General features: G+C 57.1%; 3 protein-coding genes, 1 long non-coding RNA gene and 1 pseudogene across 13 annotated transcripts; 3 read left to right on the top strand and 2 right to left on the bottom strand.

Annotated features, from left to right (window-relative positions):
- The first annotated feature begins 11,492 nt into the window (after positions 1–11,492).
- LOC138992531 (uncharacterized) lies at positions 11,493–16,389 on the top strand. The gene is made up of 3 exons (XR_011468105.1): positions 11,493–11,752; positions 12,146–12,282; positions 16,102–16,389. It is a non-coding gene; the product is annotated as an uncharacterized lncRNA (long non-coding RNA).
- A 4,939-nt stretch (positions 16,390–21,328) lies between these two features.
- Positions 21,329–191,324, bottom strand: ITPR1 (inositol 1,4,5-trisphosphate receptor type 1). 7 transcript variants are annotated; one of them, XM_070391396.1, is made up of 62 exons: positions 191,158–191,324; positions 190,298–190,372; positions 175,027–175,134; positions 170,515–170,585; positions 129,413–129,528; positions 123,726–123,812; positions 122,985–123,143; positions 121,345–121,443; positions 120,306–120,389; positions 120,012–120,158; positions 118,606–118,701; positions 117,198–117,242; positions 114,112–114,266; positions 112,919–113,018; positions 111,258–111,418; positions 110,386–110,527; positions 109,636–109,794; positions 107,713–107,885; positions 106,416–106,535; positions 105,393–105,587; positions 103,337–103,588; positions 102,627–102,768; positions 101,604–101,757; positions 100,591–100,778; positions 99,978–100,116; positions 99,301–99,355; positions 97,420–97,585; positions 96,990–97,160; positions 96,538–96,603; positions 95,728–95,865; positions 95,215–95,340; positions 92,593–92,793; positions 91,860–92,111; positions 90,937–91,062; positions 90,058–90,186; positions 88,455–88,575; positions 87,414–87,598; positions 85,114–85,262; positions 83,957–84,068; positions 80,415–80,447; positions 73,708–73,743; positions 72,666–72,713; positions 68,552–68,684; positions 66,568–66,758; positions 55,876–56,056; positions 54,480–54,733; positions 51,088–51,288; positions 49,672–49,782; positions 48,954–49,049; positions 46,523–46,660; positions 45,634–45,738; positions 43,839–44,031; positions 42,932–43,054; positions 41,431–41,606; positions 39,482–39,646; positions 37,629–37,824; positions 36,152–36,244; positions 34,960–35,099; positions 33,866–34,031; positions 32,244–32,404; positions 25,825–25,986; positions 21,329–22,595 (listed from the first exon to the last, which is right to left on the bottom strand). In XM_070391396.1, the coding sequence occupies exons 3-62, from the start codon at positions 175,116–175,118 to the stop codon at positions 22,509–22,511; spliced, it is 8,262 nt and encodes a 2,753-aa protein (XP_070247497.1). In that variant the 5' UTR covers positions 175,119–175,134; positions 190,298–190,372; positions 191,158–191,324; the 3' UTR covers positions 21,329–22,508. The 7 variants fall into 7 exon arrangements, with proteins under 7 accessions (XP_070247497.1, XP_070247495.1, XP_070247496.1 ...); XM_070391394.1 differs by having other exon boundaries at positions 72,666–72,716; XM_070391395.1 differs by lacking the exon at positions 190,298–190,372 and having other exon boundaries at positions 72,666–72,716.
- An 8,206-nt stretch (positions 191,325–199,530) lies between these two features.
- Positions 199,531–200,049, top strand: LOC138992315 (small ribosomal subunit protein eS24 pseudogene; annotated as a pseudogene).
- Positions 200,050–208,573: 8,524 nt separating this feature from the next.
- On the top strand, positions 208,574–224,640 carry SUMF1 (sulfatase modifying factor 1). 3 transcript variants are annotated; one of them, XM_070391402.1, is made up of 9 exons: positions 208,574–208,855; positions 210,308–210,481; positions 213,809–213,883; positions 215,853–215,935; positions 217,839–217,961; positions 218,906–219,020; positions 219,954–220,067; positions 220,779–220,838; positions 223,568–224,640. In XM_070391402.1, the coding sequence occupies exons 1-9, from the start codon at positions 208,574–208,576 to the stop codon at positions 223,676–223,678; spliced, it is 1,137 nt and encodes a 378-aa protein (XP_070247503.1). In that variant the 3' UTR covers positions 223,679–224,640. The 3 variants fall into 3 exon arrangements, with proteins under 3 accessions (XP_070247503.1, XP_070247504.1, XP_070247505.1); XM_070391403.1 differs by having other exon boundaries at positions 220,782–220,838; XM_070391404.1 differs by lacking the exons at positions 220,779–220,838; positions 223,568–224,640 and adding an exon at positions 217,184–217,284 and having other exon boundaries at positions 219,954–220,043.
- Positions 224,641–234,595: 9,955 nt separating this feature from the next.
- On the bottom strand, positions 234,596–238,887 carry LOC138992537 (histone-lysine N-methyltransferase SETMAR). 2 transcript variants are annotated; one of them, XR_011468109.1, is made up of 3 exons: positions 238,774–238,887; positions 235,766–236,693; positions 235,533–235,567 (listed from the first exon to the last, which is right to left on the bottom strand). XR_011468109.1 is itself a non-coding variant. In XM_070391411.1 (2 exons), exons 1-2 carry the CDS (start codon positions 238,885–238,887, stop codon positions 235,890–235,892), a joined length of 918 nt encoding a protein of 305 aa, XP_070247512.1. In that variant the 3' UTR covers positions 234,596–235,889. The 2 variants fall into 2 exon arrangements, 1 of the variants encoding a protein (XP_070247512.1); XM_070391411.1 differs by having other exon boundaries at positions 234,596–236,693.
- Positions 238,888–281,423: the final 42,536 nt, after the last annotated feature.

The raw sequence follows: 281,423 nt of genomic DNA on the forward strand, positions 1-281,423 counted from the left end.
ACAGACGGACCCTGGCTTTCCTATGCGAGCAGCTACCCTGTGGGCTAGGAGGCGGCCTCTTCAGTGAGCTGGGTCCTCGCAGATCAGTCGCGAGGGGCCAGCAGCGTGCTGGGTTCTCTGGAAAGCGCCTACTCTTAAGGTGGCTCTAAACGATCCCCTAACGGTTCCAGGGCACCCCGATGATGAACAAGGCACCCCACTAGTGAACAAGGCACCCCGATGATGAACAAGGCACCCCACTAGTGAACAAGGCACCCCGATGATGAACAAGGCACCCCGATGATGAACAAGGCACCCCGATGATGAACAAGGCACCCCACTAGTGAACAAGGCACCCCACTAGTGAACAAGGCACCCCGACGATGAACAAGGCACCCCACTAGTGAACAAGGCACCCCGATGATGAACAAGGCACCCCACTAGTGAACAAGGCACCCCACTAGTGAACAAGGCACCCCGACGATGAACAAGGCACCCCACTAGTGAACAAGGCACCCCGACGATGAACAAGGCACCCCACTAGTGAACAAGGCACCCCGATGATGAACAAGGCACCCCACTAGTGAACAAGGCACCCCACTAGTGAACAAGGCACCCCGACGATGAACAAGGCACCCCACTAGTGAACAAGGCACCCCGACGATGAACAAGGCACCCCACTAATGAACAAGGCACCCCGACGATGAACAAGGCACCCCACTAATGAACAAGGCACCCTGACGATGAACAAGGCACCCCACTGATGAACAAGGCACCCCGACGATGAACAAGGCACCCCACTAATGAACAAGGCACCCTGACGATGAACAAGGCACGCTCTATGCGGTGTTAGTTTAACTTACTCTGGGTCCCTGTGGGACCCCTTTTGTGCGGCCCTGGCAACCACTGCCCTGCGGGCGGTCTGAGACGAGGAAGCCTGGGCCGCAGTGTCTGCCCGAGGAGCGGCGAATTCCTCTCGCGGGGCTGCACGGAGCTCACCGATGAGAGGCTTGGAAACACGCACCTCGGTTTTGTGCTGCGAGCAGCCAGCCAGCGGGCACTGAAACCGCGAGGATGACTACGAAAATCCAACCTGGGCTACTGGGCAGAGAAGCCCGGGGAGTTCTGTCCATTCTTCAGTTCTTGCTAAAAGGCTCATTGTGTGCTCTGTGTGTGTGTGTGTGTATGGGTATACGTGTGTGTGCGTGCTGTGTGTGTATGTGTGGGGGTGTGTGTATATGGGTGTGTGTGTATGGGTGTATGTGTGTATGTATGTGTATGCGTGTGTATGGGAATATGTGTGTGTGTATGTGTGTGTATGGGTGTATGTGTGTGTATGGGTATATGTGTGCGTGCTGTGTGTGTATGTGTGGGTGTATGTGTGTGGGGGGGGCAGTGGGTGCTCATCACGGCTTGGGTGGAAGAGTGGGATTTGGCCTCCCGTTCCTCCTGGCGCCGGTGCAGCCCAGTTACACGGAGCGTTCACAGGGGATCTGACAAGTGTTGAGAAGTTTTTCTTTGATATGCATTTTTTTAAGTAGAAAAAAAATCTGAAAAAAGAATAAAAAAAAGAAAAAATCTGTAAAAATAGGTACTTGTTTCTTTCCCTAGTCAGTCTCAGGATCATAACCAGCTGTTTATTAAAGAGTTCCATCCAACAGACCAGCGACCAGAGGCGGTCTGGGCCGTGCACTGTTCACGATGAGGCCATGCGCCGCGTGGACAGTTTGTAACGACACAACAGCAGAAACCACGCCATTTCCCGGTGCAGCTTGTCGGAGCCAGTCCTGCCAGCGCGGGCCCGCATGCTAATCTGTCAGAGCCGCGCCGCGGGCGCCCGGAAGGCACTCCCCTTGGCAGTTCTGGGCGATCCTGCCGCCGCAGACTGAGACGCTGCGTGATGGGCCCGGAAAATCTGGATGCACCAAAGGTACATCTTGTGCGAAACGTAAGATAAATACGTGGTTGCGTTGGGAAAAAAATCTGTTATCTTATCAGGCTGAAGAAGCTGTCTTCCTAGCAACCAAGGAAAACGGAACCGTCTCGGGGGAAAACCTCCTTGCCGTGGGCACGCTCGGCGATGTTTTTGCCGTCCAGGCTGGCCCCTCGGAAACCACGGCCTGCGGGAGGCGAGCTGCAGGCCCTGGCCCCGCCTCACCGCTCTCGCTGGTCTTCTTAGAAAAGTGTAGAAAGTACACGCTGTCAGGGTTATTGGTGCAAGACATATTTGTAAAAGTTTGTTACTATTTTTATTTTATTTTCGTATTTATAATGGTGATTTATCATTCCTCCAAAGAGTGGACTATGCACTCATTATCTTCATATTTGTAAATCCATCATTATAAATAAGAATACAGGTTTTTGTGGCAAATTTTTTTTTGTGTGTGTGTGTGTGGATAGAGTGTCAGCCTGCAGACTGAAGGGTCTCAGGTTCGATTCTGGCCAAGGGCACACGCCTGGATTGTGGGCTCAATCCCCAGTAGGGGGTGTGCAGGTGGCAGCCGATCAACGATTCTCTCTCATCATTGATGTTTCTCTCTCTCTCTCCCACTCCCTTCCTCTCTGAAATCAATTTTAAAAAATTATTTTTAAATGTTTTTATTGATTTTAGAGAGAGGAAGGGAGAAAGAGGGATAGGAGCATCAATGATGAGAGAGAATCATTGATCAGCTTCCTGCTGCCCGCCCCCCACTGGAGATCGGGCCCGCAACCCTGGCATGTGCCCCAATCAGGAATCGAACCGTGAGCTCCTGGTTCAGACATCGATGCTGAACCACTGAGCCACGCCGGTCGGGCTAAGAGTTGTACTAACTGACGTTCCCCCCAGGATGTTTGTTTTCTGCTGGTTGTTATCGGTGTTTTCGATTTTGTTGTGTGGGTTTCTGTTGCACTGCTCACCCTTTTTTCTCTCAGTTTGAAAAGGCTCTTCATTAGTCACATGAGTGGCAAATATCTTTATCTCATCTTCTTATTTGCTTTCGCCCGGCTCCCGGCGCCTTTTGCCGCCGCGGCTTTATTTTTACGGAGTTGAATTTACCAACATTTTCTGCGATGGCGTCGGGCTCGCCTCGCCTCGTGGCTGGGAGGACCCACACCGAGGCCGGCAGGGGCGAGCTGCGCGCTCCCCCCGGGCTCCGGCAGCTTCCACGTTTATCTTGCCTCTTTTCTTTTTTATCCGTTTGGAGTTTGTTCTGGTTTAAGCTATGAGTTCCCCTCCAAACGCCACCCTCTCGTCTCAGTATCAAGTATGGAATTGTCCATATTTCCATGCTGTTTTGTGAGACCATTTTTACCCCTTATTTGGATCAATTTCTGAACTTTTAAAAAATACATATTTTCATGCATTTCAATTCTTAGAAACGTTCCCATTCTGTTTCTGCGTTCCGGCTCCTTAGGCGATGGCATGTTTAATTTTTTTATTTTAAATACGGGTTTGTCCTGTTACCAACGCTTGCACTCACTGCTTACTTTTCAGAAAGTTCTACAGAAAGAGACATGTGCTGTGATGATGTGAAACCTTGTTCACACCAGAGCTCACTGTGCAGAAGCTGACATCGACGGAAAAGAACCTATTTCCAGTGAAGGCCCCGCCCCAGGGGCCTCCCCGCACGCCACCCCCGGGAATGGGAACGCCTTGCTTCTCCGGGAGGTGCTTTCTAGGCTCAGGCGCCCAGCGGGAGGAGCTGGGAGACCGGCTTGGCTGGACCTCGGGACCCGCGGGTGAGGTCACTTAGAGCTGAAGATGCATCGATGGCAGGCTGTCTTTGTCACTTTAAAAAAATATTTAAAAGTTAGAAACAGCAGCGGCTGGCTGTGTCCTTGTCACTGCAGGGTTTTGGGGAAGACCGGGCCTGCGGGTTTCAGAACATCACCGGGGAAGGCGCGTGTGCGAGGGGGCCGGGGAGCAGGCTGTGGCTGCCGATGGTTTATTCTCGGAGGGGCGCACACAGGCGGCCTTTTCTTTCAAAATATGTTTTTATTGACTTCAGAGAGGAAGGGAGAGGGAGAGAGAGCTAGACACATCAATGAGGAGAGAGGATCATGGATTGGCTGCCTCCTGCACACGCCCCCTACGGGGAATGGAGCCTGCGACCCAGGCATGGGCCCCGACGGGGAATCGAACCAGGACCTCCTGGTCCAGAGATTAACGCTCAACCCCTGGGCCACGCCAGCCAGGCTTTTAGTTTTGACTTTACTGTATTTTGCAGACTTTCTACACGGATCCTATATTACTGCCATGAAAAACCCTGAATAAAAACATCATGCCCCCTAAATCAGCAAAAATGGAAACTTAAAAAAAAGATATTTAGAGATTCACACACATACACACACACACACACACTGTAGCCTTCAACAAAAGGTCCAGAGTGAGGAAGTTGTAATGGTGGTGACAGCGGACCTATCATTTCACCATTTCATGGTTGTTTGCATGATTTCTATTGGAGGAGGCATCGCTCAGCAGCTGGAAGCCAGACAGCTCAAGCCCTGCTTTGCCGGGGCTCGGGCAGGCGAGGCGAGGCGAGGCCCTCCCTACCTCGCCTGGGCTCTGCCTGTGATCCCAAGGGTTTGGAGGAGCAAGGCATGCGGCCTAAGACAGTGCCGATGTGGGAAAGGAGCAGTCACTCGCTTAGCTTCTGACGCTCGCCCTGCCCCAACCACCTTGTGAGAAAGTCCAGCAAAGGGATCATCTTCCCGTGGCCCACGAGGAACGTGGTGCTCGGAGAGATGAGGGGAAACAACAGGCGATCCTTTAGCTCCCAAACGCAGCTTCGGCGGAAAGGGCCCTGGGGTGGGGTCGGGGGCCCTCTCTCTAGGGTGGAGCCCCCCCCCCCCCGCCCCCAGGGAACCTGAAACACCTGCTGAACCGCTCCTGTGGGGGTGAGAGAGGCCTAGCCATCGGCTGCTGTAGGAAATTCTGCAGAGTCACCGAGCTGATGGCCTCAAGTTCAACCTGAGCTGCAAGCTGACAAGGTCGACTCAGAGCTTCCCTCCCCGCAAGGGGGGGGGGGGGGGGGGCGGGGGGGAGGGGGGGGCTGCACATACATTAGGTCAATTTCAGTAACTTTCTCACTTCGCAATGGAAAGGGCTTTTCTGAGAATCCCTGTGAGTGTGTTGCTACTTTCAGAACCCCGCTTCCTTGGTTGCTGTGGCCGGGCGCAGGGGCAGGCGCGGGGCAGGGGCAGGGCCGCGCTGCCGGCTGGCCCTGGCCTTATTTGGCCAGATGTGCCAATCGGCAGCTTCCTCTGACTGGGCTCTTCTTTGAAACGACCCGAGAAGCCGTGCGCCTCCTCTGCTGTGACTAAGACGTGCCCTGAGTTTCTCCTTCGCAATTAGGGTTCTTTGGGTGACGGTGACCTCTTCACAGGACACTTCCCCGTTCGCTGGAAGGTCACCCCCTTTGCTTTGTCCTCACAAACGCCTTTAAAAACAGATTTATTTGGTTTTACAAGGAACGGAACTGGTGAAATGTTTCAGTTAAGGACAACCTCCCTCCTCACTGTGCTGCCCTGCTTCTTGCAGAAATCTCCTTGGACGGCTGGGTGTAACACGGGAATGAAAATTCCCAGGACGGTGACGACTCGCGTGGTCAGGGAAGGTTCTGTTCACGGAATATTAGATGCACTTTGTTCCCGGGCAGGAAGCGCTAGGAGTCAGCTGACCAGCAAAATCCCTGGCAGGTGGTAGAGAAGACAACTTGGAATGCAACTACGTGACGCACACCGCAGTTTTTGGTCGTGCAGCTAGCAGCCGTGGGCAAACTACGGCCCGCGGGCCGGATCCCGCCGTTTGAAATGAATAAAACTAAAAAAAAAAAAAAAAAAAAGACCGTACCCTTTTATGTAATGATGTTTACTTTGAATTTATATTAGTTCACACAAACACTCCCTCCATGCTTTTGTTCCGGCCCTCCGGTCCAGTTTAAGAACCCATTGTGGCCCTCGAGTCAAAAAGTTTGCCCACCCCTGGGCTAGAGGCTAACCTTCAAAGCGGAGTCTGCAGAGCTAGCCTGGGAACCGACGTTGAATAGCGATGAAACCGTATCTTCGGATAAGGCCGAAACAGGAAGATAAGCGGGAAAAGCTAGGTGTAGAGGCCGGAGCGCAGCTAGAGAAGGAGTTAACACAGGCGCGGAAGTCTGCAAGGAATAGATGGCAAATTTTTGTGTTGTTAATCCTCACGGGAGGATATTTTTTCCATTGATTTCTAGAGAGAGTCGAAGGGAGGGAGGAGAGAGAGAGAGAGAGAGAGACACTGGTGTGAGACACCAATTGCTGCCTCCCAACCCCAACCAGGCTGGGGAACCTGCAACCGGGGTACGTGCCCCCGACCGGGAAAGGAACCCATGGTCCTTGGGTCCATGGGCTGCGCTCTAACCACTGGGCAACCGTCCAGGGCTATATGGCGAATTTTTACTGGATATTTATCTTTTACTCGTAACAGTTTCAAAACAACTACAAAACGCTGCAGATGTATCGCAGCTCTCTAATTGGTACGTGGCCTGGGGCACGTTTCTGCAATCGGAGAAATGTTAACTTTGCTGCTCACCCCGGACTTCAATTTGGCTAATTAAGTCTTGGGCACAGCGTGATTCCTATCAGAACTGCAGGAGGTTCCCACTTTCCTTCCGGTCCTGAGCTTTCGGGCGTTGCCAGGCAACAGTTAGAAAGGCATCACGTACTGTTGATGTGGCCTTGCCAGGTTTTAAAAAAAAACACACACACACAAAAAACAATCCCAGGTGAGCTGGGTTGAGGCTGCAAGGCCTGAGGGAGAGGGACCGGTGGCGGGTGGCGTGTGTGGTGCGTGCGTGCGCGTGCAGAGACGCAAGGCATTAGTATGCACCCGAGGCTCGCTGCAGAGCATACGAAACAAATTTTCTTTCGAGTATGCGGTTGCCTGAGCCAGATCACAGTCAGACGGTCTCCACGCTGCTATGAATGCCCTACTTGTTTCGACCGCAAGCAGTGGGTCTATTTTTTAAGGAGGTGGGGAGGCTTGCAGAACAGCAGTAACAGGGGACCATTCATTTCCGAGCTGCCCAGTTCACAGCCGAATCCCCGGGGAGAGGGAGAGACGCCGTCGCCCTCGGCCACGTCGTCGACAAGGAACACGACTGTCCTAGGTGTTGCAATTAGTAACGTTCGCTGCTGCTATTGTTTCCGATATCAAAGCTCCTGGAATCAGTTTCTGGAGATTTTATCCTTCGCGTGAACTTCAGATGCAGAGCTTGGATGCTGGGGCGGGTGGGGCTGTGTCTTCCAGATACGGCGGCACCGACCTGGCCCTCCTGCCCCCCGCCTGGGCAGGGCGCCGTTGCATGTAGCTCAGCCCTGCAGAGTGACGCAGCTTCTGCTGGGACCCCTTTTGGGACCCCTTTTGGGGGCTGTGTTCTAGTGTCCCGGAGCTGACAGGTTAGCGTGCGAGCCCGCCCGAGGCCCCCGGGCTGGAGGGACCACAGGGGCAGGTGTCGTGCCAGTCCTGGCGGCACCAAGTGGCGCAGAGTCCGCTGTCCCCTCGGAGTCCTGCCCAGACTGCACAGCGGGGAGCCCGTAAGCCATGTTGTCTGGAGCCACTGAGTTTTCCGTGGTCTGAAATGCAGCATCCGACCAGGCGAGCGTAAGCTTTGGAGGAAACTTTGTTCCAGTTAAATGCCAAGCATGGGCGAATCTGCCCATCTCAGGGTTGGCTGATCAGCAAGTGAATGAACTGTGATTCAGATGACAGAGTTAGTGTCCGCGCTAATTGAGAGCAGAAAACCACGTCGTCTTGCTAAGAGCTGTTGACACACGTGGGATGTTGGTTTCTAAGGTCCTATAAAGACTTCTGAGGCCCTGACCGGGTAGCTCAGTGGGTTAGAGAGTTGTACCAATACCCCAAGGTTTTGGGTCCAATCCCCGGTCAGGGCACACGCAAGCAGCAACCAATGGATGCGTGGAACAACAAATCGATGTTTCTCTTCCTCTCTCTAAAATCAATCAATAAAAAATGTTAAATAAAAGGCTTCTAAAACCTATCCGCAGTCTCATGTCCTAATTGTGATGGTCAAGTCAGTATTAACAGGGGGAGGGGGGGCAGGGCCTCCACTGGCTGCTGCCCATGGGTTTCTGGGTTAGGAAGTGGGGTAGAGGTCGGCTGGGCAGCTCTGCTCCGTGGGCTTCAGTGGGGGCCACCTGGGCCCCCTCACATGTCTGCTGTTTCCCACCCTCCCCCCATCGGGCCCCACCGCAGCACTCTGGTCTGGCCCAGGCTTCATTAAAGATGGCGGCTGGCTCCCCAGAGGGGGCCACGGAAGCTGCCAGACCTCTGAAGGCAGAGCTCAGAGTCCAGAACGCCGCGTCCCCTGCACCCACTGGTCAGTCACCAACCAAGCCAAGGGGATGGACAAGAGCCTCACATCTTGGTGGACGGCAGGGCATGCGCACAGCGTGGAAGCACTGGCGGCCACTGTGGGGACACACGGGAAGAGCGATGGGCCCCCGAGAGGGAGACTGTGGCACTGACCCTGCCTCTGTCGCTAACAAGCTGCCTCATGCCGACCAAGTCTCCGAGGAATGCTTCACCGTGAGCTCCGAGGTCCTGCCTAGCTCCCGCCTGCCTCTCATCAAGGCAGAACCTGCGTGAGCCTAGAAGGTGGGGATGGGGGAGACTGTGGACAGAAGCACAACGAGTGAATGATCCACTTGTTCTCTGCCGGGTGCTGTGAGCCTGTGTTCCACGAGCAGCTGAGGGTGGCTCCCTCCCTCCCTCATCAGTCTCCTAGGGGCTCAGCCTCTGAGGCACGTCCTGTCCTCAGGACCCTGGGCGCCCCACCTGCTCCTTCGCAGGGTCTCTCATTTCCCACTTGGGGGCGGGGTGGAGACACCGAAACAACGTGCGTGGAGATCTACGGGGTCGCAGGTCACCTTCCTGGCACCAAACTACCACGCCCTGCCCATGTCCTTCCCACTTTACTGCTGGAATTCTCAGGGCTCCTCCAACAAGGACACGGTCATGGCTTTTGGTAGCCACGAGCAACACATGAATCCTCAGGGTCAAGGAGGTAACGTGTCATTCGTTGGCCATCAGCACAGTCTGCCGGCTCAGCCACTCGCTCGCTGGCTCCATTCATTCTCTCTCTAAACTCTGGCTGTTCTCTCCCCAGCCAGCCCCTCCTCCTGCCCCTTTCCGTCACGCCCGCCACTGCCTCCCACACCTCCGCCCGCGCTTCCATTCCGACAAGACTCCAACGTAGGTCACACGGACCAAAGGCAGGAACGATATTCTTTAGAAAGTGGCGGAGAAAGATGTGGATCCGCCCGTGAGCAGTCACTGAGTTCTATAATCTTTGGGGAGACCGTGGCAAACGGAACCCCAAAGTGAAGGTCCCAGGGCAGTGCAGGCACACCTCATTTGTTTGTTTAAAATATAGTTTTGTTTTTTTAAAAATATATTTTATTGATTTTTTATAGAGAGGAAGGGAGAGGGACAGAGAGCTAGAAACATTGATGAGAGAGAAACATCGATCAGCTGCCTCCTGCACACTCCCACTGGGGATGTGCCCACAACCAAGGCACATGCCCTTGACCGGAATCGAACCTGGGACCCTTGAGTCCTCAGGCTGACGCTCTATCCACTGAGCCAAACCGGTTAGGGCATAAAATATAGTTTTAATGACTTCATAGAGGAAGGGAGAGGGAGAAAGAGAGAGAGAGAGAAACATCAATGATGAGAGAGAATCGTTGATCGGCTGCCTCCTGCACACCCCCACTGGGGATCAAGCCCGAAACCCGGGCCTGTGCTCAGACTGGGAATCAGACTGTGACCTCCGGGCTCACAGGTTGGTGCTCAACCACTGAGCCCGCCGGCGGGGCTCTCACCTCGTTTTGATCGCGTCTGGCTTTACCGCTCTTCACAGGAGTGTATTTTACAAATCGAAGGCAAGACCCTCCACCAGCAAAAAGATTAGCACTTGCTTTATTGCTCGTCTCCAAGGTCTGACTGTAAAATATTTTTAGTTGTTCAATTCTCATTGTTCCTTAATCCTTCTCCTGTCCTTCGGGCCTTCTGACAATAATCCTCAGTAAAACTGACCCCCGCCAAGAGTAGAAGGAAAAACACCCGTAGCAACAACTCTAGTAACAAGAAAACGAAATGTGGGGGTCGAGTAGCAGATCCGGGGCCATGTTCCCGTGGTATCGGCACCCAGGTGTCCACCTAAAAAACTGTCCCCGGGAACCCACCATCAAGCACAGCCATCTGCTGCCCAATGCACAGCCGAGGGACACTCGCTCCGCAAAGCCCTGCATCAGGGATGCCCCGTCTAATCCCAGGCCGGCGCGACACCTTCCCAGGAGTGTCATACACAAGCGACAAAACGCTCCCCGCTCTCGGGGGACATGTGGCTTCGTGGAGGGACCCACCGCATACGAATACAGACGACCAAGGTACCAATTTCGGGTTTTGAATAGAGCAACGCAGCCTAGATACGGCCCTACCTTTTCTTCAGGTGGCACAGACCTTGCTGCGACTGGGTTAATGGAAGACACTGTGTCTCTGAGCGTTCAGCGCCCTGTAGCCTCGGGAGCAGGCCTCCGGCCAGGTGCGCGCCCCCAGGTGAGACCTGCTCCCCCGCTGGGAGGTGGGAGACCCCACCCGCCCGCAGACAGAGCTCCAGCCACGTGCAGCCCCGCCCTCCCCAGGCCCTGCTGGTTTCCTGATCACCGATGTGCATTTAGCCACAAAGTGGGAAAATCTGGCGCAGTTTTCTCATTCGCCTCTGGCAAGACCAGAAGGGCAGTGTGTGCAGCCCGACGCACCACCCGCCTTCCCACTAGATCAGTGGTTCTCAACCTTGGCTGCACAGTAGAATCACCTGGGAATCTTTTTTAAAATCCTGATTTCCGGGCCTCATCCTCCGGAAATTCTGTTTCTCTGTTACTAATATTGTGGCCTCACCCCATAACAAAGAAACAGAATTTCCGGAGGATGAGACCCAGAAATCAGGATTTTAAAAAGATTCCCAGGTGATTCTAATGTGCAGCCAAGGTGGAGAACCCGTGCACTAGACAGAGCTCGCGGGCTCCGCCGCCTCCCGCAGGTGCAGACCCCGCCGGGCCCACCGCGCGCACGTGCACACAGCACGCGGCCACGCAGGAGCCTTCGGCTGTTGGCTGGACCAGGAGGCGCATGCGCGAGGTGAAGGTCCCTCGAGGGGGCGGGGCACCAAGGGGGCGTGGCGAGCGCGAGGCCCCGCCTCGCCATTGGCGGCAGCCGGGCCTGTGCGGCGGCCCACGTGAGCGGCCGGCCCGGGGCTCCGGAGCCAGGCGCGCAGGCGCGCAGGCGCACACGGGGCAGGGAGAGGGCGGAGGTGGCACCGGGGTGAAGGCGGAGGAGGGAGCGCCTGGGAACAGGCAGCGGAGCCTGGCGCGGTGCCCTGCAGCTGGCGGCGGGCGGGGCCCCGGGCGGGCCGCCGGTTTCCCCTGGCGACCAGGGCTGCTGCCGGGAAAACGTTCCGGGAGGGGAGCGTCCCCGCCCGGGCCCCAGGGCAGGGGGGTCCCACGGGGGTGGGGGGGGCCCTCGGGCCGGGCCAGCCTGCAGAGGCGCTGGCACTAGTACCACGGACGTGGAGAATCGCAAAGACAAGCCTTCCAGGCCCGTCTCCACCGCCAGGGGCTCCGTGACCTCTGGCTGTGACCTCTAGGGTCACGGAGCCCAGGCCTCAGTTTCCCCACTCCGCCGGAGGGGCCAGGAAGGGGAGCGCTCACGTCACAACACGCCCTGCCTAGTGAGTAGGTGAGCACCCGCACGCCCTCGTCCCCAGGGAGACAGGTGCCCAGATGCCAGGATGGTTTGGTGCCAGGGCTCCCCATGGGCCCCCTGGTGGCGTGGCCCCCGCCGGTGTGAGCCTGGGCCTCAGTCTACTCATCAGGACCTAGAAGGGGAGTGTGGGTGCCCAGCGTCCTGCCTGGCGCCAGGTGGGCTTATAGCCCTGGTCCCAGGCTTCGGGGGCCGGGCTTGGGGGTACAGGTGCTGGTTTCAGAGCAGCCGGGCTGTCGGGGGTGTGGACACAGACGGGGGCCGGGGGCCCCGAGGACAGAGGTCCTTTCTGCTCCGCGGCTCGCCAGGGGAAAGGCGGGGGGTCGCTCCTGCTGTACGCACACCCTCCTGTGTGTCCCTGCCCTCCAGGTCTCGGAGTCCTAACTTCCCCGGCTGGGCGAGTCGGTGTGTTTCGGAAAAGTGACAGGAGGCGTGTGGTTGCTCTTTTTCTGAATTCGTTCCGATGATGGAGACGGGTCGGCGGTGGACCTGCATCGAGGCGGCCAGTGAGTGTCCTGGCGTAACTTGGCACGAAAGGGTCGGTACTTAGGAGGGGCGCTGGCCAGACCAGGTGTTCTTCGACGGCCACCGTGACTCCGTGTTGAGAGCTTGAAACACACTCGTGTTCTGTGCTGCATCACCTCTCTTTTATTTTTATTTTTTATTTTTGGTCTCAATGGTACCCCGGCCTGCATGGTGGCGAGGGTGGTCCCGAAAAGCTGTGATTGATTGATTGGTGTAGACGTGCCTTTGACCTTCACCTCACCTTTTCCTACCAGTAACCACTGTGAGATCTGTTGCTGCAGGAGTTCAGGGAAAACCCATCTGTGATATTATTTAGGGAAGGGTGACCGCGCCCTGGCTTCTGCAGAGTGTTGAGTAAGTCGCCCTGCTGCTCATTCTGGAAAGAACCTGCCGCTGGCACGGGATCAGGGATAAACCCATGATGTTGCTCGGCGGCGGTTTCTGTTTATGGGCTGGTGTTCACACAACACGCTTCGCCAGGATGTGACCGGCTCCGTGTAAACCTCCCGTGACCGCACAGTGTGTGTGTGTGACGCCTTCCGTCTCAGGGACGTGCCCGGGGCTGCGTGCCCCCCGGGCCGGTGGTCCGTCCCCACGTAGCTCCTTGTTGGAAAAGGTGGCCATTTGGTGGGTGTTTTCTGTGAATAATTATTAAAAGATAATGTCACCGAAAGCATAAGAGCAGCTCCGTGGTTGGATTTTTTCCTTTCAGTATTTTAAACAGTTGTTTACCTGCTCATGTTCCGGTTTCCTGAAACTGGCCTGAAAGAGCTGGTTGCCCTTGGTCTCGCTCACAACTGCTTACACGTCACCTGTGTCCATTTGTTCACTTCACCGCATCGGACACGGGAATGGGGCCGTGTCGCCTGAACATCTTCCTCTGACATTGTCTCTCCCTTTTTTGAGAGAGAAGAACCGCCCTGGAAGGTTATGTCTCAAGAGGCAAGCTGACAGAAATCCCGGATATTTACAATGTTTCACTGAGAAACACTAGTTTCCTTTAACATTTTATTTATTTTTTCTTTGTTTCCAATGAAATCACGAAACCTTATGAGTTCAGTAAAGGGGTCAAAAATTTAAACACATCGCAAGTATTTAAAATCTGCTCATCCAATTGCTGTCCGGCAATGAGCGTTTTAGAACAAGGGGCTTAGACTTCAGAACTGGACGGGTTAACCTGTGTTCGTGCCTCAGTGGAACGAACCGTTCTTTCTGCTTTGATGACTCCGATGAGTCTTGTAAGCGGAATCGTGCAATATTTAACCTTCGGGGACTGGCTTGTCTCATGTAGCACAAGGTGCTCAAGTTTCATCCATTTTGTAGCATATGACACGCTCTCCTTCCTGCTCATGGCTGCATAATGCTCCCCGGTGTGGATGTGCCACAGCTTCTCCATCCACATCTGTCCTACACATTTAGGTTGTTTCTACGTCTTGGCTGCGGTGAATGTGCTGCGGGGAACACGGGACTGCAGCTATCTCCTTGAGATCCCGATTTCAATTTTTTTTTTTTAAAATAAATACCCAGAAGTGGGATTGCTGGGTCAGGTGGTCGCGATAGTTTTGATTTTTTAAGGCACTTCCTTACTGTTCACCATAGTGGCTGCACCACGTTGCATCCCCACTCTCAGGGCACAGGGGCTCCGGCCCTCCACAGCCTCGGCACTTGGAGTTTTCTGTTTTCCAACAGCCACCCCAGCCGGTGTGAGTGGTATCTCACTGCGGTTTGACCTACATCTCCCTGATGTTTAGTGATGCTGAGCAGCTTTTCCTCTATCTGTTGGCCATTTGTAGCTCTTCTTTGGAGACGTGCCTATTCAAATCTCTCAGCCATTTAAAAAAAATTTTTTTTATTGATTTCAGAGAGGAAGAGAGAGAGAGAGAAACATCAATGATGAGAATCATTGATCGGCTGCCTCCTGCACGCCCCCCACCGGAGATCGAGCCCGCAACCTAGACATGTGCCCTTGACTAGAATCGAACCCGGGACCCTTCAGTCCGCAGTCTGACGCTCTATCCACTGAGCCACACCAGCCAGGGCTCTGGGCCATTTTTGTGCTTTGCTGTTGGATAGTGGGGGTGCCTTGTGTATTCTGGATGGGAGCCCCGTATCAATTTGCAAATACGTCCTCTTTCCAAGGGTTGCCTTTTCACTCTATTGAGGGAAAGCTTTGCAGCCTGACGTAGTCCCCACTCGCCTACTTTTTGCTATTGTAGCTTGTCCTCTGGTGTCATGTTGTAGGAATCGTTGCTCTTGCAGCGTTTCCCTGTGGGTTTTCCTAGAGTTTTACAGTCTCAGGTCTCCCATCTCAGTTTTAACCCAGGGGGAGTCATTTCTGTGTAGTGGTTAGCTTGGGTTATGGCACATTTTCACCCTTGCGTAGGAGCATAGAAGAAAACAGGAGGAAATCTTCGGGACTTTTGTTAGGCAAAGATCTCTTAGGACACAAAAAACATGAACCACAAAAGAAAAAAAATGATAAATTGAGTTTCATAGAAATTAAAAACGTTTGGTCTTTGAAAAGCTCCGCTAAGAAAATGAAAAAAAAAATAACCCACAGATCAGGATAGAAACATTTGCAAAACGTGTATTTGATAAAAAAAAACTGGCAACTGGATTATAAAAAAACAAAACTCTTAAAATTCGTTAATAAAAGAAATAAAGTGAGCAACTAGACACGTCACCAAAGAAGAGATGTGCCTGGCATACGACTTGAATTTTCTGATCTCGCACGTGTTCATTGGCTTTTTTTTTTTTTTAAATCAAGGATTATCTGGTTGGGAAGGTTATGGTCCGCTTTTGTTTTGTTTTGGACTTCACCTGGTCTTAATTTTCAAGTGTTGTTCTCACAAGGAAAATAGGACATGTGTATTTGTGCTTGTCTAAAACAGCAAACACATGTTTTCTTAGAGTTATTTCTGGCTGTTGAAGAGTATCAGCGATGAAGGTCAAGGTCTGACAGGACAGGTGTGAGGTTGTAGGGTCACTCCAGCGGCCTGTTTGGGTAAGAGGCCAACTTTCCTGAGCGTATTCAGAGCAGCTGCACGTGGAAGCAGGTGGCTTGTTTTGCTCGTCTTGTGCCCACCCGTCGGCCTGGGGTCTGCGTGGGCATCTGTGGCAGGCAGATGAGTGGCCTTCCGGAAGGCGTCCCTGTCCTCATGCCCGATCCTGTGACTCTGCCCCCTTCCGTGGCAGCAGGAATGCCGCAGATGTGATCATGTTATGGATTTTGTGATGGGACTGATGGAGTCCCGAGGGTCCCGCTAAGGGAATGAGGGCGGCAGAAGCATCGGTCAGCGTGATGTTTCTGGCCTTGAGGCGGGGGCAGACCCTCCAGCCACTGACAGAGGCCGAGACGGGACCCTCCCTGGGTCTCCGGCCAGCCGGGCCAGCCGGGTTCAGAGGCAGACGAGCGGAAGGGTGGGAGGCCCCCGCGTTTTTAGTTATTTGTGACGGCAGCAATAGACCTCAGGGCTGGGCCGTTTCAAGTTCTAAAACACAAGCTTTTCGGAATTCTAACCCCCCCCCCCCCCCCCCCCCCCCCGCTCTCTGCTAGCCCCACCTCACTCCCCACGGGCAGTTTGTCTAACCTCCCACGGAGGCAGCTCCGAGAGATGAATCCCAGGCCACAGAGTGCAGGGAAGGAGAACGGCGCGTCAGCAGGCCGGCATTCCCTGGTTGCAGGTTAAAATGCAAAATCTGGGGTCTGGCCCTTTCTTCCTCTCTCTCTCTCTCTTTTTAAAGTTTAGGTCAAGTTTACTGAAGTCTAATTTGCATGTAGTGAAATTTCCCCTTTTTAGGTTACAGTTCTATGAAGTCTGAGAACCTGCTAAAGTCAGGTAACCACGGACGTGTTTCCATCGTCAACATCTCCCCAGTGTCCCTTTGTAATAAACCCCCTGCTCCGGACCCTGGTCTCCGTCTCCGATCGGGTTTCTGGCCCCACGCTCGCCTCGTCCAGGTTGCCACGTCCACGGAGAGACACTTCACGCAGCCTCTTGAATCTGACTTCAGTGACGTGTGAACATCATGCTTTTCAGATTCCTCCACGTTGTCTCTGCTCCTAAGTAAACGAATCATAATTCTTTATCCCCAAAGGCCAGACTCTCCTTAAATCACCCAAGTGGTGCTCCGTCTCTTGGGGGGTGGGGGCTGGGGGGAGCTGAGATGGCCAGGCTCCTTCACGGGCCGTGGAGGGGGTGCCCTCCCGCCTGTCAGCCGAGGGCGGGGTGCAGACAGCGCGGGGAGGAGGCACTCGAGGGGTTGAAGTGATGCTTTCACGGGGATTGTCATCTTTAGCTGCTGTGCGACTTGAAAGGAAGGAGAGAGATTGGGGTCCCTGGGCTGGAGGGGACGGGGAGGAGGCTGGGGTTGGGAAGCAGGGCTGCTGCAGCCGGAGGCCTTGTGATGACGGTTAGTTACAGCAGAGTACGGACGGTCACTTGTTCTGTATGCACATCCGTTTGGGCCACTGCTGGCTACTCCTTCCTTAGGAAAGACCCCGATTCGCTGGCTCAGAACCTCCCCCCCCCCAGAGTAAGGGAGGGCCTGCGAGGCTTCCCCTCCAAAGTGCACGCAGCCCCTTTCCTTGGCAGGGACTGCAGGTGAGCGGGTGCGGCGGTGAGCGAGCTGTTGCAGCCCCACCCGGAGGTGCCCACTTCCCTTTGCGTCTCTCAGTGCTCTCCCCGGCGGCAGATGCTCCCCGCCAGGCGGGCAGGGCCGTGCGGAGGCCCGGGCCCCTCGCGGGCAGCCTGGCACCTGGCGCCGGGAGGGACAAGGGACAGCGTGCAGAGGATGGTGCCATGTGGCCCTCGGTCGGCCTGGCCTCCCAGGTCTGACTTCTGGTCTGGCCACCACCTCGCCTTCTAGATGGAGGCTTCCCCTGTGAGGGGCGTCGGGGAGAGCAGAGCTGCTGGGAAGGCGGCTGCTCTGAGCCGGGCTCTTTTCTCTTGGTTTGGTCAAGGGGACCATCTAGATGGAGTGGTTAGGTCCTGGGGCTGAAATCGCTCTGCACGATAAAGACTCTAATTTTCAGGATGTGCTTGAAGCTGATGGGAAGCTTGTATTTCATTGTGGGGGTGGGGGTGGGGGGAGGAGGGAGTCCCTGGGTGAGGCTGGAGGAGAGTTGTCTCGGGCAGGAGCGTGAAGTCTCATCTGCACTTCCATAGCCTCCGGCTGCGTGTGGTCCTTGCCTGTGAGCGGCGCTCTCCACAGCGCCTGCTGAAACGCCGCTGCCCGTGTGCTGGGGACAGGGTAGAGGGGCTGCGTCCACACCAGGGGAGACGCCGAGTGGACGGAGGGCAGACGAGCACTGGGCTGCCGTCAGGATTGAGGATCGAAAGGAACATCAGGCAGTGGTGAGCACCCCGTGAGGGTCCTTGAAGCGATGGAGAGTCAGGGCTTCAGGCCGAAGACTTGCGAGCCGTGGGCGGCGCGTGCACAGGGTGTTGAACGGAAGAGTCCAGGTTAGGACCAGGCAGCGTCTGCCTAATGGTAGCTCCCCATCCTCATCCCCAAGAGAAAACGTCTTTCCATGACACGTTTTAGACAGAAGTCAGCCCTGGCCGGTGTGGCTCAGTGGATAGAGCATCGGCCTATGGACTAAGGGAAGCAGGTTTGATTCTGGTCAAGGGCACGTAAGCTCGATCCCCAGCCCCCGTCGCCCCTGTCAGGGCGTGTGCGGGAGGCAGCCAGTTGATGTCTGTCTCATGTAGATGTCTCTCTCTCTCTGTCTCTCCCCCTCTCTTCTACTCTCTCTAAAAATTAATGGAAAAATATCCTCGGTTGAGGATTAACAAAAAATAAAAATAACAAAAAAACAAAACAGAAGTCACCTTTGAGTTCAGCCCCGGTCACAAGCGCGAGAACAAGTACATGGAAGCCACGAGCCGGTTCTCGGACGATAGGGACCCATTTAACATGACCCCGGTGCCCCCCGAAGGCACGGGGACTTCGGGTCCCACGGCAGGAACACGGGCCCCGGGGCAGGAACAGAAAGCAGCGCTGGTCACGCAGGGTCTGCAGCGCGGTGGACGGGCGTGAGAAAAAGGAAACGGCCGTGATGCAGAGGAACAGGAAGTTAACACGCGTGGGGTGTAACCAGACCCGTGACACGGATCGCCTTTCCTCATGAGCCCTCTTGGGCGGGGGGACAGCGACAGGGATGGGGGACTCTGCTCCGAGTCAGGGCCCTGATGTGGCTCAGTTGGCCGGGTGCGGTCCCATGCACGGCGGGGTCGCCGGTTCGATTCCCGGTCAGGGCACATGCCCGGCTGTGGGCTTGATCCCCAGTGTGGGGCGCGCGGGAGGCAGCCAATGGATGTCTCGCTCTCATCCATGCTTTTCTCTCTCTCTCCCTCTAAAAGTCAATAAAAACATATTTAGGAAAAAAGAAAGGACACAGGTCTCCCCAGTCCTCCAAACTGCCCCGTGGGCCCACAGGAGACAAACACTTTGCACCCAAAACCTCGTTCCGGTTTCTCACGAAACTTGTTTTCGCCCAGAGGACTGTACAGGCAGTGGCCACAGGACTGTGTGGGCTGCCACCGCCGACCGGCATGTGGGAGGGGGACTCAACAGCTTGCTTACGTTCCGGAGCCCAGAGCGAGCAGGTTAGATTCCTGGATTGTCTCAAGTTTCGTTCTTTGCAGGGGACCCGCCACCCTTGGTGGGGCAGCGACAGGAACACTGGCCCAGAGTTTCCAGGCGAGGTTCCTGCGCGCACGCACTTTCTGTTGTGGGACTCGCTGTTGCTCAGAACTCGCCTGGGGGTTTCCTCCCGCCCCGCAGGCTTCCTCTGTGGTGGGGGGACCTCGCTTCTCTCGGGCGGGGCCTTTGGCTCGCAGTTTCCCCGCGATGTGTTAGGATTCTCTTTCACATGCTTCTGTGACCTTACAGCGTTCTCAGTATCGCCAGTTTCTCCTCTGGTCATGTTTTGCTTTTATTTTTATTTTTTAAATATATTTTTATTGATTTCCGAGAGGAAGGGAGAGGGAGAGATAGAAGCATCCATGGATCGGCTGCCTCCTGCACGCCCTACCCTGGGTATGGAGCCCGCAACCCGGGCATGTGTCCTGACCAGGAATCGAACCGTGAGCTCCTGGTTCATAGGTCGACGCTCAGCCCCTGAGCCACACCGGCCGGCTCTTGTTTTTTTAAATGTAAGACATGGTGAGCTAGGATCTGTTTTATCAAAGGAGTTGGAAATGTGAGCAGCTGGAGGTCCCGAGTCTGGAGCTCTGGAGCGGAGTAGACCTGCCTTTGGCTCCTCACGGGCGGGTTTGGTGTTCCCCTGACCACCAGCTGCGCCCCCAGCGAGCCTGCAGGTGGGGGTTGCTCAGCACGCAGCTCCCGGGAAATGTTTGCTGGGACAATCGCCATCGGCTCAGTTTGCACTCGTCATCACAGCGGCCCTGCCGATACCCGGGGAGGCCCGGCGGTCCTGAGCGGCAGCCACCCACAAAAACCACACAGCATTTTACTCAAAACTAACAAGTCCTTTGTGATGCAAAAGTGGTGGAATTTTGGGTACTTTCTGTAAAATCGAAATCTTCATGGGGATTTCCAGCCTTCGAGGCGCTTGTTAACAAATGATGCGCAGAAGGAAGAGGGAGCAGAGCCTGCCCACCAGCATCGCAGCGGGTTTCCGAGGGGAGGGCGCCACCTCCGCGCGGGGGAGCTCCGCTTTCACAAACGCAGCGAGGCCAGAGGTGTTTGCATGAGGTTTGCTTGTGAAACAGAGATTTTAGGAGCTTCTCTCTGCCAGTGTTTGGTCCTGACAAAGTCTTCACAGCCAGTGCTTCCAGGGGCAGATCCCCTGAGGAAAGGGCTGGAAACGCCAGGCCAGGCAGTGTGGCCGCAGGGCTGGGAGGAGGACCCGGGAGCCTGGGAGGCGCTCCGGCCCTTGGCTGGGAGGGAGGAGCGAGCAGGAGGCGCTCCTTCGGAGCAGTCGGGCCAGGCCAGTTCCTCGGCCTCAGCACCCACGTTTCTCTCTGCTTGGTGGCTGGCGCCAGAGCTGGTGGCCAGAGCTGTCAGGCGTCCCGTTCCCATCCCTGTCTTAAAGCTGATTCTTACTGTCACCTAGCACTGAAGCCTTCTTTCAAGCACGTTTTGTTTTTTAAAACCTGTAAAAGCATCATTTCAGCAAAACCTGACCCTGTTCTGTGTACAGGTGCCCCTTCTGTAGTTCACCTTCCCGAATCCCTGTCTCCGCAATGGTCAGGCGCATGTCTCATGATTCGCCTTAAAGTAGCCGCAGGCCTCGCCTCACTGCCCTGGCCTCCCTGCGCGACCCAGGCGCTGCCCACAGACGCAGTGCCCTCCGCCGGCAAAGGGCTGGGCTCGCCCTGCCGTGGTGTGGGGAGCCGGCCGCAGGCGTGGTCCGTGCCCACAGCGGCGGGGGTCAGGGCCTTAACCCGGTTCCCGATGAGCCGACTCTGTAGCTCCCTGGGAAGACCTGGGCGAGTCCCCGGCACAGAAAGCAAGCTGCGTGTGGTGGCTGCAGAGGCCACATTCACACCAGCGCCCGCTGTACGTTTATGTCCCACGGTGTCCACACCGGGCGGCAGGGCAGCCTCCCGGCAGCGGTTCAGCCGTCGTTTCCAGAAGAACAGCCGAGCGAGAACCGCCTGGACCTCGGGTAACGGACCAAGGACACTGACTCGATGTTTAAAGATGAAATGGCAGTCATTTCCCAAAGCCCAGGAGACAGTGAGGAGAGCCCCACGAGCCCAGCCCGGCCTGGCGAGGGGCAGGCCCCCCCTTGGACGGGGCGGGAGCTTTGTAAGACCCTCAGGCTCGCAGGACCCTGGCCGAGGCCCGGAAGGACAGCCACGCCGAGGTCCAGCGCGTGCGAGGGCCTGGGCGCCCGGCGGCGGTCACTGCGCTCCCCGCAGCGTCTGCATGGACAGGTGGGTCAGTGGCTCCAGACTCACCTGGTCCCCAACCGGCTGTGCTTTAAATCGCCCCCAACCACCACTGGAGCAGCCGCCGCCGCCCCGCCCCGCAGGAAGCCACCAGCAGCCACGCCATGGTCTGCATCGTTTATTAAATATTTATCCTCACACAGGCATTTACAGACGTCACTCGCTAGAACTCTGCTCTCAACACATTTTTAAAACTTTTTTTTTGCAGAACAGTCTCTTGTAAAATGAGATCCAGGTACAACACTCAGCAACAGATCTGACAGTCTCCTCTCACACTCTCCATCCACCCGCAGGAGAATCCACGTGACAAAGAAAGAAAACCCAAGCGAGGCTCTTTCACAAGAACCACGTGTCAGTGTTCGGCGCGGAGCTCTCACGGGACGAGCCCCTTCATCTCTCTGTGGGCTGCATGGAAACACCTCGCAGCTCCCGCAGCACGTAGGTTCAGATGAAGGGAAAAACCACCTATCGTTGGGACTAGATAATCTAGGGACCATCGATGGCGTGTTTTATAGCGCGACACCAACATTCGCCAGGAGCGGACATCGATTGGCCAGCAGGATGCATTGACCCCTTTGAGAAAGTCTATTAACTTCACAAGCTAACGTCTGAGCCTCTAGTTTAGCTCTTAGGCAAAGAAATAGTTTAAACGATCCATTGGGAAGCTTAAAAGGATCTTTAAAGCTGAAGTTGCTCCTCTTAAAACGAAGGCGGACTTGCCGCTTCGGAGGCTTGGGGCGCCGACGCCACCAGTGACGGCCAATGGTGTCCCCACAGGAGCCTCCGTGGCACGGCCGCCCGGGCCTGTGCGCCCCGGCACTACATTTTGGCAGCAGCATCGTTAGACATTTATCACATAATATGAACACGCCAGCTTCTACGACACGGGCTCCCTCCGGGACGCTCGGGGCCTACAGAGTCACTGTGATCGCGTAACCGTATTGCACAGTTTATAAAAAACATAAATACTGGCTATTCTAGATTTAAATACAAAATACATGTCCTATAGCTTTAAATCTATACTCTGGTTCAAGTGCAAATCAGGTGCTTTCTGTAGTCCTTTCCAAAAAAGGCATTTTTAATATATTTTGGCACAAATGAAAGGTCACCGTGCCAATTCTAATTACAATACGTACATCCAACCTCGAGAGTAGCGATCATGTACATCCAGTATAAACGGAGTATTTACAGACGCCCTCGGCGCAGCCGGAGCCGCGCGGGGCGAGTGGGGACGCGCCGCCCCCACGCCGGGGGTCAGGGAGGCGAGTCGGCCGCCCCGGCGCTCACGCGGGCTGCTGGGGGTTGGCGTTCATGTGCGGAGGGTGTCCCAGGAGGCCGATCCGCTGCTTCTGCTTCCTCTGTTCTGTCATCTGGAAAGTCAGAAAGTTTCCTCATCAGCCCAGACACTTCCTGTGCGTCAGCTCCTACGGCGAACCGTAGGTTTACCTCTGTGGTTATGGTTTGTACTGAAACCCACTTTCTACACAGACTGTATCTCTCACACACGCAGGCGGCTTCAGAAAGAACCCGCCCGGCAGGTGGGGAATTCTGGGGCCCAGCCGTGCGCGGGGCACTCAGCTTCGCCCGCGGCCCTTTCACCAAGAAACGACAGACAGGAAAGGCTCGGGGCGCTCGGCCGCTTCCCAGACCCCCTTCCCAATGGCGTCCAGACTCCCCGGGAGGCGGGAGCTTCCTGCGCAGAGAGCGTGTCTGGCCCCAGGCCTGGGAGGCTCCCGGGTCCTCGCTCCCCACGCAGAGCCTGAGGCAGTCCTAGCACCGCCTGCCCCGCCCCGCCTCGGTTCTCCCATGGGTGGGTGTCTGGGTCCGCCCGGTGTCTCGGGACAGACTTCACTCTCTGCATTAGCTGCCGTGGGTCTCGGCCCAGTTGGTCCCAGCCCTGGACTGGATGCAGGCGCCTACGTCCATGAAGACGAGAAGGCGTGTGACGTGCTCCTTAGCTCACGTGGCCTCCGCTTCCTCAGTCCGAGGAAGTCGGGCGGAGCAGGGAACGGAATGCGGGCTTTGGCATCAGACCTGCTTCCTGTGGTCTGATGTTGCCTCAGTTTCTCCCGCCGCACCGTCGGGGCGATTCCTCTCGGGAGCGGGAGGGCGTGTGCATGTCTTAGGACACTGTCTGTCTGTTATGTGGTCGACCCTTAAACCTTGGTTTTTGCTCGGACTAGTTTTTGGCACAAAATATCCCGAGGAAACAAGCGGGGCCCTTACAGAAACCAGCTTTCAGGTCGGAGCCCTGTTCCGAGGCCCCTGGGAAACGCCTTGTTAGGATTTAGCAGACGTTTTCCCAGGAGTCAGCGTTTCCGAAACGGCGCTTCCCACACAGCTTTCGTAAAGGACAAGCCGGACACCCCCAGGCCCCGCAGGCTCCCCAGGTGAGCGAGGAGAAGGGAAGTGTCAGGACAGTGCCCTCCCCACGGGGGGGTGGGGGGAACAGGGCGGCTGTTGCCGACAGAGGGGTGGGGGGGGTGGTTTGCTCGGCACACCGGTGTGAGGCAAGGGCGCCAGCGCCCCCCGCGGGGTAAAAGTGTACGAGATCACACTCAGGGCCCCGCATCCCACGGGCGAGCGGCATTGCTACGCAGCACTCGGAATAGCACAGTGGTTCTCAACCTTCTTAAACAGCCCCCCGGCGGCAACAGTAGCGATTTAAGCCAACACGGCTGCCCTGGAGCTGCCCTTGTCCCTTATGCTGGGTTCTGGGCCAGATCTGGAAACATAGCTAAGTGATGAGGCAACTTTTGCGTCTCCAGCACTGTCGCCAGTGAATGACCTCTCATCGCCCTTTAACAATAAGCCACAGGTCCTTGCTCGCTAGTCGTCGGTGCGATGTGTCTCTCAATCGGGAATTTTCCCTTCGGAGGGCAGGGCCCGCACAGTGGCCTCGAGGAGCCGGCAGCCATGGTGGCAACGCGGGGCTCTCTACGCCGAACAACGTGAGATGCCTGTGAGCGTCAGGCTCCGAGGTCCATGAAACTCAGCTCTTCTTCCGAAGTCGATTCTCAGACACATGCATTAAACTGGGGAGCGGGGGGGGGGGGGCGGGGGGGGTGTAGCGGGGGGGCCTTTCTCTCCCAGGGCCACGTGGGTGTCTATAGCATCATTCTCAGGCCACACAAACCATCCACTAAAAACCAGCCTGCTCTGCTTGGTCAAGCATTTCACTCACTCGCCCTCGTGCCTTGGCAGGGCCAGGCCACAGGATTTCGAGGGCCTTGTATGGCCTGGGCCGGACGCTCCCCTCCTCTGCCTGAAAAGTCTGTTACGTAACAAAAACTGTCCTCTGATTCCTCCTGAAAGAAGCAGTTTTCCCCAATGAAGAGCAGCTGTGCTGAAAGCCCAGCCCGGGCACTTTAAATGGAAGCAGATGGAGCCTGATCGAGCCCCTGACCATAGACTGCTGGTCGCCTCCTGTTTCTTTGTGGCCTGATTATCGTCTGAGAAAAAAAAAACAGTTCCTTTTTTTAAAAAATATTGATTGATCGATTTACTTTTGCTTAATCATTATGCGAGGATACTTTTCCTATTGCTAGAGAGAGTGGAAGGAAGGGAGCCACAAGGGAAAAAGAGAGGGAGAAACATTGATATGAGAGAGACACATTGATGGTTGCCTCCCATGTGAGCCCAGGCCAGGGAGGAGCCTGCAACCGAGGTACATGCCCTTGACCAGAATCGTATCTGGGACCCTTCAGCCTGCAGGCTGATGCTCTATCCACTGAGCCACACCAGCCAGTGCAAAAATAGTTCAATTTCCAATTCACTCGCAGGGGAGGCCTTCGGGGGAGACCTCCAACGGCCACCTTCCCAACAGCAACTCAGAAAGGGCGGGACCATGCAGGTCCCGCCCCACAGATGCCAACGCCACCCACCAGGAGCCCTCCTCCCGGATCTGACAGCTGTGCCAAATGGCCATGTTGGCCTCCCAGTGTTCGGGTGCATGACGGCAGTTCTGAAACCTTACGGCTCTTTTCAGAAAAAGGACTAAGAATTTAAACAGTCAACCGTGAAAGGCAATCAGGGCACAGCCCTGTCCTTCAACCATCAAAGACAGAACACGTGGAAACAAAAGCACACGCAGCGCCCAAAACCAAGCCGAGACCGGAGCGCTCACCTGCAGCCTCTGGTGCCGCCTCGCAGGGAGGGGAGGTCAGGGCCGGGCGGGCGACACACCCAGGGCCCAATGCAGACTCGGGCGCCAGAGAGCCCGCCCTCCCCCACTCGGGGGCAAAGCGCTGATCTGGGCGGAGAGCTGGGCACCGTCCGCAGACCTGAGCCCTGGCGCAGCAGCGACAGGCATGCCCATCGGCCCCCTGTCCCTCCTCGGGCCTGGCCCATGACTGGACCTGCAGCCACTCCACAGGGACCTGGCCAACGAGGGAACCAGGACGGTGGCTTAAATGCAGCCTAGACCTACCCCTGGGGCTGCACTTAGTGTCCTGGGTGAGGAGTGAGGAGATGGGAGGGCACAGAGTCCCTCATCACATGTGGGGTTGTGTGTGGTGTGGTGTGTGTGTATGGTGTGGTGTGTGTACATGCGTGTGGGTGCGTGTACACGTGTGTGCACAGGCAGACCCCCTCCCTTACCTGGTCCTTGAGCTCGGACAGCTGGCCCGAGAGGTTGGAGACGAGCTTCATGGTGGACTCGAGCTTCTCCTGCAGGTTCCGCAGCTCGTTCTGCTCGCCCTCCGAGTCGCTGCTGACCAGGGACATGGCTCTCATCCGGGGGAACCAGTCGAGGTTTCTCTCCTAGAATCGCGTGGGCAGAGAGCGTGGTCACCTCGGGGAGGCGAGGCCGGGGGGCCTCGGAGCACCGGGTCCCGGCCCCCTTGTGTGAGGCTCGCTCGGTCCGCAGAACGGGCGGATGCGGGTCGTTCTAAAAACCACGTCCCGAGTACCCTCTTAATTGAATAAATGGAACTCTCTCGATTCCTAGAATTCCTTAAAGTTAAATGTGGGGAAAGTCGGCTTTGAAACAGGTTCCCGATCTGCAAATATGAGCGCTGCCCTGGGAACCCGATCTTTGCAGACCACAGGGCTGATGACTGTTGAGTTTAACCTTGTGGTGAAACACCCCCCGGAACCGACCACCTTCCTCTCAGCTGCCCGCCTGGTGCCACCTGTGCACTCGCTGTCGCGCAGCCGTCAAGCCACTACCCGGGCCTTCTCGTCTCCCCAACTGACATTCAGGTTTTAGAGAGAAAACCCAAGATCTCAGAGAAACGTCACCCTTGCTGCAGGCCATGTTGGGCCCCTGCCCCGTCCTAGACACAGAGCGCGGACCATCCCCACTCCCCCAGCACAGGCAGGTCTGCCGGCCGGCGACCATCGAGGTCCCCCTCTCCCTGCTTCCAACCTTAATACCTAATGCAGAGCTGGGAAGCCTCACCCCTAACCACACACACAGCCCAACTGCGGGCGCCACCGGCTTCTGCCCTGCGGGCGGTTCCCAACCTGAGGCCCTGGGTGGGTCCCCGGGGCTGTAAGTCAGATGTCAAACCCCCAGCAGCACCTGGGAGTTAGAATAACTCCCAAGGAGCAATTCTGGCCCTGGCCGGTGTGTCTCAGTGGATAGACCGTCGGCCAGCGGACTGAAGGGTCCCGGGTTTGATTCCGGTCAACGGCACATATCTGGGTTGTGGGCTCAATCCCCAGTGGGGAGGCATGCAGGAGGCAGCCAATCAATGATCTCTCTCATCACTGATGTTTCTCTCTCTCTCCCCCTTCTTCTCGGAAATCAATAAAAATGTATTTTAAAAGAAAAACGAGCAATTCTGGCCAAACTGCCTCTCAATTCCACGTGGCTCTGACCCCAGGGCCCCTCTGCACGGAGTCCTAGTCTCGGGTGACCGTGTGGAGCCCACCCTGTGCCGAGTGCAAGGCAGAGACCACCGCACCCGCTCGCTCTCTCTCCAGCTCCGACGGGCACAACACTCCTGTCTTGGCTAACTACCCGGCCGCCTGCGCCCACGGCCCCAGCAGCCAGAGCCCGGGGCCTGTGACCATCGGCAGGATCCCGCCTTTACGCCTGTTCAACATCAAATCGTCTGGTCCCGGCTTCGGCTGCATTTTTTGGGAAAGTCATGTTCAACCGAGACACTGTTTATACGTGAACTCATCCTGGGGTGTGTGTGTGGTCGAGGGTGGGGCCGGGCGGCTCCGGGTCCCCCGAGCATGTGTCGCTGGGTCTGGCTGCCCCAGTGCATCCCCGGCCTCCTGGCTGTGGCACGGCGCATACCAATGTCATTAGGCACCGTCTGCCCGGCCTGTAGTCCGGCCAGTGGTTCCCGGCACAGCCGCTTCCTGTGTCAGAGCACAGGCGACCGCAGCCACAGCCGGAAGCTGGCTGACCACAGCGCTAAGCGCTGGTGAGCTCTCTTCCAGGTAAAGCTGGAAAAGTCCCCACAGAGCCAGCGCTGAGGCCTCAGACGCGGGGGCGGCACAACCTCTTGGCTTGTCCTTGACTGGAAAGGGGGGGTGTGGGGGGGAGAGAGAGAGTGAGGGAGGGTGTGTGTGTGAAAGAGACAGAGAGAGAGGAAGGGAGGGGGGAGAGGCAGAGGGAGAGGGAGGGAGGGGGAGAGGGAGCTGGGTTGTGTGTGAAGGTCATCATTCTGGGAAGCGTGTCCTCTCCCAGGCTCCGTGCGGGGCTGTTCTAAGAGGAGGCGGCGAGAGTCACTGGAGATGGGTCTCAGGTGCAGTTCTGTTTACGGCGTAAACAGCGCACAGGGTGCTGAACCTCTTGGTCCTCTACAGCCAGACTCTGGGACAGAGAGCTTGAGGGTGAAAGGTGCTGTGGGAGAGGTGCTGGGAGGGTGGGCTGCGGGCTCCCTGCCGTGGAGAGAGGGCCCCTGGGCAGACCCAGCGGGCAAGGCTGTCCTTTCAACTCAGATGGCGGCCGACTGCCCACCTCACCCAGCGGGTGACAGGGGGCTTCCCGGGGATGCAGGTGCCGAGGTGAGGGCGGGCGGGGAGGGCGGCGGGGCCCGGACAGAGGCTGGGCCTCCTTGGCTCCCACGCAGCCTGGTGTGAGCGCGGCTGTCTCCGCGGCAGAGGAGGGGTCCCCTTCAGCCCCCTCTTCTGAGACCACGGCACAGAGCAGCCTCCGCAGCTCCGGGTGAGAAACCGGGACAGACACGCCCGCGGCCGTGCATTTCAGCGAAAGCCACAGCCCCGAACCAGTCCCGACCCCGGACACGGGAAGAAGATGGGGTGAGGGGGTGTGACGAGGCCGGGCACAGAGGGTGTCCGGGCGGCGGGAGAGAGGGGATCCCTCGTGGGCCAGCCCCACCTGCCTCTCCTCCGTGACCTACGTCCTCCCCAGCGGCAATGCCGACCCTGTCATTACAGCCCGGAGTGAGCCGGAAGGTGAACTGTGGCTTCAGCCCCTCACAGAGCATCTAGCGGCCTCATCTGTTGTAACAAATACGCCGCAGGGACACAAGAGGTCACAGCGGAACCGGCGGGGAGGGGCATGGGAAGGCCACACTTTCTGCTCGTCTGTCTGTGAACCTAAAACTGCTGTAAACAGTCTGGTAATAAAAAAAGGACCCACCCCTGGAATTTGTTGGCCGGCCCCAAACCCCACCCGTGATCCCCGCAGGTCATGGGTGCGTTTCCATGGCAGCCCTGACGACAGTGTCAGCAGGAAGGACACCGCCCGGAGGCAGGAGGGGGCAGGAGCCAGGACTGGAGTCCGAGGGTGACCACCTGGCTCTGCCTCCTGGGTCCGTGGCTGTGAGGAAGGTCCCCGAGGCAAGCGCCCTGCGAGGCAGGAAGCCAGTGCCGCAGCCCCAGTGGCAGAGTGGCTGGGCGTTGGCCTGCGGCCGGCACCGTCGGGGCAGCTCCGTCCTCCCTCGGGCGCGGCTCCAGACACTTTCTCCAGCGCAGCTGCTCCCGTGGCTGGCGGGCGGCTCGTGGGCAGGAAGGACATTCCCCGCAGCCGCGTTACGTAACCTCCAGCTGCCGGGAGGGCGGCAGTCGCGCCGGGCCAGTTCCTGGCTGTTCCGGATGATCCCGAGCAGGAGGTCGCCGGCCAGCAGGGAGGGCCGCACCCGGCTCTGATGAAACCCCTCCGAGAAGCCGCTGCAGAGCCACTCGGGGCCCAGGTGGCGGGTTCCTGGCCCAGGGACTGCGAGAAGGCAGCGCTGACCACTGAGCAGCACACTGGGTCCCAGATGCCCCCCCCAGGGGAGGACGCAGGAGGGCACAGAGGAGAGGCAGGCGGGGCTGGCGACTGCAGCAGGACGAGGGCGGGCCGGTCCGATGGAAATGCCTGATCGAGACCAGTCGGCCCAACCTGCCCTCCTCACCTGGCCCAGCCCTTGTTAGGCAACCTCCCTGCCCGGTGTCTCAGCTACTCCCCCACGGTCCAGGGACTGTAGTCTGTCCCCGCTCGCGGGCCACACCCCAGCGGCACAGGGCACACGGCCTGGCTCTGAGCGACAGTCACCAGTTGGAGCAGAGAGGCCACAACGGTGTGGAGGCCCAGGAGCCTCGGCGGGGCCAGGGCGTGGGGGGGGGCGGGGGGGGGGGGAGGGCAGCCCGGGGGTCTGCACTCGGGAAGGAGCAGGAGGCGGCCGAGGTCCCGCCCTTGGACAGGCTCAGGGGGGAGATATCTGGCTGTGAACCCCGCCTTCCTGACCGTCATGTTGTGCGCGGCCCAGGGACCACCTGGGAGCCGCTGACGCCTGCCCTCCTCAGGGTCGGCTCCTGGGAGACTCTGTGACACGCCCAGCCGCCCTCCCCGGTCCAACTGGGGGTCACTCAGAGGCAGGAGCGGGAGGTGCGGGCGGAGGGACCACAGAGGGAGGCCCCTGGGAAGTGCTTGGGGTGGGGTGGGGTGGGGGGCCGAGGGCAGAGTGTGCGGGGAGCCAGCAGCTCCAGTGCACGGGGCGGGGCTGACCGCTGCTTCCAGCCACCGGGCACTCGCCAAGTCCCTCCTCACCCCCCTCGCCCCTGTTCTTGAACCCTGCCTCGGTGCATTCTGGGAGTCGGGTCAGAGGGCAGAGGGCTGTGTCCTCACCCATAGCTAGGGCTTTAGGGGCCCTGAGGACACGGCGAGGGGGGAGCCCAGGTGGCAGGAGGCCCGAGAGAGCACCGCCCTAGAGAGGCGGCTTCTCTCTCCCGGGAACTCAAGAGGCAGCCCCTCGGGTTCTAGGATAAAGCCCAGCCCGTCATCACCGTCACCGGCCTCTGCCCGCCCATCTGCCCAGCAGAGGGTCCCTGCCCCGCATCACAGCAGACTGGGCGGTGACAGGAGAGGGAGGGGCTGGTGCACACCCCAGGTCCTGTCTGCTGGGCCTCCCGCAGCTGAGTGAGCTCTTAGGTTCACGCTCCTCTCCCGCTGCCTCCGCCGCCGCCCTCCCCGCCCTGCACGCCCAGCCTCGCTCTCATCTGTGACCCCTGGGTCTGCAGGGGGCCCTGAGCTGCCCAGCCTCCCAGGGTCCCTCGGGCCGCGGCCGCTTTGGAAAGTGCCACCTGCAGACCTGACAGCGCCAGGCTCTCGCTCGCTGGGGTCAAAGGTGCAAGACCCAGCCGGCTCCCCCTCGAAGCAGAGGCCGTGACACGCTGGTTTTGGGCTCCCATTCTGACCTTTGCCCTTGTTAGCACAGTTTCCTGGCTGTGCTTCCGTCTTATCAAACACAGATAGCGAGGCGGGGCCAGGCCGCTGCTGGAAGCTTCTCACAGCTCCTCGGGCTGTGCAGGCAGGACCTGCTGATGGGACTGATTTGCCCGGAAAATGTACCAGGAGCTGTTTTCAGGCAAAAGGGCTTTTCTGACTCGAACTGACATGGGTCTCAGCACAGCTTTTTCCAGGTGTGCGGGCTCCTGACTCCCCCGTGTGAAGGAAAGCACCCTGCTACCCCCCAGAGCACCCCACTACCCCCCAGGGCATCCCGCTACCCCCCAGAGCACCCCACTACCCCCCAGAGCACCCTGCTACCCCCAGAGCACCCCACTACCCCCCAGGGCATCCTGCTACCCCCCAGGGCACCCCGCTACCCCCCAGGGCACCCCGCTATCCCCAGAGCACCCGGGGGCTGCGCCAGGACCTGTGGCCTGGGCCACCGCTGCTTTGCTTCCCTGTCCCTGACAACTTGGTTCTGCCGCGGTCAAGTGACAAACACAGGAGGGAGCACAGGGGGATCCTGGGAGGGAGCTGTGTGTGTGGAGGGGGTGGGAGGGAGGGAGCTGTGGGGCGGGGGTAGGAGGGAGGGGGGAGCTGTGTGTGTGTGTGGGGGGGGGGTTAGGAGGGGGAGGAAGAAGGAGGGAGGGAGGGAGGGGGTGAGAGCGCTGTCTGCCGCGGCCGTGAGAAACAGCCAGCACCAGGCTACAGGATGATGGATGGGAGCTCAGTGCGTGATCCTCAGGGAGCGACGCCCGTGCGATGAGTCACCTGGGCGTGGATGCCGCGGTTCTGAGGAACTGTCTTTCCCCTTTAACATGCACACCCCACTCTCCCCTGCCGTGGCCACCAAGGGCAGCTGCCTGGGACCCGCGTGGTGCCTCCGTGTCCTGCCTGAGAACAGCGCTCGGAAGGCCTGTGGCGTCCCCTTCGGGACACGGGGGCCACGCTCCCTAGCAGCCAGAGGTTAAATGGGGACTCGGTCCCTCCACCATGTGGTCCCCCAGGAGGGCTGGGCTGGTCCAAACACAGGAGCCAACCACGCTGGACTATGCCGGGCGATCACTTTCGAAAGGCACCTCTCAGAGACCAGCTCTTATTTAAGGCAAAAAACACAAAAGAAAGAAAAGAAACAAAAACACGCGTGATCAGGAAGGAGGCCGAGCGCAGAGGTGGCTCCTCGTTAAAGCCCCAGCCGTCACGTGGCCGCACTCGTCTCCCCGAGCCTCAGTGTCTCCGTCTTTAAAGTGGGGACACACCGCCCACTGCTGCTTCTGAAGGTCACCGCAGAGGACCACAAAGGCCTAGAGCCCGGGCCTCGTCCAGGGCCAGGGCTGGGTGGACGCAGAGGCCGCGTTCTGCGTGGGACCCGGCCGCTCACCTGGATCATCTCGGCCACGTAGCTCTCGGGGCCCGTGTACTCCGTGGAGTCCTTCACCTTCACCAGGACGATGAAGCACAGGTAGTGCCACATGTTGTGCTCCTCCTTGATGTGCTCCTCGAAGGTGACCGTCTTGTTGTCAAACTTGTCCCTTTCCAAGCCTGCAGAGGGCGGGAGGCGGCCCGTGAGCAGCGCAGGCTGGGCTCCCGGGCCCTGTCGGCCTGTCTGTCCACAGGGGGGCTGGGCTCCCGGGCCCTGTCGGCCTGTCTGTCCACAGGGGGGCTGGGCTCCCGGGCCCTGTCGGCCTGTCTGTCCACAGGGGGGCTGGGCTCCCGGGCCCTGTCGGCCTGTCTGTCCACAGGGGGGCTGGGCTCCCGGGCCCTGTCGGCCTGTCTGTCCACAGGGGGGCTGGGCTCCACACCCGTCTCTATAGGGATCGAACTTGCCACCTTGGTGTGGATGATGCCCGGCCAGGGCCCAGTGTATGGAAACTCTTTGTATTCTTATGACATTTCTGTAATTCTGGAAATTATGTCAAAGAAAATGCATTAAACTATTTTAAAGGAAGCAGCATCTTTAAGTTTTTAAATGGAAAAATGCTCATTTTGGGGCTTCCCAGTGGGAAACGTATACAGTATTCAGTAACTGTGTTATGAACAACCCGCACAGCTAGTTTAGTTCCATGGACGTCCTGGTCCCACAGGGTTACTTTGGTTCCATGGACGTCTCGCAGTCACCGAGATGGCTTTGGTGCCCACGCGCCTCTCCCCGGGGACCTTCACTACTGTCACCCGCACCGCGTGGTCCTGGCCTGGGTGGCACCTGAGCCAGCTCCCCTGAGTGCCACCCTGAGGTGGAGGGGTTCATGTCGCTGCACCCAGGTCACACGGAGCCCCTCGGCTCAGAGATGCGACCTGACTACCGCGAGGACGTGCAGGTTGGGGCAGGAGCTCGCTCAGAGCCGGTCTGACTCCAAGCTGGGGCTCTGAGCTCCGGGCACTGAGCTCCCGGCTCTGAGCTCCCGGCTCTGAGCTCCGGGCACTGAGCTCCCGGCACTGAGCTCCCGGCACGGGGCTCCCGGCTCTGAGCTCCCGGCACTGAGCTCCCGGCTCTGAGCTCCCGGCTCTGAGCTCCCGGCTCTGAGCTCCCGGCACTGAGCTCCCGGCTCTGAGCTCCCGGCACTGAGCTCCCGGCTCTGAGCTCCCGGCTCTGAGCTCCCGGCATTGAGCGCCCGGCTCTGAGCTCCCGGCACGGGGCTCCCGGCACTGAGCTCCCGGCTCTGAGCTCCCGGCACTGAGCTCCGGGCACTGAGCTCCCGGCACTGAGCTCCGGGCACTGAGCTCCGGGCACTGAGCTCCCAGCACTGAGCTCCCGGTTCTGAGCTCCCGGCACGGGGCTCCCGGCATTGAGCGCCCGGCTCTGAGCTCCCGGCACGGGGCTCTCTCTGCCATGAGGCCCAACACCATCACAGTGACCCCCTGCAGCCTGGAGCTGGGCACGGGCTCCATCCTAATCTCAGGGCCGAGGGGCACCCCAGCAACAAGACCCCGAGATGCACACATTTCAAGTCCTCCCCGCAGCCCCGCACCTGAGCACACACAGGCCCCCCTGGAGCCGCTCACCGCAGATGAAGCACGTCGTCTTGAGGATCTCCTCTTTCTTCTGCTTCTCGCTCCTCAGGTCGGCGAAGGTGTCGATGATGACCCCGAAGATGAGGTTCAGCACGATGATGATGACCATGAAGAAGAACAGCAGGTCGTAGATGACGCGGGCGGCGAACAGGGGCTCCTGGAAGGAGGGCTCGGTCAGCAGGCCCCACCTCCGCTCTGCAGGCCGGGCAGCGGGAGGGCTCCACGCACCATGGCGGACATCCCCTCTCAACACCAGGGGGCGCCCTGACCCCCACATCACCCGGCAGCCTCCTGGAGCAGAACTTAAACAGGATGTCAAGCGTTAAGAAGGCCACCACTTGGTTGAGCGTTGACCCATGAACCAGGAGGTCATTGTTCGATTCCCGGTCAGGGCTCAATCCCCAGTGTGGGACGTGCAGGAGGCAGCTGTTCAATGAATCTCTCTCATGACTGATGTTTCTATCTCTCTCTCCCTCTCCCTTTTTCTCTGAAATCAATAAAAATATATATTTTTTAAAAAGGCCACCATTGCATCTCTTCATACCCTGTGTCTAAGTTGTGTGCTCTAGCGGTTTGGCTCAGTGGATAGAGTCGGCCTGTGGACCGAAGGGTCCCGGGTTCAATTCTGGTCAAGGGCACATGCCCAGCTGGTGGCTCAATTCCCAGTAAGGGGCGTGCAGGAAGCAGCCGATCAATGATTCTCTCTCATTATTGATGTTTCTATCTCTCTCTCCCTTTCCCTTCCTCACTGAAATCAATAAAAATATATTTAAAAAAAATAAATAAAATCAATAAATTGTGAATTCTCGGAGCGCCCTGGGACCCGCGTGGGCAGGGAGCTTCCTGGGAGCTCGGGGGTTGTGGAAACGTGTCCAGGTGGCCAGGCCCAACCCGAGGAAATGGTCACTCCAGTGTGACTGGGGACCAGCCCCTCACATGGTGTCAGCGTGTCCGACAGAGAGGGAGCTGGCCCTGCCCGTCCATGCGTCCCCGCTCCCAGGCTGCCTGCGTGGCTTCTGTCTGTGCTCCAGCCCCCGCCCCCCCCCCCCCCCCCCCACCCCCTGGTCCTCTGGGGACGCAGCCACCTCTTTGGACGGCTTCCTGAGCACGTCGCCCACGCCGCCGCCGCTCCGCAGCCCGTGGCTCAGCACGGTGACGATGCACATCAGCAGGGTCTCGCACGTGTGCTCCTTGTCCTGCTCCGGCTCCTCGGCCGGGAGCAGCGCTGCGAACGCAGACAGAGCGAGAGAGAAGGGAATGAAGGCCCGAGTGCCACACGCCTCCTTCTGAAAGGCGGAAGTCCGGGCACTTCTGTTTTCATCACTGCCCCCTGCTCACTTCTCCAGCCAGGCCAGACCTGCCCTCCCACCTGGGAATCTAAACACTCCCCGTCCTTCTCAGGGGTCAACTCCAGCCCAGTGCTGAGCAGGCGTCTGACCTCAGAGAAGCTGCTCCTGCCCTGAGCCACAGCCTCTCCCCTCTCAGCTGAGGGCAAGGCCACCAGGCTCCTCACGGTGGTGTTGTAGGGGCTGCACCTGGCAGCATGCGAGAGCAGCTCCTCTGATTAAACCGCTTTATGCTGGAGGCTGTCCACTGCTTTTTGGAGGAAAAAAGCAGTGACCTTTCTACCTTCATTCTTTTCCCCAGCTGCAGAGAGAAGGGCCTTGCTGAAACACACATCTCATCATATCACTCTCCTTTCAGCAACTTCCAATCATCCGTTGGATGAAATGTAACCTCCCTAGCCTGACATGTAAGACCTTTCGTGATCTGACCCTTTGCCAACCTGGCCGGCTCCATTTCTTGCTATTCTTCCTCATAAACCATATCTCCCTAAACCTGCTGTATTCTACTGCAAGCCTTCAGACGGGCTGCTCCCTCTAACAGAATGCCTGCCCCTCCGCCTTCGCAGGATAGTCCGCTGTCTTGGTTTAGCTGTCACTTCCTGGTGATACTCCCACTGCACTATGAGGCTGGGTGCCTATCTTCCGTGTTCCATCCTTATTCCCAGCATTCAGCAGCTCTCAGGTGACCCCCACCTGCCCGCCTGCCACCCCCCACCCATGTCACTGTGTCTTAGAATACAACAGCCCCTGGCAGACAGGGGGCCCCCAGGAAGCCCCGGCTGAATCCATGAAGCCGACCTCTCTTCCCACAGAGCCTTCTCTTCCCTGTCTCCCTCGACTCCCCCAGCCTTTCCCGGCGGCCCCCGGCCTCACGTCTGGGCCTCCCGAGGGGCCTGGCACTAACGCGGGGCTGCAGGCTATGGGCTCCTACCTTCCTGGGGTGCAGGAGAGGAGCAGTTCTCCCCAGACCCCACCCTGCACACGTCCGAGAACAGGAACTCACTGGCCAAGCTCTCGCCGGCCTCTGGGAGAGAGAAGGACACTGTGATACACAACCTCGCACAGACGCCACCCCACAGCCCTGCCCGCACGGTCATGGCGCAGACGCCACCCCACAGCCCTGCCCGCACGGTCAAGGCGGAGATGCCCCTGGCACGTCTGCTTGGTGACCGGGGCGGGGGCGGGAGGCTGCTGGGGATCCGCACATCGGCAGCACCTCTCTCCCCGGAAACGCACGGCCGAACGCGCAGACTCGGCCAGGCTCACACCGAGTCGGCACCAGGCCTGGCAGCGGCACCGGCAAAAACCCAGGTGGGACCCGAGAGGCTCAGACCCCGCGGGTCGGAGGAAACGCCATTCGTGCCCACCTGGAGGCTGCAGTGGCCGCAGCACGGGGCGGGGGACAGGGCGCCCGGCTCCTTCTCACCCACCCAGGCTGGTTCCGTCGCGGGCGCCTGGCGACTGGATGCCGACGGGAGCGTCCCCCTGAGTGTGTCTGAGATTTGAATGCAGGGCAGAGAGCCCCTGGTGCCACTCAGGTACGTAATCTTTTTGTTTTTTATTCTCAGAACTGGGCCTCTCCTCTCTTCTTGCCATGAACGAAAATAACACAAGCCCGCGGTAAAAGCAAGAACATCCCAGAAGGAGCCACCGCTGGCAGCTGGAGCATCGCCGTCCATATTTCAAGAAACGTGGACTCTGAATTTACAAAAAGCATGCCTGGCCCTGGCCGGCTTGCTCAGTGGTTAGAGCACTGTCCATTCCCGGCCAAGGCATGGACCTTGGTTGCAGGTTTGGTCCCTGGCCCCAGCTGGGGCGGGTGCGGGAGACAACCCATCGATGTGTCTCTCTCGCATCAATGTTTCTCTCCTCCCGTCCTCCCTCCATTCCACTCTCTCAAAAAAAATCCATGGAAAAAAATATCCTCGGGTGAGGATTAAAAAAAAAAAAGCATGCCTGACCTACTGTAGCTATTGCGCAATCTCCCACCACGCCCGCTGCCTCCCCGGGGTGACTGTCACTCATGCAACACGCCCGGCGCTCAGAGGCTCCCGGCTTCGGTCCGCAGTGAGCACCCCTGCGTGCACGCCTGTCCCCACGTGCGCCGCGGAGGAGAGAGTCCTGGAAGCGGCTTCCTACGTCAGGGACGCGTCAGCCTGTCTCCGATAGGTCACGTCAGTCTTTCAGGGAAAAGCTGTGCCACTGGCAGACAGGATGGTTGTGCGTGCGCTCAGGGCACGCCCCCTGCGCCCCCGAGAGGCCACACTGCGCCTCGGATACAGTGAGAACCAAGCCCGTGATGCGGGTTCCCGCCCTGGGTGTCAGGGAGACACCCACGCGGCTCAGGGCGCCGTGCCCTTCGGCCGGGGACGATCGGGGACGCCCTCCCTCCGCAGAGCCCGGCGCACCTGGGAGGGCGGTGTCGTTGGGCAGCGGGTCCACCTCCAGCAGGAAGTCGGCCTTGAAGAAGAGGTAGCCCACGATGGAGAAGAGGTAGACCAGGATGAGCGCCAGCACCGCCGTCAGGATGATGGAGCGCCCGTTGCGGGTGACGCTCTTGATGACGTTGAGCAGGGTCTCCTCTCTGTACACCAGGTCAAAGAGCTGCAAGACGAACGGGAGGCGACGGGGTGCGTACAGGGCACCCCCCGAGGGGACGCACACCAACGGACAGGACTCGCCCTCGGGCAGCTCAGAGCATCATGTGGTTACCCTGCTCTTCTCACCTGCCTGTCTCCACAGCGAAGGGCGAGACGGTGAAAACGGGGGAGATACCCAGAGAAGGGAGGCGGGAAACAGCAGCGGTGCCAGGGGGACATTCAGTCTCGGGGTGCTGGACATAGGGCACAGGCTGTACCAGTGAGACTGGGCCTGGCAGGGGGGGCACCGGGGCAAGTGGGGCCCTTGAAAGGAAGCGAGGAAGAGCTTCGGCCGCCAGGAGGTGCAGAAGGCAATGTCGATGGGGGTCAAAGGTTACCCAGCAAGTGAGAGCCACTTCGGACGCCGGAAGGTGACACTGTCTGGGCTGAGGACGTGGCCAGCACCGGCCCCGGTCACGGAGGAGACAGGTGACCTTTCCCTCCCCACCCACAGCACCTCTGACTTTAAAGCACAGACATGCCCGGCTTCACGAGGAAAAGGTTCTCCTACAGACAGTTACCCGTGTCCCGTGGAGAACACGTCGAAACCACAGGAAAGCACAGGGAAGAGCAATACATCGAGCGTCACCCCACTACCCACCCACGTCAACTGGACAAGCTATTTCATCTCATGACGTTTGGGAAAAAGTCACACATGCACACGCATGTTTACAGACACGTTAACCATCACACACGGCAATCTGAACCCGTTCACGCCACCGCCGACCACCCGGGCCTCTGATGAGAGGATGGGATCAGAAACATCCTCCTTGGCAAGTGCTGGCTGAGTCCGAGGAATAAAGAGCCCGGCCGGCCCGGCTCCGTGGCTGAGCATCGACCCGGGAACCAGGAGGTCACGGTTCGATTCCCGGTCAGGGCACATGCCCGGTTTGCGGGCTCGATCCCCAGTAGGGGCGTGCAGGAGGCAGCCGATCAATGATTCTCTCTCATCATTGATGTTTCTCTTCTCTCTCTCTCTCTCTCTCTCTCTCTCTCTCTCCCTCCCTCCCTCCCTCCCTCCCTCTCCCTTCCCCTCTAAAAATCAGTAACAACATATTTTAAAAAAAGAAATACAGAAACACAGAGGCAACACCTCCTGATCCGGGTTGGGGGCACCGTCTGTTATGAAAAGTAAAAGGCGGATCTGCTAAGTCAGTGTGACCTGCCCTCCCCTCTGGGCTCCTGTGGGCTGACCTGCCCCCCGTGGGGGGGGGTGGGCTCCTTCTCAGATCCCGCCAACACTGCGTACAGAGGCACTACCTCGTTAGAGCAGGCACAGCAATCACAATCGAAAGGACGGATCTGTGTCCTGGCCAGTGTGCTCAGTGGTTAGAGCATCCGCCCCCCCCCCCCCCCCCCCCCCTCCAGACTGAAGGATCGAGGGTTCAATTCCCGGTCAAGGGCACGTACCTGGGTTGCAGGTTCAATCCCTGGCCCCAGTCAGGGCATGTGCGGGAGGCAACCTATGGATGCGTCTCTCTCATGTCAATTTCTGTCCCTCTCTCTCTTCCTTTAAAAACCATGGGAAAAATGCCCTCGGGAGAGGGCTAAAACCAAGCGGAGGGGCCGGGGGTGAGGGGCCTGGACCCTCCCTCCGGTTCGCACGGGCGCCGCGGGCTCACCAGCAGGCTGTAGAAGAACTCGTGCACGAAGAGCCCGAGGGCGCAGATGAGCAGGTACAGCAGGTGGTAGAGGAACTCCACGTCCAGCACCATGGCGCGGTAGCCCCGCGTGAACGTGCCGCAGTTGCCCACGAAGCTCATCAGGAAGATGATCTTGTTGCAGACCTGGGGGCACGAGAGGGGCCGGCACTTAAGCCCGACTGTGCCCCTCCCCCTGCCCCCCCCGCCTTTTGCACCGAGTGCCCACCAAACCCACGGGAACCGCCCTGCGGGTCGAAGTCATTTCGTGACTTTGCTTTTCAGGCACATCCCCAGCGACGTGGTCGTCAAATGACTGCGGGGCCACGGTGACCAAGTGGCATTGGAATGCCACAAAACCCGGCGTGAGCACAGACCGAAATGACGACGCTCAAAATGAATCATTTCTGACGCCTTTACGGGACCTAGTCAGACAGCCCTGCGACCGGCAGATGGAAGGCGTTTTCTGAAACTGTCGCGCCAGAGGCAGGACAGAGCGAAGTTTCATAAGAACGAGGCAGTTCCTGCTTCCCCCTCGGTCCCAATTTCACGGCGAAGGTGGACCTTTTCTTGGGGAAAGAAAAGGAAGGGACTTTGGGGTGCATTCTATCCGCTGCCTCTTCTTCTGGGAATAATTCTTCCTTTTCCTCTGGGGGTGCAGCCCTGACCCGGTGTCAGCCCTGGAGGTCCGGGGGGTTCCATCCGGCCAATCAGAGGACTGCACCCCGGCAGCAACGGCTGGTCCAGCGACAGGCAAGGACCGGATGGGGCCAGGGACACCTATCGAGGTCTTTCCTGGGACGGCGGCAAAGACAACCCCGTGCCTTGCCCTGGCCTTGACCCTGAGAGAAGTCTGTCCTGCCGCCCCTGGAGCCTCTGGGAACCTCCAGGCCTGCAGGGGAAGGCCGAGGAATTCTGCAGGGAAAGCCCTCCCAGCGTTTCCCACGTGGACTTGACCCCCGACCCTTTTCCACCTGAGAGGGATCGCCCGGAGCAGCCTCTGAAAATGCTGACCCAGGATGAGGCCCGAGGGCCTGATCCTGGCATTCAGAGCCGTGTCACCTGTGCGGGGCCAGTGGTCACCTGTGTGGGGCCAGGTGGTCACCCGTGCAGGGCCAGGTCCTGCATGTCACACGCCTCTCCAGGCGCCGAGACACACCTTCCTTGCCGCCTCGCCTGAGCCGTCAGCTTGACGGGGCTCCCTCTCCGCAGGCCCTGCTGCCCTGCACCGCATGCCCCTCTGGGGACGGCTACTGGAATTCCTCCAGCACCTTGCTCTGCCACCTCACGCCCATCTTTGCCAGTGACCTCAGCTTGCTTACACGCTCGGGCAGAAACCTCTGGAAGGCGGTGCCTCCCAGGCCAACTCTCCTCCTTTTGCCTGGAACCCTCCAGCCCATCTTCCACCTCACACCAGCCGCCTCCGCCTCCTAAGATTCTCCCAGCATGCAGTTGGCTTCCACACTTCCGTTGTATGGAGAGAGCCATCCCAAAGGTCACCACGGACTGAAATCTCGATGCTCTCGCAACCTCGCTCCCCGCGCCCCGTGTGTGGCTACCCTCTCGCCTCTCCTGCTCCGCGTGGCCTCCCGGAGCGGGATGCTGCGTTCCTATTGGATCGCTGGGCTCACCGGCTGGAATCTCCAGTCCCAGCAAACCCGTGACCAGATTGGCAAGACTAACTTACACCCCAGCGGCACCGCCCTTCGTGCCGGACTCCCGGGAGGGCCAGTCCCCGAGCGCGCGACCGCCGGGCCGCCACCCGGACCGGACCGAGAGGCCCACCTGGGCCCCGCCGGCGCCCGAGGTTTTACCAGCTGGCCCGACGCTACCTTCCCGCACCGCAAGCACAGGCCTAGGTCCCGGGACCAGAGGGGAAGGCGTGCCGAGGCGCACGCCCACAGAGCTGGGCGGCGAGGGCCCCGACTCACGTTGAAAGCGCCCAGGAGGAACAGCGTGGGCTGCAGCCCCACGGAGAAGATGAGCCGCAGGATCGTGGACGCGATCAGCGCCCGGATGCCGTGGGGCTTGGGGAGCGCGATGACGATGGCCAGCGAGACGAGCATGGCCGTCCACAGCAGCCCCGACCAGTGCGGCTCCAGCGTCCCTGCAAGACAGGCGGGCCACGGAGCAGAGCTCAGGGCGAGCGCAGGCACAGGCAGCGTGGCTCAACTGTACCTTCTCCAGCCACCTCTCCGGCCTTATGGTCCCAGCCCTCGTCTCCGATTCCCGGCCCCGGACAGAACCCTCCCACCCATGTCTTCCCTCCCCACCTTCACTCGTGTTCCTTCCCCTGGGAGACCTGCCCCTGTCCTGGATGTCACCCCTCTGACCCCAGGAACCCCGTGCTGCTCTCTCAGCTTTTGTCCCCTGGGCACCCACACGGGACAGCTTTTCTAGTGGTCGCGTGGCACCCTACAGGCGCCCTCACGTGCTTGTTCAAGAAATAAGACAGCCCTGGCTGGTGTGGTTCAGTGGACAGAGCGTCAACCTGTGGACCGAAGGGTCCCGGGTTCGATTCCGGTCAAAGGCATATACCTCAGTTGCAGGCTTGATCCCCAGCCTTTGTTGGGGTGCATATGGGAGGCAATCAGTCGATATGTCTCTCTCACATCGATGTTTCTCTCTCTCTGTCTCTCCCCGCTGTTCCTCTCTCTAAAAAAAAAAAAAATCAATGGAAAAGTATCCTCGGGTGAAGATTAACAACAAAAAAAGAAATAAAAGTCAGAGTGCGTCACAGTTCCCAAGGGAAGGTGACGGGAACCCTAAATGTCCAATTTCTATGGAAGGCGCATGGCGGGGGGGGGGGGGGTGCAGGCCCCTCGCCTGCATTAGGGTCTTCGGAGGGGGGGGGTGGGCACCGTCCACATCGCCGGCGTCTGCTACAATCCGACCACCCCTGCGCGGACCCGGCTGTCTCCCCTGCTGTTGTGCTATTTAGAGCCCCACGGGCCGGCTTGGTTACATAACGGGAGCCAAGGCGGCTGAAAATACAGCTCCGCACGCTCATGAGGAGCCGTTTCAAACGCCGCCACATCCTGCGCCCCTTCAGCCGCAAGCGAGAGGCCCGGGACGCAGGCCACCGACATCCGCCCGCTCTAGGAGCAGGGGTGCGGGACCTGCCGGATGGAGCCTCGCAGTGCCTGCCTGCCCGGCTCTGCCCGCACGAGCTGTGTGGCTCGGGCTCAGTGCCTCACCTTCTCTGACAGTTTCCCCACAGACACGGGAGGCAGCTAAGCTTTCTCACGGGGGCGCCACGTGCCCTTCCTTCCTGTCCATGAGCCCGGGCAGGGATTGCCACCTACACCCGTGGGAAAGGGGCCACCTCGTTCTGTCTGAGGGGGGCCCTGCGACCCCACGTGCTGCCTGGGTACGTCCAGGGGTCGGAGCCGAGGTGCAGGCCGCGGCCGCCCTGAACGCGAAGGCAGGTACCTCCCCGGGCGCCGCGGAACGGGTAGAAGAAGGCCACGAGCAGGTTCATGAGCACGGCCAGGTTGAAGGAGATGCTGCTCCAGAAGGACATGTTGCGGGCGCACCAGTACAGCACGGGCTGGGCTGCGGGGAGCGGGGGAGCGGGCAGGTGAGGGGGCACCCCGCACCCCACCTTACAGGCACCCGTACAGCACGGGCCGGGCTGCGGGGAGCGGGGGAGCGGGCAGGTGAGGGTCCACCCCGCACCCCACCTTACAGGCAGCCGTACAGCACGGGCTGGGCTGCGGGGAGCGGGGAGCGGGCAGCTGGGGGTCCACCCCGCACCCCGCCTTACAGGCACCCGTACAGCACGGGCTGGGCTGCGGGGACGCGGGGGAGCGGGCAGGTGAGGGGGCAGCTGGGGGTCCACCCCGCACCCCACCTTACAGGCACCCGTACAGCACGGGCTGGGCTGCGGGGAGCGGGGAGCGGGCAGGTGAGGGGGCAGCCCCCGCACCCCACCTTACAGGCACCCGTACAGCACGGGCTGGGCTGCGGGGACGCGGGGGAGCGGGCAGGTGAGGGGGCAGCTGGGGGTCCACCCCGCACCCCACCTTACAGGCACCCGTACAGCACGGGCTGGGCTGCGGGGAGCAGGGGAGCGGGCAGGTGAGGGGGCAGCTGGGGGTCCACCCTGCACCCCACCTTACACGGCACCCGTACAGCCGGGCCGGGCTGTGGAGATGCAGGTGAGGGGCAGGTGTAGGGGCAGGTGAGGGGTCCACCCCGCACCCCACGCTCACAGCAGTGGGGGCGTCGCGATCATACCAGTGGTGCTCCCGCTGGGAGACACTCGCGCCCACTGTGCGCCCTCCCTGCGCCCCGCCGGGAGCCTGCCCGACCCGCTGCCGGCGCCGCCGGGACCCACCTCGCAGCTTCTTCTGCCAGTTCATCTCGTTGAAGAGGTCCTCCGAGCGCAGGAAGAAGTCGTTGATCTTGCTGCCCTGCTCGTCGCGCTCAGTGGTGTAGTAGATGCGCAGCTTGGACTCCTTGGTGAGGAACTCGCAGATGCTGGGCACCGGGAAGACGATCTGCTCCATGGTGCGGTCCAGCCGGACAATCTGGGGCAGGGGTGGGGGAGTGTGAGAGAGCAGCTGCCTCTGACCCCCCTCTGGCCCCCCCGCTAGGGGCCCTGGCACCATATTCAAGGCGGAGTGCGATACAGACCCAGCGAGGCGTCTCTGACCACACGCCCCCCAGACCGGGCGTGTCTCTCAGATCCGTGTAAACCGGGCCGGGTGAGTCCGGCCACTATGTTTCTGACCTCAGACCAGTCAGTTTCACTAACTTATTAAAACTGCTTCGTGCACACGGCCCCCGGGGCTCCAGCCGGGCTGTCTGTGCGTTTGTCCGTCCACAAGCAGGGCCCCGGTTCCGCGTGGCCCCGAGCGTCGGACGCACACGTGGCTGGTGCAGCTGCGGGGCCGAGGGCTTAGCTTCGCTGCCCCGTGCTGAGCGCACACCCGGCTGGCGGCTGACGTAACGGGCAGTGTCCCCCGGCCTGTGGTCCTTCCTCACCTGGCGAACTCGGGTTACTTTTCCTGGACAGGAGCCTTAAAGGGCCATCGCTGGGTTACCCAGTGACGTCCCACCTCTTGGTGTCAGACCTAAAACGTGCGAGGCAGGAACGCGGTGCCTGGCGAAGGTCGGGGCAGCGTTCCCTGTTCTAAACTCGCGTTGCTGGGCCCCAGGTGGACCCCTCACAGGTTCTCTCCAGCTGCCCAGACCGGCTCAGCCCCCAGAGAGGAGGCAGTGAGGTCAGGACTGTTTGAACCCTAAGACACCGTGTGAGTCACACCTGGGGGCAGAGATTTAAAGGGGATGGGGGGGGGGGGCGTACAATGGGGGCCTGACCTGTGTGTCTGCGTCGCTGCAGAGTCCGGAGGAGTTGGGTGAGGCCAGCCACACCCTCCACCGGCTCTCAGCCCTGGCGGGGGGTTCTGGGGGACACGGTCTTCAGACCCCCGGTGCCCAAGTCGAGCCGGAGATCAGGTTCCGGAAGCTTTGCATGGCCCTGATTCTGTCCTAAGCCGACCTCACTGAACTGGGGGGTGGGGGTTGGTGGCTAGAACCCGCCCGGAGCCGGTGCCCCAGGACACGCGGGTGCGCACGGGGTGCAGGGACCAACACACAGTGCACCGAGCCCCTGGGGCTGCCGCCTGGGTGACAGCTCCGCCCCGACGGCGAGGCCCGGCACGCTCTCTGCTCTGTCTCAGGTCCTGTCTGCAAAGTGGGACGAGCCCGTCCAGCTCACGGAGGGTGAGTGAGTCTGTGAGTGTCTGATCACAGTGACCGTCACTCCTGTGTGCACAGCTCCCCGAGGTCCCCACCGTCCACGGCACAGTCCACGCTTCTCGCGACCCGACAGGACTCACCGCACCCTCACCCGGCGCCCCCACCCCGTCTGCCGAGCGCGCCCTGCTGGTCTCCGCCCGCGTCAGTCTCGTTTCCTTCAGGTAGGGGCTCGGGCGTCACTGCCTCAGGAGGAGCCTCCTGACCACACGCTGCAGCGGGTCCCCTGACGGACCTGCTTCTCCTGCCTCCTGCTCGTCCCAGGGAACGGCGCCCCCTCCTCTGGAGCCCCCAGCAGACTGGGACGCCTCGGCCCTCGCTGGACGTTCGGCACCGAGTGCGGGCGTGTTCGGCAGGTGCGGCCGCGTTACCTCGATCTGGGCCGTGTGCTTGGCGTAGAACTCCAGGGCCTCGTCCCCGTCCACCTGGCCCCCCGGCTTCAGCATGCTCTGCAGCTCCTTGTTGTGCCGCGCCAGCTGCAACACAGGGCGGACGGTGGTGTCCCCGCGCCAGCCCGAGCTCCCGCCCTCTCGGGGAGCGGTGAGACGGGGTCCTGTACAGCCCAGGCCTCCGTCCAGAGGGCGGACACCCTCTCGGTGGTCAAAGGCAGGAATGGAGGAGCTGAGGGCAGGGACTGTGTTTCTGCTGCCGGTGGCAGGGCCTAGTGACCTCGGCCCAGCACCGTCACCATTTACATCTAATTCCTGACCTTGGCGGGGGCCGGGGGGGGGGGGGGGGGGGTGCGGCAGCAGGAAACAGGCCCTCAGCCCAGCCATGCGGCCACACCTGCGGGGCAGGCACCGGGCCTCCCGAAAGAGGAAGCTCCCCAGAGCCCAGTCACTTGGGAAGAGGATGACGATACGGGCGCCTGGGTGCCGGGCGGAGGCGACCCCCCCAGGCAAACAGAGAGGAGGCACAGCACGGGCTGGCCCCGGAGGCTCCGGCCATGAAGGCGGCAGCCGGGCGTGAGGCGCTCAGAGACCCTGACCCTCCTTTCCAGTGTCTCCAGCCCCGTCCTCACTCATCTCCGCGTCCCTGCCCAGCACCACGGCTGCTAGAAGTGGGGGGAGGCGGGAGGGGGGTTTCCAGGGATGTGACCCCAGCACCGTGGGAGGGGAAGCGTCCTGGAACTCAGCACTCGGCCAGGCTGCCCTTAGCGCCCGGGAACCCCCGGCACGGACAGAGCCAGCACAACTGCGTGAAGCCGGGAAGGAGGGAGGGGGCACGCGGCGAGGGTCCCGGCAGCGAGGGGGGTCGCACCTGATGAGCTAATATGTAGATGTTGTGGCCCACGTTCCGGGGGGAGGCTGCTCCGTCCTCGCCGTTCTCCTCGTTCTCGCCCTCCTCCGGCTCCTCCTCCCCCTCCCCCTGCAGGTAGGCCTTCTTGATCACCTCCACCTGCAGGGAGGACCCGAGATGGGCTCCATCAGGGCCCGGGCCTGCCACCGGCAGCACCCACAGTGCGGCCCCCTCCTCGCCGGCTCAGCACCTTCCTGTGAGGTGGGGACACGCCTCGGACTCCTCTCCACGCGGCCACAGGAGTCCTCCGCTCCCACCGACACGGAGATGCTCGCCTCTGCCCTGCCCAGACCAGGAGACCCCCGTGTGCTCACGCCCTCTCCTCCAGGAGGGACAATGGCTCCCTAAGTGACTCCCACAGTCAGCACGGCACAGACGAGGATAGAGCCAGCCTCTCCCCATCTCCCGTTTCCTCCGGCCAGCCCCCAACTCCCCCCGACCCCCCCGACCTGTGCCATTTCAGGAAACACACAGGAAACCCGGCCTGTAGGGACAGTGAGGAAGCTGGTTCTCCGACCTCCGTTTCCCGCCCCCACAGCCCATTCACAGGGACCCTCCCGGCACCCCCTGCGTGCGAGCTCCGAGCTGAGTCCCCTGACGTCTCAGGGAACGTCGGGCTGACACACGCTGCCCGGCTGTCCACGGCGCCGTGTACTCGGGGAAACAGACGCGGAGAGGCCAGGGCTGCGGTATGACCTGGACCCCGTGACCACAGGCCCACACGTGCGGCCTGTCTCAGCTGAGAGCTTGCTTCCCAGAGGGTCCCTGCACCTGCCCCCTGTCCCACCTGCCCCCTGTCCCACCTGCCCCCTGTCCCACCTGCCCCACCTGTCCCACCTGCCCCACCTGCCCCCTGTCCCACCTGCCCCACCTGCCCCACCTGCCCCCTGTCCCACCTGCCCCACCTGCCCCACCTGCCCCCTGTCCCACCTGCCCCACCTGCCCCCTGCCCCACCTGCCCCCTGCCCCACCTGCCCCACCTGCCCCACCTGCCCCCTGTCCCACCTGCCCCACCTGCCCCACCTGCCCCCTGTCCCACCTGTCCCACCTACCCCACCTGCCCCCTGTCCCACCTGCTCCACCTGCCCCCTGTCCCACCTGCCCCCTGTCCCACCTGCCCCACCTGCCCCCTGTCCCACCTGCCCCACCTGTCCCACCTGCCCCACCTGCCCCACCTGCCCCACCTGCCCCCTGTCCCACCTGCCCCACCTGCCCCCTGTCCCACCTGCCCCACCTGCCCCCTGTCCCACCTGCCCCACCTGCCCCACCTGCCCCACCTGCCCCCTGTCCCACCTGCCCCACCTGCCCCCTGTCCCACCTGCCCCCTATCCCCTGCCCCAGACAGGGGGCATCTCTCCGGGGCCCAGGCCAGCCCGCGGGGCCCATGCTGTGCCGATACCGGTCAGACAGGTTGTTCACTTTCCCTCCCGTTCTCTCTGATACCAAACTGCACAAATGAGCTGCATAGGGTGTGGGGTCCAGAGCACACATGTCCACATGCGTGCACACCCCCCGCTTGCACACACCCACATGCACACACATGAGCACACACACCCACACCCACACACGTTCTGGACATCAGAGCTTCCCTCCTACGTGGGTTTGTTCCAGAAAGCCTGTGACTCGTCCTGCAGCCCGAAGGGTGTCACTCACCCACAAGGGGGCGACCTGGGCGCCGGTGGCACCCTAGCCCTGGCTGTGAGGTCCCCACCAAGACGGGGGGTGGGGGGGGGTGGGGGGGTAGGGGGGGTGTGGGGGTGCTCTTGGTTCACGGGAGTGGAAGGGGTCTCTGCGAGGCACTTGTCCCCACTCGAGAGTGACAACCCCCACCCCCTAGTTGCATAAGCTGTTACATGAGCCAAGGAGGGACACTCCCCGCCCCGAGATGGAAGAGCGTCATTCACAGGAAGACGCGAGGGACGCAGCCCGGCCAGCGTGCACGCGGGCCACCCGCAGGGGAGTCCTGGTGCCTCAGCCAGGCCGTCGGTCACACGTCATCCGTGGGAAAAGTCCAGAGAGCCCCGAGCTCAGCCACATCCCGTCGGGGCTGCCGGTCTCCCCGGGCCAGCGCCCGCTCCGAGCTGGAGTCACAGCCCACCGTGCGCACCGCCCTCGGCAACACCACCACCACCAAATGCCTGCACCCAGGACGCTCCTGTCGCCAGACCATCGGCAGCGAGAGGAGCCGTGATCCGAGCTGGGGACAGAGGACGGAGGTGGCCGCGAGGAGGGGAGGAGCGAGGAAGCTGCGGTGCCGCACGGTCCCTCTCGTCTTCAGACGGTGAGGTGCCGTCATCCTCCCCCTCGTTGGGACGCGGCCTGAGCTGCCCCCTCACCCCCTGACCTGGCCCCCCCCAGGAGCCCCCTCCGCGCACAGACCCGGGCGGCTCACCAGCTCCTTGGGCCGCATGTTGTAGAGGATGCGCTCGGCGTTCTCGCTGTCGTGCCTGCTCTCCATGATGGCCAGCAGCAGCTTGGAGGCGTTGTTCTACGGGAGACAGAGGCGGGCATAGGCGGCTGCGCGGGGCCCGAGGCTGTGACAGACGCGTCCCCCAGGGAGCGCCGGGCCAGCACGTGAAACAGCACCTGCTCCAGGCGGGCAGCGCGCCCCCTGTGCCCGGACACATCTGCACCGCCGGGTGGGTCCAAGACACGTATTTGTTTGGGTATCGTTTCTCCCCAGCGTCACCTGGTACGATTCTAGCGGAAAGTGGACATTTAAACATGGTGCCCTCCCAGGGACAGGGGACAGGGGTCAGGGGCGGCTGCGGTCCAGCCCCCACGCCTCAGGGCGTGTGGTCACAGAGGTGCCGTCAGCCTCGCTGGGGGGGCTAGGGGCATTGCAGGCCAGGCCGGAATAGAGGGGCTCCCTGCTGGTGGGTCTGCACAGTCAGTGGTGCTGCTTGTCAGCCGGCCCCCCTCCCGCCGGCGCCAGGCCCTGCTTGGGAAGCGGAGGACGGCAGCTCCGCCTGCAGCCAGTGCCACGCGGGCTCTGCATCTAGTGCAGAAGTACCACCTCTCACGTCAGCGTCACCACGGTGACCGGGCCACCCGCGGAGGCCATACCCCGGCCCCCATCCGAGCCGCCTGCCCTGTGCTCGGCCACTTGCCTTCAGCTCCAGCACCAGGTCCATCCGCTTCTTCCCCAGCGGGTTGATGTCGTTCAGGATCAGGGCCGTGATGATGTCGATGCCGTTGGACTCGTGGGTGGCGATGCAGTTCTGAGGGAACACAGGCACGCACATGCACACACAGGCACAGGCATGCACATGTGCGCACACACACACATGCACGCGCACGCACGTGCTGGTCAGCAGCCAGGGGCCAGCGGGCCGCACTGCTATTGGACACGGCGCCCGCCACTCCCAGCGCCCCGGGGCGGGCTGCACGTTGTCCGTGAGAAAGTGCTGGAAATGAAGGCAGACGCACATCTCTAGTTTCAGAATGAACAGCAAACAGCAGGAAAGTCCCTGCGCTGGAGCCGACACAGGGCCACGTCTAATCCCAGCAGCGCTGGCGCCGTGGCCTTTGTTCTGAAGGGAAAACGGGCATGTGACTGAGCCCCAATTTCCCCTCGAGGGGGTGCCGTCCTCTCTACCCCGCTACGCTTTCAGGCGGACGTTGACCGAAGGCTTACACGTGGGGAGCAAGCTTCCTGGTTCCCGCACGCAGATGAAAATGAATGACCTGTCCCACAACTACGCGACGCCATTGACAAGCAGTGGCTGCTCTCAAGAAGCTAGCGGTGCCCTGACCGGTTTGGCTCAGTGGATAGAGCGTCCGCCTGCGGACTCAAGGGTCCCCGGTTCGATTCCGGTCAAGGGCATGTACCTTGGCTTCGGGCACATCCCCAGTAGGGTGTGTGCAGGAGGCAGCTGATCGATGTTTCTCTCTCATCGATGTTTCTGGCTCTCTGTCCCTCTCCCTTCCTCTCTGTGGAAAATCAATAAAATATATTAAAAAGGAGGAAAAAGAAAAAAAAAAAGGGGGAAAGAAGAAAAAACAAAAGAAGCTAGTGGTCGGTCCAAAAATCCACTTCCCGAGAGGCCAAGGTCAAAGCTGACGGTCCCCCTCTCCTGGGAATGTCAGTGGGGTCAAAGCCTGAACCTCCCGTGTCCCCACGTGACCTTCAGGCTGCCTCCTGCAGGGCCAGGCGCTCGCTCCAGCCGGGCTCGGCCCTCCTGCCACTAAAGAGCCACGTTCTGGGTCCTGCACAGCTTTGAAAACAGGGCCCGCCTCCCGGTCTCAGTTTAACTCCAGTCAGGTTAGAGCGGGGCATCCGAACCGAGCCAAGCCCCGCCCCGCGAGGACAAGCCCACACCTGGGACAGGTGAGCCCCTCCTCACTGCTGGCGACGCCTCAAGTTCAACGCCTCCCTGGGCCGGTGGGCGGGCGGGCGGGGGGCCCTGTGGCTCCTGAGCAAGTCCTCCCAACAACACGGTGGAATGACCGCGCCCCCCCCCCCCCCCCCCCCCCGCCCCGCACGGACGGTGACCGGCCCTCCTCCCCTCCCACACGGCCGGCACCTGGTTCTCGTGGCAGGGCCCCTGGCAGTACTCGGTCAGGCTCTCCAGCGTCTGGTTGATGAGTGCCACGTTCTTCTCGTTGATGTAGAGGCCGAGCAGCCCCAGGCCGCCCGTGGTGCTGCCGCAGATGCAGTCCAGGAACTGCAGCGTCTCGCACACCAGGTTGTAGTTGGTCTTGTTGTTCTGGCAGCGGAGGAAGTTCTGCGAGCGGCAGCGGCCAGGCCGCGGGCACAGGCGGGGAGAAGAGGGAGAAGGTCACTCACCCGCCGTTTTTGTTTTTTAATTTTTTTATTGATTTCAGAGAGGAAGAGAGAGAGACATCCATGATGAGAGAATCGTGGATCGGCTGCCTCCTGCACGCCCCACACTGGGGATCGAGCCCGCAACTCGGGCCTGTGCTCTAACAGGGAGTCGAACTGTGACCTCCTGGTTCATAGGTCAAGGCTCAACCACTGAGCCACGCCGGCCGGGCTCACCCTGCTGTTTTGATAGAACTGGATGGGTCAGTGCCCTGGACGTAGGAACAGTTATGCAGAGATACACAGCGCCCCGGGAACTGAAGGGTCAGCCCGAGGATGGTCAGCCGTGGACATGGTCTGTGGCCATGACCATCGACACGGTGGCCGGATCCCTAGGGTGACTTCACAGGGGATGCAGCAGGGGAGGGCTTGTCTCCGACCACCCACCTGAGACCCCCACGGCCTTGCCGAGTTCCTGTTTTTCTCTTTCCCCTCCAGCCCACCCGCCCTCTCACAGCCTCTGACATTTCCAGAAAAGATGAAGGTGGGGTCTGAATGCCGAGTGCCCAGAGCCCTGCGGGGACCTGGGGGTCTGTGTGGGGCGTCCACTGATAAAGGGGGTGAGTGTGAGTGTGAGTGTGTGTGTGTGTGTGAGAGTGTGTGTGTGTATGTAGTATGTGTGCGTGAGTGTGAGTGTGTGAGTGTGTGTGTGTGTGTGTGTGTGTGGAGTGTATGTGTGTATGTGTGTGTGAGTGTGTGTGTGGAGTGTGTGTGTGAATGTGTGTGTGTGTAAGAGTGGAGTGTGTGTGTGAATGTGAGTGTGTGTGTGTGTGTGAGTGTGAGAGTGTATGTGTGTGTGTGTATGTGTGTGAGTGTGTGTGTGTGTGTGGAGTGTGTGTGTATGTGTGTGGAGTGTGAGTGTGTGTGTTGAGTGTGTGTGTGTGAGTGTGTGTGTGTTGAGTGTGTGAGTGTGTGTGTATGTGTGTGTGTGAGTGGAGTGTGTGTGTGAGTGTGTGTGTGTGTGAGTGTGTGTGTGTGGAGTGTGTGTGTGTGTGTGAGTGTGTGTGTGTGTGAGTGGAGTGTGTGTGAGTGTGTGAGTGTGTGTGAGTGTGTGTGTGTGAGTGTGTGTGTGTGTGTGTGTGTGAGTGTGTGTGTGTGAGTGTGTGTGTGAGTGTGTGTGTGAGTGTGTGTGTGAGTGTGTGTGTGTGTGTGTGAGTGGAGTGTGTGTGTGAGTGTGTGTGGAGTGTGAGTGTGTGTGTGTGTGTGTGTGTGTGGAGTGTATGGGCTGTTGAGCGGGTGCCCAGTGCGTTCTGCTGGTAGACTAGTAAGTAGTGTTAGCAAGAGACACGGAACTTCCTCCACACAGTAATGTGAGCCACATTCAACCGCCTGCTACCGCGGCCTGTTTCGATGGAGGATTTTTGTCAGGGATTCCATTAATCTCTAAGAGAGAAGCAAACAGTAACCACAAGTATTCCTCTGCTCGAAGCTATGAGAGTTCCGTGTGCTTGCTGCAGAAACGGGTGCTACAAAGAGACACAACCAAGAGATAAGGCGAATGCGACCGCTGACCTAGTGATCACACTTCTAAGAAACACTGGCCTCTGGTCACACGGCCCGTCGTCACAGGGAAGGACCGGAAGCAGCCGCATGCCTGCAGCTGGGGAGCAGCTACAACGAATCCACATCCCTTAGCGACAGACAGAGACCGATGCAGGTCCACGGGGGCCGGACGGAAAGACCTCTAGGACAGACTCAAGTCAAAACCCGGAGGCAGAGAGGAACGTGTACCCAACGCTCCATCCAAACTCGCCGGAGGCGGCCTGCAGGCCACGGCCCACACCCACGACGTTCACTGGGTGGAGGGCAGGAACGGGGAGAGGGACAGTTCCTTCTAACTCAATACTTGCTTTCGCCTGAACCTTTCCAGCCAGAATATACTCATGCACTCATTCCCTGGACAATTAGAATGTCGGTAAAGGCCACGTTAAAAGCTGGCACCCAAGCTGAATGCTTGACTCATCATCAATCTCCCCCTGCCCCCCACAAGCCCCTGGACCTCAGGCCTGGGGTTGGGGGCGTGGGGGGCGGACTACCTGGGGCAGGTGGGCCGTGCTAAGGTGCCGTCTGCACAGGCCTACTTCCTGCCCGCGCCCTCCTTACCTAAGAACACAGGCGCAACCGCCCACCTGGCTACGTCAGGAGGAGCCGTCCAGCTCCTCTTCCTGCCCATCCTCACCCCTTCTGGGCGGACAGGGCTGTTTCCGGGGAGCCAGCAGCACCCGGGCACCGCCGAGGCTGGTGAGTGCTGTCAGCAGGAGCAGGGGCGCCCGGGGCCCACCACGGTCTTCCCAGGAGCCTTTGCTGGTGGGGACACTGCAAGGGAGAGCTCAGGCCCTGCCGGTGGACGGCATGGGTCCGAGGCCCAGCTCCGCACGCCCGCCGGTGTCCCCGAACTCAGCCCCTCCTCTAGAGAGGAGTGTCACAGCAGAGGCGACACAGCGCCGGCGTGCTAAGTGCCCCGGGCCACCGCGACCATCCGCACGACAGCAGAAAAGGGAACCAAGGACTCTGCGATGACCGGTTCAACCGATGCTGCTGAGCACGGATCTGGGCAAAATTCCGGACCACCCCTCGTCCACGCACTCACCCAGCAAACAGGGCTTTCTGAGCAGCAGGTTTGTAGGTCTGGTATGTTCTCCACCCACCCACCCACCCACCCGCGTGTCCCTGTGCACCTATCACGCTGCACACAGGCAGGTCCCAGATACACACACTGAACTGTGCAGAGAGCAAGGGCGAGGGACGCTCCCTGTCCCAGGGGAGATGGTGGGGAGGACAGACAGAACCATGTCACCACCCAGACACAGAACCTTCCCAGCAAGGAGCCTGGCTGGGGGCAGGAGCTGAATGTCAGCGTGCCATGCGGCCATGTCCCTGGGCCTCACCTGCCCCCAGGCCTTTCCACCCCCGGCCTCCCCACCCCAGACCTCACCTGCAGGTCCCAGGCCTCCCCACCCCAGACCTCACCTGCAGGTCCCAGGCCCCACCACCCCAGACCTCACCTGCAGGTCCCAGGCCTCCCCACCTCAGACCTCACCTGCAGGCCCCAGGCCTCACCCGCCCCTGGGCCCCCCTGCCTCCGGGTCTTACCTGCAGGTCCCGGTTGTGGTTCTCGCACAGCAGCTGCAGGAAGCGCAGGATGGGCTGCATGATGGTGATGACCGCGCTCATCTCCAGCTCGTCCTTGGGCTTGTCGGCCGCGGCCTGCGCGCCCTCCCCGGACTGGTAGTGGTCGTCGGGGTCGGCCTCTCTCCGGAAGGCGGTGAAGGCCTTCCTGGTGGCGGCCGAGGCCTCCAGGAGCTGGTCGCGGGCCTCCTCGGTGATCTGTGTCGAGGGCTCTTTGGCTGCAAGGCAAACGGGAGCCCGTCAGCACTGCGCATGCCCAGGACGCCCAGTACGCAGCCCTCGGACCCCCAAGGAGCCAAACCCTCCAAGGAGCCCGCCTTCTCTTGCCCCCAGGAAGGATGGGAACGGAGCCGGGCGTGCCAGCCTGCTCGTGCTCTGACCTCATCCACGCTTGCGCGTGTGAGAGGACGGCCTGACTACAGGCTGTCAGGCTCCAGATCTAGGCCTCGGCCTCAGTTTCCTCATCTGTAAAATGGGGACAATTTTACCCATTTTACAGGGTTGACTGGGGTTCTAAACAAGTGACACGTGTGAAGGACTGAATGGTGCCCGGTCCCAGGAGCACTCAGGAGCTGGAGCCGTCCTTTTCCTCTCTCTCCCCATCCTAGACCAGCGGTGATCATGGGGGTTGGGGGTGACCTTGCCCTCGTCCCAGCCAGGGGACAGTTTGCAGCATCAAGAGACATTGTGGTTGGGGGTGGGGTGGGCGGCCGGCATCTACTGCGTGGAGGCCAGATCTGCCGCTAAACATCCCGCAACGCACGGCGCCGCCCGACAGCAACAAGCCCCCAGAGGCCGGATGACTGTGGCTGCGAACCCAGTCGTGTCCCGAAAAGCAAGGCCTGAGGGGCTCGCTAACCTGCTCATGGCCATCAACTCCACACCGGGGCCCCCCTCCCCCAGGTGTTACTTTCCTTTAACTGAGGGGATGGACAAAACGCTTCAGAAACATGCAAGTCAGTCAGAAAAGAAGGGGGAGTCCGCCTGCAAGAGACGGTGCGCCCAGTTCTAAAGGTGCATCTTCCTCAACTGTCCTCCACTTTCCCGAACGTGAAATGGAAAGTTACAGAAAGAGATTATTAATGGATTTCCCGCCAATAAAACCTGGAGTCTGACCCAGAAGAGCGCCTGTGGGTTTATTACACAAGAAGAGCCTCCCAAGCAGCAGGAATTCCGCTCGGGCCGAGCGGGAAGGACTACATCGTCGCTGGCTTCGCCTTCTGCTTCTGAAAGCCCAGCCCGCATACGGCCTGGAGTCTCGAAGCCGCGAGAGAACTACAGGGAAGGAGGGCCGTCCTCGAGCCGCACAGACCGGCTGACGGAGAGCTGCGGGGGCGGGGGGGGGGGGGGGGGCATTTACCTTTCTTCCGGGAAGGGGCGTCCCTGTCCGTCTCCTCGTCTTTCTTTTTGTTTCCCAAGTCGCTCGTGTTCACCGTCACCGTGGCCTTGATTTCCTGCTGGGCCACCTTCATGCGGTCGTAGAAGACCTTGAAGAATCTCTCCGACTTCTTATCTTCCGTCAGCCGGCAGAAGAAGGAGTGCTGCCGAGGGAAACACGCACAGTCTCAACACGGAGACGGCCCAGTTAGCGAATCCCACTCGAGACACCAAAACCTCACGCAGATCCGCGCCAGCCACGCGACCTCACACGTGGTCTGAGCAGGACCGAGGCTGAACACCGCTCGGGGCTCTATGTTGTCCAGATCCTCGGCCCGAGGTTTCCTGCAGAGCCGGGGTGTCGTCACTGGAGTGGTCATGTGGGAGAGGGAAGCAGCTAAGTAAGGCATGGTGGGCAGATTTCAGCCAACCGTGAACAGCCCCCCGCACACACACGGAACCACGCCATTAACAGGGGAAATAAAAGGTATTTGTGTGAGTGTTAATCCTCACCCGAGGATATTTCTCCATTGATTTTGAGAGAGTGTGTGTGTGTGTGTGTGTGTGTGGAGGTGGGGGGGGGGCGGGGAGAGAAACATCGATTGGTTGCCTCCTGCATGTGCCCTGACCCTGGGCTGGAGATCCAGCCTGCACCCAAGGTATGTGCCCTTGATTGGAATTGAACATGCAACCCTTTGGTCCTTGTGCCGACGCTCCAACCACTGAGCCAAACCGGCCAGGGCTAACATCTATCAATTGGTGATTACTGCAGGGCCAGTCATTGGTTTAAGGACTCCCATGGGCCCCTCCTCTTTGCACAGCCCTGTGGGCACATGCAGATGAGTAAGACGTGCCACCTGTCCCTGCAGGCTGCCTCCATACCGGGTCAGGGTGACATGTCCCCAAGTAAGACGGACAAGGGTGAGTCAACAGTCCCAGCAGCTCCACAGAGATGTATTCTAGAACCCAGAGCTGGCGAGGGTGACGCTGCGGGGAGTGGCCCCGGAACCCTCAGGGAAGAGGGGCTCCCCGGGCAGGCCTGGGAGGACAGGCGAGGGTGTGGAGACAGAGTTGCCCAACATCAGGGGTCGCTTCCTCCCGGATACGCGCGTGTTTGTGTTTGGACCTGCCGCAAGCCACGGCGCAACTGTTCCTACAAAAGCGCAGCGCGGTGGGTGCCTCAGCTTCACTTACGTGTTCGCTTGCGCCTCACCCCTTTGCAAACACCGCACTGTTGTGAGCTATTTACATAGAAACACAATACGGCCACTTCCCGGAGAACAAAGCAGAGCTCCCAGCCGCAGCTTGCTCTCCCCGTGGGGGCTCCGCCAGCTCCACACCCTCCCTCAGGAGGAAGGCGCTTCCCACCAAAGGGGCCCTGGCTTGCAATCCCAGGAAAAACGGCATCTCCAGCTTCTCGAAGCCCCCCAACACCTCTGCCTCTCCCCCCCATGTGCCTGACCCCGCAGCCCCCGCGGTCCTAGCGGCCGACATGCCCTGTCCTCCTCTGCCCCTTCGCCTCGCCAACGGCCCACACGCTCCTTGGCACATGTCCGTCCCACCTGCCCACAGGCATGTCCTGACCTCTGCCCCCCTCGCTGCTCTCCTGCATCTTCTTGTTCCCCCCACACAACCCAGGATCCATCCCTCCTTGGGCTCCCTGGTCCTACCCGCCCCCCCCCCCCCAACCCCTCCCGGTGCCGCTGCACAGCCACAGAGAAAGAACTCGACAGGTATAACCACCTGTCAGGTCGGACCACGCTGCCCACACACTCGAGGCACATTGCTGTCCAGGATGACGTCACGACCAAAGGGTCAGAGGCAAACCTCCTGCTCTGCTCCCAGGAGCTGGGAGCTACGGCCCAGGAGCGCGGAGCCGCCACCTGCGCCAGGACAGGGGACACGGGCCTCCTCAGCGAGGCCCGGAGGGAGTGGTGTGGGGGTGCGGGGAGCACGTCCCCGAGACGGCCCCTGCGGGCATCGCGGGCCATGAAGAGCGAGACGAACACACACACAGGAGGGAAAGGCCTGGGGTTCTTTTCCTGGGGATGGAATGCAGACGTGCAAACAAAAGCCTCCGTGGAAAAACAACACAAACAAACTGCAACACATCCACTCGACCGGAAAATCCGAAGGAAAATAAGGACGCCCTGGCCGGCCGGGGGCAAGGACACGCTGACGGACAGCCAGCCGGCGGCCCAGCGGGCGCCTTCCCGACGGAGGGCCCAGCCGCCTGCGTCCTCTGCTCGGCCCAGCCGCCTGTGGGGCCCCGGCCGCCTGGACCCCGAGGGCCCGGCTCTGGGCCGTCGCTCTCCCATCCCTGCAGCCCCTCCCCCTCTGGCTGGCAGGGAGCCCTCGGCTGCAGAGAGCATCGGGGCCTGACAGTGAGGGGGTGGGGGGCATGTGCGGGTGGGATTTCAGTGTCCCCTGTGGACGTGCCGCTCGGTGAACTGTGACGGCTTTGGCGTCAGTCATGGTCCTCAAGCCGGTGACGCCCGAGCCAACCTGGTGCCTCTGGAAGCACTGACTCGGGGCTGGCAGGGGCCGTGGTCACCCGCTCCAGCCTCCCACCTGATGACACACCTGCCTGGGCCCAGCCATCACTCCATTGCGCCCCCTTCCTCCTCCACCCCCCAGCTGCCACACTAGGACCACGCTGGCCGCCTCCAGCTCCCAGCACACAGGCCCATGCCAACACCTCCGCCCTCCACCCTCCACCCTCCACGCAGCCGTCTCCTCTCACGGTGAGGGCTCAGCTTGAATGTCACCTCCCCAGGAAGCCCTCCTGACCTCCCTACGCGGGGTCCCCATCACCCTCCTCCCAATTTGCTGTTTATTTCACAGGTAACGGGTTTAGCATCCATCTCGCTGGCCAGACGGTAAGCTCCTGGAGGGCAGGGCCCACATGGGTCCCACCCCCGACGGCATCGCAGCCAATTCACCGGCGCCTGGCCCCCGGCAGGGGCTCAGCAAAGATCTGCTGTCTGAATGGACGCCAAGAGCCCTGAAGGAATTCCCCAAACCTCAGCCGCCTCCCCAGCTGGGGTGTAACTCTAGCCCCGGGTCCGCCTGACACTCCGCCCGGGAGCTCAGAGGACCGAGGGAGCGTGGGCACAGGCTCCCTCCGAGGTGGCAGAGCACCCAGCTGGCTGTGCCCACCTGTCAGGGTCCGAGGCCAGGCTCTGAGCCGGTGCCCAGGTGCCCGCGATGCCCCCAGGCCGGGGCTGGAGCAGTTTCTAGTGAGAACACAGTCTCACTGTGACTCGCTGGCAGCGTCCCTGGGGAAAGTCCCCCAGTTCCTCGGAGGGCGAGAGAAACCACGGCTTGTCTGGGACCGGGCATTTAAGCGGGTGTCTCGTGCAGTGAAGGGGAAGTCGGGGCCAGCGATCGCCCCACAGGCTTCTGCTTGAAGAACTGCACAGCCCCCGGCACGGCAGGCGTGGGGTCCGGGATGTGCGTGTGGTTTTTTAAAAGCCCATCCTCACGGAACGACTGCTTCTTTTCTAAGAACATGTCCTTGTCACCTCCCTCCTCGAGGGCTCGTGCGGGGCGGGGTGCAGCCGGGCAGCCAGGGCACAGCATCCGGCCCTCGGGCTGCCACGGGTGATTCCCAGAAGGGCAGTTCCAGTTCCTGCTGCGAACTGGACGGAGCAGCCACTTCTTCAAAAACCCAGGCCGAGTCATTCCAACCTGCAGCCCTCAGGTGACACCACTGCCCAGCGCCTGGAGCTCTGCCTGGGGGCGCACCCCCCGCATCGGCGTGGGGCTCCAGCTCCTAATGGGCTAGACGAGCCACCCCTGCCTCCCACACAGGGCACAGGCGCCAGAGCGGTGTGTGGGGGCACAACAGCACCTTTCTTTCTTTTTTAAAAATATATTTTTATTGATTTCAGAGAGGGGGAGAGGGGGGAAAGAGGGAGAGAGAGAGAGGGAGAGAGAGAAACATCAACGATGAGAGAGAATCATGGATTGGCTGCCTCCTGCACGCCCCCTACTAGGGATTGAGCCCGCAACCCGGGCACGTGCCCTGACCAGGAATCAAACTGTGACCCCCTGGTTCATAGGTTGACGCTCACCCACTGAGCCACGCCGGCCGGGCAACGGCGCTTTTCTGGGGCACAGCCACCGTGGGCCCCACTGGCAATGGGACCCACCTGCTGTGGGCGCTGCGTGGAGAGGAGTCCGCGTCTGGGGGGGAGGTTAGAAACTCCCAGGAAGTGATGGAGACTGGGAGGGGAGGCTGGGAAGGTACACCTTCGCCCAAACTCCTCCGAAGTCCTGGAGCCACACAACACAGGCTCTTCGAGGGGAAGGAGGGACGTCACTGCTTCCGGGGACAGGTCCAAGAGCCCAGAGTAGGTGTGAGGAACAAGGACGCTCACAGATTCAGAGAGAAGAGGAGGGGAAGGAAGGAGCCGGGAAGGGGGTGAGCTCTCTAGAGGCGCCATGGCAACGGGCCGTCCACCTACCCCGGCCGCCCACCCGCAGCCGGATTCTTCGCTGACGTCCCTGAGCACAAGCTGGCTCCTACCAGCGCAGGAAGGTGAGCGGAGCGCAAGCTCATTAAGTCCCCTCCGGCGTCGCCCGCTCGCCCGCCCGCCCGCCTGCTGCCGACACCGAGCAGGGAGATATAAATAGAAGTTATGTAACCGCTCTTTGTTGACGCCTGTGCCTACCCCGAGACGCGCATGACCTTGTTTTCCTCCGAGGCGCTTCCCCGGCCGCCGTGGAGGACGTCCATCCGCCTGGGGAGCACCTGAGAGTGTGAAGTGCAGGGTGCAGGCTCCTGAGCCAAGGGCACTCGGCACTCAGGGTGACGGCCCCTCGGGAGCCCTCAGGGTCAAGTCCTCCTCGGGTCTAAAATAATCTACTCTCGCCCTCGCCGCCGGGTTGGCTGAATGGATAGAGCCTCGGCCTGTAGACTGAAGGGGTCCCGGGTTTGATTCCCGGTCAGGGCACAGGGCCGGGTTGCGGGCTCGATCCCCAGTGTGGGGCCTGCAGGAGGCAGCCAATCTATGATTCTCTCATCACTGAAGTTTCTACCTCTCTCTTCCTCTCCCTTCCTCTCTGAAACCAATAAAAACATATTAAAAAATATATCACAGCAACTAAACCAGACTCTGCTGGGTCAAAACAGCTCAGAGCACGACCCCAGCGCGGATGCTGTGACCTCATCCCGCTGTGGGACTCCTTCTCTCACCGGGTGGGTAGCCAACCCAGCAGCGCACACAGCCAGCGGGACCAGAGTCCTGAGGAGCCCCGTCCTGTCAGTCTCCTCAGCAGCCAGCCTCTCTGGATTGAGCCCCGCCAGCCCGCGCCTCGGCCTCTCCTACTCGTTCTCTCCGTGGGACCCTGCGGGCCCATCCGGCGGGGCCATTGCATCATGCGCCGGAGGCACCGTTGCCAGGTAACCAGGGTGGAAATCTACTCGGATAGCTGTCGGAGACAGTGTACAGCCTCCGCTCGGCAGCTGACACCGAGGGGGCGTGAACACACCATGTTCCCTCAGCGCTCGGGCTTCGGTGTGAAAACAAACCCAAACGGGATGCTTCCTCTTGTAAACACAAGACAGGCGTACAACACACACACACACGCGCATGCACGCACACGCACACACATGCACGCACACGTGCACACACACATGCACACACACACATGCACACACACACACACACGCACACACACCCTCCCGGAAACGGTGCAGGGGTTCGCAATGCGGATTCTGGAAAACTTGGCGATGGGTGACCCAGCAGGAGCCCTTCCGTGTCAGGGACAAGGTCACCTCTGAGCAGAGGAAGCTGCTACTCCTGAAAAGACCGTAGAATCGGAGGAAAAACCATGGAAGGGAACGTGCTTCTGTGTGGGGTTCCTACATCTACGTTTAAAACTCACTGGATGCCCAGGCGGCGAGCCCTCCTGCCCCTCCCAATGAGACAGACCCTCCCGCAGCACCCGCGGCGCCAGGGGGAGGTGGGCAGCTGAAGCAAGGCCAGTGCCCGAGGGCCACCGTGGTCCGGGGCCAGCTGTCTGTCACTTGGAGTGGCAGCAAGGCCGGCGGGCGGAGCCGGGGACCTGTCACCTCCTCCTCAGGGGAGGCCACGCTGGGCCCGGGTTCCCGAGGACGGTAACGGCTTCTGAGTGCTGAGTCTCCGCCTCAAAACCCGGATTTAGACCAATAATCGTAAAAGACTCTTGTCCAACGATACGCCAGCTTCCTGGGGCCGGAGGGGAAGGGGACGGGGCACTGGCCCAAGGAATTATCTGGACAAAAAGAAAGGAGCCCTGGCGGTGGCCCAGCTGGCTGAGTGCCACCCCGCCCACCGCCGGGTGGGGGCTCACCCCGGAGACCCCTGGTCAGGGCACACACCAGGCTGTGGGTTCGATCCCTGGTCAGCGTGTGTGTGGAAGGCAACGGATCAATGTTTCTCTCTCACATCGATGTTTCCCTCTTTCTCTCCCCCTTCCTTTCTCTAAAATAAAGAAATCCATGGGAAACACATCCTCGAGTGAGGATTAAGGAAAAAGAAAGAAAGAGGGAGGGGAGGAAGGAGAGAGGTGGTCGGGAGCACTGGGAGCCAGAGAGAGACCGCCGTGCGCAGAGGGACCGTCCGTGGACGGACCGCACCAAGGCCCTGCGGTCGCCAGCCCTGCACCTCAGAACCGTGTCCCGGACTTGGGGGGACCGCGTGTGAACCGAGAACCAGCACCCCAGCCCGCTGGGCCAGCCACCACACGGAAGCAAAACTGCAGAAGTCAGACTTTTGGCAGAAACACATCTAGTAAAATGAAGCCCTCTCTTACACAATGACGTTTTATTAATACAAGACGCCACCCCATCTTAAGATCTGTGACCTCGACGCTGCACGAGGCACTTCTGTGAGCCCCGTGTCCGCGTCCCGGGACCCGTGAGGTGGGCGGGCACCTCGGCAGGAGCCAGGCCGGAGGGCAGGGACAGTGCCTGGGGAGGGACAGGGCGGAGACCAGGCTGGAACCCGGGCCTCCCTCCCTGCACAAAACCAGCCCCCGTTTCTGCAGCATCTGCGTGCTGTGCACGTTGCCCACGTGGCTGGTTCACGCCCTGGACCCTGCGGGAGGGAGGGCTGTGCTCCCCACCCTCGTTTTAGGGGCGAGGACTGAGCGGCAAGCTGTCTGAGGCAGCCCACGGTTGTCCGGCTGGCCGGGCACAGCTGGGATCCGATGCAGGTGTTTCCACCCCGGGGCATCACTTCCCTTCCAGGCTGCCTCCCCTCCAGCCTGGGCCCGACCCCAGGCCACCAGCTCAGTCCTGTGCAGACCCTCAGGCCTCAGTCTTGGACGGAGCCCCTGGGGGTGGGGGTGGCGCTGGGGCCGGGCCCCCTGCCTCCCTCGCTCCCCTGCCAGCGGCTCCAGCTCCCATGCTGGCTGCGCTCGGTGCGTTCCCACACGGATGAGACCTGAGGTCAGAAAACACCACGCAGACTGACTCATCCCCGACCGCCTGCCAGAAACAACACCCTTTTACGTAACTCGCTCCCACTCCAGCCTTCCCTCCTCGGGGGCGGGGGGGTGGGGTAAGGGGGTGCTGTCTGAGGCTGGTCTTCCTCCCGAGGGCTCTCTGCTTCCAGAAAAGGGAAGCCCGGCGGCCCTTCTGCCCACAGGGTCTGCCCATGGGGTCCCGGGCTGGCCTGCCCCTCCCCGGCCCGGGGGTGCCTTCTGCAGGGGTGGGCGATATCCGTCTCACTCAGGCCCTCGGTCAAAGTCCTAGGCCGACCTGCAGACCAGGCGTGGTCGCCCCCCTCCCCCGCCTCTCCCCGGGGAGCCCGAGTGCCTGACGGAGCACCCGCACCTTTGCCAAGTCGAGCTGCGTACGTGCTGCTCAGACAGCCCTGCTGGGTGTGTCTGGAGGCCAGACTTGGCCCGGGAAGGCCGTGGGCAGCCATCTGACACGGAGCAGGCTCTGGCTCCTGCAGCCGGAAGCCATCAGTCCAAAACAGCTCGGCTCGAGTCCCCGGCCATGCTGTGAGGGCCTCTGTGGTCACCTCAGCACACACATCCCCAAGCAGCTATACTCGTGAGAGAAACCCCAACTCTCAAAGTGCCCAGCGTGCACGGACCCTCCCCTGCCCCACGGACAGTCTGTCCCCAGGGAAGAGGGGGGAGGGGCTCTGCAGGCGCTGGGGGGCTGACGTCGGGAGGAAGGGACCAGGCGAGGGCTCAGGCGGGTATGTGGATACACGAGTGCCGGCGGCTCCCCGAGCCCTGTCTGTGCCAAACGGTAATTCAGAAGCAAATGCTATTTGGTAGCTTCCCACTTGCTGCCAAACACGGCACAGGAAGGGAAGGTTTCTTCTGGGGGCGGCGGGAGGGGTGGCACCCCAGTGGGAGAAACAGCACAGGAGGCTCTAAGCCACCCCTGGGCACCCGAGGGCGCTGGGCCAGCTCTTGGTCAGAGCAGAGGGCTCTGCATGGAGGGGAGCCGCTCAGAGGCCCCGGGGGGAGGGACTTGGAGGCAACACTGGATGTACCACCTCAGAAGAGGCAGGGCGGGGACAGAGGATGCTGGAAAATTTGGGGAGACTGTCCCCAGGAGGCCCCATGCCAATTCAGCGTCTAGGCATTTCCAAGTTTCAGGGGAGGAGGTGACGGATGACAAGTTTCAGGAGAAGGCGCCCAGCAAGGCTGCACGTCTTAGCTTTGGGTTCCTATTCACTGCGCCCTCTGGGGTCCGGGCAGTGACGCCTAGAACAGAAGGCCAGGGCCCCAGCGAGCCCCTCCTCGGACAGGGCTGGACTCTCCCACGCCATCCCAACAGGGAGGACAGCCCCCTCCCCCCGGCATCTGCTGGCCCAGCCCGGCTTTCCCGGGTAGCTCAAAGAGGCCTGCTTTCCTTGAAGTTTCCAGGTGAAAGGCGGAGAGCGGTCTAGTCCGTAGCAACTGCGGGGTCTGAGATATAAACATGAACTCTAAGGGGCACGCACGGTCTGGGCTCCCTTTGGATCCTGGTGACAGGACCCTCTGTGATCAAGGGTGAAACTGTGCGTCTACTTTATACGTTCGCGGGGTCTCAACCCTGCCCCCGGCCCGGGGCGTCTGCCCGGTGCACGCGCAGCACTGCATCCACGTGCCAACGGAACTCACGTTTGGGAACCAAGCCTGAGTTCTGACTGAACGACCACGAAGGTGTCCGAGTTCGCTTTTCAGAACGACAGCACATCCTGCTCCCAGACGAGCGTCTGAGACGCAGATGTGGGGAAGCCCCCTGACCCGGCGGAGTGCCCTGCTGAGCGTGGCCGCGGAGCAGGAAGTGAGGCTGGCACTGCCCGCCTGGGCGGACCCCGGCAGGGCGGCTCCACGCGCAGCCTCAACGCTCGCCGACCCAGCTGGTCCTTTGCAACTGCGAACCGGCTTCTCCGAACGAGACCAGCAAGACCAGCAGGACGGAGCTTTGACTCGGCCCCGGGGCTGCGGGAGCCTGTCCTTAACTGGCCTCGGCCAGCCGGGCTCCGCATCATTTTCTCGGGAGAGAGACGAGCCGGAGCCAAGAGGACTCAACGCCAACTCGAGGCCAGAACACATTTTCCTGGAAGCACAGGTCTTGGGAGGCGATGGGTTAGGGTTAGCATCTCCCCTCGGAGCCTCGGGTCACAGGAGGGGGAGGGAGCGCATCCTCGGTGCCGGGCCCCTCTTGGTCCTGGTCCTGGTCCTGGTCCTGGCAGGGCGCCCGGCCCGCCCACCGGTGCGCACATGCTCCCTGGAGAGGAAACGCACCCCCTCCCCGGGGGCTGCGCGCTGGAGCTCAGCCGTGGCATTTCATCTGGAGTCTGAGCGTATGAGTAATAAATGTGTGAAAACATGAAACTAATATTCATAATTACTTTACAAGATAAAGAACTTGAAGGAAAAACAGCTTCTGTGTGCAGTGCCACCCCGGTAGGGTACACTGTGAAGCGCACGGCACCACGCCAGCCAGCGCCAGCCCCGCCAGCCCGCCCCGCGTGTCCCGGTCCCTTCACGCGGCTGCTTGGCCAGACTCCTGGAGGCCCGGAGAGCCAGCGGGGCCTCCCACCTCTCATCCCCCGCATCTGATTGCCGACCCTCACATCCACCATCGGCCCCGGCACGGCCTCGCGCAGGGAGGGCTGGTCTCCATTCTCGCCACCCTGTCCCTCCCCCGTACCCCCGGTTCTGGGTCTTTTCCGCCCCATGTTCTCACTGGGGTGCACTGTGGGTGCCGTGAAGCACCCCAGTGGGAACCGGGCTCTGAGGAGCTGGCACAGTCTATTCTCCTTGGTCACCGTGTGATGGGACCCGTGACCGTGATGGAGACTGCGTCTAGGAGCCAACTCTGCCCCAGGTCGGCAGTTCCCTCTGCACATGCTCAGCGTGTCATCCGTTTGCAAACGGAACCCCTGTTCTGGAACAAGTCTGAGTGCCGACAGCGACCGCAGCAAAGTGTCGGGGTTCCTCTTTCAGGACGACCCTGCGCCAGGACCAGCTGCTGCTCACACGCGAGTCTCCACACCACGGGGGTATGTGGCTCCCAGCACAGGTGCTCCTGGGCTCGGCAGGGAGGACAAGCCGGCAGCCACGCCCACAAACTGCAGCCACACACAAGCCCATGGCCACGCCCAAGGCCACACCACAGCCACACCCAAGGCCACACCACAGCCACGCCCGAGGCCACCCGCCTCCCTACCTGTATGGTGGTGTTGCCTCCTTCCAGAAGGGCGATGGCCAGGAGGATGCTCTCGTGGAACACGCGGTCGCTGGACGCGTTCATGATGAGGTCGATGACCAGGTTGGAGGCCCCCTCCTTGTCCAGGTGGCACTGGACCTCGGCCAGGCTCATCTCGCCGCGGCTCATGGAGCTGGACCCGGAGCCGCCCCCTGGGAAGAGGGAACATGGCTCTTACCGACACATCGGAGCAGCGGACAGCTACTGGGCATCACGCTGTGCCAACACTTCACGCATCCACATGTCAATGGTTTCCCCTCAGCCATTCTAATACCCGGAGCTGCTGAGCACAGAGGTGAAGTCGCTTGTCCGCGGACGCCCACCTGTCGTTGCGGAGATGGTACCTGAACCCGGCAGGTGAGACGCAGAGAGAGCAGGGCTTTTGCAGCCCAGATGCTCCCTCCCGTAGCAGGCAATGGCTCAGGGCAGAATCATGAAGCCCTGCTTCGAGTTTAAGAGGCGGACCAGACTCAAACCCTCCTTAGAACACTCCTGAGAGCGCACAGCCCATCGAGATCCCTTCAGCCCTCTTCCAACAAACCCATCCTGGCCCAAGCTCACCCTCTCACAAAACCTATCCGTTCGTTCATTCATTCATTCATTCACTCGGCAACGATGTACTGAGTGCTTGGTGTGGAGCCAGGAGCGGGGGGCAGGGCGTGAGCAAAACCAATGAAGCTCCCGTCCTCGGGGACCTTCAGAGGCTCACGCCTTCAGGGAGCAGGGCCTGCGTTTGGAAGTGACCGTTTGAGAACTTTCCTTGCACTGTCAGTGGCAAAAACGGAGACGCTGTCCGTGGGGAAAAGGCCGATCAATTTCAGAAAAACAGAGAACTCGATTCAGATGCCACCTCCTCCTGCTCTAGGCCAACCTAGACCCCTGTCTCTCGCGCAGGCGGCTGCTCGTCTCCACCCTGTGCTTCTAGGAGGCAGACTCTGTCCCTGACGCCCCGCCTACCCCGGGGCCTCCCCAGGCCCCCCCTATTGTGGAAAGGCCTCCCCATGGAGAGTAACGAGAAACTGTTTTGAGATGTTGTGGGAGGAAACTGTGCTTGAGAATGGCTGGGAACTTCCGGGTGAAAAGCTCAGGACCCGTGTGGGGAGGACGGGGCCGGCTCCACCGAGCGATGGGCCATGAACTGAGCAGACCCGCCACAGAGCTTGATCTGGGAGGAACCCAGGTCCCTCCCGGAAGCTGCTGGGAAAATGTCTGGGTCCCTCAGAGAGCACTCCCCTCAAGGAATCGCTACTTGACAGGGACTCGGGCCGCCCACATCTGTGCTCCGAGCCCCGAGCTCCTGGCCCCCCAAAGCCAGACCAACACCCATAGCCGAGCTCAGGGTTTATGCAACGTTCCTTTGCCTGGAGCTGAGCCGCCAGCGCAGGGGAGCAGTGAAGGATCTGTGCTGGTTTCTACACACGGATTTTGGGGGTCCACCCCCGGAAAGGCTCGGGAAGGCACAGGGCACGGGCATCCAAGTTAGATACACCAGGTTCAAGCCACAGACCCGTCGCCGACCACTCCCATTCCCTCTGCCCAGCGGGACATGGCCGTACCTGCCCCGTGCGGGCAACCCGGAGGAGAACGCCAGGTACGGGATGCAGAACGCCCGGGAGCCCTTGGCGCTAAGTCGCCAGGCAAGACGTGGGGGCTTCGCCGTCCTCACGGCAAACGGCACCGTCATTTTAGGGGAAAACATGCGTCCTCATGACCACAAGAAAACACGCCATAAAATCAAGTTCCCCGTCATTCACACGTCACCGAGGGCGCCCCCTTGTGGGACCGCGGGGTGACCGGCTCAGCCAGCAGCCGACCGCAGGTCCATGTTCTGGGACACCCCTTTGATGGCAGGTCAAAGACAGTGACAAGTTGCTCAAAGATCCACTCGTACCCCGAGGTCTCCGGTCAGCGTGTCCCCGGGCAGCCGCCAGCACGCCCAGCCTACCTCCGCCCCCGGGCTTGCTGGGTCCTCCGGGCGACAGCGGGCCGTTGCCGAAGCTGGTGAGGCTCTCTCTTCTCCCCGAAGGTCTGACGTTGCCATAGTAACGGTTGACCAAAATTTGCCTGAGCGCCTCACCCTGAATTCAAACAGGATAACGAAATCAGCTTCTGGATTTAATGCGTAACCAAGCGACTCACCATCAAAACGCACAGGGGGGCTGGGGTGAGACTGGCGCGGTTTCGCCCCGAGAGCAGATAAATGATTAATGACAGCATTGGGAAACTCCACGGTTAGCTCCTTCAGTCGTTTCTCGGGAAACCAGAGCATAAAAAAAGGAGCAATCTAGAATATTCACTCTCTGAGCCCCCCCCCACCCACCCAGATAAACAGAACATGCATCGTGAAGGGCAGCGAGCGCTAACAAACATTAACCCAAAAGTCCCCTGGGGGTCAGCCAATCGGACACAATGGAAATACTGCAGGTCACCGTCCACAGAGGATCGAACCTGGGCCCAGGGCTCCCGCCCAAGACCCCAGGGAAACAGGACGGCATCGAGTCAGACTCTGATGGAATAACAGGCTGAACGCGAGCCTTTCTGCCAGAACCGTCCCTGGGCAAGCGGTGAAGGAAAACTATGCAACAGGAAATAAATGAGTGGCCAACACCAGACGTCCGTCAAAAAGAAGCATCACGGAAGAGATGACATCAAGGCGGGGGTGGGGGCGCGAGCGGGGAGGGGTGTGACTGAGACTAGAGTGGGCACGCGCCGAGCTGTCGAAGCTGATCCAAAGAGGGTCTTGTCACTCCTCTGATGTCTTTCACATACACCGGGACGTTCCCATAATAAAAAATCATTAATGTCGACAGCAAAGGATGCTGGGAGAGGGCTGCCATAACCGTTCCCCAACGCCCCCCCCCCCCCCCCCCCCGAAAAACATGAAACTCAGGCGTGTCCTCTACTCCCGGGCGCTGCGACCAGCGCCGCCTCGCTCAGGGACGCCAGACCGCCTCCCAGTCTGGAAGTTTCTAAAGGCCACCGGCTGCAGGGATTGCCGAGACTCCTTCCAAGGACAGAGCGAAGGGTGGGGCGTCCGGGGACCTCAGCAGGCGGCAGGTGGGGAGTCCAGTGGAGGGAGGGAGGTGCTGACACACTGCAGGTCGCTCCCAGCCCCACCAAGACCTGCAGCTGTAACCTGACTCAGCAGAACTTAAAGGATTTGCGAACAAGCTCCCAGAATAGGTCTGGAGGTGTTTGCAAAACGAGATGGGGGCGGGTGAGGGTGGGGGGAGCTGACAGGAGAGGGGGTGCCCTGAGGGAGGTGGGCAGGCCAGGGGCCAGGTCAGGTCCCAGGGGGCTTCTCCTTTGTCCCTGCAAGATGCTGGTCAAAGACTCCGGGACAACGGGAGGGGTGCCCAGGAGAGAAAGGGGGTGGGGGCGGGAAGGGGGCACAATTGCTTTTTAAATGAAAGTTCAGGGAATAAAAACAAGCCTGATTTTCCTCTCTCCCTTCCACCCACAGATGCCTCTCACTGTAGCCGCTTTCATGCGCTGATGAAACTCATTTCCTACCCGACCAACGGCAAATTCCAAGTTCCGAGAGCGCTCCCCAGGGGAGGCCTCCGCGCTGCTCCCAGGCTCCTCCTAAAGGAACTGCCTTTGGTGCAACATGTCTCAGTGGCTTCGAAAGCCACGTGTGGTGTAAAGATTCAGTCGGCTGGTGTCCAGGCCTCCGGGGCCCGCGTGAACCCGGAGCCACTCCGCCACTGAACGCGCTGACTCAAGAGGATGGCGCTGGGATGGCCAAGGCCACTGAGCCGGACACAGGGAGGGCAGAGGCTGCCGCCATGATGACCCTGACGGGAGGCGAAACGCGTTCCGTCTGCAACCTGGGGACGCCCCTACGGGACACAGACCCGGAGCTCCCACTGGAGGAGGGACGGCGGCAAAGCAGCCCAGCCTCTAACTGGACCCCCGGGCCCCGTCTGAGAGGTGATGGCTGGGCTGGAACCGGGGCTGCAGCCCAGCAGACGCCAATGCAGCCCTTGGGCGAGATCTGGAGGGCACAGGCCGCATGGTCGCAGGCAGGGCCGCCCCACCCACTCCCTGAGGCCCACGCCACAGGTCAGACTTTCTGCTCCGGGTGGTGCCCATGGTCACGGGTGAGACCGAGGTCGAGGTCGGTGTGGCCTGAAGGAAGTGGAGGCAGAAAGAGAACGCGCGCCTGGGGCCTGGGAGCTCGAGCTCCAGGAGCAGGAGCCCGAGGGCCAGACCCAAGTCACGCAGGGGCCTCCCCTCGCCACGCTGCCCTTCCTTCCGCAGAGAAACCCTCGCCGTTACCATAGCAACTGAGGCACGAACCCGGACACTTTTCCCCATAAGATAACGTGACATGTGCTCATCATGGAAAAAAAGCCCACCTAGGCACAGCCCACCCCCAAATGTTTATGTCCCTCCTCTTCCTGGGCGGCTTTGGGATCGATTTATCTCCCCTTCTCTCCATAAATAAACAAATGAGCAAACAAACAGGCTGCACAGAAACCGGAGGACACGTGGGATTTGTTTTTGAAAAGCCAAGTGAGATGCGTCCCTTTTCTGAAAGGAAAAGGACGGAGGCTTTGAGGTAGAAGGGGACAGAGGAAGGAAGGGGGTGGCATGACCGGAGGCCGTGCGAGTCCTAGTGTGGAAACGTGGGTTCGAGGAGAAGCCGGTGGGGATCCACGGGGACCAAGGAGATCTGCTGAGCAAAGCTGCCTGTCCCCGGGACACGCGACTCCCCAGCACGAAACCGTCCAGGGCGCCCCCCGGGGCCCTGGCGCAGGAGGCAGAACAATGGCCACCCACTGACGTCCCCTCTTCAGCTGTGAGGTTCGCCACGCGACCCGACCCGGTGACTGACGGTGAAGGAAGAGGAAAGAATGCTGGTCTCCCCAGCAGTTCACACCTGCCGTGTGCAAACTCCGGTAAGAAGCTCCGCACATCATGGCATAAGACGGAGAGAAGAGGGGGTGCCCTTCACCCCGAGAGTGTCCTGTGAAAACAGTGACGTGGGCCGGGAAGCCAAGCGGCCCCGCAGCCAGGCTCAGACGAGCTCCGCGTCTGTCACCAAAACCTGTGGCTAAGGAGCCTGGTGGAGAACGAGCCCCGAAGGGGTCAGTTCCAGGTTGGGGGGGGGGGGGGACGGGGGGGGGTGGGGGGGGTGGCGGTGACCTTCGGCTTCTCAGGCGCCAGCCACTGAAAACCCTGCGTTTCAGGCAAGACATGAGCGGCGGGCCTTCCCCACCTGCACCAGCCCGCGGTTGAGAATCACCTCCTTTTCCTACGCCTGTTGTCCACAAACCACCGAGGCATCTCCGCTTGCAAGGTGACACCAGCGAGCACCAGTGACCGTCCCTCATCACGGCCCTGCTGAGCGTGTGGTGGGCACAGTCCACAGACTGCCCGAAGGGATGGAGACTGATCACGCCCATTCCACAGAAGCAGAAACTGAGGCCCAGGCAGGGGAACGGCTGGCCCAGATCCCAGTCGGCACCTGCAGGGAGCCCCCACCCCTTGGCCCGGCAACCCCTCTCCTGGAACCGAGCCTTCCTGGAGATAACACTCACAGGGAAACAATGACAAGCCACGTGAGAATTTGTGGAACTTTCGGCAGCTGCCGACTTTCTAAGACTCTCGGAGAAAACGCTCCGCTGGAGTATGACGTGCGCAAAAGCAGGGCCCGAGAGCCGTGCATGAATCACCCCGGAGACGGTGGGAGTGCGTGCTGGCTGGGCCCCCGCACCCGGGCAGGGAGGACACAGCCCCTCGCGGCCCCTCTGCAGCTGGGCGGGGGGAACACTTCTGTCTTTACGATAAACTCTCCATGATGACCATCGGTTACTCACAGAGAAAGGGATGTTCAGACTGCAGCCGCATAGAAGCCGCCGCAGAAAGGAGAGCGGACCTGGACAGCTGACAGGGTCCCTGTCGGGGGGCCCAGGTGGGTGCAGGGGAGCCTGACATGGAAGTGGCTGTGACAGGGCCTGACCGAGTCCTGCTTCCACAACGCCCACCAGAAACGCGGCCTCTGCGTCGCCGTGTGGCTGCGGGAGCCCTCAACCCCCAGGACCCCTACGTACCCGTTTATGGTCCTCCAGTTGCCTCAGGGGCGGACTCGGCTCAGCCTCCTGCTAAACACGCAGAAATCCCGTCTTAAGTGCCGGCGGGAGCCGCGGGGTCTTGGGCATCGGCCCCCAGCCCCGGGCGCCCGGGGGCTCACAGAGCCCAGATTCACACAGAGGACACTCTCTCCCGATGGACGTTAGCGCCCCGGCACGCGGGACAGCGCCTCGCCCGGCACCCACCCTGCTCTGTGGAAAACGAGCGACACACGGATGTTTGGCCAACACTTTTTTTTTGCAAAGCCGATGAAATGAAGTTCTACATTATGTATCTGTGCATAACGCAAACTCAACCGGGCAGGTCCCGCGGCTCAGACATGCACCCCCGCATGGCACATGCGTGAGAACATCCACAAGACACGCCAGCGGACACGGACACGGAGCGTGGCTCTCCCCGGCCCACCAGCGCCCGCATTTTCATCGACGGCGAGCAAGAGCGCGATGAGAATACGAGATGCTGCTGGTTAGGAAGCCGCACGTGGCTCCCCACTCCCGCTCTCACTTGGGGTTTCGGGAGGTTTCCTGGCAGCAGATTGGGAGCCTGGACCACATGCCCCCCAGGCTCCTCTGTGGCTCTGGGCGCCCTGAGTCCAGCCCCTCCCTTAGTGAGCGTGGTCAGCGGCAGGGCCGAGAGCATCTGAGACCCGGCTCTATGCGCAGCCCCTTCAGGCCCAGACTCGGGGTGCGCATCCTCCCTGCCCGGGACCCAGAGCCTGTTTCATGGCCGGACAGGGCTGCGTCCCAGGTCCCGAGGGAGCAGTGGAGGCTGCAGTGCTGGGTGCGGGCCTTCGGGCCTCGGGTGTAGCCCCAGCCCCTCGGGACCTTTTCCTACCCCGAGAGCCACCCCAGTTCCCGGCCAGGCCACAGACTGTCCCCCCCAAACCCCCGCTCCTGTCCGGACAGACACACGTCTCCATGACAACGCAGACACTCAGGACAACAGAGGAGCCCCCGCGCTGCCGGCCCGCAGACACAGGGAGGGGCCGGGGGTCGCACACACCTCTGTGGAGCTCTCGGGGTCCGGGGCCTGCGGCAGCTGGTCAGGGAGGAGAGAGCAGGTTAGTGAGGGCACGCGCCGGGCCACAGAGACGCCGGGCCACAGAGACACAGGGCCACAGAGACGCCAGGTCACAGAGACACGGGGTCACAGAGACGCCGGGCCACAGAGACACCGGGCCACAGAGACGCGGGGCCACAGAGACACCGAGACCTGAAGGACACGCACAGCGGCAAGGGGACAGTGAGGGGCCTGTGCCCACCAGGGGACGCAATTGAGGGGAGACCCTCTCCCTGTTACAGGGACCCGATCCTGCTGCCCTGGGCACCCCGGCCTGAGACCCTGAGACGGGGAAGCGTGTAAAACAGGGAGAGAAACAAAGCAGAGTCCCACCACCACGAAGAAAACGTCTTTAGTGGCCCAGGGGCGGAGCGTCGACCTAGGAACAGGGGGTCACAGTTCCATTCCCGGTCGGGGCACAGCCCTGGGTTGCGGGCTCAATCCCCAGTCGGGGGCGTGCAGGAGGCAGCTGATCCATGATTCTCTCCATCATTATTGATGTTTCTATCGCTCTCTCCCTCTCCTTTTCTCTCTTAAATTAATTAAAAAATTATATATATATATTTTAGAAAAGGTTCATCCACAGAGAGGAGGACAGAGAGAGTGCACACCACAGAGGCTCGGGCAGGAGGCGGGGTGGTGCTGACAGAAGGGGCTCGGGCAGCCCCCCCAGGGCCTAGCGCTGTCACCCCCACTCCCTGACAGGGCCTCCCCTGGGTGCAGGCATGTCCATGTCCTGTCCCCACCCAGTGCCTGTCTCGGAGGCTGAGGACCCGCTCCCCTGCGACATCTCTGGGGAGAAAGGCTGCTGTGGGCAGGGCTACCCCCAGCGGCCCCTCAGAACCCCCTGAACTCAGGTCCTGGCCCCAGAGAGGAGAGGGTGCCCCAGGGAAATCTGGGTCCTGGAGAAGGTGGGCGGGGCCAAAAGGGGGCGGGGCTGTAGGAAAGGCCATGCCCCTGTGAAGGCAGAGCTGGCAGCTGGGCCAGGAGCTGATGCCCCATGGGATGCTGGGCCCCACCAGGGCTCCTGAACCAGGCAGGTGGGGCCCTGCAAAGAGGCCACGGCTCAGGCTGTGAGGGAGGGACCTGGTCTCCTTAGAGGTGTTCCGGCGACAGGGCACCTCGGGGTAGGGGCAGGGGTTGGAAGCTGGGCACGGCTGTGAGACTCGGGGCTGTCAGTGCAGTTCAACCACCCTTTGGTGGTCAACCCCCAAGGTGGGAAAAAATGTTTTTGTTTTTAAAAAATGTTTTTATTGATTTCAGAGAGGAAGGGAAAGGGAGAGAGAGAGAGAAACGTCCATGATGAGAGAGAATCATTGACCGGCTGCCTCTTGCTCGCCCCACACTGGGGATCCAGCCCGCAATCCTGGCATGTGCCCTTGATGGGAATCGAACCTGGGACCCTTCAGTCCGCAGGCGGACGCTCTACCCACTGAGCCGCACCGGCCGGGGCTGAATTATCTTTCTTCTTTGAACATCTCACGGAGGATTTGGAGACAAGGATGGCAGTGTGCAGCTTCAGGGTCACTCTCTAAGCGGAAGGACTGCTTCACGCTGTCCACTCATGGGGCAGAAGGGAGACATCAGGGGGTTGTGCGACCGGCCCTCCTGCGGCCCTGAGCCACCTTGAGCTGCCCCAGGCTCTGGGCTCCTGCCCCCTGGCCTGGCTCAAGGAGATATTCATCAGGCTCCTTCCTGCTAAAACATTGCGTAATGCCTGCTGTATTGTCAGTAAACTTCATTTCATAACTCCTAACAGGCAAGTTCTCTAACTGTGACCGACTCAGACACACAACGCTTGCAGGCAGGGGACAGGCAAACACACCTGGCATATAATTTGGTAAAAAAAAAAAAACCACACGCAACAACCACCACCACCACCACCACCACCAGCCTTTCCCAATGCTGCCTCCGACGAGGACTTCTGCCCTGTTTCCTTGAGGGGAAGGTCACTATGGCAGCAAGTCGCAATTTTGAAAAGTATAATCACCTCAATAAGCTATGTCACATCAGACAACAGCTACATAAATCAGCACGTAATCCCCAAAGCAAGAGGGGATGTTTAGTAAATGAATGGAGTGACTTTCTCAGCACATTTTTATTATCAAAGTTAATTTTTTTTTACATGCAAGGTCATTCTCCGTGACCACACACTGAGGGGGAGCGCGTCGCCTCCTCCCACCTCAGGCCCAGCCCCAGGTGCTGCGCCCTCCATCCAGGATGTTGCCTGGCTTTGAACTTGGAAACCAACGATTGCCCTCTATGGCCACTCCACAGCTTGTCTTTGATTTCAAGTCTTCCCAGTGCTTTTAGACAATAGAGAACTCAATGCAACAGGAAACCCAGATTTCACATGGCTGGCTGTGAAACAGAAACTCAAAATGAGCCTCAAGCCACAGAACCCCGTGTCCTTCCCGGGGAGGCCGCCGGGCATCAGGACTGTGGTCCCTGAGAGCATGTAAGTCACCGAAGCGCTCACTTTCAACACATGACGTGCTGAACGTTTCACTGAGAGATGAGTTTCTGCTGTAAATGAAGGAGAGTATACCTTGTCTCACTCTTAGATAAGGAGGCCACGGACTTCCTGGTGTTACCATTTCTGGTGTATGATAACAGCAACCACTCATATCTATCCACCCACCACCCATCCCTGCATCCACCCACCCATCCATAGATGGACAGACTGATTGACCAATGGGCAAACACATGTCCATCCACCCGTTTACCAATCCATCTATCATCTATCTACCCGTCTATCTATTCATCCATTCCTCCATCCTTCCTTCCAAACATCCATCCACCATCCTTCTATCCTTCTATCCACCCACCTATCCATCTATCATCCATCCATCCATCCACCCAATATCAACCTATCCACCCACCTACCCCTCCCTCCCTTCACCCACCTATCCATCTACCTTTCAATCCATCCGTCTGTCCCTCCATCCATGTGTGCCATTGGCCAGCACAGACACGTAAACACCCTTTGTTTTCAACACGCATTCCTCTACCACCTCAGGGCTCCTGGAGTGTTCCCTCAAAATAAGCGCTCTCCCACCACGGACCATCCCCGCAGAAGGGCCGTGCCGTCTGCCTTACGGCCCAGTCGTCGGCACGTCAAAGGGAACTTCTCATCTCTAACCCTGGTCCGTCTCCAGGCCCTGCTCCCCACTCAGCACGCAGAGCAGGGAGCAGACGAGCCCAAAGGGGCTTGAAACCCGGGGCTGGGCTCGGAAAGCCCACGCCGGCAGCCCAGAGCCCTGCGAGAAAAACGGAGCTGAAACGCAAGTGACCTCGCTTGTCAGCAGAACCGTGCTCACCCCCACCCGCTAACTCAGTCCCTTTACACGGACATTGGTTTTAGAAACAAACTCAGCAGTCGAGTTACGTAGCTTCCCCTACACTGCCCAGAGCAAGTCCATGAGATGCAAATTCACTTAAATAAAACCCCACGTGTTCTCACTTGACTCAGTTACACAACCTCCGTCATTATGGAATAATCTAGCACGAGCGAGAGCGAGAGCGAGAGAGCGAGGGAGAGAGAGAGAGACTCCCAGGCCCTGCCCTCGCCCCTGCCGCCAGTGCCTAGCAGTAAACAGCCCGCTGCGTTCATTGGCCATCGCGCTGAAGGTCACACATCAGCATGAGCCTAAATTCCAGGAAAAAGACGCGCTTATGTAACTGCAGCCTGGATGCTGGCAGGTGCCCAGCCAGCCCCGCGCAGCCTGGGAAAGTAGGACAGCGCCGCGGGCCTCGGCGGCACGAGCGCGCCCCCTGCCGGCGCCCCTGAGCAACGCCGTGCCTCTCCGCCTGAACGTGACAGCGCCCAGTGGCTCCCAGAGAAGCTGAGGCGCGGGATGAGCTGCCACCCTCCACACGGGACCCAGCCCTCCGCGCGGGGCTGCAGCAAGCTTCTCTGTAGCGGGGCAGGAAGGCGGAGGTGCTGGCCGGCTCCAGGGGCCCCGGCGAGTTCTCGGTCCCAGGACGGCGATGCAGCGGGACCTCCCCTCAAAGGCACACAAGGGCAGCCGGTCCAGGGCCAGGGCACAAGCCGGGACACGTCCTTCTCCAAGACACACGCGTGGGCCGCGGCGGCTTCTGCTCTGGGTTGGGGCGCCTCCCCGGAGGCCGCCCGTCAGTCAGAGCAGCGCTGCACGGTTTAGAGACGTGGCCCGAGCGAACTCCTGAGCTCCCTGCTCCAAGATTCCCCCACGACATGCTCTGCGTACCCCCCTTCTCCCTCCCACGCTGCTCCTCAGGGTGGGGGCTCCCATCCAACACTGTCTGCACCACTGGCCGCCCTTCAGGAAACCACGAGCCCCAGAGCCGACACCGGTGTTGGGGCGCCACTCCCTCCAGGCCCCCTGCGCCGCGTCCGGAGTGGAACAGACTCCGAGTATCAAGGTCTCCAGGACGTCTTCAGCACCCACCGCTGTCCGGCACAGCCACGATGGGAAGGCTGATGGAAACGCTCCATCTTGATCTGTGTGGATACGTTGGCACGATGCAGCAAGCTGTCCACCCGTGAGCAGGACATCAATGCCCGCGGTTTCCGCCCCCCGCCCTCCCCTGCACCCTCCGCCCTCCCCTGCACCCTCCCAAGCTCCCCAAGGAGATGGCAAACCCAGGAGGTGGGGATGGAGACCCCCCTCTTTTTTTGCCGAAGACAGAAAGGAAGGGGACCTCCTCTCCTAGTTCCCAGGGAGATTTGTCCTGGAAGAGCTGGCAGGCCCCGCACCAGGCCCCTCCGCGCAGGGACCCTCCACTCGCCTGCCCACCTCTCTCCCAGGTGCCCCCGGCTTTGCACCCAGGGCCAAGGCCTTCCCCACAGGGACACCAGGTCACGAGGTGCCGCCCGAGGTCAGGGGCTGGTGTGCAAGTTTCTGCGGAGGCCTGCCTGTCCCCCCGACCCCCCCCCCCACCAGCGGGAACTGCACTGAGCTTGTGCACAGCCCCAGGCGGTGGCGGCCTCCCCAGTGCACACACCCCAGGAGCGGGGGGAGTTTCCAGAACAGCCCTTGGGTCAAAGGCGGCCAGGCCTGGGGACAGCGTCCGGGGCTGGGAGGGTTGCCAGGGGCAACAAGGGAGAGGGCTCCGCAGTTGCTTCCTCGGGGAATTTTTCAAAGAGCCCGAGGCGCTGCCAGGAGTCTTCCAGGAGTCTTCCTTCATAAACAGACAGGGCTCTGTTTCCTGGCGACAATTATAAACACACCTGTTCCCAGGGGCGGGCGCTCCCCAAGGGGGTGGTACCCCAGGCCCCGCCTTCCATCCTGAGCAGCAAACACATCGCGGCTCACTCCGTGCAAAGCAACAGGTTAGTAACACCCCCAGCTCCGACCAGGACAGCCGGCCTTTCCCGACGCAACGTGTACTGAAGCGAATAGAACCTCCACCTCCATCTTCAGAGGAAAAGTCCACGTCAGCGAGGCATTTCCGCTGCGAGGTGGAGGCGAGAGTGCGCAGGGGGCCGCGTGCTGCACGGCCTTCTGTGTTTCTCAGCTCCTGCTCGTCCGGAGGGCGTGGCCCCCTCCCCTGCTCCCCTGGGGCTCATGGAAGGGAAAGTCTGTGTCTGGAAGCCTCGTTTAGTGCCATTAATTGTGTGACCTGAGACCAGCGGCTTAACCTCTCTGAGCTCCATTCCGGAGGGAACGGCCCAGGTCAGAAGCCTCAGGTCGCCTTCGATGCTCACATCCGGGATGCAAACTCCCCTCTGGCGGTTGAGAAGCAGCCCTGTGCGTTTCTGAAACGCTGGCGGTGGACTGCAGAGTGAGCCACACATCCCACCCCCGGGAGGAGGCCTTCCCGGCGGGAACATCTGAGGGAGCGGACCAAAAAGTGACTTTTTGAAAGTCAAAATGTTCTCCCCGTGTGTTCGGTTCCAGCACAATAAACTCCCCCCATGATATCCGTGAACCCCCCAATGAACCTTTTCTAACACCACCTACAAAGCTCGTCCTAAAACATGGCGAGAAACCTGGACAGACATTCACAAAACAGAAAATGCACCAGCGGCCCCCAACTCCCAGACAGAACGACTGCTCATCGCGGGGCTCCGGGGTGAACCCGCCAGGGAAGCGGACCTGCCAGCGGAGCGCCAGGCACCAGACAACCCGCCAACCTCCTGGTCGCAGGGTGGCGCTTTCCTGCACCCGAGGCTGTGGGCGCCGGCGCCCCTGACCCACCGCAGGCCCACGGGCCACCTGGGGTTCGCTCTCTGGCAAAATTAAGTGTGAACCCCCCCCCCCCCCCGCTTTGCACTCAGCCCTTTCCAACATGGAGACCAAGAGGGCACTGGTTTCCAGAAACACATTCAAACTGTGCCCACGCAGGCACCAGCTTCCGCGTCTGCTGCTCTGCATGGAGACAAGCTCTGCGAGCTCCGGACAGGCTGCTGGCAGCGCCCACCCCGAGTGCAGGGGACACCCCAGGCAGGACGGACTCATCTCAGTGGGGAGCACCCCTAGCGAGACTAAGACAGGACCCCCAGGGACAATGACCCACCCGCGCACGGGCAATGCTAACACCACGGACACAGAGGACGGAGACTCGTTCCCACGAACATACACAGTCAGACACGAGGCGACAGAGACGGGACAGGCCACAGGGCATGGGGAACAGCAGCACGACATGGAAAAACAAGGAAATTAGACCTCGGCGTTCTCCAGTTCATCAATGGAAATGAGCTGGAAGAGAGAAGAGGGAGAGAAAAGGAGGAAACGTTAGGACAGGCAGAGCCAGCGAGGGCGTGAGACCGCCGCCAGCAGGTCTTAGCGCTGCTGCACAGAGTGAAGCCGTGTCAGAGGGCACCCTGGACGCCACCGCACCTCCCAGGAGGCTGTCCCCCGGGCAGGCAGCAACTCTCGGTCATGTGACCGGGGGCCCGGAACCCGCCTTTCCAGGTCTGCGTGGACGTGGCACTGCCCATTGCTGAGGGCAAGGGCTCTGTCCCCGCCGAGACCCACGGGCTGGGGGAAGAGGGCGGGAGAGAGCAGGGAGAAGGCGGGGGTCAGACCCACTCAGCTCAGGAGGAAAGGCTTTCTTCCCACTCATTTGCCATCCCGGATGGGGGGCTGCGGTCCTGACCCAGTTGGGGTGAATCCAAACTGGCTTCCACTTCGCCGAGCAACAGACCCACACGGTTGAGCCTTGCACAAGGCGGGTTTGAGCGGAGGCAAATGGGCATGTGCGTGGGCCCTCGCAGCTCGAGCCCGCGTTGTTCAGGGGGGCTGTACGCCCCAAGCCCAGACTCTAAATCCCGGGGCTGCTCCTAATTCAAGAAAACACTCGGCCGGAGGCGGTGCGTGCCAACTCGAGCGATATTAGTAACCATCCATTGGCATCGAGTCCGAGAAAGACCAAGAGCTGGTCACAGCACTGCCTGTTGCAGGACAGAGGGAGGACCTGAGGGATTATTATTAGGCTGCGCTAACATTTAGCAAATTTAGCTGCTGCTGAAATCATGGCGCCTGGAAACGCTCACACATGCGTGCCTTCTTCAGAGAGAAAAGCAGCGGGTGGCCGCCAGGGGCTGACGGTCTGCGTGAAAGGCAAACCCCAATGTTACCCAAGGACACGGCTCTGCAGTAATGAAATCGCTACCTCTGCTCAGAGGGAACCTGGGGCTTAAATCAACCCCCAGAGATCCTTTTACATTCACTCTTGGCCTCCGAGTTTCTTTCCAAAACTCTGCCCAGTATCTTAACAGCAGCTTAATGAACGCCCTGCAGCCGCCTGGGCGGAGCCAGCACACAGGGCAGCCACGCCCCTTCCCTGCAGGGTCCGGGGCTTGAGGATCCCCTAGGAGTCAGGGATCGCGTCTGAGTCTACGTCAGAGACCTGAGGCTGTGGGATGTTGTGTGTGTGCGTGTTTTTAAATATGTTTTTATCGACTTTGTTTTTAGAGACTCACACAGGTTCCTAGAAGGTCCTCCGCTGCACTCCCCGACGTCCCTACGGTATTTCCACTTTCACGGGAGGGATGCAGAGACTGGACAGAGCTGTCACCTGCCTCCAGCCTCTCTCTACCTGGGGGCCGGATTCCTCCTCCTGCTGGCAGAGGCCTGAGCGGGTGCCTCCTGAGCTCTCCGGGATCCCGACTCTCAGGGGCGCTCCCTCCCCTCCCCCTCACGCCCCGGCGGGCACCCTCGGGAGCTCTGTAACAGGGAGGGCCACAGCCCCTCAGGGCCCCGTGCCCACGTGCTCCCAGGTGGCACCAGCGGGCAGGGAACGGCAGCGAGGAGTGGCCCCAGGGACCCTGGCGGACTCGCCCGCCAGCCACAGGCTCCCCAGCTCCCCACGCCTCTCCCTCCAGGGGACAAGAAAGCGTAACCCCAACTGGAGCAGCCTCGGGAGCTGGGACACCCGCTTACTCTAAGGACCTTGGTCACAAAAGGAGCAGATATTCTAGAGAAAACTGTGGTCTCCACTGGATTTTTAAAATCCAGTTTTATGCCCCAAACGTGCAAGTATATTCACAGCTCGTTTAGGCTCCTCAGTGGACTCTGCTGTGTGATGGAGAGTGAATCTGTGCCACTAGAATCAAACTTTACAAACAGTTTTAAAGCCTCTTTAAGAAAAAGAAAGCCCTGGTGGAATAGGTGGTTCCTCGTTCCTGCCTGGAGCACCCCGGCTGTCACCCCCGCTCCAGGCCTCCTCTCCTCATTCCTGCCTGGCACTGCTCTTTGCGTCTATTCTGCGCATTTATTAACGCTTTCCTGGCTGGCTTCTCCCCAAACTCCCACTGAGCTCAGATACTGATGTCCTAGTCAGTCAGCACTCACTCCTCTTCTAACGGACACACTTCAAACGCGTGGTGACAGCGAAGGGCCTCGTGGTCTGGGGGCGGTGGAGGAAGGAGCGGAGGAAGGGGCACTGCTGTTCAGTTTTATTTCTTCTTCAAAGGCTCCCGCGGTAATGACAGGGGACTGACCGCCAGGTGAGACAGCCAGACGCCTGCAGCCTGTGCTGCTCGCCCCACCTGGCTGTCACCAGGGGACAGTTCCTGAACGTCATCACCTTTGAATGAAAACTGCTGTCATCTCAACGCAGGCCCAGGCCTGGGGGGGGGGGGGGGGGGGCACGGGACTATTCTCCGCACACTCTCTCTCCCTGCACAGCCTCTCCCTGCACAGCCTCTCCCCATACAGCCTCCCCCTGCACACCCTCTCCCTGCATAGCCTCTCCCTGCACATCTTCACTCCCCACACACCCTCTCCCTGCACAGCCTCTCCCTGCACACCCTCTCTCTGCATAGCCTCTCCCCATACACCCTCTCCCTGCACAGCCTCTCCCTGCACACCCTCTCCCTGCACAGCCTCTCCCTGCACACCCTCTCCCTGCACAGCCTCTCCCTGCACACCCTCTCCCTGCATAGCCTCTCCCCATACACCCTCTCCCTGCACAGCCTCTCCCTGCACACCCTCTCCCTGCATAGCCTCTCCCTGCACACCCTCTCCCTGCACAGCCTCTCCCTGCACACCCTCTCCCTGCATAGCCTCTCCCCATACACCCTCTCCCTGCACAGCCTCTCCCTGCACACCCTCTCCCTGCATAGCCTCTCCCTGCACAGCCTCTCCCTGCACACCCTCTCCCTGCATAGCCTCTCCCCATACACCCTCTCCCTGCACAGCCTCTCCCTGCACACCCTCTCCCTGCAAGCCTCTCCCTGCACACCCTCTCGCTGCACACCCTCGCTCCCCATGCACACTGTCACATCCCAGGCCTGCCCGTGTCACCACCTCCAGTAGAAACGGTGACGCGTTTGCCTGCCTGGGTTCCAGGCAGAACTGGGGGAGTTTGTTAACGCTCGGGAGGACCGTGCGACATCCCGGCAGGAGGCAGGTGAGCACAGCGTGCTCAGAGCAGAGCCCCCAGCCAGCACCTCACCTCCTGAGGCAGAAACGACACTGGCGTCCGCATTGGGAAGGTAAACAGATGGGAAATCTCATCACCGTTTCTCGACAACAACTTATGTGACCAGCGGCCTCTGAGCGAGAACTAGTTTTTCTGCTTTGAAAGGAGTCAGTCTCGTCTTTCAGCGGCTCCAGGGGCCGGAGGGAGACGCGGCTTTAAAAACAGTGAACCTCTCGGCCACGTCACCGGCCACGTCGCCGTGCCGGAACGGGGGTGGCTTCCTACCCTCCACCTGGGTTTCCCAGGACGCCTGGCTCTAAGGTGGCACGCGAGGCGGTACCTTCTCGCCGTAGCCGCGGTCCTTGGTCATCATCTCCCGCAGCGTCTGCAGGACCTTAATGCACAGCTTCTCCTCGTTCTCCTCCAGCAGCTGTTTGGTGTGTTTTATCAGCCTGAGGGAGGGGGGAGCCGCACGTTACATCCCTGCAAGGACCTTCCAGTAACAAAACACAGATCCCGGCCACTTACGGGGACTCCTCAATTCCTGAGCAAACCCTGACCAAGGGCTCCCTGCGAACAGTCAGCGACGGTGTCTCAATGGCGCCACCTGCTGGTCGGTGACAGCAGACACACGCTACCCCGCTGAGCCTGACCTCACAGAGAAAGGAGGAGCGGTCCCCCCATCTACTGCTTATCCACTGAGGGCTGCCAGTCACGTGGCTAAAATACGCCGGCAGAGCCCAAGACCTCATGACGCCAATGGCTGGGCCAGCACACGCTGTCCCCTTGTCCTTGGGAAGACTCAGAAAGGCAAAGTCCAGGGCCCAGCCCACGGTCAAGTTCAGCAAACGGCCTGGGACAGCTCTTTGTTTTTGCTGAGGCCCCACAGCACAAACAAAGAAACTACGAGGTTTTAGGGAGGCTGTGAGGCCCCACAGGCCTGGAGAGTCTCGAGGGCAGGACGGGGGAGACCTTTTTGGGTCCATGTCGCAGCCCACAGGAGGCGCTGTCGGTCCTTGCTGAGTGGAAGAAGCATGAACGGGGCGTGCAGTTAGAAGGAGGCATTCTCACCCTGGCTGCTTTGGCTCAGGGGATAGAACGTCAGCCCGCAGACTGAAGGGTCCTGGGTTCGATTCCAGACAAGGGCACGTACCTCAATTTCAGGCGTGCGGGAGGTAACCCATCAGTGTCTCTCTCTCATATCAATGTTTCTCTCTCTCTCTCTGTCTCTCCCTCTCCTTTCCACTCTAAAAATCAAAATCAATGGAAAAACATCCTCTGGTGAGGATTACCAAAAAAAAAGAAGAAGAAGAAGAAAAAAGGGAGACATTTTGCCCAAACCACAGTAAACCCACACGCTGGGACGGTGGGGCAGAGCCGTGACCTGGCGCTCAGCAAAGCTGAAAACCAGGCCAGCATTTCCTTCCTCGGGAGCCACTGCTGGGTCTGGTCCCCGGGCCCCGAGACTGACCCCTGACCCCGGGGAGGGCCGCTCACTTGCAGATGAAGCCCCCGCTCTCGCACTTCCTCCGGGCGTCCGTGTTCTCCGGGAAGAGCAGCTCCGGCCGGTGCAGCACGTCCACCAGCACCGACAGCTCAGCCTGCACCAGCGGCCGCAGCCGGTCCTCCAGCGCCGAGACGATGTCCTGGGAGGGAGCAGCGCGGTGAGCGGGGCGGGCGGGAGGGCGTGCGCACACCTCTCACCTCCACACGCCCAGACACTCGCCGGGTTAGAGGGACCGACACACGCCACTCGCCGCTGCCCTACGGTTGCCTGACGCCATCAGCCCCGGGCAGAAGGCAAAGCACACACAGGCCCACTCCCACCCGCCTCCTTTCCAGACGGGCTCTACGCTCCTCGAGGGATCGTCCCACCGATGTTAAAACTGGACACGAGATACGTTCGACCGGCCACGTGGGACGATGTCCACAATGTGAGCAGGACAAAGGGTCGCACGGGGGCGTGGAGTCTACGGTCCAGCTTTTATAAACGTCAACTCTAAAGGGTACGCGCCACCCACTATTCAGACATCATGGGCCCTGGCTGGTGTGGCTCAGTGGGTAGAGCGTCGGCCTGCGAACCGAAGGGTCCCGGGACCGATTCTGGTCCAGGGCACGTACCTCGGCTGCAGGCTCCTCCCCAGCCCAGGCCCTGGTTGGGGCACATGCAGGAGGCAACCAAACACTGTGTTTCTCTCACATCGATGTTTCTCTCCGTCTCTCCCTCTCTCTTCCACTCTCCCTAAAATTCAACGGAAAAATACCCTCGGGTGAGGATTAAAATAATAATAATAAATATTTTTTTTTAAAAAGACATCACGGTGGCCTTGGTGGTGGGATTTTGGGAGCTGCTGATTTTCTCCTCTGTATTGGCATTGAGTCCTGTCCAATTGCTTTCAATGAGCATGAATTATTCATGGACTAAAAAGTCATACAGAAATGAGAACACAAATGAATGAACATGCGGTATCAACATGCTAAGTACATGTACCCTGATAGCATGATGGTCTTCAAATGCAAAACACACAGCTGCAGGAGAGGAAAACAGAGAGAAGTTGAAAGAGCAGCAAAACCAACGCAACAAACACCGTCTAAAGGCAAATGGCAGGAAACACATGAGAAATTATCTCCCAAAGATGCTGCCGCTGGCCGATGGCTCGGTGTCGAGACCCTCGCTGGAGCCATCCTGGCTCAGACGGGCCGGGCAGAACACGGCATGCTGGGTAACACAGGAGGAGACAGAGAACCAAGGAGACTCACATGGGAAAGGCCACTGACCTCGCGTTCGCCCCAACCGGGGCCCAAATTTCATAGGTCGTGGTCAACGAAAAATCGATGGGTCTTTTGCCCAGAAACTAAACCTAAAATATGTGGATATAACTTTATCTTATGTTTGACAACATTTATAATCACTCGATAGTATTTAGAATGCATGAATGAATCAAACTAATTCCTGCGGGTGGGGGGCGGGAATTTCCCCAGTGGGATGGCAACATTCCTTAATTCCTATCAATTCTCCCGCACAGTCAAAAAAAGAGGGTCGCTGTTGCGAATCCTCTGAGGGTTTCATCAGTTTCCCGGAGAGGTTCCTCGGATCCGATCAGTGCTGGTGCTAACTCACAAACCTCCACTCGTCGACAGCACAGATGGGATTGGATGGCGCTTCGACACCGTGCGCATGAAACCCGCCTCTTTGCCAGGTCTGGACCCGACACGGCAGCCGATTCGCACTGTATCGTCCAATGTATGACATCCGACAATAGGAGAGACCGACAGACAAAGACGGCGAAGCGATGGCAGGGAGAGGGCCAGGGTTAGGCGAGGGGCGTCTGCATGGGGTTAATCACACAAGCGTTGGGCCTGCGAGTGACTGTCCTCCCTTCCCGACCACCTCCGCTGTCCCGGGCGGTCTCCTAACGCCAGGGACTCAGACAAGAACGCAGTCGACGCTGAGGACCCGTTAGCCCCTGGCCACGTCTTCCTAACAAGCAGCACCTGCCCTTCTGAGTTTTATTTTTCTCTCCAAGAACATGCTTACTGTTCCCTCCTCAGAGGCGCACGGTCCCCAGGCTTCGGAAAGAAACCTGCAAACCTACGAGCAGCCTTTAAAGACCGAGACTGTGGGGAGCTCTCCCCTCGTCGGCAGCTCCCCTCCTGGTTGCCCGTCTGTCCGTGGGCCTCGCACTGCGCTCACTGCACCGCCTCCCCCTCCGCCCGCCTGGGCCTTCCTCTGGCTCCAGAAGCACAGCTGGGTGCGGGCCGCCCCGCCAGGCAGGCTGGCTTCCCGCCGGCATTACCTGCAGCCTCTCGATGATGTTGCGGTAGTCCCTGGAGGCGGCCAGCACCGAGTCCCGGCGCGCCGCGTTGCGGGCGGACAGCCGCCAGTTCAGGGCCGTCTTCTGCACGATGTTGTGGGACTTGAGGAAGAGGTTGTTCACCTGGCTGTCCAGGTCCACGGGGATGGCTATGGCCCGGCTCTTGGCTGCGGAGAAGGCGGCGCGTGAGCCTGCGGCCGTCGCGGGAGACGCCCGAGACGGACGGACCGCCCTCGCCCCCGCAGAGGCTCCGTGTGCACACGCGCCAGCTCGCGGACACCCAGTGTGAACGGGAGCTCAGCAGGCTGCCACCCTGGGGGGAGGCTCCCAACGTGAGTGAGTTGGGGGGGCAGCTCTGAGGGTGTTAAATGCTCTGGGGTGGCGGGGGGGTGGGGGGGGGGAAGAGATCAACCGAAGGCCTTGTCTGCATAGATGCATAAGCCTGGACACACAGTGTGGTCAAGGCCTGGGGCGGGGGGCGGGGCGGGCTAGAAAGGTCAATGGGGAAACAGGATGTCTGTAATACTTTCAACAATGAAGACGTTTTTAAAAAATGCTTGAGGCCACAAAGTTCGGCAAGTCCAAGTGCAATGGGTTTCGGCCCCAATATTGTGAGAATTATCAAGACAGGACACTCGTTTGGCCGATGCATTGTTTTCCCACTCACCCCCGAGAGGCTAAAGGGACAGGGCACCCTGCTCCCCAAAGGGTGCTCCTGGGGCATCATGTTTCCACGGGCTACGTGGACACCAGTGACTTCCTGTGAGGGACCTCCCAGGCCCTGAGTAAGCTCACAGCACTGGACGTGCTGAGAGCCGCACAGCCTAACAGGGAAGCTCGTTCTCCAAGCCCGTGTTTCTCGGGGAGAGACCGGCTTCTGGCTCTGGGAGCTGCGGCCTGGACGGTGAGGGCGGATTAGGAACGGGAGCCTCGCTCCAGGCCGGGCTCTGCTCGGAGCCGCCGAAAAGACGGGGCAGCGGGGGCTTCCCTCACGGCGAGACGTGGGGCCCGACCGAGTCTTACCCACGTCGGAGAGCACGCGGATGCAGCCCTCCACTGAGGCCTTCTGGCCGGGCGCCAGCCAGTTGCAGTGGTAGACGCGGAACACGCCCTGCAGCAGCTGCACGAAGACCGGCTGGCGGGTCTGGAAGGGGAGAGACGTGGGGTGTTTGTTTGTGGATGGGAAATGGACCTGGCAGTGCACCTGGGTTCACCAGCCCGCCCGCCGGGGTGGAGGGGTGCCGACGAGGACCCAGCCGAGCGTTTCAGGGCAGGGCACAGACTCGATGATGCCCAACCACGTCTGACCACAAAGGAGTGTAGGACCTGAAGCCTGGAAACAGGTGTTTCTGTCCAGGTACCAACTGCTGTGTGACATGAAGCCAGTGACTTGACCTCTCTGAGCCTCGGCTCTGCCCGAGGTAGCAAAGAAGCAGACTGAGGCAGACTGACCCCAAGGTTCTCTCCAGACATTATATCCTGAGTAGAAGCTATACTTTTAAGCAGCAAAAACAGACTGAGAAGTGGGTCTCACCTAGAATGCTCCCTACTTCTTCCTTCCTTCCTTCCTTCCTTTCTTTTTTTGTTAAGAACAGTTTACTGGCTTTTAGAGAGCAAGGAAGGGAGAAGAGAGAAGCATCAATGTGAGAGAGAAACGTGGATCAGCTATTTCTCTTCTGGCCCCTGGAGACCGAGTCCCTGCCCTCCTGCCACAGGCTGTGCGATGGGCTTGTGGGAACCCCCCCAGAGATGGAGAGAGACATGGTTATGAAAACAAGAGCCATTTCTCCAAGTGCATGAATCAAGGACACATCTCCCGGCTACACGGACTCAAGGCTCTGAAACCACCGGGGCACTGAGCCGCGTATGCAGGGCTGCCCCCTGCACCCCCAGCGCCACGGGGCTCACGGACGGTGCCCTGGAGCCCTGCAGCACAGGGGCCCTGCTGAGTGCTGAGCCCTGAGCTCCGTCCCCCGAGCCTGCACCGCCTCCCATGAGCTCCAGGCTCACCCAGCAGCTAAAACAGAGACTCCATGGAATTTTAAAAAGTGTTGGTAACAGGCTAGCACCTAATTGCTTCTCTTCCTAAGATTGGAGGGAAGGGCAGACAAGGTTAGAGGGAAAAGAGGGTTTTTTAAGGAGAAGACAACCACCAATGTAACCATCTGGTACGGAGAACACTCTCAGGCACTTCTGACCCCGGGCTCCTGCACAAGCTGCTCTCCCAGGGAAAGGGGGCAGCATTCCGGTGGTGTAGACCTCCCGCAAAGCCTTCCGCAGCACCTCCCCCAGTGCCAACCTCAGCAAGCCCTGCTCAGGCCCATCAACACCCCCTCTCCCCCTACCTGCAGCCCCTCCCCACCTGCAGCCCCTCCCCCTACCTGCAGCCCCTCCCCCCTACCTGCAGCCCCTCCCCCTACCTGCAGCCCCTCCCCCTACCTGCAGCCTCTCCCCCTACCTGCAGCCCCTCCCCACCTGCAGCCCCTCCCCCCTACCTGCAGCCTCTCCCCCTACCTGCAGCCCCTCCCCACCTGCAGCCCCTCCCCCTACCTGCAGCCCCTCCCCCTACCTGCAGCCTCTCCCCCTACCTGCAGCCCCTCCCCCCACCTGCAGCCCCTCCCCCTACCTGCAGGGTGGTGCTCTGGTCTGAGAAGGGGGAGCTGAAGAACGTGGTCACGATGCTCATGACGATCTCGGTCACGTACTTCTCCAGGATGGAGTCCGCGTGCCGCCGGTCACTCGTGTTGTTGCAGGCCTGCGGGAAGGCCGCACGCCTTAGACACACGCCCAGGCAGGCCTGCACACAGCCCCGGGCCGCTCCTGCCCACCCTCACACGCAGGGCAGGCCTGCAGGTCGGGTCAGGGTCTCTCCCCGAGGGAAAGCCGTGGTAGGAAACTCCGAGCCCTGACCCTGATTTAAAGGAACAGGAGGCCTCAATTCCAGTCTGGCTCCCAGCCTGCGGGATCCAAGGGCCAGGAACCCGAGGTGAAATGCACACACGGCTGTGACATCAACGCTCCAGCTCGGGGAGGGGCCCGAGGAGGGACGTGTTGTCAAGGGCGAGGACACCTATAATCCGATCTACTACGTCCCGGGGTCCCTTCACGTCACCCCACCCTGGTGGAACCAGAACCGGAAATGACCTGCCGGCCCTGCAGCTTGGCCAGTAAAACCGAGTCTCGCCGAGAGTAAAAGGGGGAGACGAGACGTCTGGAAACAGAATAGCCACGTCTGCCGCCCGTGCCACGGATTAGTGGGTGGACATCGTGAGACTGTTTTCCTTATGTCTACACAGGCGTGCCGGACAGGGACAGGGACGGACGGACACACAGACACACTCACGCACACACACAGGTGCACACGCACACACACACACACACACACACACTCTGTCTACACAGGCGTGCCGGACAGGGACAGGGACAGACAGACACACGGACAGACACACGTGCACACACACACTCGTGCACGTTAGCTCGGCCGCCCCGGCACCAGGAAGCTCACCCTGCAGATGTCCACGAGGAAATTCTCGAACAGCTTCCACATGTGGTTGCTGGTGTAGATCTCCTTCATCTCCACCTCGGTGTCCACGTAGCAGTGGTTCAGGAAGTTGATGTAGGCGATCTTGACCTGGGCGGACACAGGCTTTGGTGAATGGACACTCGGCGCCGGGGACTCGATCGCCGCCCCATCTTAACAGTGAGAACGACCCGGACAATTCCATTTCCCGCCGGATGTCATTCCCTTGGTTTTTTTTATATTGAAAATTCACATTTAGGAAATTTAAAAACACAGAGATTTTGGAAGAGAATAATGTTGTGAATCCTCACCTGAGGACATTTTATCATAGATTTTTAGAGAGACTGGAAGGGGGGAAAGGGAAGGGGGAAAGGGAAGGGGGGGTAGTGAGGGGAAGAGAGAGGGAGAGAGAGAGAGAGAGAGACATCGATGGGAGAAGGACACATGGATTGGTTGCCTCCCTCTCACACCCCACCTGGGGCTGGGAATCAAACCTGAGATCCTTCCGGGCCAACGCTCTAACCACTGAGCAACACTGGCCAGGGCTATTCCTATTTTATAATCTGTTGCTCATTGTTTTCGTAACACAACCGTTCCTTTCACAGGATAAACATACGGGTCAGGCTTACGTCCATAGGAACCGAACCTTAACCCACTCCCAACGCATTTCTGAGACGTTCGTTCGGATCCAACCCTCTACTCACAGGCTGCGTGACTGGCCCCTCTGAGCGGAAGCACCACTGGGTCTCCGCGTCTCAAGCTCCCCTACGTTCCTTGTTCCTTTGGCCCCAAATCAGCACTCGAGCAAACGCCGTTTCAGCCCACGGAAACCTCGCAGCGAATGAGCGGCCGGCCCCCCGAGACGGCGAGGCCCCCGGGCCAGCCCTGGCGCCGCGCAGGCCGCTCACCTCGGGGATGCAGTCCTCGTGGGTCACCACGCGCACGATGTCGTCCAGCGGCAGCAGGGAGTTGCACTTGATCTCGGTGTAGACGTTCTTGCCCTCGGTGCACACGGCCAGCAGCTCCACCAGGTGGATGTGGTACATGAGCGGGCTGTTCTCGTCCATGCGGTCCCGCTCCGACCGCATCATCTGGATCAGCGTCTGGAAGGAGGCCCGGTCGTTGTAGAACACGAGCACGTCCTCGCCGGAGTTCACCAGCTGCAGGGACACAGGGCGTTCGCGTCACCGGCGCAGGGGCGGGCGGCATGAAAAGCACATCTCTTCTCGCCCGGCCGCCTGGCTCCGTGGGAGAGCGTCGCCCTATGAGCCAGGAGGTCACGGTTCGATTCCCGGGCAGGGCCCATGTCCAAGTCGTGGGCTCCATCGCCATGCGGGGCGGGCAGGAGGCGGCCGTTCGATGATTCTCTCTCACATCGAAGTGTCTCTCTCTCTTTCTTCCTTCCTCTCTAAAAAAATCTTTAAAAAATCAGACTGGACTCTTGCTTATGTCTGCAGTTTAAGTTCACAATGTGAGAACACACACACACACACACACACACACCCACAATACACGGGCGCACACGCACATGAGCAATTACTTTTGTGCCTCACATGGCTCCAGGAGAGGGTCCAGTTCCAAGTACAAGATTAACTAACTTAACGTTCTAGGGAGCACAGGAGAGGCAGGGGAGGCGGTCACCTCGGCCATGACCATGTCCTGGCACTTCTTGATGAACTTCCCCTCGGCCTTGACGATGGTCTGCAGGAACTTGATGTACTGCACGTTGCGGCCGTGCGTCTCGATGCAGTGCACGAAGTGCTGGACCACCCGCTCGTTGATCTCGCTGCAGAGCTGGAAGTTGTTCATGAAGATGTGCTGCATGGTCACCGCCTCCAGGATCTGGCAGGGGAGGGTGCGGGGAGGGGCGCGTCAGTGGCGGGACAAGCAGAGTCCGCCCACACAGAGACCGTCTGCCCTCGAAGGTCTCTCTCCAGTCCCGCTCCTGCACTGCCGTCCTTCTTCCTAAACCTTTCAGCCATCAGGAGCATGCCGAGAGCTAAAGTCAGGCGTGCTCGGCTGCAGGGGTCACCAAGGGACACCGGCGCCCCGACCAGAAATGGAATAGCCCCTAAAGGATGCCCCGCCCCCCCAATTTCACCACGATTTGGACTTCTACAACTATAGCTTCGTTTAGCCTGTTCTTTTTTCTTTTTTAAAATATATTTTCATTGATTTCAGAGAGGAAGGGAGAGGGAGAGGGAGAGAGAGAGAAACATCAATGATGAGAATCATTGATCGATTGCCTCCTGCATGCCCCACACTGGGGATGGAGCCTGCAACTGGGCATGTGCCCTGACCAGGAATCAACCGTGACCTCCTGGTTCATAGGTCAATGCTCAACCACTGAGCCATGCCTGCGGGCCGTTTGGCCTATTCTTGACCCTCATGCATTCTTGTCCTTCTGGCTTCTTTTGTTGCAGATTACATTTGTGATGCTGTCATCCATGCTGGTCTGTCCCCTGTCACTGCTCTGGCCGATTCACTGTCACAATGTAGTTATTTATTCCATTGCTGGTGGGCACTTGGGGAAGTGTCCGGTTTTAATGATGAGCCGTGACACTGTCCTCACTACACATATGAACAGGGCTGCTCTGAACACTCTCGAACGTGTCTTCCATTGCTGTGGGGTTTAGGCCCACGAGTGGAATTGCTGGGGTGCAGGGATCCAATATGTGTGGCTTTAGGAGACACGTCCAAACAGCTTCCAAAAGATGTCAGCAATTCACGTGCTGTGTTATGGCTGCTCCAGATCCCCCTTAACACTCGGCATTGTCCGTTTTTCTCATTTCAGTCTGATCTTTCTTCATTTGCATTTCTCTGAAGACCCACCCATGGGAGCGCCCAGTCATATTCCTCGGCTGCGTGGATGTCTCTGCTACGAGGGTCTCGTTTTAACGGGTTTTGCTCATTTTAAAGGGGGGTTGTCGGTTTTCTTCCTCATTGACTTTTCTGTTTGTCACACATTCTGGACATGAATTCTTTCCTGGACGTACGCATTGCCGTGTCTCCTCTGGCTCCTGGCTTGCCTCGGATGCTCCTGGCGGTGTCACTTACTAAACAGACATTCTTGAAGAGGCCCACTTGTCAACGACTTCTTTTACGGTTAGAGCTTTCAGCAGACTGCGTAAGAAACTGCACATCCACACGGTCATGAAGATGCCTGCATGTTGTCTTCTGGCTTTACTCTCTTTTTACCCAGACTTACTACTGAGTTACGGAGTGCTGTTTGGGGTGAGGTCTAGGGGCTCTCAACTTCTTACCTTTTGCCTTTTCTTTCTCTGAACATGACAAAGAGGGAGTATTGCCCTTCACCCAGGAATCCTTTCCCTGCAGAGCTCTAGCGGTGCTAAGTGATTGCGTGCATGTGTGTGCATATGTGTGAATGTGTGTGCGCACAGGTGTGCCTCTGCGTGTGCACATACAGGGATGTCCGTTGTAATGCTGTTTGCAAAACCAACAGCTAGGCATTGCCTAACTGTCCGTCACCCTGAGAACGGTTTTAAGACAGCTCACAGCCATTCAACGGGGTGCCGTGTAGCCACCAAATGGAACAAGGAAAACATGTAACTGACTTGCAAACACAGCCATGGTGTCTTAAGTGAAAGAGCAAAATGCAAAACGTGTAGAGCGCGCCCATTTTTCTTTAAAAACTGCAAAATATGTATTTGATATATTTGAAAAACATATTTCACCAGCTAAACTGTTACATAGCTATGCTGCAGGTGAATTATTCTGCATTTGTAAGAACACAGACAACTTGCGCTGCCTTGGGAGGGGGGCTGGAGAGAGGCAGCACCTCTGTGGCCAAAGTGAGGTTAGATGAGGGATATTATTAAAAATATCTGGCCTGGCCTGTGTGGCTCAGTGGTTGAGTGTTGACCTATGAGCCAGGAGGTCATGGTTCAATTCCTGATCAGGGCACATGCCCGGGCTGTGGGCTTGGTCCCCAGTAGCGGGTGTGCAGGAGGCAGCCAATCACTGATTCTCTCTCATCACTGATGTTTCTCTCTCTCTGCCTTCCTGTCTGAAATCAATAAACATATATTTAAAAATATATATGAACACATCTCACCTTGGCCCCTCCCCCTTCTCCTCCTTCCCCTTCCCTCTCCTCACAAAGATGGAGAGATTTATGTCCTCGTAAGAGCAGATCACATTGTTCCCCGGAAATGAGTGTTGCATTGGTGGTCCGAGTCTCCGCGGCCACACAAGGAAGCACAGCCGCCCCCGGCCCGCCTCCCGCCGCAGCCGCCGTCTCACCCCCGGGTTGAGGAACAGGTTTATGTGCTTGTGCAGCAGGGCCTGGTTCTGCTGGTTGCCCGCGCAGAAGTTCTGCAGGAACTCGTGCGCCAGCCGCATGATCTCCTGCATCTTGGTGTCCTCGGCCTGTGTGGGGGGGGCAGGTGAAAACGGGCTGAACTCAGGCTGCGCAGTGGACGAGGGAGGTCTTGCGCACAGACAGCCCTCATCTCAGGCCAGGAGGCCAGGGCCCAGGCCACGCCTGCCACCGACGCCCCTGGCTCTGGAGGCAGCACTGGGGCCCCCCTGTGAGAGCCCGGCTGCTGCCCTGCTTGCCCCGGAGAGCGGCCAGCCCGGCCCCCATTCTCCCACTAGCCTCGGGCAGCAGCAAAGATTTCAATGGGGAAAAGCCAGCCCAGAGGGGCCACAGAGAGAAGGCCTCCAGGTCCGTTTGCAGCCAGGCCAGCCCCTGTGAGGATGGGGGGTGGGGGCGGAGGGGCCCCTGTGAGGACGGCGGGCGAGGGCCGGGCTGACCTTCTCGTAGGGGATCTGCAGCAGCTCCAGCACCACGGCGTGCGCGCTCATGTTCCTGAGCAGCCGCTGCTGCTGCTTCCGGCTCTTGCGCACGGACGCGCCCTCCTGCACGCACAGCCTGCTGAGCCGGATCAGGATCTGGGGAGACAGAGGCGGCGGCGGCTCAGTTCCCAGGGCTGCGTGCGGTGCGGTGGCCACGGCCGGACCCGGTGCTGCTCGCCTGCGATTTGCTGAGACCAAGATCGTAAAAGCATCCTCACCCCTCACCCCTCACCCCTCCCCCCTCCCCCCCAGGACCTGACTAGGTGAGTGACACGGGCATCATTTCACCCGTCCATCACTCATCGCGTTGTGCGTGTTAAGGACATTACAAGTTGGTCGTTTTTACCTCAATGAAGCTGGAGACAATTAAAAAAAAATGAACCCCCTCAGAAAACTGGACTGCAGGGGTGGAGGGAAGGGGCGGGGGGCAGGGAGGCCAAAGGGATCCCAGTGCATTAGAACCCTCACGGGGGGGGGGGGGGGGGGGGGGGGACGCCTCCACCAGGCGGTGCCCCTGTGGGCGGCATCAAACTGAAGCTACTTTGGCTGAGGACGGGTCCTCCCAGAATCACCAGGGGACGGCGGCTTCCACAGCTGGGGGGCAGCTCAGAGGGCTCTCTCTCTCTTTTATACGTGTGTGTGTTTTTAAATATATATTTTTATTGATTTCAGACAGGGAGAGGGAGAGGGAGAGGGAGAGGGAGAGGGAGAGGGAGAGGATCGCTGACCGGCCGCCTCCTGCACGCCCGCCCTGGGGCCGGCACTTACCTCCTTGACGACCCTGTAGTTGTAGCTGCTCGTGCTCTCGTGCTTCGGGGCCTTGTTGTTCCCCTCCTAGGGCCAGAGGGGGCGTGAGTGCTTCCAGCAACCTTGGCGCCTGCACGTTCGCAGGGCCGGCACCCCGACAGGGGCTGCAGCGTCTCCCTGTCCTGCTGGGCTCCTGCCCGTCATTCGCCGCCCGCACTCCCCTCTGCCTGTCGTCACTTCGCTGACGTGGGAGGTGGCGGCCACACAGCGGGGAGAATGGCCCTGTCCCAAGGTTTGAAAGGGGAACCTGGGCTCCTGCACTCGGTCCCAGGAGACCGGCGACCGGGGGCTGGACTGTCTGCACCTATTTCTTAGGGAAGCCCACAGTCTGCACTTCCACCGCAGCCAGAGGAGGGGGGCCTGCTTCGAGGGGCCCATCCACCTCCCTCAGGGGCGCTACGGGCTCCACCCACCTCCGCCTTCTTGTGCTCGTTTTCCCCAGACACGCCGTCCATGGCCTCGTCGGGGCCCTGCCCCTTGTACACCCAGAGCTCGGACTTCTCCACGATGGACCTCAGCTGGTCCAGGTCCTGCTTGATCTGCTTGTAGTTGTCCACATCCTGACTGGTGACCAGCAGTTGAACCTGGACGGATGCAACCCATTAGTGGCAACAGTGGATCGCACACATGCACATGCACACACATGCGTGCATGCATGCATGCAGGTCACACACCCAATACACAAACACCGGTGTACACACTCATGCATGCACCATAATTCACACATGCATGTGCTCACAATAAAACACATATGTGCACACCTGTGTGCATATACCATACTTCACGCATGCAATACATGCATGTGCACGCACACAGACACACGTGTGCAGGGCGCCCGACTACCTGCTTGAAGGCCTGCAGCACCTCCTGCCGCTGGCTGAAGTGCCGGAAGAGCAGCTGCAGGGCCCCCGACACCAGGGGCGGGTAGTCGTGCATCGTCAGGTGCAGCAGGACCCGGAGGAAGGTCCTGCCGCCGTGGTCGTCCAGGTCCAGCGGGGTGTTCTCCTCACTGCGGGGCACGTGGGAGGGAAGCGGCAGCTGAGCCACAGACGCCCTGGCTCCCCGCACCACGGGCCCAGACACCCTGCCCACTGCCCTCCACACTGCGGGCCCAGACACCCCGCCCCCTGCCCACCCCACCGCGGGCCCAGACACCCTGCCCCCTGCCCTCCCCACCGCGGGCCCAGACACCCCGCCCCCTGCCCTCCCCAGCGCGGGCCCAGACACCCCGCCCCCCTGCCCTCCCCACTGCGGGCCCAGACACCCCGCCCCCTGCCCTCATCACCGCAGGCCCAGACACCCCGCCCCCCTGCCCACCCCACCGCGGGCCCAGACACCCCACCCCCTGACCCCCCACCGTGGGCCTAGACACCCCACCCCCTGCCCACCCCACCGCGGGCCCAGACACCCCGCCCCCTGCCCACCCCACCGCGGGCCCAGACACCCTGCCCCCTGCCCTCCCCACCGCGGGCCCAGACACCCCGCCCCCTGCCCACCCCACCGCGGGCCCAGACACCCCGCCCCCTGCCCTCCCCAGCGCGGGCCCAGACACCCCGCCCCCCTGCCCTCCCCACTGCGGGCCCAGACACCCCGCCCCCTGCCCTCATCACCGCAGGCCCAGACACCCCGCCCCCCTGCCCTCCCCACTGCGGGCCCAGACACCCCGCCCCCTGCCCTCATCACCGCAGGCCCAGACACCCCGCCCCCTGCCCACCCCACCGCGGGCCCAGACACCCTGCCCCCTGCCCTCCCCACCGCGGGCCCAGACACCCCGCCCCCTGCCCTCCCCACCGCGGGCCCAGACACCCCGCCCCCCTGCCCTCCCCACTGCGGGCCCAGACACCCCGCCCCCTGCCCTCATCACCGCAGGCCCAGACACCCCGCCCCCCTGCCCTCCCCACCGCGGGCCCAGACACCCTGCCCCCTGCCCTCCCCAGCGCGGGCCCAGACACCCCGCCCCCTGCCCTCCCGCACTGCGGGCCCAGACACCCCGCCCCCCTGCCCTCCCCACCGTGGGCCTAGACACCCCGCCACTTGGGTTTCCAACACCTGGTCTATCCCACGTGACCTGACTTTTAATTAGCTCCTTGGACACAATAACCGTTTCACCTTCAGCTACATTGTGAGTGTGCGGGCAGCACAGAGGGGTACGCCTGGCGTCTGCCCCTCTTTCTTTCGACTATTTCCCACCATTTCCATAAATCTTGTAGTGTGTGTATTTGGGGTCACCTCCTTAAATCCTCTCAGTTGTAGGCAGGACACGGACACACACACACACACACACACACACACACACGCCAACTAAGATCACTCTGACCTGAGTACTAAGAATTACAGAGAGGGCCCGGCCTGCATGGTTCAGTGGTTGAGCTGCAACCCAGGAACCAGTAGGTCACAGGTTCGATTCCCGCTAAGGTCACAAGCCCAGGCTATGGGCTCGATCCCCAGTAGGGGCGTGCAGGAAGCAGCTGGTCCGTGATTCTCTCTCATCATTGACATTTCTCTCTCTCCCTCTCTCTCTAAAAATCAATAAAAACATACTTTTAAAAACTGACAATCTTTTTAAAAAAAAAAAATAGAGGTAAAAAGAGAGCAGCAAAACCACCTCAACCAGAGACCGGGCTCTCCCAGCACACGGGGAGGAAGGGCTGTGAGAGCCGGTGAGAGGACCCCCACCACCCCCCGCCCCAGGACCACCTCCACGCAGGGACTGGAAGTACTCGCCTTCCTCCGAAGATGCCCTCCGCTTGCTCCTCAATGTGTTCAAAGTCCAGAGCGCCTGCAACACGAGGGAACAGCCCTCAGACGCAGCCAGTCTGAGCACGGGCTGTGGCCCACCTCCCCGAGCCTTGCCCCGCCCCACCCACGGTCAACCTCGCGTCTTCCAGAACTTTCCACCATAGGCCGAGCCAGCTCGGCCCGGGCACACCGTGCAGGGCCCCCCACTTCGGCCGGTTTTCTAGGCACTGCAGGACCCCCTCCCCATGACCCCTCAGGGTCGCCCTCCTGCCTAGGGGCTCCGGCCTGGACAGGGGGTGATTTCTGCCACCACCTCGCCCTGACCCTTCCCCACCATTTCCTGGGCGGGAAGAACGGCCGTTGGAGGGAAAAGTTGCTGGTGGGCGGTAAGTTTCCTTGGGGAGTTTTTTGTTTGGTTTTCACTTGACATTTCATGTAACCACACACTGGAACCCTCGGCCGTCTCGGACCCAGACCCCCAGGATGGAAGGCAATGAGCCCCATCCCAGGAGGCTCTGGGCTCCTTCAAACATCCCCTCTGCCCCCAAAGAACCCAGGCTCTCGTCCAAAAGACCATGATCCCCCAAACATGCTCGCCTTCCGCTCTAAGACGCCCTGAATGGATCGGGGCTCCCGCCCGGCGCCGACCCGGACGCACTCACCGGGCACGCTGCCGGGCGCCTCCTGGCTGCTGCTGCCCGAGGACGCCTCCGACGTCTGGGAATTGCTCTCGTCGAACTCGCGCTTAAATATGCACAGGAGGCAGGAGATCCTGTAGTCCAGCCTCACGTTCAAGATAAACTGCAGGTTCAAGCGGAAACGGAGACAGAGCGGTCACAGGGGCACGCCACCTACCACCCGTCGCCAGGCCGCTGGGCGCGCGGGGCCTGCGGGCCGCGGCACCGGTCACCGTGAGCACCAAGCCACCGGCCATCTGGCGTGGGTTTCAGGTCCCTGCAGCCTCAGGCTGGTGGGGGCAGCCCCTCAGCTTAGTGCAGATTTCAGCACTGGCAGCTAACGTAGCAACCGGCCTGAAGTCCCCCTCCCCGCCTCTACCAGCATCACCGGGGTCAGCAGATTCAGAATGCGACCCTGGAGGGACACGGGCACGTGGGGGGAAGGGGAGGATGACCCGAGAGGGATGAAGGCTGGCCCCTAAGTGCCACCTGAGGCTGAGCGGGGCGTTTACCACCATCCCCTTCCCCGAAGGCAGCCCCCCGCCCCCCAGAGGGGGCCGCCGCCCACGCACGCCCTGCGCCTCGGGCGGAGGGCTACCTGCAGGATCTCGATGATCTTCAGCTTGGTGTCCATGACCATGATGTCCTCCTTCTCTGGCTCCGCCTGCTTCACGTTGCCTTCGGGGGCGGCGGCCATGGGGGTCACGGGCAAGAAGCCCCCTCCTCGCAGCACCACCTGGGTCATCAGCTCCCCGACCCCGTGGATGGACCGCATCACGTTGCTGCCTGGAGGGGCCGGACAGACCTGGGTCACGACCCCGTCCTGGGTCCTCAGCTCCCCGGCCCCGGGTTGGACCACATCACGTGACTGCCCAGGGGGGCTGGGACAGAGGTCGGTCGTGGCAACGGCCCTACAGAGCGCTCCGAGGGGCCTGGCACGGGCCACGGGCTCCCCTGGTCACGCTGTTTAACATGCCTCTGTTCCGGTACACTTTCAGGACCCTGGGGACCTGTGAAGGTGAACGCCCATCAGACGCTAGGGGCTTCCGGGAGCAGGGACACAGGTGGTCTGAAAGCCCCACAGGAGCATTCTGTGTACTAATCCACCCGCCGCATTCTACTGGCCACCTCCCTCCAAATGGCTCAGCAGGATACACAGGACTCATAAATAATATAACGGAAATAGATTAAAATGTGAGTCATCTCTGACCGTAAGCTGTGGGTCTCTGGGTGTCTAAAGCACTATTCTCTCTTTATATTTGAAATGTTCCCAGTGAAAAGTCAAAAAGAAAGGACAGGACAGGCCTGGCCGGCGTGGCTCAGTGGTTGAGCATCAACCCATGCACAGCAGGTCACAGTTCAATCCCCAGTCAGAGCACGTGCCCAGGTTGTGGGCTCGATCCCCAGTGTGGGGCGTGCAGGAGGCAGCCGATCCATGATTCTCTCTCATCATTGATGTTCCTATCTCTCTCGCTCCCTTTCCCTTCCTCTCTGAAATCAATAAAAATATATTAAAAAATATTTTTTTAAAAAAGAAAGGTCAGGACACCAGGGTGAAGGCTGCCCTGGAGCGGGCGGCCACGCCTGCTCAGGGGCCCGCCCTGCCCCCACCTTTGTTCTCTTCTCCCTTCGCCATCTTGCTGATGGGGAAGATGGTGGTCACGTGCACGCAGTCCAGGATGGCCAGGAGGATTTTGGTTAATCGCAGGAGGTCAGAGAAGTTGTAGAAACCAAAGTAGATGAGATTCCTCGCTAAGTTCACAACCTGTCGTATTCAGAGAGAGAGAGAGAGAGAGAGAGAGAGGTGGCATTAAACACACTGCGTCCTTCGGGTCCACTTTACACCGACCAGCTCGTCAATGCCCGAGGCCCGCCTTCCTTATGCTGAGACATTCGTCTTGCTTACAATTCTGAACAAATTTCATTTTGTTTCATTAGGAAGGAGATATAAGAAACGAAAACCTGCCAAGCGACTGCTCTGCTTTGAGAACTAGTTTGTGAAAGTGGACCTCATCGGCTGGTCTGTGCAGATCCCCCAAGACGACCCCGGGCGAGCGAGTCTCACGCGACGAGGACACGGACTGCAGCCCTGTAACCTCGCAGACACAACTCCCCAAAAGGCCACGCGTCTCACAGAGAAGCACGCTGACCCCCGGGGACACGGGTTATGTCCTGGGAGGAGTCCCTGCGACAGACCCAGCACGATGCTCTGTCTTGTCATCTTTAACTAGAGGCCCAGTGCACAAAATTAGTGCACAGGTAGGGTCCCTAGCAGCTGCCGGCTGGGGCCTTCCTTTGTTCCGCGCCGCCCTCTGGTGGTCAGCGCACATCACAGCGAGCGATCAAACTCCCGGTTGGTTGAACTCCCGAGGGGCCACTTTGCATATCAGGCTTTTAAATATATAGCTAGGGTGATGTACGGAGTCCTCAGTCTCCCATCTCCGCACGCTTCAGGTCACCTGCGCGTTTCTCCTGGGAGCAAGGCCACGGGCAGCCAGGGGCTGGCACCCACCTTATTCGGGAACCAAACTGAGCCGAACCCTTTTCATGACAAAACCCGAGTATCGTGGTGAAAATCTGAAACATCTCCTCTCCCCGCCACAGAGAGACGGCCGAGGAGGAGCAGGCGATTACCTCGAATGTCAGCTTGTTCTTCTCCTTATCCGAGAAAGGGAACCTCTGGCACACGACATCTCGGAGGTACTCCTCCACAAACTCCATGGTCTGCGCGAACCGCTCCTTAATCTCATCTTTGGAGGCCCCGTTGCTGTCATAGCTGGAGGGGGCGGGGGGAGAGAGGGTTTCAGCTCCGCCCAGGGAGGCCGCCAGCCGCTGAGCGCCCCCACACCCCCTCCTTTCCCGCTTTATTCCCCGTAGCCCCTGTCACCAGACTCCATCTCAGTCCTTTCTCTTTCCCCACTAGCGGGCAGGCAGGGTCCTGGTTCCACTGATAGACCCCTACTGTGGCCAGTGGACACAGTTATTTGTTGAATAAGAGAGATGAGCAGGGTATAAAAATGGAATTGTGCCATCTCTTACATTCTTAAAGAAACCATCTTTGCCCTCCATTTTATGTTAAGCTTAGAAAAAGTAACTTCATCTGTTGTCTGTGGTTGACCAGACTCAATGGGACCACACACGTTTGTCACACGGAACAGCATGAACATGGGGCTGAAGGGGGCCGCTGGCAGGATGAGGACAAAGTGAAGGGGGTGGGACAAGGTAGAGTGGGACTGGGACAAAGCACAGAGGGGCAGGGACTAGGCGAAGAGGGGTGGGGACAAGGCGCAGAGGGGCGGGGACAAGGCACAGAGGGGCAGGGACAAGGCAGAGAGGCCACTCACTCGTCAATGGCGATCTCCGATGGGATCTCGGACCAGAGGCGGGCGTACTTCACAGGCGTGACCTGCTCCTGCGGGTCTCGGTCCACGTGCATGTGGAGCATGAGGCGGCAGAAGGAGGCCCGCAGATCATAGGGCAGGTTCTCGTCCGACATGCAGCGCAGAATGAGGTCCACGTCCAGCTGGCCGGAGATCTCGTTGATGGCCAGGTACTGGCGGTCCAGACACATCCTGGCGAAGAGGTTCAGCTGGTACCTGGAGGGAAGGACACGACATGGAGCTCAGGCCCCGAGATCACTGAGGATGAGCAGTGATCATCCTCCCGGCAGGACAGCCGGTGGCCCCGGGTTTCACAGAAGTGACTCACGTCCACACCCCTAACCTGGCCCTGGACCTTGCGGGGGAAGGGGCGGGGAAGCCAGGCCGGCCGTCACACGTGCCCCCTGCTCAGCTGGAGGGATGGGTGACCACCTGATTCCATCTGCCATGTTTATTTTATAAAACAAATGGGGGGGGGGGGAGTGTCAGGCTGAAAACGGTTGTCTCCTTCTGCAGCTGTGTTTTCGTTCCATAGGCCAGAGACCACGTAGGAAAAGTTGACGACATCGCCCGTGTGGGTCTCATTAGCAACGTTCTACTGCCTTCAGGGCCTCATGGAGGGCTCCTCTCTGACTCTCACACACATCGAAACGTCGTGTGAAATACGGGGGCACCTCAACACGCCTTGTGCTTCCTTCCTCATCCGGTCTCCAGCGACTTGTTAACTCCCGAACGTGATCGCGAGGCACCGCCTCTTATTCTTGGGAGGAGGCTCGCCAACGTTAGAAGAATGAACACACGTGTGACGTGAAGGAAGAAAGCCACAGGCTTCCTCGGGGCAAACACAGGCTTCTGACTGACGGCGGATCCTGGCTGCGGGCCGTCGCCGAGCCTGGACACTGCCAGTTCCACTTGCTTCAGCATCGTCCCTTCCCTTTCTTTTCAAAAGCGTTTCTTGGTTTTCTTCCCTTCTTTTCCTTTCCCTGCCCTTCCCGTGAGGTGGCCTGAGTGCTGGGACGCAGGAGACGCTGGGTTTGAGGAGGTGACGGAGGTGCCAACTGAGCCACAGGTAACGCCCGGACGCCGCCAGGTGTCTGCCCGTCAGACGGGGGGCGAAGGCTCTGGGAAGGGGGCGGCTGGGACAACCCCACCGTGCCGAGATGGAACCTAAGCACCGACCGCCGACCGGGACTCCTGGCTCTTATCAGATGTTCGTATAGACAGAGAAATAGACGTCTGTGTACAGAGACACAGACACACACACGCACACACACACACACATGCGCACGCACACACATGCGCACGCACACACACATGCGGCGAGCACACACACATGCACACACACACATGCGGCGCGCACACACACACATGCACGCACGCACGCGCGCAAATTTCCCCGCTCTCTCTGCCGAGGACTTGGGTGTGATTCCCAATCAGGGCACATGCCTAGGTTGTGGGCTCGATCCCCAGCAGGGGGCGTGCAGGAGGCAGCCTATTGATGTTTCTCTCTCATTGATGTTTCTTTCTCTCCCTTCCGCTCTCTCCAAAAGCAATAAAAACTTTTTCTTTTAAAGGAAGATATTGGGGCACAGAGACATCTACAACTTGACCAAAGTCAAAAAGCGAGTGAGTAGAGAGGCTGGGATTTGAACCCCGGCAGTGGGCCTCTTCGCTGCTACGAAAGGCACGTGCCAGGCTGGTCACGGAGGACCTGCCCTGGTGACGCCACTCCGTCCGTCTTCTGACCCGGCCACACCCAGGTACCAATGACCGTGCAGGTGTGGCTGAAACCTCAATGTCTCAACTGCATCGTCTTGGTGCTGGACGCCCGGAGGGCCCCTGTGATGCCCAGAGTGACCACCAAGAGCGCCGATGGCTGCCTCCGCCCCGCCAGGGACCACCAACAGCGCCGCCGGCCGCCTCCGCCCCGCCAGGGACCACCAACAGCGCCAATGGCTGCCTCCGCCCCGCCAGGGACCACCAACAGCCGACGGCCGCCTCCGCCCGCGCCGGCGCTCACCGGTAGTAGCTGAGCACATCGCGGTCCTCCTTCTGGCCCTCCTTGGCGTCCTGCGCCAGCTCCCGCACGCTCTTGCTGCGGGTCTCCTTGCTGCTGTCCCTCCAGAACAGCCACACCTCCTCCTCGTCCTCGCCCGCCTCCAGCGCGCTCTCCCCCGAGGACACCCCTTCAAACTCGAAGCGGGAAAGGACCAGCCTGGGGAAGGAAGGGTGGGGCAGGCGTCAGGCGGGGAACCTCGCCAACCTCCCACCGACCGCAGCGAGGCCGTGGCTCGGGGCTTCACGAGACGACCCAGAAAGCATCTCCTCCCCCCGTGGCAGAACCACAAAGGGCCGAACACTAGTTTCTGCACGTACTTGACCCCAGTGGCTCCCAGCCAGGTGACCTGCGATGCCTGAGACCTTTCGTTTGACGTAAAGGAGGGGGAGGAGGCACCACGGGCTCCCCGAGGGGGAGGCAGGGATGCTAACACCCCACCAGCACGGACCGACCCCACAGTAATTATTCGGCCTCAACGGGAAAATGCCAAGGTGGCAAGCCCGGCATTCGCCCAAACCCAACATTAAGTTATGCATGAGCAGCAAACAAAAATCACTGATTCGGGGCGTAACTCAGTTTTGGGATTTAACACACAACCTGGTCCACATTACTGGCCCTACAGTTCTCCTTCCCAACAGCGAGTCACTGCTATTAACCCAACGCCTCTGGACCACTGAGCCCTTTGTGAACAGTGGTCACTTAAACACCTTTCCCAACACAGATTTCTATCGACACCGAACTGTCGCCTCCTCTGACATTTAAAATGGGTGATTATACGCCGAGGACTTCCAACTCTTAGGATTAAACCAGGCGTGTGTCGAATGCCCCCGGGTGAGCTCGCGTTACTGTGGAAGTGGCGTGTAAAGTGCCGCCGCGTGCCCAGTGGGCTGGCCCACTGCACACCAGTCCGCAGCATCGGGGTTCGGCTCTCCCGCCCACACACACAGATCCCCCCGAGCCAGTGGCCTCCGCCTCCCCACGCACTTGGTCTCGATCAGGATGTCGGCGTTGGTTGGGTTGAGCACCGCTTTGCAGATGAGCTCCTGGGTCACCGGGATGGACTTGTTCATGGACACACACAAGTCGGACAGGTAGTCTAAGAACCTGCGGGAGAGAGAGAGCGACAAGCGTGTCCTGTGCACGGAGCGGGGTGCGGCTCGGGGAGCCCGACTCTCTCGGGGGACAGGTCCGACGCACGGTGGCCGGAGAGGTGAGAGCTCAGGTCTGGGTGCCAGTGTCGCCACCAGGGAGGAGGACGGAGGGAAGAGTGGTCCCCAGGGTGGTGGGGACGAGGCGCTGAGCGCACCCCTAGCGTGACTCTTATTCGCTCCGTCCTGGTTTTACCGTCACCCAGGGACATTACTTCGCCTCTCGGTGCCTCGGTTTCCCCTTCCACAGAAAAGTGTAACGTGTGACCTCAGAGGGTGATTCAATGCGGTAACGCGTGTGTGAAATGTGTGATCGGCTCACTCCCTGGCCCAGGAGAATGCTCCGTAAAATGTTAGTGTTTTTCCCGACCGGCACGGCTCAGTGGCTGAGCGTTGACCTATGAACCAGGAGGTCACGGTTCAATTCCCTGTCAGGACACGTGCCCGGGTTGCAGGCTCAATCCCCAGTGTAGGGCGTGCAGGAGGCAGCCGATCAATGATTCTCTCTCATCTTTGATATTTCTCTCTCTCTCTCCCTCTCCCTTCCTCTCTGAAATCAATAAAAATATATTTTAAAAACTGTTATTTTTATGGGCGGGAGGAGTCATTCTTCAACAACACGCTCAGCTGTGCGGGGGCCCGGGTGTGACGCCCACCCTGCACACTCTCACCGGAGGGAGAGGAGGGACGAGGGTGGGGAGGGGAGAGCAGTGCGAGGAGACGGGATTCCACAGGGACAAGATGCAGCTAGAAACACTCAAGGGGCAGCCGAGCTCGCAAAGACTCTGCTGGTGCGACTGGGAGGGGCTCGGACCCGTAACCGGGTGCTAACGGGTGACTGACAGGCCAGCAGGTCACGGCTGAGCACCGACTCGGGCCGGTACTTCGTGCACCGTCCCCATCGAGTTTCCACAGCCCCCCCACCCCGCCCCCTGCCCCGTCAGCAGAAGACCTTCCAGCTCAGAGGGCGGCCAGGGCCCCCTGCTGGCTGCCAGGCCGCCTCCCAGCACCACGTTCTCCCCACGACACAGCCGGGTGCGCTGGCCCCGGCCCTGATGAAGGGAACGCCGGGCACAGGGCCGTGACCACCGCGGGCCCACGCCTCCCGCACACGCCCCGCGGCCCGGCCGCACCTGGGCTCCCGGTTCTTCCGCACGAGGCTGACGAAGGTGTCGATCTCGGCCGCCGTGATGTGCTTCTCCAGCAGCTTCCGGTTGTTGTGCAGCAGGGCGGTGATGGTGTCCTCCGCCAGCACGTCGTAGCCGATCTGCTTCTGCATGAAGCCGAACTGCTTGGCGATGTACTCCTAGGGGGCGGGGGGGGAGGGGGGTCAGCACGGGGCACGGGGCCAAGAGAACGGCCGCAGCATCCCGCGTGGGGACGCCGGCCCCGGGGGCGCCCGGGCAGCTCACTCCCTCGGCCGGTTTCCCTCAACCTGCCCCGCAGACAGAATTCGGCAAAGTGCCCCCCCCCCCCGCTCCCCCCCCGAATTGCAGAAGGGCCTCTTCTCAAGGGCACAGCATAAATGTCAGTGTCAAGACTTATTTTTCTAAAAGGTCAAGCGCTGTGCTTCAGCCCTGGTTTTACCCGACTCAAGGGGGTTTAACGGGCCCCGCGGCTCTGGGCCGAGGAAGACGGGGTTTATAGTCCAACGGCCCCCACTGTGTTATCTGAGGGGAACACCCCTTCAAAGGCAGGAAGGACCCTCTCTTTGGGGATCAGACATCACAGCCCAGGAGGTATTTGCACTCGAGGAAGCCGCTACTGAGTTAGTTTCTAAGCAAACACGTCTCCAGCCCGACAGATGCAGTGCCGGCTCCAAGCTCAAGCGCCCCCCTCCCCTAATCCCTGCTTTTTAAATTTTTTATTTATAAAAACCAGCCTCCCACTTTTTAAAATTCAGTTCAAAATCCTGGAACGTGCTCAGGGTGAACACGGCGGTCGGGGCCTCGCAGCTCCCCCTCAACAGGCTGCGGGTGGGAGCAGCGAGCCTTCGGGACAAGTGACTGCCGTCTGGCACGCAGCCCGGGGGCGGGCCAGCCTCCTCGGAGACAGGCTCGCTGCCCGGGACACACGGGCCCGAGGCGCCTCACGGGGAGCTGGAGACAGAGCAGAATACACCTCCTCGGCCTGACTGGCAGCAGCGCCGGGCAGGGCCGGAAGCCACCCAGCACCAGCGGCCACCTGTCAGGGTGCTGCCCATGGCGCCCTCGGACACGGGGCTCACGTCTACACAACAGCGAGGCAGCATCGGCCGTTTAGAAATCCTTGCTAAAAGGCTTATCTAACCCGTTGGGCTTGGCTTTGCTGGAGATCAACACTGTCTTTACGATGACAAAACAAAAACCTTGAACGACAGAGAACTCAAACTTAAAGGCCAGACCCAGGGCAGTCGAGGCTTAAAAACGAAAGCTGTGAGTCGGTTACAAAAGCATCGTCCCGCAGTACAGCGTCCCCCGGATCCAAGATCCCGCTCTCCGCGGTTTCAGTGGCCTGGGGTGCACCATGGTCCAAAAATATTCCACGGAAAATTTCAGAAAATAAGGAATTCCTAAGTTTTAAGTGGCGTGCCATTCCGAGCGGCAGGCTGACGCCCTCCAGTGCCCAGCTCGGCCCCACAGGGACCTGGCTCGTCCCCTCGGCCAGCATCTCAAGCACAAACACATGGAATCACGTTCAAAGCCTTAAAGGACCACGCGATGAGAACTACTGCAAACACACCACCCATGTCAGAAAGGGTGACCTCGCCCGGCTGCTGTGGCTCAGTGGATAGAGCGTCGGCCTGCAGACTGAAGGGTCCCGGGTTCAATTCTGGTCAAGGGCACATGCCCGGGTTGTGGGCTTGCTCCCCAGTGTGGGGCATGCAGGAGGCAGCCGGATTCTCTCTCATCCTTGATGTTTCTCTCTCTCTCTCTCTCTCTCTCTCTCTCTCTCTCTCTCCCTCTCCCTTCCTCACTGAAATCAATACAAATATCTTTTTAAAAATGTACATGTGACCGTTGGAGCTCACAGGAGCTTGGACCCGGAGAACCCCATCACCCGCCGGCCGCGCCCACCTGGTTCTTCCTGTAGTCCTGCTGCGAGTGCCGGAGGACCCGGTAGCAGAGCCGGCAGATGTGCCGGAACGGGGCATGCCGCTGGTCGCCCAGCTCCTCCAGCCGCAGCATCGGGCCGTCCCCGCAGTCTGTGAACGGGGCCTGCAGCAACTTGAAGATCTGTGTGCGAGAAGAAAGCAAACACCGCCATCGTCCCGTGTCAGCCAGCCGTCCGTCCGGAACCAAGGTAACTCCGCATCGCTGGACGACACGGAAGACTGTCCACACACACACAGCCACGGCCTGACACCGCATCCCTCCACCCAGGGGACAGGACTCGCCGAGTCCAGTCCGCCTGGACCCGCAGACCTCCAGCCCTGGGAAGTGCGGCGTTAGGGCGGCGGTCACCAGGACAGACTGGGGCCTGGGGAGTCTAGGCTGAATTCACACCCCGTACGCCTTCCCAGCGGCACCCATCAAGGTAACCTGGTTTTCTCATCAGTGAAACAGAAGAACACACCACCCCGGCCAGTGTAGTACCGTGGTTAGAGCACCAGCCGGCACACTGAAGTGTCGCTCTCAGGGCTCCCGGTCAAGGGCATGTACCTGGGTTACAGGTCGATCCCCAGCCCTGCACAAGGCAACGGGTTGGATGTCTCTGTCTCTCTCACATCAGTGTTGATCGAGCCGTGGAGCCACCTTTGTCCCTCCCCGATCAGCGACCCCACTGACTCCTCGCAGCGCCAGCCCCACGGGCCACAGCGCGCCCACCTGCTTGAGGATGTTCTGCTCCCGCATCAGCTTCTGCCGCTCGCGGTTGGGCTTGGAGAAGACCACCTCCAGCACGTCCTGACCGGAGTTGGTCCCCCCGGTGACGAAGTACACCAAGTCTTCGAGCAGCTTGGTCACCGACCTGGGGGGCAGAGCGGCTGTCAGACGGGGGAGGGGCTCCATGGTCAGCAAACCGGTGGGCACTGCCCGTGAGGTCCAGGCCTGAGGACCAGGCCCAGAGAAGCAGACCCACCCGCCCAGTGTCCTCGGGACTGACCACAAGGCCGACACTGACCAGAGTGACACAGAGATGACACGTGCGTGTCCACAGAAGGATTGTCACCTTCACAAACTAGGAGCCATCAAACTATCTCAGAGGAACCTCAGGCCCTGACGTTTCCCGAGATGGAGCTGGAGACAGAGCGATAGGATCTTTTCAACTTCAGAGACTTCCAAAAAAGAGGATGCACCCGCCGGTGTGGCTCAGTGGTTGGGCACTGACCTATGAACCAGGAGGTCACGGTTCGATTCCCGGTCAGGGCACATGCCCGGGTTGCGGGCTCCATCCCCAGTGTGGGGCGTGCAGGAGGCAGCCGATCCATGATTTTCTCTCATCATTGGTGTTTCTATCCCTCTCTCCCTCTCCCTTCCTCTCTGAAATCAGTAAAAATATACTTTTTAAAAAAGAGAGAGAGAATGAATTCAAAGGAAGCGATGTCTTGAAAACCACAGGCTGATTCGTCCACAAGGCGGAGGCCTGCTGCTCTCAACGTGGCGTTCACACGCTCTCCCCAAGGGACCTGAGAGGCCCGGGAGGCCGCGGAGGGCGCGTCTGCCCGTGGGAGGCTGTGTCTGCCCGTGGGAGGCCTCACCTCCTCTCGTTCTGCGTGATGGTCCCTTTCTCCAGCTTCCCCGCGATGGAGCCCAGCACCTTGCTGGCGTCGTTGGCGAAGTCCAGGTCCCGGACCTCCGCAGGGGAGACCGGCACGATGGCGAACGCCTCCTTGTCCTCCTTCACGGGCGAGGTGCCGATCTGTAATACAGGGCGGTCTCTGCAGCAGCCTTGGGGACGAGAGCCCCTCGGGGCGACATCACACACCGAGTTTACGGGCCACCGGGCCACCCACAGAGCTGGGGCTGCCCTGCAGGCGCAACCAACTGGACAGGCAGCACCCCAGGCCGCTACATTGCTACCCCTGGAGCCTCGTGCTGAGGGGACGGGGGACAGGAAGGAGGCCCCCTCACCGACAGCTTCATGTGCTACAGCAGTGGTTCTCAACCTCCCTAATGCCGCGGCCCTTTAATACAGCTCCTCATGTTGTGGTGACCCCCAACCACAAAATTATTTTCGTTGCTACTTCATAACTGTAATGTTGCTACTGTAAACAATATGTAATTACATATGTGTTTTCTGATGGTCTTAGGCAACCCCTGTGAAAGGGTCATTCGACCCCCAAGGGGTCGTGACCCACAGCTTGAGAACCGCTGTGCTACAGGGAGCACGGGAGACCCGGATCCAACGCGGCTTATAAGTTCACGGGAAAAGCAAATGGGCAAGACGCTCCTTCCTGGCTCCAAGTCACATGTCACAGGGCTGGGCCCGGTACCCCCTCCCAACTCTCCTACACCCCGAAATGTTCATAAAAGTAGAGGAAAAATGCCAAGAACTCTCCCCCTCCCCAAAATGGTACATGTGGCATTCCAATTTTAACAAGAAAACCACCGTGTTTGTGCATTTCTTCTCTGTGGTTCTGGAGGAGGCACGGAGGGAGAGGGGGCTTCAGGGAGAGATAGTGAAGAGGATGGGAGATCTTTCTAGAAATAAACCTGCACATTTAAGTTCACAGGAACAAAGACATAATCAAGACTGGGAAAGTCAGCCAGGACCTGATGTGCCTCAAGGCACAAGCAATTCCCCGAGCACCATCCACACAGACATGAAACCGGACAAATGCTCGCCCTCAGGGCAGAGCCCACGGGAGGAAAGGAAAGGTTCTGGTTATTTCAGAAGCTGGGGGCTCGCGCTAGCTGGTCCCTCAGCGAGAGCGCCGTCATCACACTCCAGGCTGCCCATGACCATGCTCTCGCGTGCCCGTGACCACGCTCTACGCCAGTGATGGCGAGCCTATGACACGCGTGTCAGAGGTGACACGCAAACTCATTTTTTTGGTTGATTTTTCTTTGTTAAATGGCATTTAAATATATAAAATAAATATCAAAAAAATAAGTCTTTGTTTTACTATGGTTGCAAATATAAAAAAATTTCTCTATGTGACACGGCACTAGAGTTAAGTTAGGGTTTTTCAAAATGCTGACACGCCGAGCTCAAAAGGTTCGCCATCACTGCTCTAGACTGCCCGTGCCCACACTCTCCTGTGCCTGCGACCACACTCTCCTGTACCCGTGACCACGCTCTAGGCTGCCCGTGACCACGCTTTTGCCGGAGCAGAACCCCAGCCCCCTTCCTCCCTGAGGAGCCCGGCAGCGGGAGTGGGGAGCAGGGCCAAGGGGACCCGGGGGGCTGCGGACTCACCTTCAGCATCACAGGCTTCTCCTCCTCCTTGTCAATGGGGATGTTGGTGCTGTGCACCCAGGTGTTGGTGCACAGGTGTCTGAGCCGCACGTAGGAGTTCCTGGGAGAGGAAGGGAGGGTGTGGGGCCGGGACACGGAGGCTCTGCAGCCACGGCCTAGAACAGTCTATCGACACAGCCAGACAGCAACGCTGCGCTGAGCCAGTGGCCCGAGCACCCCACTCGGCCTAAACACTGAGACATGGGCTCTGATGGGACGCGCTGCTGTGGTGTGGCTGACACCCCTGTGCCTCCATTTCTCTACCTTTAAAAGGGCGAATGGCACACCGGTCCCACGGGGGCTCCTGTGGGGGTGAAACCCTAGGACACGCGCGGCGCCAGGCACTGGGCCCAGACGGTCAGCGCTCAGCGAGAAGACGCTGCCACCTCGTCACTTGCGAGCTCCGTCACATTTACACCCAGTTACCACCCACACGCCTTCTCATGAACAAAACTGAGCTCAACTTAGTCAAGTGGCCACAGAAGACTGGTCTGACTCCTAAGTAGAATTTACTTTGCCCTCAGCGAACTTCAAACATTCCCTCCTCTAGAATTTCTTTTAAAATTTTTATCCAATTCGCCAGATCTCTTGGCTTTGGGAGGAGAAAGAGAGGAAAGACCGAGCGATGCGACCTTCAGGTTCGGCTTATAGACCCAAATACAGTGGGGCCTTGACTTACGAGTGTCCCGACTAACGAGTTTTTGAAGATACGAGCCGTCTCTTAGCCGATTTTTTGCTTTGAGTTGCGAGCTAAAATTCGGGTTACGAGCCAGCTTCAGATACCCCACCGCTAGTTGGCGCAGCGAATGTCACAGTGAACGCCACAACATCAGCCCAGCAGCACGTGTCTCACTCGTTCACTTTTTGATTTGACATACGAGTAATTTGAGTTACGAGTTCTGTCATGGAACGAATTAAACTCGCAAGTCAAGGCCCCACTGTATAGCACTTCTTGTCCAACCACCAAGAACTCACAAATGACGAGCCAGAAAAATAAAAATAAATAAAAAATAAAACAGAATTCAGCCGAGTTCCAACGGGCAGTGGGAACAGTCCTTCACCAACCCCTGTACGAAACCTTCCAGAAAGACTCCAAGGCACCGCCAGGCCGCAGAGACGGCCCTGGCCCGAGGGAGAGCCCCCGGGAGCCGTACCTGGGGACCAGGCTGTCGCCGCCACGGAGGGTGGTGGGGTCCAGCTCGAAGATGGAGGAGATGTCGTTGCCCTCCGGCACGGACACCAGGGAGTACACCATCTTCTCCTGGGCGTTGCGCAGCCGGCTGCGGGAGGCGTCCTGGTCGGGGTCCGCCTGAGGGGAGGCCTGGGGTCAGGGCGCTGCGTGCAGACCCCGCTCACCGCAGTGCCCGGGCCCCGGAGGAGGGAGCGGCGAGGCGAGCGTGACCTCGGCAGGAAAGGCAGCGGCGTCACGACGGTCACACAAGACGGGCGCCACATCCACACCGAGAACAGCCCCGCTCTCCCTTCTGGGGTTGCAACAGGGATGTTTAGACCACGGGGTCACGGCCGACCTGAGGGCAAAGCGCCGCGGGGCCCAGACCGTGCAGGCCGATCCGGCACCAGGGATACGCCCTGAGATACGCGTCCCGGGGCTCGGCGACAGGCCCTGGTGTGAACCCCGGTGAGACTGCCTCGCAGAGAACGGAGGGAAAATGAAGTAAAGACACCTGGACCCTGCCCGGCCAAGTGGCTCAGTGGTTGAGCATCGACCTATGAACCAGGAGGTCATGGTTCGATTCCCAGTCAGGGCACATGCCCAGGTTGTGGGCTCGATCCCCAGGAGGGGGCGTGCAGGAGGCAGCCGATCAATGATCCTCTCTCATCATTGATGTTTCTCTCTCTCACCCCCTCCCTCTCTGAATCAATAAAAAAATACTTTTAAAAAAAGAAACCTGGGCCGAGTGTTGGTGAGCAGTGACCCCAGGGAGGCCAAGACACACACCTGAGGGCCAGGCGGACCCTGGAAAGAATGGTCGTTAGTTGTCAGCCACGGAGGGCCACCCACGACTTAGTGGGGAGGGCCTCTGGCTCCGTCAGCGTCTGGCCGGGACAGAAGAAAAAGGCCAGTGAAGGCCGATGACCATGACGAAAGCATCCCCGAGGAGCTAGGCACAGAGCCCACCTGCCTCAGAAGGTGCCCGCCCAGCGCCTCCGGCGAGAGGCTGCGCGAGGTCGGTCTCGGCCGTGAACTGCGTGGGTCTGTTTGTCACGGTTATGTCGCCCTCGCAGGATGCCCACGTGCGCCTGCATCGACTGGGAGCATTTCTGTCCCTAACTGGCTTGGCTCAGCGGACACCTGCTCCTCTCCGAGGGGGGGGGGGGGGGGCGGTGAGGGCAGAGGAGAGCGCCTGGGAGACAGCCCCCTGGGCCTGATGCGGGGACTGCGGGCCACTGTCCACTTTCTCAGCCCATCTGCAGCCCCTACTCCTGTCTGCAAAAAAGAGAAAAATGCTGCTTTTGTCCCCCAGACCGCTGTGTCCTGCTTTTCTCAAGTCTCTAATGCCGCGTGGCAATCGAGAACAAACCCAGGACTCGCGATTCCACCCGCAGGAGCCTGAGCGGCACGGGAGAGGGAGACTGGCCCCTCCCCAAGCCAGGCTTCCTTCAGGAGAAAGGACTCCGGATCGGCCGCGGCGCCCCCAGAGTTCCCGAGCCACTTTCTGGGTAAATCCCACCAGATTCTGTGTAAGACACCAAGTGCACTACTGCAGGCCACGGGGCCCTTCAGACACCGGCCGGAGTCCCAGGAAAACCCACCGAGGCAGTCCCTGTGTCTGGGAACGGGCTGGGGGCAGCCTCATTCTCCGTGTGCGGTCGGCGGTCGCCCCCTAGTGGGAGGACAGGCACACTGCAGAAGGCCCTCAGAGGCAGGCCAGCCTAGGGGGTCCTTTTTCTCCCCTGGCATCGAGTCTGTGCCCCCGAGTGTAGAAGGTCGGGAACAAGTGACAAAGCAGAGGGCGGTCCCAGGCAGAAGCACAGGCCTGAGGCCAGAGTGAGGAAACACGGGAGCAGAACGCGAGGCTCCCTCTCCCCACGTGACCACCTGTTTCCCAGCCCGGAGAGCGGGAAGGCTGCCGGCCCTGCCAACGCCAACGCCCGCCCGCCGCATGGTGCAGAGCGAGCCCCACGCCAGAGCCCGGGAGCAGCGTCCCAGGCCTGCACCCGGCCCGCCGCCACCTGGGGAGCAACACAGAGGGGAGAGGCCTGCACTCTGGGAGGACCCAAGACTCGGACGAGCCAGGACCGCTGTCTGCGTCCTCATCGGCCACACGCCACCGCGAGGGCCGCCCTAACGCCTCCGCGCGTGCCAGCCCCCAGCGGGACTGGAGGACAGGTGCGCCTGAACGATCCTGTAACTTACGAAGCGGCCGTTTCCTGAGAGCTCCCTAAGGCCCTCCATCCGCACAGCCCGCGCCTGGTCCTTACGGCAAGTGGCTCGCACAGCTGCGGACGAGGGAGGGGAGGCTCAGAGAGGGAAAGCAGGGGTCCCGAGTCACACAGCGTCTGAGCGCTGGGCCTGCTATCTGAACGCTCTGTCACCGCCTTGCTTTCCATCACCGACTCCAGGTCCACGTGCACGTCAGACCTCGCTGCACGACACCCAGTGACCTCCGGGGGACCGTACGCTGTCCCCTCGAGAGCAGCACAAAGACCGGGAATGCGCGTCGGGACTGATGGGCAAAACCGCCTCCAGAGCAAGGTCCAGCCGGCGTCACGATTCCTGCCCACGTCCTAAAGCCCACTCCTGACTCTGCAGAAGCGAGAACCCGTGGCCAGACAAGGGGGTCTGCACAGATGGCGGCTTTAACTCCACAGAAAAAGTGACACCGCCCGCCCCGCACACGCACTCCTTGGAAATTCTGAATGAGTGACAGGTCAAGGTCAACAGCACCAGGATGTTTGTTTGTAAAAGGCCGCCGTCTACAGGGGCCGTCACCTCTGCAGCCTAGGAGTCTTCCCAGAGCCATCGGAAACTCCCCGACTCACAGTGGAGACCCTCTGAGTAAGCACGCGAGGAGCATCATGACGGACAGTCTCATGAACCAATCAGGACGCAGGGGGCATGACTGCCCTCAAGGGAACCACAGACAAGACCCTCCTCGGAGGCGGCCAGAGGCGTCCCGTGTCCCCAGCACCCGGCACAATGGCAGTTCCTTCAATGGGGGCAGGACACGTGGCCTCGCCCTACCAGGCGAGGAGAGAGGCGCTGGCCCATACTTACTGGGGGCTGAAACTCCAGGCATTCTTCCTCAAAGTCAGGGTCTACCTGATGGGAAAGAATCATCGGGAAATTAAAACACCCGCCGATTTCTCACGGGCTCGGCCCCCACTCGTGGGAGACACCAAGGCCTGCGGGCGTCACTCAGCAGCTGAGGACGCGTCCCTTCCCTCTGTTCACGAAACCAGCATGCCACGACACACGTCACAGGTGCACACCAGGCCACAGGTGCAAGACACGTCACAGGTGCACGACACGCATGGACAACCTCCCGCCACCGACGGCCGGCACTCGGGCACGGACAGCAGAGCGCGAACTCGCTAGCAGAACAGCCGTGAGAAGCCCGAGACGCCGGCAGACCAGCTGGTCCGGTCACAGACCAGCCCGCTCACTGTACTGAGAAATAAGATGTCTGCGGCCTCAGGTGGCACACGCGCCTCAGAACGTGGCGAGCCCTGCCGGTCTCGGCCGAGCCAGGGAACCGCCCGAGGCTCCGTGTGAATTTAGTCTGGTCCTCAGCGCTCACATATTTCAAAGCCACCAGTTTGTACGCGTGTCGGGCTCCCAGGGGGCTGGGTGCGTGAGATTCGGGCTTCCCCGGTCAGCTGTGGGCCGGGCTCCCTGAGAATCTCTGAGCAGCCCCTCCGCTGGTCCCGGGCAGCGAGGTGTCGTCTGATGTACGCCTGGGCCCTGATGCCAACAAGCATTCTACAGGTTGCGGCAGATCAGAGTGAAACTCGACATCTGTCACCCGGGAGGATGGCAGAAATTAAGAGGTAAACTCTTGCCCTTGGACATTGAGTCTTGCCTTTCTTCCAACACCCTTCCCAGCCATGTCTCCGATGTTGGCTTCTCGCGAGAGAAGATGAGGTCCTGCCTACGCCACGAATGCTCTGAGAGCCAGGTGCTCACGGAGCTAACCGTGCCTCACTGCTGCCGGCTTCCCGTGCCGGGCGTCAGGACAGTGTGCCCTGGTCATTCCCGTCAGGAGCGGGCGGAAGGGGGAGATGTGGGGAGAGCGGCGTGAATGAGCAAAACGGAACAACAGTCCTACACCCAGACTACCATGTTTTTTTGTTTTTGTTTTTTAAATCTTCTCTCGTAGCAGCTGTCAAATATTCAGCGCAGCATTACCACTGCAGTCACCACACTGTCCCTCACATCCCCAGGACAGCACTGCCTTCTGGCTAACGTTCTCCCCACATCTTGGTGGAAATCGGTGTGAAGTCCTAGGCGTGTAACCACCGTTCGTTACCTTTTCTTGTCCGTACGCAGGGGAAGGAGGCAGAGGAAACAGAAGCAGGACGAGGAGCGAGGTGTCTGCAGGACCTAAGCCCTCGGCGGCCCAGTGCCCGGGTGGGGCGGACGGGGGCAGCGTCCGCCTGGAAGGAGGAAGCCCGCTGCCACTCACCTCTGCGGCCAGGTAGTGCCCGGTGGCCAGGTGCTTGAAGCGGAAGAGGCTGTTCCAGTACCCGGCGCCTCCCCGACACGGGTCGTGCTGGACCACCTGGGAGAGGGGGAGGTGGTCAGGGTGCGAGAGGTGTCAGCCACGCCAGGACGTCGCACAGAAATCACAGTCCAGCCGAGACGTGGACCAGCTGACACACCCAGACAGACACACGGAAACGCTAGCAGTACATCTCCCGGGACCCCGCGTCTCCCGGCCAAGGGAGCGGCTGCAGCGAAGAGATCAGTGGTTTTGAGGGTTTGCTTCATCGTCATGAAGGATAAGCTAAGATGCTGAAACTCACCCACAAGGGGCACGGGAAATGTAAGGGGATTTTGTGAGGGCAGGGAAAGCAGTCGATCCACAGAACCCCGTGCTGAAACTCCACACCACCTGGGCCTGCACTCAGAGCCGGGCCAGCTGGCCTTAAAAACGAACGGAACTTCAACCCCGGCCCGTGTTGCTCAGTGACTGGAGCATCAGCCCGCTCGCCGAAGGGTCTCGGGTTGCAGGTTCGATCCCCGGCCCCGGTTTGGGTGCATTCGGGAGGCAACCAATCAATGCATCTCTCTCTCTCTCTCTTTCTCTCTCTCTCTCTCTCTCTCTCTCTCTCTCTCGTTGATGTTTCTTTCTCTCTCTCTCTCCTCCCTGCCCCCTCCTTTCTACTCTCTCTAAGAATCAATGGGAAAATAGCCTCTGGTGAGGATTTAAAAAAATAATAAAAACATAAGTGAACAGAACTTCAGCTGACACGGGCAGTCGGCACCATAACCAATAAGACGCTGCACAAAACCTCTGGCCTCGCCAGGGACAACTAGAAACCAGGAGGAAAGGCGTGAGTGGATGGGGCCCCCTGCTGGACACGGGCTGCAGAGCTGTGCCTCCGAGGAAGGGAAGGAGGTCTCCGCATGTCCGCTCCCTCCCGAGGGGCCTCTGGGACGGAGACCCAGGAGGGCGCGGGCCCACTGAGTCAAGGAGGCAGATTAGAATTAGGGAGATGGAGGCGGCTGGGATTGGGGTGGGGGGGGGGGGGCGGGCAGGATACAGAGCCACCAGGACAAAAAGCTCCAGAAATCTCCAAAGCCTCCTCGAGTCGTTGGCTGGACGCCAAGCTGCATCTGTGTAAGGCGAGGCCCCACAAGGCCAAGGACGACAGGCGAACTCCGAGCCCCTCGGCGCTGGGCGCTGCTCGGATACCACGAGGCCAGAGGAGCGACGGAGTCCCACGCCTGGGCGCTCAGTGCGGACGACACAGGGCCCACCCTTATGTGGGTCTGACCCGGCCCTGACGAAGGCTGGGACACACCTGGCCACCCACCAGAAGCTCTGGGACGAGCCATACCAGCCCCACGTCCGCCCGCCCCCCTTACCTCCACCTCCCACAGGGCCTTGGAGCTGGTGGCCGACGTGGCCGACTGCCGGCCGGTCGTCCGCAGGAAGACGTGCTGCTGCTTCCGGTGCTCGTCGCAGGTGAGGAACTTCTCCTGCTCGGCGTGGAACAGCCGCACCACGTCGCCCTGCAGGCCACGCACACGGGGAGGGGGCATGACCTTCACCAGAACAGCTGCGCCCAGGCGGCCCGGCCGCCCAGCCTCACCTCCCTCTCAGCGTGCATCACTCCCCCTTCGTGTGTCCTCACTCCCCCCGTGTGCCCTCACGCTCACCCCCTTGAGTATGTCCTCCTTGTTGTCGCTCCACTTCATGAACAGCACGACCTTCCAGCTGGTGTTGCAGTTGACAGAATTGACCTGGAGGAGAAGCAGTTCCCTGCTCACACCCCTCCCAGCCCCAGACCCCGAGGGCCGACACCCTAAGGTCACAGGCCGCGCGGTAGGAGCGTCAGGCAGTCAAGGGCCCGAGTGAACCAATCAGGGTGACCGCTCCACGGGACCGCGGGTGCCAGGCTCCTGCTCCCCTGAAACCACAGCCCCTCCTTTCTCCAGGCCTCTTCTGCCGCCAGAGAGGAAAAGCCCGGAAAACACGCGCTCACCAAGGGGACGGACTGCACGGTAAGACAGCGTCAGTGTCTGCACTGAAATGCCAGCGACACACAAGCGTCTGCGGGCACAGCGACGCCCGTGAGAACCTCCAGGCCCCAGCCATGCCCTCCACACAGGAGCGCCCATTTCAGAGACAGGAACACTGATGCCCGGGAGTCTGGGTGACGGACCCGCAGCCACAGAGCTGGGGGCAGACGTGGGATTCGAACCCTCATCTATCTGACTCGAGAGCTGTGTCCTCAACCACTAGACAGCTATTTATGTCACCGCTGTCCCTGTCTGGGGTCCCGTGACTGCCTGCTCAGAGGCGAGGGAGATGCACAGGCAGAAGCAAGCGCCGCCCCGCGGGGCTGCTGGGCGCAGCGTGTCCCTCTGAGCAATTAGCAAAGGGCGCTCTCTTAAGAAGACAAAATAGAAAACGGTGCCCCTGCGGCCAGCAAATTCAGTCAGGGGGTCCCGTCTCTGGCTTAACCCACGGGAACCGGTCCCCAGTGACATAGGCTCCGTTCACTGTGCCCAGGGGTGACGGTCAGCCCCACCCCCACCCACTGCGCAGCCCGACACAGCCTCCGGGGAGGCCCTGACCGGAGCCTCGGTTCCACACATGCCCCACGTCACTGCTGTCAGCACAGACACGCCGTGGCCCGGGACTGCTCCTGCAGGGCGCCCCCCCACGCAGGCCGCACCTCGGTTCCCTCCTCACCTCGTTGCAGCCGGGGTTATCGACCAGCTGGTGGCTGCTGGCGTGCAGGGGCTGGCCTGCGTTGACCGGGTTCAGCACAACCTTGTCGCCTATGACCACCTGGGAAAGGAAGCACGGGGACAGCTTTTCACAGAACCGTCGGGAGTGCCGGGGGAGGGCGGGGGCGTCCTCAGCCCGGCCGGCACAGCCGAACCCTTGGCAGGGCAGGCCGGGCTGTGAGCTCCACAGCCCCTGCCCGGTCCCCGAGCAATGCCGAGACCAGCACGGACGCCCCCGCCGAGCGCCAACACCCCTTTCCCGCGGCAGCAGATATTCGTGTCGGCGTGCTGCGTTCTAGGGGGACAGCAGCGGAAGGCGGCCTGGCTCAGAGAACAGAGCCGTCATCTGCATCGAGAGCCGGGACGCTCGTGCTCTTCTGAGGACGAGCCACACGGAGAAGCTCGTTTCCCGTGAAGACCCAGGCGTGTGTACTTATGTGCGTGTTGCGTGTGTGTCCATGTGCACTGATGTCCACACAGACACCCACACTTCCCTGGGACAAGAGGTTCCCCCACCTCAGTGCGTATCCTCATCACAGTGACACAGCCCGGGCCTTTCCATCTATTCCACTTTCTAAAACCACAGCCGCGAGCCACTAACTGGTCTCATGGCCCAGGAATGGAAGCACGGGATCCTGCAAGGACAGCAGTTCCCGCCCTCCGGCCTTCCCCACGGAGGTACCTCAGCAGGTGGGCCTGAAGGACAGGGAGGCTACGGCCTCGCTGAGAATGAATTCAGAGCCAAACACCTTGTCTTTCATGACCAGAGGGGATGGTGCTTGGACATGATGGTTTCTTAGGTGTAAAGCTCATCTGCTTTCATCTGATACACTGGGGAGCATCACAACCACATTTCCAAGCCAAGTGAAGACCCCCAAAACCCACCACTCTGGTGGAACCGCAGCTCTGAGGGGCTTGTTCTGTTCTGAGCTGAGGGTCAGTGTTTATTGCAGCAACTGGGAGGGGCTGGCTGGTGTGAAGGCATCTGCCACACTGTATATAACACACACACACACACACACACACACACACACACACAAACATATAAACTACCACATATTCAACTGCCCACAACTTATAAAACATAAATGGCAATACTGAGAAATGGCCAAGTCCAGTTTTAGGTTAAGGCCAGCTGAGCATTTTGACAAGAATTGGACACACACTCACACTGTCCCCGATGGAGGGACCGCAGCCCTGGGCTGGGACACACACTCACACTGTCCCCGATGGAGGGACCGCAGCCCCGGGCTGGGACACACACTCACACTGTCCCCGATGGACCTCAGCCCCGGGCTGGGACTCACACTCACACTGTCCCCGATGGACCGCAGCCCCGGGCTGGGACTCACACTCACACTGTCCCCGATGGATGGACCGCAGCCCAGGGCTGGGACACACACTCACACTGTCCCCGATGGAGGGACCCCACCCCCGGGCTGGGACTCACACTCACACTGTCCCCGTGGATGGACCGCAGCCCCGGGCTGGGACACACACTCACACTGTCCCCGATGGAGGGACTGCAGCCCCGGGCTGGGACACACACTCACACTGTCCCCGATGGAGGGACCGCAGCCCCGGGCTGGGACACACACTCACACTGTCCCCGATGGACCGCAGCTTGTAGAAGGGCTGGATGTAGAACCAGGAGCCCTCGTTCCCCGCCTCGTCCAGCGTCACTCGCATGGCGTTCTTCTCCAGCAGGGCCGGCAGCCTCTTGTTCACAGTCAGGTACTTGTTACTTTTCAGATGCAGGAGCTGAAACCCGCCGGGAAGAAGGTGGGTGTCGGCGAGCCTCTGACTCTGCCGTTCCTCCCAGCACATACAATGTGGCTCCAACACCCTCCCCCCGGCTCACTGTGAGGTCGGGAGCCGCAGAAGTGCCCGCGGCGGGAACGCTTAGGGCCGTGGTTCTCAACCTCCTGGCCCTTTAAATACAGTTCATGTTGTGACCCAACCATAAAATTATTTTCGTTGCTATTTCATAACTGTAATGTTGCTACTGTTATGAATCGTCATGTACATATCTGATATGCAGGATGGTCTTAAGCGACCTCTGTGAAAGGGTCGTTCGACCGCCAAAGGGGTCGAGACCCACAGGTTGAGAACCGCTGGCTTAGGGGCAGCAGCAAGAGCAGAGGAGCACAAGTAGAGCCAGAGAAATCCTGCGCTGTTCCCAGCAGAGCCTGGGGCAAGGTTGGAGGTGCTCAGGCAGAGGGCCCCACCTGCGGCCGCAGCCTCCGGGGCCAGGACCCCCTGCAACGCCAAGTCCAGCCCCGGGCGCCTCGGCCTGCGCAGGCACCACGGTGCCCACGAGCCCGGGGAGGGCGGCGGACCCACCTGGATCACGTTGCCGTACTGGATGACGGTCCCCAGCAGCTTCCTGTTCTCCGTCTCGTTCTGCTTCTTCTCCAGGTCGGCCGCGTGCTGTGGGGGAGAAGGAAGACGGGTCACAGAGGCGGCCCGGGCCGTTTCTCCGCTGGGACACAGGGCCGGCGTCCGGTCCGCCCGAGAACCACAGACACGGGCAACTCCCCCACTCCCCTGCGGCTGAGCCCCGGGCAAGGCCCGGGAACCCGCTCAGCCGCGGGCAAGGCCCGGGCACCCGCTCAGCCACGGCAAGGCCCGGGCACCCGCTCAGCCACGGGCAAGGCCCGGGAACCCGCTCAGCCGTGGGCAAGGCCCGGGCACCCGCTCAGCCACGGGCAAGGCCCGGGAACCCGCTCAGCCGCGGGCAAGGCCCGGGAACCCGCTCAGCCGCTGGCAAGGCCCGGGAACCCGCTCAGCCGCGGGCAAGGCCCGGGAACCCGCTCAGCCGCGGGCAAGGCCCGGGAACCCGCTCAGCCGCGGGCAAGGCCCAGGCACCCGCTCTGCCGTTGCTCCCGTGGCCTTTGTGGCTTTTCAAAAGTGCATCTTTCTCTTTAAGGGGTTCATGGGCCTGTCAGCTTAGGCTCAGCTCAGGTCATAGGCTGATGTATTTTTATTTTCTTGAGCTTATGTACCTTTAAAGGAAGTAGGGGAGGGGGGAAAGGGAACTTGCAAAACCCTTTTCAGGTCTGTAAAGGCCCTCTTTGAAAGCTCTGGGCTGAAATAAACCTGCGTCTAAATGCTGGCTCTGGTTCTGTGACCTGGACTGTGTTACTGAGCAGGTGGGAGCCTCTGTTTCCCCTTTCGTAAAATGAGGGTAAAACAGAAGCTACGCCCGCAGGGGTCAGTGCCTCCCTGCAGCGTTCATGGGCGCTAGTTATTATCACTGGGCACCGATGATCATGTACTTCTTCTTCACGGCACTCCCTCGAGGGGAAGATCCGTGTCCCAATTTTAAAAAAGAAGGAACAGACTGGAGAGATGAAAACATGCGGCTGACGTGGCACAGGCGGTTGGATGATGGGTATTAAAAGGGATTTGTTCTACTATTTTCTCTACTTTTGTGTATATTTGAAATTTTGCTTAAGAAGCTCCTTTTTTAAAGTCACACGTCTATTAAGTAGCAGAAATAATCCCCAAGGCACATTTGGGTTAATCCAGATTTATCCCGCCACACGCGAGACGGGGAGAGAGATGACCGGCACAAATTCCGCAGGTTAGAAATTGGTAAAGTTGAACGGAGCTTCCAGAACAGTCTCCCAGGGCCACCAACCTGAACAGCCATCTTTCCTGCCTTTACCTGTTCGACGCTCCGTCCTGCTAGCACCTCAGAACCGTGCTCCTGGGACCTGGGTCCCTCCCAGGCAACGAGGGACCGCCATTCTGACCCGTCTCCCAAACCGAAACGGGTAAAACCACAGAGATGGGATTCGCAGCTGATCCGACGGAGGGGAACCCTGGCGCCCACTCCTGCACTTCGGGGGGGGGTCCCGGCGGCTCCTCCTCAGGGCCCCCTCGGAGTAAGACGCACCAGGTGCTTTTCCAGGCCCCTCCGCACTGGCTCCTGGCACCCCACAGACCACCTCTCACCTCGGCCAGGCCTCCCCCCCGCCCCCCGTATTCTCCTCCACAAAATAGGGGCGCTGCAGCCGCTCAGGGCTGTTTGAAGGTTCGAGAAAAAGCACTGCAGACACACAGTCGGCGTTCAACACACCTCAGCCCTTTACTACACCTGCGTCCCTAATGCTCAGAGCTGCTCAACGAGGGGACTCAGCAGGGGGACGGAGTGGCTGGTGAGGAGCCTTTCAGCCGCTTCCAACTCGGCACCCGATGCAGGTGTTTGTGGGGAGGCAGGTCCTTTGAGGAGGATCAGCTGCGGGAAGCATCTGACCCACTGAGAACCGCCTGCATGAGGCGAGGGCCTTCGGGGAATGCAGACCCAGGCTCACCGCACATGTGCGCCGGCTGGTCAGAGGCCTCCCTCTGTCTCAGGGATGAGCAGCCAGCCTGCTGTTCCCGTTACAGGACAGACCCGTGGGGCCCGAGGCTCATCCAGGAATGGCCCAGTGTGGACACGGCACTCCCTGGTGCCCAAAGTGCCCCCCCGCACAGTCAGGTGGCTCTGCAAACAGAAGCCGGGACTGAATCCACTGGGAGGAGAGCTTAGACTTTGTAGAAAGTCACTGGTTCCTCTGCTAAGCAGCTCTCAGCTCATAGAAACGGGAAATTCAAGGGGAAAAGCCAAAGGGGAGAAAACAAACAGATTCGGTAAAATGAAAGTGTGTGCAGCCCGGCCGGCGTGGCTCAGTGGTTGAGCTCAGACCTAGGAACCAGGAGGTCGCGGCTCGATTCAGGGCATAGGCCCAGGTTGCAGGCTCAACCCCCAGTAGGGGGTGTGCAGGAGGCAGCCGATTAATGATTCTCTTTCATCACTGAAGTCTCTCTCCCTCTCCCTCTCCTTTCCTCTCTGAAACCAATGAATATATATATTTTTTTAAATGTCCAACAAATGATACCGTCTTTCTCTGCTGCAAACATCACCCTGAAAGGACTCGCCTCCAGAGAACCGTAAGGTGCTGTTTGGTGGGCGTAAATGGGAGAAGGGCCTGACGAGGGGAGATTCTCACGGCTTCCGCTGGCTCTCAGGAATTGCCAGTGGCCCGTTCAAGAACCACTGATCTAAAATGTGAAGTTCCCACCCACGTTTCGACTACGTATTAAAGCGCCAACTCAACAGTCCCTGGCGTGGCTGAAACAAATGCCAGTGAGTCCTGAAGCTGCCATACTTTCTGTGTTAAAGGCGAATTGAGCACAGCAACAACGTCGGAGGGTGTCTGTGCAAAGACAAACCAGAGGTGGAATCAGACCAGATAGTACAGCAGATGGGAGGGTGAATAGCTACCAAGTTCTCTTCAAACAGCAGCTGTCACAGCGGAAACTGCCGAAAGGTTTACCAATGCCCAAGCCTCCACACAGCCACCGCCGCCTGAACTCACAGACATTCTAAGAACTCACTTTGCCTACCAGCTCTGTTTCAGGAGAAAACTCCCAAATTCATTTTGCCTTTACACAAATACTGTATGTGTTCATCTGAGCTCACACATCAATGCTTAGAAAACTCCCTCCACAAAACCAAATTCACGTCTTCTCCCCCCCAACTCCCCCCACCCCCCCACCCCCACTCCGTTTTAGGAGGCCCAATGGGCAAACAGCTTTGTCAAACTGGGCTTTCAGACAAAAACATCCACCGGACTTTTAGGTCCAACAGGTGAGGCAAAAGGTAGATCCAAAGGAAATACGGTACAAACTATACCTGGGCCCACGGATCGAGGCGCTGGCCCCCGTGGAAAGGACCGGATCTGGCTCGGCGAATCCCACTCGAGGTTTCTAAGGAGGGAGGGGCCACACCCGGTGCTCTCTCTCGGAAGGATAACTGGCCACGTCCATCACCAAGTGTTTCAATGGGCCCAACTTGGACGGAGCCATTCCATTCCCAGGAGTTTCCCCTAAGAAGATGACCGGGCAGGTGCCCGAGACCATAACATCCTTTTCTTTCTTTTTCTTTTCCTGAATGGCCCAAACTATCAGGATCCTGAGTTCTGCCCTCCAGCCTGGGGCTTGGCTAATTAAAATCACAGGCATGTTGCCCGGCTGGCGTGGCTCAGTGGTTGAGCATCAACCTATGAACCAGAGGTCATGGTTTGATTTTCAGTCAGGGCACATGCCCGGGTTTGGGGCCAATCCCCAGGAGGGGGTGTGCAGGAGGCAGCCAAGCTTGTTTCTCTCTCATCTATGTTTCTATCTCTCTCCCCTTCTCCCTTCCTCTCTCTCTCAAATCAATAAAAACATTTATTTTAATCACACACAGGTGGGTGTGTTCGTCTTGCCCCTCCTCCGACGGGCTGAGGGCTGTTTTGAGTTTCTGACAAAGACACCGCACTCTACACTGCGGTCTCACCACCATCAAGTCACCACGGACGTCACCGTGTTCCCTGAGCAACGTCAAGGTCAACTCCGTCAGTCACCTGTTGTTCTACTTCAGAAGCAGAGGAACCGGTATTCAGTGACTCCAGAAAGGTCTCTGTGCGGGGACCTTCTTCAAGGTCAACGGGCCCTGGGCTGTGTAACATGACACTGAGCTCGGAGCGGACGGTCCGGCCACTAGAGGTCATTCTCCTTCGACGGCTGTTGGCAGCCCCATGCCCCAGTGGGAAGGAAGTCAAGGGGTCTAGACAGCGAAGTCCTTAAATGGCGTTCATTTAAAACAATCTGACCTCTGACTGGGGTCCTGCACAGCCGTTGACCAAAATAAACACGAAAGCCCCCTGGAGACCGGCCTTCCGCCCAACGGCAAGCGGCTGCCGCAAACACCACGTTGGAGGGACCGCACTGAGGCACACGCCGGAGGAGAGTCCCAGTGAGCAGGAAAGCAGGGACCTCAGGGCCCGAAGTCCCATCAGTAACCCTGAGTCCGTTTCCTCCTCAACCTCTTTTAATGCACAAACCGCGTAAAGAAAGCTGGCTTTTTAAAAAAAAAAATAAATAAATAAGGAGTTCAGAGTTCCTGGTCACCTCTGGGATTGCCTTCTAGTGGCTGTGCAGTTTTCCCAGGTCACTCGAGGGAAGGAGCCTGGGAGGAGCCGCCAACGAGATGTCACAGGTCACGGGCACACGGCGGGAAGCGGCCCCGCCGGAGCCACGCTGTGCGCTGTGCGCTGTGCTGGGGGAGTGTGTGCTTAACTCTCAGCGGGTGCATCGCCAGCACTTGTAAAGATGGAGACGGACGTAAGCAGGGCAGGGCGCGGCGGTGCAGGAGGCCCACAGGGCAGCCCCGAGCGGGAGGCGGGAGAGTCTGCGCAGGTGACACCTGAACTGAGCCTCGAAGGTGAAGGCGGCTCCGGGCTCAGCCCAGGAAGAGCCCAAAGCACTTTCCAGGCAGGACAGACGAAACGCAAAGACCAGGGGATGCTGGGCCTGTGGTGCTCGGAGCCCGACACGGAGTGCAGGGGCCCGTGCGGCTGGGCAGTGAGGCCCCGGGCACAGGGAGGCCCTGGCACAGGGAGTCCCGGGCACAGGGAGGCCCCGGGCACAGGGAGGCCCTGGCACAGGGAGTCCCGGGCACAGGGAGGCCCCGGGCACAGGGAGAACCGGGCACAGGGAGGCCCCGGGCACAGGGAGAACCGGGCACAGGGAGGCCCCAGGCACAGGGAGTTACAGGCACAGGGAGGCCCCGGGCACAGGGAGTTACAGGCACAGGGAGACCCCGGCACAGGGAGTTACAGGCACAGGGAGGCCCCGGGCACAGGGAGTCCTGGGCACAGGGAGGCCCTGGGCACAGGGAGGCCCCGGCACAGGGAGTTACAGGCACAGGGAGACCCCGGCACAGGGAGTCCCTCAGAGGCCCTGAGGGAACGGCAGGGACCCGCAGGCGCGATGCCAGGACTGCAGTGAGGTGCAGTGGGGCGATGCGTGGCCCACCCTGATGGCTCCCTGAGGGGCAGCCTGGTGTCCTCGCCACGCCTGGAACACGCGATGCTGGCGACCAGGACCCAGCTGTCCTCAGGGTCAGCCCCTACCCCTTCACCAAAGAGCACGGGCCGCCCGAGCAGCGGCACACGGGCCCGCCCGCCCTGCCCGCCCCGCCCGCCGCCGGTACCTACGTGCAGCTTGTTGAGCAGCACGGCGTCCGTGGTGCTGTTGGCGCCCGGCTTGGCCGCCTTCCAGAACTGCTTCTGCGCCGAGTAGCGGTTCATGGGGCAGAGCCGGAACAGGCAGTCTAGGAGGGAACAGACAACGAAGTGGTCACTGAGGGAGGCGCCCCAGCCCAGGGAGGCCACCCCCGTGAGGCCCAGAGGGCGGTTCAACCGCGCGTGAAGGTCAGCGACGGGCACAGGCCTGACAGCTCTCCCCTCTGACCTTCAGTCATCAGCCCCTCCGTGTGAGGTTCCAGGGAGAACATGAGGCCGGCGGGGGGCAGAGCTGGGGCTCAGGGTCAAATCCAGCTCTCACCGCGGCCCCCCAGCTTCTACTGGGGAAGTGCGAGGGCGCATAACCCCGCTGCGTGTCAGCACATGGGCATCTCCACCACAAGCCCCCCTCCTCCACCCGACCACGTGTGAAAATACGAGAGAAGCTGGCGCGGAGGGACCCGCTGGCGTGGAGGCCTCTTACGGGGAGTGTACGAGATGATTCTCGGGGAGCAGAGAGAAACTATCTGCGCTTGATCTGGGACTGTCGTGTCCTTGTCCCTCGGCCTCGGCACCGTGGCGCCCTTCCCACTGGGATCCCCTGGGCACCTGTGACCCTACACACGGCCCTACAGAGAAGCAACGCTAGCACAGCGGACTGGTGGCTGCAGAGCCACCCACATATTAGAAACAATAAACAAAACACTGGGAATATTGTCTGTAATGATGACCCCGACCTAAAGCACCATGTGCTGAGGCACCAATGAGAGCGTGGCAATCGCCATCACAGGACACAACGCCGCTGTCCAGTCTCGGTGTTTCCATCGACGTCCCCTTTCCTGCTTGATGTTATAATGCATGTGCTGTATCCGTAAACTGGAGGCCCGATGCACAAAATTCGTGCAAGAGCAGGACTTTGCAGCCACGGCGGCTGCCTGGATCCCACAGCTGCAGCCCCAGCTTCGTCTGGAAGGTTGTCCGGAAGGTCGTCTGGTCTAATTAGCATATTATGCTTTTATCATTACTGATGACGCTACCTATCCAGTAACGTGTATACAGCTTTCAAATATAAACACACATAGTTTACGAGTATATCTGTCAATTTTTAGAGGCATAAGCCCATATAAAGAAAAAGAACATTTCAGTCACCAGTGTTCGTATCTGACACAGGGCTTCTTTTATGCGCCAAGTGGAATAACAATTCCAAATCTGACCAACAAGGCACGGAGAGTGGAACGGCCTATGCTTTCTGTCCGCACGCTTCCCACGCTGACAGCCCGTGCACACATTCAAAGTCAAACTGGTTCAGATGGATCTTGGGAACCATCAGGCCGGATCCACGATGCCAGGGGACTCACAGGCCACGGGAGTTCCATTCTGCGACGGCTGCGGTAGGGCCGGGTCCGGCACCCACCGAACACACAACACGGCTCAACACTTCGGATGACGGGAGGGTCACCCGAGGCCAGAGTGTGAATTTCAGCACCGTCGGCCCAGCCACAGCCTTGCTGTCACTCCCACGCCAACTGCGCTCCTCGGGCGACACAGAGCATCCCAGCGGACTAAGCGTATTTACAACCAACCGTCTCCGTAAATACGAGATGTGACCGAACATGCGCCAGAACCGCATTAGCCTTGCTGATTTCTTCCTGTCTTCCCAGTTGCTTAGCAACTGATTGGAAGTGAAAATTAAATTAAGCAATTCAAATGTGATGGGAGAGTCACCTTCCGGAATTCTTCAATTCAGCCGCTCGGCGTGGCCCTCTGCTCCTGGGATGGCAGGGCAGGGCGCACTGAAAGTTCCGCCGGGTCCCCATGTGCGCTCGGCACCGAAACACTCACACACAGGGACTCGGCAGGAGACCAGGCCGGCTACCTGTGTGTGTGTGTGTGTGTGTGTGTGTGTGTGTGTGAGAATACATATGTGCGCGCACACACACACTGTGGTTTGATCTCACTCCAAAGAAATGCCACAAAGAACAGCTTATGACAAGTGTTAGTTTAGGTCCCTGAAGAATAAACTAGATTAAGGTTTCAAAAAATCACTTTGGCACATTCCTAAGCTGTAGCAGAGCCACGCTGGGCCCGCACAGGAGAAGCCGGCCAAGCAGGGTGGGGGTCAGCTGTGGAAGGGCTGGGGGCAGTGATGCTCCGTGGTTTAAGCAGCATCCAGAACGTGGAGGAGGGAGAACACCCGCTGCTTAGTAGATGCGTTTAACTAAGAAATGAGCACCTTGGTGTGCAGGTCAGAGAACCAGGGGGGTGAGAGGAGCTTCAGAGGTGGGTAGAGCCACAGGAGTGGGTGGAGCCACTAGGTGGGAGGAGCCACACGAGTGGGTGGAGTCATTGGGTGGGTGGAGCCACTCAGTGGGAGGAGCCACATGAGTGGGTGGAGCCATATGAATGGGTGGAGCCATATGAGTGGGTGGAGTCACTGGGTGGGCGGAACCATGGGGGTGGGGCCACAGGAGTGGGTGGAGCCCCACAGGTGGGTGGAACCACAGGGGTGGGCAGAGCCACAGGGGTGCTTGGAGCCCTCCACAGTGGCCTCATTCACGCACAAAGGCAGCTGGAAGAACAGCTGGAAGACCACACCGGCCTCAGCATCCCTGGAAAGTGGAACTTTGCATCCGTGGAGAGTGTAAGGACCCTGAGGGTGGAGACACTGGTAAACCTGGTTGAATGAATCATCCCTGAGGCTCCAGGAGTGACTGGGTGGTTCTACATCAGGAAAGAGGAGCTGGAGGAAGAGGAGGAGGAGGAGGAGGAGGAGGAGGAGGAGGAGTGGTGGTGGGAGGGTCCTGGGCAAAGCGAGTGCTGGGGCCCGGTGGCTGGAGCAGAGGGGCTCGCCTCCTGCAAGGTGAGCAGTCTCAGCCATCGGGAGCTGCCCACGGGCGTTCAGCACAGAACCCTGCGGCTCAGGTTCCGTGGGGAGCTTTCTATTTGCTGGTGGTGCTGCTAAGGAAGGGAAGGCGGGAGCGCTGACCTGGGGGCAGGAGGGAAAATGGAGAATTTCACTTTAGCGATGCATCGTCTCGACGCCCATGAAACATCCCAGCTGAAGTGCTGAGTAGGCCGTCCACTGACGAGTGGGCTGCAACCACAGAGCAGCCAGTTATTTCAGGAGGTGAGGGGGAGACGGGAGAGGAAGGAGGCTGCTGGGGGGGGAGAGCGGAGGAAGTCAGCATCACAAATCCAGTGCCGCTCCCATCTGCCACCGGGAGCTCTGTCCAAACCCAGGGACTACGCTCTCGGAGGCTGACAGAAGCTTGAACTCGATTCAAAGTTTTCGTTGGGCAGGATGAAGGCAAAAGCTTTCCTCTTTCTTCTTGCCCCCCTCCCCTCCCTAAACAACACAAAGAAAATTAAAAACCAAAACCCCAACTCCATCTTCTATGAAACTCAACGCCATTGTCCCAAGCTGCCAAACATGAAGATGAGAAGAGGGTGGAGGGTGGAGGGGAGCGAACCCACGAGTCTGCACCAGGGGAAACGAGCCGGCTGGCCCTGCGGAGCCGGGACGGGCCCAGGAACCGGGTGTCACTGTGCAAGGCACGGCCCTGCCCACGCGGGGCAGGGACAGGGCTCCAGGGCCCGAGGATGGCCGGCGGGGAGGACCAGGAGTGGGAGATCGCCCTGTCCACCCCACACGGAAACTTGCAGAGGGAAGGACGGCTCGGCAAATGCTACGGGAGAGCTAAGCAAACAAGGAAAAACAGGGCATCACGAAGCCAGGGGAAAGCTGCATATTAAAAGCTGGTGTGTCTTCAGCTCGCAGGGCACGCTGTTTACATAGTCAGGACAGTCTGTGGCGGCGGAATGTTACTTCGGCCAAGGAGGAAAGCGATGCAACGCTAATGGGAGGGGGGCCGGGGGCGGGGCAGGAGAGTGCCCGAAAGCCCAGCTCACCTACAGGAACAGGAAGGCAGCCGGTGATATTTAAAGTAGATTAACCCACAGACATCAGGAGACTCACGTCATCTGGAAACACAGAGCTCGGGAATGGAGGAGAAGGTTAAGACATTCTAACTTGTTGCCGCTGGAACGAGGGGAGGCCTGAGGTGTCAGACACGGGGCTGTTGTTTTTATTCTGCATTTTATCAATTGTTGACCATCGTTATTGAGGTGAACCTCACATCACATAAAAGTAACCATTTAAAATTTTTAAAAATATGTTTGTATGATTTCAGAGAACAAGGTAGAGGAAGAGAGAGATAGAAGCATCAATGATGACAGAGAATCACTGATCGGCTGCCTCCTACACGCCCCCCGCTGGCGATCCAGCCCGCAACCTAGGCATATGCCCTGACCGGGAATCAAACCAGCCACCTCTTGGTTCATAGGTCGACGCTCAACCACTGAGCCACAGCGGCCGGGGGAGAAACCTGGTTTTTCAAGCTCCTCCATGATTCTGACGGGCAGCCAGGCCTGGGGACCAGCGGGTGGGATGCTCCAGGGCCCACTCCAGCATCAAATGCCAGATGGAACCGGAAGACTCAGGGGGCCGAGCATTTAGGGGCCTGGTTTCATACCAAGAAAAAACCAATGCAGCCTTCACCACGCGTGCCGGCCACGGACCCTCCCTCCACGGCTTCTGCTCCGGACCCAGCAGATGGGCACGTGGCAGCCTCTGCACAGAGCTGCCTCCGGGCGACACAGAGTCGACCTGCAGCCCGCGGCTCTGCAACGGACCTCAGACCTGCTCCACCTGGTCCGCCCGCCTCAGTGACCTCGGTGTGTGGGGCTCCTTTTGCTCAGGCCGCCAGCCCGGCCATGCATCGCAGCTCAGCCACCGAGGCCTGGCCCCGCCTGCATCCAGACCCAGAGCCGCCCGAGGACGAGACGCTAAGCTCCCATCGGGAGCGCCTGCCCTTCCCAAACGAGACCGCTCCTCTCCAACCTTCCACGTCTCCCTCTCGTCCCTTCCTCCCGAGGCCACGACCTCCATGCGGCTGCCGGGAGCCACACTCTGCAGCCACGATGAGGTTCCCTCGCTAAAAGACCTGAAAAGGAGGGAGGCGCAGTCCAGGCACCGGCTTCTCCAGACGAAGCCGTGAACCGAAGCCGTGAACCTGTGCTCTGGCGTCGCCCGGGGCCTGTGACGCAGGCTGGGCCCTGGCAGGGAGATAGCCATCAGCCTCCGCCCCTGACGTGACCTCCGCGCGCTCCCCTGGCAGCGACATTTGAGAGCCCAGCCCGCGGCCGGCCGGCGGTCTCCAGGGGAAATGTCAGAGGATCTGTTCCCACAGCCCATCCAGCTGCAGGGAGGGGCGGCTCGCTCCTGTCTTGATTTTCCCAGGTGACTGTGTCGGGGGAAAAGCGCAGTGAGGTTACGAGAGAGCCTAGCACCAGAGCCAGGCAAAGGGTGGCCTTACGGAGCGCCACATCACCCACACCCGGCGTGCCTGACCCGGGGCCGGCCCTGCACCTGGGCCAGCAGGAAGCGCTCAGCTGCGGGCAGCCTAGCGGCTGAGAAACAGGGTTGGAGGCAGCACCGCGAGCCATGGGCAAGGCAGCGTCTTCCTACTCACTGGCTGCTTTCTTCATTCTTCCAGCCTCAGTTTCCCCAACAGTGAAACAAGGCTACACCCAGCACAGCCCACAGCGAGGAAGGAGTAGGAAGACATGCCTGTCAGCCTGGCCTGGGCGCCAGCAGTGACCAGGGGTCAGGCTCACGGAGCAGAACCAGCGGGAAGCAGGATCAAGGAACTGACTCCGGCCGACAGGGTTGCCCTCCAGTGCAGAAGGACTAATGGAAGCTTAACAGAAATATTCCCGTGCGCCCGGCCGGTGTGTCAGCCTCAACCTATGAACCAGGAGGTCAAGGTTCCATTCCTAGTGAGGTCATAGGCTCAGGTCATGGGCTCGATCCCCAATGTGGGGTGTGCAGGAGGCAGCTGATCAATGATTCTCTCTCATCATTGATCTCTCTCTCTTCCCCTCTGAAATCAATAAAGATATGTTTAAAAAAAAAAGAAATATTCCTGTGTACCCGGCACAGACACATAACTGAGTGTGCACGCCTAGCCCAGCAGTAGGCAGCTGGCTGGGGACAGACTTAGCAAGTTGCTGTGAATCATCTCAAACCAGCTCATTATTTTCTAAAGAGGAAGCAGGAATACAGGAACCCAGGCCCGGGGCTGGCCTGAGCGTGCAGGTGCCATAACAATTGTGGGGCCTGGGAGTGGCACAGGGGCGAGTGCCCACGGGCAGGGGGCCCAGTGCCCTCATGGGTGGGGAGCGGGGGGAGCACGGGGTGGGGGGTGGCTTCATCTTGGGGGTTGACATCCAGGGGTGGCCCTTGTGTTTCTCCTCTGGCCTGTAACTTCCGAATTTCACCCGCCTCCTCCTTAGCCTTGTGGGACCCCTAGGGTGCTGGCACCCTGACTTCACGAGGGTCAGCAGCCTGGCGGTGACTGGGAGCTGAGGGGAGAAAGGCACAGAGGCGGCCCAGCATCCCACCGCCAGGTCTGGAAAGCGAAAGTGAGTCCTGGACTCTCCCTGCACGGCCGCACTCCGGGAGGTGAAACCCGTTTCCTTCGGCCCTCCCTCTGCGCCCCTAATGAATTCAACTTCCTTCTACTTAAAGAAAACAAAAACCAAAAAAAAAAAAAAGGCTTCTTTTGGCCGAGAGCGAAGGATTGGCTTCCATCTGCCTGGCTTCCTCTCCCCCTTCGCATCCCCGCCTCTTATCAGAAAGCATAAAGCTCTCCTTCTGGGAACTGGGGGTCTACAAACTTCCTTTTTAGGCTAAAAACACAGAACAGCAACTAGAAGCTCCGAGAGACCAGCCACACCTCTTCCCAAACTCACTAATGATCTAAAACAGCTCGCTGCGCGGCCAGGGCAGGCCGGGCTGAGCGCCGGCTCCCACGGTTAAGGGAGGTGTGGGGGCGACAGGAGCGAAGACTGTGACTCTGTGACTCCGTGCATGACGAATGGGGTAACTTTCCCTATAACCAACATCAGAGGAGCCTCCTGAGAGTAATGGCCCGTGAGCGCTCTTTCAAGCCTGTGATGTGGGCTGTCGGGTGAGCCAAGTGAGCCATTCCTTAAAAGCCCAGGAAAAGCCCCCAAGAGGTAGAGAAAGCAGAACCGGACACAGTATCTGGGGGACAGGCAATCCGGGCGGGCGGCGAGGTACTGGGCGAAGCGAGAAGGACGCCGGCCATTCGGCGTCCCTGGGGGCAGAGCACGGTTCCTCTGCGCTCCACCCGCTCCAGGTAACCACCTCGCAGGAAGGCAGGCATGGCCCTCAGCCCAGAGGCACCGAGAATCCTCAGGACACACCAAGCCGGCCAATGCCCTGTCCAACCAGAGCCGTGAGCTGCAAGGAGCCCCGGCTCCCAGCTCAGAGCCCCCGTGAACTGGGAGAATCCTGAAAACTGGTGACCGGCCTCTCCGAAGGCCACAGTGTCACCAAATAAGGCGAGTGAAAGCTCCGCGCCAGGAGGAGGCCGGGAGGAGTGGGGCATCTCCCCTAACGCAGCCGCTGGAGACGCAGCAGCCGCTGGAGACGCAGCAGCCGCTGGAGACGCAGCAGCCGCTGGAGACGCAGTGTGAGCGCTCATGCGCCCGATGGGCTGCAAACGGGAAGGGAAATGCAGAAACGACGAAGGAGAGAGGCCTCCTCCATCCCAGGAGGCCGAGTGGGGATCCCAGCCCTGACCGCCCAGGATGGCCCGGCCCGGCCCAGCCCCGCTCGCAGCTCCAGCTGCAGCAGGCGGTGCCCCCACGCAAACCCTCCTCCTTTCCCAACACCATCGACCTCTGTGCGCAGTTTTCTCGGGTCAAGTTCACATATGACACAGACAAAGTCACAGATGAGGCTGCCCAATAACTTTGCAATTTTTTACAAAATGAAAATATGTATGAGACAACTTGCATTTTACACATTTAACTTATTTTTTTTTTTTTTTCATTTTGCTTCCAAGGAAGCTCCAGACCCTACTTCCCATTTTTTCGGATCTCCCGCAGAGGGGAGAGGGCCTGGGTTTTTAAACCTCCTCCTCCCCCCAATGCCATCAGGCGCTGATAGGCCAAAGGTGAATTTAAATAAAGATTGCTAACATCGAGGCTGGGGTCAAAGAAAACTTCTCTGTAGGGTCCGACTGGGCGTTGTCCCTGCCCCCCGGACCTCCACAGGGACACAGGCACACGGCTGGCGGGAGGGCGCACGTCCCACAAACTTCCCAGAAGGCCACAGGCTTGCCCCGGCCACCCAGGTCTCTGCGAGCCAGTCTCTCACGGAAAAGCCGAGCAGAGGGTGAGAAACCTGCAAGGCCCGAGTGGAGGCCTTCGGGGCCGGGGCCTCAGGGGAAACGCGCTGCCAGTCCCTTTCTCTCCAGACCGAGAGGCCTCTGTCCGCTTCCATCCAATGCGATGTGGCCGGCTCGGTCCACCTCGGGCCTCTCTGTTCCCCTGGAGCTTGCAGATGACCCCACAAACGGCACAGAGAGGTGAGCGAGACCAAGTCCAGCTCTAGCGCACTTGTGCTGCCGGGGGTGCGAAGTCACGGCACCCCCGAACACCCCCGAAGTGGCCAACCGGCTCGCCCTGGACACAGGAAGATGGGGGGATGGGTTCCTATAGATGCGGGGGGGACGCAGCCTTAAAATGACCAGCTGCTCCTCTGGCTCCATCCAGTGTTTCCGTCTGAAAGCTTGTTAACGTGCTGGGAGTGAGGGGTGTCTCCCTGATGACAAAAGTAAGGGGCACCTCCCCGCACCTCAGAGCCTGGGTCTGACACTGGGAGCCCTCCTCTTGGCAACGAGGGCAGCACGGGGCGCGCAGCCACGCAGCCGAGCTCAGGACACAACGTCGCCTTCGAAAACGTGGGGTTCAGAGGCAGAGGCAATGTCTTCTTGTTACTCTAACCGGCCGTCTGTTTATTTCCATTTATCTCTCTTTTTTCTATATATTTTCATTGATTTCAGAGAGGAAGGGAGAGGGAAAGAGAGATAGAAGCATCAATGATGAGAGAATCATTGATCGGCTGCCTCCTGCACGCCCCACACTGGGGATTGCAACCCCGGCCTGTGCCCTGACCGGGAATCAAACCGCGACCTCCTGGTTCATGGGTCGACGCTCAACCACTGAGCCACGCCAGTGGGCTCTCTCTTTTTTAAGCTGTAAAATAACTCACAGTCTTCGAAACCCAAAGAGACCGCTTCTTTGGGGACAACTGAATAAAGCCTGTACACATTATGTTAAGTTTCTTTAAGAGTTTGTGTGGGTAAGATGACGCCGGAGTCCACGGGAAAACGGTCAGTCTCCGAGACACCCCACCCCGAGAGCCTCGGAATGAACGCGCAGGACTGGTGGGGCCCGCGCTGCGGCCCATGCTGCTTGGTCCCAACCGGGGCAGGAAAGGACTCCGTCAACCCAGCCATTTCTGCATCACAAATGGTTTCTGAGCTTTGGGGTAATTTTAGCACTTCATCCCGTGGAGCCTGCACAGAGTAAAAATAAATGTTTGCTTCGAGTAAGGCTCACAACGCGGTGGGCGGTGCTTGTCCCAGACGCGGCTAATACCGGGGAGGGGCGGCTCCCGATATAGACGGCAGGGCTGCGCCAAGTGTGCCCAAAGGGGTTTATATAGAATATGGCGAGCAACCGAAATTATGTCCACGTGACCGACGGATACGCCTCCAGGCTGGGAACAACAAGACGCCGTTCCTGGGAATCCTGCGCCCTCCCACGGGAGCCACGCTGCGGACAGGAGCCTGCAGCGTCACGGAGGTGTGTCCCGGCCACGCCGTCCACGCCGGCAGCCCTCCTGGACGTGAAGCTCACGAACCTCTCAGGACACGGACGGACGGATGGCCACCCGACAGTCCCCTGCTCCCGCTGCCTCAGCAAAAACACTCTGACGGGCGGGCTCTCGGGACAGGCTGGGGCCACGGCCAGGTGGCCCTCAGGGGAGCTCCTGGGAAACAGGTGGTAGTTAGGTCTCCGCCACGTTAGGGTTTGGAGGTGGGAAGTGGGGATTGGTTGGTGTCCCGTGGGCAACACAGCAAAGTCCTAAGGGCCATGGAGTCAGAGGCCCAGAGCGGCACTCACTGCTGGGCATCTATTGGTGCCTAATATTTACAGACGCAACGGACATTGGCGGGGACCAGGTGGGAACCTTCGTTCTCCTGCCCGAGGTTCCCTCTGGCAGGGGAGTCTGCCCAAGGGGACACTCCGAGCCTGGCTCCGGCCCCTCGATCCCTCCTCCCAGCTGGTGACTGGTGGGCTTACAGCGATTGGCAGGCTTGCGGAGGCGGGGTGTGCCTAGGGCAGCCGTGGGCAAACTACGGCCCGCGGGCCGGATCCGGCCCGTCTGAAATGAATAAAACTAAAAAAAAAAAAGACCGTACCCTTTTATGTAATGATGTTTACTTTGAATTTATATTAGTTCACACAAACACTCCATCCATGCTTTTGTTCCGGCCCTCCGGTCCAGTTTAAGAACCCATTGTGGCCCTCGAGTCAAAAAGTTTGCCCAACCCCTGGCCCATGGAGAGGGTCTGCCCTGCCCAGCTCACCAAGGAAACCTGTTGCTGTAAGGGGGTGGGGACAGGTATTACAATGATCGCTCTAGGATATTTTCCTAAAACATATTTTTATTGATTTCAGAGAGGAAGGGACGATGAGAGAGAATCATTGATCAGCTGCCTCCTGCACACCGCCCACTGGGGGCTCGCGACCTGGGCATGGGTACGAACAATATTTCCAGAGCTCAGCAAACGCCTGGTGTTCGCTATTAAGTCACATTACCTTACAATGTCCTGCCTACCACGTACGTACATCACCATCTCATCCTATCCCGGGAGCAGCACATCTTTCAGGAGCACAGGGCGGCCGGGACAGCGGAAGTCCTGGTCCTGATGTCACACGGCTAGCTGACCGGAGCCAGTCACGATGTCCCCGCACCCATGGCGTTTCTCTGTATCAGAACGCTCAGGTCCCGATGTCCGTGGCGTACCTCACGCAGTGCGGTGGGCAGAACCAAATGAAACACCTTGACGGGTCCAAACTCCGGGACCCCGTGGGGCAACCCACTGCTTTATTCTGGTCACAACTGCGGAGCCTCCAATGACGAGATAAAAACCCACAAGAAAAAAACAAAAAGAAACAAAGGTGCCTTGGCCCCGTGGGTCCCATCCTCTCGATGACACCGCACTGTTTCCTGTTCTCTGTTTCAGTTGGTCTATCGCGATGCAGATAAAATGTAAAAAATCCACAGGAGGAAAAGCCTTCTGGGTGGGGACCCACGGCTGCCCTGTTCCCTGGTTTCATTACGGCCGCGGGGGGCGCCCTCCATGACCCGTGCCCGGCACAGGTGCTGGTTGGGAGGTTCGTGAACACGGGGCCCTTAGGGGCGGGAGAGATGAACCATGGAGCTCAGACACAGGCCGCAGGCGGGCGAGCACCCAGGCCCCTTCTCCCTCGGGCAGATCTCCAGGTCCACAGTGCGCCGTGGCAGACACACCTGGAAAAACCGCTGGATTCACGCCCTGCTGTCAGCCATTGAAATTTCCAATTCGGATGTGGAAATCCATAGACAATGGAAGGAAAGAAATCAAGGCGAGCACGCTGAACCCGCCCCTCCAAGGATTCTTCCGGCATTCTCTGATACCGTCACTTGAAAGACGGAAAAAATCACCCTTAAAAAACAAGTGACTCGCAGCCAGCACGGCTCAGTGGTTGAGCATCGACCTATGAAGCAGGAGGTCACGGTTCTATTCCCCGTCGGAGCACCTGCCTGGGTTGCAGGCTCCATCCCCAGTGTGAGGCGTGCAGGAGGCAGCTGACAAATGATTCGCCTCACTGATGTTTCTACCTCTCTCCCTCTTCCCTTCCTCTCTGAAATCAATAAAAACGTATGTATTTTTTTTTTAAGTGACAGAGAAAACCTGTTTTCTATGGAATCTTATGCAACGAAGTTTTTAACTTCAGGTCGATCTAAAAGAAGAAACGCCTACGCAAAAGCTCAATTCGTTCCCTATGACCTTTGCGAAGCCGGAGAGTGTCAGGCTTGATAGCAATCTGAGAGTAATCATTTTTCTCCTTCTGCTTCTATAAACAAACAACGAACTGGAAGTCAAAAGGCCAATATCTCAAGATTCGTACGGAATGTGCAGCCTCCCAGGCACTGGCTGGGGGGTGAGCGTCAGGTGGTAATGCCCTTGCCCTTGGAGACGTTCTGGGCTGGGAGATGCCCGGCGTGGGCACCGATCTAAGCGAGGGGGTGGGAGGAGCAGAGGAACGAGCGCCCACTGCAGGCCCCCGCGTCCTTCCCGTCCTTCCCCTCGGGCGGGTCGCTCTGGCAGTCGGTCTGTGTGCTATCAGGGGAGGGTCGCTGGCCTCCAGAAATCTTGTTTTACCCAAAATGACGATATGATGTTTTCAATGAGGCGAATAGGGTTAAAGAGGAGAGGGTCTGCAACCATGAAGCTGTATTCCTGGATGAATTTCAATAGCAAAGTTTTTTTTTATTATTATTATTTTTAAAATAGTTCTTTATAGGTGAAAGTATTACATATGTCCCCTTTTCCCTCCAGTGGCTCCCTCCAGCCCGTCCCTGCCCCCCCCGCCCCCTGACCCCAGGCCTTCAGCACCCTACTGTGTCCATGGGTTATGCATACATGCAAAGGCATTCTTGTAGGTACTCTGCACCTTGTTATCACACGATGAAAAACAACAACAACAAACTAATGCCGGGGAGATCTGTGCTCACCCGAAGACCCACCAGTGTCCCTGGTCGGGCTGGTGCCTCAGGGCGGCCCACCCAAGGCAGTGGGCATCCCTGGGAGTTTGTTGAACACGCAGGACCTGAGCCCTCACTCTGGACCCACAGAATCTGCATTTTTTTTTTAATCTTTTTTTTTTTTTTATTGATATCGGAGAGGAAGGGAGAGGGAGAGAGAGAAACATCAATGATGAGCAAGAATCATTGATCGGCTGCCTCCTGCACACCCCCTACTGGGGATCAAGCTCACAAACTGGGCTTGTGCCCTGACCGGGAATGGTTCATAGGTTGACGCTCAACCACTGAGCTGTATCTTTTTTTTTTTTTTAAAGCAGAATCTCAGGGCCCTAGCCCAGGACCAGGCCTACAATAGGTGCCTCGTAAATGTTTGATGAGCGAACAAGTAAGTAGAGTGATTACTCACTGGGGGTCACTGTAAGCCAGGGCTCCGCGGGCCCCTCGCGTGTTACTCCCCTGGTGCGGGGCGCCCGGGCTCCCCCCATTACATGCCGGGCTGGGAAGGAAGCTACTCTGCAAGGCCAGCTCAGCGCTGCCGTGGGGGGCCACGCATTCCTCTGCAGTGACATTTCCACCGCAACCTTCGCCTCGTTCGTAAGCCACCTTCAAATAACAACATCAAGTGCAGCCACAGTGCTCTCGGGGGAACAGGTTCCTCGGCCATCACGTGACCCCGCGCCACCCGCTCCCGATAAATGCTCCGCTTCTATCTTGGGCGCAAGCTGCCTCCTCACTGAACGCTGTCACTCTTCACTTCCAAGCACCTGCCTTCCACCAACCCCCTCTCTCCCACCATCATTTCCAGCCATCGCTTCTCACAGCATCTGCGAGCCGCCCACACTCGCCAGGCTTCCCCCGGACCCACGGAACCTGGGGGCGGCACCTAGGAAGCGACATTTGCAACTCGCTCCCGAGGTATTGCTTAGGCACCCGCGGGTCTGGGGCCCACTCTTCGAAGACCGATTTGGGTCCCACCTACTCGAAGGGCTCCCCCCGCCCACCAGTTCCAGTCCCCACCCATCGATTCTTCTAGGAGTTCAATGCATTTAACCAGAGAAATTCGCTTTCCACTGCCTTGCAATGCCTGGTCATTACTGCAGGTTACAATGCTGCTCAATCCCGATGATGAAAAGAAACCATGAAATCAGGTTGTGTCTCCTTAGACCGGCGGTTCTCAACCTGTGGGTCGCGACCCCCTTGGCGGTCGAATGACCCTTTCACAGGGGTCGCCTAAGACCATCCTTCATATCAGATATTTACATGACGATTCATAACAGTAGCAACATGACAGCTATGAAGTAGCAACGAAAATAATTTTCTGGTTGGGTCACAACATGAGGAACTGTATTTAAAGGGCCAGAAGGTTGAGAACCGCTGCCTTAGACTCTTCCATGGTGGGCTTAGCCAGCACTGCCCACCACCCCTGACACACCCAGCAAACACCAACACCGCGTTCCTCCAACACAAGGTCACATCAGCCTGTAGTGACACTACAGATTTCACAGCAGCAACACACTCCTCCGTGGACAGCCCACAGCCAAGGGCTTCACCTCTGATCATTCCAGCACCCAGTCCGCGGTGCCCACAGCGAGGGGGGCCGGGGGGGGCGGGTGACCACCGACAGACAAGCTGCCGGAGAGCGAGCGACGAGATTTCTCATGCACCTTTTGCTTTGCTCAGCAGAGATGCCGTATCTCCCAAGCACGCTACCACTGCACTGGAGTCTCTGCCTACGTCTGGTTTCCTTTAAATAAATCCTCCTCGCGTAGGGAGGAAGCCAGGAAAGGGTGATGGATAAATTCCACCTAAATCTCTCTGATCTTCCTCCATCCTCCCCTTCACAGAAGTTGTTTTGTAAAAAAAAAAATATGTATTTTTATTGATTTCAGAGAGGAAAGGAGAGTGAGAGAAACATCAATGATGAGAATCATTGACTGGCTGCCTCCTGCACGCCCCCTACTGGGGATGGAGCCCGAAACCTGGGCCAGTGCCCTGACCAGTAATCAAACGGTGACCTCCTGGTTCACAGGCCGGTGCTCAACCACTGAGCAGGACCGGCCGGGCTAAAAGGAGTTTGATCCCTTTTCTTTGTGCTCCCTCATCCCAGCACTGATCTGAGGCTGAGCTCTCCTCCCCTTTGAACTGGCCCACGGGGGGGGGGGGGGGGGGGGGGGGGGCGGGGGGGAATGGATGGAGGCACCTTCAAGGAGGAAGGGGGGCCGGTGGCTTCCTTAAGAAGGTGTGTCCAGCCCACCGGAAAGCATCCGATCCTGAGCAGAGACGCGGCATATCCAAAGCGAACACGCTGTGTACGCAGCACCAAACCGAGACAGCGCACAGTGACGCAGTCACCTCCGCATCTCGCGTAGCTGATACACCTGGTTCCCTGTCCACAGGCCCCGGCCTGTCTTCAGTGTCACTGCCCCTATGATCCTAGCAAGGCCGGAACCGACCTCCGGGCCATGAGGAGGCGCGGCAGGCCGAGACGCTGTTCCAGCCTGGACGGTGCCGCCGGGCTCCCGTACGGGGAAGACCATTTAAGGCAGAAGCGCTCTGCTCAGCAAGCGTGTGCAGGTCCCTCAGAATCATGGTTTCCGTCCGAATAACTCCATCCCGGACCCGCTGGGGGAGAACAAAGCCGTTACACATCAAGCTAATCCCAGAGCCCCTCGGGGCGGGCCGGCAGGCGGGCGAGTGCCAGGGACATCCCAGGGAGCTGGAAGAAAAGCCCATTGTTTGGGGTTTTCTGGGGTTTTCTTAAGGAGGGTGACGGAGAGTCCATCTGGGACTCAGGCTCCTCGGGCCGCCTGTCCCTGCAGGAGGACTCTCTCGGCTTTAAAACCCATTTCCAGCCCCAGCCGGTGTGGCTCAGTGGATAGAGCGACGGCCTGCAGACCAAAGGGTCCTGGGTTCGATTCCAGACAAGTGCATGTACCTCGGTTGCAGGCTCCTCTCCGGCCCAGGCCCTGGTCAGGGCGCGTGCAGGAGGCAACTGGGCGATGAGTTTCTCTCATATCAATATTTCTGTCTTTCCCTCTCTCTTCCACTCTCTCTAAAATCAATGGGAAAATATCCTTGGGTGAGGATTAAAATAAAAATAAAAAATAATAAAACCCCTTTGCAGCCACCGCTGTGCCCACAAGGCCGTGCCCACGAGCTGCCACAGGAAACGAGGCAGGTGACAAAGAGCAGCCAAGGCTCGTCAGGAGGGGGCGCCGGGCCAGGAGGGCAGAGGCAACCATTCCGTCCCCCCGAATGTCTTCCCCTCAGAGGCTGGACGCGGTGTCCAGACTGTCCCACCGGCTCTCCTGACCAACGGCCGCAGGCAGATGGAGCAGAGGCGTCGGCTGGAGGCAGGAGACGCCGGAGGCTTCTGCTCGGCCGTCCTCGCACCTGGCCGCCAGGTGAGCACCAGCGAGCTCCAGCCCCACGCTCACAGCGGCTCAGACACACGCGTGACGGGACTCTAACTCGTCCAGCAAGTATGTGCTGAGCCTCTCCGCAGTGGCCAACGTCCTCCCAGATGCTGGGATGGAGCTGGGTGCTGTGAGGGACAGAAGTACGAAGCCGGCTCCATTAACCGCGGCTGCTCGTTCTGATGAGAGAAAGCACGGCCTCACCCGGCTGGGAGCACACATGGGAGCTGGCCGCGGAACACGGACCATTCTCATCCCAGAGCTGCCTGTTATCACGGCAAGATTATCAGCCTTGTTGTGGAAACCAGAAATGGCCGCCCTGTGCAAACCCCCAGCACGTACGCCTGAACCAGGACACCCCTTCTTACTCCTTCTGCCTACTTCCCACGGAATCTTTGTCCTTCTACCCCCTATACGCAGCTGGCTTACGGGGGGACGGGGCTGCAGAGCAGACTCTGTGGCTGACCTGCTGCTCGCCCATGCTGCCGGCAGGATTGGAATAAACGCTCACACGGGATTCAGCCCCGTCTCTGCGCCATCAGCCCAAGCAGCGACAGGCAGCGCAGACCCACGGGCTGTCGGGCTCAGTGCTCCCACTGTCTCGCGGGAGGAAGGCAATAAGTCACAGTGCACAGCGTGACTGTCAGAGAGGCCAGAGCTCCAGGAGGCTGAAGGGCGCGAGCGCCTTGCAGGCAGGTGACGGGAAGGCTTCTCTGAACCGGCCCCAGTGGGGCAGACGCCTGGCTTAAGGGACGGAGTAAAGGAAGCAAACAGCCACGCATAAAGCCACCCAGAGTGTGGGGCAGCCCGTGCAAAGGCCCTGTGGCAGGCACCACCTTGGTGTGCTTAAGGCACAGGCGGAGGGCCATCTGTCTGAAGCCACGGGAGCCGTGGCAGGAGAACACAGGGACATCCGCCCCCATGGGAGAGACTGCGCTTTCTCCTCCCTGCGCAGGGAGAGGTTAGGAGGCGCTGCGCGGAGAGAGTGGTCAGATCTGGGCTCTAGGCTAACACCATCACTCCGGCTGCTCCGCGGAGACAGGCTGCAGGGGGTCAGGAGAGAAGCAGGAACAGCAGCGAGAGGACACAGGGACTCACAGACAAGAGAAGGACTCCGGTCTCCGCCCCGCAGCGAGGCCTGCCTGCTCTTGGTTTTTGTGTGTGGACATGCCGTCAGCTCGCCCGCCTGCGTTTACAGGCGCCTGCGAGCCACCTGAGGGGTGTCTGCTGTCCACCAGCAAACAGTCCCCAGGGATCCTAGAGAAGGGAGACCTCCAGGTGCCGGTGCGGAGGGCACTCTGCGTGCTCGCTAAATGTCAGTCTACGCGGCGCACTGCGCCATCCTGCCCCGCTTCCCTGCCCTTTGCCGCGTGCTGTGCAGCGCCAACCGCCGTGGCGGGGCCACCTGCCTTGACCTCAGGCTCTGAGTGACGTGCGTGGTCGGCAGACATGATGCCAGCACAGGCTCCCTGGGGCTGGTGCCGGGCCGGCTCTGCGGGGCCACTACCGCCTGCAGGACAGCTGGGATCCCGGAACCGGCCCACCCCACCCGACGGCCAGCAGCCCAGGCCAGGCTCGCCCATGCCCAGCGCCCTGTGCCCCGGGCACGTGAGCAGCCAGGCGTACAGCGTGTGCCCCTGAGGTTCTGCAATTCCGTGCAGCAAGGATAACGGTGCATCTGATACAAAAACTATGATTGTATCTGCTGAAGGTATTTCCTATGCAGTCACCACCACTGGGCCATGATAGGTGAGGATAGGCCTGCCCCCCAAAAAAATGGCCCAGTGCAGACAAAAAGGAACTGATAGAGCAAAGAGAGGGAGTTTCACAAACACCTAGGTCAGCGGTGCTCAACCTGTGGGTCGCGACCCCTTTGGGGGTCGAACAACCCTTTCACAGGGGTCGCCTAAGACCATCGGAAAACACATATATAATTACATATTGTTTACAGTAGCAAAATTACAGTTATGAAGTAGCAACGAAAATAATTTTATGGTTGGGGGTCACCACAACATGAGGAACTGTATTAAAGGGTCGCGGCATTAGGAAGGTTGAGAACCACTGACCTAGGTCCGTGGTCGGCAAACCGGGGCTCACGAGCCACATGAGGCTCTTTGGCCCCTTGAGTGTGGCTCTTCCTAAGCCTTAGGAGTACCTCCTAAGCCTTAGGAGTACCCTAATTAAGTTCATAACAATGTACCTACCTATATAGTTTAAGTTAAAAAATTTGGCTCTCAAAAGAAATTTCAATCGTGTTGTACTGTTGATATTTGGCTCTGTTGACTAATGAGTTTGCCGACCACTGGTCCTAGGTGATCGGGGCCTGGCTCAGTCACTGCTGTGGAGTCGGCGGTGGACGTAAGGTGGTGTGAACCACACGCACACACACAGACCAGTGAGAGTGGGAAGCATGGAGGACTCCGGCATCGGTTTGCGCTCAGGCGGCTCCACACTTGAGAAACAGCCCTTCCCTTCAGAAGGGGGGCCTCGCTTCTCTCCTCACATCCTCACCTCCCGCGAGCGGTGACCAGTCTGCGTGTACGGTTAGGGCCACCGTACATGCATTCCCGCAGCATGGCCCAGGGATGGTCTCACAACGAACGAGCCAGCACAGCTCTCGTAAGCGCCAGCCACCGATGATGAGGATTATGGACCTGGAGCTATTTGATGGGAACTGCAAAAGTCCTTAATAAGCTCGACATTAGTTTTTCCATCGTCTGTAACTTGATTTGACATCACAAGGCTTGGGAGAGAAGCCCAGCTAACAATGCATGTCAGCCCTGATCAGGTTTGAAATCCTGTCGTTCTCCCTCAGTGGCTGGATTTGTATCAGATGTGGGAATACTAAGCCTCAGGTGGGAGGGGGAACCTGCATAGTCCCGTCCCCTCCCCCGGTTCACCTGCACAGGCAGGAGGATACCCAGGGCTCACCTGCAGAGGCGGGAGGATGCCCGGGGCTCACCTGGACAGGCGGGGAGGACCCTGTGTACAGGCGGGAGGGACCTCATGGCTCTCACCTGCACAGGCGGGAGGACCCCGAGGCTCACCTGCCACAGGCGGGAGGACCTGTGTACAGGCGGGAGGACCCCGGGGCTCACCTGCAGAGGCGGGAGGACCCTGTGTACAGGCGGGAGGACCCTGGGGCTCACCTGCACAGGCGGGAGAGAAAATGAATGGAAATGGGACCCTCGGCTGTTAGACTTGGGACTCCTGAAGTGAAGAATCCCAGTACCTTCCAGTGCTGGGTCAGCCAAGAGTTTAGAAAGATTGAACTCCCCCAGGAAGTCCCTGCTGGGGCCTAAGTGTAACTGTCCTCGGGTGCTGGACGGCCATGGGGAAAGGACTGGATGGAACGCGCCCGAAGGCGTCCACCAGCTGGTCTTCAGAAGCCACAGCTACCCCAGAGTTCCATGGGAACACGGTGAGGTTCAACACTGGCTTCCAGGATTCCGCAACGCCCACAGCGCTCGAAGGCCTCCTCCTCGAACACCCGAATGTCCATGCCCCTCCAGCACCTCTGAGCAGCTGTCGCCTGCGCTGGCCGCAGAGGAAATCACGGGGCCTCCATGACACACAAAAGGAAAGGAAACCATTTTCTCAAAGGCACCCGGCGCTGAGTTTCTCCTTTCGCTTACAGTTCTCAAGCAGGTATTATGAATACACCGGTTTTATGAGAAAACTGAGGCAGAGGACTAAGTAACGTCCCCCGAGTCATACAGGCGGCAAGTGGCAGAGCAGATTCAAGGCGAGGCAGCCTTACCGCACACAACGCCACCTCTCAAGCCAGGAGACCGGCAGCTACTGGGGAGGGGGGGGGAGGGGGCGGTCATCTAACCTGGGACTGGACGGGGCAGAGCAGAGGAGGGAGCCTGATGGCCTTAGCTCCCCTGGGAAGAAATTAAAAGAAGGCAAACTGGGTGCGGCTGCTCCTGGTGCCAGAAGAACACTGAGCTACGGCCCAGACTCGGGGTCCACACGGTCCGACAGGTGGAACGAGGCGGGGGGGGGGGGGTTGGGGGGGGGGGGCGGGAGGCAGGGGGACGGGTCCAGGAGGCTAAGAACTTGGGAAACACCTCCACTTCTGCAGTGAGCGTGTGCGTGTGTGTGTGTGCGTGTGCATGTGTGTGTGCGTGTGTGTCTGTCTGTCACTCTTGGGCCAAGCACTGCTGGCCGTTCCTCTCCGCTCCCAACTCTGACCTGGCTCTGAGCCCTGAGCTCACCTGGCTGAACCGGCTCACCTGCTCCTCACCTTCCCTCGTGACTCAGCGCTGAGGTTCCAGCTGAGGCCACAGCCAGGCTGGCTCGTGGGGGACTGGGAGAAAGGTCACCAGGTCCGGGGAAGCCGACTCCCATGCCACAAGGCGCTGCCCAGGCTAAGTCAGGGTCACTAAAGAAACAGCCTTGAGACGCGATTGTTAACCTCGTGGTCCCGGGCGGTGCCTGGAAGGCCAGCCAACAGGAAGGAAAAGTACAGCCTTTCACAGCCCCAGACTCGGGTTCCAACTCGGCTCCTCATTTGGCTTCCAGATTCACGCTAGTCACCCTCCCCTATGTGTCCTGTGCACTCGGCTGCTCTGCCTTCCGATGAGGGTTATGGGAGTTCGGTGTGAGGGTGCCACGGCTCACGGGGACCGGCCACCGGGCGAGCACTGGTCAGGGCAGGGCCAACATCGTGCCACTCAGACCCACGAGGAGGGAGGGCAAGGAAGAGACCGCCCCCACCCCGAAGCGTCAGGACCATGTCTGGCGTCGACACCCAGCCCAACACCAGAATCGCTCTTTCAACGACGCTCACACTCGCCTCCGAATTTCAGGGGTTGCACGCCACTGAATTCCCCGGACTTTACGATGTAAAACCTGCTCGGCTGGTGTGGCTCAGAGGTTGAGCCAGGAGGTCACGGTTCGATTCACAATCAGGGCACATGCCCAGGTTGTGGCAGCTGATCAATGATTCGCTCTCATCATTAATGTTTCTATCTCTCTCTCCCTCTCCCTTCCTCTCTGAATCAATAAAAATCTTTTAAAAAGATTTAAAACCTGTTTCAATACCAGTCGAATTCCTACTTAGCAGAGAGCCCGCGGCTCAGCCGTCGGCGGAACCCAGTCTGGGCTAAAGGAGAGTCGGTAGCCTCGCAGGCCTGCCCCTCGGACTATAACCTGTCCCGGCCGGAGAGAAACACTGCTCACTCTTGGCAGCAGGAGGACAAAATGTAATTTTGACTTCGAGTTCAGGAGCTTCTCATCTTCAAAGTGCTTCCCAAATATTAACTAATTAATCTTCCCGGGCGCGCCCCGCAGTGACTCCAGGTCCTTCAAGGATAAAGGCCAGGGGAGGCGCTCACGGGCAGGGGGGGGGGGTGGGGGGGTGGGGGGGGAGGGCAGTGACCGGGCAGGGGAGGTGCCCACGGCAGGAGGAGCAGCCTGGAAGGTTAGACCCCAGGTGAGACACTTTCACCTGGAGGTTGCTGTGGGTGGAAGGACTGGCCCCTGGGGCACCAGGGTCAGCGGTTTGAAATCCGCATGAAAATAGTGTGGAAACTGGAGCTGATGTGGGACAAGGCCAAAGGCTCCTCAGTCTGCCCCCCCCCCCCCAACACACACACCACACCCCTCTCCCCGGGTGAGCCAGGCTGACTGGCAGAACCGCGTCCAGAAGGTGTCTGGACACATGCAACAAGGTACACCTACCATGGGCATTAGCCCAGCCCTGGCCGGGCAGCTCGCTGGTTAGAGCATCATCATCCCGACACACCAAGCGGGGGTTCAATCCCCAGTCAGGGGCGCACACCAGGATCACCCCGAGATGCATTCATAAGCGGCACAAATGGCTGCTCCAATCAATGTACATACGTACACTGTCAACACCTGCACAGAGAGGCCAGCTCACTGCTCACGCGGTCTGGACCACGCCCTGCAGAGGAATGCATAGGCCACGCAGATGGGGGATTAGGGTTCCTCTCATTTTCCCACTCCACGGGACCACACCACGGCTGCCACCCTGTGCTCCCCGGTGCCTGGCACCCCAGCCCAAAGGCTCACGTGCCAGCTCCTTGCAGACGTTGTATCGACCCCCCCCCCCCGTCACCTTCCCTGGAAGCTCCCTCTCCACCTGCTTAGTGCTGGCCGCACCACCCCACCCAGTCACGTGCATCCTGTCATCTTATTCCCATCGCTCACAGCGTTTCTCTCTGACGCACCTTCTCTAGTGTTTGCTGGGCACCTGCGTGGTGTCTGCCGTGCCCACTGGAACGCAGGCTCTGGGGGCAGACGCCCTGTCTCGCTCAGCCCTGCCCTCCATGCCCAGCCCGGCGCCCAGTGCCCAGCCCGGCGCTTCCCTTTGTGTGAGTGAGAAAACGCCACCACCTTCAAAGGTCGCCATTCCCAGCTGGGTGCCAAGTCCAGCTGTTTATCCAGCCCCGAACCGCTCGCTGGCGGGACTCTGAGGCCCTGGTGCGCTGCACGCAGCGGGCACAGGTGAGACCCAGGACACTGTGTTGCCGATTGAATGGCCCCACCCAGACGGGTCCTTGTGGAATGTAAACATGTCAGCTACCTTCTCCTAAGCAGCCTCAGCCTAACAATTAGAACTGCCTCCCCCACTCAGCTGTGTTTTCACACACAATCAGTTTTTTAAAAAATCTCTGCTCAGCACGAGACAAGCTTGTCCTAAAATCGGGGACTGCTACAACCCCAAACGCAAAGCCACTTGTTGCAACGTAATGTTTCACCCTAACAATTTTCGTTATTGAGAATTTTTTTTTACAACATTAAGATATTGTGATCACATGGTCCTAAACTCCAACCTTTTACATGCATGGAAAGTAAACAAGCATTAAAAACAAAATAGATGGCCCTAACTGGTTTGGCTCAGTGGATAGAGCGTCAGCCTGTAGACTGAAGGGTCCCAGGTTCGATTCCAGTCAAGGGCATATGCCCAGGTTGCGGGCTTGATCCCTAGTGTGGGGCATGCAGGAGGCAGCCGATCAATGATTCTCATCATTGATGTTTCTATCTCTCTATTCCTCTCCCTTCCTCTCTGAAATCAATGAAAAAATATATTTTTAAAAAAATAGAGCCCAATTGAGCGTCAACCTATGAACTGGGAGGTCACAGTTTGATTCCTGGTCAGGGCACATGCCCGGGTTGTGGGCTCGATCCCCAGTGTGGGGCGTGCAGGAGGCAGCCCCCCTAAACACCCTGATTTGATTAGGGGATGCTGGCACTTCCTACAAATAAAAAACCCTGCACTCGAAGCCCGCGCCCGCTCCGCATTTACTGGAAACCCCCGGGCACGGGGACTTTGTCTGACAAGCTCGGCCTGTGCCAGATGGAGACGCCTGTGTGGGTTCAGTGCCCCCCAGATTGCGCTCTGGGTAGCAGAGTCCTCTCACTGCAGCCCACGTCGGCGTCACGTGTCCTCACAGAGCCGTGCTGTATCGATTGGCAGATGAGCAACAGTTTCTTTATTGCCATGTTTGCCTTTTCCCTGGATTGTCCTCCGAAATGTATTTATACCATCCCTCGCAGACATATGTAACCCGTCAAATCTACCCACACGCAGGAAGACGAGAGATCGCTGTTTTAAAACTGGGGTCGTGGTCCCCTCATCTGCCCAGGGGCCCCTGGGGGAGACACTCTCTGTTGTGGACACCCACTGGGATCCTGGCCACGACAGGACCAGCACCCCAGTCTGCGAGCTCCTTCACTGCCTATGCCCCTCCCCCTCCCTCCGGCATGAGACCGACCACCTCCCCCTCTCTCCCTCCCGCCTCCACCTCGCCCTCCAGTCCCCCTCAGCCCCCCCACACCGAGCTGCACCACAGGTCCCCAGCGCCTACAACAGTGCCTGGTGCACAGCAAGCATAAAAATATCAATTCAGATCGATCTCTGAACCAGGAGGTCATGGTTCGATTCCCATTCAGGGCACATGCCCGGGGTTGTGGGCTTGATCCCAGTAGGGGGCGTGCAAGAGGCAGCCGATCAATGATTCTCATCACAGATGTTTCTCTCTCTTTCTCCCTCTCTGAAATCAATAAAAATATTTTAAAAATAATAATAAATATGTATCTCAATTCAATAAGTTCATGCCACTAGAACCATCCTCAGCCCTCAGACGCTGACAGGGGCGGCACGCACGGACAGTCCCTCTGCCCCCACTGGGAGCCCCTGTGTAAGCGGAGCCCGACGCCGAGACCTGTTTGCTGGCTGGCTGGCTGGCCTGGGGCAGGGGCGCTCCGGGCGGACCTTGCTCACGAGCAGCGACCAGCGTCCACCCTGAAACTTCCACTCAACGCGGTAATTAAGAAGCAGCTCACACCCAAGATAAGCCGCATCCGCATCTCTTGGCAGCGCCGAGCAAGCCCAGATGTCCTCGCAAGATCTGTCCCCGGCAGATCCACTGGCCGGAGCTGTCGGCAGACGGCGTTTCCCCAGGAGACACTGCCAAATTGTCCCACGGTGTCATATCTCAATCTCGAGAGTTTCCCCCCTAAAAACAGTGATGCCGGCGAGTCCCATGCGCTCCCATCCCCCTGCCTGGTCCCTCCCAGACCCCAGCTGCTCTCTTCTCACCTACTTCTTCTCCTTGTTTTGTTGTCACATGGAGACCAAGGCTAGGATGAAACCAGCAAACATGTCCTGGCCGAGGTGCGGCCCTGCAGCTCCATCCGCGGCCTCGACCTTGGCTGTGAGGAGCCGCAGCTGGGACCCTGTCCTCCACGCCGCACCCTCCACGCGTGCAGAGCACCGGGCCCTGCGTGCTCCACGCTGCGGGGCGGGTGGGCGGCTCTGCCTCTCCTGCCCCCGGTCCTAGCGGAGCATCTTCGCGGTCCCCAGACCACATTCCTCCTACCTCCACAGCCCGAGTTGGAAAGCGTGTCATTGAATCGTAGATGCAACGTCACTTAAGGAGTATGGGTCTAATTTTTAAAAATACATTTTTATTGATCCCAGAGAGGAAGGGGGAGAGAGAGAGAGAGAGAAACATCCATGATGAGAGAGAATCGTGGGTCGGCTGCCTCCTGCACGCCCCACACTGGGGATGGAGCCTACAACCTGGGCTTGTGCCCTGGCTGGGAATCAACCGTGACCTCCTGGTTTCTAGGTCGACGCTCAACGACTGAGCCACGCCGGCCGGGTCTAAGTATGCACTCGGGGAACTGCATTTCTTCTCCCAGGTTAGGAACATTCACTGTGTGCCAGGCACCAGGGTCCTGGGGAATGTTTATCAGCAAGAAGTCAGTCCCCTAAGGCCGGCTTTCTTCCTGGCTCGGCCGAGGTGTTAGCAGACGCGTGACAGGTGAACGTGACAGCGCGGAGAGAGATGGAGGACAGGAAACGCCGCAGACGCTGATTTCATCACGAACACAGTCCTCCCAAGCAAACAGGGCCCCGAGGGGCTGTCCGAGCAGGAAGTCCCGGCTCGCTCTCTCGGGGGCAGGGAGAGCACCACCCATGGCCCTTCAGTTCATGGGAGCATCCCCGTCCCTCCTCCCCCCTTCCTTCCGTAGGTGCTCGCGGGGTGGGGCGCAGGCTGGCATCATCCCCACGGCAGAAAACGCCGAGCAATGGCCGAAGGAAAGAAAGACGGTCCACGCTGACAGTCGGCCACGTCTCAGCTTCCCAGGTTTGGGGGGAAAAGAGTTAGAGGCACCAGAGGAGAAGACGAGAGGCGGGGTCCCAGGAAACCTGCAGTTCCCTGTCTGCACCCCGAGAGCTCGCTCCTCCCCACGCCGGCGAGTGCAGCGCCTGGCCGCTTCCACGGAGGACATGTCAAATGCACGTGGGGGAATCTGTTGGACGACACCAAAGTGCCCCAAGTTACACATGCACACACTCACACACACTCACACACATGCACACGCACACTCACACACACACACACATTCACACGTGCGCGCGCGCGCACACGCACACACACTCACGCACACACACACACCCCTCCAGCGACAAGACAGACACGGATAAGAAAGGAATTCCTTCTCGGTGAAGCCGGCAGGACTTTAGAAGCGTGGGGTCCCTTCTGTTTTCTTGTGTGTGAGAATGATGTCAAGCTCCTGCGGCTTTAACGGCCCAGGGGAGCCCTGCAGTCACCTGGGACCTGGACTGAGACATTGGGGGTGTAAGGGGAGGGTGGTGAATTACTAATAGCCCGTCAGGGCCTCTGTCTGTTCCTGAAAGGCAACGTGCCCTGCTTGTTTAAAGTATCGTGGCGGACGTTCATACGCGGAGGCCGTCCATTGGCACGGTATAGCTCCGTTATTAACCACTGACTCCTAACCATGCGGAAGTCCAGGGGCTCACCGACGCCCAGCTGTCCTGCGAAGAGCTCGCCGTAACCTGAGGACACGCATCAGCCTCGCGTCCAGAGTCCCTTCTCCTGGGAGGCGCGCTCACGCCGGATTGTCTGCCCCGTGTTTACAGATCCGCGAGTGCCACACGCAAACCGGACTCAGAGCCGTTTCTCCGCCGCACAGAGAAGGTGGGGGCCTGAGAGGTCTTTTCCACGAAAAGATCACTGAGCCCTCGTCCCAAAGTCCAGCCTTGAAATGAAAGGTGTGACTTGGGACACCTTGTGTCCCCCCCGCACCCCCCACTGAAATGTCCTTCACGTCACCTTGAAGGGCTGAGGTGACCAGAGAAAGAGACCCTGGCAGGACTCCAGTCGCAGGGACAAAGGGTTCATTCTTCGTTTCCTGTGGAGGCATGCGGGCTGGGCGGGGGGGCGGGGGGGGGGGGGGCTGGGATTGGTTTTCTGCGTGAGGGATAGTAAACAGCTGGAAGACCCAGACGGAATTAAAGGCCCTGGGGACCAGAAGGACAGGACCGCGTCGCTATCAGAAAGACCCCCCCTCCCCCAGGTCCATGCACGTGCGCACCCGTCGCTTCCCGAGCTCTTGGATGGCGTGGCTGGGAAATGTCGTGGGACAGGAAACCCCCGCGTGGAACCAATCCCAGCGGGGCCGGGGGGGGGGGGGGGGGGCGCGCAGCACAAGCAGATGAGAAAAACCACAGACGAGCACTGACGGAGAGACATCGTTCCCAATTAATTAACCCAATTCGATTTCGTCGCCTTTAAATCCATTGCAAATCCATTGCGATTTAACCTTAGTGATGCCCGTCTTTCCATCTGGGGTCTGATGAGGGTCGGATTAACATCACCCACGACACGGGCAGACCTGAGCGGCTCCGGGGCAGGCACCAGATGGGAACACAAAGCGTGTTCTCTATCAGCCTCTTGGCCAGTGCTCCTCAGTGCCCCCCCAACCCTGACAGGGCTCGGGGCTCAGGGGGCGTCCGGTTATAAATGCACCCCGAGCAAGAGGAGGGAGGAGGCTGGCCCTGGAAAGGTGCCCACCTGAGCCACGCTCTCACCGGGCCTCCGAGTGGGGCCAGAAGACAAGGCGCGTTTCCTGTAAAATAAAGCGACCTCGCGCTGCGTAAGGCCCTCCTGCCCAGAAGCGGGGGGCTCCCGTTTCACCGGTGCCTGAGGCAAACCCTCTGGCCGTGGGTAAGTGACTTACACCCCAAGTGTAACTGGTCAGGAAGGGGTTGCGAATGAGCATTTGCGATCTGCTCACAAACCATCTGTTTAAACAGAGAGATGAGTTTACAGCTCAAGTAACTGGGCTTCAAAGACGTTAGCGTGGAGCCAACGGCAAAGTGAATGCTTGGCCCGGCGGGTGGTCTCCGTGGTGAGTGTCGTCCCAGCACCAACAGGTCGCCCTTCAGTTCCCAGTCGGGGTGCACGCTGGGGTGGTGGGCTGGATCCCCAGCAGGGGGCGGGGGTGGAGCAGGAGGCAGCCAATCCATGTCGATGCATCGATGTTTCTCTCTCTCCCTCTCTCTTCCCCTCTCTCTAAAATCAATGAGAATTGAGATATCTATTTAAAAAAAGAAAGAAAAAGCTAATGTTTGAACCCAAGTCAGAGTCTGTGATACCACCACCACACCAGCCTGTCCCCAACATGCAAAAGCCACTAGAAGCCACACTGGCCCGGGGCACCATCAGGAGAGACAAGTCCATGTCATCGGTCGGTGGGGACAGAGGCAGGGGATCCAGAAGCGATAATAATAATGCAAGTGGCCGCTGAGGATCAGCCTTGTCATTGCTCATATCAGAGCCTTTCATTACAGAGGCGTTTAGGTGCCGTGATAACTTCTTAGCCAAAGGGCTCAAGGGCACGCGCAGGGGGCGTTTCTCCGTTTCTCCGTGTGAGCAAGTGAGGGAGATAAACTTGAGGGGTCGTTACGTTTCTGACAACGGAGATGCAAGAACACAATGTTAGACCGAGTCTTTCCTCAAACAGATTAAAAGTCAGCAGAGCCAGAGAGGGACCCGAGAGACTAGAAACACAACAGCGACACAAGCAGGGCCTGGCCCGGGCCTTGATGGGACAGACACGCAATAAGAGTTCTGCTGTGTCTCCTTATCCCATCAATACGCATCACAGACGAGGACGTGCCGGCCCTGCGGTCAGGGAGGAAGCAGAGGCTGGGTCTCAGGTCCCCAGCCCCTAGACCTGGGCTGCGTGCTGTCACCTGCCCCGCCCCTCTTCACGGAGCACGAACTCAGCGCTCCGTCAGGACGTGCTAAGGAACGCAGCGCCGAGAGTCACAGAGGAACCGTCCAAGTTCTCGCTCTCGGTCACTGCGTTGGGCTGTACGCATCACCCTAGCCCAGGGGTCCTCAAACTTTTTAAACAGGGGGCCAGTTCACTGTCCCTCAGACCGTTGGAGGGCCGGACTATAGTTTAAAAAAAAAAACTATGAACAAATTCCTATGCACACTGCATATATCTTATTTTGAAGTAAAAAAACAAATGTTTTCGGCGGGCCGCAGTTTGAGGACCCCTGCCCTAACCCTCTGCCCTTATCGGCCCACACGGAAGACAGACGCACGGCCTTTCTAAGCAGACGAAGTTTAAGCAGGAACAACAGACAGTAGAATCCAGTGACTCAAAGAACCTTCATCCAAACTCGCCCAGGGCCTTTTCTTGGACTTTTTAAAGATTAAAGCAGCAGAGACCAGCCTCTCTCTACCAGTTAAAACTATAAAATTATAAGTTTCAGGGGCTACTGGCAGCCAGCCGTCAGATAGAAAGTGACAGTTTGCAGTTGGACAAAAAGTAGCAAGTGTGTGCTGCCATTTCTTACAGCACAGAATTTCCAGACAAATTAAAATGATTGTTTCCAAACAAAATAAGAGAAGTGACCACCAACAGACCCTCTAAATTCTATAGGGTATTCAGATAGATAGATAGATAGATTTTTTAAATTGATTTCAGAGAGGAAGAGGGAGAGAGAGATAGAAACATCAATGATGAGAATCGTTCAGCTGCCTCCTGCACACCCCCCACTGGGGATCGAGCCTGCCACCCCAGCATGTGCCCTTGACCAAAATTGAACCCGGGACCCTTCAGTCCACAGGCTGGTGGTCTATCCACTGGGCCAACTAGCTAGGGCTCTATAGGGTGTTCTTGAAGCAGGAAGATAATTATCCCAGATAAAAGGTCTAGTAAATATTTACTAATTTGTAAGTCAGTAAAAAAAAGTGACCATAGGAAACAAAATCATACCTAATATTCAAGTTTAAATAAAAAATGTAAAAAGCACTAGCATTATGAACACCGAGAGCATATACTGAGAAAGGTGAAGGGAACTGAAATGTTCTAAGGTCCTTGTAGAACAGCAGAAAATAATGATAGCTGTTAGCTTTAGGCTTCGTTCAGTGCGCACAATGAAACGTGGGGTACCTGCTACAATAAATATAGAAGGTATAGCCCTCAACCTAACATGAGCACTCCTTGCTCTTTTACAATAGCAACCTATGGGAGAACCAATAAAGCCAAGAAAAATGGAATGGAGAACCACCACAACACACCTTCAGTGACACTTAAAGGAGGCAAGAAAGGAAGAAAATTGAGGTAAAAAGAAAAACAACTAAGACTATATACCCGAAACCATCATTCTAATTAATAGCCGCAGGCGGTTGGAATCGTTTTTAAAATCTGGCTGTGTGCAGTTTATGAGAGACACGTCAAAAACTTAAGGACAGATCATTTGAAAAAAGTTATATCAAATACTCACTGAAACAGTGCTGGGGCGGGTACATTCATAACAGAAAAAACAGACCTCAAGACATAAAACAGGTTAAGATGTCCCCTACATCATGATAAAACGTTCAGTTCACCAGGAGGTTAAAACAGTTCTACACGGTTAGCCTTTCCCCGAGTGACTTCCATAAACTGAAAACACACACACAGAAAGGACCTTGTAAACTGCAAGATGACGCTGCAAGTCCACCTTCCTAACAGGAGTTTTTAAACCTTTAAGAATTGTTTCCAGGCAGTACAATGCCCTTCTCCCCCGGGACACGTCCTCCGAGACATCCATGTATTATATTACCACCCCCATGACCAGGGCGGCACAGCTCCATCACTGCAAACGCTGCCTTTCAACAACTGATGCGTCAAACTGGCCAAAACAAAACAAACCCACGCCCACTAGGACACGCACCAGGCCGGAAACCCACATTCCCTCAAACCCAGCCGGGCAGGTGTAGGAGCTGGTCACGTGAGAGGCCACAAAACAAGCCTTTCCGGTTTTGAAGGACTGATAGGATCCTGGGATCTGACCAGCACAAACCCAGGCATCAAACGCTTTCTAAAAGGAGAGAACGCGGAACTCCCCCCATGGCCCGGCCCCCGCGCAGCTAAAAACAGAGAACGCCTCTAGGTGACACACAGGTTTTAGAAGTGATCGTGGATGAGAGAAGACATTCGGAGGTCAGTAATAAAACCACGAAACGTCACGTTCTGTGGGCCACCATGACAGCACCCCTCCGAGCAAGCAGGTCAAACTCTCGGCCCGCGGGCCGCATGCCTCGTTTATTTGGCCTGCGTTAGCCTTTGAGTTTGACATGCTTGCCTTAGCGGGAACGGATAGCGAGAGGCCCACCTGACAGCGGAGAAGGCTCACGCCTGATCCCCCCACGTCAGAGCCTAAAGGAAGAGCAGGGCGAATCCCAGGCAGAGGAGGAAGAAAAGGCAGAAATTAAGGGACTTCAACAGCAACCACGAGAGAATCGATAAAGCCAAGATGTGTTTCTCTGAAGACCAACGACACGGAAAGACGTGTCAAGGAACTATTTATTCTTTATTTAGTGCACAACTAAGTATTCCTAGGAATAGCATCATGGTAGTCCTGTTCATACTGTAACCATCACCAAAATCACAGTGGCTAAAGCAACACAACTCCATCTCTGGATGGCACGAAGCCTACAACCAAGGCAGGGCCGCATTCCTTTCGGACGCCTGTCCCGGCTCCTGCTCTCCGGGGCTCCCGGCTGCAGCGCTCCCACCTGTTGCTTCCATCCCCCTGCCTCCTCCTAAGGCCCTGCTCTTCCCGCCTCCCGCCCGTGAGGACCTGCGATTGCATCATCGGACACATCTGCAAATCCCAGACAGGCTGGCCTCCTCCAGACCCTTCACTCTGTCACACCTGTGACGTGCCTTTTGCCAAATAAGGGGACGTGTGCACAGGTTCTGGGGATTACAGTGGACATCATGGGGGTGGGGGGCATTCCTAAACCCAACGCAGGGACCAGACCAAACCAGACACTTCAGGGACTAACAAGAAAGCAGAGGATACTATAGGTTCGAAGCCTCAGATGACACAAGTGAACGTCTAGAAAAATGCAACTGACAAAACCAACCCGAGAAAAAAGATGTAGGAGGGGTGAGTCGGCGGTTAACCTGGCCATGAAGAACACACCTGGCGAGCCGGCTGACTCACTGGGCAACCGGACGTCAGGGAACATGATAGCAACAGACAATGCAGGTACAACCACCACCCCCTCCGAGGGCAGCAAAGCAGGGGCACCGTGCACAGGGCTCCAGCTCAGAGCACAGCAAACCCCGACCCGGAGCAGCACAAGGACACGCAGCAGCAGATGCGCGAAGAGAGGAAGGGACGGAGCTGGACACAGGCCCTGCTGCTGAGGGTGCCCCGGCCTGAGCCCTGCTGCGGGGCCCTTCCTGCCACTCAGCCGCAGGGCCAGGAGGGCTTCAGCCCACAAAACCCACCTGCTGTGGAGTTAGCTCACGCAGGCTGTGGCCAGAATCAAGTCCCTAGGAGCTCACCACCTCACCAACCAACCCGACACCCCCACCCCTCCAGCGATACCTGCTCACTCCCCGCAACCCAATGACCCTCGCGGGCGCCAGGGCCTAAACACCTGCGGCCGTCCGGAAGCACTGTACGTTCACGCTGCCGCTTCAGCACGCTCTCTAACTGCATCTTCTCTAAACTGCTGCTGAGATGAATTCAAATTACTTGGGCACAGTGACCTGATGGAGGAGATGGCCACAGCCCTGGCCCGTGTCCTCAATGGCCAGAGCGCCGGCCCGAGCACCAAAGGGTCTCGGGTTTGATCCCCAGCCAAGGGCTTGTGCCTGGGTTGCAGGTTCCCTCCCACCATCCCATCCCTCCTGCCGCGGGTGGGGCACGTGCAGGAGACAACCAGTCGATGTATCTCTCTCACATCAATGTGTCTCTCTCCTCTCTCTCCCTCCTTCCCTCCCTTCCACTCTCTCTGAAAAGCAATGGAAAAAAATATCCTCACGTGAGGATTTAAAAGAGAGAGGGAAGAAGGGAGAGGGAGGGGGAGAGGGAGGGGGAGAGAGGAGAGGGGAGAGGAGAGATGGGAGGGGGGAAGGGAGGAGGGGGGAGAGGGCAACATGACCATCAAAGAACAACATGTCTAGGATTCAACCTTCTTCGAGAATAATCCTCCAAGTGGTTCTCTCGCGTCCCTCCTCATACAACTGCAAAGCCCTCCTGGCAGCCCCGCTGCTCCCGTCCAGGTAGGTGACCTTGTGAACAGCCGGGCAGCGTGCGCAACCCCAGGGCCTCTGAGACCGTCTCAGAGCCTGCCAAGGACATACTTTCCACGCAGTCGCTCAGATGCCCACGCAGAAACATGCAAAACAAGCCAAAGGGGAAGTTTATATCCTCTTAAATCTACCCCACATTTCAAATCGTATTAAAGAGCTGGCCTGGCCAGCGTGGCTCTGTGGCTGAGTGTTGACTTATGAGCCAAGAGGTCACCATTCGATTCCCGGTCAGGGCACATGCCTGGGTTGTGGGCTCAATCCCCAGTAGGGGGCGTGCAGGAGGCAGCTGATCAATGATTCTCTATCATCATTGATGTTTCTTTCTTTCTCCCCTTCTCCCTTCCTTTCTGAAATCAATAAAAAAAATATTTTTTAAGAAAAAGCATTGTTTTAAAAGAGAAAAAAGCTAAACTCGTAAAAATAAAATGGAGAGAGAAAATGGATGGGCTGTGGCTGACATGGGCGTGCAGAACCCAAGCCACAGTCACAGTCAGCGGCAAACAGCTGCACGCGCCGCATCTCTGCACGACCTCGGCCGGGGATGACACAGGTAGACAAGGACGCCAACGAGGGCTTGAATGTGTGTGTCCTGGAACCAAAAAAACCGAACCCCACCTCGCACTAGAAACGGTACCCCAGCTCCACCCAACCTGGTAACATTTCAGCCATCGCCACAGCGAGGGGCCACTGCAGAGGTTCTCAGGGGGTAAGTGACTGACGGGAGATGAAGGTTTTACATCATCCACAGACGGACCATCGCTCAGGGCCAAATCCGGGCGCAGGGGCTGAGGGACCGAGGGACCGAGGGATGCAGGTGAGGGAAGGAGCCACAGCTCGGCTTGGGAGTCAGGAGTCAGGGCTGAGGGACCAGAGAGGGAGGAGGTCAGCTTTCAAAGGAACAAGAATCTAGAACAGTGATGGCGAACCTATGACACGCGTGTCAGAGGTGACACGCGAACTCATTTTTTTGGTTGATTTTTCTTTGCTGAATGGCATTTAAATATATAAAATAAATATCAAAAATATAAATCTTTGTTTTACTATGGTTGCAAATATCAAAAAATTTCTATATGTGACACGGCACCAGAGTTAAGTTAGGGTTTTTCAAAATGCTGGCACGCCGAGCTCAGAAGGTTCGCCATCACTGGTCTAGGACCTTGTTGCTCCAACGCCCAGATTCCAGACAAGAAGCAGCTTTTCAGGTGCCTCTCCTTGTCTCCACACCAACCTCCAGGTCACCAACAAGCGTCCTCACCCCCACCGGGTGGTCTGCGCCCCCGGGGTGGGGGTGGGGGGGCGGGAAATAACGCGACTGTCCTGCTTTGCTCTCTGTCAGCTTTCCACACTCGCTGCTGACATCTGACAATAAGGCGATGCTAACATCAACCAAAAAATACAGAAAAGTTCCGGCTTGCACAGACCCGTGCCGGACGGCGGGACCCTCCTGGCCCTGACTCGGACCAAGGGCAGCCTTCCCTGGGCGTCTATTACCCTGCGTAATATTTAATTGAATGCCCTGTTCCTCCAGGTTCCTGTACTAGAGCACCTAATTTTAGAAAACCGATTAGCTGGTTCTTTCTAACTGTATGTTATTGTAGCTAAGGTCAAATTTTTCACTGAAACTATGGCAACAAAACCCCAGTATTTTCTGTCGACAAGACTGAAGCCAAGGCCGAGAGAGAGAGAGAGAGAGAGAGAGAGAGAGAGAGAGAGAGAGGCTGCACCGTGTGACTAACCGGATGTGAGCCCTTCACCTGAAAGTCCGAGCTTCCGGGAATGTGGAGGGGGGAGGGGGGACCTCAGCCTCGGAAATCTGCCAGCGGGACTCCCTGCGAGCTTAGGGACCGAGTCTCATCCCTGATAACATTTTTAGACACGCATAATTTTAGCACAAAACACCCAGATGTTTCAGAAGCACTCAGATTGGAACTCACACGGACCCAGAAAATTTCCAGGTGAAAAAAGGAACTTCTAAATCTCGCCGAGGGGAGAACTGCCCAACTTGTTCTCCCTCGATCACTGCAGCGGCTGGAACGGGAGCGCTTCTGCCCTGACCGCAAAGGAACGCAGGTGGAGCCTCTGATGGGACGGAGTCTCCTGCCCACACCTGTGGCCACCTGCGGGCACCTCCCCAACCCAGTGCTGGTGGGACAGGCACAGCCTTTGCTTCTCCGGGAGCCGTGCGGCCTCCGCCCGGAGAGAGGTGCCTCCTCCTGGCCACGGCTACCCGAGGAAGTAGCCACTGGACGTGCCTTCTCCTGGGAGCTCAACCCCCGTCCTCAAGGCCACGCTGGGAAGGCAGCCTTATGCCAACACCAGGCCAGGGCGCAGACTAAAACCTGGTCCCTCCAGATGCTGCAGAATCTATATAAACAGAAGACAGCATGATACATGCTGCACTGGCCGTTGCCAGGCGGCAGTTAGCGTGTATCTCCAGCATGTTACAGACATGTGCACCGGTGACAACGTGTCCCAGATGCCCCATCGGGGGTAACAGAGGAGGAAACTGATTAAGGAACCCAGTAGCTCAGGAAAGGGACACTGCAGGCCCAGCCCCCTCCCATGGGCAGGCTGGAGCAGGTCTGAAAGGGAAGGTTGCCGATGTCAGACTGTCTGGGTTCGAATCCTGGCTCCGGCGCTTCCCTGTAACCTTGGACCCAATGCTCAACCTCTCGTGGCCAGGTTTTCCACCCATAAAAGGAGGGTAAGCCTTCTGCACACTGCAGCTGCCTTGCGGGTGGCGATGGGGGTGAAAAATTAACATAAAGGAAACCATACAAGTTAAATCGATTAAATTAACTCATGTATGTGAGCACCATGCGAGGTAGTCACTGTTACCCTCACTTATGGAAAACAGGTTAGGATTAATTCCACAGGGTGATGGGACAAAAACAATTGTTTTAAATCTATGGCCCAAACGCAGCCGCCTACAGGACAGTGTGGGGGACGCCAGGGTGCGTCCCAGCCCCAATTTCCACGCGGATTTGCTCTTGGACCCCGGATACCTCCTACATCTCATCTCCCCGTCTGTGAAGAAAGGACGCGTTCTCATACGCTCAAGTGACTCAACCCGACCTCATCAGAGCTGCAGGGGCGATCAGAGAAGCCTGGCGCTCTGCTCCCAGGAGGAGAATGACCCCAGGACTCCTGCCCACCCCCCACCCCCGTCCCCATCAGCCTGCCCTTGTGAAGGAAGCCACGGGGGCAATGCTGAGACTCAATCAGATGACAGCATCAATGCTTCTGTGGCACTAAAGGCAGCCTCTGCCTCCAGAGCTGAAATCTGTTCTCTGTTAGCAGATGAGCTGTTACACGTCAAAGGACACCAAGCGGGGTCTGGGGTCTCCACTCCATGGGTGACTCATTGTCCAACAAGGAAGCTGTCCGGACACCGAGGGCATCGGCCTCCCCTGCCCATGCCCGTGCCCGTGCCCAGCACGCCCAGCGCCGCAGACATGCACCTCGAAGCTCCAGGCCCACGGGCAGAGAGCCAGCGAGGGGTGAGGAGTGTGTGGGACGCCAGCACAGTGAGCCTCGGGCACCATCCCCGCGGCGTGTGCCGCTGTGAGCATCCGTGCCTCGGGGACTGATGTAAATTACAGAGCGTTCCCTCCCAGCAGAGTCTGTCCGTGGGAGACAGCTAAGCTGGTAAACCTGAAATGAGGGTTATTTAAAACCTACTAATCTTTTTATTAAATTCGAAAGGATTTTCTGAACACAGTACAGGTTGCGGGAGGCTTCCCCACAGAGTGCACAGCGGCCCCCACACACCTCCAGTCCCCGAGGCCCCTGCTGGACACGCACCTAAATAGGCTGTGTTTCCACCTTATTTCTCCAGACGGTAGAAGCCCAGCCCCGTCCCCGTCCCCGTCCCGTCCCCCCCTCCCCGCACTTCCCCCCTTCACAGCTTAGAACCAAAATCACACAAAAAATGTGAAGTTAGCCCGGTTGCATGTGAGTATTTAAAACTAAATGAGATATGAATTCATTCCTTGCATGCTTTGCCTACAGAAAGAAAGAAAAAAAAGAACGTTGCTTAGCAACAATTAACACAAAGTTCGGTGAAGACAGCTGAGCCAGGGAGCCGGTGAGGGCCACCCTAGTCCACAGGACCTTTGCCACCCAGTATCTGGCTGTGTCCCCATCTGGCCCCGAGCAAGGCCTGGCTGGTCCCACGCATGCGTCTTATCTTGACAGAGAAGGCCTGCAGCCCAAAGACACCGGAGCCTGCCTGGGAGGCCGGGGCTCCCGGAGGCCAAGGCCCCATGCGCCAGGCTTTCTGTGACAGGGACACCGGCCGTCTCCAGCCCCAGCACACAGTTCCAAGCTGCAAGGGGTGTTGGGAAGTCATTTCACCTGAGCTGCACTTACCGACGGGGACACTGAGGCCTGGAGAGGGGAAATGACTCTCCTGCCCTCCCCCCCCACCCCCCCGCCACCCCCGGGCTCAGGGCCTCGGGTGGCAGACGCTGGCTCTCGCGTCAGACGGTGCCCCCGCCCGTCTCGGTTTTCCTGCACCTGCCTCAGCCTGACTCCTCGCCGACGGTGACCAGGAAAGCGGGCCGACACTGAAATACTCTCACTCGGTTAGAAAGAGGGCCCTTCTTCTTCGAGTCCCCCCACAAAGCCGCCGTGTCACCAAGAGTCCGTGGAGGGATGCTGGTCACTCTGAGGAGAGACGCTGGCCTGCAGAGTGGGGCACGGCGCCTACCCCGCACGGGTGGGGGACGTGGGTGAAGAGAGAAAAGCCATACATGCTCTGCACACAGTAAATGCTGTATTCATGTTGCCTCCTGTTATTCGGGATGTGGCTCTGTGTCTCCACGGAGCCCTAAGACTCCTGACAGCAAGGGGACCGTGTTACTGCCTCGGGCCGTCCCCACCCCATCACCGAGGCCCGCGGCCGGCGGGGCAGAGCAGGGCCTGGAAGCCTCCTGAGCTGCACATGCATTTTCACAGTCGCTTCCTGATTGCTGTGCGGGGAACCAAGCTGATGGGGGAGAAAGAAGAAACGGGGGACACGAGAGACTTATCTAGAACACGCTCCGCCTCTTCCCAGTGCACAGAGACCCCTGACCGCATCACAGCACCCCTTCCTCCTCACCGGCCCCTCCGCCCCCCACCCCCGCAGACTCTGAGTTTCCCTCATACAGCTGCTCTCCTGAACAAAGACCTTCCCACAGGCTGAAACCTCTATGACACGGGGACATGGATATGGCGGCTTCTGGGACTAGAGGAAGAATTAGGGGCCAAGGTCAGCCCCTTGAACCGAAGGGAGACATCCGATCCGGAAGAGGGGACCACACGTAGGCAGCATGAGCCACACGAGAGCCCCAGCCCTGTCGCTGCTCCACAGCCCTGAGGTCAGGGTGAAAATAGCAGGGGCCAGCAGCCGGCGTGGCTCAGGGGTTGAGCATCAACCTATGAACCAGGAGGTCACGGTTCAATTCCTGGTCAAGGGCACATGCCCGGGTTGCAGGTTCGATCCCCGGTGGGGGGCGTGCAGGAGGCAGCTGATCGATGATTCTTTCTCACCATTGATATTTCTATCGCTCACTCTCTCTCCCTTCCTCTCTGAGGTCAATGAAGACATTTTTTAAAAAGAAAAGTAAAGAAAGCAGCAGGGTCCTGGGACCAGGAAGGGGACTGGCTGCCCGGCTCCCTCTTCCCTTCGCAGAAGATGTCACCCTTGGGGGAGGGGCAGGGGAGGGGACGGGGAAAGATCCCACAGAGAAAGGAATTCACTAACCACAGAGTTTCTATTCCTGGTTTCAACCAGATGTCTGCCTTCCCTGCTCTTTCGGGACTTGGGCAAAGCCAACACCAATCAGGGAGGAGAGAGACCCTGCCTCACCTTCCGGAGGCCGGGGACCCAAAAGTGCCACCACAACCCCAGGACTCAGGGACCCAAATCCTTCCGCACCTCTGCGCTTCTCCTCCCCCCGGGACAGAAACACTCCGAGCTGCATCGGTGACGCAGAAGCCTTGGCGGACGAGAAACAGGCGTGCGGCCAATCCCTTCTTCTACACATGCAGTGAGGGGCGGGCGACACAGCCAAGGGAATTGCAAAAAATAAAAATAAAAGCAATTCCTTAGAAATGTGCTTTTACCAGAAACAAGCAACTGCATCTATTAGGAAAAGGAACAGCTACCCCGGTCATGGACCAAGCACGCTGGCTCTTGACCTGTACTGCCTGCAACCTGTTCCCTCTATAGGGACGGAGCTGCTCTCCCCAGCTTACAGGCGAGGAAAGAACCTCAGAGAAATTAAGCCATCCCTCGAGTCACTGGCCTGTGTATGGAAAGAGTGGGCCTCCAATCGAGGCCCCTGGGGCCCAGGTGCACACCCCCACCCAGGAAAGCATCTAAAGTCAAAAAGAGAAACGACACACAGTTACTCTCGTATCGCTAAGCAGTCACACGCAGCCCCTTGCCCGAGGGCTACCAGACTCCGTACCAGGGCCTGGAAACGAAAGGAGAACAGCCAGGCATACTGAGCCCTCACCAGGGCCAGCCTCCCATTTCACAGATGAGAAAACCCAGGGTCAGGGAGGCTGGGCCATAAGTCACGTGTCACACGGCTAAGACTGAGTGGGACTCGGACTGCACCCCAGGAAGCCTGGTCCTGGGGCCGAGGTTATCGAGCGAATGGGGAGCAGGTGTTAGGAGGGGCCTGCAAAGGTACACTCCCAGGTCGGAGCCACAGGCAGCTTTGCATGAACAGGCCTCTGGCTCCCATTCTCCTAAACACAGGCCGTGAGGGCCCCCAATCCAGTTTAGGGAATAACTTGTCAAGAAAAGGAGGGACGCAGCAGCACACCCCAAAGACGGCAGGCGGCTCCCCAGCGGCTCGCACACGGGTGCCCTGGGCCACCCAGATCACACTCCCTGGGGTGGGACTCAGGCCCGGCAGCTCTGAAAGTCGCGGGTGATGCCTCACCCTCCGCCAGCTGTGGGACCCCGGACAGGCTGCCTGACTCCGCCTGGGCGGGTTCCCCTCCCCTCACAAGGTGGACAGCGGCTCCATGCGCTAACCGTGGCTCCGAGGCCACCGGTCTCGGCCTGTTAAAGGTAAACTGAGGCACGCCTGCTCCTCAGAGCGGGGAGAGCTCTGTGGCTGGCAGGACTAGGACCAGCCTCCCTGCCCCTGAACGCCTGCCTCCCATTTTATCCGAATTTCTTTAGCTTCGACTCGAAAACATCAGTTTCTAAGTCACCTAACAAGAACGTTTAGCGCAAATGATATGATGTGCAAATGGCAAGGTGTGAGCCCGGTGGGACTGAGGCCACTCGTCAGGCACCAAGCCCGCCCACACCTCACCCTGAGCCACTCGGGGAGCCTTGAAAAGCCGGTGCTGGGGTACCCACCCCCCCGTCACTGACTAGGCTGCAGCTGGGCCCCAGCACCTGCCCGACGTCGCTCCCTGATCAAAACCTCGCAGCCAGAGCCCAGCCTCCCCGACCACCGCGAAGACAGACGCGATGTTTTCTACCAGCTACGGCACCAGCTCTCTCTCACCCTCGTGGGACGCGTGAAGCCGCCTCCCGAGGACACCAGATCAGGAGGCCTGACGGAGAGCCGGAGAGCCGGCGCTGACAGAGCGCCCGCCTGTCCCTCCAGAACGCCTCGCCCAGGTTGGGGGTCGAAAGGCACCGGAGCCCCCCACCCCCACCCCCTCCGGCAGCAAGGTCTGCCCCAGGCACACGCTTCCTGTGGCCAATACGGGAGCAGCCGCCTGGCGGGGACGGCCGCACGCAGGTGAGGCCTCAGCCTGAACCGGCGGCCTCCCACGGGCACGCAGGGCGGGTGGAGACCTCGCCACCCCACCCTGACCCGAGCTTCCTCAGGCACGCTCAAGGGGTCCAGAGGCTCTGGATGGAAACCCGACTTTTAAAAATATACGTAAGTAAATAAACCCACAACTGCTTTAAAAAACACACACACCGTGGCCGCTTCATGAATTTTCCAGGGAGGAAGCCGCCCTCTCCAGGGAGGTGGCCGCCTTACCTCTGAACTTCTTGGGCGGATTGTTTAGGTCTCCAGTTTCCGGCTGCACAACACAGCGATCGTCGACCAGCCTGCAAAAAAAAAAAAAGAAAGAAAGAAAAGGTAAATGCTACATCAAGTCAAGTCTAAGAAAATAAAACCCTAAGCGCTCTGCAAATATCAAACAGCCACGCCCACCGGTGTGGCTCTGTGGTTAAGTGTCCACCTATGAACCAGGAGGTCATGGTTCAATTCCTGGTCAGGGCACATGCCTGGGTTGTGGGCTCGATCCCCAGGAGGGGACGTGCAGGAGGCAGCCGGTCCATGATTCTCTCTCATCATTGATGTTTGTATCTCTCTCCCTCGCCCCCTCTCCCTTCCTCTCTGAAATCAATAAAAATATATTTTAAAAAAATAAAATGGCAGGGCTATTCCTGGCCCAAAAATAGACGGCCAGGTTCCCCGGGGGCTGGAGGGGCCCCTGCAGGCACAAAACCTGCCCAGAAGCCCCAGCTCCTGCCTCTGCCAGGGCCGCCTCAGCCCATTTTCCGTGGCTCCTTTCTCCGAACCACATCCAGGATCCGAGCCCAGCAGGCAGTGCCCAAGCCGGGAGGCACCGCCAGGGGTCCTGTGCTCCGCCAGCGGCAGCTGCGGGGCTACTTGGTACCCGGCCCCTGCCCTCAGGGAGCTCAGGGTAAGTGCAGGAGCCCCATAAGCAAAAGGAGAATATAACCTATGGGCTGTACCCCAGGAACTAACTGAGGCTGTGGGAGCAGCTGAGCCCAGGTCACACCCACCGAACCGGGAGAGAGAACGGCGGGAGGAGGAAGACGGGGCGCTGCAGGCAGAGGGAACCGCAATGCGTGGAAACAGAAAAGGACTTTGAGGCTTCGGAAGTGGCTAATGGGGAAAGTGGGGAAAATGAGGAATAAGTATCAGCCCCCAGTGAAGTCTGGACCCCGAATTCAATGCCCTGGCTGATCAATCTAATGCAGGCACTTCCTTCAGAAGCACTGATTAAAGAGTCTGTTTGGGCAGGTGAAGAGAGCCAGGCCGGGAGCCGGGTGAAGGATGTGTCCACCCACGTCCCTACCGGCGACCAGGCCCGACTCGCCTTCCCAGGGACCGCAGAGCTGGCTCCCCGCGGACAGGCTGCAGTTTTCCGGGGTCTCTTCCATGCGTCAGGCTCCCTCTTACCCCAAAGCAGGTGCCATGAATCCCTGGCCTTTACTCTGACGGCTCCTTCCTCGAAAATCCCCTCCACTCCTAACATCCCACTGTCCCTCCAGGCCAGCCTTGGGCAAACTACGGCCGCAGGCCGGATCCGGCCCGTTTGAAATGAATAAAACTAAAAAAAAAAAGACCGTACCCTTTTATGTAATGATGTTTACTTTGAATTTATATTAGTTCACACAAACACTCCATCCATGCTTTTGTTCCGGCCCACCGGTCCAGTTTAAGAACCCATTGTGGCCCTCGAGTCAAAAAGTTTGCCCACCCCTGCTCCAGGCCCTGCTCAGAGCCCGTCTTCTCCACGAGGTCCCACCCCACCCCTGGCCTTCAGTGGCAGGCGCTCTCTGCCCTCCGCCCTCTCTGCCCTCCCATCCCCCCCATCCCCGTGGGCCAGGCCCTCCCATCCCCCCATCCCCATGGTCCAGGACCTCCCATCCCCCTATCCCTGTGGGCCAGGGCCTCCCATCCCCCCATCCCCATGGTCCAGGACCTCCCATCCCCCTATCCCTGTGGGCCAGGCCCTCCCATCCCCCCATCCCCGTGGGCCAGGCAGGAATGGCTGGAGCCGCCAGGGCGGGAGCTCCTGCTCTCGACCCAGAAGGTGTCCAGGGCAAGTCTGGTCTCCAGCCCAGGCCAGGGGCTCAGTGGCGATGGATGGGGACCCCAGGGTCCAGAGAAGCCCCGTAGCCAGCCGTTTGCCTCCTTTGGCTCCAAAACCCAGCTGTCTCTGCAGCCGCCAGAGGACAGTGCGGCCCTGGCCTGGGTTTTTATGCAGAAATCAAGAGCCGGGTGTGACACACCACGCGCCACCTGAGCCCCGCGCGTCAGCGCAGCGGGGCCACCAGATCCCACGTGACATGTGGAGCTCTGGAACCAGGAGGAAGGGGCAGGAGGAAGGGCCCGTGGGGGCCGGAGGCCAAGGGATTGTCCACGGCTCTCAGCCACCTACGAGCAGCAGGAGGGGCGGCAGCACTTCACTGCTCCCGGCCCCGGGTCTCAGGAGAGAGGCTCATTGGCCTCTGATTCTAAACTACCCTCACCTGGTCCCCGCCACCAGGCCGACTGAAGCTGGGTCCCGGGCTGGGACCCCATATTCTAACCAGCTCCGCGGAGACTCAAGCCCCCTCTGACACGCACGTGCCACTCACTCGCCCCTGAAGCTCAGCGTGTCGTGGAGCCATTGGGAGGGAGGGGAGCCATTGGAGGGAGGGGAGCCATTGGGAGGGAGGGGAGCCATTGGGAGGGAGGGGAGTCCGCGGGGAGGAAGCCGAGTCCCACAGTCGTGGCCGCTCCTCCTCATCCACACCCAGCCCACACATGGGAAAGGGTTAAGAGGGGAATGAAAAGGCCAGGCCGAGTTTTCCAGATCCATTTTCATCCCAGTTTTCCTCGAATGTTGCGTGCAGGGGGCCAGGGAAGGACAGAGGCCTCTGCGGGAGTGTTAAGAGGAGCCACCACCTCCCCTTTCCCACACCCCCACCCCCACCCCCCAGTAAGGAGGAGGAGGAGCTTAGCGTTCATTTGCTGGAAATTTTTGAAGAAAACTTTCATTAACAATTTGACATTCTCGGAATTCTATGCACAATACCCTAGAGCAGCGGTTCTCAACCTGTGGGTCGCAACCCCTTTGGCGGTCGAACGACCCTTTCACAGGGGTCGCCTAAGACCATCCTGCATATCAGATATTTCCATGACGATTCATCACAGTAGCAACATTACAGTTATGAAGTAGCAACGAAAATAATTTTATGGGTGGGTCACAACAGGAGGAACTGTATTTAAAGGGCCAGAAGGTTGAGAACCACTGGCCTAGAGGCAGAGGCCTGAGGGGAAGGAGGCCCCAGGGTTTCAGGGCTGGAGGAGGAGGGGCCCAGTGCTCAGCACTGACCAGCAGTGAGCCTGAGGCTGGAGGGGGGGTGGCACCATTAGAAGAACTTGGGGCCACAGAGGAACGATGGGATGGAGGGTGAACAGGGCATCCAGATCAGAGCTGTGGGCTGAGAGCGAGCGAGGAGGGCGGTCGAGGAGGGCAGTCCGGGAAGCCAGCCCCCCCAGAGCACCCTTAGGAACCCGGTCCTGGAGCCCTGACTCTTGGCGCTGTGACCCCGGGCAGGTGGCAAATCCTCTCCGCTTCTCAGAGGTTCGCCTCCATGGACAGCGACAGCGACAGGGCGCACCGTCAGCGCTGCCTGGGGACTGCAGGGCCCATGTGGGTGCAGCGATGCAGGCACCCTGCTGGGGACGCCCACGGACTCGAGGAATCAGTGCTGCTGCCGTTCTGGCTGAAAAATGAGGAGGATGACAGAGCCCCCACAGGGAAGGGGAGATGGAGGAATCGGCCAGAAAGGAAAGGGGGCAGAGCAGCCCAAGAGACAGAGGCCTCTTTGCCAAAAGCCACAGGCGAGCTTTTATCGAGGGACTCGTTCCCGGAAATGAACTTTCATACAGTGGGTGGGCTCCAACCGAGCGGTAATTCTGTGTCTGCAACACCTGCTCCTTGAGGCTGAGGTGACGGGAACGTGAGCAGGGGACCCCTCCCCGCCACCCCCCATGCCCGCACACCCTCCGGAGTGCGTGCACGGCTTCCGTCACAGCCCTGGTTACAGGAAGGCCTGGCTCCCGGGAGGAGGAGGTCCCTGGAGGAGCTGTCGGCCTCCTTCCCCCCATTTATTTGCGACGAGCTCCTGCCAAATCCAGCAATGCCACCCCGGCCTCACTGCTCCCCTCACCGACAGCGCGGCCCACCCCGACTTCTGGAGCTGGGCACCCCGCTTCTGCCTCCTGTCCTGCCCCGGGGCTGTGCTGCCCGTCCCCCTCTACACGACACGGGGAGGGGACGAGAATCACAGGAGGACGTCACGGAACATAGTCGGACTGCTCAAAGCTGGCTCGAAACTGAAGCAAGCACAATAGGGCAACAATCTGGTGTCCAGAGCTCGGTGCAGTTTGCAACTTTCAAACGCCAACGGCAACTCCAAGTAGGAGGCTCTGCTTCCAAGAAAGATGGGCTCCGAGCACTTCCGGCCTCGCTTCCACGACACACACACGTCCCCGTCCGACGACAGGGCTCCTGTGAGGCTCACAGCACTCCTCTGGGTCTGTGATCACGAACCTCAGATGCTACCCCACATCCTCAGCACGCCCCCTTCTACAGGAAGGAGGGGAATTATGACAGTCTGAGCCAACCCCTGAAAAGCCGAGTAACACGGCCGCATGCTCATCGTAGCAAAACCACCGCGTTAGGCCGCTGCCCCGCTGCCTGAGACAGATGCGGCCACAGGAGAAGTCAGGTGCTCTTACCCCAACGTGCTGATGAATCCATTTGTCGATCCCTCCGCGTACAGGGAGCATATGTCCCCGATGTGCAGGAAACTCGACATCTTGTCAGACATGTCTTTCTCGAAAAGCCTAGACAAAGCAAAGTAGGCACCGTTATGAGAAGGAAAAAGAAGACTCTGCAGAGGGGGAAGCCCGAGAGCTGGCTTAGCTTCGCTCCATTGTCCAGCGTGGCTGGCAGGCAATGACAGGTGCCAAGCTAGGCCACAGGCAGCCACATTTCCCCCGAATGTTACTGAAGTTCAGGGTGTTCCGAGCACAGTAACACGGGCCTCTCACGTGGCCACGCCCGGTCCGATCCGGCCCCCGAGGACCCTCGTGTCAAACAGCAACTCTGAGGCTGCAGGGACCTCGGCCAAGAACTCCGCGGGGGTCAGGAGCCGGTGCTGTGACTCATGAAACTAACATATTCCTGGGCCTCAGGGCGGGGTGTTGGGAGGAAACACCTGGATAGAACTTGAGCCTGGCGGTGCCGGGGACTCGGTACTCGAGCAGCAAAGTGAGCCCAAGAGAGTGACACCTGGTGACAGACACCATGAGGCTCGGGCAGCCTTCTCCCAGGCAGGTGAGAGGAGTCAGGCTCAGGTCGGCGGGAGCCGGGGTCAGGGAGGGCACCCGGCGAGTTCAGGCAGTCCTAGCAACGGCTCAGAGGTTCCAGGAAATCTCTGCAGCCCAGAAATCATCACACACACACACACACACACCAACAAAAACACGGTCTGACTCATGGGAACAGCCGTAAAGACTGAGGAGTGGGAGCCGGTTATAAAAAGCTGCGCTGACATTGAAAACACGAGGTCATTTCCGTGGGAAGACGGTGCGCTGCTGCGGTCTGCAGGTGACCCCGGCGTCCCCGCGGGCACCTGCCCAGTAGACACGCAGGGGCCCGGGACTTCCCCAGACCTTTCCTGCAAACCCAGACCCCGGAGCCTCGCCCCACATCTGCCCTCCAGTCTCCCCCCGTCAGCAGAGCCGAGGAGCTGTGATGGCCGATGGCCGGGGCCCCTCTCCTGGAATTGCCTTCCAGGGGCCAAGTGGCCTTCCCGGAAGAATTGCGCAGCCAGGGCAGTGGGAGGCCTGGACACCACCCCTTAAAGAAGCTGGTCCACGCGTGTGCGAAGGACAAGGAACAAGCAGTCTGCCCCAGCACCACCCAGGCGCTGCAGGAGACAGCACTTCACGGAGCGTGAACCTGTGTGCACAGCGCGACACTCTCTCAGACCGAAGAACAGCCTCTGGGGGTGGGGAGACGCCTAAGGTTCACAGGGACGGTGGCCAGGCCCCGTCTGCACACCACGTCGGTCCCCAGGCCACCGGTCCTAACCGGGCATCTCACACCAGAAGGCAGACAGCATCCACGAGGCTGCAGACACTAAAGCCATTGGGGCCCTTCCCACTTCCCATGTGCTGACGTGTGAAAGCTGTGTCAAGGCAGGGAGCCGCGTGCCTGGGGCTGGTTGTGGGGAAGCAGCTCTGAGTGAATTCTGGGGCACAGCAGTCACTCCACACTCTGGCCTCCCAGGACCCTGGGGAGTCACAGAGTGCAGGGGGCAGGTGTGCACTGGGCAGGTGGGAGGAGTGCAGGGGGCAGGTGTGCGCTGGGCGGGGGAATGCAGGGGGCAGGTGTGCACTGGGCGGGGGAGTGCAGGGGGCAGGTGTGCACTGGGCGGGGGAGTGCGGGGGGAGTGCAGGGGGCAGGTGTGCACTGGGTGGGGAAATGCAGGGGGCAGGTGTGCGCTGTGTGGAAGGAATGCAGGGGGCAGGTGTGCACTGGGCGGGGGAATGCAGGGGGCAGGTGTGCACTGGGTGGAAGGAGTGCAGGGGGCAGGTGTGCACTGGGCGGGGGAATGCAGGGGGCAGGTGTGCACTGGGTGGAAGGAGTGCAGGGGGCAGGTGTGCACTGGGCGGGGGAGTGCAGGGGGCAGGTGTGTACTCGGACCGGCCTTGTCCAGGTGCCACCTCTCTCCTTCCGGGCTCGCCCTCCCATGAGCCTTTGTCCCAGCGGAGTCCAGGCGGGACCCAGCAGAGGGACCTGCTCCCTGGTCTCCCCTCCCCTGTCACCTGACCGCAGGGCACCAGGCCCTCGGGAGAGGTGGCCACTCTCGGTGTCGGGAAGGAGGGTGTGAGCCATGAAGGGCTGATGCTTACTGCTTGTCGGCCCCCAAATCCACAGGCCCCACAGCCTGGCCAGCTCCACCCCCTCTTCCAGCGTCACCCGGGCCCTGCGGAGGGAGCCTCTCGAAGGGATGATCATTTGGCACGGAGAAGCCCTTCCACGCTGGGGCGAAGACGGCGAAGCACAGCTTACTGAACAAGAAGTCTGTTCGCTTCGTTCTAAGCAGCTCAAGTTAAGTTTTGGATTTTTTTTTCTTTTGCTAAAAGCTTCGACTGCGGCAGAAACCTCACTTATAATTTTTCCCATCTATTTCTCCCGCACACACTTAACTAATTGCATTATATTCATTTTTCTAAAAAAAAAAAAAATCTCGACTTTCGCCTACACACGATTCAGAATTTAAAAGTTAGCAGCTCCTGAAAGAAGACTAAATTAGAAGCCTTTCATTAACCGAGAAGTCGCCTAAGGTACCGCCGTCCTCCCCGGCGGACGCCAGGCAGGAACTCAGGGCCTCCCTGGACGCCGAGCCGGCAGACGGACCTGGGACCCAGGCGCACGGGTTTTCACTGACACGCAGGACCCTTCTGCGTTTCATTACAAAGAAGCCGCCTGGCTGGGCGCTAGAGTCCGACTGTCAGCGATGGGGGCATCGCCACTGCCCTTCCATTAGGCCCTGCCAAGCACTGGTGTCAGGAACCAAGGACTCAGCCACGCTGCCCGCCCCCACCCTCACCCCCACCCCCACCCCCACCACTGTGCACTATTCAGACGCTGCCTACCCATCTCCTGTGCATTTCTGTACCCAATTACCTTACCTTTGACCATTTTCCTTTTTTTAACATATTTTTTTGATTTCAGAGGGGAGGGGTGAGAGAGCTCTTTGGGGTCCTCAAGAATTAGTAAGCATGGAAAGAGCTCCCGAGACCCAAAATGCTGCTACGCACTTTCCTTAAGGTTTGCTTTGGCGCTGGCTGTGTGCGTAGGTCTCACACGGTATAAACATGAGAAACTGGCTAGAACACGACTAAAATGCAAAACGTACAACTGACCGGCCAGGGCTTTCGACAGGGCCCCTCGATGTGAACCCCAAACCCTCCTTTTCAGTCAGCACATTTATTAAGCACCTACTATGTGCGACCCCCTCCTCCGGTCAAGGTTCCTGTTCGCAGGGCACCTGTATTCTGGTGACGGCGCACGGACAGTAAACAGAGCGGGCGAGACGCATCAGATAGCGAGAAATACCACGACGGGAATGAAAACTCGGTGACGTGACTGGTGACAACGTAACCCGGGCTGGTCAGAGAGAACAAGCTGAGACATTCGAGCTGAGACCTGAAAGTGGAGATGGAGGCAGTCATGCAGAAAAGGCGGCGGAAGAGTCTTCGGGGAGAGCACCTGCGCATACAGAGGCCCCGGGGCAGGAAGGGGCCGGGAGTCCAGGAAGCACAGCCGGCCTGGGCCGGGGCAGGGCGGGAGAGGAGGAAGGGGTCAGAGAGAAGCCGGGGTGAAAGTCTGCCTTTGTCCCCCGTGTGATGGGAGGTTCACAACCTGGACCAAGATGCTTCTTCCTTCTGGGCCTCAGTTTCCCCATCTGCAGAATGGGGACCAGGAGGGCTTACCTCATGAAACTGTGTGGGAGATGCAATGAGAAAAAGAGAATAAGGAGCTTACTTAGCCCATAGGAAGCGGGACTGTTTGCTGCCACTCTAACCTGCTGTTTTTTCATTAATCCTCACGCAAGTATATTTTTTCCACTGCTTTTTAGAGAGAGTGGAAGGGTGGGAGGCGAGGGAGAGAGAAACATTGATGTGAGAGAGACACATCGATTGGTTGCCTCCCACACGCACCCCAACCACGGCCGGGGATGGAACCTGCAACCCAGGTACATGCCCTTGACCAGGAATTGAACCCTGGACCCTTCAGTCTGCAGGCCAACGCTCTCACCACTGATCCACACGGGCCAGGGCTAACGGGCAGTATTTTCTGCTCTCATAAACTGCTGCTCCTGAACTTCTCACTGTCCGGTGAGATCAGCCCTAACCAGCTGTCCTCGCGATCAGCGAACGTGGCCAAGGTCAGGGCCAACTCCGGCAGCACGTTCTCTCCACTGTTCCCAGTAAAACCCCAAGCACCACCCGCTGAGGAGGGATGACCGCTCACCCCACACGGCCCCCTCGGCGGCGACCCTCAGTCACCACGTTTGCCCTCTGACCCCAGAGCACCTGGAAGGTCTTTCTGCTGAGAACTGCGGCCGACGGAAAGCCAGCAGCCTCCCTGCTCTTTCCTGGAGTTGCCGCATCACCTCCACTGCCTGGCAAACAGAGGGCCTGTGCCAAAGGCTTCCTGTGCTGCTTTCATCTCTGCTGCTTTAAAAATGGTTTCTAAGCCCGGCCGGCGTGGCTCAGTGATTGAGCATCGACCTATGAACCAGGAGGTCACGGTTCGATTCCCGGTCAGGGCACATGCCCAGGTGGCGGGTTCCATCCCCAGGAGGGGGCGTGCAGGAGGCAGCCGATCAATGATTCTCTCTCATCGATGTTTCTCTCTCTCCCCCCCCCTTCCTCTCTGAATCAATAAAAATGTATTTTTTTTAAAAAATGGTTTTTAGAAGAATCACATCAAAAGGCTTCCTTTAAAGAGAACAGGGCTAGGCACGGAGACTTAAAAGCGCCTGGAGAGCTGAGAGCCGGAGGGAGCCGTCCCTGGCAGCCTGGCAAGGCCTCGGGGCCACAGCCGTCACCAGTACCAAAGGCACCACTTCACTTTGAGGCCAGCAGCCCCCCGCGGGCAGCGCCTGGCAGCCACAGGCCTTTCGGAGGGAAAACTCGAGTGTGCCCAGAAAAAGGAAGAGCCTCCGGCCCTGGCCCAGGCTCCCTGCCAGGCCGGGCCACGCCCTCCGCAGCAGCACCAGCCGCCCGGCCCGGGGACATATATGGTCATGTGGCTGGAGATGCGGACAGAAAGCCCACTGCCTCCTGCACTGACCCTTCCAGCCGAGGGAGCGGCCCCCGTGCAGGGCTCGGCTCTGTCCCCCGGCACGCGCACGGTTAACTCTGGAGCTTCCTCTGAGCAGAGACTCAAAGATTTCATCTTTACTTGCAAGGAGGAGCCACAGGGTTCTAAGCAGGACAAGGGCCGGCCCCCACCATAACCACGAGCCTCCGTGTCCTCCAGCGGCCAATCAGACCGTCCCCAGAACACAGCGCGTCCCGTCCAGAGATAATTCATTCTCCTGCAACAGCACTTCCTCGGAGCCTAGAAAGTCACATTCTGCTTTCGTTTTCAGCCAGTCAGTCCCTAAGGACCGACCAGCAGCCTCCCTGGTGAGCAGGCCTTGGAGGCAGCTGCATGCCCTGCAGGGCCGCTCTGGCGTAGCTGCTGCTCGTCAGAGACGCAAGAGATAAACACATGAAAAGGTAAACCCGCTGGCCTGTCACAGACGCCAAGTCACCCATCTCTGAAGCAGGCACAGCGTCCGCAGTTACTTCTCAGAGAAGCTGTCCCTCCTGCCTCGATCTCCGTGGCCCCTGCTCCTCCAGGCCGTCAGAAACGTGACGTTGGCGGGGTAGCGATCACTTAGCCCAAACCCCTCCTTTTACAGGTAGAAAAGCAAACATAACAAAAACAAACTGAGTGATTCCTCGGAGGCCACACAGCCAATTAGTGGCCGGAGTTAGACCACAGGCCCCCAGAAAGCAAGGCTGATGCCTGGGGCCGGGAGGCAGGCAGGGTGTTTATTAAAAAGTTCAGGTCCGGCCGCCTGAGGATGCCCCTCTGCCCTCCGCCTGAACCACAGAAACCAAACAAATACAGCAGCGAAACCAGCACCACCAGTTAGGTCACTGTCCCGGGGCGAGCAGGGCCAATCGGTGTGGGGGCTCCTGACACTGGGGGCGCATCACTCTTCGCTGTGGGGACATGTCCTGTGTTGCGGGAGGTTCAGCAGCATCCCTGGCCGCTACCCACGCGAGGCCAGGAGCACCCTCTCCCCTCAGTTGTGACAACAGAAAGGTCTCCAGATATGGCCCAGTGTCCCCCTGGAGGGCGCCCTCCCCCCCGTGAGAACCACTGTTCTGGGACGTAGGTTTGCTCTGTTTTCATCTCCAAGACCTCTATGAGCCTTCGTTATTCTGCAGCTCACTGGCCCTGGCCCTGGCCCTGGCCCACGGCGGCATTCTCACACCTTCTCCCCAGTGGAGTGTACAGACGCACAGGGGCCCCCCCGCTCAGGGGCCCCCACCCTGCGGTCAAGCCCGGCCACACATTTACAACCTGAGAGCAACCTTGTTTCACTACCTAATTCTCCCCTCCCTGCCCCCTGCCCCCTCGTTAACAATCCACCCAGTGCCCACTGGAGAGCAACATCTCCAAAGCCACCCAAGGGGCTGGTCCACACATTTCTACACGGGCCCACCTGGCTCTCCACGGGCCCACCTGGCTCTCCACGGCCCCACCTGGCTCTCCACGGCCCCACCTGGCTCTCCACGGCCCCACCTGGCTCTCCACGGGCCCACCTGGCTCTCCACGGGCCCACCTGGCTCTCCATGGCCCCACCTGGCTCTCCACGGGCCCACCTGGCTCTCCATGGGCCCACCTGGCTCTCCACGGGCCTCACCTGGCTCTCCACGGGCCTCACCTGGCTCTCCACGGGCCCACCTGGCTCTCCACAGCAGAAGGGGTTTTTCAAAGCAATACTCCAGTCCAGTAAATATTTAATCACTAGGGGAATGAGCAAAAGAGTAGAGTCTTTGGAGGAGCAGCCTCCAGCCGCCAAAGGCAGAGGAAACATGTGGGTAAATGACTTCAGTCGGCAAATACTTGGTGCGCGCTTGCAATGCACCAGGCACGCTTGTGGGTTAAACATGAAAAGGCCCACGAGGAAAATAGATGTGAAGTGCCACAAAGTTGCCAACGACAAAAGATGTTCAAGTACCAGGAGAGGCTGCCCAGGGCTGGGGCTGGAAGGACGTGGCAAGGAGGGCAGACAGGATGGGAAAGGCAGGGAGGCGGAACGCGATGCGCGCCCACCAAGGCCCAGAGAGGAACGTCCGAAGTCTACGTGTTGTATCAGCTTTTTCTGCTCAGAAACATGTGCCCGGGATGCTTCTGAGCTGTTTCTGCCAAACAAAATCGCTTCCCAGATAAAGCGCCTCCTGAAATGCAAATAATCGCCGAGGAACTTGGAGACGAGGGGTATTTTTTCTCACATTCGCCACTTTCTGATGAGGAACGTCACGGTCCGCAGGTTCTGCTGACTCGACGGGTCATTAAACATTCGCAAACATAACTTCCTCCAAGTGTCCAGCAGCAGGTTTATCGCTGTGACTTCGCAACCCACGGAGTTTTCACAGGGAGCTTTTGGCCTCCTTCTACCTCTATCTGAACAGCCAATGAAAAGGTCCCCACACGTGAGCAAGTCACAGAGTCCTGCCAGAACCCCCACCCCCACCCCCAGGTGGGTGACTGAATCTGAGAGCGATGCCAGGGGAAGTACAAAGGTCAGTTTTCACAGGTGAGAGCCCGCCACAAAAACACAAGGTAACCATAGAAACAAGAGAGCGGTGAAAAGGCCCAGGGCGAGCACCTGCCCGCAGGTCTTCTCATACTCCCACAGGTGCAGGAGTCCCCCGGGACCTTCCTAAACACGCAGGCTCTGACGCAGCGGGAGCCCAAGATGCTGGTCTGGTGACCACAGGACTCACAGAGATGTAGGACGCTGTTTCTTACACTTGGGACTGCAACCCACAGTCAGAAACTTACAACCCAGTGCTCTGTGCGTGCGTGTGTGCGTGCGTGCGTGTGCGTGTGTGTGTGTGTTTATGTCTGTGTCTGTGTCTGTGCGTGCGTGTGTGTGTGCTGTCAGACAGAGAGAATGAATGAGCAGGTTTGCTGCAATGGACACAGTTCTTTTTTAAGTAGCCAAGCAATATCCTTGGATGTTTTGTATTCTACTCTACTTCATTTTAAAAAAATTCCACTGACCAAGGGCCACGTAACCATTGCCACCACCTCCTCCAGGGTGCCACGCAGTGTGAAAACCCTGGAGAACAAGGGCGACTTCCTGCCGACCTGGGAGCACTCGGCGCCTTAGCTAAGACGGAGACCAAGTGGAAGAGTTAGAGCATATGGCTCAGGATTCCTGTTTAAAGGCAAGGATGTGTTGATTGCCTCTTGGAAAAGCTTTCATTTAAAATGTACAGGTTGTGCCCGGCCAGTGTGGCTCAGTGCTGGAGCATGACGTCACCTACGACCCAGAAAGTCACGGTTCGATTCCCAGTCAGGGCACATGCCCAGCTCCATCCCCAGTAGGGGGCGTGCAGGAGGCAGTAGATCCATGATTCTCTCTCATCATTGATGTCTCTCTCTCACCCTTCCTCTCTGAAATCAATAAAAATATGTATATTTTTTTAAAGGCAGCAATCATTTGTAATGTATTGACCTTATTTGAATCCTAATTCACACTGTGAAATACGTATTATACGTTATATGTATTTTTAAATATATAGATCAAGGAAATGAAAAGATAGACTCAACTTCTTTCCAACTGCAGTTTTGCGTGTTCTTGAGGTGGGTCATAGCATTGTGATTGTGTTTTTAGAAAAGAATCCCAATACTACAGAGACCGCCTAGCACACAGATGAACTAGTATGTCTGGGATTTGCTTCGAAGTCACCCAAGGCAAGAGGAGAGTTGAGAACGCAGATGAGACGAGATCGGTCATGAACGAACCGTGGAGGGCAGTGATGAGTAATGAGGGCTTCGCCATATATACCAGGATCTCTACGTTACAGACGTTCCAAATGTTCTATAGCAAAAGGGTTTTTTTTAAACTTTTTAAAAATGTTTTTATAGATTTTAGAGACAGAGAGGAAGGGAGAGGGAGAGGTAGAGAGAGAGAGAGAGAGAGAAACATTGATGAGCAAGAACCAGATTGGTTGCCTCATGCACGTCCCCTCCTGGGGGCCCAAGCCCGACACCCGAGCACGTGCCCTGACTGGGAATGGAACCTGCGCCCTCAAGGTGCCTGGGACGATGCTCAACTGACGGAGCCACGCCGGCCAGGCATAAAGTTTTTCTTTTAAGTGCAAACAGAAAAGTACACCTGGCCCTACCTACCTTAAAGCATTAGGTTACTTTGAAGAACAAGTGAGGAATTCTATATTCAAAGGAATGGTCACTGGGCTTTATCCCTGTCATGAGATAGCTAACACCTGATAGTGCTTTATCTTCCATTTCGTTTTCTTAAAAAAACAACAACAGCAGAGACTGGATGAGGAAGCCGGGTCCTGTGACGGGGAGGGCACCTGAACGACACACTTATCTGGCCCCGGGCCTGTCATCCCTCAAATGAGGTCCCAGCAAAGGCAGAGCCACCTCCGGAAAAGCAAAGACGCAGACGTTCGCGATTCAGAGCAAAAGGCCAGGGACCCGCAGGAAGCACGGCAGGCGTCCCTTTTCGCGAAGGAGAAACTCGCACAGCTCTCACATGTACACGCGGGGAGAGGGGCGGACCCTCCTCTCGGAACACAGGGCTGGGGGGGGGGGGGGAATCGGTTTGGTTGCGGCTCTGTTTCCTAAGGTTTCCCTACAACTGAATATGTGCGTTTTACCCAGTAAGTAACAAAGCACGTGTTTGTTCTAAGCGTGTACATGTGAAAGGGGCAGAAAGAACCGCATATCTTGAACATCGAGTCCCTGAAGGGTGATGCTAGCTGGGGTCCTCCTTGGGTAGCTCCTCAAGGTAAGGAGAGACAGACAGACAGACAGACACTGGACGGACTGCAGGGCGCAGAAGGCTGCATTGAAGATAAACCCACAGGAATAGCACTCGGTCCTTAGAATGTGTTGTCCAAACCCCTGTAGGTTCACCTGTTCATCAAGGAGGACTCCTTCCCAACCGCAGCGAACGACAGTGTCAGGCAGGTCAGGCGTTTGAGCAGACGGTCTAGAAATCTGGGTCCCCCCCACCCCCATCAGGTTCCAGCCTGGCACGTGACCTTGACATCCTCACCAGTCTCTTCAGAGAGGACGGCACAGTGCGGTGATGCTGGAGCCCACACTGAGAACTCTGCGGGCGTTTAGAAATCCTGGGGAAGTCAATCCCTGCTCACCTGCAGACCCCTGAAGGCTCTGTCCTTGACTCTCTCTCCCGTCTGCATGCCTCACCCTCAGCTGCAGCCACCCTGGCCTCCTGGACCTCCCCCTGGGGTCATATCTGCTCCACCCCAGGGCCTTTGCACGTGCTGCTCCGGCCCTTTAGAACATCCTTTTGACCAGATATCTACGTGGCTAAGCGCTCACTCCTTCAGCTCTCTGCTCCAATGCACCACATTAGAGCCCTTCCCTGCCCAGCTGGTGTGGCTCAGTGGTTGAGTGTCGACCCATGAACCAGAAGGTCACAGTCAGAGCACATGCTGGGGTTTCGGGCTCAATCACAATGTGGGGCATGCAGGAGGCAGCCAGTCAATGATTCTCTCTCATCACTGATGTTTCTATCTCTCCCTTCCTCTCTGAAATCAATAAAAACATTAAAATACATTTTTTAAAGAACCCCTCCCTGGTTCCTGATCCCCACCTGAGGACTCCTTTATCCCCTTCCCTGTGTTTGCTGCTGTTATTGTCGTTACCTGCTGGTGGGTTTTTCAGTGGCAGCACACACACCCACAACATAAAATGCACCCTCGTCACCACTGCCAAGCACGCAGTTCAGTAGCATTGAGTCCATGTGTGTTGTCCAACCATCCGTCACACCACCCATCTCTGGAATGTCTCCCTCTCCCCAAAGTGAAACTCTACCCACTGAGCACCCCCACCAGCACCCACTACTTTACTTTGTCTCTATGGATTCCACTGCTCTAGGGACCCCACTGATTAGACAATACTTGTCCTTTGGGACCTGGCTGATTTCACTTAGCACGGTGTCCTCACGATTCACCCACACTGCAGCGTGTGGGAATGTCCTTCCTCAGTAAGGCTGAATAGTATTCCATGGTACCTACAGGCCGATAGTCCACGGTACCTACAGGCCGATAGTCCACAGTATCTACAGGCCAATAGTCCACGGTACCTACAGGCCGATAGTCCACAGTATCTACAGGCCAATAGTCCACGGTATCTACAGGCCAATAGTCCACGGTACCTACAGGCCGATAGTCCATGGTACCTATAGGCCGATAGTCCACGGTACCTACAGGCCACATTTTGCTTATCCCTTCACCTGCCAGTGGGCACTTGGGCTGCTTCCGCATCTTGGCTATTGTGAATCATATCCGCTGCTCTGACAATGAGTGCATAAGTATCCGCTCAAGCCGCCATGAGTGGAATTGCTGGACCCCTTGGTCTCTGTTTAATGTTTTTGTTTGTTTTTTTAAACATATTTTATTGATTTTTTACAGAGAGGAAGGGAGAGAGATAGAGAGCTAGAAAAATCGATGAGAGAGAAACATCGATCAGCTGCCTGCTGCACACTCCCCACTGGGGATGCGCCTTCAACCAAGGTACATGCCCTTGACCGGAATCGAACCTGGGACCCTTCCGTCCGCAGGCCGACGCTCTACCCACTGAGCCAAACCGGTTACAGCTGTTTAATGTTCTGAGGGGCCCCCACCTTGTTTCCCACAGCGGCCGCATCGCTCTCCGTGCCACCAACAGTGCACGGGGTTCCGACTGCTCCACATCCTCGCCTGCACGTGCCTTCCCTTCCCCCTTGCTCCGCCTCTCGTCTCCACAGCACTTACACCTGTTACACCATAGCACTTGCTCATTTGTGCTGGATGCCTCCCCCCACCCAGGTATTCTGGGAGCGGGCCTCGCATGGCTGGGTCCCCAGCACTTAGGACACACCCTGGCGCAGAGAAAACGCTCAATGGAGTAAACACCTGGACTGTACCCACTTTAACAGGTAGTGGACTTTCTTGAATAGATTTGTCACACCAAGTGCCTCAACTCTGTCCAGCTCAGGCAAGAACCCGGACACCCTGGCTGCCTCTGCGATGCAGCTCAGTAGGTCACGCGTTCCGTGTTTTTTTCCCAGCTCATCCGAGTTAACCTCGGAACCACAGACGCTCTGACAATTGGCAGGAAGAAGCGAAATCGCCTCTGTCCCGTCTCTGACTTCAAGCCTTCCTTGACTTCGCCCAAAGAGCCAACTGAACACAGCAGAAGTGAACGAAAACGTCGCAGGCACTTCCAGGGACCGAAGAGCCTGCGTTGCATGTGTTTTATGTTAAAAGATCAAACCAACAGCAAACAAGATGGGACACTGGCTTTGTGCAGACTCCTTAATGAGAGGGGCCCGGGGCAGCCTGACCTAGAAACCCAACTCCAGGCCGACTTTTATTCTCTGTGTGTGGTTTGCTTTCCTGTTGTTCCTATTAGGTGTTTGTTGTTTCACATTGGTTTGCTTTTTTGTTGTTGTTAATCCTCACCCGAGGATGTTTTTCAAATGGATTTTTTTTTTTTAGAGAGAGAGTGGAAGGGAGGGAGGGGGAGAGACAGAGAGAGAGAGAAACATTGATGTGAGAGAGACACATTGGTTGGTTGCCTCCTGCATGCACCCTCAGCTGACTGGGGCTGGGGGTCGAGCCTGCAACTGAGGCACGTGCCCTAGACTGGTATCGAACCTAAGACCCTTCGGTCAGAGGGCTGACACTCTAACTACTGAGCCAAACCGGTCAGGGCCACATTGGTTTGCTTTTTAAGAGCTGCTCGTAAGGAAATCAGACCGCTTCTATGAGATCATTATAAATGATCAAAAAAGCCATTACACTTTTTTCTCTGGAAGTCGGCTGGTTATGTACTGGGTTAAGTCACTGGATTAGAAGTTTCTTTCCTCTCTGTCTCGCTTTCATTCCCTGGTCTCCCTCCATTGAGAATATTTTGAGGAAAAGGCAACAGATGTGCCTCGAGTTCACCTACTTCTCTCAGCAGCCAAACCCAGCCCCAGTCCCGACAGGCGACGCCAGGTCCCTGCAGTGGGACCACTTTGCTGAACCGGGGAGCACCCTGTCGGCTCCAGCAACGTCCCCGGGGCTCCGAGCGAGGCCAGGAGCAGTCCATTCAGAGCGTGACGCACTCTCCCTGCCCGACAGCCAGTCCTGATTGGGGATTCTGTTCTGATGTGAATTATTCACGGAGCAGGCGGTGCTTTCCACACACGCACAGAAGAAAGGAAGAAAAAACGGTTCAGCCCAACCGGCCACCAAGCAGACTGCAAGGAATATGAACAGGTTTTGTCCCGGCCGGCGTGGCGGCGTGGTTCCGTGGCTGAGTGTCAACCAATGAGCCAGGAGGTCACGGTTCGATTCCTGGTCAGGGCACATGCCCGGGTTGCGGGCTCGATCCCCAGCGTGGGGTGTGCACATCTCTCTCATCATTGATGTTTCTATCTGTCTCTCTACCTCCCATCTGAAATCAATTTTAAAAATATATTTAAACAAAAAAAAGTTTCCTGTTCAGATGGGGACATGCCCGACTCCTTTCACCAGCTCAGAGGCCTGGATGGAGACGATCAAGGTGGAGCTCAGGCAGATGACCCTGAGGCTGGACTCAGACAACGTTCCTCATGGTCTGGCTTTTTTCCTCTCATCCAGGCTTTCAGCACTCAGCTTTCCAAACACCCCTCCTCCAAAACCCTCCCTCTGCCCTCCCCACACCTGGGGCCACGCCATCTCCTTCCTACATCAGGGGACACAGGCTCACTCCCCCTGGGGGGAACATAAGCAAGACTTATTTCAGCAACAGCAATACGTTTATCAAGTTTCCGAGTTTCTCCCTCCCCGCCCCCGACTGAGGTGCACGTGTGGGCACAGGACAGCCCCAGCCTGGTTATGGTTACACCTGGCTCCCACCTGTGTGAGCACGTGAGTCCACTCTCTGCACCTCAGTTTCTTCACCTGTACCTGACCCCCCAGGTTTCTGGGCCAGCTGGTCCTGGACCAGGCTTACAGGAACCTCATGTGTCGGCATTAAGGTAGCAGCCAGCTGGAGAAGACCTGGGCCGGTTTCGCGGGGTCTGCAGCGCACTCGGCGGAGGCGCGCTGAACCAGGCCCGGGCGCTGGCGTGCCCACACAGCGGCCAGTCCCTGGAGCTCCCCGAAGGAACTGGCCCTCACACATCCGAATGCTCCAAGCCACCCGCGCCCCGAGGATCTTATCAGCAGGAAACAAGAGCCCTGGACGACCATAATGAAGTGTCTGGCTTTTCTTTTCTAATTAGAAAAGCCCCAAGATTGTAGCCCAGGGAACAGCTAAATATTTAGAATGTTCAAGAAGTTACGAAGTCCCAGCACCCCCCCCCTTACCCTGTTGTTCACCCCGCTCCTGACCATTTCAGAAGGAAAAACTTGTGATGGCTGGATCTGCAGCAATGGGGACCCGTGAAAACCTCTTTCTTAAAGTGCAGCCTGACCATTTCAGGGTGGGGGGGCGGGATATAGGGGCTGCTTGTTTACAGATAAATGCGGCCCTCAGCTCCTATCCCACAAGGCACCTCACAGCGGGGACCCCCAGATCCTTGACATGCAGAGAGGGGGTTTGCGTCCAGGGCTGGATGCCCCCACCTTCTACTTCAAGAACTAACTTCCCTTTTTAAAGTTCTACCTCTTTCCATTTGGCGGCCGCCACTTTCATTTCTTGCAGTCCAACCTACCCTGAGGAAACACACGTTCACGGTAAGAAAAAAAGAAAGTGACTATTTTTGAACGAGAGAAGCCGTTCATTTTTGCTTCCACGTCTTGGCAGCCGAAGGGCACTGCATCCCTCAGGATTTAAGTCATCAGCACGCTGCCTGGCGAGTTCCATTCCCAGTCCCCCAATGGACGGACGGACCCCCCTTCTATAGCCCTCCCTGGGTGGCCTTTGCCCTCCTCTCCTGAGCCTGCAGGCTGCTTCCATTCTGAGCCACCGCCAACAGCTTGGGGCAGACTGGCCCCTGCGTCTCACCTGCTCCCCGGAGCCCTCCCCAGTGGTCAGGTCACATTTCGGAGATTGAGCCCCCATGGAGTTGGCTTTTTCCTTCCCCTCCCCATCTCCGTGGCCTCTTAGAGAGGAGTAAAACAGGCTGCAGCTGCTGCCGAGAACTCATTATTGCCCGCAGCTTTTGCCGGCTTCCACACTCACCTGGCCCCAGCCAGGCACTCCGCTGCCAGAACGTGTCCCGCCAGGGGTGCGAGTCCTGCGCGCAGCAGTCAGCTCCTGGGGATTGAGAAGGAAGACGGCCTGTGAGACCACAACGCTGGGTCCCTAAGGGAAACGCTCCAAATCCCCACCTTCCGCCTTCTTTAACCTCCTTCCTGGAGAGACACCCCCTGCCCCCCAGTTGACAGGCAGGTGTGTGGGATCACGTGGGCGAAGAGTCCGGGGAACCTGGGTACTCACTTCCAGTGTGCGACCCACAAGCCAGGCTGGGCACCACCAAGTTGGCCCGCGCGGGGCTGGGACTAAGGGAAGTGTTTGGCGGCTCTCGTTTCCCGTGGGGAGGCCGAGGGTCAGAAACCCGCATCCCCACCGGCTCCGTCCACACTTCATCCCTCCTGGCTCCCCGTTTTATAACCCTCCCCCCCCCCCCACACACACACACAAGCACGACTCTCCCAACTGTGCGGCTCGAGCGAGGGTTACGTTTTGAGAAAGATGGTTTCCTTGAGCGGACTCACATATGACACCCCCACAACCACCACCCGCCCCCCAAAAAAAACAACCTATTTCCTGCAGCTGCTGCAACAGTTTCCAACTCAGGGGAATGCCATTCCAGCCCAGACCGGGTCGCCCTCAAAGCGAGTCACTGGCGTCAAAATGTTTTTAATCGCAAATGATCCCACTCCCCACCCCCCAGAAAAAAAGGCCCGCAGTAAAAGAACCCACAAATGCCTGCAAGTGCTTGCAAATCCACCAAGAACTCCCAGAGAGCGGCGCAAAAACTTGTGCCGTCCTGGGGACAGTCCAACTCCCCGCGCCCTCGGCCCGGCCCCAGCCGCTACCTTGCTGCCCGGGGAGCCACGGCGGTTTGGGGGCGCAGGGCGAGGAGCGGGGTCAGCAGCCGCCGGGTAATCCCATGCTGCGAAGCGGGAGCTCGTTCCGTTAGGATGGAAGCGGAACACCCACACCTCCTCTCGGCGTGGCTTTCTCTCTCCACCCTCTCTGCCTCCTCCTCCTCCACCTCCTCCTCCTCCTCTCCTCCCACCCGGCGAGCCCGAGGAAGCGCCTCAGCAGCACAGCCACATGGTTACTGCACTTTGAAGTGGCTCCCCAGAGCCTTATATAGACCGGGAGGCTCCCTGGGCAATGTAGTCCGAGGCCGGGGTCGCGGAGGCCCTGGGGCGACGGGACGGACTACAAGTCCCAGAATCCCCGGCGCCGCGGGAGGAGCTCTAAATAGATGCGCGGGCGGGGCGGGGCGGGGCGTCCTGTGGGGTGTCCAGGGTCCGCACTTGGGTCCTCGCCCGGAGCTGGCCGGGTATGGAGCCCGCCACCCAAAGCCGCCCCTGGAGGGCGCCCCCACCCTTTGGGGACCCTCCTCCGGCTGGCCTCGGACCCGGGCTTCCAGGTACCGCTGGGAGCGGGGGACGGGAGCAGCTAGGATTTCTGCTTTGGGAAGTTTTTGCCGCCTCGAACCCTCCCCCCGCCGGGCGTGCGAGCCAAGAATGTCAGAAATCCAGGGCATAGAAACGCCAGTGTTTGCGGTCAGGGATTAACGGCGCGAGGTTGTCTTTATTTAATCAGCTCGGGTTTGCACAGAAAACGAAGTCTGAGAGCGACGGTACCCGCAAAAGGGGGTGGGGGGGGAGGGCACAGGCTAGCGGCTCGAGGGCACTTTCCTGAACCGAACTGTGGGCGCCTTCTCGCCCAGCGGAGTGGGACTCTCCCTCCCGGGCACACATCGGGGAGCTGTGTTGTCACTTGCCAGCGCTGAGGTCGGTGGGGGTGCGGGGGAGGTTGGGGTGCACAAAACAAATGCAGACCGCGACCTCGGCCTGACCCTGCTTCCAGCAGCCCTGTGCCCCCGGGAGCTGTAAATGCTTAAATAAGTAAACCGCAAACCAGAAAAAAAAACACACACACACACAAAAAAACAGGGCTTCGGAGGGAGCGCGGCCACAGCAGTGCGCGGCCAGGCGGGGCGCCCTCGCGCGGCTCCGCGGGGCGCCCGGGCCCAGTGGGTTTCAGCCCTTTGCCAAGAAGGGCCTGGGCTCGGCCTTCGGGAAGGAGGGCAAGGGCTACGCTCCGAGGAGTCAGCCGGCTGCCCACCCCCCCTTCCTCAGACGGCGTGCATTCATTCCACAAACGTTTCCTGACTGTCTGCTGGGTGCCAGGCGCTGTGCCAGGCGCTGGGGCGTGATGGTGAGCCCAGACCCATCCCAGCGTCGCCGGCCGGCCCTGCCTGCGCCACGTGGATCTGCCCTGACAACCACAGTCGTCACCATAGTCAGAGAGACTGATGTTCCTGAGCCCGGACCTTATGCACGTTCGTGCGTCAGTGTCACTGAGTTTTTGCAACCTTTAGGCACCGTCTTCATCCCTGTTGGATGCCGCACAGCCGCGGGCTCAGGGAAACCAGGTGACTTCCCAGGGTGCCGGCGCTAAGTAGCGCAGCCTGGATTCCGCTCCCGCCTCTGAGTACACGAGGTCCTGGTCTTCGGGGAAATCCCGGCGCTTTTAGGAGCCGCCTTGGAGCCCTTGGGCGACTCATTCTCATCTCCTTGCCCTAGTTTTGCCATCGGAGGAGAAAACCGTGTGAACGTGCCTGCTTCCCACCAGCATTGCTGGGTGAACAGTCCGCAGTCTTGTAAACTTCAGGAATAAATTAGGGAGACACTATTCCCAACCGATGCCAAGGTTAATCCTAACAGCTGCCTGTATCGGCTACATTATCTCATCAAATCCTATTAAGGAATCAGTTTTTGCTTATGGGAAACTACAGAGAGGTTAAGCAACTTCCCCCCAAGTCATACAGGGGCTGGGCTCTCAGACTCCCGAACCCTGGACCCTCACCACCCTCCACCCCACAGCCTTCCCGATGTAAGCATTTGCATGGGATGGATCTGCTCAGACGGGTGTTTAATACCAGCCCAGGCATGGGCACAGCTCTGAAGCGATGAAGTTTGTGTCTATAACCTGCACTTTGCCCCTCCGCTCTTCTGCACCGTCTCTGGTCACTGGGCTCTCTGGACTCTGCCCGATGCCTCTCCCCATCATCAAGAAACTCCCCCATCATGGCCGGCCAGAATGGCTCAGTGGTTGAGCGTCAACCTATACACCAGGAGGTCACGGTTCCACGGTCAGGGCACATGCCCAGGTTGTAGGCTCGATCCCCAGTGTGGGGTGTGCAGGAGGCAGCCTGTCAATGATTCTCATCATTGATGTTTCTATCTCTCTCCCTTCATCTCTGAAATCAATAAATTATGTTAAAAAATAAAGAAATTCCCCCAGCGTGAGACAACAAAGGGGTCCACACCTCCACACCCCGCCCCCCAACGAAAACAAAACATTTCTAAAGGGTTGTTGGCTCTACTTTTCAAATTCAACAAGTCAGTCTATGCTGCCATAACTGGTAAAGACTTAAGGGTAATTATTTCATGTGTTTCTAACTCAGAAACACGATGGAGTTTTAACGTGGGTTTTCCAAAGGAAGCTTGGTCTTGTTGGAGAGCTGGCGGGAGGGGGGGGGGGGGGGGGGAGCGGTGATTTTCCTCCTCAACGTGCAGCGGATGCTGGACCCTTCACTGCTTTAGCCACTGCCTCCCCCCCGCCCCCCCCCGCCCCCCGGCAGGGACCGTGCTTGATTCGGGCTAGTAGATACCCTACCTCCCCACCCCGCAGCCCCCGGCCTCTGAGTGCACATTTTACTAGATTCATGGGAAAAGTGTTCAAAAATGTGAGCTAAGCTCCGGCCGGTGTGGCTCAGTTGGTTGAGCGTCATCCCATGCACCAAAAGGTTGCCAGTTCTATTCCCGATCAGGGCATATTGATTGATTATATCAATGTTTCTCTCTCTCCCCCCCTTCCCTTCCCTTCCTCTCTAAAATCAATAAAAACATTTTTAAAGTGTTTTAATAGGTGGGTCGCACACATGGCAGGTGAGATGAACGTATGTTACAGCACACAAGTCTAGGCCACTCACCTCATAGGCCGTTTCCTCCACCCGAGTGTGTGAATGGTTCCGTTCAACGTTTGCAACTGGTCTCAGGCCCAAGCAGCTATGAGGCCACTAGAAAGAAGGCTTGCTCATTTCTCTGTGAAGATGAGGGGCTCTCTGTGATGACGTGTGATTGGTGAAGTGTGTCATAAAAAAGGGCCACTGCCCAACTCACTCCCCATTCCCAGTACAGGAAGGCGGGTTTCTTCTCCTTCACTCTACTTTTTCTTTTCCCCTGGAAAAATGTTCTAGACCTGGGCTCTCCAATACACTAGCCATTTAGGCACTTACGACATAGCCAGTTCTGAGATAGGAAACAGGCGTAAAATGCATGTTGAATTTCCAAGACAGTAAAAGCAAACTATCTCATTAGCAGTTTTTATATTGATCACGTGTTGCAATGATGCTGCTTTGGATACGCTAAGCAGAATCAGTCTCCAACTCTTCCCTCTTGGTCATGAGCAGGTAGCGGTGGGGGGATGGAGCCACAGCCCCTTTTGAGGATCATATCCAACCCAAGGACATCAACCACGGTACAACACAGATACTCCAAACGTTAGCACCTGTTCATGGAGTTCCTTACACCAACCCTGCCCCCCCCCCCCCGCCACACACACACACACACACACGCACGCACACACACATGCACACACTCGCGCACACGCACACACACACACACACACGCCCAAATTCATTCACAGATACTCCCAGATGACTAGGTTACCTTTTAGCTGCATCTTTGTGTGATATTGTCTCTCCAAACAGATAAACTCCTTGAAGACAGGGATCAGGTTCCGTATCCTTGCCCCCTTTGTAGCATCTAGCTCAGCTCTGGATACAAAGCAGCTGCTTGGCGTTGACTGGCTAGTTGACTATTGGAGCCATAAGGGTGGCCAGAAGGAAGGGACCAGAGCCCCCAGGCAGCCCTGCCCAGATGGAAGCCCTGCAACTGGCATTTGAACAGGAGCAGGAGAGAGCCCAGTTTGGTGTGGAGCTGGGAAACGCCTGCTGTCTTCCCTGAGCCCAGGCGCTGGGAGTCCTGTGTGGCTAAGAGAGGCAGGAACACGAGGAGGCCCTATATCCGTTGTCCTGTGCCTGGATTTAGAAGAGACTGCTGGTCAGTCACCTTGCATATGGAGGGAACATGGACAGATCGTCTGTGATTGAAGGTCTGGAAGCCAGCATAGTGGCTACAACAGAAGAAAACAAAAATTAAACAGTTCCTACCGCGGTACGCCATGTAGGAGTGACCCCTACCCCATCTCTGATCGTTGCCCAGGGCCATGTACACTATTACTTTCTTACACATTCTTTCCCTGTGAGCCACACAGAAGTTGGGGTTTGTTATCAACTCAGACATTATACCCCCCCCCCCCCCCCCCCGCCCCAGCCCCATCGCCTGCCTCACGTCTGGGAGACTCCCATCGGAAATCGCTTTGCAGCGGAGTGAGAGCTGGGCACTTGAGGAAACCTTGGGCACGGCCTTCGTATCTCATCCCAGTGTTTGAAATGAAAGGAAATCTGTTTGTCAGAAGAAAAACAGAGAGCTCTTCTTCACAGAAGAATTCGGCTAACACATGTGGAAAGATGATAAAATTAGAAGCATCACCATTTTGCAGCTCCCAGTGTAATAATTTTTATTTAAACAAAGACATCAATAGATGCCCAAGTCCCTGGGCCAAAGGTTGATGCAAACAGGATACTCATAGGGTCCCCAAAATGACCCCCCACACGACCCACTAATTGTGAAGGGGAAAATGGACCTTGAAGATGAAGAAGTATAGCGGTCTCCCTCGTTAACCAAGTGACCAGACTTCCCACAATGATACTGGGACAATCAGACACAATTGCATCCGGACTCTATAGGGTGTACACAATATCACGTCTGATGTGATTTTGCCAGGAGTGTTTGAGGACACAATCAAACAAACCCAGAATGTGGGACATAGCCCAAGACACTTGGCCTAGACCAGGGGTGGGCAACCCCTGGCACACGTGCCAAACATGGCACACCAGTAACTTTTGCTGGCACGGAAACCCTCTCTTATAATCTTCCATTTACAATTTTTTCTTAATATCGACTTTTTATTTTTCAGATAAATTCAGTGTAGGTGCATCTTAGATAAATAAATAATTTTACATAACAAGTTATCTTAAAGACCATAGACATGGATTGACGAGCGAGGGGAAGAGCAATTTCTATGCCTCTGCCTTAACTCTCCCTGCCTTCCTAGATCCGACCAGTGTTTTGGTTTCATCCACGTAAGCTTGTGAATCTTTGTTCTCAGTGATGAATTTTGTTAAGTCTCGTAATAGGAGTAGCCTGACGGATGAAAGTAGTAGCTCGTGCATATCTCTGAAGGTCACGAAATATAAACCTGATGTAAAATCTCTGTCATCAGTGATGCAGCAGCAAAAGTCCCACTGATAATATCAATTGGAGTCATAAAGTTTTCTGTCAGACAATCAGTATACATGTATACATTAAAAAATAAATGTATTTTTCATCATCATATACTGTGTTTTTGTCACTCGAATTAATTTTATTATTTCTTCAAGGTTCTTCACATACGTACACCTTAAGAGATATCAAGTAGGCGTAACATGTTCTCAAAAAATTAGGGTTGGCATGCAGAAGAATTTTGAGTCAGAGATTTTGCTGGTTTTGGCACGCATTCACAAAAAGGTTGCCCACCCCTGGCCTAGACTCTTCCAATATTTGGTGTCATGGAAAAAAAAAGGGGGGGGGCAGGAGGACTGTCTAGATTTAAAAAGACTAAAGCAACCATAACTACTAAAGCATCATGTGACCCTTGATTGGATCCGGGGTTGAAAGAAAAACAAAATATAAATTTGTGGAAGGCATTTTTCAGCAACTGGGAAAGTTTGAATCTAGACTATCTACTAAGGAAAACTGTGGAATTACTATTTTTCTTAGGTGTGATAATGGCTTTGTGGTTAGATGTAGGAGAAGGCCCTGGTCATTAGAAGACAAGCCCTGAAGTGATTAGATGTGGAACCTCATTGTGTCTGGAACTCACTCTCAAAAATGCATGCCTATTTAATACAAAAAGTTATACGTGTATGTACTCACACTTATCTCTTTTATTTTAAAAAAACTGTCTAGCCCTAACCGATTTGGCTCAGTGGATAGAGCATCGGCCTGCGGACTCAAGGGTCCCGGGTTCGATTCCGGCCAAGGGCATGTACCTTGGTTGCACGCACATACCCAGTAGGGAGTGTGCAGGAGGCAGCTGATCGATGTTTCTCTCTCATTGATGTTTCTAACTCTCTATCCCTTTCCCTTCCTCTCTGTAAAAAATCAATAAAATATATTTAAAAAACTGTCTAAAACCTTGTCATATGAGTAGATATTTCTGTGACCATTTTATGATCATTTCAGAGTTATGTTGGAAAATTATGTTATGCCCTTGAAGGTGAAAGTTGAGTGCAATAAATTATTTAGAAAGCTGGCTTTGGAGAAGTTCACTTGGTTTGAGAAGTAGGGTGAGAAGCTGCTATTAGAAAATCTTTGCATTGTGTTTGCTTTCCTTGCTAAAAGGAGGAGGAGGAGGAGGAGGAGGAGGAGGAGGAGGAGGAGGGGGAGGAGGAGGGGGAGGATTCTAACCCCAAATCAGTATGAGAAAGTAGCTTCTCAGATCAAATTTAACTTTCTAGGGAAAAAGTAAAGCCAGTAGTTACTATAACCGGGCAACTTCTGTGTCAAGGGTCTCCAGGTTATGAGTCGTTCTGACTGTTGCAATATATCCCTGGGGGTCTTTTCAGGTCAACCAGCAAGGCAGAGGGAAGTCTTTCTGAGGAAAGGGAAGTGGAACACGTGAGAATTCTCACAGCTTCACTTCCACTTCTCCTGGGAAAGGTATCCAAGGATCAGTAGACCTGGTCAGGAAAGCAGGCGCCCAGGTCTACTTCATTCAGCTGCCAATCAAGCAGAGGTGCCGCCTTTTCACTTCCGGGCTGTATCAGGGTGTCCAGACTCAAGCAAAGGACCTGCTTCCTCTGTTCCTCACATCACGTTGTTCCCAGATTCGAAGTAGTGTTTCCCTCTAATTGCAGTCGGAGGCTCTGGGTAGCCTGCATCCCCAGCTCAACACAGATGGGGAGCTGGAGGCCTATCCTTCCCAAAGCAGATCAGTTGCAGGGTCAGCCCAGGGAAGAGGGGCTGGAGGAGCAGGGGGTGTGTTAGAGGAATCTACGCAGGAACGTTATTTAAAAATATATATTTTTATTGATTTCAGAGAGGAAGAGAAGAGGAGAGAATCATTGATAGGCTGCCTCCTGCACACCCCCTAGTGGGGACCAAGCCCGCAACCCGGGCATGTGCCCTTGACTGGGAATCAAACTGTGACCTCCTGGTTCATAGATCGTGGCTCAACCACTGAGCGACGCCAGCCCGGCTACAGGAACATTTTCTTGGCTCCCTAAGTGGCTGGTTGCCTACATTGATAATTGATGTACTTACACCCTCTGCCAGGCGCCGTGTTGGGCACCCGGGGAATGGCAGAGGCTGTATAGAATGCAGCAGGCCTTTGCTGTCGGCCTTTTTCTACATCTGGACCTCCTTCCAGAGGAATGTCAGCGTGGTGTTTGGAGGGAAACCAAGGGCAGATGCGCCAGGTTTGCAATCATAGGCTGTAGTCCTCAGCGGGTCCTTCACCAGCCTCGCTCATTGTTTCTTCTTTCTAGAAATCGTTTGCAGGCCTAGCAGCTGGGGCCTCGGACATGGCCAGGGTGCTGTCCAGGCCCTCTGGTCTCCCTTCAGTCCTTGCCCACCACTCAGGCACCTGACGCTTCACGCAGGGACACTGCTCCGTCGAAGGCTCCCATTATGAGGACGATCCTTGGTCACTGACCCAGAAAGAGCTAGCGAAGGAGGGAAATCGCTTCTGCTGCGTGGTTTCGGTCCTCACGCCCTTTGATTTACTTTGTGACGGTGTTGCCGCTGAGGAGGAGAAAGAGGCGGAAGTAGAAAGCATACTAGTATTTTCTAGGCAGTCTAAGCCTCACTCCAACCTGAAGTGCTTGAGAAACAGACGAAGTGGACCCCCCTGGAGCAAATGAGTCCTTCTGTGAAAATCGGTGTTCCTTGGGGAAAAGGTAAGTAGGCATATAGTGCTCTTGTCATATACATACACATGACTGTTAAGATGGAGCGACCAGCTTCTCCTCCCTGGCTGCTTGAAGATCAACCTTCATCATGACTGACACGGTAACTATCCGGACCAGGAAGCTCATGACCAACAGACTACGTCAGCGAAAACAAATGGTCATTGATGTCCTTCACCCTGGGAGGGCAACAGTACCCAAGACAGAAATCCGGGAAAAACTAGCCAAAATGTATAAGACCACACCTGATGTCATCTTTGTGTTTGGATTCAGAACCCACTTTGGTGGTGGCAAGACCACTGGGTTTGGCATGATTTATGATTCCTTGGATTACGCAGAGAAAAACGAACCCAAACACAGACTTGCAAGACATGGCCTATATGAGAAGAAGAAAACCTCAAGAAAACAGAGAAAGGAACGCAAGAACAGAATAAAGAAAGTCAGGGGGACTGCAAAGGCCAATGTTGGTGCTGGCAAAAAGAAATGAAGTGTCTTGCAGTGAGCTGGAGGTTGAACTACAGAAGAAGTAAAGATTCTTCGATGACTTTATCTGTGATGGTTGTGCAGATTTTTCATGAGAGGATTAATAAACTATAAACTTTTATGTAAAAAAAAAAAAAGATGGAACGACCAGAACAACCGAAATGACCGGTTGCTATGACACCCACTGACCAACGGGGGGCAGACGTTCAACGCAGGAGCTGCCCCCTGGTGATCAGTGTGCTTGCACAGCGGCAGCGCTGCTCAGCCAGAAGCTGGGATCACGACTGGTGAGCGCAGTGGCGGTGGCAGGAGCCTCTCCCACCTCCGCAGCAGCGCTAAGGAGTGGGGAGCCAAGCGGTAAGGAGTGAGTAGGCAGGTGATAAAGAGCAAGGGGTCCCGGATTGCGAGAGGGATGTCCGACTGCCAGTTTAGGCCTGATCGGGCCTAACCTGGCAGTTGGACATCTCCCGAGGGGTCCTGGATTTCGAGAAGGTGCAGGCTGGGCTGAGCGCCCCCCCCACCCCCCCCACCCCCCGCACGAATTTCGTGCATCGGGCCTCTAGTTAAAAAATAAATAAATATATTTAAAAGGGAAATAATATTTCTACAAGAATCACACTCATAGGAGAAGCAAGTTTCTGAATATCCTGTTTTATCCCTGAATGAACAAATGTTGTAACGAGGCTCAGCGAAAAGATTTCCGCGTCGTACCAAGTAACTAGAGGCGAGCTTTCCAAAAGCTGGTTCGGGTAAGTAGCCGCTACGTGTGGGAAACGTGCGCGTTACTTGAATAATCCCTTGGCCTTCGGAACAAGTAGCATGTTTACCTGGTTTGGGGAAAGTTCACTTGTGTATATTCTGACCCCAAATCAGTGTGAGAAAGTAGGTTCTCGGATTAAATTAGCCTTCATTTCTCTTCCACTTAATTTATTTTCAGGGCACGGTCACGAGGGAAGAGACACTGATATTAAAAATAACAGGGAAAAAAGACTCCTTGTAACGCTATATTGGAACAGTGTTCTGAAGCACGAGGGTGGCCCTTGACGACATCTGTCCGTCCACTACAAAGAGAAGGAAGAAGACAAAACCCCACTTCCATGTGTTTTATGGAATAACTCCACCAGCAAGTAATTCAATGTTGACTCATTGCAGCCGGTAGATGATGAATCTTACTGTGTGTCGCTATTTCACTTAAAATGGAGTAGAAGTAGAAGGCTCTTGGGGATGTGAGGAAACCGTAGAGTTGGCCTCTGAGTCTACCCCTGAGGGAAAGAAAGCGCGGATTTCTATGTCCCCGCGGGGAAGGAGCCTGCTCGGGAAGCACAGGAAACTCCCGCAGAGGATGGCGTGTGCGCTCTGCATGAGACGTGCCCTTGGGGAACGTTGGCGTCCGTAAAGCACAGGGCAGCGAGAGCGGGCAGCGTTAAGTAGAGCAGAGTGCAGGGGTGGCTTCAGAGTAATTTCCAGAGCTGTGTTATTTGAGTCCACAGGTCCTCCAGCTCCTCCTCCAGTGCCTGGCACCCGGAGGACACACTATATATTCATTATACAGACCCCTGTGCAGTCAACATACTCCTAGCATCTGTATATACATTTGATATCTGGGCTGCTAATAGTTAAGTGATAATGGAGATCCCTGAAGTACTATAAATAAACTAAATAGCCCTCATTATTTATTATTGAAATATATATATACATGTATATACAGTGGGGCCTTAACTTACGAATGTCCCGACGAATGAGGTTTCGAGATAGGAGCCGTCTCTCGGCCCATTTTTTTTGCTTTGAGTTGGCGAGCTAAAATTCGGGTTACGAGCCAGCTTCAGATACCCCACCGCTAGTTGGCGCAGCGAACGTCACAGTGAACGCCACAACATCAGCCCAGCATCACGTGTCTCACTCGTTCACTTTTTGATTTGACATACGAGTAATTTGAGATATGAGCTCCATCACGGAACGAATTAAACTCGTAAGTCAAGGCCCCACTATATATAATATATAATATTATGATATTATATATAATAATAAAAGTGTAATATGCTAATTAGACCAGAAGTCCTTTCGGATGAAGCCGGGGCTGCGAGGGAAGCTCGGGTCCCGGGTGCCAGAGGGAAGCCGGTGCTGGCAGCCAGGGGAAGGAAGGCCTGCTCTTGCACGAATTTCGTGCATCAGGCCTCTAGTGTATATATGGAGAGAAATGTATTCATTAAAACTCTTTTTATCAAGGTGGAGCCAGTACTAACTAGTAGGTTATCTGCCTGCTGGACAGCCAGTGCTCAGAAGCCCATCAGGCCTGCAGATAGCGGGAGCGAAGCGCCTACGTTTTCCCGCTCCCAGGCTCTCCCAGGTGGGTGCTGGGCACTGGGGGACATCGTCTGCCTGAGAAACAAACACAGACATCCACATGGAGCGTGTGCACAGATGTTTACAGCAGCCTAATTCAAAATAGGCGAGAAGTGGCAACAGCCCCAGTGCCCACCCACTGATGAGCAGATAAACGAAATGTGGACTCTGACTCCACTGACATGAAATGTCTAGAATGGACAGCTTTACAGAGACAGAAAGGAGATCGGCAACCGCCCAGGGCCAGCGGGGGCTGGGTGCCGGGGGGCAGTGGGGGTAACCACTGGAAGGTTTAGGATTTCTTGGTTGAGGTCATGAGAAGGATTTTGATGATGACGGAACATCTCTGATTATTGAAAACTAAAGTGAAATTGTACACTGTAAGTGGGTGAATTATATGATCTATGAATTGTTCCCCAATAAAGCCGTTAAAAGAAAAAAGAAAAGCTGGACTTGGATCCTAGGACCGGCCACTTCCTAGCTTAGTAGGTTACTTCCCTGAAAGGGGCCGAGGCATGTCTGCCTCCGGGGGCGGTGGCTGTAAAGATGAACACTACGGTCTCTTTCTGGTTCGTGTAACCGTACTGCTTGCGGGAGCAGCGCTCCAGGAGCTGGCGAAGGGAGTTATTTACGACACGCAGTCCTTCTGTTGCAAGGGAAGTTGTGAAAAAGGCTACTGGAGAGGGAACATTTCAGAAACGAGGGATCTGGTCCAAGCCTGCCTTTGCTGCTGAGGGAACGGACATGTCGAGATTCACGGGTCCTTCCGGGCCCACAGCCGACCGAGGCTCTTCGGGGTGGGGCCAGCCTGCCCGCCCCAGGCCGGTGATCATTCAGGACCTACCTCCGGTCGCCCACGTTGCGGCCACAAAGCTAACCTAGCAGCCTCTCCCTGTTCTCTTCCCCAGCCCTTTGTTATTGTGATTTTTTTTAAAAGAAACAGAAGGCACAGGTAAAGTCCTTTATTACATATTTTTATTATATACTTGTTTCTAAATAAATGATATTAAATCCACCACTGACTACAGTGGGTTAGTCCACTGAGTTACTGACTAGCCCATCTGTAACTGGACAATCAATGGGTCCAGGCTGCCTGTCACTACTGAGCCAATTCAGCGGAGACAGGGTTGAATTATATATGAGTGTTTATTCCCATCCTGCTGGCAGCATGGGAGGGCAGCAGGTCACCCACAAACATCTGCTCTGCCCCCCACCATAAGCCAGCTGCTTATGTTGGGTAGAAGGACAGAGGTTCCATGGGGAAGGAGGCAAAGGGTAGGCCAAATGGGCAGTTTACAGGGAATGGGGGCTGGAGATTTGCACAGGCCTGTGGGTACACAAAGGCCGGGGGTCATCAAAGGGCTGTCGGCTCTGGTTTCTGCAACAGGTTGTTAATCTTCCCATGACCATAGGCAGCTCCCTGAGGGGGAGGATGGGCTGCATTTCCAGGTGAGCTCCCAGGTCCCACCTGCACCTCCCAGCCAGGTTAGAATGTGCTTCTTTAATCAGAACAAAACAATCCCGGTTACAGAGCAGGATTAATATATCTTGCAATTCTAGCTGGTCCCTAGCATTCTATTTCTACCCCCATCACATCCACATGGCCAAGTTCACCAGAGAGGCTTTCTCATGGGGAAGCATCAGAACGTCCTGGCTTCCCAGTGGCCGGCCCGCCCTGAGGTTGCTGTGGCCTGGAGAAAGAAAGAACCCCTGGTCCAGGACAATGGAGGCACTCCAGGGTGACTTACATTGTTTCACATGATTGCAACACCAATTATCCCGGACCCGGGAGGGAAAAAGCCTCCAAATCAGTACTTTTGTCAGATTTCCCAGAGGGCCCAGCGGCACAGTTCCTTTTCCTCTTCTGCAATTATTTTCCAATTAATCTGCTCCTGGCCCAGTTTGCTTTTATTCATTTCTAGAGCCACTGCATCACACCCAAATGAGTTTCCTCTTTCTATTGTGAGCCACATTTTCTCAAAAGATTTTAAAACTTTTTGCTTCCTTTTTACCCTGTTTTGTGCGGGAAGCATGTTATTCAGACTCCTGCCTCCGGGAGACCTCTGCAGTTGCAAAGTGGAATGGTGTTCCGTGGGTGGGAGACCTGGAGGAGTGTGGGCAGGTGTAGGAGATGGTTTCTGAGGCGCCTCTGGGGCCTTACATGTCACACTTAGTAACCTGCCCTAAGTCATCAGCAGTAAGCACAACACATCATACTAAAAACCGGGTACGAGGCTTTATTATGTGCTATGTGCCATACACAGATCATCCTATGTCACCTTGTCACAGCCCTAAGAGAGGGCTTTAGGAACCCTACTTGATTGATGAAGAAAGCAAAGAATTCCAAAATGTAAGTAAGTTGCCTGAGATCCTTCCACTTGTGAGCAGCAAAGACCGCCTGAGTCCCCAGCCATCGCTCACTGTGCCGTGTTCTCGGACCGGGGCGCAGACCAGCCCCGTCGTCGTCGGCATCGTTGGGAGAGATTAGAGAGGCCGATTCTTGAGCTGCCCCCAGGTCTACTGAACCAGACATTCAGGAAACAGGACCCAGCATGCTGTGTTTTAACCCGCCCTTGGGGGGGGTGCTTCCGAGGGGTGCTGGAGTTAGAGAAGCTCTGTAGGCCCGAAGGCACCGCAGCTGTGGTTAGGGAACCAGGAAGTCTAACTGGGATACGACTCTGGCTACCTGGCAGGGACTGTGGCTTCCCGTCTCTCAGGAGGGCTGCGAATTCCCGGGGTCCCAGGGGCCCTCGAGACCTCCAGGGACTGGGCAGTAGGCATTCCTCTGAACTCCCGGAACAGCCCACCCTCCGGATTTCAGAAACAATACAATGGGATGGACATGCGCCTCAGAGTCAAAGTGATACATCATCATACCAACCAGCGTTTCTTCCCCTTCTTACAGTTACCTCACTGAGCTCAGTAAAATGCGATTACTACGTGGGCGAGATAGGAAACCAGGCTCCGAGAGGCTCAGTGGCTAGACCTACAGTCTCCCCCATAGACACTGGGACCCAAAGCCCAGCCTTTCACTCTAGCGCCAGGCTCTGTCATATCAGGCAAGGCTGCGCAAGTGATAGCTTTAATCTTCCCAGGAAAGGGTTACTTCCTCCCTGATCGCCAAGCCCCAGGCCAGACTCCAGGGGAACCAGGGTGACTGCAGGGACTGGGCGTTCCTTTAGGGTAGGCGCTGTTTGAAGCCTGAAAGTGTAACAGATGCCTGTATCTTCCAAACATCAGCAGACACTGATGTGTTTCACAGGCAGCCTCCTTTGCTAATGCACTGCCTTCATGGCAACATCCTGACGTTTCACTTTCACCAAAGGAAATGGATCCTAAAAGTACAGCTGCTCTTGCATGAGCGCCTGAACTGTAAATACAATGGGGCCTTGACTTACGAGTGTCCCGACTAACGAGTTTTTTGAGATACCAGCTGTCTCTCAGCCAATTTTTTGCATTGAGTTGATAGAGTAATTTGAGTTAACGAGCTCCTTAATGAGCTCGGTCTCGGAACGAATTAAACTCGTAATTCAAGGCCCCACTGTACATATACTAGTGTGACAGACGTACACTACGCCTCCCCTTTACAGTGGAGCGCTCCTCCCTGAAAAAGTCGGGAGTCGTTCTTCTCCCTCGTTTTCTGCGACCTCACGCTCCGTGAAGCCGGGACCTAGAAGCGAACCAGCACTGTGATTTCTTACGATATCCCCCCCTCTCTCTCCAGAGGCGCGGGGCTCTAAATCTCTTTTCTGGCTTCTTCTCATCTTTCTCTCCAATCGCCACGGTTCAGGAACATCAGGAAGAGAACTGGCTGGAAAGTTTGGAGAAGGAAGAGTACAGGTTGTACTGGAGACGTCAATCACGCCGCTGGTCCTGCCCCCCGCGTTGCTAAGAGACCCAGGCCCCGCCCAGCACGGGTGCGGAGGGGCGGCAGTAGTGGAGAATGTAGCAGTCCTGTGCCCCGGTCCAGAAGAACCGTCAGCGGCCAGCTGGGAACTTGTTAGAAGTGCCAATTCTCGGGCCCCGCCCCAGACCCGCTGAATGGCAGGCAGGTCCACCAATCATTGTGGACGTGCATCCAGTTTTGTTTTGGTTTTTTTTTGCCTGAACTTCTAATCACAGCGGATTGGAACAGAGAGGACTCAAGTACAGCCAGGCCATAGGCTGCCCGTGGGGGGCGGGGCGTGAGAAGAAGCGCCGGGTGGGCGGGGCTTCCCCGTCGTGACACCCGCAAGGCAAACAGTGGGGTCTGGGGTGTTCGCAGCACGTGAACGCGGAGTGAGGCTGGGCCGGAGTGTGCGAGCCACAGGGTCATGAGCGACCTGGAAACAGGAACTTACTGTGACTAAGCAGAAGCTGTGAAGCAGAACTAAAAACGAGTCATGGAGGAGACAGCGAGGAAGGCGAAACAAGGGGCGGGGAAGGACCACGAGTGCGGGACGACAGGCCCTGGCAGGTGGCAGTGAACACGGAGCTCGCGGCAGACCCAGAGCACCTGCTGTGGACCCTCGGGTTCTGGTTCTGTTCCTGGCTGCGCCCCAGCCCTTTCTGAAATAGGACTATTCCGTGTTCTGCAGCTCCTGTTCTGTGTGTCCTTAACACGTGTTTCTTCCTTGCATTTTCTTCAAGGATCCTCTAGCCCTTTTTCTTGGCACTTTCAAGGAGGGAGAGAAGACCAAACCATCCGAGCAAGAAAAGTAGAAAAAAAGCAAACGAAAATGAAATGAAAAGTTCTCCCTATAAGTTCCCCTCATTGGCTGCAGCACAAACTAGCAAAACTACGAAGCCTAAATGAGTAGGCTTTCAATCAGGTGACTTCAAGGACTCTGACCAAGGCCTCATGAGAGAAGCACGTGGCAAAAGGTTGCTGCCGCTCGGGACTTCTCACTTTTGCTGTCTAAATACACAAGGGAAAGTGTCCAATTATTAAAAAAATACAATGGAATGCTCATTTTATATATTAAATAGGTTGATAATTATAATAGTCAGTAGAGGCCCAGTGCATGAAATTTGTGCACATGGTGGTGGTGGGGGTCCCTCAGCCTGGCCTGTGCCCTCTCACAGTCCAGGAGCCCTGGGGGGGATGTCTGGCTGAAGGCTTAGGCCCTCTAAGCCTTCAGTCAGACATCCTTAGCATTGCCACAGAGGTGGGAGAGGCTTCCACCACTGCCACTGTGCTCCCCAGCCTGAGCCCGGCTTCTGGCTGAGCAGCGGGAGCACACTGACCACCAGGGGGCAGCTCCGGTGCTGAGTGTCTGCCCCCTGGTGGTCAGTGCACATCATAGTGACCTATCATTCCACCACTCGGTCATTTGCATATTAGCCTTTTATTATATAGGCTAACTAATAATTTTGAGCCATTCCTAGATACCAAGCAATGTTCAAAGTAGTTCACATTTAAAAAAAGATTTTTAATGTCATTTCCACAAGGACTAGAATTTCCATCTGTTTTGTTCCCTGCTGTTCCCTCAGTGCCTGGAATCGTGCTCCGCAACACTCTACTCAGTAAACACTTGTTGACTGAATTCAAATGGATCTTCGCAAACCCTTGGGTGGAGATGCTGTTCCATGCACGGATCAGTCCCTCCTGGCATGAAGAGGGGGAGTCACACCCTAAGTGTCTGCATGAGCTCCATACTGCCAGGCAGCAAGCTTCTGCTGGGACAAAGGCCCTGACCTCCGGGGTGGGTCTTATAAATGTTCTGAGCACTGTTATCTGAGGAATGTTGATGTTCAGATATTGTCTTTTCACGGTCTGAAGGTTTTTATTCTTTCGGTCACTCATTCATTCAACAAATATTTACGGAGCACTTATACATACTTCGCCCTGTTCTAGAAACGGAGGATATAGCATTGAATGCTAAAATGCTGTACCTGCCCCATAGAGAGCTATGAGACCTAGTGCGGCGGGTTTAAATCTCATTTTTGACCTTGGGCAAGTCACTTAATTGCTCTGCGTACCCAATATTACAGGGTCATTGTGAGGACTAAATGCACTTTCAAAGAGCGAAGTGCTTAGCATGGTGCCTGGCACATAGCGAATGCTAAGTAAATTTGATCACAATTTTTTCAACCAAGAAATAATAACGGGACGCATAGTCTGTGGAAGGCCAGGAGGATTTTTGTGGGTTTTTGTCATGTTTTGAAGTCAGCAGGGCCTAGAAGGAGCGCGGCCAAAACGAGGCAGCTGGAGAGAAGTGGCGAGCAAGTAGGAAAGTCACGTCCAAGGCGCGTTAGCCCGCGGGACCGGCCCCTTTAAGGAGGGCGGGACCACGTGACCCACGAGGTCACGTGGCGCCCGAGACAACATGGCTGCGCCCGCGCTGGGGTCGGCCGGTGGGCGCCGCGCCGCGCTCGCGCTGGTGGTCCTGCTGCCGATGCTCGCGCTGCCGGGCGGGGCGGCGGCGGGCGCGGAGGTCGGGACGGGCGCGGGCGCGGGCGCGGGCGCGGCGTCCCTCGCGGGCTCGTGCGGCTGCGGCGCCCCCCAGCGGCCCGGGGTCCCCGGCAGCGCGGCGGCCGCGCACCGCTACTCCCGGGAGGCGAACGCGGCGGGCCCTGGTGCTGCCCCGCAGCCTCCCGCGCCTGCCAAGGTGCTCTCTCGATCCCGGGCGGCGTGTGGGGTCCACGGTTCTGCGGGCGGGCGGGCGGGCGGAGGCCCGGCAGGAGCAGGCGGGGGCGGGGAAAGGTGGCCGCCACACCCACGCCGCCCCTCCCGGCCGGGCTCCCGGCGGCGTCCTCGCTGCTCGGCCTCGCGGCCGGGGCTGCGCGCCGCTCGGGGGTTTACTTGGAGGCCAGCTGCCCCTCATCCTGCCCCACCCCCGTTTCCCGCCCCTTCCCCTGCCTTATTAATGAATACTCAGAATTTTAAGTCACGGGGTGGGGTTTAAGGGCAGGTTCCTCCTTCGTTGACTGAAGGAACCCAGCCTCCGCGTCCCTGACTTGATCGCCCGCTTGTGGGTCCTTCTTGCAGAAGCCTGAGGGCCAGGACCTGCTGTCCTGGTGGTCCTGGCACCGCAGCGCGTGGGCCGGGAAGGGCTGGTCACCAGCAGCTGCTCTCCGGGCCAGTTCTCTGCTGATGAGCACTTAGGTGGTTGCTAATCTTCCTTTGTTACAAACAGAGCTGTCTAAACCGCATGGGGACGGGAGCCTGGCCTTTCAGGAAGTTCGGTTGGGCTTCCGGTGTGGGGAACGGATGAGTGAGTGGAGGGGCGAGGGCTTAGGAGCAAGGAGTGTGAGGAAGGGTGGGGCCAGACAGGGAGGCCAGTGGTGAGGCGACTGCAGTATCTAGGGTTAAAGGAGGGGGGAGGCTGGAGGGATGGAAGTTTGGGAGACCAGGCAGGACTGGTTACCTCTGTTGTTGGGATCAGAGGACTGGAGTGGTCAGGCCTGATTTCTGAAGACAATAGGATGTTTATGACCCACATGTCATAACTGAACATAGTCCCATGTTTGTTGGGACACACAGGCACGGGATTGAAGGCAACCGCTAGCAAAGACAGTCAGTGGAAACACAAAGTAGGAACCCGTGGTTGTTGATAATGGGATCCAAGGAGCTGCAATCAGGAAATAATTGGGACAAGGGCATAGGGAGGAGACCTGGTCCCTTAGGCTCTTTAGATTTTATGTCCCAGCGACTTAAGGCATTTCCATTCTCATGGGAGGCCCGCATTCATTCCGTGGGTTTTTAAACACAATTCGTCTGGCATTTTTACATTTGCTTTTAACAATAATTCACAGGAAACTGGAGGGTGCTGAAGGATAGACGCCCGCATATGTTGACGTGGAATGCTCTCCATGACCCTGCGCTCCAGTCATTGGCAGGCTGGGGCTGGGGCTGGGGCTGTAGCCAGACCCGCCTCCACAGCAGGCCCTCACATTTACATGTAGAGTTTTGACCAGAGAAACCCCTTTTCTAAAGAGCTTGCATTTGTTGTGACTGGTCCTTCCGTTTCCTTGGTATATTGGACAGTGATTTCCGCCCGTGGGGTTTGCATAGTCCCGTGGGCTCACTGTGTGCCGGGCGCCTTGCCCCCTCCCTGCAGATGGTCTCCATCCCCGCCGGCGTGTTCACGATGGGCACGGATGACCCTCAGATCAAGCAGGACGGGGAGGCGCCCGCCCGGAGAGTCACCGTGGATGCCTTCTACATGGACGCCTATGAAGTCAGTAACGCCGACTTCGAGAGGTTCGTGAACGCCACCGGCTACCTGACTGAGGTAACGGGTCAGGGTGGGGAGGGACAGCTTGTTCTCCCACCACTTTTCCTGTGGGCCTGGCACTGTGCCAAGCCCTTTGCATACATAGCGTCTAACTTAATTCTGGCAACTCCGAGCTATAGGTTACCTTGAAGGTAGCAAACTGAGGCTTAGGACAGTGACTTGCCCTGATTTGCAGGCTGGTTGGTGGGAGCTGGGATGCCAGTGTGACTGGTGTGGCCCAGGGCCAGTGCCCTTTGCTGTTCTGCTGTACGTGTTAGTGCTTCAGTCTGCCCACAGCGCCCCTGCCCACTGGGCCTTTTGGGATAACAGACCACGCGTCAAGTAAGGCCACTTTTCCCGCTCAGAAAATTGCAGTTTGGTTGTTTCAGAAACCTGTTTCCCAAGAGACAGATGCTGAAAGGCAGCTTTGCATTTTCCTGGTTTATTCCAGTGCCTGGTGACTCATAGGCGACCCCCTGGCAGGCAGGGCGGCCTCCTGCTGTGGTCTCTGGATCAGGAAGCCAGGTTCTGAGCGGGTGTGTTCTGCCTGGGAGGAGGGACAGGGAGGCTGTCCAGGGCGGGGTTACTGTGAGCGTCTGCATGGTGCTGGTCCAATAGGTGCCTGTTTTCCCTGCTCTCTCACCACAGGACGCCACCCTAGCCCTCAGTGTGTGGAGTCCCTGTCTTTTTTTTAAATTAAAAATAACTTGAGAGTGAATGCCGACAGCGAAGCAGCGTGCAGGTTTGGCTTCGCATTGCTCTGCTTCTTGGGCGTTTCCTAAAATGGGCAGAGCGCTTGTGTCTTTTCGTGCCTATTTGTGGAAGCAGAGACCCCGTGCTTCCTGTGGCCTAAGGATGCTCTCGGCCAGGTTCCTCAACAGTGCGATGAAGTTAGCAGGCGACTGACTCTCAGGGACGGAAGCTTAGACCAGGGTTCTCCCTGAAGACGGGAGGCGCAGAATTTAGGGCGGCCAGAAACTCGGGGAAGTTACTCCTGCGTCTTTTCTACCCTCTATCTGGGATCTCGCGTTTCCTTCAGTTAAGGGCAGACGACCAACCACAGTAGTAGCAGGACCTGTGATTCTGTCGTTGCGGAAACCAGACACTTTGTTTCATTGTTGCTGTTACAGACATCTGTCATTGTTCGCTTTCATCCCCTCCTTAGAAGTGATGACTATTGGACCTGCCACGAGCCCGTATTTAACATATTAATACAGAGCACATATATTACTGTAGCACAAATGTGATGACTATTCTGATAGAACTAGTTGTCTTTGTAATCGTATTGATTTTACTTTATCCATCCAACATGTCACCCTGAGAAGGGGTCCTGACAGCTTCACTCTGCCCAGGGGTCCAGACGCAAGGAAGGTTAACGACTGTTCTGGACACAGTGCCTCCTGGTTTAGCCACAGTTTCTTTGTCCCTCCCCCTTGCTTCCCAGCCCACCTCCTGCTCTCGTGGCTGCTCTTGCTTCTTTTCCTGGATGACTCGCCCCTCTTTCTCAGCTCAGGGGCCCGTGTTTCCCCCTTCCTGGAGTTTCCTGGCCCCGCGCCTGCCCCTGTTGTGCGTGGCTGGCTGCCTCTCATCCGTGAGTCATCTCGGCTTACACGGCCCCTCGGCGGCCCCTCTGCTCAGTCTGCGAAAGGAGCCTTTCTCGCTACTCTTTTCCTTACAAGGTCAAGTCAAGTTGTCACTGTTTTCTTCATTTGGCTTGGTTTTTGTCTGTGCCCCCATGTAAGCACGATGAGGGCGGGCCACGCCTCTAATGCTGACCTTGAGCTCTGTCCTTCAGTCCAAAGCCGGCACCTGGTGGGTGTTGGATGAAGGCTTAGGTGCGCAGGCACTGGTAGGTGTGGATGAAGGATTAGGTGCGCAGGCACCTAGTAGGTGTGGATGAAGGCTTAGGTGCGCAGGCACTGGTAGGTGTGGATGAAGGATTAGGTGCGCAGGCACCTAGTAGGTGTGGATGAAGGCTTAGGAGGGCAGGCACCTAGTAGGTGTGGATGAAGGCTTAGGAGGGCAGGCACTGGTAGGTGTTGGTAGGTGTGGGTGAAGGCTTAGGTGCGAAGGCACTGGTAGGTGTGGATGAAGGCTTAGGAGTGCAGGTACTGGTAGGTGTTGGTAGGTGTGGGTGAAGGCTTAGGTGCGCAGGCTTATTGGGACCACAGAGCCCAGGAGGAAGAGTGGGGGTTGAGAAAAGGTGATGAGAAGAGCTCCTTTAGGAGAAGGAGTTGGAGGTACTCGTGAGGCCTGAAATGCAGGGACAGGGACCCAGGCGGCAGGCAGTGTCTCGGGAGGACAGCACTGGCCGGGGGTGGAGGTGTGAGAGGCACTAGGTGCTCTCCTTCATTAAGGCCATGACACTGGGAGTTTGTCCCCTGAACGTGGTGTGTCCCAGAGAGTGGTCTCCAGGACGGAGAACCGGCCGCTGACCTGTTCTCACGTGCAGGTTTCTGGCCTCACCGCGACCTCCAGAGCCAGTCTCTGCAACAAGCCGCCTGGCCTCCTCGATGGCCGGAGCCCGAGAGGCTGTGGGCCGGGCAGGGCTGGGAGCAGCGGTGTTTGGGGGCTGGAGGAGGAGCCTGTGTGTTTCAGGAGATAGGCAGGAAGAGTGGAAACGGAGGAGGAAACCCAGGATTGTAGCGTCACAGAGAGCCAGGGCCAGGTGTGTGCCTGCAGAGAGGGTCACGTGCACAGAGTGAGCAGGTAGATGGGGACCCAGACAGTGTGTTCACTGCACATCGTCAGATACGGATTCCATCGGAGCTTGGCCCTTGTCAGCACAGTGGACACCTTCGTGGCTTAGAACGTGTCAGGGCATCAGCACCCTGCACTTAATGCTCTCGGCTGGGTCTGGGAAGAGCAAGGACAGGGCTTGGTGGTGAAATCCCACATGAAAAGGGGTGGTGCTGTGGTCGGCAAACTGCGGCCCCTTGAGTGTGGCTCTTCCACAAAATACCACGTGCGGGCGCGCACGTACAGTGCGATTGAAACTTCGTGGCCACACTCAAGGGGCCAAAGAGCCGCATGTGGCTCGCGAGCCGCAGTTTGCTGACCACTGGGCTAGTGTGTCATAAACTATCTGAAAGCTTGGGGTTGGCTTTCTGTCACAGGAGCAGTTACCTTCCCAAAGCCAGTTTCCCCGGCGGCACTCGTGTCAGCCGCAGAGCCTGACGGGATGGTCTCTGAGTGACAGTCACCAGGGGTAGGAAGCCAGGTGCTGCAGGCCATTTCTGTTTCCCCTGGGAAGTCAGGCGAGACCTCAGTGTACTGAACCCGAGAAATGGCACGGGTGGCATGCGCGATGACAGCCCTCCCGGGGTCCTGTCCCTTTCCCCGCAGGCTGAGAAGTTCGGCGACTCCTTCGTCTTCGAAGGCCTGCTGAGCGAGCAGGTGAAGGCTGGCATCCAGCAGGCGGTAAGTACCTGAGCGGCTCTCGCGTGTCAGCGGCACCGGCGTGGCCCCGGCTGTCCAGCACCGGTGGCCGTCCTGGGTGGTGAGCGGCACTGCCCTGCACTCGGCGCACAGGCCCTGGGTTCATGCCTGCTTGTGTCTGCCGTCTCGGGCCTGTGCTTTGCCGTCTATGGGGATGGACGTGAGCATGGCTGCCTCGGGTTGAAGGTTTGCTCTCTGGCTGAAATGCGTCTGGTTTAGAGATGCCCACGGTCTGCCAGGGCCGTGCTGTCCTGAGAATTGGCACTGAGGTCCCTCCCTGGCCTCAGTCTCGAAGTCCAGGGACGCAGCAACATAGACCCGGAACCCAGTTTACTGTATTTCTTTTACCTGATTTATGAATATTTCATATCAAATATGTTAGGAACAAAACTGATAGCACATGCACCACCTGTTTGAAAAGATTCAGAAGAGTAAGAGTGTCCGGCATCCGTGGTGCCCGCAGTGACAGCTGAGGCAATCTCAGCAGGGACACTGCAGGCAGGCACTGCGGAGGGGGTGGCGGCGACAGGGTGCCGGGACGCGAATGGGTGGGCTGGTCAGGGAGGACCTGGGGGAGGAGGAGGCCCTGGAGGACGGGGCCTTGCAGGCAGGCAGGGATGCGTTGGGATCACCTGAGGCCAAGCACCTGGCAGGGCCTGCCTGTCCCCAGCTCAGACCAGACCTTCGCCGTGTGTGGTCAGCTCGGCTTGCCCTGGGACGTCCACCCGAAATGCCCTCTGTCTCGCATGCCGGACTTAGGTTCCTCCACCTGCTGGTTCTGATGGCTCCCGTGCCTGCCTTTGCTGAGTTTATCTCCCTTACGTGATATGGGTGTTTGTCCAAGTGCCCGTCCCTCGCCAGATCTGCCCGGGACGGGGGCGCTGTGGCACTCAGGCCATGAGTGAGTCCTTGTCAGGAAGGAAGGCGCCGGGGATCCTCTGTCGGAGCACTTGGTGTTGAAAGCTGTCGGCTCCGACCTGGCGTGGCCCATCCAGGGGGGAGAGCACGCCTGTGGGGTGAGGCGGGGTCACAGTGAGCTGCTCGGGAGGCCCGGCTGGCTGATTGGATGAGATAAGAAGGGAGCACGTCCCACGGCCGTGTCTTGTATCTGCCTTTGAAAAGAGCAGGTGTCGCCTGACCTGGGAGTCAGTGTGTGGCGTCTGCCCAGGAAGCAGGAAGCGCGATAGCCCTGGAGGCGAGGGCCCGATGGGACAGGATAACGGGCCTGGCGGGTCCCGGAGCCGCAGATCTGAACCCTGTTCAAGTGTCCTCGGGTGCCCTTTCGAGTCCCGGGCCCTCTGAGGTCTGACTTGGGTGAAGAAATAACATCGGCCCGACCTCGCTCCCTCCGAACCTCAGCGATGGCCTTGGGGACCTCTGTGGAGAGAGGAGGTCCACCAGGAGCAGGAGGCGTGCCCGGGGGTCAGCGGCTCTAAGAAAACTTACGCACCAGCCACCATTCAGCGTGGACAGGACTTTTCACCTGGCCACAACCTTCCCCTTCCAAAGAGGCCACCACAGCCCGGAGCGGAGGAGGCAGCCTCAGCGCCAGGGGGAGTGGAGGAGGCACCGCTAGGACCACCACAGACCCCGCGTGAGACCCACGGGCCAGACCGAGTCTCCTCTACAGAAGGAGGCCCCGCTCAGAGACTGTAAACTTGGGGTTTGTCCAGGAGAGGTCAGCAGGTGGGGGAGCTGGAAGCCATGGCCACCTCAGGAACAGGTGCGTCATGACACGCATCTCCTGGGGGCTGCGGGGGGCAGTGCTTGCCCCGCCGTGCTGTACGATATGAACGGCTCCTCTTTGTGAGAGATTTATTCACACCCAAGTCTTTATTTCCCACGTCAGGGAAAGGCGTTCGTTTGGATGGAGACTGTGGGCGCGTTTGAGCGCGTGCTGAGCCGTTTCCTGCGGCCTCGCTGCTAACCTGGCTCCTCTGGTTGCTTTGAGGTGGCGGCTGCTCCCTGGTGGTTACCTGTGAAAGGCGCCAGCTGGCGACACCCAGAGGGGCCCGACTCGACTGTCCTGCACAGGTGAGGGGCTGTTCTCCCCGGCGACGTGTTTCGGTCCCAGGCAGATCCCTGCTGCTGCGAGGACAGTGCGGTGCCCGTCTGCGGGGGAGGGCGGGCACTCGGACTGGTGGTTGGAACGAAGCGGCAGGAAATAGCATGTTCCCCTGAGGCCCCAGACACTGCACCGCTCGCAGGTGGCCCTTAAGGGGCCGCCTTCCTCCCTCGCGTGTCCTGTCTGAAGGCGCCCCTTTGACGGGCCAGTCGCCCGCCTCCTGGCAGGTTTACCTTGCTGCCTGCCCGCCGCTCCTCTCCGAGGGGCTGTGGACACTGTCTGCGGAGAAGCATGTCCGGCCAGGTGGCCCCTGTGCACGCTCAGGCCTTGGCTCGGGGCTCCTGTCCCCCGTCCGGGGCTGACACACTTTGGAGCGACCAGCTGACTGAAACTCCGCCGAGCGGGGGCCAGCACGTCTCGGGGGCGAGGAAGTAATTATCTCAGCAGAAATAGAGCAGCACTGAGCCCGGGGGAGCAGGTCTGGGTCAGGGCGGCAGCTCGGGGCCCAAGGACACTGCTCTCCTGGCCCACTTCCAGGGGGGACTCCCAGCCCTGGTTTGACCACATTCCTGGTGATTGTCTTCATTGCCGGGCCGGCGTACATGACCAGCGTACATGGAGCTCTGTGTGGGGCGCAGCCCCTGGACAAGTGGCAGGAGGCCTCCAGAGCCCGGGGTGGCAGCCTCCACCGGGACAAGCTGGGAGGGGCCAGTCACGCGGCTGGGTCTCTCAGGGTGACTGCCCTCTGAACTCCCAGTCAGCATCTGTCTTGAACTTAACGAAACCCACAGGGCATGCATTTTATCCAGAATCCATCCTCTGAGAAGAGGGCATCTCTTTTTTTAAAAAAATATCTTTTTATTGATTTCAGAGGGAGAGAGAGATAGAAGCATCAATGATGAAAGAGAATCATTGATCGGCTGCCATCTGCACACCCCACACTGGGGATCGAGCCTGCAACCCGGGCCTGTGCCCCGACCGGGAATCACTTTGTGACCTCCTGGTTCCTAGGTTGACTCTCAGTCACTGAGCCATGAAAAGTGCATCTCTTACCAGTTCCACGTGCAGCGACTGGCACTAATGGGCACTCAGCAAGCATTTGTTGAAGAATGGGGTCGGTACATTCCTGCAGGGAGTTAGGGAGGTACAGGAATTGACTAGGAGTGCGCAGGCCACTCGAAACAGCGCCCAGGGAATGTCTGTCCCTGTCTTCTCAGACTTCCTTCCCTTCGACCCTCTGCACCCTTAGAAAATATAACGACTTGGACTCCAGAGGGGGCAGCCAGCTGCTGCTCTTCAGCAGACACAGGGAGAGCAGGTGTGGCAGGCTGGGGCCTGGACACGGGGCCCAGGATAGGCTTTGTTGCGGGGTGGGGGGGAGGAGGGGGAGCTAAGACTACGTGGGCCCACGCAGTCCCGGCCAATCCCGCAGGAGCTAGGGGTACACAGACCCACAGAATTGCTGCCCACAGGATTGCTGCGGTGGCCGGAATGGCTGGGCCTCATGCCCCTGCCCTGGTTAGCCTTTGGTGGTCTGAGCTGGCTCAGGCAGCTGTGGGAACCCCGAAGGGGCTGACAGCACCCTGCAGTGGGAGCACCTCTTCCTTAGAGGGGGCTGGGAGGCTCTCACACCCACCATCCAAGTGAGGCTCCGTGGGGTCCGGGCGAGCCTGCACAGTGAAGAAATGAAGGGTCTGAGTGTGCTTCTAAGAGGAATTGTCACCCTTTGGGAGCTGGGGAGTCAGAACCCCTTGGAGGGGGGAGGCTTGCTTGGGGACCAGGACAGCGTCAGTGTCGAGGGCGGAGGGGACTGGGCTTTGCTGAGCTGGTCTGTGCCCTGCAGTTTACTCCCTCCTCGCTTGCTGTCTCCAGGCCGGACCACCCGGTCCTGCACGTCTCCTGGAACGACGCGGTGGCCTACTGCGCGTGGGCCGGGAAGCGCCTGCCCACGGAGGCCGAGTGGGAGTACAGCTGCCGCGGGGGCCTGCACGACAGGTATGGCCCGTCTTGCCCAAACAGGTGCCGGCTTCTTCCAGATCTGGGCCTGGTTCTGGTGAGAGAGTCGCTCTACACCCAGGCTTCCGTCCTGGGCTTGCCTTGTGCCCCGGTTACTGTGATGTGACCAGTGGTCAGCGGGTGTGGGGCGGGCGGCTCCTGCATCCATGGCGTCTGCAGGCCAGGCTGGCGTGGCACAGGCCTCCCAGGGCTCGTGGCCACGGCCGCCAGCGTTTTCTTACTCAGGCTTCTCTGGAAGCAGCGCCTTTCTCTGCTGCAGGAGCAGAGAGCCGGGAAACTCGCTGTGGGAAAAGCTCCTGGAGCAGCGAAGCCTCTAAAACAGTGGTTCTCAACTTTCCTAATGCCGCGACCCTTTAATACAGTTCCTCATGCTGTGGTGACCCCCAATTTCATTGTTACAAATTGAACAGAATCAAAGCATAGTGATTAATCACAAAAATAATATGTAATTATATATGTGTTTTCTGATAGTCTTAGGCGACCCCTGTGAAAGGGTCGTTCCACCCCCAAAGGGGTTGAGACCCACAGGTTGAGAACCGCTGCTCTAAAACGAGCAGCCACAGTGTGGGCGCTGCCCTGTGGGCCCAGCCCGCACGCCTCCCAGCTTCCGCCAGTCCCCCAGTCCCGCGACTGCTTCCAGGGAGCACCCAGGGAGACGGGTGGGACCTAGACGCGAACTAGCTGTGCGGGAGTTACAAAGCCCTGAGTAGACGCTTTGCTTATTTTTATACATTTAGGATTTAAGATCACATAGCTCACTCAGAGCACACGAGCGGTGTTCCCTTCCACTGCGTCCCTGCTGGCACTTCAGTCCAGAATCCTGTGCCCGTGGCCGGCTAAGGCCTGTGCGGCACCTGATGCCCGTGGGCTGGCTGACACCCGTGGGCCGGGCTGACGGCTGACCTCTGCATCTCTCCCGGCAGACTCTTCCCCTGGGGCAACAAACTGCAGCCGAGGGGCCAGCACTATGCCAACCTCTGGCAGGGCGAGTTTCCCGTGACCGACACCGGCGAGGACGGCTTCCGCGGCACCGCGCCCGTGAGTAGCAAGGCTGCGGACGAGGCGGCAGCTCCGGGGACCAGAGACGAGGGGTGGGTGACCGCCTCGCTCCTCTCTGCCCCGAGTGCTGCCCCACATCCGGCCACTGTGCACGCAGCGAACGCTAGTGATTGACCAGGCAGTGTTTTCCTAACGCGGTTTCCTTTCTGATTCCGGGATAGTTGCTGTAGAAACTGTGGAAGAGGAGTATAAGGGGGAAAATTCAAAGGGGAATTCTGCCCTGAGGCCCTGTTAGCATGTGGTGCATCCGGCCATTCTGCTCGCGACGCTGAGGACGGGGGTCGGTGGCGCTGGCTGCGGGGACAGAGCTGGCGTGGGGACTCAGTGCTGAGACACTGTGTGGCCAGCACAGCTCACAGTGGGTCTAACGTGGGTTCTGCTCCCCGTCAGATACAGATCTGACTTCTGGTCAGTACTAGACTCTCATGACGGATAGCTGTGCTGGCTTCCCTCCCATGTGATGTGTGCACACTCCCCTTAGGCTTCGGAATTCCCCTGGAGAGCCAACCGGAAAGTGGCTCCTACTTACTTTTATTTTTATTTGTGCGTTGGCCACATGGTATTGTGACTGCTGGGGGAAAATTAGTGTTCAGACTTTGAAGTTACAGCTCCTAGTGTCTTTGTTTTTTTGTTTTGTTGTTTTTAATAGATTTCGGAGAGGAAGGGAGAGGAAGAGAATGATGGAGAGGAAACATCAATGATGAGAGAGAATCATTGATCAGCTGCCTCCTACACAACCCCACTGGGGATGGAGTCTGCAACCCCGGCATGTGCCCCCTTGATCGGAATCAAACCTGGGACCCTTCAGTCCACAGGCCGACGCTCTACCCACTGACCACACCAGCCAGGGCGACACACAGGTTTCTGAGCGAGGTGAGGAGTGTGACCGCGGTTTCCCTTGTGTCTCTTTAGGTCGATGCCTTTCCTCCCAACGGCTACGGCTTGTACAACATCGTGGGGAACGCGTGGGAGTGGACGGCGGACTGGTGGGCTGTGCGCCATTCTGCTGAGGAGGCACTTAACCCAGTGAGTATAGCCCGCAGGCCTGGCGCTGGGCAGGCGCTCCTGTGGTCCTGGGTGGGGGGGTTCTGGTGCTCTCGAGTTAGTCCGGGGCTTCCTCAGGGGGACGCTCAGTCCGTCTCTGATCTCACCTGGCAGCATGTGTGCCCAGGAGCATCGACCAAGGGAACAGGAGGTCAAGGTTAGGGCATTTGCTCAGGAGGCAGCCAGTCAATGATTCTCTCTTATCATTGATGTTTCTATCTCTATCTCTCTCCCTTCCTCTCTGAAATCAATAAAAATATATTTAAAAAATACATAGATAAATAAATAAATAAAATAAAAAGCAAATTCCTTCCTTCAGTGGCAAAGGGTTTATTAGAGTCGCACAGTAGGATGTGAAGACCTAATTCAGAGAGGCCGGCTGGCTGGTGGAGCAGGCCAGTGGGGTGCGGGTGACTGTGGATCAGGGGGAGCAGGGTCACGGGGTGATGTCGGGGTGACACCAGGCACCGCTGCAGTGTCCTGGTCATCGAGGCCACAAGTGCTGTGGGTTGAGAGGTGGGGCTGGGCCTTAGAGCATGGTGGGAATTGGGGGGTACAGGGGTGCAGGCACAAGGCCCTGGAGGAAGTGCACGTGGGGTGTAGGTCACCCCGAGGGAGCTGGTGGGACTGAACGGACTCCGTCCGAGGCGAGAGGGCTGCGCTCTGGACTCAGGAGCTCTCCTCCCCCCACAGAAGGGCCCCGCCTCCGGGAAGGACCGGGTGAAGAAAGGTGGCTCCTACATGTGCCATAAGGTGAGTCGAGGCCGAGCCCTGTGGGGTGTCTGGTGGCGGGTGCACACATCCATCGTAAACTCAGCCCCTGACGTGCCCCTGCTCCTGCTCCTGCAGACCCGACCCCATGGAAGCCAGAGCAAAGTCGTAATCCCCTCTGGCTTGGGCGTGGGCGCGGGGAGACGCGGCACCGGCAGCAGAGGCTGTGAACGGCCTGCTGTCAGCCAGGTCCCCTGTGTGGTGTCTGGACCTTTGAGGGGCCTGTGGCCCCATGAACCGGGGGGTGGGTGTGTCCTCTTCCAGCGGGAGAGCCTGAGCACGCCCCGGGTTGAGTCGGGACGCGTGCACTGCCTGCGTTCTCGGTGGAGACGAGGTCAGAGGTGGGCGGGTGGACCGTGGGAGCACCCGGTGCTCTGGGTGTGGAGTGGGCTAGGAGCTAAGTGGGCCTCAGGGCGGGGCGGGGCTGGTGCTCGGTCCGATGGAGGACCGGGGAGTTCTGAGTAACCATTTTAAGGACTTTGACATCCAAACTAAGATGTGGACTCTGGAATTAGGTCTGGGTTGAAGTCCTCTAACTGCTCCTTGCTAGTCTTGCCCTTGGGACCTAGCCTTTCTAAGCCTCACTTTAAACATTTGTAAAATGCGCGTCACAGTTGCACCTACTGTCAGGTCCTCCCGAGGAATGAATGGACCCGCACATGTGAGCACGTGGTTCAGGGCCGCGCTCACGGTCACGACTGAGTAAGAGCTGCTGCTGCCAACCCATCATCCTCGCCGTCCCCTCTGCTGTCATTAGGTCGTTTCCCCTTCCTCTGAATTCGGGTCCCACTACCGAATCCCTGACTGGTAAGGCAGAGCCCTGGAAACGGCTTAGCACAGGTGGGAGCCAGGAAAAGGAAGGAGTAGTGTGGTTCATTGTGCATGAAGGCACCTTGCTGAGCCGGGCCGGCCTTGGCTGGGGCCGGGCCGTGTGCGTGGCTCAGTGAGCGCTGCTGATGATTCCCAGCTTCCATCGGAGAAGGGGGCACAGAGAGAACCAGGCACGTAGCATCCAAAGGAGCCCTGGGTGCACGGAAAAGGCTGTCATCTGCCACCACCTCTTCCCAGCCAGAGGCCTGGGCGCACTCAGCATCCCCGTGCCTCAGTTTCCCTTCAGGTGTGCAAGTCAGACCCTCGTAACCCCGACCCCCGGTGCTCGGGAGGGTGAAGTGAGTTAGCCGTGTGACGTTCTCAGGACAGTTCCCAGAGGGAGTGGTCCAGAGCCCGTTGTCGTGATGAATGTGGTAGATTCATCCCGTGGGACCTTCTGCTGGGCCCCGGCCCCAGCGTGGAGGTAGCCCTCTCCCCGCCTGACACGAGGCTCTCACGCAGGCGCTACTGTCCGTGGCCAGAGCGATGCGGGGAACCCCAGATCTGGCTGCTGTGGTTTTCAGTGATGGTTTTATTTACAGTGACCTACAGTTATCCTGAAGCTTCCTTTAGCCCTGAGAGTCCTCCTCTCGCCGAAGCCACGCTGCCGCCCGCTTGGCTTCAGGGCCCAAAGGGAGCAGGTCCTGGTCTTCAGTGGATTGTTCCCGAGCCTGGGCCATTCTTAGCAGGACACGGAGATCAGTCTCACACAGGAGTCAGCCCCTCGGAGGAGACGGCAAACACGGTCCCTCCACTCCCTCTGTTCTTAATTAGTAAAATGACCCATATTCCAGCCACGCAGAGAGCTCACATTAATAACCATTTCTGGCACTAAAAGTAGACTTGGGGGGAAAGAGCAGCGAGGACATTCGAAACCAGGCCATTTCCTCCTCAGTTCCCTGCTCCTCCTCGGAGCGAAACACACTGCGTGTGAGTTAGTGTTTCCTGAGGAGTGAGCGCTTACCGCCGTGTCTCCTGCGAGGGCCCTGACCCCCAGCTCCTGCACCCTCTGTCCTGCCCAACATCCATCCTACCCACATCCGATACCCGGAGCTCCCGCACCCTCTGTCCTGCCCGACATCCATCCTACCCACATCCGGTGCCCGGAGCTCCCGCACCCTCTGTCCTGCCCGACATCCATCCTACCCACATCCGATACCCGGAGCTCCCGCACCCTCTGTCCTGCCCGACATCCATCCTACCCACATCCGATACCCGGAGCTCCCGCACCCTCCGTCCTGCCCGACGTCCATCCTACCCATATCCGATATCCGGAGCTCCCGCACCCTCTGTCCTGCCCGCCGGCTGTGACTGGCCCCACCTGACCAGTCCCGGGCCTGAGACGTGCTTTACGGCCAGATTTCGCACGTTCCTGTCTTCAGAGCACATCGGGGTTTTCCCACCTCTGGTCCCATTCGCACACGCCCAGACCCTTGACTACCCTCTGCCACTGTTTCTAGCAAAGCCTGCTGACTCTGAGCTTGTCCACACAGCTCAGCGTGGGAAACAGACTCCCGCCCGAGGGGACCGAGGTCACACTGTGGGCGTGGGAACCCCAGGCCTTTTCTCCGCCTTGGTCGTTCCTCGGGTGAGATCCCACCACACAGTGCTGTGTCCTGATGTTCTCGTTTAACACTCGGTCACGACACTGCCCTGGGTCATTAAATGTCACATAAAGACACGGTGTGTAGTGGCTGCCCGCCAGTCTGAGATGGTGACCATTGCTCGTCAATTGATGTTTTACTGTTTTGAGTGGTGCTCACGCCGACATCTTGTTGCTCAAACTCTCTCCTGCAGTCCTACAGCTACAGGTACATGTGCTCACTTCTCTCCTCCTGCAGTCCTATTGCTACAGGTACCGCTGTGCGGCCCGAAGCCAGAACACCCCCGACAGCTCCGCCTCCAACCTGGGATTCCGCTGCGCCGCCGACCACCTGCCCATCACCAGCTGAGCCCAAGCAGAGCCGCCCCAGCCCAGGAGAAGGCGTGTCCAACCCACGCTTGGCTTCCCTGGGCAGGACGGGCCAACCGTGTACAGACACCCGGGGCGGGGTGGACCCGCCTTCTGCCAAAGGAACCGCCCGTGAGACCAAATCACTGACCTGCACCAGCACGTGACCGTCCGTGCTGCGATCGGGACCATTGCCATGTTTCCCTTTGGGGGACTTTTAAAGAGGATGGGGTGGAGGGAGCCTGGAGCGAGGCTTCGGGGGCTGTGCTCTCCCCAGGAGCTGTTGGGGGTTAGACCCCAGGTCCACAGTGACCGTCGGCCAGGGAGGGGGAGCTGGGGCCTCTGCGGCTCCCGGTTCTACATGTCAGAGTAGTGATTGCACAGGGGCGTCCGTGGCAGGGCATTTCTGAGCTGTTCCCACGTGTGACCTTGCGTGATTCTAATCATGTGATGTCAGTCTCCCCAGCTGGCGGTAAGTACCTGAGTGGAGAGATGCCCTCATCTCTCCACGCCCACCCTCACACAAGGTTCTTCTCGGGGAGGGTGGGCGTGGCCCTGAGTCCGACCGTCACTTGCACTTTGTTTGTCAAGGACAAGAGTGTGGTTCACGCTGTTACGATGACTCCTGTGGGCTGTGCCCGTGGGTTTAGGGTCAGCTTTCTGGACACACACGGAGTCCGAGGGTGACTCTACTGAGCTTTATCTTTAACGTTAAGTGCCTTTGGTTCGGGGGGCAGTCACAGCCCCAGCCCCCCTCCCCAAAGCCTTCTGTGGGTGTGGGTGTGGGTGTGGGTGTGGGTGTGTGCCAAACCAAGAAGCCTGCTGAACCCAGACGCAGGAGCAGTGGCATGAGAGTGGGGGGCTGCGTTCTGGGCCCCGAGTGTGTAAGGGAAGCAGGCCCACCGGCGGTGGGGTGGATGCCTGAACGCGCGCCACGTGGAATAAACTGTCTGCTGAGTCCGCCTTCACGCTCACGCCTCCTTTCTGTTCCCTCCTGTTTTCTTTTAAAGAAATGGCTGGGGTTGGGACGGGTTTGTTTGCTGGGAACCTTCCCTGTCCCTCAGCTACGCCACGACTGGTGTGTGGGCCGCCGTGGGGATTGTTACTCCACAGAGCAGGGCGGTCCCGCCGCGGCCCCAGGACCTTGTTCCTCGGTCCCCAGGAGGGAGGCACATCCAGGGGCTGCCTGGGCTGGGGGCCCTGGAACCTTCACGCTGTAGTGACGCCTCCACACAGCCCCTCGTCAGGGCCCACCCGATCCCAGAGACCCGCGGTGGTCCTACCGGCATCGAAGAGGAACGGCTCCGCTTCCTTTTGGTTGTTCAGAAAGTCAGGGAAGGCTCAGCCAACACTGCATCGCTACTTTTTTTTTTTTAATGTACTTTTATTGATGTCAGAGAGGAAGGGAGAGGGAGAGAGAGAGAGACATCAATGAAGAGAGAGAAGCATTGATCGGCTGCCTCCTGCACACCCCACACGGGATGGAGCCTGCAACCCAGGCATGTGCCCTGACTGGGAATCAAAACGTGAAGACCTGGTTCATGGGTCGGTGCTCAACCACTGAGCCACACCAGCCCGGGCACGATCGCTGCTTTGTGTCCAGCCTCCTACACCCGCTGCCAGCCGCTGGGCCACATTAACTGAGCTGTCAGTCTGTGGATACAGTGTTTCCCGACAGACTCACCAAATGATGATTCCTTCCAAGCAAAACAAACACACACAGCATTTGCTTAATTGAAAACTAATGCGGGGAGTAAGGTGGTTTATTCTGCAAGCCTCCACTTGCCAAGTACAGTTCTGACGGGTCCCGTCCCACCTGCTTATGTTTTTGCCTGGTTATACTTCTGCTGCGTCTATTTTGGGTCCCTCTCCTGTCTCTATAGCATAAATATTTTGGGGGGTGTTTTGGCATAGTCTTTAGAATCACATCTTTAGCTGCAGCATCATGTTAGAAAGCATTTCAGACAAGATCCTAGCAAGCCCTTCACCTAAGAACCACGTGTCCAGGCTCCTGCCTACAGAGTGCACCACTGCAGACCGCCGACCCCATGCACCGCGAGGCCTGCGCATGACGATGAGCAGACAAGACGCAGTGTGCAAACCTCAGCTTTGATGTCACATGGACATTCCAGAAAACCCCGCCTTCGGCAGGTTGCACGTAAACAACAGGACGTAGGGACACACAGGGCTGGGCAGACACTCAGACTTTAAGGAACTTGGGAGCCGGAGCAGGAATGAAAAGCAGACCATCCCAGGAAGCCTGTAGCTCATTCACATTTCCCACAGCATCGTAGCCAGCGACCAGCCCGTGGGCCCGGCCAGCCTCACGCCCTGGTCCTTCCTTCTCCAGATGCAAGTCTTTTTGTGGTTAATTCTCACCCGAGAATACTTTTTCCATTGATTTTATTTTTAAATATATTTTTATTGATTTCAGAAAGGAAGGGAGAGAAATAGAAACATCAATGATAAAAGAGAATCATTGATTGGCTGCCTCCTACACGCCCCCCACTAGGGACCAAGCCCGAAACCCGAGAATGTGCCCTGACCTGTGCCCTGACCGGGAATCAAACTGTGACTTCCTGGTTCATAGGTCAGTGCTCACCCACTGAGCCATGCCAGCTGGGCTCCATTGGTTTTTTTTTTTGGAGAGAGGAAGGGAGGGAGGGAGGGAGAGAGAGAGAGAGAGAGAGAGAGAAATGTGAGACACGTTGATTGGTTGCTTCCCCTATGCACCCAGCCCAGGGCGGGGGAGCAAGCCCACAACCCTTGACCAGGAATCCAACCTTGACCCTTCAGTACACAGGCCAGCACTAACCATTGAGCTCACCAGCCAGGGCCAGGTGTAAGTCTTGAAGGCATTTGCCTTTCACGGAGACCCCTGGCACCGGAAGTGAGAAGCTGGTTGGCTGCAGACTTCTTCAAGCAGCATTTAAGAGGGGAGGGCAGGGTCTGCGGCTTGTTTTGTTTGTTGTGTCAGGGGTTCTAGTGGGTCCCCGCTTCTAACCCCATTTCCAGCCCCGGGGCAGCATGGAGGGAATTTGGAGTTTGTTTTCCCGGCTGCCTTGGTGCTGAGTCCTGGACAATGTTAACTGATGGCCGGGTGTTTGCATGGCGCCCGTGGGAGTGGATGGAGGAAGCAATGGACCAGTTAGGACTGTCCCAGGGCGAGGGAGGCACGGCTAGCCCAGGGCCTCACCTCACCTGGAAGTGCCCCAGCCCCTCCTCTGCCCCACCCCTCGCACCCACACCCCCCAGGCTCCGGCGCTGGCGGCGGTGCCCTCACCCACGTTGCTGCTTATATCACCGAGGGGGCAGGTCACTACCCGACAGCACAGCGTCCGAGTCTCGGCTGCTGGTTCATCCATCGGTCACCGCTTCATCCTCCGCAGGGAACTGACCCTCAGGCCTCGGTGGGCCAGGCTCGCCAGCCCTGTGCTCTGAGGAAGGTGGCCTTTGCCGCTTCAAATGCTTTGCTTACACCCCGATCCCACGGGAATGATTAACCCGAGAGGCCGCCGAGCCGGCAGCGGCCGGCACCTTCCTTCCGCTCACTCTCCTGGGGAGGCCATAGAGCCCGAGTCTCATTAGTTTTGTGATTCAGCCAGACCTTGACCGCCAGGCGGAGGCTCCTGCCTGACCTGGCCTGTGCAGGGCAGGACCGTCCAGGGACGGGCAGCGGGAAGAACTGTCCAGCCTCCATCGAATTCTCCTCTGCCCCACGGGCCTGCTGAGAGGCTGGGCTCCGCCATGGGCCGCAGGGAGGGCTCCCGCCCAGCGACGGAAGGTCGGGGGGCTGTGCCGCCTGGGCCTGCGCCACGCCTGGCAAACTCCCCGTTTTCCTGCGGAGGAAATGGAAGACCAATGAGCAACCAGCAACGTTCCCAACAGGTCCCTTGGCCCCTCCTTGTGGGGAAACCTGAGCAGCTCCGACTTGGGGGGGGTGACGGGAGGGGGGCAGGGGGTGGGAGCGAAATGGCAAGGACCAGGGAAGAGAGAGCAGTGTCCTGGTCAGGTGGCTCCGATAAGAGGGTCACCTGTGCTTCGTGCTTGTGAGGAGGGGCCCTTCGGGGTTGCTGTTTTGAAGTGGCAGGTGGGTTGACCCTTTAGACAGAGGGTGCGGACACCAGGTGGGCACACCCTCCCCCCAACGCGGTGAGCACTGAGTCTGTGCTGACGTCCAGCTCCTGGAGGGCTCGGCCTGCGCAGTGCGGCACCAGAGGGCCCCGTCTGCAGAGTGGCAGGCGGCACAGGCCTCCCAGGACAGCTGGGTGCCCACCTGCCCAGAGCCATCCTCAGCCCCCCCTGACCCTGCTCCAGGGGAACCAGGTGCGGTTCCACCCAGCCCAGTGCCTGCCTGGGGAGGCGGCGGAGGCGGTCGCCCTCTGCTGGCCAGTTCCTGTTACTGCAGAAGGTAGAGCCATCCCTGCCACCCAGCCCGTGCCCACCAGGAGCCCGCCCAGCACCTCCTTCCCGTTTCACAGTCAGAGCCAGGCCTGGGCTCCCTCAGCCGGGACGGAGCGGAGCTGGACTGGGAATCGGGATGGGCTCTGCCGCTGATGTGTGTGGCCGCCGTTTTCACGAACCCGGGAGGCTCCGGGGCCCTCTGTGCAGACAGGTTGCAGGAGTGAGCGCCCCAGAGACACCTTGAGACAAACAGGCAGAAAGGCTTTGTGAAGGGGCGTGGAGGCCCGGCCCCTATCCCCTGGCTGCCTGCTGGGGGCGCCCACACCCTCCCGGAGGGCAGGGCCGGGCTCCAGGGCTCCTGCTGTGGGGAGGTGAGACCCGGATGCCCAACCATCAGAGCTGGAGAAGTGCACCTTGTTTTCTTGTGAGGGAAACTGAGGCACAGGGAGGCCGAGGGACGTTGTCTGTGCTGTGTGGACCTCGCACTGCCCACACTGGTGACGTGCACACACAGTCCAAGCTGTCGTCTCTCCTGCAACACACCCTCCCTGGCCTGATCTGACCTGGGTCCCCGGCGTCCTGTCCCAGGCTGGTGAAGGGGGCAGTGCCCACGGCGCAGTGAGTGAACGATGAGTGAGGAGTGCACGAACCCATAACCGCAGAGGCCACCAGGGGCTGCTGTGAGGGGCATCGTGGGAGGGGCAAGAACCGGGCTGAGTCCTCCCGCCGCCCTGGGCGCACCTGATCTCGGGGCCTTGTCCCAGCCCTTTCCTTCCTTCTGACTCATCCTGGTGTTTTTAATTTGCTATTTAATTTGTTTTTAAAAAACATATTTTTATTTATTTCAGAGAGGAAGGGAGACACACCCAGAGAGAGAGAGAGATCAATGATGAGAGAGAATCATCAATTCACTGCCTCCTGCACCCTGGGGATCAAGCCAGCAACCTAGGCATGTGCCCTGACTGGGAATGAAACCGTGACCTCCTGGTTCATAGGTCGACACTCAACCACTGGGCCACGCAGGCCAGGCAAATGTGGTTTTAAGTAAAAAATAAAAATGTCCATCATTGGTATTCTGAATACATACTAATAAAATTAATAGTAATAAAATAATAAAAAATTTGAATTTTATTCTTCATCATTATATTGTGTGACACCAGTTTTAAATGCAAAGCTTTGAGCTCACATGAGGCCTCACCAAGATCCCAGAATGTGTGATTTATAGTTTGCACATGCAAACGCATTCTGTTCTCACCAGAACAATGAAAAGACCGAGAGATAGATAGTAAAACAGTTGTTGTAATTATGGTAATATACAAGTAACAAAATTTACAGTGAAACCATTTCTAAGGGTGCAGTTCATTTGCACAAAAGTTCAAATTGTTGTGCAGTCATCACCATCTTCCACTTCCAGAACCTTCTCGTCTTCCCAAATGGAAACCGTCCCAGGAAACACCACCCCTTCCCCTCCCGCAGCCCCTGGCTCCCAGCATTCTCTGCCTCTCTCTCTGATCTTGACCTCTCCAGGCGCCTCAGCACAGGGAACCCACAGTCTGTGTCCTTCTGTGACTGGCTTCTCCCACTTAGCACATCCTCCAGGCTCCTCCAGGTTGTGGCACGTTCAGGATGTCCCTTGTTTTCAAGGCTGAGTAATATTCCTTCCTACAGCTGGACCGCCACTGGCCACTGTTTACCCACCATCGTCCATGGACACCGGCGTGCCCCCACCTCTGGGCCGCTGTGAGTAGTGCTGCTGTGGACACAGGTGTGCAGGGAACTGAGGTTCTGCTTTCGGTGCTTTTGAGTAGAAACCCAGAAGGGAGATTGCTGGGCACAGACAGAGACAGGCAGAGGTGAAGAGAAACAGAAAGAGAGGGAGGGAAGGAGGGAGGGAGAGAGAGAGAGAGAAAGAAACAGACAAAACAGATGGATAGATGGAGAGAGATGGAGAGAGACAGACAGACGGTTGCACTGAGCCAGTGTGACTTTCTCCAAATCCCATTAGGTAGCCTGGCTGGAAGATGCTGGGATTGGCAAGTCCTTTGGCCCAAGGAAAATAGCCAGGAGAAGCCATGGAGTGTGAACTATCTGTGGTTGAGGTTGGTTTGGGTGGCTTCCAGGGGAATTAAGTTGCTCTGGCTCAAGAGATGCGCTCAGGCCTCTGCACGTGTGGTGTGCACGTGTGGTGTGCACATGTGGTGTGCACATGCGTGGTGTGAACGCATGCATGCATGCGTGGTGTGAACGTGTGTGCACATGTGGTGTGAACATGCGCGCATGTTGCTGTTTGTGGCTTAGAGTGAAGGACGGGTTCTGACTCCACTGCCCTCACCAACATGTGCCGGAAGCCGGTCCATCCTTGCTGCTTGACACAGTCGCTGCAGGAAAGAAACATCTGCACAGCATGTGTTTCAATGGACCTGGCATATATAGCATACTGTTCTTAATATGTTTGCTCCCTTTAGCGCCATGTGTTTTAACCAAGGTCACCTCTCCGAGAAAGGTTGTTTCCCCAGGTGGGGATCTTTCCCTGAGGTTAGGGAGGGGATACAACCCCTTAATTAAGTGCCAGGAGGGTAGTTAAGCTACATAATCTTTACTCCCTGGAATGGAGATAAGAAACGCCCTAACCTTTGTAATAGAAATTGACAGGATTAAAATCGGCTGGTATAAATACGGATGTAACAAGACAATAAACATCAGATCCTGATCAGTTCCTAACCAGAGCTCCGACCAGAACTTTGGCTGGAGATCCTGGCTAGAGGTCCTGACTAGGCTGCTGATCAACTGAAGGCTGTCTTCGTGTCATTCCTTCTTCGCCGACTCCGTCCACACCTTTGGGGACCCCTGGACCCGCTGGGATTGGACCCCAGCAAACATGGGTGCTGACAGATTCCGTTTCTGTAGCAGCGCCTTCCCATCTCCGCGCTGATGCCCTCATCTGCACAACCGCCCCCCCCCCCCCCCCCCCCCGCCAGGGAGCTGTGACAGTTTAAGAGGGAGAAACAGCGGCTCAGAGGTCGCTCCAGGGCACAGGCTGGGCCACCGTGGCCAGGACGTGTACAGCCTCTAGGGTCCGAGCCCTCTGCTCTTTCCTCCACATGCTGCAGGGACACCCTGCCAGGTGCCCGCTCAGAATTAAGGGGGTCCCTGCGCGAGCAGAAAAGAGGATTCACGAGTTATAACTTAGCTCCTGGACCCTCTGCCTCCTTGACCTCCTTTGCTCCCGGCTGCCTGGCCAGGAAGAGGCCTGGGCCTAGCTGCTCGAAAGGAGGTGGAGAGGGAGTTAGGAGGGAGGAGCCAACGGGTGTGTATTTTTGGATTGCTTCTCAGGACTCTCCTCCTCCTGCTTCTCTTCCTCTTCCGGCTCCTCCTCCTCCTCCTCCTCCTCCACCATGGCAACCAGGTGGCAGCCCAGGGAGCCGCCTGTGAGCTGGGCTGAGTTGAGGGGGAGGTGGTCTGTGGGTAGGGACCTTGGCTCCCCGTCTGAGCCTCAGTTTTGGCATCTAGAATATGGGCATGACAACCCAGCTGTGGGCTCCTGTCAACCCCGGTGCTCAAGAGCCGAGGCCCAGGCTCAGGCTGGACTCATGGGGGTGGGGGGGGCTGCCTGCCTCATCCTGCAGCTGGGGGCTGGGCAAGGCGGGGGGAGTCCCTGAGCCACGTGGCCTGCGCTTCCCACCACCAAGCAGCCAGCCTGGTGCGCCCACTGCACTGTCACTGCCCAGGAGCCCCCCGGGGGGGGGGGGGGGGGGTTGGAGACAGAGGCACAGACGACACAGAGACGGGGATGGATCTCCCTGTGAGCCCCGCAGTGAGAGGTCTAGCGGTCCCCCTGCTGGGGCCCAGGGCTCAGCTGTTCCCAGAACCCGGTCAAAGCCCCCAAAGAAGGGGCAAGGAGGGGTGTGTTTCTCGGGGCTGCTGCTCCCATGGCTACAGACTGGCCTAAGCGACAGGAACGAGGCTCTCCCCGTTCTGGGGCCAGAATCTGCAATCAGGGTCTACGGCCCAGTGACGGCGAACCTTTGGAGCTCGGCGTGTCAGCATTTTGAAAAACCCTAACTTAACTCTGGTGCCGTGTCACATATAGAAATGTTTTGATATTTGCAACCCTAGTAAAACAAAAACATACTTTTGATATTTATTTTATATATTTAAATGCCATTTAACAAAGAAAAATCAACCAAAAAAATGAGTTCACGTGTCACCTCTGACACGCGTGTCATAGGTTCGCCATCACTGGTCTAGGCTGTGCTCCCTCCAAGGGAGGGCCCTTCCTGCCTCTGCAGCTTCTGGGGGCTCCTGGCTGTATCCCTGCAATCTCAGCCTCCATCTTCAGTGGCCCCGCCTCCATCCTCACGTGACCACCCTCTGGTTCACATGGCCCCACCCCTTGCTCACGTGACCGCTTCTGCGTGATCACTGGCCCTGCCCGCTTGTGAGAGGGTGAACTTGAAATTCAGGCCGACAGACAGGGCCGGGGTGGTGGTGGGGAAACAAAGGCAGAGGCAGCCATGGCAGGGTGAGCAGCCTAGTCACAGGAACCGACCGAGCGGAAACAGTAAAATGTTTCTGGGCTCAAAGCCGGAGGCCTGGGAACCGAGGGAGGGCCTGTCCTCACCAGGTGCACAAACGTAGAAGCAGAGCAAGTTCATGTCCGTGACTGGGCGCGAACAATGAGGGAGTCCATCAGGGGACACAGGTAGACACAGAGCAGGCTTGTAGCGAAAATATACCTTGGGCATGGGCTTGAGGGGGCAGCCCAGCGTTGGGCCTCCCCTCCCCGCGAGGGGACTGAACCTGCTTGTAACACATTTTCCACTTTCGCTTAGTACCAGCGGTTCTCAACCTTCCGGCCCTTTAAATACAGTTCCTCATGTTTGACCCAACCATAAAATTATTTTCGTTGCTACTTCTTAACTGTAACGTTGCTACTGTTATGAATCGTCATGTAAATATCTGATATGCAGGATGGTCTTAGGCGACCCCGTGAAAGGGCCATTTGACCGCCAAAGGGGTCGCGACCCACAGGCTGAGAACCCCGGGTAAACCTTCTGGTTCACGCAGCTCATTCTCCGGTGTTGGGAGACACGAGGGTGGGGGGGAGGAAACACCGGGCTCACCATTGGGTTATCACTTGTTCACGTGCCCACTCGCCCATGTTCACGTGGCCCCGCCCCCTTATCACAAGCCCACTCGTGCACGCTCATGTGGCCCCACCCCTTGTTCACGTGCCTACCCTTGCGTGATCACGTGGCCCTGCCCCCTTATCACGTGCCTATCCTTGCGTGATCACGTGGCCCCGCCCCTTGTTCACGTGCCTAGCCTAGCATGTTCACGTGACCACTCCCGTGACCTAGGCGAGTGACTGAACCTCCCTGCCCTCCAGGTTTTGAAAAGTAAGAGGCAAAACTTGTAGAAAAGGCAGAACGGAGGCAGGCGGGCTGAACTAGCGGGTAGACGCTCTGCGTGTAACGCGGACCCGCGGCGCGTCCCTGCGATATGGAGGAGGGAAGGCGCCCTCGCTGTCCCGGGTGGCGGTGAGCTACCCACGGGCAGCTCGGGTGCAGCCTCTCCAGAGGCAGCCCTCACCCCGCCGAGGCCTCCGCTCTGCACACGGACCACGTCTGCAGGAAGAGGTGGGTTTTCCGGGGCAGGCGGGAAGGCTGGGCACGCGGTCCGAGGGCAGGGCCCTGCCCGCCCCTGGTGCCAGGCTCCGGCCGCGGAGAGGACGCAGCGGGGAGGGCGACCGCGATCCCTGCGGAGAACGGACAGTGTCCTGTGCCCGCTGGGGGCGGGGGGGGGGGGAAGCCGGAGGGGGTCCTCCCCGTGAGGCCAGGCCGGGTCTCGGGACACTTGGCCGCATGTCCTCGCTCTGCTCCCTCGGCTGCGGCTCAGCTGGGCACCAGCCTCCGGGCGAAGGCGAGCGAGGGCCGCTCCCAGGTCAGCGTGGTCTGGGCTCCGGGGCGTGTGCAAACGCTCACCGTGGGGAGGACAGGACCGCGTGCCCTTTGGGAACCTCGTCTGTTACCGAAGCCTCCCGCTCGCTCGGGGCCCCGTATTCCAGCCACGCCGGCTGGCAACTTTTTCTTCTGTTTTCCCTGAAATCGGTTTGCGTGTAATGTCCCCCTCTAGCGGCCAGATTGCTCTTTGCTGTTTTGCACCAGTGCTACCTGGAGTTGAATTTTTTACAAAGGGTCCCGTGGGTGTGGGGAGGCTAGAGGGCGGGGTAGAAAGGGGTTGCAGAACTTTATTCCACAGGAAAACTGTCCTGCGGTGTCTGCCAGTCTCAATCTCTAGATTCTTAAGGAGAAGGTGGAGATGGAGAATGAGCTTAATTTGTTAAATAATACTACAGTAATGGGCCCACATGTTTTAGCTTTCAAAACATCTAATAAACCTCCATAAGTCACATTTTTGCAACATCCTTGCTTTAACAGGAGCTTAGAGATGCTCTTCCAATAGTATTTTTTTAAATATATTTTATTGATTTTTTTTACAGAGAGGAAGGGAAAGGGGTAGAGAGTTAGAAACATCGATGAGAGAGAAACATCGATCAGCTGCCTCCTGCACACCCCCCACTGGGGATGTGCCTGCAACCAAGGTACATGCCCTTGACTGGAATCGAACCTGGGACCCCTCAGTCCGCAGGCCGACGATCAATCCACTGAGCCAAACCGGTTAGAGCTTCCACTACTATTTTTTTTTTTTAAGGATAGATTTTTAAGAAATTGCTTTTTAGAGAGAGAGGGAAATACCGATGTGAGAGCGCAGCATCGACCGGTTGCCTCCTCCACACCGCCCACCAGGGATGGAGCCCGCAACCCGGGCATGTGCCCTAACGGGGAATTGAACCATGACCTCCTGGTTCATAGGTCGACCACTGAGCCACACTGGCCAGGGCAGCCCCTCCAGAAGTTTAAATGGAAACACACACCTCCCATCCCCTGTGGTGGTGGTGACGGGCCTGTGGTGTTTCATGTTACCCACCCGGGACAAGATGAGGCTGTCTGGAGTGTTGAATGTTTACTCCAGAAGCTTCGGAGGGTAGCCACGTACACAGAACAACCTCACAACTGCTTTCCTTTTACGACTTCTGGTTGTGTCCACGGGAGTCGCTGTCCTGGCTATAGTTTTCCCGATGGTGGGATGCTCGGGTTCGCGGGTGATAATCGCGCTGCTCTCCCAGATTCCTGTTTAGAAACAGGTGAGAGGTGGGACGCCGGCGGAGGCAAACGGCAACCACCGTCAGCTGTATTCCACTCAGGTCGGCCGGCAAGCAGGGGTGCGGCCCGGGGTTCCTTGGGCCGTTGACTTGGTGCTCGCGCTGGAAAACCAAAACGACACCGGGGGAGAGGCTACTGCTCACCCCAGAGCCAGAGGGCAGATGGCGGCACCCGGCGCTGTGCGTGGCTCCTTTCCAGGGTGATCCTGGGGTCCAGGGTGGATGCCCCCGCTCCAGCCATCACGCACACGTCCCAGCCAGCTGGAAGGAGCAGGGGATAAAAGAGGGAGGCCTCCTTTAAGGACTCGCCACGTTTGCTTATGTCTCGTTATCTAGAACTAACGAGGAAAAGGGCCCAGTTTCTACCTGGGCTGCCCTGGGTCCAACTGAAAACAGAATGCCCTCACAGACGGGAGAAAGGGAACCGGTGACCCTGCCACAGTCCCGAGCGAAACTCACCAGCCTGCCTCCCCGGGGATGGGCCCGCTGCTGGCCAGGTTCCTGGAGGGCACCCAGGAAGGGCCACGCCACACGCTGGCCGCCGCCTCGCTCTCCCACTGAAAGGCCCCGCGTGTCCCATTCCCTACACTTCCCCTTCCTGACCCGGGGCCGGCTTTTCGGGGGTGCGGTACAGGGACGAGTCATAGGGCAGGAAAGCGGTGCAGGAAGCGGAACCACAATAACAAGGTTTTCTCGGTTTCCCGCCGCCTGGCCTGCCTTCGTCTCCCCCGTCCGAGCGGTTGAGAAACCTTCCCGAATAGTCATAAGAGAGTTCTTCTCCAGGCGAGATGTCTCTGGCTGCAAACAGCGCCAGCCTGGGCACCATGGAGTCCACGCGGATGGGCACCATGAGCAGGTTGGGCTCACAGGAGTGGTTCAGGAACCTCCCCACGTTCCCCACCCGCGCGGGGTCCACGAACGTCTCCATCACCCGCCCACCAGCCACGTGCTCCCGGACAGCGATGATGTAGTTGGAGTCATGTTCCGTTTGTCGCTGAATTCTCCTCTGTGCTTCGGAGAATCCCAGGACCTCGCCGGCGTACTCGCAGACGAACCGGCCTCTGGGGATGAACGCCAGGGTGCGCAGCCCCCAGCCCTTGCCGTCCGTCCTGAACACCTGCAGGGGGCGCTGCAGGCCCCGCTGGACCACGCGGTTCCCGCAGTGCCCCGGGCATGGGCACAGGGCGTTGCACTCGAAGACGGGCCAGGTACACCTCGCTGCCGGCCCCAGGTCCCGGAGGCGCGCATCCGCATCGTAGTTCTCCTGGTGGCGGAGGCAGGAGCAGGTGCCAGGCACGCAGGGGCGGGCGAGGCAGGCGCACCCGGGGAAGGTGATCTCCGAGGGGTCGGCGTCGGCTCCGGGCCCGGCCACGTGGTCAGGACTGTACTGCAAAACCGAGACAGGGCAGTCAGCAGGAGGCCACACCTGCATACCCGGCAGAGGCAGCGTGGGCCGAGCTACTTCTCATTCCTACACGTATAAGTAGAACAAAGAAACTAACAAAACACAGCATGTGAAAGTATGCCTGAAACCATAACTCTCCAATTTAAAAAATAAGATTGGGACCCTAGCCAGTTTGGCTCAATGGATAGAGCGTCGACCCGTGGACTGAAGGGTCCTGGGTTCGATTCTGTCAAGGGCACATACCTTGATTGCAGGTTCCCTGGCCCTGGTCGGGGTGCGTGCAGGAGGCAACCAATCGACGTGTCTCTCTCATGTTTTGTCTCTCCTTCTCCCTTCCACTCTCTCTAAAAATCAAGGTACATGACCAGAATCGAACTCTTCAGTCCATGGGCTGATGCTCTATCCACTGAGCCAAACGAGCTAAGGTGAGAGGTCCAAGTTTTTTTTTTTTTTGACGATAAACTCAAAGAGAAAGTTTCTTATAAACCATGGTCACCGAAGAAGCCAAAATGGAGACGGGAGCCAGAATACTGAAGGGCAAAGACTCCTCCCTGGCTGTTCTCAGGTGCAGTGTCTCCCTTCTCTGAACTAGGCCTGCTTAACAGCATGAACTGGGATCCACGTGGCACAGACTAGGGCTCTCTCGTTTTACTGAATGTGGTCCTGTCTCTTCAACACCTAGGTCTCAAGTTAAGGCGCGGTCCTGAGGTTTGGGGTGCTGCATGGCGAGGTCAGGCTCCTACCCGTAGCACTGGGCACGGAGCGGGTGCTTCGGAATATTTGATTGCTTGATGGCAGCTCTTAATAACTTCTGATCAGAGGCCTGGCTTTTCTGAGTCCCATTTTGTATCGAAACCTCGGAAAATGAAGTAGGACGCTGCACAATTGTCCAGGCTTAAAACTTAGGCCTTGGTTCTGAATTCTAAGGAAGTGCCGTGAAAATCTTCATTCCTTTTTTGGTTGTTTCAAACAGCAGCTACAAGAATCTTAGTACTTGGCCTCTAGCCCCATGAGTTTGTTTTCGATTCTTAGGAAACTGTGAGCCAGATAATTCTTTTCAAGGGCAAGTTGAGATCTTAAAAAGGATGTTTCAGCCAGAAAAATAGCTAGAGCCAACTCTTAGTTCAAGAAAATCAATCAAAAAATTTTTTCTACTTAGGTGTCAATATGCTTGTTTCCAATGGGAACATTGGAATGTTCCTTTTTGCCTCTTCACCACAGTACCCAAAAGCTTAACTAGACACAAAGTTATTTTTAACTTGAGTTTTCATGCCTTAACTCCTGTGTGTGCATATGCCGTGAAGGCAGGGCTCGGGGCTGTTTTGACCTTTTATGAGACTGCTTTTTGTGCTCCATGAATATTTGGGAGCAAACTAGTTGAAGGCACTTCTAGGCTTGTCATTTACATATTTCAAGCAGGTTTTATCTTCTTTAAGACTATAAACTCCTGGAGGAAGTGATCTTCGTTCTGTAGCTCTAACTCTACCCAGAGTTATACTGTAGCCAGCCAGCTGGGACACGGCGGACTGAGTCTGTCTCCTGATTTTCATTCATGCCCACCGACTACAGGTGTAAGGATCAATCACAGGCTCCCTTCCCCCTTCCCCCTTCCCCTTTTATAGCAATCAAGTGCTTTCTAGCTCCTCTTGTCAACTCAAGGGCAGGAATGGTGTGTTGTCACCATTTTATCTTCTATGGCATAGAATCTATGCCTAACTTAACACGGCGCCTGGCTCATTAGAGACACTCAATTATTTGTTGAATAAAGCAAACACCTGTCAGTGTTTTTGACCAGGCGTTCCACAGTGTTTGGTTTTGAGTAAGCTTTAACTGCCAAGGTAGTTTGAGGAAACGTAACCATTCCTGCAGCACGCCAGTCATCCTCACAAGTAGGACCACGTGGGGCTGCGCGCACCACGGGTCTGTCTAGCCCCGCCCCCTACCTGTAGGGCGCAAGCCCCGCCCCAGTGGCTGCGCGCGCAGTGCCCCAGGCCGTCAAGCCCCGCCCCCAGAGGAGGGCGTGGTCCCGGCGCGCGACTCTGAGGCCAAGCCCCGTCCTTACCTGGAAAGGTCCTGGCCTCGCGCCCGGCGGCCACACGCTCACAGGCACGTTCTCCAGGCCGCACGCGACGTCCAAGGGCTCCGTGGGGGCCTCCGGCTCTTCAGACGCTGCCATCACGCAAAGCTACTTCGCCGGGTCTCGAAGCGCCTGGGCCTAAATGAGCGCGAGCCTCGCAGAGCATGCTGGGGGTCGCGGTCCCGCAAGCCCAATGCCTCATGGGAGATGTAGTGTTTCCCACTCTCCTGTCACAAATGGCTTGTGAGGGCAAGGTCGCCCTCTGTTTTAAGCCAAATGCACAAGTGATACAACCTTTAAGGTTGGTAAGTTTTATGATTTTTTAAAGTTGGTAATTTTTTTTAGCACTTTGCCTTTCTGATGTATCTTCACTAAAGAATGCTTCCCAAAAATATGAAAAGAAATTTATATCAAAAGGTAGTAAAAATGCAAAATTCCTACTCAGTGGAAAGGATAATGTAGTACTAAGAAATAATAGCCATATTGCACATGATATGTGCCTGATACTGTAAAAAGATAGCAAAATACAAAGTAAATTGGACAGGAAAAATGTCTTTTTAGTAGCTGAAATTTTATGTCAAAGTGTTTGACATGTGGATCATTTTACAATAACAAAAAAAGTAGCAATTGATTAAAGTAATGTGGGAGTTGTATTTTACAAAATTATGGTCCTGAATCCTTTACACTTTCCAGAAATAGTAGTTTGTGTTCTTGTGTTTAACTGCTACTAAATATATGTTTTCAGCAGAATAAAAAACTTGCGTCTGGTCCTATGTTTTTTTTTTTTTTTTTTAATATATTTTATTGATTTTTTTTACAGAGAGGAAGGGAGAGAGATAGAGAGTTAGAAACATCGATGAGAGAGAAACATTGATCAGCTGCCTCCTGCACATCTCCCACTGGGGATGTGCCCGCAACCCAGGTACATGCCCTTGACCGGAATCGAACCCGGGACCCCTGAGTCCGAAGGCCGACGCTCTATCCACTGAGCCAAACCGGTTTCGGCTGGTCCTATGTTTTTATCATTGCATTGTGGTTTAGTGAGATCCATAATTTTTCTTGTTCATATGAACACAGAAGCGTCAAGATTTAATCTCATTCAGAATATTGTTAGTGTAAGTGCTTTAGTTGTCAAGTAAGTATTCAGGATTGATGGCCATAGAATAACTCCTAATGGTGTGCAATCAAAGGGGGATTGTTGGTAATAGGCGAAGAGATGACAGAAGAGAATTATGTATTTCCTTCACCTGAAATGCCACCAGCAAGGAATTAATTCCACTCATCAAATACATATGATCAAGTTTATTACCGAATACTGTTACCAAGGTGATGGGAACAGACTTGCTCTGTTTGTAACTCGACCTTGAAAGGCAGTCTTCCACATGTTTTTATTTCCACTTGGGAAAGAAGCATTGCATGTTACCTATAAGGCTACCTAGCACCTATGAACAGCACTTCATGATTTTAAAAAAGTATTACATAGTCCTTCTTATTTATAATAAGGCGCATGGGCCAGCCTCTTCCACTTCAAGTTTCGAAAGCAAAGGTGTGTATCCTTTGAAGTTTAGGACCACAAATGTCTTGTGCCAGAGAAATATTTTTTTTTAAAATATATTTTATTGATTTTTTACAGAGAGGAAGGGAGAGAGATAGAGAGTTAGAAACATCGATGAGAGAGAAACATCGATCAGCTGCCTCCTGCACATCTCCCACTGGGGATGTGCCCGCAACCAAGGTACATGCCCTTGACCGGAATCAAACCCGGGACCCTTCAGTCCGCAGGCCGACGCTCTCTCCACTGAGCCAAACCGGTTTCGGCTGCCAGAGAAATCTTGTTTCAGAAAATTTAAACCCCAGTCTGTGCCCGGCCGGTGTGGCTCAGTAGTTGAGCGTCAGCCCTTGAACCAGGAGGTCACAGGTTTAATTCCCAGTCAGAGCACATGCTTGGGTTGCAGACTTGATCCCCAGTCGAGGGCATGCAGGAGACAGCCAATCAATGGTTCTCTCTCATCATTGGTGTTTCTATCTTCCTCTCCCTTCCTCTCTGAAATATATATATAGAGACTGGAATTCTTCTTAGGGATCATGTGAAATTTCAGCTTCTCAGCATTCTACATTCCTGCAACTTTCTAGACCCCTGTTGGCATTTTCACTCTGGTAGCTCCAATCAGGTATTTGGAAGGAGAAAGGAAATGGAACAACAAAACAAAAGGAAACCCAAGTAAAACCAAAATCAAAAGACTAATGCAAAGAATTCTACTCAAGCGCCCAAGACTAACTTGGTTAAAATAGCTGGACAAACATTAGTGATTTCTACTTATTTTTAGATGTTTCCACCAGGAAAATTTGGTATGAAATACAGAGGAAAGGCCCTTTTGTTTTTCATTTTCTCGTAAGTGTTAATGTGCTGAAGTCCACACCCTGCTGTGGGCAGGTGCCTCTCTAGGTGAGCGTTGAGGAGTAGCGTGGAGACCGCTGTCTCGCCCACATCGGCCTCCAAGGAGACCTTGGCCAGCGTCTGCCTGCAGCGCCTGACCTCCCATCCGTAGAACTCCTCCCCTTGTGTGGGTTGCTTTCTCCCCAGAGATCTTTCAGAACCCCAGCCTTCCTGGTGGTGAAAAAAGTGGCAAGCACACCTGTTCTATCGTATTGCTTCCCTTCCTGAAAAGGGGATGCCTGGGGCAGCCCGCACTTGGCGGGACAGGTGAGGAGGAGGGAGAGAAAATGCCACTGAACGTGCATTGAGCACGTCCGACATCCTCTAGCAATGTCCCCAAGTCTCCCTGCTAATGAGGATGTTCTGTCTCTAAGCTGTTCAGCATGCTGGCTGCCAGCCACACGCGACTACTGATTCCTTGGAATATGGCTAGTATGACGGAGGAACTGACTTTAAAATGTTAATTTATTCAAATTTGATTTAAATCGCCATATATCGTTAGTGGCTACTGTATTGGGCAGCACCTTTTTAGACACTATACTGAACAGCACATCGATTTCTTATTTAATCTTTGCAACAACTCCTCCAAGCTCGCGCCGTTAGCCTGTTGCACAAGCTCTGGGAACGAGTGCACAGGAATTCAGTGATTTTTTTCATGTGTCACACGTGTGTGAGGGGCAGAATGGGATTTGGGCCCGCGCTTAGCCACGTGCAGACGCTGCCTTTCTTCCAGCTGCCGAGGAGGAAGTAAAGGGGCACAAATTAGGACATTAAAAAAGACACCCAGGATTTCATCTTGTTTGAAAGTATAGTCACTTATGTAGTGAGGGGCATTACATAACTTGAGAGTTTTTTGTTATTGTTTTTGGTTTTTTTAAATCTTTAATGGTCTGTGCCCCTGGGCTTTGAGAAAAACAATCGGGTTAATTAGTCTGCTTCAAAAGAAATTTTTTTCCTTTTTTAAAAAAATTAGTGAAAGAGATTACTGGATGAATATAAATTAGCAATATAAACAAAATTCTTTTCAAAAAAATTCTTTATTGTTGAAAGTATTACATGTGCCCTCCTTTCCCCCCATTGACTTCTCTCAGCCCGCCCCTGCCCCCCAGCCCAGGCCTTCACCCCCCTATTGTCCGTGTCCATTGGTTATCTTGATCTCATTGCTGGGTATTCTTGTCTCGTGGCCTGGAACAATCTGTTAGGCTCCTGGGTCTCTGTCTTGTGACAATCAGCGGTCATTACTGTAATGACAGTATCTATCATCTATCTATCTATCTATCTATCTATCTATCTTAGGTATACTATATATATAAAGCGTCCCCTCAAAAAATGTATACACCTTTAACAGCTGATAGCTCAATTGATGTTTCTTTCTTTTCAGATTTAACCCATTGGAATAAATAATTATTCAAAGTGTGTATACGTTTTTTGGGGACACCCTGAATATCTGAAAGAGAGGGCTAAATAATAGAAATCTATTGCCTATATAATCCTTCTTCAGGCGTAATAACAATGTAGAGAAAATCAACAATTTATGAACGGCCATAGAAGCAATTTTTAATTCCTCTCTCTTCATTCCTTAGTTATTTTTAATCAGTAAATGGAAGCAAAAAATTGCTCCATCCCCGGGGTCCACATATTGTGCTGCTTTTAAACCCTAAATGTGGGGGTTAGAATCCGAGTGCTTGTCTCGAGAAACTGAAGAATGAAGTTGCGGACAAAAACGGTCAATTTCATGAAAGTTTATTGGGAGAAGCCAGTCCTGGAAAAGGTGTAGCGGAGGTTTCAGGAGCAGCCATTGCTGGAGCTTCCTTCCAGGTGGCGGTGGGAGGAGCTCAGCATCCAGGCTAATGCAGGTCTGTGAGCGCAGGTGTGGAGGCTCCGTGGTCCGAAGCCTGGGTGCAGGGATGTCTCCTCCCCAGGAACGCGGGTGGCGACAGCCTTGCTAGCTCTTGATTGGTCTTTTCAAAGAATTCTGCTTTGGCAACATCCTTGGGATTGGTTATCTGCACGCTCCTGTCTTAGTATTTTAGAGTTCACACCTCTCACAGGTGTCCTTCCTTCCTCGCCCATTGGGGTGCCTTAGTAACCACCTCGTTGGGTTCCCCAATTTTATCCACCCCCATAGTCCCTGTCCCCGTCTCCTCACTTTGATCTCCGGAACCTTTCAGCTTCAGGACGGAAGGCCAGAAGGTCATTTTTAGGGGCGAGCAAACGCTCTTTGCAAGAGTGGGAGGGAGTTTCGGGGTGTTCTAAGGCTCACTGGCCCCCTCGGGGTTCTGCTGTGGTTACACGTCGTGACTAACGCATGACTGATGGGTGGCTGCCTATCTTGCGGCCCTGGGTCCCCTCCTCCGACCCTGATTCTAGCGCTAACCCCCCACTCGGAAGTCTCGCCTCGCCTTTCACTCCGCCTTTCCCTTGCCGTCTTAACTTGCAGGGTTTTGAAGTGAACGGTTTTCAGGCCTCTCTGCTTGAGCAAAGTTGCCGCCCCGGAAGGTTAAACCTCAGATTGACCTGTGGGCCCCACTAGGCGAGCCTTGACCTTGATTTGCTTTGTTGCAGAGCTTGGACGTGGCCGGCCGCTGCACAGGAAACCACTTCTCCTGAGATGAAACCGTGAGTTTTCTCATCCCCTCAGCAATTAATTACGTGTCCCCCGAAATGCAGAATAACCCATGGTAAATTGAGTGGGTTTTTGTTATTCAGTAAATGAGGCGGGAAGCTTGGCTTGTGCTCGGAGACCCCAGATTCTGGAGGTGTTTGTTGCTGGCACTCGTGTCTCAGTGGTCTGGCAGTGCCTGGTCAGGTGAGGCCACCATTTCTACTTCCCTCGGCTCCGAGTCTGGCCCTCGGCTCCAGGTCTGGCTCTCAAACACAAAGGGAAATACAAGGAGAGCCCTCTTGGCCTGAAGGCTGGGGAGAAAGGATCTTCTAGTCAACAGTGTCCTTGGAAACAGACCGGGAGGGGAATCAAATGTCAGGCGTGGCCTTGACTTCTCGATGCCGATGCCTGAGGGGAGTTAGACTTGTTCATTGATCCTCATCTAAGGATATTTTTCCATCGATTTTTAGAGAGAGTGGGAGGGAGGGGGAGAGAGAGAGAGAGAAACATTGATGTGAGAGAGAGAGACACATCAACTGGTTGCCTCCCACAGGTGCCCCAACCAGGGGAGGGGATTACACCCCCAACCCAGGTCAGGCCCTTAACTGGGAATCGAACCAGTGACCATTGGTGTGCAGACTGATGCTCCAACCACCGAGAAACACGGGCCAGGGCCAATTAGAGTTTTATCTTCTCACCCACCCACCTTATTTCTTGGATAAGGGTGCTGTGTAGACCAGGACCAATCCAGAGTGACTGGCAGTGGAGCAGTGCCGTGTGTTCATGCTATTTGTTTCCGCCTACGTGTGCTTTTAAATCAGAAATGGTCCCGGGCAGAATTTGTAATATCTTAGAGATACTACTAATCCAACATTTTATTATTTTTATTCCATGAAAATATCTTTGTTAATTAATAATGACTAAGGAAGGAAAAGCTTATTTTTTGATGACTACATTTACATTTGAGCAATTGGAGTTTTATTCAAAACACTTTAAAGCAAATCATATTCTAAGTGTGCTTTTGTAGCTATTGAGTTGTTTCCATTTTTTGGTTTTGTGTTTCTTGGCAAGAAATGAAGCCAAGGCAGAGCCTTAAACATAGGTTGTGGGAAGCAGCCCGTCCGAAGGAACACCTGGTGGGCTTGGGGCTGGGGAGGGGCAGTGGATTGAGGGCGACATTGACCTTGAAGGACAAGGACGTTTCTTGCTCTCCTTTTTGGAAAGTGCTGGAATTCACGGGAACTCGGTGTTCAACTTTGTGCTTGGAAACTTATTTTCGTCTTTCCCGACGGTCGATACAAAGAACCCATTTTCTGCCAAGGGCCAATCAGCCGAGAGAGGGGATCAATGAGAGTGGCGGTAAAAGCGACTTCATTTTCGTCCCGGTAGAAATATAAAGTGCTCACTTGCTCAGCAGGGAGCCAGGTTATCTATTATTCACCAGGAACCTTTTCTGGAACAAAGCGAGCCGTCCATGATTAATTTTGCATCATGAAACGGAGGGAAAGGAAGGGGGGGAGGGCCTGTGGAGCGAGGCGGAATGGAGGACATGCAGGAGGGGCGGGTCTGTATGTGTGTGCGTCTGTGTCCACATCACCTCTCTCCCTCTCAGACATACACAGGGTGTCCCCCCAAACGCACACACTTTACAGCTGATAGCGCAGTGAGTGTTTCTTTCTTTTCAGCTTTAACCAATTGTAATTAGTAATTACAGAATTAATACTTTTAAAAAGTATACATATTTCTGGGATACCTGTATATCCAGAGGGGGGAGGACAGAGAGAGAGAGAGAGAGGGGAGGGGAGGGGAGAGGAGAGGAGAGGAGAGGAGAGGAGAGGAGAGGAGAGGAGAGGAGGGGAGGGATATTTAGAGCAGGAAGAGGGAAAGAAAATGCCTGGGTTGATTACAGGTAAAGAGCTTACATCCTGGTGATGGTTCGTCCCATGGTTAACCTGGGACTATCAGTGTTACCATATCTTACAATTTCTCATCTTAACTTTTTGTCATTTCACAGCTGAGTATGTGTTGAGGACTTGCTACTTGCAGGGCACCGGGATGGGGTTTGGGAGTCATTAGACTGTGAGGTGAGCACATATTATATGCCTCACACTAGACAAAGCCTTCCTGTGGGTTTGTTTAATCCTTACGGCATCCTGCGGGGTGGGAGCCAGGGCCACCTGTCCTCACCATGTATTCCATGTAGAGAAAATGAGATGTGGAGAAGTTAAAGCTGATAATTATTTTTTTTAAAAGTGTCTTGATTTGTAGTGTTTCCTGATATTGTGTAAATGTACCTATCATGGCCGATTTCAGCCCGCAAACAGTTTAAGAACTGGCTCGCAAACTTCCTGAGTATTAAGCGGTCCCCTAGAGCGGGTCGGGCCGGCCCCAGTGTGTGCGCCACTGATGGTGAGAATCCAGCCCAGGGGGAGGCCAGACTGTGTGACACCAACAGGACACAGAGGCGCCAGGCGGCAGGGACGAAGAACGGACCCCACCCATCTCTCTGGCCGTTCCTTGTCATTTGAATCTGCAGGTAGAGAGGCCGGTGATGGGACATGTACACTGTGTTGTGAGGAGTGGGTAAGACTGGAAGATGTGGACTCAGGGGCCAAAGAGCCGGAGGGGGTGGGCTAAGCCTGAGCAACCACGGTTCACATTCTCGACCTTCTTGTCCTTAGTACACTTTTAGCTCCGAAGCAGCAACACCCTCACCGTCCACCAGGTGGTGGGATGACGCTATCCTTTTCTCTGAGTAACTACAAATGATAAAATACCTGTTTTGCATAAACTGGGTGGGAACTTTATCTCTTTTGAAATGAGGAAAGATTTGGAAAGTCCTTGCAGGAATTGTGATGAGGAATTTCAGAGAAATGCTCCCCCCCCCACCCATGGTCTGTTTAGATTTACATTTGTATGTAATCCAAGAGAAATTCTTGTGCGAGTGTGTGGAATGCTAAGACGCCTGAGTGAATAAATTTGACAAAGATATATAAAACAGAGTTCAGAGAGAGTGAATTTGGGAATGTGTTTTATTGGTCTGAGAGTTAAGAATTGGGTATGTCTCGGTCTCACTGTGATTCAAAAACTGAAACCAACATCATTTAACTTCACCCACAGACTTGAGTGGCTACAGTCAGTGGTCCAGTCATTAGGCCACATAGGATTCGCCTGTTAGGCCTTACATTCGGATCTCATTGTATCTAGATCTGCCAGTAGCTGCAGAAATGCAATTTAACCAATGGCCGTACGAGTTTAAAAATGTGTCGTTTTTGATAACAGTTTACTCAATGCCAGAGTCAGTTACAACAAGAATGACCGGTTTTAGCATTTCCCACTTAGTTATTCTCCTCGTGTGTATTGAGCACCTGCTGTGTGTGGGCCGAGTGCCAGGTTTCTGTTGGTCATTTTGTTCCCCGTGTCCTCTGGCTAGGAATCCAGACGTGTCACCCGTGTGGATGACACCACCAACAAACATGGGTTTCAGTGAAGAGAGATGGTGGGTCTCATCCACGGTCTTTAGGGTGCTGTTGGGGTCCAGCAGAGCCCAAAGCAGGGCCGGTGGCCAGAGTGTCCCTTCCATGGTGGCGCAGGGTCTGATGTAGCCTCAGGCTGGTCACAACCCATTAGCCCATTGAGTGAGTCCCCATGGCTGTGGGCCACGTGGGCGAGTGCAGAGAGGGTGAACCCCGCAGGCCAGGGAGAGAGAGAGACAGGCTCCTTGGTCCCGGAGTTTAAATATTCAGGTTTTGCGCACTTGTGGTGGCCACGCCTATTCTGGCCACTGACTTGTTCCCAGGTGTGACTGACAGACGCGCATCTTCCCCCCGGACCCACATCTTACTGGGCATGCGTCTACATTGCCTTTGTCCAGTCCCTCCCCCCTCCCATCAGCGGGGAACAGCCTGGGAGGGTGTGAATTGCAGCTTTCTGACAAAGCCTGTGATTATCTAGTCTTCCCTGGACTCCTTTCCTGTTAAATAATAACCAGGTTATTACAACGGCATCACTTTGGGTGAGGTCATGTCTTGGTGAGGCTGGGTGTCGGTGGTCATGGTGATATAAAGCCAGCGTACAGTCCGTGTCACAGGAAGTGAGCGTGACAGTGTTCAACCCGATTCTAAGATCTGAGAAAGCTGTGGGGTGACCAACAGGCCCACACCCGCCATTAGTAAGCAAACGTGGTTAAGAATAAAACAAGACTTTCCCATGTATGTGACTTATCCTTCCAATGGCTATTGAGTAGTTGGAGCATAAATTGTTATTGAGATGTTTGGACCTATCAGAACTCTTATGCATTGCTTCCGGCCTAGAGATGTTGTGAAAAATCCCATCAGACACAAAAGGTCTGACTTGAACCAAAAATGTTTGCCAACCTATAGTTTAAAGCACTTAAAAAAAAATCAGTTTTGGTGTTGGTTTTTTTTCTTCTTCTTAAAAGCTTTTATGTATTTTCCTCTATCATTTTATCTAAAGGTACACCTTGTAATCATACACCTATTTTTAAAAGTGGAGAAGTGCAGTATGCAGTTTCAGAGTGAGTCTTTAGGAGAGCAATGGAAATAGCTCTCTGACAGCCATTCCCAATAAAAAGGTTTCCAGCCCGGCTGGTGTGGCTCAGTGGTTCCGCATTGGCCCATGAACCAGGAGTCACAGGGCTCGACCCCAGTGTGGGGCATGCGGGAGCCAGCCGATCGATGGTGTTTTTTTCTCATTGATGTTTCTATTTCTCTATCCATCTCGCTTCCTCTCTCTAAAATCAATAAAAATATATTTAAAAAAATTTTTCATTGGGCAAAGCAGTCTAATAAATAAAGACTTTGGAGACTTGTGTTTTTTTTTGCGTCTTGTTTGGCAGTGTTCTTTGGAGGTTCTGTGTCTCCAGACCTGTCCTGGGAGACGGACGCACGACTGAGGCAGGACAGAAAACAGACCCTGTGTCTTAGGAGAAGTGCTCCAGGACCGGTACGTTTTCAAGTGGGATTTTATTTCCTGATCTCTTTCCAAACGCAATGTCCCGGCCACCGTCCTCCCACCTGCCGCTCTCATGGGAACCACTGCGTTTGTGGAAGGTGCCGTATCGAAGGGTTGACGCGGTAGTAGCTGTGCTCCCGGACCCATTCACGTTGCCGGGAGGCGTTGTTCCCACGCTCAGCCCCAAGCCGTGCTAGCCTCTGCTGGGAGAGGGCAAGACGGGGGCAGAGAGACGGGAAGGCTTGTGTGAATCGATGTTTGCTTCTAATTAATGACTAGAAAATATATAGAAATAGCAGTGTATTAACTCTACTTCCCTTCCCCCTGTATGTTTCTTTTCCTTTTTCTTTTTTTGTTAACCCTCAGCAAAGGATATTTTTTCCTTTTTTTTTTCCTTTTTTTGTTAGAGAGTGGAAGGGAGGGCGGGGAGAGAGAGAGAAACATTGATTGGTCGGCTTCCCACACTCACACCCTGACCGGGGCCTGAGATTGAACCTGCAACCAAGGAATGTGCCCTTGACTGGAATTGAACCCATGACCCTTCAGTTCTTGGGCTGGCGCTCTAACCACTGAGCAAAGAGGCGAGGGTCCCCCTATATATTTCTTAAACAAGGTTTTAAGTGGTTAATGTTGTATCTTATTTGCGGCCAGGTGTTCTTTCTGGCAAAACTGTCCTAAAGCTCCTCCCTTCCAGTCGTCTGAATGTGGTTCCCCTCTGGCTGGGTAAGGGCATAGATCGCATGTCCCATGGAGCTCAGCGGTTAACAAGACGACGACGGGGTATCGATTCTAAACCTGCCCACGTCCTTCTTGGGCTTAGTTGTGTTTTTAACCTCAGCGGAGTCTTCTCTCTCTGCTGTGAACAACATTAAATAAACTGCCCGATGACGATGATGACCAACCAGGCCTGTAGAGTAAACACAACTAAATTGGGTTTTTACCACGCGGTCGAAGCCAGCTTCCAAGTCCCGGTATTCTACCCTGAATTCCTCTTTCTTTACAAAATGCTTTTATGCTGCTTTTTTGGAAGGGAAGTATGTTCGCGTGGATGAAAAAATCAAAGCAATATGAAAAGTATGTGGTGAGGATTCCGGGTCTGCTCTCTCTGCCCCTGACCCCACCCTGCAGGTAGCAGCTTTCCTCAGCTTCTGGCACTTCCTTCTCATTTTTCATCCTGGAAATAACATATGTTCATCCCCCCAAAGTCCACTTAGCATACAGGTGGTTCTGAATTGTTCTCACTGTGAATTCTCCTAATCACTGCCTGTCCCCTCTGAACTGGGAGCGTCCTGCCTGCGTGTTGGCTTTCCGGGAAGGCAAACCTGTCCATGTTCGCGTGCGGCTCTGCTACTTCCGGAGCATGTGATCCGAGGCTGACTCGAGGGTCCCAGTGCGTGTTACAGGGCGTGGGCTGCTGTGAGGAGTGCGGGAGGATCTGCCCCAGTCACCTGTGGCAGGGCAGGCAGTATCTGTCGGTTTCTCTCCCTGTTCCTCTGGCCTTTTCTCCCCAAAAGGGCAGTCATGCTCTTGCTCCATCCGTTCCCCGAATTAAAGTCTCAGGAACCTCACCGGTAGTCCGTGTCTCTAGCCTAGCCCCCCTCTGTCTGTTCTAAACATTGCAAGTCAAGGGGTCCTTTTGTGGCTCGTGTTGCACGCATGGGAGTAAACCTCACAGGGCATGAGTCCTTCTCACGATCTCCCCCTTCCTCCCTGCCGACCCTCGTGCCCTGTAACTCCTCTTCCCTGCTCTGCACGTGCTACACGCTTTTCCTCCTGCCCAGAGTCCCCAGCCCCTGCGTCCACGAGACAGGCTTTTGTGGGTTGAATTGTGTCCCCCACCCCAAATGAGGGTCAAAGTCCTCATTTGGAAACTAGAGGCCCAGTGCACGGGTTCATGCACATGGAAATGAATTAATTAAAAGAAATATTTTAGAGGCCAGGGAGGGACCACGGGAGATTGGCTCCAGGGCGGGTCCAGCCCATCTCGCCCAGTCCCAATTGGTGGACCCCAGCAGCAAACTAACCTACTAGTCGGAGTGACTGCCCCTGGTGATCAGTGTGCATCATAGCATCTGGTTGAATGGTTGAACGGTCAGACACTTAGCATATTAGGCTTTTATATATATAGATATATAGATAGGGCTATTGCAGATGGTCAGATGAAAATGGGGTTATTAGGATGGGTCCCAATTCAATATTGTGTCCTTATAAAAGGGAACATGTGGATCCAGAGATAGACCCAGACATAAACCCAGATTAGAGTTATGGTACCACAAGGCCAGGAGCGACCCGAAGCTGGGACGCCCTTCTCTGGTGCCCTTGGTGAGAGCCGGCCCTGCGGACCCCCTGGTCCTGGACTTCCAGCCTCCAGAGTTGTGAGACGGGACATCTCTGCTGTTTCAGCCAACCAGCTCGCGGCCTGCAGTGTGGCAGCTCAGGAAGCTAATGCACAAGCTTTTTTTTTTTTTAAAAAAAAATATTTTTATTGATTTTAGAAAGGAAGGGAAAGGGAGATAGAAACATCTCTGATGAGAGAGAATCATCAATCAATCGGCTGACTCCTGCATGCCTGCTACTGGGGATGGAGCCCACAACCTGGACATGTACCCTGACCCAGAGTTCTCTTGGTTCATAGATTGACGCTCAATCCACTGAGCCACACTGGCTGGGCATTCATTCTATTTTTTAAAAATGTATACACTATAAAAGGTAACTCTTTCCCAGCCATCCTAAGTGATACTTTTATAACCTGAAAAAATTGAACGGCAGTCATTTATTTCAGAAGTATCTTTGGGCCACCAGGCTCCGTGCTCGCACCGCCGAGCTCCAGGTGGAAGGCTGGAGGGAAAATTATCCGTTGCTTGGTATTTTGAGACTTGAAATTCCCTTCCTAGATTTTCAGAGTTGTTTATGACCGAAAAGGCAAGGCACTGAGGCTTGTTGATGGGAAAACAAAAACAAAATAAAAATAAAATCCATAGTTCAGAAAGCTGCATAGTCCAATTATTTACGTGTCTGCTCATTCAACAAAATAATTTTAATCCAAATATTTTGTTGAATGGGCAGAAACACGTAAGTAATTCCCATGTGAGATGTTCATGCTACGCGGAATGAGCATATTGTCCTGAACAATGACCGACTCCTTTGTGTTTTTCTAGGTCAGGTAGGCACTCAGTCTAAATGAAGATCGCAGTGGCCGTGGAAGGGTAGGAGCAATAGAAGGGAACTGCCGGGCGGGGGAGGGGGGGCAAGGCATCCTCAAAGGGGGTCCTTTCCGAAGGGGACCCGGGGATGGCAAGCGAACCGAGAGTTAGTTACATAAATGGATAGCCTGCCTTCGAAGTTCTCAACAAGAGCGCCTTTTCCTTGTTTTGACCCTGCAACTCATTGGACACATACAAGGTAGCTGGGTTTTAAAGACACTGAAAACCTTAAAGCAGTGGTTCTCAACCTGTGGGTCGCGACCCCTTCACAGGGGTTGCCTAAGACCATCAGAAAACACATATATAATTACATATTGTTTTTGTGATTAATCACTATGCTTTAATTATGTTCAATTTGTAACAATGAAAATACATCCTGCATATCAGATATTTACATGACGATTCATAACAGTAGCAAAATTACAGTTATGAAGTAGCAACGAAAATAATTTTATGGTTGGGTGTCACCACAACAGGAGGAACTGTATTAAAGGGTCGCAGCATCAGGAAGGTTGAGAACCACTGCCTTAAAGGAAAAGCACGTAAGAAAGTGTAATTGGTGATGAATTACGTTGAACGTGAGATGACCTCAATCAAAAGGTCCCTCACTCTGGCTGCAGAAGAGCGATGCGCCGGCGGAGAAGTGGGCTTTTTCAAGATAGAAACACACCAGGAGCGCTGGTTTTTGGGCGAATTTCGTCTTTAAATATAAAGAAGCAGAGGCGGAATTTGAGGTGACCTGCTGACTGCTGGATATATTCACACGTCAGGCGGCTCGATGCGCAGCTCCCTCCTGGAGGGGGCCTTGCTCGGCTGATTTCCCCCTGCGCCCACCTGCCCGCCGCCCCGGGTACAGAGCAGGTTGTCCCTCCGCTGAAGGGGCTGCGGGTGCAGAGAGCAAATTGGGAAGAAAATGGTTGATGGAAACTGCCTGAGGTCGTAACTTTCAATTTTCCCAGATCCGTTGTCTCCCCGAGACCCTGAGTTCACGGCGCCCCTGGAAACGGGAAAGGCGGCTGGCACTGAGCATGGCGGCATCACTGCCCGCGCCTGCCACTCGGGCTTATTTCTCAGGGTTTGAAGGTTTAGCAGTTTTAAAAGGGCAAGTCTATGCAGGAAGCACTTTATGTTTGTCTTTTTGCGGTAATAACGTGGGTAGGTTGTGCAGAGTTTTTCAACAGTTGAACAACTCTGTGTGTGTGTGTCTGTCTGTGTGGTGTGTCTATGTGTGTGTCTGTGTGGTGTGTCTGTGTGTGTGTCTGTGTGTGTCTGTGAGTGTGTGTGTGTCTGTGTGGTGTGTCTATGTGTGTGTCTGTGTGAGTGTGTGTGTGTCTGTGTGGTGTGTCTATGTGTGTGTTTATGTGTGTGTCTGTGTCTCTGTGTGTGGCTGTGTGTGGCTGTGTGTCTGTGTGTGTGTGTGTGTGTGTCTGTCTGTCTATGTGTGTGTCTATGTGTGTGTCTATGTGTGTGTGTGTGTATGTCTATGTGTGTGAACCCGAAACCTCCTTTATTTGCTACTTTCTTGTTGACTTTTCAGGGCATTTGGTTGTCCTGGAAACGGCACTTATGTAGCCCAAGGAGAATAAAAGGCTATAGCTCAAACATTTAATTCTGTCTCCATTTTGCAGCTATCTTATATTTTGTAGATTAGGATCTTTCTTAGAAACTTACTAAAATGTTCAGCTAAAACAGCCCAATTGCCCACTTCTTCATCCAGCTGTGCCAGCGGCGCAGGACAGCGGTGTGCGGCTGGTACATGGCGAGGACTGGGGGTCGCAGCCACCGGGCTCATGGGGCTTATTTTTCCTGCCAGGCCCCTGGGGACACACCTCCGGAGTTGGGACACCTTTGTTTCCCCCTCTGAGTACATGGCTTTTGCACTCGATACCGACTCTTTCATAACGTTCCCACTGTCTGTGCCTCACACAAGCCAGGGGGAGCAGGGACTTCCTTGCGAACCTCGTCACTTTCCAAACTCCTGCATCGGCTGAGACCCGAGCATTGGGTCTAAATTAGTCTTAATAGCCCGACGTGGAAATCTTTGTTGGTTTGGGGGCCTGTTGATTTCGGTCGCGTAGAGGGGAAGAGTTGAATGAGTAGCTGCCGCTCTTGGGGAATATCAAGGACTTACTAGCTGTGAGTGGACTGGGCCAAATGTGGAAGTTGTTGAACACACGTTCCTACGGGCCGTATCTTTGAGGCAGTGGAAGCTGCCCAGTGAATTAGTCGGCCTCGGCCCTGGCCCCACGTTCTCTGTGGACTCACCGTGTCGGCATCGGGCAAAGGGCCGTGCAGCATAGAGGCCTCCTTTGCCATGTGTGGTCCTGTTGTTTTACTATTCACAGAGTCCACTGAAGTAGCGGATGGACGGTAACACTCAAAACCACAAAGTCAAGCCTGGATGCTGTGGCTCAGTGGTTGAGTGTGAACCTATGAACCAGGAGGTCACGGTTCGATTCCCGGTCAGGGGACATGCCCGGGTTGCAGGCTTGATCCCCAGTAGGGGATGTGCAGGAGGCAGCCGATCAATGATTCTCTCTCATCATTGATGTTTCTCTCTCTCTCTCCCTCTCCCTTCCTCTCTGTGTTCCACCATTGCTAGGACTCATTAGCTCTGAAAAAACTTGGTTGAACTTAACCAAAAGCAAAATATGTGTTAAGAAAAATATAATTAAAAACCAGTGGATCTGTGACCTACAGAAGGAGTGCCGCACTTCCTCACGTCACGGTTGCTTTTGCTCTTATTCTTGTGTAACAGGTAACATGGAAATGTCAAGTCCCGGGAGGGTGGGGGGGTGGGACTTGTCTAAAGCTGGCAACTTAATTACTTCTCTGGGTGGTGTGTGAAATATCTTCAATGAGGAGACATCCAGAACAGCCCTGTCCAGTGTGCTCAATGGTTAGAGCGTTGGCTTCCATACTGGAAGGTCTTGGCTTCAATTCCTGGTCAAGGGCATGTAGCTGGCTTGCAGGTTGAATCCCTGCCCCCTCAGGGCACATGTGGGAGGCAACAGATCGATGTCTCTCTCTCCCCCTCCCTTCCATTCTCTCGAAAAATCAATGGGGAAAAATGTTCTGGGGTGAGGAGTATTAAAAAATAAAAAAGAGAGAGACATCAGGAACAGAGAGGAAGACACAGGCTCTGAGGACAGTGGCCGCTGCCAAGGAGTGAGGGGAGGCTGTGGTCTCCAGTGAATGTTCGTATCACAGGGCTGAGTCTCAGGCCGGCTTTCGTACAGATTTCGGCCAAAGATATGAAAGTGTGATTACATCCCGGACACAGGACCGGGAGCCGTGGGTCTGCAGGGAGGGTTCTCACAGGGTTCTCTCTCACCGAGTGACAGCAGTGTCAGCGGGGATAACGCAGACCGGCCACCGATCCCCCGTGTGCCGAACGGAGGAGGTCTTAACCATGACTGAAATTTCGGCAGGCCTCAGAAAGACGGACGCAGCGCTGCTCAGAGAAATGTGATCATGCTTTTAGTAATTAGTTTTCAGGATTATTTAACTTTTTCAGGGGCTAGAGATTTGAAAGAGATTGTGAGTGAGAGATACATTGTCACTGGTGAGTTAAAATAATTTAAAATACCTCAATTCTTTGGAATGCCATGTTTTCCATTTCTTCCTTCTTAGACTCTCAATACCTTTTCGCTTTTATGTTTCACCTTTTAATTTTCAGGGACAAAAGGATCGTTTGTTGCCGGCCACACCGCTGTGTGTGTGGTAGGCACTCGGTAGCTGTTGGTTAAATGGAACGATGCCCGAATCGGTCACTAATTACAAGGCACCTGCGGGGGCTCTGTTACTGCAAAGCCTCCTGTCTTATGCTTGTCACGGTTGCTCGAGGTCGTGCCATTTCAGAGCCGACTTTTCAGAATGACAGTCTTTGGAGACAGGGATGCAATTGCTGTTAAAAATAGAGGTCGGTGAGGAGCCACCTAAACACCGTCACAACCTCTTTTAAAAGCCCTCACCTGCTGTGTGTCTCTGACACGCCTGCTGCCAGCAGGGCCAGGTAAGACAGTGCCGCCCTCCCGGCATTGCTGAGACTCGGGCTTCTCTGCATCTGAAGCCATTTATTAAAAAACTAGAGGCCCGGGGCATGGGCATGAAATTCGTGAACGGTAGGGTCCCTAGCGACTGCTGGCTGCTGGTCGGGGCCTTGCTTCATTCCGCACCGCCCCCTGGTGGTCAGTGCACATCATAGCGAGTGATTGAACTTCCAGTCAAACTCCTGAGGGGGACACTTTGCATATTAGGCTTTTATATATATATATATATATATATATATATATATATATATATATATATATATACTAGAGGCCCGGTGCATGAAATTCATGTGGGGGAGAGGGGTGTCCCTCAGCCTGACCTGCACCCTCTTGCAATCTGGAACTGCTGGCTCCTAACTGCTTGCCTGCCTGCCTGATCGCCTCTAACTGCCTCTGCCTGCCTGATCGCCTCTATCTGCTCACCTGCCAGCCTGATCGCCCCTAACCGCTTCTGCCTTGGCCCCTGCTGCTGCAGCTTCATCCAGAAGGACATCCAGAAGGTCATTCGGCTGTCCAGTCTAATTAGCATATTAGGCTTTTATTATAGACTAGAGGCCCGTTGCATGCAATTAGGTGCTCCAAGGTACGTTAGGCAAATCCCCAGGCTAGCAGGCTCCCTAATTCCTGGGGGGCTGATGACAAGCAGGGTGAGGTCACACTCCGAGACCTCAAGCGTACGCCTCCTGATGCACTGGGACCGTGGTTCATGGGAACAGAATCTTCTCGGTTGGGACAGCAGGCAGTTGCATAAGAACAGAGAAAGGGGCAGTTTCTGACTCCTTTTAAAAGTTATGTTCAGCCCTGGCCAGTGTGGCTCAGTTGGTTGCACGTTGTCCTGTGCACCAGGAGGTCACTGGTCTGGCTCCCGACAGGCATATGCCCAGGTTGCTCCGTCCCCAGTAGGGGGCGTGCAAGAGGTGGCCAGTGCATGATTCTCTCTCATCATTGATGTTTCTATCTCTCCTCCCTCCCTCTCTGAAAGCAATACAAATATATTAAAAAAATAATCATAGTAAAATGAGCGGTGCGCTGGTGAATGAATAACAACCGGCTCTCCGAAAATAAGGTGTGCATGTAGGAATGCACGGATTTATTGTACATTTTACTGACAGGAGATTGTAGCACGCAGCTCACAATTCATACAACATGCAGGCCTCTTTGCTGTGGACTCCACGCGGCCGGTTCATCCCCACTGAGTGCTGCCCTTGGCTTTCTCCCCGCGCTGTGTCCGCAGCTGACGCCGCGTAGTGCTGACCTGAATGTCGACGGTGTTCCATTTGCGGTAACGAGTGACAGGCAAGTGAGACGGTGAGGACACAGACATATGCGGGGAGGTATTGTCGGCGACGTCAGCAGTTTCTCTGCTGCACTGATCATGGTTTTCAAACACTGGCAGGGTGTTCTTCAGCTTTGTGTGCTGCTCACCAGGTAACGACTGTCCACACGATAAACTTTGATGTCTCGTCTGCATTATTGAGAGTTTCACTCTCAACAAAACGAAAAACGAAGCCCTGACTCAGCGCCTGCCCACGTCGGCAGCACGCACCCCCTCAGCACGGTCAGTGTCGGAGGCCAGTGGCTGACGAGGAGGCGGCCACTCAGCACACGCGATGGCCGGGAGCCGGCTGCGCTCCAGGCGCCCGGGGCACGCTCAGTGTGACACTCCCAGAGCGCCCCCCAGAGCTCCGGGCAGCGCCACGGCGGGGCGAGACTTTGGAGCTTTGCTGTGGCACCGGGATGCAGCCGAAGGGGGAGGCACACACGGTGAAGGTGGCTCCCAGCACGGAGCTCCCGGCTGCCTGTGCGTGTGGGATCCTGGGTGGCGTTACCTCCTCCTGCTGTGGTTGGTCACACTCCTCCAAACCCGCAAGATTCCCAGCCAGGGAGGCTCACCTGCGCCTGGTGTGTGCGAGCTTTTGTTGTTGATCTTCACCTGAGGGATTTTCCCTCTTGATTTTTAGAGAGAGTGGGAGGGAGGGAGGGGGAATAACAGCGAGGGCGGGGGAGAAACGTTGATGTGAGAGAGAAACATAGTTGCTTCCTGCAACTGGGGCTGGGAAAGAACCTGCAGCCAGGTTGTGTGCCCTTGACCGGGAATCAAACTCGTGATTCTTCCATGTGAGGGCCGGCGCTCTATCCGCTGAGCAGCACTGGCCATGTTTTGTTTGGTTTTTTGCCTCACTGCCCTGGCTACACCCTCCGTGCAGTGTTGCCTGGAAGTGGTGAGAGCAGACATCCTTGTCTTGGTCCTGATCTCACGGGGAAAGCTCAGTCCCCTCATCGAGTGGGATGTGGCTGGGATTTTTGTAATTGTCCTTTATCCGGTTAAGGAAGGTCCCTTGTATTCTTCCCTTGTTGAGTTTTTTGCACTTTACATTAAAAAAATATTTTTATTGAGTTCAGAGAGAAAGGGAGAGAGAGAGAGAGAAATATCAGTGATGAGAGAGAATCATGGATCAGCTGCCTCCTGCACACCCCACACTGGGGGTCGAGCCCGCAACCTGGGCCTGCGCCCTGACCGGGAATGCAATGGTGACCTCCTGGTTCATAGGTCGACCTGAGCCACGCTGGCCGGGCTGCACTTTACCTTTTAATTGTGGTTGTGTTTAGCAATAAGATCACAGAATTCCTAACGATGGGCGCTGGGGCCAGTCTGAGCCAGCCCTGTGCACTGTTGCAACGTCCATCCTTTCTCTTATGTTCCCGTCTCCGGCCATGGCAAGCACAGGCCTCCGAGATGCCAATTGAATGGGTCCTAATTGGGTTACGCAACTAACAAAGGCCTTTCAAGAACTAAAGGAAAGCATTCATTTCCATAATGAAAATCAGTTACCACACATTTTTTTTGAAAACATATATTGTATTAAATAAGTAGCTTCATTTGAGACTAGAATTTTTCAAGTGCCTAGTATATTAATTTATGTAATTTAGTGAGCTGATTGCTATGTACAGCGAACATTTTCTAAATCATTATTGGAAGTCTGGCTGCCTAACGAGTCTCATTTGGAAAATACACTCTCCGTGAACATCACGCCTGTTGTATCGGGGACGTTTCTGTGGTGGTGAAAGCACCAACCACACAGCAATTCCAGGAACAGCGGCGAAAGCATCAGTGCTGTCTCCATGGAGAAGGCCTCATTGGAAAGGTTGCTCAGGAGGTCACTGGTACGATTCCTGGTCAGGGCACATGCCCGGGTTGTGGGCTTCATCCCCAGTAAGGGGCGTGCAGGAGGCAGCCGATCCATGATTCTCTCTCATCATTGATGTTTCTCTCTCTCTCTCCCTCTCCCTTCCTTTTTTTTTTTTTTTTTTTTAACAATACATTTTTATTGATTTCAGAGAGGAAGCCTGCAACCCAGGCGTGTGCCATGACTGGGAATCAAACTGTGACCTCCTGGTTCATGGTTCGACGCTCAGCCACTGTGCCTCGCCAGCCGGGCATATTATGAGGTTGATCAGCCCCAGATGCCTTTGCCCTCTGAGACCTGGCGCCCTTCCACCTGCAGGCTCAGCCATCCTGGGAAGCCCGGAGCCCGTGCCCCAGCTGCTGGGCTCCCCCATCGTTAGGCTGAGCTCCGCGAGCTGCTGCTGCGTCCCGCCAGCGGTCCTTGCAGGCCCAGGCTCATTAGCCAGGAGGGGTCTCGGGAACCTGCCAGGTCAGCTGGACGCTGAGTGACTGAAGTCTGCAAAAAAGACTTCCAAGGATCAGATGAGCAAGATCCTATTTATAGTTGTGTTTAAAAAGAGCCCGGGAGGGGCTTGTCAGGGTGTAACACGTAGAACAGAGGAGGAAAGTGACTCCCAGAGAGAGGGGACACGGCTGTGGGGGACATGCTTTTCAACGTGGAACAGGTAGCCCGTTCCCGGGGAAGAAAGCCGAGATCCGCAGGGAACGTGTCACCTTCTGGGTTTAAAATGATCGGGAGGCGCACGTTCTGTCTGTGGGTACAAAGATGGGGCTGGCCCGTTGTCGGCGATCTTTGAGGCGTCCGGGGACACAGACACCAGAGAGGGAGGAGACGGCGGCTATAGCTCCGCTTGGTTTTAATTGAAAGGAGATCGATCCGCACGGCACCGACTGTGGGTGAGACGGTGGGCGATGTCATCCGAGGGAGGGTTTGTTCGCGCTCAGAGGAGGCGGCAGGTGGGACCGGCGAGGGCTTCATGATAAGTGACCACCACAGAAGAAAGCACCCCGTCCTCTCTTTCCTCCGACACGGGACGTCTGTTACGGCGGACACGGCCCGTGGAGTGCGGCCGGCAGTTCCCACCTCATGACATTCTCACGGATAAGAAAGAGAAAGTCGTGGGTTAAGGTAAAAAGCAGGCGGATCTGTAACTGGGTGGAAATCCTACCCAGGGGCCTTGGCGTACAGATTGGTATCAGTTGGGATAAGCGGTGGAAAGAATGAAAGAACTACTTCTTTTAGGCTGAATAAAGATAAAACAGCTCGTACGAGGTAATCGTGGGGTGTGAAGTCCAGCCCCGGGAACGGCCAACACTATTGTAGTAACTGGATGGTGCCGGGTGGGGACTAGACTTATTGGGGGCATCACTTCACAAGTTAGATGACTGTCTGACCACCAAGCTGCACCCCAGAAACTAATATAAAACTGATGTCAACTGTCATTGAAAGAAAAGGCTAACACCGCCCAGGGCTCTTTCTTTTTTCTTAAAAAAAAAGTGTTATTGATTTCAGAGAGGAAGGGAGAGGGAGGAAGAGACAGAAACATCAATGATGAGAGAGAATCATTGATCGGCTGCCTCCTGCATGCCCCCCTGGCCTGGGCCCTGACTGGGATTCGAACCGTGACCTCCTGGTTCATAGGTCAACGCTCACCCACTGAACCGTGCTGGCAGGCTGTCATCATTCCTTTCAAAGCTTGGTGTGAGAGAGGCCCGTGCCAGTTTTGGTGGAGGTCTTGTAGAGCAAGGTCCGAAAGGTTGGCCACCGCTGGTGTAGAGCTCTTGGTGGCTTGTCGGTCTGGTGCTGGAGGAAGACCTGGGACAGGGAACGAGGGTCCCTGGTTGCAGCCCAGCTCTGTGCTCCCTCACGTTCCCGGGCGTGTTGATGGAGGTGGACATGCTTGGCTTCCTCCTGTCGTTTGGATTCTGTTCTATCCCACACGCTCCCTGAGGAACTCAGATGTAATGTAATGCAGTACGAGAACCCGCTCCGGAGGCCGTAACCCTTTACACACAGGCTCCTCCAGCTCCTGACCCGGCGGCTGCGTCTGGTAGCTGCGCTGTGGCTGCTGCCCTGAGAGTGAGCTGCGTTTCCGGATGCTGATGTAGCTTCCACTTGTAAAGACGGAGGAGAAGACCCAGCGATCAGAAAATGTGTCTTTATTGGCCGAGTGGGGCTTTAAAGTGAGAAAAGAGGATCCTGTTATCTCCTTTTCAAAGAGCCCAGTGCTCTCTGCCAGCCGCTCCACACAAGAAATCACGACATTATGGGAAGCAGGATCGGTTTTTATGGGCGTGGACATCACTGGGACCCAACTTTATGGCCATTATTTTCGAGCGCAATTTTTCTTTCTCGCGCTGGAGTCTGCGAGGGTCTCTTTCCTCCCGGGCTCTCGGGAGCATCAGTGTGTTTCCTATTGATCTCCGCAGCAACAGCATCTCGCAGCCGACCTGCTGCTGGTCGTAGCTCCTCTGACCTTTCAGACAAACCTTGGCGTTGCTCATTGTCGGCGGTGAAAACATCTGCGTTTCTCCTTGAGCAAGTCGTGTGGTGGTTCTGGCTCGGCTCTTCCCTCTCGTGTGGCCTGGGCTGCAGAGGAGAGCCACCGGGTCCAGCATGTCTCCTGCTTCAGGGCCTGCGGTTTCCCACCCCCCGGAGGGTTGGGCGTTTTACAGGCAGAGGGACGCCCGGTGCCACGATCCTGTCAGCAAGGAAGACGGACCCCATTCGTTCTGTCGCCCACGCTGCCCGGCCCACGGTCAGAATTTATAAAGCCATTTAAAAGTTTGAAACCTAGAATTTAGGATCCATGATATGCCCTCGCCTATACAAAATCATTCCCCTTTAAATTGGGTAATTATGTCTTAGAAGAAGCCAAGGAATTGTTCAGTGACTCTAGTTATTTTTATTTTTTGTATGTATCAATAATCATTTTATTTTATTTTTAAAATAATTTTATTGATTTTTTACAGAGGAAGGGAGAGGGATAGAGAGTTAGAAACATCGATGAGAGAGAAACATCGATTAGCTGCCTCCTGCACACAGCCCACTGGGTATGTGCCCGCAACCAAGGTAGCATGCCCTTGACCGGAACCGAATCTGGGACCCTTGGGTCTGCAGGCCAACGCTCCATCCATTGAGCCAAATCGGTCAGGGCAATCACTTTATTTTTTAAAAATGTCTCTTTACTGTTGAAAGTATTGCAGACACCCCCCCCCCCCCCGCCTTTTCCTCCATTGACCCCCTCCACCACGTCCCCCTCCCTTCCCCAGGCCTTCCCCACACGATTGTCTATGTCCATGGGCCATGCCTGTGCTTGTATGTTCATTGGTTAACCTCTTCCTTCTATTTTAGGTAGATTTGTCCTATGTCAGTGCGTTCACATGACATTGTCGCCAAGACAGAATTATGCTAGGGTCTCATATCCAGAAATACCTGACTTAGGGCCAAAACCCCACCTCACATTTGCTTTCTTCTCTGTGACATCCCTGCCGGCTGGTCGCAGGTCCCGTGTTCCGTGACGTGTGTTCTGTAGGAGACGTGCTCCTTGGAGTGGGGTGCGGGGCCGGGGCGGGGGACCGGTGTGAATGTGTGTGGAGTGCGTTTGCATCATGGACCCTCTGCTTGGAACAGGGCTCCCGCCCCCTGTGGGAGTTGGTGCGCAGGTGTGAGTCGGTGACGGAGGGACCAAGAAGAGCAGTGTCGTTACCTCCTCAGCTACAGGCCTGTTACTCATGGCCTTTTGACGTCTCCCGTTTCTTACTGACATTGATGGGCAGGCGGGTGCCTGCTCACGGGGACCAGGTGGCCACGTGACTTGTCATCTCAGAGGAGGTGGGTTAGAGAGGAAGGGGGCACTGCCAACATGCTCTGCAGAAGGTGTCGCTGGGGGCATGTTGGCTCAGGTGGGCACATGGTCACCCTGTTGATGGACTTACCTTGCTTTCAGGCCTCGCTCACATCCTACCCTCTCCGTCATGACTTTTTTGGGTTTTCTCAATTGGAAGTAATTTTTCTCTGCTCCGTGATCCTCACTTTATTAAAGGTATCATTTCCTACCTTGTCGTAGTGGCCACTTAGGCCCCTTCTGTCTCCCTCCTGCCAGGCTCCAAGGTCATGGAGATGTGTTCTCTCTTTACACCTTGTGCCATCTCCCGGGCCTCCTCATTTTCCTCTGTCATCACACGTCCTAATAAATAGTATGAGTGAGCGAGTGAGTGAATGGATGAACACGTGAGCTCAGGACCAAGGTCTGCCACCTTCTCAGCTGCTCCCTTTCCCCTCCGACAGTAAATGGTTCACACGCGACGGATTGCACCATCACCCGTTGACCCTCCCTCATTTGTTTTCTATAACCGGGTCTGTGAAGGTACCTCTTGAGTTTCTCCCTTCTCAATGTGTTTCTTTTTTATCAAATATTTTTATATGTTAAGGCCCAGCCCAACATCTACCTCCTACCCACTTCTGTGACTGTAACAGCCTTGCCTTCTTGTTCGTTTGTTTTTCTAAAATATATTTTTATTGATTTCAGAGAGGAAGGGAGAGAGGGAGAGAAACATCAATGATGAGAGATAATCATGGGTCGGCTGCTTCCTGCGCGTGTGATGAAGACGAGATTGGGGGGAACTTCAGCAGGAGGTGGTGGCTGAGTGTTGGGCGTGAGGTCCGAGTCGCATGGGTTTGGGGGCCTTTAGAATCTCTGGGACATCAGGTAATTATAATATGTTCTTCTTCCTTTGTTCTAAATTCTGGTTTTTATCCATGATTCATTTATTTATTCATAAAACCTTGAAGTCCCAGGTATACCCTAGGCTCCGTGCTAGAGAGATGTTGGGGGACAGATAAGAATGAAGCTCCGGTCCTGGGAGCGAGGCAGACGCAGAGACAACGTCCTGCATTGTTCTGCGCCGTCCAGTCCCAGCGTCTTCCGGTCGCTCACTGCGCACGAGTCCCCTCGACCAGGTGGCTGTTATTAATCAGGCGGCCGTCTTCATCCTGTTCCGGGCTCGCAGTTTCGCGAGGCAGCGTGAGGGGCCCTGGGATGCTGCCAACAGCCAGCGTTGTGCTATAAGTAATTGCTCACTAATGACAGTGAACGCGTTGAATTTCAGGAAAGATTATTTCACAAAACAGAACAGACTCAAGGTCACCCCGTGGGGGTGCCACGCTTCCCCTCTCGGCTTCCTGGTTCTTGCTGCTTTCTGGGTTGGAGTCAGAGGAGGGGGTCTCTGGGTACCGGAGCGAGGCTCGTCCAGGATCTGTAGCTTGTTTTCTTTGTGCCAGAGCTCGGGATGCCGGGCGTGGTCATGGACCAACAGCATGAATGACTGTCACCTGTGCCTGATGGGAGTCATCGGGGACCCAGAGCTCCTGGAGGGCATGTCCATGACGTCATTATTTCCCTTCTCCCACAGACAAAGGCTGCTGCGTTCCTTTGTTCTCTCACTCACACCGGGTGCCGTGCTCGGAGGGTTTCTCTCCTCATACCTACCTGGTTAGCATGAAAGAGCTTGTCGAGGCAGGTGGGACTCTGACAGGGACAATTCGGAGACGTGTGTTTGTCTCACTCTTTTCAGTGAGGAAGGAGCTTCGTGCAACGAAGGCAGAAATACACGTCTATGTGCAGGCTCCATCCCAGGTGCCGGGGAATCGGCAGTGAGGGAAGCACTCAGCGGTACCTACGTTTCAGTTGGGGAGACAGAACATAAATAAGTAAATGACAGTTTTAAGTGTGCTTGTGATAAATACCATAGAGCAACACAGGAAGAAGAGAGGAGACAGACAAACGGAGTGGTGACACAGGAGGTTCTTGTAATTTAGATGGATGGCCCTGGAGGGCCTCCTGGAGGAGGTGACATTGCTTTAAGACTTGAAGGAGAAAAGATGCACAAAGCTGTTCATTCTGCACAAAGCATTTGGTGAGTGAACAGAAATGATTTCGGTGTGAAGGGAGGTTTACCTCGTGGACCGAGGAGGGAGAGGAAATATTATTGTTGCCTATTTCCTGAGACCGCACGCCAACTTCACCGCATCATGCAAGCAGACTGGCCCTGCCTGAGTCTGGGCGTGGAAGGAGCAGGTGGGAGGGAGCAAACGCTGTACTCGAATCACAGGTGTGCAGAGAATGCCCACCAGATAGGCAGTTCAGAGGCTACCTGGAACCCCGTTTTCTTTTTCTTTCTTTTTTCTGTTCATCCTCACCGAGGATATTCTTCTGTTGATTTTTAGAGAGTGGGAAGAAGGGTTGGAGGTAGGGAGGGCGGGAGGAAGGGAGAAAGAGAGAAACATTGATGTTTGGCACGTGCTCCCACCTGGGATCAAACCCACAACCTTCCGGTGCACGGGATGGTGCTCCAGCCAACCGAGCCACACCGGTCGGGGCCCCATTTTCTCTTAGGAACCACACCACGTGCCCTGCCTGCTCAGCCCCGCACGGCCATCACTTCTCTCCGGGACCAGGCTTCTGCTAGGGCCGTGGTCGGCAAACTGCGGCTTGCGAGCCACATGCGGCTCTTTGGCCCCTTGAGTGTGGCTCTTCCTAAGCCTTAGGAGTACCCTAATTAAGTTAATAACAATGTACCTACCTATATAGTTTAAGTTTTAAAAATTTGGTTCTCAAAAGAAATTTCAGTCGTTGTACTGTTGATATTTGGCTCTGTAGACTAATGAGTTTGCCGACCACTGTGCTGGGGGGGCTGCCTCAGACCTTCTCAGGATCCAGCGGACGTGTGCTTTTCTTTTCCTTTTTCTTTTTTCCTAATCAAGCTCTCCATCGTTAATTTCCCTTCAAAAACCTTTTCAAGGCTGTTAACAAAAATAAACGACCGGTAATTGCTAGTAAACGGTTGATTTGTCTGGGATTATCACTGAAGTATAAAATGCAATTTAGGATCTCATTAGAATTATTATTCCGTTTCATTCCCTAAATATGGTGACCTTCTAATTTAGAAATTTAAGATGTGTATTAGATAAATGTGGAAATGGCACTGGTCTAATTGTCATGGCGCTTTTCTTTCTTTTTAAAAAAATATATTGTTACTGATTTCAGAGAGGGAGGGAGAGAGAGGGAAACATCGGTGATGAGAGAGAATCATTGATCGGCTGCCTCCTGCATGCCCCTCACTGGGGATCGAGCCTGCAACCTGGGCATGTGCTCTGACTGGGAATTGAACTGTAACCTCCTGGTTCATAGGTTGGCACTCAACCACTGAGCCACACCGGCTGGGCTGTTTTGGGATTTTTGTGTTTCCTTGTAATGATGATAATTCCATCGTCTTCTAGCGGGGCGCATACTTTGCCTCATCAGCTAGGCTGTTTCATCGCTCTGTGGTCTCTGAGTTTCAAGGCTCAGCCTCACGCCTGGAGGCCCCCCGGCACGAACCCGCCCCAAGCGACCCATCGATTGCGTCCCAGGCCTGACCTTTGCTTCAGACATTTCTAAGTTTTCACGTGAAACACTCTGTGTTTGACGGGTGGTCCGTGTCTTTGTTGATCTGGGCAATGGTGTGTGCTCTCCCGGAACAGGTGGCACACGGAACGGAGCTCACAGGAGATGGGGAATGAGGTGAGGTTCAAGGCACGTAGATGTCTTTGCTCCTCCCTCCTCCCTGGTGTTTCGGGGTCACGCGGGGGTGCAGGGTGCCGGCGCCCGGTGGGGAGCTCTGGTCTGCGGCTGCATCTCCATCCCCAATGGAACCCTCCCTCTGGGCCCGGAGCAGCCAGCGCCATCAGCATGCGGGTCTGGCTGCTGAACGGTCAGGCCTTCGGATTCCGGTGATTTTTGGTCCCGTGCGTCTTGGCAAAAGGCCGGGCATTAGCTCACATGTCAGGGTGAAAGGGGAGGCAGCTGGTCTGGTCTAGTTGTGGAGCCGCCAACGCCGTCTGCATTCCAATTTTAGTAACAAGTCTGTTTGCAGTCTCTCCAGCAAAAGGCATTACACAGAGCGGTGTCCCAGCAGGTGGCCGGGGTTCCGCCTTTTCCGTGGGGCTCAGTTATCCCCAGGGACACTTGGTCCCAGAGGAGGGCCAGGCCCAGGGGCCCGTGAGGTGTTTTCTAACTAAACCTCTGAGCGCCCTGCAGGAGGAGGGCTTTACATCGAGGCGCCCTGCCAGCCGGGCCAGCCTGCTCGCTCATCCGCCTGCCGGCGCTTCTCACAGAGAAAAAGGGCCCACACAGACCCAGGTGTCACCGTCGTCTGAGCACTTAGACTGTTGGGAGGCACCCAGAGGGATCATTTTTCCTTCCCAAATCCTTTAGATTCTAAGTTCCAGTGATGGGTAAAGGATTAGCACTGTTTTAGGAAATAAATGAGATACTGTACGTGGACGTGCTTTGTAAAATGTACATCTCTATGGAAAGCGTCAGGTAAAGCTCTCTTAGGCTTTCTGAACCTCAGCGGTGTTACTTAAACACACACGCATAGGTATGTCCGTCTTGCCTCAGTCACGCAATCGAGCTTTTCTCAGCGTGGTGTGGGGTAGGAGCCTGAACCGGGTTGCCATGCAAATCTCAGTGAGTTCGAAAGCTCTGCTCATCGCCTTCGGGCACCAGGTCTCTGGGTTTAGAGTTCCCGCTCCCATTTCCTCCTCTTTCTCGCTCAACGAAGCAGGAGTAGCAAGATGAGCAGCCGGAGAGGCAATCGCTTCTTTGGCTGCAGAAAAAAAGCAAAAAAAGCAACGAAGAAGCCTGTGGAAGAGCCTGTTCAGCCTGCATCGCGGCTTCCGTGGGGTCTGGGCGGGCCGGTGCAGCGGGCACACGGGCGCTGGCTGCCGCCTGCTCTGGAACTGATGTCCGTCCACCTGAGCTGCAGGGCGGGGGCGCAGCGGGCCTGGCCCAGGCCTTGCTTTCCGTCTGCACGCGGCTGCGACCATGGGCACGCCTTTCTCTGCATGCGTTCACCCCACCAGTTGAGTGAACGGGGTGTCTCGGTCAAGCGCTGAGGGCAAGGTCAAAGCCGGAAGACCTTTTTTCTCGTGATGCATGTGTGGTTCTGCGGACGTTCCCTTACCTCTCTGAGTCTTAGCTTTCTTCAGTGTGAAATAGGGATCCCTCGAACACCTACATCACATACTTGTGCACATGAGAACATGTATGCAAACTCACAGGCTGCTGTGCAGGTGGAATGACGTAGGAGATGCAGAACATTTTGAAAATGAAAGTGCCCTTCCCCCAGCAAACCTGGCCCAGTGTCCCGGGATGGGGAGGCAGAAGGGGGGAGCGCTGCTTCTCGCTCTGAGAATTGCATCTGCGCCTGCTCTTTAGCCTCGTCACGAAGAGGAGGTGACCAAGGCGTGTCGGATGCTGACCGCAGGCCGGGAACGGCGGGCACACGCAGCACAGCCCGCAGCCAGCAGTTGTTTGACAAGCCAGAGGGAGTGTGTTGGGGTCTTTTTTGTGGTGTTTTATGTTCAACTCCTCACGCTGTGTCCGACTGCGAGGGGCTGACGCACTGAGTCTGGCGTGAGATTTACTGTCTCCTTGGCGAGTTCATACCCGCCGATTAATGACAGTCACTGAACATTTGGTGCCTAATGGGCTGCGTCTCCTCGGGCCCGGGTGCCTGGGGTGGGGAAGGAGCTGTGTGCGGTGCAGCTTGGCGCCTGCTGGCGGCTCTGTGACCTCCCCATGGGGCTGCCCCAGGGCTCCACTTCATTTGAAAAACGCATTTGGAGATGTCAGCGTCTGGGAAGCCCATGCCCGAAAGCCTCCTCGGAATTGTGGAGCCAAAGACCGTGAGAGCCAGTCTCCAGGGAGCCCCTGACCCCAAGTCCTCATCTTAGAAACGGGGAGAACAGGGTCGGGGAGGGGAGGGAGATGACCAAGGTTACTCTGCTGGCGAATAGCAAGGACGGAGTCAGGCAAGGTCCCCGCTCTTACAGAGCTAATGATCCAGCGAGGGGGGCAGATGTAATGCATGAAAACAAATGACTCTGGGGTGAGCAGGGCCAGTGATAAAGGAAAAAGCGTTTTGGGTATTTTACAGAAGGGAGCCGGGGAGGCCCTGATGAAGGGGTGGTATTTAAGTGGAGACTTGAATGGGTAAAGGCACAGCCATGAAGAGATCTGAGGCAGGCGTGCACCAGGCGGAAGGAAGGGCAAGGGTTACACTTGGCGTGCCTGCAACTGGACTGACTTACTAAGAGCCACCCAAGTGATACAATGTTACAAGAGCCACCCAAGTGATACAATGTTATAAGAGCGACACAAGTGATACAATGTTACAAGAGCGACACAAGCGATACAATGTTACAAGAGTGACCCAAGCGATACAATGTTACAAGAGTGACACAAGCGATACAATGTTACAAGAGTGACCCAAGTGACACAATGTTACAAGAGTGACCCAAGTGACACAATGTTACAAGAGCGACACAAGTGATACAATGTTACAAGAGTGACCCAAGTGATACAATGTTACAAGAGTGACCCAAGTGACACAATGTTACAAGAGCGACACAAGTGATGCAATGTTACAAGAGCGACACAAGTGATGCAATGTTACAAGACTGACACAAGTGATACAATGTTACAAGAGAGACCCCGCTATACAATAGTGAAGAAAGCCATTCATTGCGCTGCAGCCAAAAATCGATGAGAAGGACTTACGTTTTTCCTGGTCTAAGAGTCTCATCGTGAATAATGTCCAACACGGATAAAGCTTCAATTTTAAGAACGTCGATGGAGTTTTCCTCTTTAATTCTCCTTTCAGGTTTGCACGAGATTCGGCTTTTCCACATCTATTCCCACCCCGAGGTGGGCGGAGCACGGTGCTGGTGTCCTTGTGGGAAGTTGAACTTTCATCATCCTTTCGCTGAGGTGGGTACTTGGTACCTCCCACCAGCAGCCAGCGTCCTGAAACCACTTAGGAGCTCGCGTGGTCTGAACGGCAGTACAGATACTGGTTACTTTGTGGGTCTGGGCAGTCATGGTTTTGTGCCTCCATTTCAGTTTGTTGGTGATCGCTGTCAGCTCTTCTTGGTGACTGAGGTGGTCTGGAAAGAGCCACAAAAGAGCTGTCCTTTTGGCGACAGCCATTATGCTTCTGGATGAGGACAGTGGAGACAGGCGAGCTTCCTGGGCCCGCTATTTTCACGGTGCAGAGGGAGGAGGGGATCCGAAATCCCAGATGAAACGCCAGTCCCTGGGTCCCGGGGTCCTGTGTCCTAAGGTGGAAGGCAGGGACGTTTTCCTTCCTCCCTTCCCTGGGGTCATGCTCTGGGAAGACAAAGCTATTTATGACTTCGGTTCTGTCTAACCACCACCTCCAGGTCCTCAGTGGGGACACCGCTGGAGGCCCAGGTGACGACTCTATCTGTCTCTGCCATGAATTCCATGCGGGGAGAGTGCTGGCGACTAGGTGGTCGCAGCCTTCGGAGAGTTCGCAGCCACGTGCTGGTCACAGCTGTGACCTCGCCTGGGAGACGCTGGGCCAGATCAATTGGCATGGCGGGGTAAGAACAGGCTGTGTAAGACTCTGAGAGGCTGCACCTTCGCTCCCCCGTCTACACTCAGCTCCACCCGCCGGGAAGCTGCTTCCCTTTTCTGAGCTGCTGAGGCCTGGGGTTCGTGTCCTTATTCAAAGCGCACAGGCTTTGGGCTCTCAGCCGGGACATGGACACCCCTCCCCCCACCCCCAAAGGAAGACAACTCAGCGGAGTGGGAGGAAGCTGGGAACAATAGTGACGCCTCCCCTCCCGTGGCGCCTGCTTCTCAGTGGGCTTGGGCTAAGGATGCCGTTCAGGATGCCTAGGCTTTGCGGGCAGAAGAAACAGTCGAGTCCAGACCCCCAACGTGAGTTTTTGCATCAAAATGAGCTCCAGAAACCGTCCGAGGGTCAGAGGGGATGTGCACGGCTCTGGAATCAGGTTCTAGCCATCTTCTCCCCCCGCCCCCCCCCCCCCCCCCCCCACTTCTCAGCTTTGAGTCCACAGGAATGTCTCCCTCCCCTCCCCCCACCTCTGTTTCCACATTGTAAAATGGCAGTGGTAATAGGGCCATTACCTTACAGTCTTGTTATAAAGATCCAGTTAGAAACCCACATATACATCCGGCTGGCGTGGCTCAGTGGTTGAGTGTCGACCTATGAACCAGGAGGTCACTATTCGATTCCCAGTCACGGGACATGCCCGGGTTGCAGGCTCCATCCCCAGTGTGGGGTGTGCAGGAGGCAGCCGATCAACGCTTCTCTCTCATTATTGATGTTTCTATCTCTCTCTCCCTCTCCCTTCCTCTTGAAATCAACTAAAAAAAATGTTTTTTAAATCCCCCCCCCCCCCATTTAGCAGTGACGAGTCCTTAGCAAGTGCTCCGTCCCTCACCTTTTGGCCCCTCTGCTCTGCCCAGTCTGTGGGGCTGTTGCTGAGAGCGCCCTCCCCCTCCCGTAGCTGGTGCGGATGGAGGCTCAGCCTTCCCTGCAGAGGCAGCTGCTCAGCCAGCCCCGCCACGCCAGCCCGGCTGGGCTCGGAGCCAAGCAGCGCCGCCTCAGCTGTTGCCAAGGCCCTTGGGTGTCCCCGGGCCCGGCCACCAGGGCCAGGGAGCTCCGAGGACACCGTGGGCAGCCTCCAGCCCGCTGCCCGGGCAGTTGGCACGCAGCGGGCTCAGCCGGCCGGACCGCAGGTGCAGGAGCCGCTGGCAGGAGTGTTGCAGAGCCGCCTGGCACCGCTGCGGAGAGGCAAGGTCGGCCAAGTGCCTGCGGTGGCGCCTCGGTGGCCCTGGAAGGAAACAAGAAGAAGATGGATGTGAGGGAAGTGCCGCCTGACTCGGTGCTCACGCTGCTCAGCCGGTGCCTGAAAGGACAGGGTCGGCGAAATGTGCGCGTTCACCGAGGGGCCCTCAGAGGCAGAGAGGCGTCGGTGCAGGGCGGGGCCTGTGGTGCAGCTCGTGGCAGCTGGAGGGCAGAGTCAGGACGACCTCACTGACCGAGGGGCTTCGTCATAAGGTTTTGGGAAACGATACGAAGCCTCAGCACATAAATCGTTGCTTCCCCCCGTGACCTTCCAGGTGGCCCAGATGGCGCCCGGCCGCTGAGCATCAACCCAGGAACCAGGAGGTCACCAGTCTGACTCCCAGGCAGGGCACAGGCTTGACCCCAGGAGGGGCGTGCAGGAGGCAGCTGATTGATCTATCTCTCTATCCCTCTCTCTCTCTCTCTTTAAAAAAAAATAATAAATTAAAGCAAAACATCCTACGTGGGTGAGATTTAGCCTGGGACCTTTTGTACCTTGAGAATGGTTTTTCCCGAAGCAAATGAGGGCAAGGACACTATATTTTTACAAGTTTTTGCCTTTTTTTTTTTGGCTTTTGAAATGTGTAGTAAATGTGTGTTTTTAAACCCCCCTTTTGAACCAAGGACAGTCATATGCTTTCCTTCCCATGGAAGTGGCGCCGGATGCTCCCCCACAAGGGATGAGCCTGATCTGCTTCTTGCCGCATGATGATGGCCGGACGGCACACAGGCCACTGTCACCAAGCGCAGGCAGTGGCAAGAAAGCGAGCCAGGCGGGGAGCAGCCCCGGCGCACAAGGAAGCCGAGCTAAGGCTGTCGGGACGGAGCCCTGCACCCGGGCTCACCAGCACCACGTCCTGACAGCGGAGCCGCGCCACCATTAACCTCCCACCCGCCCCTCCTGCGGTGCTGAGTCCCTGCAGCTCGGCTCCACAGACAGTGCGCCTGCGGGACACGGAACCGAACCGCCTCACACAGCCAGGCCGGCAGGCGCCCATCCTCCTGCCTCCAAAGCACCGGGGGGCGGGGGGGGGGGGGGCAGGCGAGCTGTGCCGAGTTGCCTGAACTCCAGGGCACGAGGCGTGGGCTGCATGCCCTCCTTCCAGGCCTCCTCAGGAGGACATCCCTGCAGAGCAGCGCAGGCCTGTGGCCACACGCGCGGCACACTTACCATCCGCAGTTTCTAGTAGCCGCATTTTTATTGACTCATCTTTAAAAAATATTTTTATTGACTTCAGAGAGGAGGGGAAAGGCAGAAAGAGAGAGAGACATCAATGACGAGAGAGAATCATTGGTCGGCTGCCTCCTGCACACCCCACACTGGGGATGGAGCCCGCAACCTGGGCATGTGCCCTGAACGGGAATCCAACCGTGACCTCCTGGTTCATGGGTCGATGCTCAACCACTGAGCCACGCCAGCTGGGCTTTATTTATTTATTCCATCGTCATCTGAGCCCATGTTTTTATTGAGGGGGCAAGGAGAGAAAGAGAGAGAGAGAGAGAGAAACATCCATCTGCTGCCTCCTGGATGCACCCTGACTGGGGATCAAACCCACCACCTTTTGGTATTTAGGATGACTCTCCAACCAACTGAGCCACCCAGCCAGGGCCTCTAGTAGCCGCATTTTAAAAGTTTAAAGAAACAGGCAAAATTAATTTTAACAACATAGCCAGTAATCTATTTTAATTAAGCTAATATACTCAAAATGTTATTATTTAAACATGCAAGTAACACAGAAATGATCAATGAGCTATCTTACATTATTTTCACATACTGTCTTAAAGCTCTGGGGTGTGGCTACACTTAGGGTGTGTGTCATTGGGGGCAGCCGTGTTTTGCGAGTGGCTCATGGCAGCTGTGAGGGGCAGAGAGGCTCCTGAGCCAACGTGAAGACAAAGTCCTTCTCGCGGGGGGTGAGGGGGGTGGCAGTGCCGGGGCTGCTGGCCCTGCCCAGGGCTGACCTCTGACACGACCGCTTCTCTTAGTGCAATTAGCGACTCAGCATCCACCAAGCCAGTGCCCACAGAGTTGTTTTGCAGGATTGATTCATTCAGCTATTCGGGCGGGGGGGGGCGCATAGGAGGGTAACACTTCTGACAGGCCCTCTGCGGGTCGGTCCTTTTCTGCTTCACATCACATTTTTTCTGGCTCCCCGCTGTGGTGGCAGACAGATGTGTGCGCATGTTTGTGGACCGGTGTGTGTGCAGGTTTGCAGATACATGCATGTGCTGTGCACTGTGGTCTCCGGTTGCCCTTGCTGTGCACTGTGGTCTCTCGTTGACCTTGCTGTGCACTGTGATCTCTCATTGACCTTGCTGTGCACTGTGGTCTCTCATTGACCTTCTGTGCACTGTGGTCTCTCATTGACCTTGCTGTGCACTGTGGTCTCTCATTGACCTTGCTGTGCACTGTGATCTCTCATTGACCTTGCTGTGCACTGTGGTCTCTCATTGACCTTGCTGTGCACTGTGATCTCTCATTGACCTTGCTGTGCACTGTGGTCTCTGGTTGCCCTTGCTGTGCACTGTGGTCTCTGGTTGCCCTTGCTGTGCACTGTGGTCTCTCATTGACCTTCTGTGCACTGTGGTCTCTCATTGACCTTCTGTGCACTGTGGTCTCTGGTTGCCCTTGCTGTGCACTGTGGTCTCCGGTTGCCCTTGCTGTGCACTGTGGTCTCTCATTGACCTTCTGTGCACTGTGGTCTCTCGTTGACCTTCTGTGCACTGTGGTCTCTCGTTGCCCTTGCTGTGCACTGTGGTCTCCGGTTGCCTTTGCTGTGCACTGTGGTCTCCGGTTGCCCTTGCTGTGCACTGTGGTCTCTCGTTGACCTTCTGTGCACTGTGAACTCTCGTTGACCTTGCTGTGCCCTAAAAATGCTAATCTGGTGTCTACCGACCGTATTATTTATCAGTGTTTCCCCCGCTGTTATCTGGCTCCATTTTGGGTTTATTTTTGATATTCAGAAGCGTGTTCACCCAGTGGTGATGTAGTAAGTGCTTCTTCTTTTTGTTTTCAAAGTGCTTCATTTTCTTTTCCAAAGCTATAGTAAATATTCAATAAGATTCTAAGTGATTTGATTTTCGTACATCTAAATATTTAACTTACATGTAATTCATTTTGCTGTCTAGTTGACCACTGTTTGGGTGTAACCTTCTAGCCACTTCATTACTGCACCATCTGGACTCGTCTCTTATGTGTTGCATGGAAGAACGTAAAAGAAGCTAAAATTACAATAGATCGCATAGCCTTATTTCCTTTATTTTGATAATCTGCCACTTTGTCAGAGGAAATTTCATTGTCCTGTTCTGTGTAACCTCCTGCCCCCTTGCTACCTGATACGTTGTTTCTCCACAATCCTTGCCGCTTAAGATGTAGATGGTTCTATTTCAGATGTCATAACCCTAAATCCACAGGTCTGCAGCTTCCTACTAGTATATCTGAGATTATCCAGAGGCTTTCATTTGGAAGCCTTTCTGGTCTATTGAACCTCACCTTGGCCTTCTCTCCTCTGGGTTTGTGTTTGAGCTGCTAGCCCGAACCTGCAGAAATGCTGGCGCTCAGTTGTCTTTGAATGAACGTCCTTGTGGATGTTGACATCCCATGGCCCTCGTTTAGAAGTCTCTTAGCAGAGTTCTTAAAGGAGAAAAAAAGGACACATCAATTCTATCGCTACTTTCCTTGGAGTTTCATTTAAGTTCAAAATAAAATATTCATTTGTGGGAGAAATGTTCCCTGTGCCAAGGTCATCGGACACTTTTTGTGTCTGGAGCCTGACCCAGGAGTTCGGGAAGTCGGGCGTCTGCGTGTGGGACGGTTTCCCAGCAGCGACATTGGCTCGCGTCCTCGTGGCTGCTGGCCCGGCGTTGCGTCTGTGCCGTACCAGATGGGCTGGCACCGGGCCGCTCTGCAGTGGAGGCTTCTGACAGCTCCTTCCATTTGTTTTCCCTGAAGCCAGGCCTCCTCTGAACACCACACCTCCGTCTCCTGCTCTTTCTGCCGGGAGGTCTCACCTTGAGGAAGGTCCCTGTGGTGCCGCTGTCACCCATTCCTGCCTCTGTTGGCTCAGCAGCCTTGTCACAGGGCAGCATCGGCCAGTGTTTGAACGATTCGCTGGGGGTGGGGGTGGGGCAGTTATTGCAGATGATTTGTATACTTTTCTCTTCATCGACACCTGGCCTGTCTTCTGCTCTTAGGTTAAATCACCGTTCTATGTGCCTCCTTTATATGACCTCACAGGGACCGGGGCATTCATTCCCAACGCGGCAGCTTCTCAGCACCGTGTTCGTCGGCTCCCTGTTAGCTCCTGCAGCTGCGGTGCTGGCCGCTGCCACAGGGCCGTGCGCAGATCGGGCAGGTAACTCCTCTCTGCTCCCCAGGAGAACGACTGCGTCATCACGTCCCGATGAAGCCACTCTCCTCGGGACCGGCGGGCGCTTCAGCTCCGTGCTGGGAAGTGACATTATTGGTCTTCCCATCCTCATCCACTGTGTGCAGGGTTATCCAGTGTTCAGCTCACCTGTAGACTAGAAATGCCACAGGGCCAGGACTAACTGGGTCGGGCATGCATTCTCTGACACTGCATTCTCTGCAGCTGGTACCTGGCCTGGCACATGCAGGGACGCAAATGCTTGTGGGTGAGTGTGAAGACCCTCCCAGTGAGCTCACTCCTGAGGTTAGGGCTTCAGCATATCTTTTTTTTTTAAAATTAAATCTTTATTGTTCAGATTACATTTGTTCCTCTTTTTTTCCCCCCCTAACTCCCCTCCTCCCAGTTCCCACCCCACCCTCCGCCCTCACTCCCCACCCACTGTCCTCATCCATAGGTGCACGATTTTTGTCCAGTCTCTTCCCACATCTCCCACTCCCCTTTCCCCCCCAAGAATAGTCAGTCCATTCCCTTTCTATGTCCCTGATTCATTATAATCACCAGTTCATTCTGTACATCAGATTATTTATTCACTTGATTCTTAGATTCACTTGTTGATAGATGCATGTTTGTTGTTCATAATTTGTATCTTTACCTTTTTCTTCTTCCTCTTCTTAAAGGATACCTTTCAGCATTTCGTATAATACTGGTTTAGTGGTGATGAACTCCTTTAGCTTTTCCTTATCTGTGAAGCTCTTTATCTGACCTTCAATTCTACATGATAGCTTTGCTGGATAAAGTAATCTTGGTTGTAGGTTCTTGGTATTCAGCACTTTGAATATTTCTTGCCATTCCCTTCTGGCCTGCAAAGTTTCTGTTGAGAAATCAGCTGACAGTCGTATGGGTGCTCCCTTGTAGGTAACTGAGTTTCTTTCTCTTGCTGCTTTTAAGATTCTCTCTTTGTGTTTTGCTCTTGGCATTTTAATGATGATGTGTCTTGGTGTGGTCCTCTTTGGATTCCTTTTGTTTGGGGTTCTCTGTGCTTCTTGGACCTGTAAGTCCATTTCTTTCACCAGGTGGGGGAAGTTTTCTGTCATTATTTCTTGAAATAGGTTTTCAATATCTTGCTGTCTCTCATCTTCTGGTACCCCTATAATTCTGATGTTGGTGCATTTGAAACTGTCCCAGAGGCTCCTTACACTATCTTCGTATTTTCGGATTCTTTTTTCATTTTGCTTTTCCGGTTGGGTGTTTTTTGCTTCTTCACATTTCAAATCTTTGACTTGATTCTTGCGCTTCTCTGGTCTGCTGTTGGGTGTCTGTATAATATTCTTTATTTCAGTCAGTGAATGCTTAATTTCTAGTTGGTTCTTTATCACAACATCGAGGGTCTCATTAGATTTCTTGAGGCTCTTATCAAGTTTATCGGCAGTTTCTAGCAAATTATTGAAAGCCCTCAAAAGTGCGTTTTTTAGCTCTATATCCTCCATTTCTGTCATTTTTTTTGTCTCCGCATTTTTTTATGCTTTCTTGATGCACCCCCTTGTGGTCTTTGTGCGCAGTCTTGTTGTAGTTAAGCCTTAATTGTTGTAGGCAATACTAGGGGTGAATTGTCCTCCAGGCTAACTGGCTATGAGAGTCAGCTGTGTCTGCAGTGGGAGAGCTTCTGTGCTGAATCTCTAGGGTGGTGCTAATCTAGCCTTTGCCTGAGACTATCCGGCAAATGCCTCTGTGCAGGGCTTGGGTGGGGCGGGTCCCAGGGGCTCTACAGAGCGGGCGGAGCGAGCAATTATGGCTGCTCTCAGTTCCGTCCCCAGCGGCTCTGCAACCGCTGCAAACCTCGGAGAGAAAGCTGCCTTCCCACTTCTCCCGTTTGAGTCTGGGTCCCTAGAGACTCGCCCGGATCTGGAGCTCAGAGTCTGAAACTCCCTCCCAGTTGAAAACAACAATCGCGCCCTCCGACGCCGGCCTGCTCCACGCGCACCTCCGCACCTTAGTATTTCACCTCCGCACTGCGCCTCCTCTGAGTCTTGGTATGGATTTCTCTTTACTTCTAGTTGTAGAATCTCTCCTCAGCCAGCCTTCCTGTGGTTCTGGGTGATGTCCGTTCCGTCTTTTAGTTGTATTTTTGAAGTGGTTGTTCGAGGCAGCAAACTCCGGCGTTAACCTATGCCGCCATCTTGGTTCTCCCCTTCAGCATATCTTTTTCTTTTTTTTTTTAAATGTGTCTGAGGCGAGACTTCAATTTAGCCCAGCGGTTCTCAACCAGTGGGTCTCGACCCCTTTGGGGGTCAAATGACCCTTTCACAGGGGTCGCCTAAGACCATCGGAAAACACATATATAATTACATATTGTTTTTGTGATTAATCACTATGCTTTAATTATGTTCAATTTGAAACAATGAAAATACATCCTGCATATCAGATATTTACATTACGATTCCTAACAGTAGCAAAATTACAGTTATGAAGTAGCAACGAAAATAATTTTATGGTTGGGGGTCACCACAACATGAGGAACTGTATTAGAAGGTTGAGAACCACTGATTTAGCCCATAACAGCTTCTAACAAGTAAAAAGAAAATGTTGAGCCTTCTTTATGGGAAGGAGCCACATGTAATAAATGTTCAACATATAATGTAACATGTTTAATATGTAAGTATATGTAAATATACACATTTGATATATATATTATATATGCATCTTTCTATATATCTAATCTCTGTCTATAAGAGAAGCATTTGGAAAGCGTACAGTACAGATTATATTCTATATAATTCATCTCTGTACATAATAAAATCTTTCTACATATGATATACATATTATATATATATTCCTCTCTATAGCTATGTCTTATCTATCTATTTAAATAGATACAGGCAATTCATAGTATATATTTGGAATATATGTATATTTTTGGAATATACTAATATATACATATATCTATACTAATAAAAGAGTAATATGCTAATTAGAGCGGACATCTTCTAGACATCCATTTGGACGTCCTTCTGGACAAAGCTGCAGCAGCTGCGAGGGCCAAGGGCTGGTGGCGTTGGAGAGGTGGGGCGGCAGCAGTGGGCCTGGGCCAATCCCACCCGAGCTGTGCGGCCTCTCTGTCTGCAGAGGCGGCACTAGGAGAGGCAGGGAGGCCCGTGGTCCTGGAGCCTCTGCAGAGGCTGGAAGGGGTGCAACCGCGGTGCCTCAACCTTCCACAGCCCCTCCCCCAGCCGTCCTGGCCCCAGATCACCTCCCACACACACAAGTGGGCAGGGGGCAGGGCCAGTGCTAAGAAGTGAGGGCCAAGGGTTGGCAACCCTGGCGGCTGGCTTTGGTGGCTAGCTTTGGCAGCAGCGGGGTGGTGGGGGCGGCGCCTCCCCTGGTCCTCCCGGTCACCTTCTGCAGAGGGAGGCCAGACTTCGGCTTAGCCCATGGGGAGCGGGGCCTAAGCCATCAGTAGGACATCCCCTGAGGGCTCCCAGACTGTGAGAGGGGGCAGGCCAGGCTGAGGGAACCCCCCTCCCAGTGTGTGAATTTTCATGCACTAGGCTTCTGGTATATATGTCACACACTTATTGCAGAGACTCACGTGATCTGAAGTCATGGAGTAAATGCATAAAATGTATATATTAAAATGTATATCCTAACCTTCCCTTTCTCTTCAGTGACCTCCACCGCCCTGTTGTCTGCGTCCATGGGGTATGCTTCTGTGCATACAAGTCCTTTGGTTGATTACCACTCGCCCACCCTCCCACCTTCCCTCTGAGGTTTGACAGTCTGCTCCATGCTTCTGTGTCTCGGATCTATTTTGTTCATCAGTTTATTTTGTTCATTAGATTCCACCTAAGTGACGTCCTGTGATACTTGTCTCTGACTGGCTATTTCACTGAGCCTGATACTCCCCAGGTCCCTTGGGGAGCTGGGATTTGAGCAGAGGTTCAGGGCAGGGTCTTCCCGTCCATCCCTCCCGCCTGGCACACCGGGGCCGTGGTTTCACGGCAGGTGTTTTTATCCCGGATCCTCTCCCCAGCCTCCCCTTATCACCTGCTGTCCTGGGAGAGGCCACGGAGCCCGTGGGTGTGGGTGTAGCTTGTACGAAAGGCTTCTTCTCCGCAATAGCAGTTGTGCCCACACATCCCAGAGTAAGGACCAGCTTCACTCCAGGACTGAGAGTGACGTCCAAAGCCCGAGTGGTGTGGCTCAGTGGATAGAGCATGGGCCTGCGACGGAAGAGTCCCAGGTTCGATTCTGGTCAAGGGCACATGCCTGGATTGCGGCACAATCCCCGGAGGTGGAGGGGGGAGGCATGCAGGAGGCAGCCAATCAATGATTCTCTTCATCATTGATATTTCTATCTCTCCCTCTCCCTTCCTCTCTGAAATCAAGAAAAATATATTTTAAAAAAAGAGTGATGTTCACAGTCCCTGATGACAGACAGCAGGACGCTCTCGGCAGCACAGACCGTTACGTCTCCAGCGCAGAGCCAGAGCGCATCGCTGGAGAACAGAATTGTCATCTCTGGCCCGCTTAAGGGGGCTTCATTTTGTCGATGTTGTCTTCCGTTTTCAGTGTTCTCCTGGTTTAATGAATGGTCCCCTCATTCTCACCATGGGGAGACACAGGTATTGATTTCAGAGAGGAAGGGAGAGAGAGAGAAACATCAATGATAAGAGAGAATCATTGATAGGCTGCCTCCTGCACGCCCCACGCTGGGGATCAAGCCCACAACCCAGGCATGTGCCCTGACAGGGAATTGAACCGTGACCTCTAGGTTTATAGGTCGATGCTCAAGCACTGAGCACGCCGGCCGGGCCACTGATCGATTTTGGCATTCTCTCTCACAGAGCCTAGACAGAGTCCCAGAATCCCTGTGAATACACGTGTCCTGGCAGCGACTTCCTGTGGACCAGCATTGTCCCATCTGAGATAGCCGGTTGCCTCCATGTGACCTTGAAGGCTGGCTGACCTCCGATGCTTTAAGAATGTGCAAAGTCACCATAAGTGCAGAGTCCATGTCCATGCCCTCTCAGCTGGACTTGAGCACAGGGTCCGTCCAAACAGCAGTAACAGAACAATTAGAGATC

This window comes from Myotis yumanensis, unplaced genomic scaffold, assembly GCF_028538775.1.
Source record: "Myotis yumanensis isolate MYYU_CA2020_CCGP unplaced genomic scaffold, mMyoYum1.0.hap1 SCAF_14, whole genome shotgun sequence".
Classification (NCBI taxonomy): Eukaryota; Metazoa; Chordata; class Mammalia; order Chiroptera; family Vespertilionidae; genus Myotis; species Myotis yumanensis.

Excerpts from the sequence above, each read along its gene's own strand:
- SUMF1 (XM_070391402.1), top strand. The coding sequence starts at position 208,574 with ATGGCTGCGCCCGCGCTGGGGTCGGCCGGTGGGCGCCGCGCCGCGCTC. Across the intron at positions 213,884-215,852 it reads AGGCTGGCATCCAGCAGGCG|GTGGCGGCTGCTCCCTGGTG; the intron begins GTAAGTACCTGA and ends GGTTGCTTTGAG. Across the intron at positions 220,839-223,567 it reads GCTCCTACATGTGCCATAAG|TCCTATTGCTACAGGTACCG; the intron begins GTGAGTCGAGGC and ends CTCCTCCTGCAG.
- LOC138992537 (XM_070391411.1), bottom strand. The coding sequence starts at position 238,887 with ATGGCAGCGTCTGAAGAGCCGGAGGCCCCCACGGAGCCCTTGGACGTC. Across the intron at positions 236,694-238,773 it reads CGAGGCCAGGACCTTTCCAG|TACAGTCCTGACCACGTGGC; the intron begins GTAAGGACGGGG and ends TCGGTTTTGCAG.
- ITPR1 (XM_070391395.1), bottom strand. The coding sequence starts at position 175,118 with ATGTCTGACAAGATGTCGAGTTTCCTGCACATCGGGGACATATGCTCC. Across the intron at positions 109,795-110,385 it reads AGCAGAACATCCTCAAGCAG|ATCTTCAAGTTGCTGCAGGC; the intron begins GTGGGCGCGCTG and ends TCTCGCACACAG. Across the intron at positions 51,289-54,479 it reads ACCACAACCGGGACCTGCAG|AACTTCCTCCGCTGCCAGAA; the intron begins GTAAGACCCGGA and ends TGCCGCTCGCAG.